Raw genomic sequence first — 263246 nt, forward strand, 5'->3', positions numbered from 1 at the left:
TGAGAGAATATATCACATAAAACTGAGATGCCTCCCCTTCTAGGAAGATACGTGAAGCGTGGACTAGAGTGATCAATTTCTAGAATTATCAAAGGGGTATTAACTAATCCCCATTCCGGTAGCTCCATAGACAACTTATGGAGCAGTGGCACATGTGAAGAGCCGTCTGTTAGCTGATTTCAAAGTAATACAAATGGTCAAGATCAAGAGTTGTAGAGGCCATACTCCTTCCTCCCTCACCCCTCCCTGCTCCACATGACCGATGTAAAGGGCTCAGTACCAAAAGCCAAGCAGAAAAGTGTGGGAGAGGGAGGAGGCATGCATGCTGCAGCTCAGCCCATCTCAACAACATCTCATCTTTAAAAATATTGGCAGTATAATTAGATAAAAGGCTATGCCCATCTGCACATTTCTGGCATATTCACAGATTATGTCAAATACATGTAATAGAAATGCAGGTTCTATCTCTGGGCCCCCTTAATTCTCCAGCCTGGTTGTAGCTGCCAGAGGTGGAGAGCTAAAGTGCTGTCTCCATAACTTCCATAGAGATTAATGTAGGATTAAGTAAATAGAAGTTACATGAACCATGACAAACAGCTGGTTCCAACCAGGACGGAGGGGGAAATTGACACATTTTGGACTATATTAAAGGGGTTGTCCAGGCAGCCTTTATTCTTTTTAATTATGCTCAGAGAAGGGAGGTGTGCAATAAAAAAAAAAACTCCCCTGTTGCCCCTGGAATCACAGAGCTCCAGCATTTCCAGGTTTGTAGGAGTGACATCACAGGCTGCTCAGCTAGTGACCACATAGTGTCCCGCCTCAATCACTGATTGGCTGAGTGGGCCTGTGACATTGTGTCTACAAATCTGACGCGGGAGAAGGCCACGCCTCCTCCCCACCTTGCCGCGCCCCCTGCCCACCCATTAGGTAAGCTGCGATTACGGCTGGTGTATACCAGGGAGAAAGCAAGGATCTACACCTTCTCCGTATCTTGATAAATCTCCTCCTATGTACTGCCTGGACAATCCCTTTAAATCATAACATGCAATTACAATAAATGTTAAAATTTTTTAATTGTTTTAAACTAACCTCTTCCGTATTTGCTTTACAGGCAACATTCAGTTTATTAGCGGTTAAGAACTCACCAAAGATTTCTGTATGGGTGTGTTGTAGTTTGGATCTCCAGGCGTGTACAGAGGGGAAAGCACTTGGTTCACACATATGGGATAGATGACAAAAGGCATCACCTAACCAGTACACCACTGTGTCCTCCACTCCTATAATTTACCTGGTTAGAACTATTATTGTTAATAAGGAAAGCTGGGTAACCTGAGGCTGGCACTGGTTTGGAGGGAATGGCATATGCAGCATGGGTGGAAACTAAAGATGCAAGGAAGGTTCTACTTGAACCTCATACTCATCAGTGGGTAGTGAAGCATAGCCTGAGAATGGTGGGGCATTGACACCCTCTCTAGTGGTCTTCTTTATACTATCATGGTTCATCATATGCAGTTTGACCATATCTGTCCCATCCTTTGTATCATGCTTTGCATCAATTGCAGCAAGTTCTCCTTTGGAAAGATGGTAGATGATTCCGGCTCCAAACGAGTCGCCGACTACATTGATAGAGGTTCTCATACGATCTCTGCAAAGAATAAAGAAGATGGATAGAGATCATGACAGAGAGCATGAAGCATATGGAGGCCCAGTATGTACCTGTTCCAATGTCCAAGCCACCAAGTAGAACTCACATCGATGTATATAATGATATCATCTTCATGAACCTAATGTCCTCTATAAGGTGGTGGGGTACCTGGCACTTTTACACTAATAGCCTATTCTCAAGATAGGGCATCAATGTCTAATTGACAGGGTGCTCATATCTGACAGCTCCACCAATCAGACAATGAAGCCCTATCTCGATGTGGTGGCCGGTAGCCGGCGCCTTGGGGGAGTTTAGGGTCACTTGGCCACTTGTCACAGCAGCCTGGAGTGGTGTTAGACCCACCCCGGGCAGTTGGCAACGAAACAGCAGAGAGAGAGAAGATAGCCCAAGTATACAGTGGTGTGTATGTGCTCAAAGAGTCCAGTGCGTTTGGCAAAAATAAGATACTTTACTGGAGATCAGCTTAGTGCAAACAATACACGTGATGACAGTGCAGTGGATTAGTACAAATCTTTACAGAAGACTTAGATGCTGACAGTTGAGATAGAACCGGTGCTTGTAGTAGTAGGTGGTTTGCGGAAGCGAGAAAGAGGAGAGGAGTTGCCAGAGGGGCCCTGCCCAATGTAGCAAGTGTGCTCTGCCGGAACAGGTGAAGTAATAGAAGAAGTGAAAGAGAATACTCGTACTCACGGATGACTGTTTTAGTCCTTAACCACCTTATGCCCCCCCAGTTGTGGGCTACCCACCCTAGGTGGGTAGTATGAGCCCCAGTCAATGTTATCTGGGCGAAGCAGACTCCCCAGATTACCCAGTTGTCCTGCACTGCGCAGTGGAATATGTAGACGTTCCGTACCTTTGTCCCACTTGGGTCAGTTCCTATAGCTTGGAGGCAACTGCCTTGCACGTTATAGAGAGGTCCCTGGCGTGGGCAAGGTGATCCCTGTTTGGCCTCTCTCTTCTGGTGTAACTTAGCACTGCATAGCTAAGTGGTTGCTTGCTTCAGAAAGGAAGTTTTTTAGTTGCTATCCTGTGTCCCCGACAGGGGACCCGGCCAGAGCCAGGCCCTGGCTTTATTTCAGCAGAGACTCTGCAGTTAGCTTCCTCACACACGGAGAACCAGATCCAGACTCACCACTTCCTCCCACCAAGAACGAACTCCACCTACAGGGGCTATCTAAACCCTCCAATGAGTGGTGGGGCTGTGTGTGTGTGGAGAAAGAGAGACAAGCACCTGTGACTGGACAATACATAACGTGACATACAATACTGTTAACCTTTTTACCTTCAGCTGGCTCTTCACATATACAATATACATAGCAAATACAAGTAGTGACACTTTGTGGGGAAAACACATACATAGTACACCATCTCCAGCTTGTGTGAACCTAAAGGAGTTATTTGCTCAGGTGCCAAAGTACAGCACCCTTTGCTGGGACACCACACTGACAGCTCTGTACATTGCGTGGAGGCCATACAGGGTTACTGCGGCTCAGCTCCTATTGAAGGGAATGGAAGCTGAGCTACAGTAACTTGGTGCACCATGGCACAATGAATGGAGCATGGGGATCTGTAGCTCCATGTTGTATCCCCAAACTGCGGCAGTTTTTTAGGTTTATGCACTTACTTTACATTATACACTACATGCTGATGGCTATACTGTACAGTAACTGAGAATATTACATATTCAGCTGTTTCTCATTGTTTCATCTGTTCTACATGTTATTCAGAATACAAAAATAACTATTTTTGGGGTGTGGAACCAATTATCTGCATATTAGTAATTTCTTATGGGAAAATTTGCTTTGGTTTAAGAGTGGATTTGGATTACAAGCGCGGCCCCGGAACCAATTATACTCGTAATTCAAGGCACCACTGTATTGTGTAATTCATGTTACTGTAGTGACAGGTCAGTGTAAATCTACACTGTGTATATAGCTCTATCACTCTTGCCAGTATTAATAATGAATACTTCATAAAATGATATGTATACAGCACCAACAACATTGCTGAAATTAAAATGGCCCTAACCTAAAAAAAATAATAAAGCAACAAAAAATATAAGAAATCATACAGCCGCAAATGGTTAACTATAGAAAGATAGGCCCAGTTTTTTTTGTTTTTTTTTGGGAGGGGGGGGGGGGTTACTATGGCATTCCCCATATGGTTGATATCTCAATTCTCTGGGTTGTTAGGATCCTGGCACAACCAAATTTACATATATGTTTATGTTTTCCTACTTTTTACTGTCTCCACCAACCCATCTTTTAATTTGCATCAGCCGAGTCAATGACAAGCAATGAATAAAATAAATCCAGGTGTTGTTCCTAATGACTAGGAGGGTGAGGAGAAAGAAAGGAGAGGTATCGCAGGCCTAGGGCACAGACGCTCTAGGCCACGCCTCATTGACTCACCGCATTTGCATCATTCGCATTTGCAACCCTAGGGAGACCAGAAAAACATGGATACAGCCTATGGCTGAAGCAAAACAGATTCCTGCCTTGCAGTGTTAGAGCGAGGTTCTGAGACATGGAGTCTGAGTGTCTGAGACCATAGCACAGAGAAAATCCCTATGGACATTAGTCTTGGTCACTGGTAGGATCTATTACTTGTTACATTGTGATAATGGACTGTAGTAGATTCCACCAACTTTTTACCAACCTTTGTAATATATCTTACAGGAAAAAAATTCCTGATTCTCCACTTATTAGCTCCCACTCTAAACTCATTATCATCCACCAAAGAAAGTATTATATTATATTATATTATATGTAAAGACACTGTTAATTCTTTGTTCCATGACTGTCAATCAGCGCCTCTCTGTAAGCCAAATATTAACCAGGTTCTAGTTTGTGCAACTGAATCAAGTCTACAACACGTTCTTAAAGGGGAAGAATTTCCTTGGGGCCAGGGGTTGCATGTACACCCATCATCTTCCATGGCCATGTAACAGTTAGTGTTGATAATAACATGTAAGGAGAATTTTCTTTAGTCTTATGACCGCATGGGAAAAGTCCATGTGCTCACACGATAACAGTGATGTATTATGGAGCTGGAGCCGCCAGCACAGTAAGGGGAAGAGATTAACAAATAAGGAGGGTCAATGTATTAAGGTTAGCAGGAAATCCATCTTTATTATATACTTCTACCAAGAATCTCTGGTCTCCAGCAAAGTTTTGCTTCCAATAAATCATTACATTGGTAAAGTAAATCCATATGGCGTATACAGTTTGTATTTAGCAAACAGGCAAAAGTATTCAGTAGAAAGTTAAGGGCCCTTAAGGGGGATGGGGTCCAAGATTAGAAATTGCTGCCTTCCTCCAAAGCCCCACTCCTGTACACAGATTGTGTGTAGCACTGCAGCTCAGCCCAATGTACTTCAATGGATTCGAGCTGCAATATAAACCTGTGCATAACCTGTGAACTGGTGTGTCATTGTTCTTGGGTGAAAGCAGCCATGTGTGTGTTTTTTTAATACAGTACCAAGGCTGGGTTCACACACAGTGTATTTCAGGCAGTATTGTGGTCCTCATATTGCAACCAAAACCAGGAGTGGATTGAAACCACAGAAAGGTTCTGTTCACACAATGTTTAAATTGAGTGGATGGCCGCCATTTAATGGCAAATATTTGCTGCTGTATTGAAATGATGGCCGTTATTTACCGTTATATGACGGCCATTCACTCAATTTCAGCATTGTGTGAACGGAGCCTTTCTGTGTTTTCAATCTACTCCTGGTTGAGATTGCAAAATACTGACCAAATACTGACTGAAATATACTGTGTGTGAACCCAGCCTAATTACTAAGTATAATTACTTTAATGAGATTAAAAACCATGAGAGACTTCTTCTCCATTCATGCAACATGATCATCACCCTATTTAACTATGTACTTATTTATTCCAATTTAACTGCGTATTATGTACCTCTGTACTGTATGCATAGAAAAAAAAGCGCTGCGGAATCTGTTTGCGCTATACAAATAAATGTATTATTATTATTATTATTATTATTTAACCCCTTAGTGTCCAGCATATGTTGGGATTGTCTGCCAATAGAATTTTCTACAGTATTTTGCTGGGGCTATGTATTAAAAAAAAGATATACTTACCAACTCTGATCCCTCACAGCCCCCAGTCTGATGTTCACGTTCTTAACTGCTTGATACTGGTTCCTGTTGGAGCATTGTCTTAGAAGGAACTGCATGCTTATCCTATTACTGTCTGGGGAAAGGGGGGGGGGGGGGCGGTGCTGCACAAAAGTCCAGAAGAACCAGGACGTAACAGTAATGAGCAGGGACTAGGAGAGGTTAGACAGGGATCTGTGGGGGATTGGAGTAGGGGAGTAGATATATATTTTTTATGTTGAGCATGGGCTAAAAAATGTCCTGTCCTTAGGCAAACTGTTTAAGAATCAAACAGTTCGTCTTTTTATTGTCACACTCCATGAGCCATACCTTTTTCTCCGTCAATATAGCTATAAGTGGGATTGTTTTTTGTTGTTTTTTGAGGTTTATATAACAGTATAAATACTGTAATGGCAGACCTCTTTTTAAGCACCTCTTATTTGATATAGAGGCACTTGGTGCATATGTAGCACTCAATAGGACTGACCAAAAGTGTAATATTCATTGTTTGCATGCTCTATAAAGTTCCATTTAAAATGTCTAAAAAGGCTTTTACTATAGACAATCAGCTACAGAGTGTATAACAGCGGGCTATAGTATGGATTATATTCACCCATGAAAACCATGTTAGTGAAGAGAGAATTTACTTACAGTAGCCAGTCCACTGCAATAAGCAGACTGATATCCTGAGTTGGTAGTCCTACAGCTGTTAAGATGAGGAGCATGGTGACAAGGCCGGCACTGGGGATGCTAGCTGCCCCCACACTGGCTAAAGTTGCTGTGAGACTAGGAGAAAAAAAGAATATAGAACTCCTGTTAATACATATATAATACATGTTATACCATATATATCAAGATGTATAGGAAAAAGTTACCTGACTGTTGCTATTTGCCCAGCATCCAAAGTCACGCCATTCATCTGAGCTATAAAGATGGCCGCCACTGCTTCATATAGCGCTGTGCCATCCATGTTAATGGTAGCACCAATGGGCAGAACAAACCTTGTTACCCGCTTATCAATCTTCAGGTTCTCTTCCAGGCAACGGAAAGTGACAGGAAGTGTGCCGGCACTAAAACATCAAATACTATATTAAAGAAAGGCATTAAGGAAGCCCCTAGTGCCATCAAAAGCCAATAACCCTTGCTCTTATAATTTTATAGAGTAGCATAGAGCAGAAAACATATAAAATATATGGACATGGTCCACTTTTTGCCTTAATTCTGGAATCCATCTATATAAAGTGGACAGTCAATGAGCTCAATGTACAGTATAGGTGGCAGTAATTTATTAATTGTCAGCTGCAAATCCCCATAGAAAACCTCTCCTGCTCTGGACAGTTCCTTACATGAACAAAGGTGGCAGCAGAGAGCACTGTGTCAGACTGGAAAGAATACGCCACTTCCCATAGGACATACATCTGGTGATAATTACTGGAATACTGAAAAACCTAATAAGCCTCTCAGGCTCCTGGGCCCAGGTGCAACCGCACCTGCCGCACCCCTATAGCCACACCCCTATAGCGACACCCCTATAGCCACACCCCTATAGCCACACCCCTGCACACACTAAAAGAACACACTAGTAAATACTAATAGACTGTGTTATTCTTAACACATTGCCTAAGGGGGAAGTACATAACACAGGGACCCTTGTGCCAAGCACCGGCCCCTCAGAACAGTTCTTTTTTTGTCGGGTTATTACTGTAGATATGAGGGGCTTTATATTCCTGGACTGACAGGACTGACATTTTGGTCCATTATCTTTTATAGATGTCTTCTATTTATTCTGTTACTTACCTGGAGGCTGTCCCCAGAGCAGTGATCCATGCTTGGAATATACCACCATAGAACTTAAATGGGTTTGTTCTGGTAATGGAGAAAAATATGAGTGGTAGGATCATGCCTCCATGGATGACTAGGCCCACAATTACCGTAACCATGTACATTCCAAGCTGCCGAGCCACGGTTTCTAGGTCTTTGATGGCTGCAATTTTCCCACAGATAAGAGATGCAATTCCAAATGGGGAGTACCTACAGAGCACATGAAAATTATTTTTAAGTAAATATTATTAACATTTGAGCATTATGCATGTGACCACTGTAAAAAAAATAAATAAATAATATATATACATATATTAATGTTTGATTTCTATAGTAGTCTTAATGTTTTGCTGTATTCTATTTGTACATATAAGATAGCTATATATATATATATATATATATATATATATATATATATATATATATTTGATAAATTAACATATCTTATCATATAAAGATCTTCTCTATACATGAATGGACAATTAACTGAAAAACACACCTCTTAACTGCTCAATTTGAATAGGCCTGTGTTTGGGAGGGCACCATGGACAACACACAGGGCCTTAAGGGGATACAAAACGCTCCCCCACTCTTAAAGTTCATCGGATAAATGTACTACTTTTGCAAGTTAATTTGTAAATGTTACTTTTTATTCTTCAAATTGTCTATTTTACTATATTCACTCAACTGAAACAAAAATTAAAGGTCAAATTCCACAAATTACTTAACTCTCTTTTCTTGGTTCATACTGTAATTTAGTTACTTAAAAAAACCACATGGAAAGAAATTCAGACAACCACACATATGACTTACCACATAATCATGGTGACCAGCCTCATGATGATCTCGTTGAGTATATTAAAGAAATCAGCCATTAACTTGGCCTGGTCTCCCATCTTCCCCATGGAAATCCCAAATGCTATAAAGAAGCCAATAAGGCCTAAGCAGAAAGGAACAAAATTCAGTGGTCAGTGATAACACAAGCAAAGAATGTTCCCAGTGCATTTTTCGCTTCCGAGCTTGTTCAAAGAGTTTACTTTTTATTCAGCACTGTCATTTTTCAGATTCCACTTTCAATAGATTCAATATAACACATTCAGGTTGAGCAGATTTTTAAAATACTAATACAACTCGGAATACCCCTTAAAGTTACTCTGTACCCATGATCTTTCCCCCCAAACCGCTTGTACCATCAGATAGCTGCTTTTAAACCAAGATCTGTCCTGGTGTCTGTTAGGCAGGTGATGTAGTTATTGTCCTAAAAAAATACTTTTAAACTTGCAGCCCCATGTCAAACTGGTGTGGCCTAGAGTGTCTATGCCCTAGGCTTGCAACGCCTCTCTGTCCCTCCTCTCCACCTTCTTCACCATTAGGAATGCCCCCAGGCAGCATTTATCTTATTCATCACTTGTGTTAACACTGCACAGGTGTCTTAACAATCCAACACATGTGCAGTGTTCACACAGGTGATGAATAGAAAAAATCCTGCCTGGGGACATTCCTAATGGTGAAGAGGGTGGGGAGGAGGGATGGAGGGGCAGTGCAGGCCTAGGGCACAGACACTCTAGGCCACACCAATTTGACACAGGACTGCAAGTGTAAAAGTAGTTTTTTAGGGCAATAACTGCATCACCTGCTGAATGGACCCCAGGACAGATCTTGGATTTAAAGCAGCTATCCGAAGGTACAAGTGGTTTTGGGGGGTCAGATTGTGGGTACAGAGTCTCTATAAGAAGACAAATCTAAAGGATTCCCACAAAACTCTGCATTGCTTTTGACAATTCTTATGAGAATTCTCTAAGTATCCCTAAAATCAAAGTGGTCACATATAATGGGACCCATTGACATCTGGTTTTATCCCACATCTCCACTTTATATCAGACAACCAGCAACATGCAATTCAAACATATATTGCAGCGTAAATTAGTAGTAGAAGACTAGGCTGTTGAGTCAAACAAAAGTAAAGTATTCATGTGGGCAACAGACCGAACATAGTTGGTCTATAAAAGTCAATGGGCCTGGGGCGAGTATGTTACGGTATATGGAATTTTTCCAGTATCTGGATGGATACCAAGAAGATTTCCTCGAAAATGTGACAAGAATGGGGCCTTTATAATGCAGTGAAATGATGTTGTATGTAAAACTGGCTCTTACCAAGAACATTCATCCCCCCTTTAAACTCCAGTTTCTTTTGGGTCACCATTAGAGGCCCAGAGGTTTCAACAACAGAAGAGTTAGCTTGAGATCCATTGACAGATAGTCCAGTAACATTGGGAGGTCTGATTAGATCCAGTGGTGAAGGGGGTGCTGGGACTTTTTTAGAAACTGTCTGTATCTGAAAAACAAACAAAGAAAACCAAACTGTGTTTATATGCAGAATCAAGCAATGTATATATACCATGGAACTGAGAAGAGGTGGGACTATGGGGGGGGGGTGTCTAGTATCCGCCTATCCAAGGGCGGATTAAGGTACCATGGGCCCTGAGCTGTTCAGAAATTGTGGGCCCCCTGATAACCATGCCCCCCTCTAGCCCTGCCCCCACCCCACTAACCATGCCCCAACCAACCCTACCCGCTAAACCAAATAACCTGGATGACAAGGCTATATAACTAGAGATGAGCGAACCGGATTCGGGTTGAGTCCATCTGAACCCGAACGATCGGCATTTCATTAGCGGGGGCTGCTGAACTTGGATAACGCTCTAAGGTTGTCTGGAAAACATGGATACAGCCAATGACTATATCCATGATTTCCACATAGCCTTAGGGCTTTATCCAACTTCAGCAGCCCCCGCTAATCAAATGCCGAAAGTCCGGGTTCGGATGGACTCAAGCATGCTCCAGGTTCACTCATCTCTATATATAACATGTCCTCAGGCTATGTCACCTATAAATGCTGCACAGGGATTTTCTGTGGCCATTACCATATAAATTACCACAGAAAAGCCCCATACAGCTTCTATAGGTGACATCGCCTGAGGACATGGCATATAGATCCCTTTGTTGTGGCTCTGTATATATATATATATATATATACAGTGGTGCCTTGGATTACGAGCATAATCCGTTCTGGGACTGTGCTTGTAATCCAAATCACTCTTAAACCAAAGCTAATTTTCCCATAAGGAATCATTGAAATGCATACAAAAAGTTCCGCACCCCAAAAATAATGATTTTGTATTCTGAATAATATGTAAAACAAACATGTAGAAAGCTGGACGTATCATATTACAAGTTACTGTACAGTATAGCAAGCAGCATGTGGAGTATAATGTATGGTAAGTGCATAAAAAATAAAAAAAACAGCAGCAGTTTGTAGATACAGGATTGAACTGCAGATCCACATAATGCAGTAGCGTAGTAGAGGTCTGTGTGGTCACATGACAGCAATGGAGAAGGGAGGGGGGTTTCTATACAGCAGTGTGAACAGCTGAGTTTAAGTGCAGGCACATTATATCAGCAGTGTGTATAGCTGAGTTTAAGTGCAGGCACATTATAGCAGCAGTGTGCATAGCTGAGTGTGAGTGCAGGCAAATTATAGCAGCAGTGTGTATAGCTGAGTGTGAGTGTAGACAAATTATAGCAGTAGTGTGTATAGCTGAGTGTAAGTGCAGGCACATTATAGCAGCAGAGAGAATGGCTGAATGTGAGTGCAGGCACATTATAGCAGTGTGTATAGCTGAGTGTAAGTGCAGGCACAGTATAGAAGGATTGGAGAGGATGGGAAACACCAGGGCTGACAGACACTGCAGGGAGCATGAAGGAATGAGCAGGGAAGATTTGCATCCCCCCATATAGAATAGCCCCTCTGTGTAGCATCCCCCTATATAGATTAGCCCCTCTGGGTAGCATCCCCTTCATGTAGAACAGCCCCTTCTGTGTAGTATCTACCTATTTAAAGTAAAATAAAAGACAGAACTACAGACAGCAGGAGCAATATAGAGAGGGAGTAGGGAGAAGATTTACAAGAGCCCTATTACGGCACTAAGATCTTCAAGGGCTTCAGGCTGGGCCTAGTATCATTGTGGCCACCAAATCACCGCCTGCATTCAGGATCCATACCCCACCATGGGCATCTACATCATCTGTAAGTACAGTTGTCTCCAGTCTTCTACATCTATGCAAAAATCTCAAGTCTTCCAATACTTATCAGCTGCTGTATGTCCCGCAGGAAGTGGTATATTCTTTTCAGTCTGACAAAGTGATCTCTGCTGCCACCTCTGTCCGAGAAAGGAACTGTACAGAGCAGAGTTTTTTAATGGGGATTTGTCACTGCTCTGGACAGTTTCTGTATCAGACAGAGGTGGCAGCAGAGAGCACTGTGTCAGACTGGAAAGAATACACCACTTCCTGCAGGACATACAGCAGCTGATAAGTACTAGAAAACATTAGATTTTTACATTTACAAATTCATATGACTTTTTGACACAAGTTGATGTGAAAACAATTTTTTTTTCCTCCACAGTACCTCTTGGTCCTTGTACATGGGCCAGTTATAGGGCTAACAAGCAGTCCAGGCTGTTTGCTACATTTGTAACATCCATGTAAAAAATAAAGGTTATGTAATATTACATAAATTGTGGAATCTGTTTACATCCTTTCTTCATATTTAAAGGAAAGTAAGATTTTTAATTTTTGTGCCAATGATTTTTGGCATAATCAGCTGAGAAAATATTCCAAAAATGAATCATCATTATGAGTATAGCAGCGCAGATGTGAGAATGACTCCAAGGTGTTTAGGAATACATCCATATAAGTACAGTATGTCATTGTTTTCACATGATGTTTGCAAAGAAATTAAACAATATAGGTAATCCCCCCCCCCGACACCACCACCAAAATGAGTAATGAAACTCAATGCAGTAACATATGTGACATTAACAATATGCTTATAATAAAATAGACCAGAAATTATAACTTTCCAAATTGCAGGGTTACAGCTGTATTAGGGTATATGCACACGGAGCAGTGACGTAGCTACCATAGAGACAGGGTAGGCTGGTGCTATGGGGCCCATGCAGGAGGGGAGCCCGGAGGAGAAGGTAAGAGTTTGTGTCCTTCTGCTTAACCTCTGCTTATGTACTGCAGTGTGTAAGTGACCCAATGTTTACTTACATGCTACAACACAAAAAAGGGTTAATAAGCAGAAGACAGAGATCTCTGCTTCACTGCTCTGATAACTCCTGGCCTCTGTTCTTCAGTTGCTACAATCAAGTAGGGAAATGTGCAGAGGTCATGGGTTATCAGGGAATATACATACATAGGGGGACATTTATTAAGTCCGACGTTTTTTACTCCGGACTTAAAAATATCTCCGCATCTCCGGCACTACGGAGATTTATGTAGAGGCGTACTGCCTCTACATAAATCCCGTGCGCGTCGGTGCGCATGGCAGAAAGGTGGAGTAGGTTTTCGGCGTATCTTTTGCCAGAGCAAAAGATAAATCGCGCGGACTCCGCGGCCCCCGTCCCGCCCCCTCCACACCCCACCCCGGCGTACCCGGCGGAAAGTGCCGATATGCAAATATTTTATTCGCAAATCGGACATTTGCAAATAAAATAATATGCAAATCGCCACTTTCTGCCGATACGCACCTTAATACATGTCCCCCATAGTGCTTTGTGTTCTGCGCAGGGGAGGGGGGCCCCTTAAAAATTTTTGCTATGGGGCACCGTGAATCCTAGCTACGCCCCTGACACAGAGTAATTCAGTCGGAAAACTCTGTGCGCAATCCACCACTTGTTCCCATGTGCTCCCGCTACCCCCTCTGCTGGCTCCATAGGCTCCATTATATGCTCGGGCGGATTCCGTCGCCTGCCCAAAGAATTGACATGACAACTCTTTGGACAGACAGAGGAATCTGCCAAAGTATATAATGGAGCCTATGGAGCCGTCCGGGAGCGCACCGGGAGCGTGTAGGGACGATCGACCAATTGCGCACAGACTTTTCTGACTGAATTACTCCTTGTGCATATACCCTTACATGGCACAATAGAAAGGGGAAAGTAAGTGCCCACCTGTCAGCTCAGTGCTCACTTCTCCCTCATTCCCCGCTGGTTGCTAAGGCTGCCACACTATAGCCACATATTACTATTGCATACATCATTACTACCACCAATACTACTGTCAAGGTGAGATTTGCTTTTCATCTCCCTTATTCTCAAGTGACTATCCCTGTCCAAATTGAATGAGCTGAGCGCTAGCGACGAGGACATGACACCAGGCAAAAAGACGGTATAACCTCCTCTCTCAGCTTGAGTTAGGAGTGCGCATTCAACGCTTTATTTGGTTTCACATGAAATATATATAAACTTTCATCACAGGCGGGGTTTTAAGTCACAAGACACATACATGTCACACTCTGATTGGCCAGTCCATAAATGGTCATGTTTACCATATATATATTGTTTATATAACAGTCTGGTTCTTGTGTTTGTGTTATGGCTACGATGTAGGTTCATGGTGCTTTCGTCATTGGCGTGCTGCCAGCATTTCTCTCCTTCTTCTAGAATCAGTTACAAGGCTGAAGCCATCTTAAGGATTACAATGTTTTTACCCAAAGTAATAACCCCTTAATGGCGACCTTCACACTACCATTCTGTTACTGAATGAAAACCACTGTACAAAGGCTTATTGTCTCCCCGCACAGCGCCTATGTAGTGGATTCTTCAGACTGTATTAGTAATTACAGTGCAGTTACATCCAGTGACTTACAGTTGATGTTTTCTTTAGTCATTCACTTAGACCAGACCTCCATAAAGACTTATTCCAGCCATGACTTATCTCAGCAGACAAACAACTTAGCCTCCCTTGCTTTTTAAGCATCCTCATCACCTTTTTATTAATAATGACCCAACCTGTAATAATGCCCTACTTTGTGTTCTACTCAGAAACAGTACTTCTGTGGTGTCCTACCACGTGTGTTACTATTGGTTACACCCTTCGTAAAAACAAGCCTGTACTTATTCTGCTTAAGTGGGGATGAAGGTGGTGTTAAAGTTTCACCACTAGATGTCACTGTATTAGATGTATGTACTTAGATGCTGCACGGCTGAAGTATGAAAAGGGTTATTGTTTATTTGTGTGTCACATGGATCTGTGAACCTATGGGAATCTTTTCTTCTTCTCTTCTATCATCTCTCTCCTTACTTCTTCTATTGCACTCTTCACCCACTCACAGCGCACCTTAGATACGCTGAGGAAGGAAGTCAAATGGGTAGTGGAGGTGCATAGCTCTTTTGTGTTGGACATTGAAGAGGAAGGACGCAAGCCAGACATCTCTCTACAGTGGTCCTCTCTGGGCCCTGGCCCTCTGCCAGGTCTACTACTCTCAAGCAAGTCAGTCTTAGTCAGAACCCTACATGGGTAGGTAGGAAGCAAGACAAGACACAGCTAACAGTTTCTACTCAGTAACACTATACATCACTGTGCAGTGTTAAACCCCTTTCAGGAGAGGAAAAGTCAGAGACTACCTCAACCCACGCCGTGGACTAGGAGAGTCACAGAGCAGGACAGTATCCACAAACAGCAGTAAGCTAGGAACTGATCTGAATAGAGCAAAGTTGCTAAGGCCTAGGAACTTTATCTCTCAGTGCGGTTGTCAGCAGGAAATCCTCAGCATTAGGCTAACCCAGAAAACAAGGTCTGGGGCCTTGTGTCACCCCCATAGGATGGGTCACCCGACACTGGTGGGCATTAGGTGTTGTGAAGACCCAAATGTCAATACACAGGCACAAGTGTTTTTCTTCTTCTTCTAAGTATTCCTCTACCTCCTCCTCCAACATCCTGGCAGGGCACAGTACTACTTGAGTTGGGACTCTCACAACATCCTCCACTCTGCCACACTAATTTTTTGTATTTCTCAACGTGCTACACGCGACTGCACTCTCTACTACATTCCTATCAGATATCTGGTTGCTGTATGGTCAAGTATTCTTCTTCAAGTATTATCAAGTGTATTATCAAGTGCTTTCTCAAGAGAAACCTATACTGTAAAAGGAAAGCTGTATAACTTGCTGCACACAAGTACTTCTCAAGTAAAAACAATCTTATTTATGATAAAGAGACTCTGTGATTCTTTGCCCCACACCGACACAGTGTACACTACAGCCATGGGACACTTCCCTTTTCTGTGGGTGGCAGTTCCGACAGTCCAGGAGGGTCATTGCACCACTCCGGCCCACCACGATATAATGCCAAGGCACCCCGTAGCAACCTGGCAGGACACTGTCCACAGGGGAAAAGGGTACAACCAAAATTAAAGCAGGCGTGCCAGCACATGTGTGCCTACCTGGCACTAGGGTCACAACATAACATCTTAAGGCCCGGCTGTATCCCGGCCAACCACCATTGGAGTGGCGTCACACTTCACCACCTGGCAAGTGACCGTTCGATCCTCCGACACAACATCACCGGGGGTTACCACCACACTTCCCTTATTGTGTCCCTCAAAAAATTAATAATGCTCCCTTTGTGCTCCCATAGAGCAATATGGTCCATTGGGCACCTGCACAGTATTTTAGCTCCTTTTGTGCCCGCATACAGTATTATGGCTTTCGTTGTGTCAATAACAATAATATGGCGCCCTTTGTGAACCCATACAGTAATATGGCTCCTTTTTGCCCCCACAGAACAGTTAGCTTCTTTCTATAATAGTTTCCTCTTTATTCACTTAATCTGTCCCTTTTTTGTACTTTCACTCAGCAATTTCCTCCCTTTGTGCAAACACACATTGTTATACACCCCTTTGTGCCGCAACAATAATTAGGCCAGTCTTTGTACCCCCCTGAGTATTATGTCTGCCCCTTTATTCCCCACTTAGTAGTTAGGCCCTATTTGCATTAACAACTTTTCCCATTTCCATGCTGAGCACTAGGTAATTTCCCTGTAGGTTTTGCTCTGTACTGACACTGCATTGTGCTACCTGTGCTAGGTAAGGAAAGTCTTGGCTGTTACAATCATTTATAGGCTGCCGGATTAAAGCAGCCTGTGGCTTAAAAGTTCTCCTGATGGTGCACTGCAGATCTTGTTGAAAGCTATGGCAGATGGGCACAGTTAGAGGACTGTCAAAGGCTTGGGGCCAAACAGACCCTATGGTATTCTTGTGGCCTTTCTCCATCAACACGGCATAACCAAAGGGGGTACTGAGAGTACAGTTGTACCTAAGCCCTGGAGCCTGATTGGGTGCCAGAAGGACTCTGTTCCCTGATTCCCATTTGAGATGGATCTTTGTATAATACCATTATACAAGGGTCTCTTAGGTCTCTTCCTCTCAGCGTCTCAGTATTTCCTCTTTTTTTTTTAATAATTTTTATTTGAAAAATTTATATTGCAAACAAATCGATATTCGTCCTTTCTGTTAGGACAACAATGTCACATATATATACACAAGTCTTATTTCCCCCAATAATTCCAGAACAAATACAGTACCATATCAACAGCTCCCATATCCACCCCTCCACCCCAACCCTGCCCACCCCTTCCAGTCCGGGAGGAGCAGCAGAGAAAAAAAAGGGGGGGGGGGGGGTCTCTTAGGTCTCTTCCTCTCAGTGTCTCAGTATTTGTTCTTGTTTTTAATTCCTTTTGTTGTAGGACAGAGATACACCTCTAGGCATTATTATTATATGCCTGTACCCTCTTGCTAATTGCCTTCTTCCTACCATTAAGATAGCAATGTGCTTTGTCTTAAACAACAAAACTGTCCAAATCATGCCCTATAGGGTGTTGTAATGCAATCTATGCCAACACTGGGTACACGAATATGATAAAAAAGGAGGGAAACAACAAATTCCATTCTTTTATTACAGTAAAAAAAAGCAGTATTTTAGCCAAATATAATCTGACTTAATGTTACCTCCTTGAGAAACATCCACTGTGCCAAGAGGATTATAAGAGGTGCCGCCCCTCACTATAACCTCGCTAATTTTAAATGTCAAAGAAACAGAGAGTAAACAAGAGTACTCCCAGGGCCGGCGTCAGCACCCGGCTAACTAGGGCAGACGCCGGGGCCCACAGCTCCTCTAGGGGCCCACTCCCGTTTGTTACTACATTTTTTTGTTAGTAAAAAAGAAAAAAATGTGTAGTAACAGAGAGGACTGGGCCCCTAGAGGCTGTGACAGTTAGGGGCCCGCCGATACATACTGGGGTCCCCGGGCACCTGTCTTCCTTCACAAATCTTCCCTTCAGCCGAGTAGGAAAGGACCTTTGAGTGTAAAGGACCTGTGATGATGTCACGGGTCATGTGATCAAACACCTGACCTGATAGAGGGTAGCACGGTAGGCTCTGCAAACTAAGTGTCCTGTATGTGCTTGTTTCTAGTTTTGTGTATAGAGGTCCTGCTGTAATATATATCCTGCTGTAATATATATATATATATTACAGCAGGATATATATATATGTTACAGCAGGACCTCTATACACAAAACAACTAGATATCTGTATATATCTATGTATCTATCTATCTCCTGTCTTCTGTCTGTCTCTCTGTCTGTCTTTTTGTCTCTCTGTCTGTCTTTTTGTCTCTCTGTCTCTCTGTCTGTCTCTATCATATGAACATGGTGAGACCTCTAGTTCTCCTATATACAAGTCCTGCAGTGATGTTCAGTGTGTATGTGTATATGTATATATATATATATATATATATATATATATATATATTCACTGTATATCACTGCAGGACCTGTATATAGGAGAACTAGGGGTCTCACCATGTTTATATACACACACACACACAGTGGTGCCTTGGATTAGGAGCATAATTCGTTCTGGGACCGCGCTTGTAATCCAAATCCACTCTTAAACCAAAGCAAATTTTCCCATAAGAAATCATAGAAATGCAGACAATTGGTTCCAAACCCCCCAAATAATGATTTATTATTCTGAATAACATGTAAAACTAATGAAACAAACATTCAGAAACAGCAGAATATGTGATATTATAAGTTACTGTACAGTAATGGAGAGGATGGGAAACACAAGGGCTGACAGAGACTGCAGGGAGCATGAAGGGATGAGCAGGACAGATGTGGGCACAGTATAGCAGCACTCTCTGTCCGGGGAGAGAGGGGTTACAGCTATGGAGAGATTACCCCCACAGTCCTGTCCCCTGATGTAAGCCCAAGCCTGAAGTCGATTTGCTATGATTTGGAAGGTGGGGGAGACTTCCTGCAAATCTTTCCTTGCCTGTCTCTCCCTGATTTGCTCCTCAAAGGGGCCCGCCGAGGCTCTGTCGCCTGAGGGCCCACAAAAAGCTGGAGCCGGCCCTGAGTACTCCACCCATAGCGTTATTTAACTGTAAGCCTAAGCCCATTGCACACATCTGTATGCTTGCTTTTTGCAGCACATCATGAATTTCCACAAGTCCTGATCTGATGAATGTGAGAGATCCATTAACATAATCTGCAATAAGTCTTCTAGGTATAAATGTCCAAGCGTCTGGAGAAGTGCATGGACGTGCGCGAAACAGCTGTCATGCTGCTGCATGGTGCAGCCGTCTTGTAACAAATGTTGTTTTTTTTAAAATGAATGAATAAACTGAATAAAGAATACTTTTTACTGGTGAGTGCCCTTCCTATTTTCTATTTTTGCCGGAGAAGAGGTCTTCAAAGTATAAATTTATCCTTAACCTCTAAGAGAATCTTAAAGGAACAAAACATGGGAAATGTGGAAGTGAGGGGTTTTTCTGTTTGATTGTCCAATATTACACATACTGATCATGTCCCTTTAGAGAGCTTTCCCCATTGCCTGACAACCCTTAACCTCCTCTTTCTTGGTTCAAACCTTGGACCCTGCCTCACAATGCTTAGTCTCACATGTGGCTTCTCTCCTTATAGCCTCCTAAAGGAATCAATACCCTGTCCAACCAAGGACAGCCATAGTGTCTTTCCATAGAAACCCAAGCAGGTGCCATGCCCTCTCGATAAATATGGTACTAGTGTCTCTTGTTGAGTGAGACAGACTTATATGTAGTTCCGACTTGTGTTGCTCTCCCTGGCTCTGGCTTGAGACTTCCTCTTCCTTGCTATAAACTCTGGACCTCTGGACCAGTCTCCTGATCAGCTTTTCACCTTTTCACCTTGCGGCCTCTAAAAGAAACTGATACCCTGTCTCACTGAAGACAACTGCTGTATCCCTCCATAGAAGTGACAACCTGATGACACGTCGCCCTTAGACCCCATTGTTCCTGGTGATACTGCCTTGGGCAGTCTATAGGAGTCCCTGAAACAACCAAGCAGCCTAAATTCACATAGAAGTGAATGGAGAAAGCTCGGCATATGATTGGATGTCCTCTCCACTTATTCTCTAATCAACAGGCAAATGGGATTTGGAGGGACCTCCGATCTGAAGATACTGTAGGTTTGGGTATCTCAGATTAGATGTTTGTGCTCCATTTACTATGTATATAAAACATCCCAATAACACAAAGTGGTAGAATTCGTTTAATCTATGGATTTAATGTACTCCAATGGTTATAGTTAGTCCTAGGTCCTACCTGTTGAAAACATGCTTGAACTAGGTTCTCCGGAAAGAGGTTTCGGATGAGGTCAAGAAAAGCATCAATACTGGACACTTCTTCATTTTTAGTTGTTATGGTGACTTGCTTCTTCAGCTTGGGGTTTCCAGGGTGAATAGATAAAACAAGAATGACTCCAAGTAGAGCTGCAAGGATGGTGGTGGACATATAGTAGACCATTGCACGCGTGCCCATTCTGCCACTGGACTTTGCATCGAGTCCAGCCAAACCTGGAATGTAAAGATAAAAAAAAATTAAATATGGTCAGAAAAAGCACAAGGTGAAATAAGATTTTTTCCAAAATACAAAAAGCCCCATTTTACAAATGTAAGGAACTCATTAACCATTGTCCCCGAAGAAAGTCTTGCCTGTACTCTATAAAGACTCTATCAACATTATGCAGAAGAAAAAACGGATTCCTTCAGCTCATTTAAAATTCATCACTTTATTATGACATTCTGAAAAGTAACTGACGCGTTTCGAGCCAAACTGGCTCTTACTCATGGTATCTGAATCTAGATTAGTGGGAAATAAACATCCATCTTGAAATCACCATTGAGTACTAACAACTCTTATGCTGCGTTTACACGTAACGATTATTGGCCCGATCGTACGATTAGCGATGTCGTATTTACGATTTTTTTTTTATAACGATCAGCGTTTAGACGGTACGATATATCGTACGAAAATTCGCACTGCGATCGTTTTGCGATCGTTTAAGCCTATCTCACACATTAGTTAAATCGGCGAACGACTGTTCACACGGAACGATTTGCGAATTTTTTGCGTACGATGAACGACGATTTGCTGACCTGATGAAAGATCACGATGTACGATTTATCGTGCGTCGTTCGATCGTTCGCTGCGTTTACACGTACGATTATCGTTCCAATTCGACCGCTATCGCGCAAATTCGCACGATAATCGTTACGTGTAAACGCAGCATTAGGGTCCTATTACACTGAGCGATTTTTAATGATTAACGACTAACGATTAATGATCACAAACGAGATTGTTTATCGTTCACCTGAAATCGTTCACCATATTACACAGAACGATAATCGTTAGTTACTATGATCGTTATTGCGATCGTTACTATGATCGTTTATTCCTTTTGATCCCAGAAAAACAATAAACAATTTGCAATTACACTGAACGATTAGTGAAAAAATGCGGAACTTGAGCGAACGAACGTGGAATTACAGCGAACGATTAGCGAACGATTAGCAAACGATTAACAATAATTTTAGGTTCAGATCTAAACCAATGATCAACGACATACGAACGATTTTTCGATCGTTGCCTGCAATCACACAGAACGATTATCGTTTAAATTCGAACGATTTAACAGTTTTTCACACGATAATTGTCCCGTGTAATAGGGCCCTTAGGGGACATCTCTGTAGGAGAAGCATATGGAAGAATGTCATAATAAAGTGACAAATTTTAAATGAGCTGAAAGAATCCGTTTTTTCTTCTGCATGATCACCCCGGTATCCAGGGGCTTTGCCTTCATGCTCAACAAACATTGAACAGAAAACCAATTACACATGAACTGGCGCTGACCATATACCTACGTTGCTATCAACATTAAGCAGCCCATATGGTTTTACAATGAGGAAAACATACCAACATTTTTTAAGGAAGCTTGACAATCTTGAATGCTTTGGCTGCCTAGATTGTATTATATCTTATCAGAAAAAAGTGTCTCTTTCTGCTCTTATCAAACTATTTTCTTTCTCAACCCATCCTGAACTTATGACACAGCAAAGTTCATTCCCTTATCACTACTTCAGTACCAATTATGTTGCTAGGAACATGTTCTGACACATAACGCAGTAGGCTCACCTACTAATCCCTTGGTGCTCAGCATATAATGGAAACAGTTCCATCCAACCAAGTTATATGCAGAGAAAACTTTAATCCATAAAGATATTGAAGGGTATGTAGAGATGAGCGAGAAGTAAAATATTCAAAAGCTCGAAATTCGATTCGAAAAGACCGTGATGCTCGACTATTCAATCGAATATCAAACCCCATTAAAGTCTATGGGAAAAAAATGCTCGTTTCTTGGAAACCTAAATTCGACCACTTGGAGGTCACCAAGTCCATAATGACACCTTTAGAAAACGATGCAAACACCTCTGGAATGCAACTGGGAAATCAGGGAAGCAGTATTACTCTACTATCACAGGCAGCGGTATTAGCCGTCTCCGGCAATAGTACCACTCCCTGTAATAGTTAATATTTAATTAAAACAGCAAATTTTGGTTTTCATTGTGCTATTTTTCGTTCACAATAGCAAAACTGAAACGAAAAAATGCTGTTTCAATTAAATATACTGTAAATAAATAAATTAATAAATATTTTATTTATTTATTTACATTACATTCTTATTAACATTGGAATAGACATTAGATTTGGGGAAGCCATCTGTGTCAGCTACGCTGCAGCACATTAAAGCAGAAAGAACAGTGATTGACAGTTATCTCGGTTCGCTCTTCTATTCTATTCTATTCTAGCTTCGGCACATAGGGAGGCTGCTGGGATTCTTGTAGTACAGTGCTCCATTCAGTGCGGGAGGGGGCATGGTAGCTGAATTTAGGCCCAGGAAAGGCTTAGCTACTTTTACCATGTAATTTCTACATATACTGCTGGCCACTTCATGTAAATACACCTGAGCCGAGTCGTGGTGTCACCTTTTTTTTTAGAGGAATTGAAGCCTGCCTGAACTACTAAGTTGAGATAAATAGCGCTATATGTGCATATCCCATAATTTGTGTACATTAGGAATTTGTCTAAGGGTCCATTTACACAGGAAGATTATCTGAAAGATTCTGTGCCAAAGATTTGAAGCCAAAGCCAGGAACAGACCATAAACACAGATCAGGTCATAAAGGAAAGACTGAGATTTCTCCTCTTTTCAAATCCATTTCTGGCTTTGGCTTCAAATCTTTGGCAGATAATCTGTCAGATAATTTTTCTGTGTAAATGGACCCTTACTTTGCTTATCTAATATATTACAAAATACACTTTGGCTGGAGTTTTCCTTTAAATCAGAGTACCCTGTATTCATATATGTGTTTCTATTCACTGTCTGAAGCATTCACTGTAAGATTTTTATTGCTTAATCACCTCAACCTGTCACATGCCTGAGAGTCTGTTTATCTGGTCACCACCCCTCTGGTCTCACTAATACCTAATGTTTCAATAATGTAAACAAGCGCCAATCTGCTAGATCGGCACTTGTTTATTGAGCCTATTACATGGCTCAATGATCGTTTAGCAAGGGCTGCACTGACATTTTTAATGATGTCCATGCAGCCTTTGTGTTTTGTTTTTTAGGGACACAGTATTTGACAGTATTATATTTAGGGACCCAGTGTGCAGCAGTATTGTTTTCAGAGGCACAGTATTATGGAGCATTGTATTTATGGGCGCTGTGTGTGGCATAATTTTGAGCTAATATAGAAGGTAAGGATCCAACAATTTCTGGGCAGCAGCACTGCATAGCTGAGATTTCATGGCAGTCTGGGCCAAAAAAGAAGAGAGAATAACTGTTTAGAAATCTATGAGTGACTGGAGTGCGTCAATATAAGGCCCCCGTGGAATAGCCTAACTTGTTTGATGTCTTTCTCTGAGCAAAAAGGCTTCCTGCAAGGCCCAAATACATTTTTTATCAGGTTTCCAAAAGCATTCGCTCCAGGCAGATAAAACAAAACGACTCTCCTGTCCCTGCAGCACTGATGAGACTCACTTTGGTAAATTTTCACATTTACTACATCTAGCAGGTGAATGAGAATTTTTTTTCCTGCTTGTCGCTGCCACTAGAGGGAGCTCATAACCCTCATAAATACAATGATCAAAACATCTGTACGCTGGCTTCAGCGTCGCCTGAGGATGCGCTGTTGACCATCATTTGGTGTGTGTGTGTGTATATATATATATATATAGATAGATATATATAGATATAAATTGCATATACTGTATATTGTATATATTGTATTTTGTCTTGCTAAGTTTCTCCTGCTGACTTTATTCAGGGCTGCAGATGGATAAGCTAGTTGTGATTGACATTATTAGCATTATGCTATAATTCTGTTTTGGATTGCTATTTTGGATTCTCTGACCTCTTTCCTGCTCTTTTCTGACCTCCCATTTCTCTGCCAGTTTGGTACTATGTTGTGCTATTTCTATATGACCATCCTTCAGTGTTTGTTTCTATTGTCTCAGCATGCACTTTGTCGTAGTAAAGGACCAACGACCAGTTGTCACCGAACACCTAGGGTCAGATGGGCAGGTAGGTGGGAAAAGATTTAAAGGCCTATCACTAAGGGCCCCTATTACATGCAATGATAATCATATGAATCAGGCCGGTTTGGCAGATTATAGCTCTGTGTAATAGAGACAACAATCAGCTGATGACAACAATCATCGGCTGATGGTATCTTTAGGTCCGAACCTAAAATCATTGTCCGCCGACCACACATTGCTATGTTTAATAGCAATGAGCAGCTGACGGCTATAGATTGAATAAACCGGTATACACTTACCCTCCAATCTCCGGTCATCTCCTGCTGCAGCTTCAGAAGGGTCTGTCTGACCTGACAGGTCGCTCAACCAATCACAGACCATGGCAGTCCCGGCCAGGGAGCACCAGGAGCGTTGAGAGGTAATGTATGCCAGTTTAGGCCAAGGGCTCCATGGACATCGCTAACGATGTTGGTGCAGCCCTTGCTAAATGATCATCAAGCCATGTCCTATCCTCCATGGTCGTCAATGCAGGACATAGACTTTTCTAGAAAACAAATTCTACTTCTATAAATCTCTTACCAGATATCAAGCTGGAGATAATTAGCGGTAAAATTAACATTTTCAACATCCGCATGAGAATATCCCCTGGAAAGGAGATAAGGATGAGAATATTTCCATCTAGAGGAGGAAGTAATCGAAGAAGACAGCCAAAAAGTGAGCCAAAGATCACACCTAAGGATGAAGAGGAGAGACATTGTGCAATTATGGCAACAGGAGAAATTAACAATCCAATAATACTACTAATAATAATGCAATAATAATAATAATAATATTCCCACATCTTGCACCATGGTTGTTGTTTAAAGGGTTTGTAATCAATAAAAGTAATTTCACCATTTAATATGAAGGAAAATGATAAAATATGGTTTGCATTTTTCGTGCTCCAGATATTGGCAAAAACACAATAATGGCCTTCAGAATTAAAGGGATAGTTCAGCAAAAAAAAAAAAAAATCTTTGAAATCAGCTGGTGGCAGAGAGTGCTAGAGATTTGTAATTAAATAATCTCAAGTCTTCTATTATTTATTATCTGCTGTATGTCCTGCAGGAAGTGATGTATTCTGCTACTCTGCTGCCACCTATGTCAGGAACTGCCCAGAGCAGTAGCAAATCCCCACAGAAAACATCTCCTGCTCTCCAGACTGAAAGAATATCACTGCCTGCAGGACATACATCAGCTGATAAGTACTGGAAAACTCGAGATTTTTTGATAAAGGTAAATTACAAATCTCTGGCACCAGTTGATTTGAAAGAAAAGAAAATGCTTGACTACCCCTTTAAAAGAAATTCTAAGAAAATAATTGTATTTGTTATTTGAAATCGAGACAAACACATTAAACAGTGACATGTATTACAGGAGGAAGAGACCTTCGTTTCGACATGTGGACAATGTGTGACCTGGTTATATTAAAACGGAAGTAGTAAGAAGAAGCAAGTGGCGGAAAGAAGGGATTAGACTGGTTTCAATTTGGTTCCTACGAGTGTTTATGTAAGAATGACAATAAGTCACTAATACGTTTCAATGCTATGACTGTCATCATCTCGGTACAAGCCAGAAAGCTCTGAGAGAACATCTGTGCCCTACACAGCCCTAATGCCAGTATAACAGAGGGCACAGAGACAGGCAGAGGTGAACTGAGGAACAGGAAACAGTGCCTGTGTGCTTAGAGGGATATTCCCCTACCTATCCCAAGAATAAAGCATATGGGTTTTTTTTGCACACCATCCATTTTGCTTAGGGATATACAGTGGGGAAAAAAAGTATTTAGTCAGTCACCAATAGTGCAAGTTCTCCCACGTAAAAAGATGAGAGGCGTCTGTAATTTACATCATAGGTAGACCTCAACTGTGAGAGACAAAATGAGAAAACAAATCCCGAAAATCATATTGTCTGATTTTGTAAATTGCAAATTATGATGGAAAATAAGTATTTGGTCACCTACAAACAATCAAGATTTTTGGCTCTCACAGACCTGTAACTTCTTCTTTAAGAGTCTCCTCTTTCCTCCACCTGTTTAAACTTGTTATCAGTATAAAAAAGACACCTGTGCACACCCTCAAACAGTCAGACTCCAAACTCCACTATGGTGAAGACCAAAGAGCTGTCAAAGCTCACCAGAAACAAAATTGTAGCCCTGCACCAGGCTGGGAAGACTGAATCTGCAATAGGCAACCAGCTTGGAGTGAAGAAATCAACTGTGGGAGCAATAATTAGAAAATGGAAGACATACAAGACCACTGATAATCTCCCTCGATCTGGGGCTCCACGCAAAATCTCACCCTGTGGGGTCAAAATGATCACAAGAACGGTGAGCAAAAATCCCAGAACCACGCGGGGGACCTAGTGAATGAACTGCAGAGAGCTGGGACCAATGTAACAAAGCCTTCCATCAGTAACACACTACACCGCCAGGAACTCAGATCCTGCAGTGCCAGACGTGTCCCACTGCTTAAGCCGGTACATGTCCGGGCCCGTCTGAAGTTTTCTAGAGAGCATTTGGATGATCCAGAAGAGTATTGGGAGAATGTCCTATGGTCTGATGAAACCAAAGTGGAACTGTTTGGTAGAAACACAACTTGTCGTGTTTGGAGGAAAAAGAATACTGAGTTGCATCTATCAAACACCATAACTACTGTAAAGCATGGGGGTGGAAACATCATGCTTTGGGGCTGTTTCTCTGCAAAGGGGCCAAGACAACTGATCCGGGTACATGAAAGAATCAATGGGGCCATGTATCATGAGATTTTGAGTGCAAACCTCCTTCCATCAGCAAGGGCATTGAAGATGAAACGTGGCTGGGTCTTTCAACATGACAATGATCCAAAGCACACTGCCAGGGCAACGAAGGAGCGGCTTCGTAAGAAGCATTTCAAGGTCCTGGAGTGGCCTAGCCAGTCTCCAGATCTCAACCCTATAGAAAACCTTTGGAGGAAGTTGAATGTCTGTGTTGCCAAGCGACAGCCCCAAAACATCACTGCTCTAGAGGAGATCTGCATGGAGGAATGGGCCAACATACCAACAACAGTGTGTGCCAACCTTGTGAAAACTTACAGAAAACGTTTGACCTCTGTCATTGCCAACAAAGGATATATAACAGTATTAAAGGATATATAAAAGTATTGAGATGAAATTTTGTTACTGACCAAATACTTATTTTTCACCATAATTTGCAAATAAATTCTAGCAAAATCAGACAATGTGATTTTCTGGATTTGTTTTCTCATTTTGTCTCCCATGGTTGAGGTCTACCTATGGTGTCAATTACAGACGCCTCTCTCATCTTTTTAAGTGGTGGAACTTGCACTGAGTGACTAAATACTTTTTTTCTCCCCACTGTACATGTTAGCAAAATCTTATGAAAACAAACTGTGAAATTAGATGGAGAATGAAGGAATTTGTCATTGCTTTATACAGTACAAGAGTAGAAAAAGATAGTTGTAGCGATGCTTTGAAGAAGTACTTGTAGAGTGAGAAGTTTACTTGTACCCATGTATAGACTGTGTCTGACCACCTACAGTGTCAAGTGAGCCGCCCTAATAGGGTTATACAAGCCCCAGTCATGGTGAAGCTGAGTTCCAGGGGGTGTCCCAGTTAACTGCACTGCAAAATAGGATACATACTGTAGTAGCTTTGTCCTATCCAGGCTAGTTTCTCTTGTTCTCAGGATACTGACCTGCACTTTTTAGACTGCTTCACAGCATGGGTCAGGAGGTTGGTAGACTCTTCTCCCTTTTTTAGTGTTAAGTACTGCATAGTAGATATAGTAGAAATAGTTGTAAAAGAACTAGTTGTCTCTAGTTGCATCTGAACACTTTGGCCTCTTGACTAGACTGGCTCTTGGTCCCAGACAAGGGTCCTGGCATAAGCCAGGCCCTGGCTTGGATACAGCAGGGATGCTTGCTTTGTGTGTATTTCTCCCACGAGAATCTGAATAATACTGAACTAAACTTCCTCCACAATTAACCCCTTAAAGACGGGGCCAATTTTCGTTTTTTGCATTTTCGTTTTTTCCTCCTTGAGTTTAAAAGGCCATAGCACTTGCATTTTTCCACCTAGAAAACCACCTGAGCCCTTATTTTTTGCGTCACTAATTGTACTTTGCAATGACAGGCTGAATTTTTGCAATAAGTACACTGCAAAATCCAGGAAAAAATTCAATCTGTGGTGAAATTGAACAAAAAAACACATTTCTTTTATTTGGGGGGTATTTGTTATTACGCCATTCACCCTGGGGTAAAACTGACTTGTTATGCATGTTCCTCAAGTCATTATGATTATAATGATATATAACATGTATAACTTTTCTTTTATCTGATGGCTTGAAAAAATTTAAACCATTGTTAACAAATATATGTTCCTTAAAATCGCTCCATTCCCAGGCTTATAGCGCTTTTATCCTTTGGTCACTTTGGGATTTTTTTGCGCTTACGCCGTTTACCATGCGAGATCAGGAATGTGATAAAATATTAGTTCGGGCGAATATGCACACGGCGATACCAAACATGTTTATTTATTTATTTATTTTTATTTATAACATGGGGAAAGGGGGGCTTTTTATTAACAACACTTTTTTTTTACACATATACTAGAAGCCCCCCTGGGGGACTTCTAGTATATGCACTCTGATCTCTCATTGATCTATGCTGTACATACTTATACAGCATAGATCGATGAGATCGGCACTTGATTGCTTTCGGCTGCTGCAGCTGAAAACAACCAAGTGCCGAGCCGGGGTCAGCGCCCAGAGGAGCGATCTCCGCCACTAGACACCAGGGAATGGCTGCATACGGAAATCGGATGCAGCTGTCAACTTTGACAGCTGCCTCTGATTACTTAACTAATAGCCGCGGTCCCAGGCTACACGCGGCACCCGGGATCGCGGCGGTTCAGGCGGCCCCGCTCTGAACATTTCTTCCGGACATATGACATACCGGTACGTCATATGTCCATAAGAGGTTAAACAACTTCCTACAGGGGCTATGTAATCTACCCTGTAAGTGGTGGGGATGAGTGTGTGCATAAGAAAGAAGCAAAGAGCACCTCCTATTGGTTACTAAGAGCACATGGTATGCAATAAAACATTAACCCATTAGGGCCTTCAGCTGTGCATACACAGAAATACAAAATACTGACATCTAGTGGCGAAACTGTTAAGTACCCTTCATCACCACTTAAAGGGAACCAATCACCGGAAAAAAAGCATATAGAGCTTTGAAATGTGCTGTTAGAGCACACAGCACACTTGCCACACATTTTTTCATAGCCTCCTTGCCTCCCCCGTGTAAGCCGCAAAGTAACTTTATAAAACTGGCACCCTGTATGCAAATTACCTGAGGTAGTCATCTGGGCGGTGTGCGGCTAGCAGGTAGTCACGGTCCCCTGGGCGTTCTTCCGCTGCAATCACGCCCCTCTGGGCATGATTCAAATGGCAGAGTAGCTGTGGCGTCACTCGGGAGCGCACCGTGCCCGAAGTCGGCACGCTTACGTACTAATGCCGGACGCTGCCGCGCATGCGCAGTGCAGCCGCTTCCATTCCGGCTGGACTCTGCCTGTGCAGAATAGCCTCGAACTCCAGCTCACACTGAGTTCGAGGCTATTCTGCACAGGCGCAGTACAGCCGGAATGGAGGCGGCTGTACTGCGCATGCGTGGCGGTGTCCAGCATCAGAATGTCACAGCTACTTGGCCATTTGAATCACGCCCAGAGGGGTGTGATTACAGCAGAAGAACGCCCAGGGGACCGTGACTACCTGCTAGCCGCACACCGCCCGGATGACTACCTCAGGTAATTAGCATACGGGGCACCAGTTTTATAAAGTTACTTTGCGGCTTACACCGGGAAGGCACGGAGGCTATGAAAACATGTGTGGCAAGTGTGTTGTGAGCTCTAACAGCACATTTCAAAAGCTCTATATGCGTTTTTCCAGTGATTGGTTCCCTTTAACCTGGAGAAAGAAGATTTTATGACAGATGCATAAGAGAAGAGAAAAGAACACCAGTGGTGGAACACCACAGTTAGACTACATAGTATGTTTCCTAGCATAGCATATCTAATGTATTAAAAGGACATGGTGTGGTCAAATTGTATAACGGCAAAGCAAATAACATTGTACTGTATTATACACCTATATATGGTTAAGAAGATTCTAGAAAGGCGCAGGTCCCTGCAAAGCCACCAATGCCCCCTCCTTCTGGGAGGCCTAGAAACGAGGAGTCTAGTCAGTGTGGAGCACATCAGTGGACTATGTAGACATACTAGTGTGTAGAGCATAATGTCCGCATTGGGCCTGGGCTGCATTGGCTTACACCCTAATCGGGAGAGCTAAAACCCAGGATTAACTGGCTATCCACAGGGGTTTCTTAAGGTTGTTACTTAAGTTCTACTTGGTAAAAGAATCAGGTAATTAGCCAGCAAGGATACGCGTGTGCTTATTAGCACCTTGTTGCAATCCAGGACCTGATAGACTTCTGGCAGGGCCTGCTAAACCAAGAGTGGCTAAAGAGGTTACAATCGGTGATTTATACCCTGCAGTTAGTAACTGTAGAAGTACAAGGAATATTCTATTAACAGCCAATCAGTGGCGCAGCTTATACCTTTGTAGAAGATTATCCTGGAGACTGGGACTCTAACTCCTACCTAGTGGCTAAAAAGAGAGAAGTAAAGTTTAGGGCCCCCCTTATTTCATGAGTGACCTCAGGGTGTACCCTATCTATAACCAGGTTTCTCCTTTAATTTTTCTCAGTATCTCTCTGGTCGTCTATTGTATGTTTTCTATGGAGATTTGCTACAGCTCTGGACAGTTCTTGTCATGGACAGAGGTGACAGCAGAGAGAGCTGTGTCTGACTGGAAAGAAACTTCCAGTCAACTTCCCCTTCTTAATCAGCAAGTCAGGTCATCAACGGGAGAACCAGCATGGTACCAAGGATGAGGCAGACGTGGTGCCTCAATCAGGTGGAGGAGCAGGACAAGCGTCTTCAGATTCAGGTCAGACTATTCAGGTTGGCAAATGGTATGAAAGAGGTTGGGTAGGCAAGCAGTCAGGAAGGCTGAGAAACAGGCATGGGTCACTCAGGAACACAAGAAATGAACAATGCTCAGACAAGAAGGAACAGGCTGAGCAGCTTTTAATAGGTGCAGGACAAATAAGATAGGTGAACAAGAATAGAAGGAGACACTGACTGACTTAAATCCAGGAGGACAGAAAAGGAATAGCTGTGGCATCAGGAAGCTCCAAGCAAGTGGGGAGAAATGAGGATGCCAGTAGGCCCCAGGCCACCATGGGCCATGTGGAAAAAGAGGAAGCAGGAATAGATCCAAAGTGGAGAGAGGCAGGATGCCAACTCGCTATCTTAAAGGAGGCGGCATTACCAAGTTGGCAGTAAGGCACAGCACGCTGACCTGGCAGCATAACATTTTGTATGTCAAATGTGCCCTGATCATTTTTACATATGCTACCAGGGGCGGATTAACTTTATCATAGGCCCCGGGCTGTTCACCAAGCCCCAGCCCCCCACCCCACTGTAACAATGGCGGCACTAGCGTGGTGTTCATAGTACGGGATAGATAATATCATGATGCCCTGATCTGTGCAAAATTGCAGCAAAAAAGCAGCGGCAGCTATTATAGTCCACTACTCTATGCAACGGCACTGCAAGAGGGGCCTTTTATTCTGTCCACAACCTGTGGGTTATCAATCATTTTAGATGCTTCTTTCATCATTCTACATTCTACATACTCCTAATTTGTGCAGCTAAATGCTGTAAATTACCTACAATCCCAACTGTTATTAATAGGATCAATTCTAATTGTTGGCATTAATATAAAAAACATTTAAAATTCCCATCTCCCTAAATAAATCTGACCTATTCCACTCCTGATGGGACGCTTGGTTGAGTTGTCGTTTCAACACTCTTCTAATTCATATGTATTTGTAACCCTGTATCTATGGTATATGGTTCCACTTTATAACGTGCTATTAAACTTGGATTTCCTAGCTCATCCTATGATTGATTTTTTAAATCTTTTTATCTTCTACTTCCGTTTATAGTCTTAGTTGCTCGTTTGTTGGTCTATTGAAATATTATCCAAAAGGTTAAAGGGGACCTGTCAGCTGGGATGACGACACCAAGCCTGCCCGACCAACCGGTGGAGCCCCGGATACTTACCCTTTTCTGCAAGTCCCGCACCTGGATCCGTTCCCGGGATGGAGATGTCGCCATCAGAAGCCGTGCATGCGCTCAGCAGAGATGAGTCCGATGCCCATAGAGAATGACTGCTCCGGTCATTCTCTATGGGCATCGGACTCATCTCAGGTAATTAGCATACAGCGCATGCTCACCTTCCGGCGCCGATATCTCCGCCCGGGGACCGGGTCCAGGAGCGGGACTTGCAGGAAAGGGTAAGTATCCGGGGCTCCACCGGGGGGTCGGGCGGGCTCGGTGCCATCCTCCCGGGTGAAAGGTTCCCTTTAAGTAAGTTGAGGTGCTGAGGAAAAAGGGAAGTTTCTTACCTAATATGCTAATAAGTTGTTTTGGTGCACTAGAGGTGGGACTACAGCCCTCAGTGCATCATCCTCCCGTGCCAACCCACCCATTTTATAGGGAAATTGTCACCTAGACAATGCTTCCTAATATATCCTCATCATGTTATAAAGCAGAAAGAACTGATATATATATATATATATATATATATGTATATATATATATATATATATCTTTTTGGGAAAGGATTCACATGCTGATTGAACTCCCTGCTCATGTGACAGGCCCCATAGCAATCGCTATGGCCGCTATGGCAGTAGTTACAACCCTGCTGCTATCGGGACTCGGCTTTATTCACTTCACTAGTACTGTAGTACCAAAAAATAGACCATAGACAATAGTTTCTAGATGTCTTCTATATTAGTAAGAGACTAAAGAATATAAAAATGACCATCTATAAATACACATCCAAACAATACACTTACCAGCTATTGTTAAAATTAAAAGGAGATTCCGTCTCAGCCAACTACAGTGTCTTATCCAACACGTTTTGGGAAATTCTTCCAGACTCATATGATGTCCATCAGATATGGGAACTTCAATGTGATTCGTCATCCTAAGTTAAGAGGCCAATGACAACAGCCAGGGTATAACCTGAAATGAAGAGCGGCCATATTAATTATATTATCCATAACCATTACATTGATGTAAGGCATAATGTGATTACATAACCTGTAGCTTCATATGTGACATATGACTCTAGGTTAATTCCCAAAAGTGCTAATACACAAGTCATCCAACAGAACTTTTATTGTCATCTCCAGAATTGTCAGACTATATGTAATAAGATATGAGTGATGGAGCACATACACCTTCATTAGTACAGTGCATTATACTGTATAACCTGCCTAGTCTAGTTTAGAGTGAGGATGGGTGGCGAGCACCTTACAGGAAAAGAAGACACCGACAGGCGCACAAGCGCAACACTGCAGGTAGCCAGATATAGTTTTTAACAGAACTTTCTTACGCTCACCACATGTGGTTGTGCTTTGAGCAAGTCACCGCCAAAAGCATTGGGGGGGCAACCAATGACCTGTTCCAGGAGTAACAGACACTGATCAGTGGGAACGTATACTACTACACAGTAGATGATGTGAGTTGTAGTATAAGAAGAGAGATTATACAACTAGACAACGTGTTTCGAGGATTAACCTCTTCATCAGGTCCGATGAGCATCTGTTACTCTCGGTACTTAGCATAAGTGGACCTCTATTAGTGCAGCTGTCTCTTATTACTGCCCTTGCATTACGTTGGTGTATTTGGGGTAAAGTTACCACTGCGATGAAAGAACTACACAGCCTGGAGCCTCTAATCTAGGAGACATCAACCTGAGGGATTACAGGAGGAGTAGAGATCCACAGTCACTGAAGACTTTGGTCAGAATAAGAACACCATAGCATAGTGAGGCCTTTCAATGGCTTCAGGCCAGGCCAGACATTCTGTGGCTGTCGCATTATGAGCCGCCCCTCGCAGTAGTGTGCCAAATAAAAAAGTATACATTTGTTTTAATGATTTTATATTACAGACTATTATAACTAAAGCAATATATTAACAAAAAAGCCCCCTGGAATAGCCCTGTAACCCAATATATAAAACAAAGGAAATGCTTTAAAGGAGACACACATATAAGTAAACCATAGATGCTCAGTCTCTGTTTCATAATCCCCAATCCAATTTCATAATCCAATGTAAATGTAGTATCCAACCTGACTACTACACATCATTGGGAAAGGTTAGAAAGTCTGTAGGTCCTGACATGTGCCAATGTTATACTGTTTTACACTTTGCCTTTTAATATTTTGTACATATAATGTGCCGCTGAAAAAGGTGTGCCATCAAGCCTAGGTTGCCAGTCTTACGCATTGATCAGCAAGACAGGAAGAGAAGAAATTAGCCGAGTGCTTCTCCATGCCCACTGTAGTGGCTGGTGGGAATCTAAGCATCCATACCCCAATTATTCAAAACATGTAAAAAGTTTTTTTCAAGGTGCTGTGACACCAGAGTCCCCTAGCAGTGGCTTATATCTCTCTCTATTAAGGAAACATGCTCCTCTTTGTTGATTGTGTGATGCTGTCATACCCATGTCTATTTGGAGCTTGGCGTGTCAGTCGGCTGAAACTGCGGCTGTAGTTGTGTTTTGTATTTGAATTATATGTTTTTGTATTTGTCTGAACACTGTCCTACTCCTTCTGCTATGCTGGTTGAGTCATCTGTTACACCCATCTCTTCCCTGCTGAGCTTCTTCTGGCCACTTCACAGTTAACTTCTGCTTTTCCTAGGTGATTGACATCTTCTTTTTCCTCTCACTCATGTTGGATTCTGGACCTCTGTTAAAATCAAGTTCTGGACCAGACCCCTTACCTCCTTAATATTCTTCCTCAGCCTGTTAATTCTTTGCCAGCTATTAGTCTTTCTTGTGTACTGCTCTCTGTCTGCTATTCCTGGCTTTTCCTGACCTCGGCTCTGTTACCTGACTATTCTCTTGGATGCTGATTTTATACCTTGCTGCCTATTTGGTTTTGACCACGGCCTTTTGACCTTCCCTTGTATGTTAGTTTGTCTTGTTCTTGTTCTGTGTCATCTTCTTATCGCAAGAAGGGACCATTTCTGTGGTTGTCCGCAGTTGCCAAGGACTGTTGAGGCAAGTGGGCAGGGTCAGCTAGTGGAACCAGATTAGAGCTCACTATCTGTGTCCTTCCCCTTCCCTTTTCTCAGGTTGTTCCCTACCTAGGGTTGTGACAGATGCCTACGTTAGATATAGAATGTCCAGCAGTAGCGGATTATAATAGGTCCTTTTCGGGCGGTAGCCCGGGCCCTGATCTCCTGGGGGCCCATGGCCTCCCAAAAATACTTATACTTTCAGTGGTGTACTGCCTCCTGGCTACATTTCTGCCATGATTTGCAAAAAATTGCTGCTTTTTTACCGCAATTTTGCACAAATCAAGGCATCATGATATTATCTATCCCGTACTATGAACATCACGCTTGTGTTGCCATAGTTACAGTGGGCTGGGGGGCCCAGTCTTGGTGAACAGCCCGGGGCCCATGGTAAAGTTAATCCACCCCTGTAAGTTTTAGTAGCATAACCATTACCCTAGAACAGCAGAAATTCATACTGAAGCAGAGAGACATACAGTGTATGTGCTGCTCGGTATGTACAGAAGCAGGGATTGCTGTTTTGATAGGAGCCCCTGCTACTGTACAGATTTAACAAAAGAAAAAAAACATTCCCTTTAATTTACATACAAAATTACATTTTACAAAATGTAAATATTTTTGTAAAATTTATTATGAATTTGGTTTGTTTTAAAACAATATGCTCATCTCTTGTCCACAGTAATCATTTTTACTATGAATGGGTGTCCCAGAACATGGCATAATGTCAAAGAGCAGCTGCAAAAGCCACTATGATTTAGTTTTTTGTTTTCAAATCTGTTTTTTATTAAACTTTTTGACGTAACAAGCATATTACAAACAGGCGCAAACCATTATGATTTTAGAGTGTGGATGGAGAAGTTTTTCACAGGCAGGTAGCTATAGTGGTACATTTAATAGCAGATCTCTCTTGCTATAAAAGACTAGAGGTGAGAGCTAAAAAGCACTCTTAAAAACATGTAGATTTACATGATTTAGTGTCCTATTAGACAGCCCAATCAAAAACTGTTTACTGAGCAATTAAAGGGGGTGACTATTGGGCAGCAAGGGCTGCACATACATCGTTAGTAATGTCCGTACAGCCCTTGCCTTTAGTATAAATAAAGTAATAATTTACCTTACCACATTCCCAGGTGTCCTTGGGCCTTCTCTGGTGTCCTTGGAGGCCTTCCTCGGTGTGTACAGCTCTGCCGTCTTTGCACTGACAGGCTGCCGGCCGCTCAGCCAATCATAGGCCGCGGCCTGTCTCGGCCAGTTATTGGCTGAGCATCTGGTGGCCTGTTTTGGGCAGTGATTGGCTGAGCGGCTGGCAGCCTGTCTTGGCCAGTGATTGAGCGGCCGGTGGTCTGTCAGTGCAGAGAAGGCAGCGCTGCAGACACCGGGGAAGGTGCAAGGACACCTGGGAACATGGTAAGGTGAGTTATTGCTTCATTATTTTATACTACAGTCATCAGCCGTCATAACAAGTACACATATGCATTACAACTCACATTACTTTGGAAGTGCTACCTCCACGGACTATCTCCAGGCCTGGGTCCGGTTTGGTGAAGCGTGCACCCATATCTACATTGCTTATGCTTTGTGCTGCTGTAATAGACATTTTTGTTGCTTTTTTGATTACACGTACACATGTGATGCCCGCCCAATGCCTGATGAGTTTAGGTCAGGACCTACAAAAATGATAAGCTGATGATCGTTTCATTGGCAGATCATTCTCTCTATTACACGGAGAGATAATCGGCTCAACCGTCCTGATTCGGCTGATTATGGCTCTGTGTAATAGGGCCCTTATTCATTACAAGAGCTGCCGGTAGAATAACACACTAATAGAGATGAGCGAACAGAGTTCGGGTTCGAGTCAATCCGAACCTGAACGTTCGGTATTTGATTAGCGGGGGCTGCTGAACTTGGATAAAGCTCTAAGGTTGTCTGGAAAACGTGGATACAGCCAATGACTACATCCATTTTTTCCACATAGCCTTAGGGCTTTATCCAAATTCAGCAGCCACCGCTAATCAAATGCCGAACGATCGGGTTCGGATCGACTCGAGCATGCTCCAGGTTCGCTCATCTCTACACACCAAGGATCATCTTTTACATGTGCAGGAAAGGTCATTTAGATATCAATCTAGGAAAGAGTTCTTTGCAGCCAGCTCACCATAGAAACGACATACATCTAAGCCAAAAATTAACCCCACCCAGATTTCCTAATTTTTGGGCAAAAGCGACGGATTGGCGAGATGTCAACACTACACAATGAAAGGGGCAGGAAACAGTTTGTCTCCATTCGCTGTGTAGTGGTGGCAATGTGTTACTGCAGGTCAAGTATCCAATAAAGGGGTTATCCAGCGCTACAAAAACATGGCCACTTTCCCCATACTGTTGTCTCCAGTTGGGTGGGGTTTTGAATCTCAGTTCCATTGAAGTAAATGGAGCTTAATTGCAAACTGCACCTGAACTGGAGACAACAGTAGGTGGCCATGTTTTTGTAGCGCTGGATAACCCCTTTAAGTGAACATACAGTTACACGTCACAACTAGAGATGATCGAACATCGGGATTTTGCAGGTTCCAGCGAACTCGAACCTTCTCGAACCTGCAGCATTTGATTCCTGATGCCTTCCTGTTCCGTGGGGAAGGAGGAGACAGCCCGGGTATTAGCTAGGCTGTATCCCTTAATTCCAGGTAGTACACGGGCTGTCTCTCCCTTCCCCATGGAACAGGAAGGCATCGGGAATGAAGCGCTGCAGGTTCGAGAAGGTTCGAGTTCACTCGAACCTGCAAAATCCCGATGATCGATCATCTCTAGTCGCCACCACTACACAGTGGATGGAGACAAACTGCTTCTAAACGTAGAAAGCCAAAACACCCTTCAATGGCAGGAAACACTGGCCACTGGAATAATTATTTCCTCATTTGTACTGGGGATTGGGGATGTCCTAGTCAAGATGTGTTGAGTGTTTCACCAAAGATCTTTCAGCAGGTTTCCTATCTTTCTTACTGCTGTGCTGTGGAACACCCCTGACCAGGGTCCAAGGAAGCCTCAGGCTCCGGGGGAACTTATTTGGAAACAATTTAATAAGTTATAACATTTTTATTGGAAGCCTCTGACATATGTCTACACAGCTATGACATCCATTCCGCCTCTTCTTCTCTGGGGTAAATACATCTGTAACGCCTCGTTCTCTCACATCAGACCATAACAACGATTTGGTGGGGAAAAAAAACACTTTCACTTATTTGGCTCATTAGGATTCATTGCATCTGTTCTTGAAACGACGTGTCAAATGTCAGACTGAAGACAGCTGCAGAATTTTCCGTTCTTATGTCAAATTCATCAGAATTTTTATTGCATAAACAAATATCAAATTATAACCACATGAGCAGCCACAAGTGATGGTCCAAAGAGATCAGAATAAATAGAGAAGAGTGTCTCCAGTTTAAGATGCTTTAACCCCTTAACTACACATGGCATACATTTACCTCATAATCTGCAGGGGCTGGGCTCCTGTCACTGTCCAATCGGCACCCCCAAAGTGTGCCATGCAGTCAGCTCTGCGATCTTCTATTAGAGTCTGCCACAGCCAGGCTCTACATGAAGATCGCCGATAAGGCTGGGTTCACACTACGTTTTTGCAATCCATTTTTTTTTTAAACGTATGCATTTGTGTACATCCGTTTTTGTTTTTTTTTCTATTCACTTTTATTATTTAAAAAAAAGAATCCCTAGGAGGACTTAAAAAGTGAAACAAAATGTATAATTTTTTTTTTAAATATGACATAGCCCCTCCCCCATTCAAATTACCCCAATTTAGCATTTTATATACAAAAGATCGAAAAATAAATAAATATATTATATATATCGTAGCGTGCCCAATTGTCAGATCTCTTATGCTTTAAAAACACTATTCCCATACAGTGAATGGCGTAAGGGAAAAGAGGAAAAAAAAGAGTTCAGATTTTTTGTCAAATTATTTATAAGAAAAATAATAATAATAAAAAAAAATATATATATATGGTACTAATAAAAACTAGTGAACAAAACGTCCTAGCTACACAAATATGGTAGGGCCACTTTATTAATACTCAAAAAAAAAAAAAAGGATTTCATTAAAAAAAATATAACCTTAGAGAATCTGTGTAAACCTGCATATGGTTGTGTTCGGACTGACCTATAGAATGATAGTATCATGTCACTTTTACCATATAGTGCATTACATAGACACAGGAACCCCCCAAAAGTTACCATATTGTATTTTTTTTTCCAATTTTACCAATTTATATCTTCATAAATAATATATTTGGGGTTCCATCATACATGTTATGGTAGAATGAAAGACGCCATTACAAAGTACAACTATTCCTGTAACAAACAAGCCATTACATGGCCCTGTAGATAGAAAAATGAAAAGGATAGAGCTCTTAGAAGGGGAAGAGAAAAAAACGAAAGAGCAAAAATAAAAACTGGTGCGGTCCACTGGGTCATTTTTGGGCTTGATCCTCAAAGGGTTAAAGTCTATGGGGGAAAAAATGCTTGTGACTTGGTGACCTCCAAGTCGTCGAATATAGGTCTCCAAGTCCACAAAGACACCTCAGGAAATTATGCATCTGGAAATGCATCTGGGAAAGCAGGGGAAGCATGCCTCGATGCATCTAACACGCCAAAGTCGCAGTATTACGCCACTAACACAGCCTGTCTACAATACACTCCAAACACTCTCAGTATACAGCCCTATACCCTATATATGTTTTATTTTTAGACAAGCTTTCAGGCAACGGGTGTTCCAATGTTTAATGTTACGCACAGAACACAAAACAGTACTACCAATTTTTTTTTTTTTTTTTTTTGCACACTCAGTATACAGCTTTAAGGCTATGTTCACACAACGTATGAGCCAACGGCTGTTGTTTCCATAGACTTCAATAGAAACAATTTAAGACTAAAAACAACAGCCATTATATTATAAAGTAAAATCACGGCTGTTATTATACAGCAAGTAAACATAGCCTAAAGGAGTACTCTGCTCAAAATTAACTTTTATTTAACAAGAAACCTTACCTTTCCACGGTGTCCTCCTATGTCATCTTTGGGTCCTGACTGAGCACTGCCGGATAAGTCTGTCTTGGAAAGTGGAGGTTGGATTGATCAGTTGGGACCCTAAGGCTGCATTTCCATGTTCTGTGTACCTCTCGGAACACGGACGTGGAGTGCTTGTAATGGACTCTCCCCCGGCTGGGAAGCATCTGTAATTAGATGTTGGGAGCGGGGGAACTGTACAGATATGCGCTGCGCTGTAATGAAGCAGCCGCACACCACATATCAGTTCTGTACAGTTCCCCCGCTCCCAGCATCTAATTACAGATGCTGCCCAGGTGGGGGAGAGTCCGTTACAGGCATTCCACACGGAACACGGAACGTGGGAATGCAGCCTAAGATGACATAGGAGGACACCGGAGGGAGTGCGGAAAGGTACGAATAGGCTGTGTCTTGTGTTCTCACCAAGGTCAGCAACATATTAAAAGTCAATTTTAAGCAGAATAAATCTTTAATTCTGGACCTCTGGGCCAAAGGCAATAACCCTTCACATGCTTCCCCTTTTCCATAGGAAATTGCCTTTTGTGCAGCCTTCCAATTTCACATTCTTCTCAATTTACAATAAAGTGACACTAGAGTCCGAGAGGTCATATACTTTAAACCAGTAAAGAAAATGGTCCTTAGCAATGAGAAGAAGGAAGAAAAAAATCCTTTGAGAACAGATTTACTTGCTGCCTCTGTCGAGATCTGTTTTTTTCACACAAGTGGGATGAGGTGTCCACTGCAGTTAGTGTTTTCCAACTAGGTGTCACTTCTGTGTTTGCTTGTAACTTATTTCTATGCACAGTTGAAGCCTTTAAAGGGTTAACTATTGTATGTCACATGTTGTTCTTCACCCATTCACAGGTATAGGTGCTTTCCTTCCTTTCTTCAGTCTATCCTCTCCTTTCTTTCTCTCTACACACACAGCCTACCAATCACAGGCAGGGTTAGACGGACCCCTGTAGTTAGGACTTAGTTCCTGGTGGTTGGAGTTAGTTCAGTTGTAGTCTGGATTCAGTGTGAGAGAGAGAGCACGACAAACAGGTCTCTGCAGGAGCCAAGCCAGGGCTTGGCTTTGGCCAGGTCCTCTGACAGGGACAACTAAGCAAGCAAACCCTCAGTTCTTTCTTATAAGCAACAGAACCACTATGCAGTGCTAGAAATTTACACAGAAATGGAACACCTTGTCCACGCCAGGAACCTCTCTAAAAGTACAGGGCAGTTACCTCAGCAGTTATAGGAACTGACTCCAGTGGAATAAAGGTAAGAAAATCTACGTATTCCACTGCACAGTGCAGGACAACTGGAGAGTCTCAGGAGTCTGCTTAGCCCTGCTAGGTCTGAGGCTCGTATTACCCACCTAGAATGGGTAGCCCGCAACTAGGGGGCAAAAGGCGGTAAAACTAGAAGTCATCCATGAGTATGAGTATGCTCTATATCTATTCTATTCGCCTATATCGTTCCAGGCAGAGTACACTTCTACTTCGGACAAGGCATCTCTGGCAATCCCTCTCCTCTACTCTCTCTACCGCAACCCATTTTCGTCCTCAAAGGACCTTATCTCTACCTCAACTACAAGCAACTAAGTGACTTGCACGATTGTATTTTTCTCTGTATTTCTCTATTACTACCAAAATTAATTTTCTTGTATTGTTCTTCTAGGTAAAATGTTCTGTTTTCCTAAAGCATTGGACTCTGGCCTATTCCTTGTGTACCCACACACACACCTGTACACTTGGGTTACATCCTTAGTGATGTTGGTGAGGCGTCAAACCATCTGTAGTTGGTCTTAGTTGGTTACCATAGACCCACTCAAGTACCACGCCAACGCACCAGCTGAGCTTCGCACCATTCTGAATCTCCAATCAGAGCTCACAGTACTACACTGTGCAAGGACATGCCCCTTTGACAAGAAAAATGTCCTAAGATTAGTTTTAGATTTCTAGAGGAAGCCCCTTGTTATACAGCTGCTATGGTGGAACAAGAAACAAAACAGCCCTCCTCCAGGCTGTGCTGTTCTGCTCTGTGGTGAGTCTGTCTATATAATGGCTGACATATGGGAACATGTGACCATGCCCTGCCCGCTAGTGTCCACCGTAGGCGGACTCAATGGTGGACACTAGGGGGGGGGGGCATGGTCACATGCTGTCTTTAACCCCTATATGACCCTGGATGTACAGTTACGTCCTGGAAGTCTGTCACCAGACGACCCTGGACTTAACTGTATGCCTTGAGTCTCTAGGGAGCTATGAAGAGCGCTCCGGAGCGGAGCGCATTTCATAGCAGGTGGGGGCTGGCTGCAGTGAGAAGCCGTGACCTCACTTTTAATGACAGGCTGCAGCAATCACGATCATTAACCCCTTAAATGCCGCGATCACAGCGTTTAAGTGTAAGTGGCAGGAGCAGCTCAGTGTTATAGGCGCTCTGCTGATTGAGCCTGCCTGTGGCAGACTCAATCAGCAAAGTACCAATTGGACCGCACGGAGGAAGGTAAGAGACCTTCAGCGGTCCGTGAAAGCGATTAGGACCTCTGCAGTCCTGATCGTTTTCACGGACCGCTGAAGGTCTCTTACCTTCCTCCGTACGATCCAATTGGCACTCTGCTGATTGAGTCTGCCAGGCAGGCTCAATCAGCAGAGCGCGTATAACACTAATCAATGCTATGCCTATGGCATAGCAATGATCAGTGTATGCAGTCCAGGGGGACTTAAAATGTGTAAAAAAAAAACTTAAAATGTTTTTAAAAAATACCCCAAAGCCCCTCCCCCAGTAAAGATTAAAATCACCCCTATGCCATTTTATAAATAAAACATCTAAAAATAAATAAACATATTATATACCGTAGCATGCGTAGTTGTCTATTAAAATATAACAATCGTCATCGCGAAAGGTGAACGAAGTAAATGAAAAAAAAAATTTATAAAATGTGATCAAAACGTCTACACAAATATGGTATTAAAAAAAGAAGAGATCATGGTGCAAAAAATGACACCCCATACAGCCGCAGAGGTGAAAATATAAAACCAGTATAAGAGTCACAATAGGGCCTTTTTTAATAATTAATTGCAAAAAAAAACAAAAAAAAAACATTAGAGAATCTGTGTTAACTTACATAAAGTTGTGTTCGGACTGACCTATAGAATGATGGTATCATGCCAATTTTACTGTATAGCAAAGAAAATAGTGAGGGTAAACTGGTGTTAAATAAACCTGTACCTGCGTATCCCAAGGTTGTAGTCCTCGAACACTGGATACTATCCAAAATATAATTTATTCCAGCATACTCGGTACAATTCAGCTCACAGGCTGTTCCCACACCCAAGCGTCCACCTGGTGTCCTGCGGACGTTTCGGAGGACAGGCTCCTCCTTTCTCATGCACAAGGATGTAAGGGGTGGAGGATCTAATATACGTGAGTAATGAGGAGCCTGTCCTCAGGAACTGTCCTCCGAACGTCCGCAGGACACCAGGTGGACGCTGGAATAAATTATATTTTGGATAGTATCCAGAGTTTGTGGCTTCCTTTCATCACGGGTATCCAGCTCAGAAAGAGGACCACAACCTTGGGATACGCAGGTACAGGTGTATTTAACACCAGTTTACCCTCACTATTTTCGTTGTCGTATTGAATTTAAGGGATTGGTGGAGATCCAACAGTGAGTGCATTGCCTGTAGGCGTATAGTGCGATTGACTTTCTTACATGTAAATTTGACTGTATATTGCATTACGTACACAAGTTACCATATTGCATTCTTTTTTCTGATTTCACCAATTTATATTTTCATAAATAATATTTTGGGTTCCATCATACATGTTATGGAAGAATGAAAGACGCCATTACATAGTTCACTTATTCCTGAAAAAAACAAGCCCTTACATGGCCCTTTAGATAGAAAAATTAAAGTCCTAGAGTTCTTAGAAGGGGAGGAGGAAAAAACGAAAACGCAAAAATGAAAATTGGCGCGGTCCACTGGGTCATTTTGGGTTTGTTTCTCAAAGGGTTAAAAGAACCTCCACAGAGTAGCTGAAAGAAGGAACAGGACTCCAGCAAGCATCACATATCCTCATTGTTTAACCAGGCATAGTGCCATGTATTTGGTTGTGGTTGTGCCTTGTACTGCAGCCCAAAGCAGCTTAGTCTTACTCGAGTCACTAATCCCCTTAATGGGGTTATCCAGGCTTACTAAAACATGGCCGTTTTTTTTTTTTCCTTCCAGAAATAGTACCACCCTTATCCCCAATTTGGATATGGTTATGCAGCTTAGTTCCTTTAAAGTGAATGGAGCAGAATTGTAATACCACACACAGCCTGAGGACAGGGGTGGTGCTGTTCTTGCAAGTAGCTGTGCCTTCTTCCTAATCCTGGATAACCCCTTTAATTCAGCGGATCAGTGATAGTGCTGAGAGTGGGAGTCTCACCAGTCAGATATTGATGGCTTATCCTATGGATAGGCCATCACGCAGATAATCCTGGAAAATCCCTTTAAGCTCCATGCCAAAGGGTAGAAAAATAGATATTATTATATTATAATTATAAGTTTGATGCATAGAACTTTTATTTGAAACTCATGCTGACTAAGGCAAAGACATTGAGAGACTGTTTAGTCAGTGACAGTCATGGATTAAAGCAATAACATCTATTATATCATTTTACTACTATCAGACTATTTACTATCCACTTTCGAGCTTAGAATGTTCCCATGACATCTGAACCTTATGGCAGAAAAATACTAATTTTTTTTTCTTTCTTTTGTTCTTCAGTTGTGTGCCGGTACAGTACCCTGCCTATTACGACCTATTTATTTTCGTACTGAGGACGGACAAGTGTTCTACCATTATATATAATGGTGCCATAACAATGCCACCAGTAATGCCCCATAACAAAGCCAATTACAACTAACCATCTGAGCATCCCATAACACTGGAATAAAGAATTTGTGAGTATACTTTGTTTATTTAACCCCTTAATGACTGAGCTAAAAAGTCCGGTATGTCACTTAATGACTGAGGCCCATTTTTCAAAATTGACCTGTCTTACTTTATGTGCTTGTATCTCCGTGATGCTTTAACTTAACCAAGTGATTCTAAGATTGTTTTTTCGTGACACATTGTACTTTAAGCTAGTGGTACATTTTGGTCGACACATTCAGCGTTTTTTGTGAAAAACTTCAAAAATGTTGTAAAAAATTTAAAATATTAGCATTTTAAAATGTTTGAAATTCACTGCTTGTATGAAAAATGGTCATGCCTCATAAATTATTTCATAATTCTCATTGACAATATGTCTACTTTATGTTGGCATCATTTGGTAGGTGCTCTTTTACTTTTAATCATTTTAATCATTAGATGACTTAGAAGTTTAGCAGCAAATTTTTTAATTTTCATGACATTTCCCAAATTAATGTCTTAAAGAGACTAGTTCATTTCCAAAGCAAATTTGAGAGGCCTTTATGTTACAAACCTGCAAAAATGATGCTGTTTTAAAAACTGCACCCCTCAAAGAATTCACAACAGGGTCTATGAATTTTGTTAACCCTTTAATTGGTTCACAGGATTTAAAACAAAGTGAAGGTGAAATTCAAAAAAAATAAACGTTTTTTTTGCAAATTTTCATTTTTAATAAAAAAATTTCTGTAACACAGCAAATATTAACGGAAAAATGTAACAAAATATCTATTACCCCCGAATCAATAGTTTTTAAAAATATTTCATAAGTGGGCCTGGTGTGCTCCTGAGCATGCATACAGGCCACAGAAACAAAGGACCACCCCATGATTTTTGTGGCCTTCTTTTCTATTAAGATGTTTTATAGGCACCGTATTAGGTTTGCAAAGGATTTAAGCTGACAGAACAATACCCCACCCCCATAAGTGACCCCATTTTGAAAACTGAACCCCCTGAAGTAATCATTTACGTCAGCAGTGAGCAGTTTTAACCCTTCCTGTGAGACTGGGATTTATGCAAAGTCAGATAAGAAAATTTAAATTATTATTTTTTTCCACAAATACATTATTTGTGGAACATATTTTTCCCTGATTACTTAAAAAATGAAGGAAAAGCACTCCAACTTTTATCACGCTATTTGTCCCGTATCAGGCGGTATCCCTACTTAGGCCATATCTGGTTGCTTGGTCTCGTGGTAAGACTCAAAAGGAAAAGAGCACCTACTGACTTTCAGCACATCATTTTAGGCTTCATAACCCATTCCATTTTTGTAAATGAAGGAAAAGCACCCCAAATTTTATAACTTTTATGTCTTAACCCTTTGCTGGCTATTAAGTCTGGTTCCCCCCTAGCAGCTCAGCTCTCCCTACAGTTTTGCTGTTGTGTGCTTTGGTTTTTTGACCCCCTTGTTTTCGCTTCCTTACTATCCTTGCCTACCGCCTCACCATTTGCTTTGTGACTTGACTACTCACTGGATCTCGTTTTTTTGGACCTTGCTGACCGCTCATTGTGACCTTGGTCTGTCTGACCTTCCTTTCTAGTTTGTTTGTCTGCATTCTGTATTTACACAACCTAGGTCAGAGACTGTCGCCCAGTTTTCCATTGCCGCCTAGAGCTGACAGTGGAAAGTAGGCAGGGACAGTGGGTGGGGACAACTGCAGATTTCACTGTCTGTGTGTTTTCCCATCCCTTCCCTGGCAGAGTGTTACCACACCAGTTCGTAACAAGTGTATCGGATTCCAGTCATCTTGACCACTATGGGCAGGCAAAGCTTACCTGCTCTTCATCACTGCTGGCAGAAGATGACATTTAAAAAATTCTGCCTCACTGGCACTTTCAGTTTTTTGGTAGAATATAACTCTATTTATTTATTTATCTATCTATCTATTTATTTCTCCTACGCTAACCCTAAAATCTAACCCTAACACCGAAAGACTTTCCCTAATGCTAAACCTAGCTAGCTATTTCTAACTAACTTTCCCCCTAACATTCTACACCTAAGGGTATGTTCACACTAAGCAAATGTAGCAGAATTCCATGACAGAGTCCCGCCTACCTCAGTGTGACACTGTTTTTCTATAGGAAGGCTCATGTGCCCTCATATAGAGAAACAGTGTCACACTGAGGCAATCGGGATTCCGCTACATTGGCTCAGTGTGAACATACCCTAAGGGCATGTTCACACTGAGTAAAACAAGTGGAATTCCGCGGCGGAACCCCACCTGTCTCAGTGTCCCGCAGCCCGTCTATGAGAGAGCGCGCGCTCCCCCGCTGCCGAGGCTCTCCGCTCAAATAAGTGACATGTCACTACTTGAGCGGAGAGCGGCGGCTGCGGAGGAGCGGACGCTCTCCCATTGACACACTAAGGCAGGCATAATTACGCCTATTTTACTCATTGTGAACATACCCTAACAGTAATATACTAGCCTCTAACGTGTGTGTATATAGTTATACTTATTTATTTATTTTTATTTATTATTTTATTTATTTATATTTAGTCACTTATTTATTTATAGTTATTCAATTATTTATTTATGGGGAGAGTGGGAAAAGGGAGTGTGATGTTTGGGGGCACAGTAGTAGGTTTAACTACTACTACTACTACTCACCTACTCTATTGCTGCTCACTATGCATATGCATAGTGAGCGGCCCTGAGCGACCCCCTCCGCCCGCCCCTTCTATCGCTTCTCAGCTGAGATGATAAGAAGCCCAGAAAAGTGCAATGAGCAGCACTTTCCTGGGCTTCTGATCGGCTCAGCTAAGCGGCGATAGAAGGGACGGGCTGGGCTGTCCCGCAACTCACCTGTCCGCCGGCCCCAGCAGCTGATGTCTCCCGGCAGCGCACTCCCGTCATCCTCCGGGCACAGGCAGCGGGGTACAAAGACGCTGCCTGTGTCCTGGATGTGTCATGCAGCCGGACACTTCCGGCACAGGCAGTCTCTCTGTACCCTGCTGCCTGTGCCCGGAGGATGACGGGAGTGGCACGCTGACGGGAGACATCAGCTACTGGGGCCGCCGGACAGGTGAGTAACTGGTTTGTTGTTTTGGGGGGCACTGGCTACTATTGGGGCACTGGCTACTATGGGGGGCACTGGCTACTATGGGGGGCACTGTCTACTATGAGGGCACTGTCTACTATGGGGGCACTGGCTACTATGGGGGGCACTGGCTACTATGGGGGCACTGTCTACTACGGGGGGCACTGGCTACTATGGGGGGGTTGGCTACTATGGGGGGCACTATATGGGGGGAATGGCTACTATGGGGGGCACTATATGGGGGGATTGGCTACTATGGGGGGCACTATATGTGGGCATTGGCTACTATGTGTGGCACTATATGCAAAGATGTGGGGGATTTGATGGCGGCGGCTGGGGGGGGGTCCAATTCGCACCTCTGCCCAGGGGCCCATAATGCTGTTAAGATGGCCCTGCTGAAAGGAGCGAGAAGGCACAAAGCTCCTCACTCCGATCAGTGTGTATGTAGAGATATCTGACCTGCTCCAGCTTATCACACCTGCTTGTCAGTAATTGGTCAGTGACATTACAATGATTGACACTGTCACTGACCAATCACTGTGGGTCTGATGAGCTGCAGCAGCTCAGATATCTCTACATACATGATCGGAGTGAGGAGCTTTGTGCCTTCTCACTCCTGTCAGTGTGTATGTAGAGATACCTTAGCTGCTGCAGCTCATCAGACCCACAGTGATTGGTCAGTGACAGTGTCAATCATTGTAATGTCACTGACAATTCACTGACAGGCAGGTGTGATGATCTGCAGCACCTCTGATTGCAGGAGGGAGAAGTCAGGAAGCAGTCGGCTGCACAGAGAAGTCAGGAAGCTGCCGACTGCAGAGACACAAAGAGGAGGGAGAAGCCGGCGTGGGGGTAGGCTGGAGCATTGATTGCTGTGATTGGTCAGTGACCGATCACAGCAATCACAACCCTGGGACCAGTGATAGCAGGCGGGCTATTAGCGGCAACCATCAGCTGTCTGTAACGCAATGGTTACCACTCGGACCGGGCGCTGTGTTTACCGGGCACTAGATACACACTGGTGACAGCACAGTAATGATCGCTGTCTAAGGCAGCGATCGCAGTGCAGGGACCAATGAATTGGGTCCATGTACTGCTAGCAGTAATGGTCAGCTGTCTTAGACAGCGATTGTTACTGTGCTATCACTTTTAGTTTAACAGCAGTGACAGTTAGAGCATATGACGGGTATAGCCGTCATGATGCAGGAACGTTCACCCTCTCATGACGGCTATACCTGTCATCGGTCATTAAGGGGTTAAAGAGGTTATCCAGCGCTACAAAAACATGGCCACTTTCCTCCTACTGTTGTCTCCAGTTTGGGTGGGGTTTCGAAACTCCATTGAAGTAAATGGAGCTTAATTGCAAACCGCACCTGAACTGGAGACAACAGTAGGGGGAAAAGTGGCCATGTTTTTGTAGCGCTGGATAACCCCTTTAAGCTTTTAGAATGTTGCTATATACTAATACCCTCAAGGGCTTATTGGCTTTAATAGATTTATTACATTTTTAAATGGGTAAGGCTGGGTTCACCAGTTGACCACATTTTTGTGTACATTCTTTAAAAAAAAAAAGGCTGCGCTTCGATTGTTTTTTTTTTTGTTTGTTTTTTAATAATGAAAAAGGATTAAAAAAAATGTAGTGTGGACCCAGCCTAATTGTATGACAATGCAGTGACGTTAGTGAATAGTCCTATACATAATCTCCGATGGTTCAAGTGACTAATTAAAAACCTAGAAAACCACAAATTTTACACACGTAGTTTAACTCTTGTTGCAATCCTGTGTCCAGTAATGCCATTTGGAGCACTGGATTGGAGAAATGGATTGGTACTCTGGGAATGGTAACCCCAGCCCCAGTTTTCCAAATGGCCTTACCTTTTACCAACGTGTTCGATAAAATATAATAAAAAAAATATCCCACCGCCCTACCTCTCATAATCAAATTAAATAATTCCCCATACAAAATGAATCGTTACATAAAAACAAAACAAAAAACACTTAAAAAAAGAAGCAATCAAAAGGTCATATAAAATTAAAAATATTGCTGTTCAATTTTTACCTTATGGTGAAAGGCATAAATTTAATAGGCAGAAAGAAAAGAAAAATCCATTATCCCCCCAAAAAAGTTAATCAAAAAGTTACATGAAACCCAAAATGGCTTCATTAAAAATTGAAACTTTTCCTGCAAATAAACATGCCTGTCAACTAAAAATAAGTTGTGGGCGTAATGTAAATTTTTACAGTTTTATGTTCTCTTCAATGCAGTGAGTTACAGTAAGTACAAATTCAGTGTAAAACTCCTCTTCAAGCAGACATCTGATTCCCTGTTTTACCTCAATTACTTCATAGTGAAGAGGGGGCTGCAAGGACACCCATTCCAACCTTCATGCTCCAGTAGAACCGGGCCTAGGTGCAAGTCTACTAGGAGGCTGCCATTAAACAATAGGCCACATAACACCTCCTTGCCAACAAGCACCATCTTGCAGAGCATTGTCCCATCCACCCATCTTCTAGCACCACTGCTTCTGTAGCAGTCACCTTCGCCATGCTAATAGCTCATAGGACACAACTTACAACCTTAACAGGACACCTGTCTTATTACCAGCTGCGATGGCTGGCATACCATGCCATGTTCTCTGTTATCTTTGTTTGTTACTGATGAAACTAAGTTAATACCTTTGCTCTATTGGTGTACAGTGATGGCTTCGATTAGGGTCATGTCCTTAAATAGCACAAAAACATAGCCAAATTTTCTCAATATTATTCCCTAGTTCAGCTGATTTTCTATGGCTTTAGGAGACACACCTTCGCTCTACCCACCTACCTCACCTGCTAGGCTTTTCATACTCTCAGTGGTTTCATAGCAGTCCCACACCTCAGCCTCCAGGGGGGCCGGCATCACCATTAGCAAAAATATCCCGTATCAGGTACTATCTAGCCAAATTGATCCTGTGGCTAGATATGTGTGTTCCTAAAAACCCCAAGCCTGAAGAACAAGAAAACGGCTGCACATCTCACCCTAACAATGGGGCAGTGTCGTTCGGCGACCACCATCACCACAAAACCTCTTTTTGTGGTTTTGTACTCCACCCAGTAAGACCCAAATGTTACCATTTAGCAGGAGGCGGTCTACATGGTAAGTACGTCCTCTCTCTCCTAGTCTAGGTGGGAGCACATGGAGTGAGCTTTCAGACTTGTTCACATTTGTGTTGGTTGGTGGCCATTGTCTCTGTCTGCTGTGTCTGTGGAGTGGTGCTTTCCTGGCCTGCAACATTAAGGGTTGCTGGACCGCTGGGCTGCCAAGTCCAAAAAGTCCAAAACGACCTGGGAATCAATGACCCTTGGTCATCAAAGGGTTAAAGGGATTTTTCAATAAATTAGCCCTGCACTGACCTCTGTGGGTGTTGTATATTCTACATACACTTCTATTTTTCATTTAGAGCACTATTTAGAGCACTCAGACTTGGTCACATGACCTCTCTGCCTGTGTTTTCTTTACTTCCTGTGATGTCACGTTCCCTTTCTGTTTCCTGTTCCTGCCAGTGAGGGAACAGTTAGTCATCAGGTGGGTGGGGTTATACATCCACGTTTCTTTAGCCCCACCCCTGTAGGAGGAGCTAACATCTGAACCTAGTAAAAACTGCAGCAGTGAGGGCAGCATGACATGGAAGAGACCGATAGCTATGTTGTGGGGGGCACAGAGGTTAGCCATGTAGTGGATGGCACAGAGGTTAGCCATGTTGTGGGGGGCACAGAGGTTAGCCATGTTGTGGGGGGCACAGAGGTTAGCCATGTTGTGGGGGGCACAGAGGTTAGCCATGTTGTGGAGGGCACAGAGGTTAGCCATATTGTGGATGGCACAGAGGTTAGCCATGTTGTGGATGGCACAGAGGTTAGCCATGTTGTGGGGGGCACAGAGGTTAGCCATGTTGTGGGGGGCACAGAGGTTAGCCATTTTGTGGATAGCACAGAGGTTAGCCATATTGTGGATGGCACAGAGGTTAGCCATGTTGTGGATGGCACAGAGGTTAGCCATGTTGTGGGGGGCACAGAGGTTAGCCATGTTGTGGGGGGCACAGAGGTTAGCCATTTTGTGGATAGCACAGAGGTTAGCCATATTGTGGATGGCACAGAGGTTAGCCTCCCTGAGGCTGGGTACACACTGCGTTTTTGCTGTCCGTTTAACAGATGAGTCTTTGATCTTTCATTTTAACATACAGAAAAATGTGGTCAATCACGCTTTTGTGTATGCTAAAAAATATAAAATCATGGATCCGTTTTGATACGGTTTTACATTTTGATACTTTTTTTTTTTTTTACATAAAAAGGATACGTTAAATGGACAGCTAAAACACAGTGTGAACTTAGCCTCAGGGCCTTTCATCCAAAGTAAATAAAAATTTACTCTTATAGACTAGTCCTTTGGTCAGGCTTTTTTTTAACAAAAACCAGGAGTGGGTTGAAAACACAGAAACTGTGCAGATCTTTTAATTATAACCTTGCCCTTTTAGTTCCATTCCTGATTTTGAAATATTCAACAAAAGACTGACGGAAATACTATGTGTGAACATAGCCATACGCTGCTGCGTCTAAATTAAATTAAAACAAATTATATAAAAAATACTTGTAGCTTTTCCTCTCTTAAACTACATAAGATGCTAAGTCTCGTCTTATCGTTCCAATGTGGTGCACTGCACTGACCTTCTCTTTATGAACTGCGTTTTTCTTACATGTGGCTAGTTACCAAATTTGATATTGTTCATTGTTCTTATAATTCCAACTCAGAGAGGCCTGACTACAACCTGACTACTGTTTAAATAGTCTTCTCAATACCATAGCAAACCTTTGTACAGTTAAATATTTGATCTGTAACTTTTGTCTAGTGGGATATGTGCCAGCGTTTCTGTACACTCACAATGTTTGTACCTTCAATACTTCAATAAAAACAGATTTGAAAATAAAATATTAAATAAGGCAAAAACGATATAAATATCACTGTAATCAACCTGACCCACAGAAAACAATTTTTACCATGAAGTGCTCTGTGTAAAAGCAAAATCTCCTCCCCCCTCAAATCACAAAATGTCTTTTTCTTTTCTACTTCACTTTGTATTTAAATGGAAATTATCACTAGAAAATACAATTGGTCCCGCAAAAAAAGCCCTCATGCTTCTGTAGATGGAAAATTAAAATTAAAAGAGTTCTGGATTATAGAGGGGAAAAATAAAATCACAAAAAACTTAAATTGGCTCCATCCTTAAGTAGTTAAAGGGAACCAATCACCCCGAAAATCAATGTAAAGACAAGGATATGTGCTGATAGATCACCCAGCACACTTCCCAAATATGCCCCTGTAACCTCTGTGCCCCCCTCAATGAGACAGTAATCTTACTTTCTTCTTGTCACGCGCTGTATGTAAATTTTTGCTAACTAGTCCGGGTGGGCGTATGTAGTCCTGGTGGGCGTATGTAGTCACGGTCCGTGGGCGTATCTACTCACGGTCCGGGGGCGTATGTAGTCGCGGTCTTCGGCTGTAATCACGCCCAGAGGGGCGTGATTCGGCGGCTTGCGGTCCAGTGACGTCATCCGGCGGCTTGCGTTCCGCGTCGCGGCCGCGCCGACGTGTTCGGGAACCCGCGCATGCGCAGTACGTCAGCGTCGTCTCCCGCCGTACTGCGCATGCGCGGGTTCCCGAACACGTCAGCGCGGCCGCGACGCGGAACGCAAGCCGCCGGATGACGTCACTGGACCGCAAGCCGCCGAATCACGCCCCTCTGGGCGTGATTACAGCCGAAGACCGCGACTACATACGCCCCCGGACCGTGAGTAGATACGCCCACGGACCGTGACTACATACGCCCACCAGGACTACATACGCCCACCCGGACTAGTTAGCAAAAATTTACATACAGCGCGTGACAAGAAGAAAGTAAGATTACTGTCTCATTGAGGGGGGCACAGAGGTTACAGGGGCAAATTTGGGAAGTGTGCTGGGTGATCTATCAGCACATATCCTTGTCTTTACATCGATTTTCGGGGTGATTGGTTCCCTTTAAAGAAGGAGTCTCACAAAACAGAAAAAAGGCAGATAGGCAATGGGTGCGGGAAAATAAACAATGTAATCTCACTCCTCCCTCCTGCCCTGTAGCTCCGCTCCCAGGTCCCATTGACAGCAGCCGATGTCCTGCAGCTCTCCTAGCTGCAACGTCACATACCTGGCTGAGCAATTGCCTGCTCAGCCAATCAGTGACTGGGAGGGGACACCACCCCAATCACTGATTGGCTGAGTGGGTAATTGCTCTGCCTGGCTATGACGTTGCTGCTGGAAGAGCCAGGTACGTGACATACCTGTTTCCAGCAGAAGATGACAGCCATCTGCTTTCAACAGGACCCAGGAGTAGCACAACGGAGACATGATATGCTAGTGCCATGTAAGCAATAGTAAATAGTGGGTCCCCGGGACAATGCAAATAAGCTTTCATTAAAGGTTTTCTAATGTTGCTTAATGCTTTTAATTTATTTAAAGGAAAATGTGTCGTCCCAGTTGCAGGCTGTCAGGACATGCTAGGAGTGATAGTTTTGCATCTTCTGGAGGACACTGTTTTTCCTGGTACTGTCACTTTCCTGATACCATTATAGGGCGGCATGGTGCCCCGATCATGCCGCACCCTCCCTGCCTATAAATCTCCGGTTCCTCTGGTGCTTGTCTGCAGAGCGCACAGGACAGCTGGCATGTAAAGCAGGGCACAGGGAGGATGAAAGTTGCAGATAACCCTGGCACAATGCCAAGAATAATGTATGTAGGGAAATCTCACTGCCGAATCCTCAGGACCAAAGTTCCAGTCTGTCTTTGATTATTTGAGTAAGACTATTCAAGGGATTACAAATAAGCAATAATCTGTCCTTTAAATATCAATTTATGGCCTGAACGCAGCATCTGGCCACAGCTGGATAACATTTAATCCATAAAATAGTCAAGTTTTCAATTTGTTTTAGACATTAAATAATCTTTGCGAGAAAAATTAATCCCTGCTATATCCTCACCGACAGGAAACGCTCGCTGGTAGGGTGGGGTGAACGTATAGTCCCCTGTTCAGGTAAGGGGGCTTCACTTTAACACGTCTGATTTTTGTAATATATTGCTGAGCTGCATGAAAAGAACTGCTATATTGCCATATTGTGACATGCCTATGCACTCTACACAGATCAGTCATAACACTAAAATAACCACAATGTAGCATATATAAGGACATAGCATATAAGAGAATCTAGACATTAAGAGTTAGTGTGCAGTAGCTGCAGAAGAGGATACTTGGTTCGTCTTAAAGGGGTACTCCAGAGAATGTATTTATTTACTTTTTAAATCAACTGCTGTCAGAAAGTTATATAGATTTGTACATTTCTTCTATTTAAAAATCTCAAGTCTTCCAGTAGTTATCAGCTGCTGTATGTCCTACAGGAAGGGGTGTATTCTTTCCAGTCTGACACAGTGCTCTCTGCTGCCACCTCTGTCAGTGACAGGAACTGTACAGATCAGTAGCAAATCCCCATAGAAAAACTCTCCTGCTCTGGACAGTTCCTGACATGGACAAAGGTGGCAGCAGAGAGCACTGTGTCAGACTGGAAAGAATACATCACTTCCTGCAGGACATACAACAGCTGATAAGTACTGGAAGATTTTTTTTTTAAATAGAAGTAATTTACAAATCTTTATGACACCAGTTGATTAAAAAACATAATATATCTTCGGAGTGCCCCTTTAAAAAGGTATACACATGTACAAAACCTATCCACAGGATATGCCATAGGTGTCTCCTGGATGCAAGTCCCACCACTGAGATCCACACCTATCTTTAGATCGAGGGCTCCCTGGCTCCCTCCAACCTGTTTATAGCCATGTGGACGTGCAATAGGTGTCCCAGATGTGTATACCCCTTTAAGAGAAGACAAACTTTATTTATACCAAACAAATGAACGCTTCTTTATATACAATAATGTAATAAAATGATTCTCAATGGTTGAGTCAGCAACTTCCACAAATTATTGTAACAAAACCACAGCAGTCTAATAAAGGCAACCAACCTGTATTTTATTTGAAGCAAATTGCAGGTACGCCAGAAAAGAAGCCTGGGCAATATATGACCAATGTTTTCTTCAATCTCCTGATTTTGTTCTCAGGATTGTTAGGAAGAAAAGGTATCTGAAGGATGAGTGTGTAATGCGTCACATACAGTGGCACAGTCATCTTAATGGTTTCAGCTCTCTTATAAGACACAACAGGTTAAAGGGGTATTCCACTCAAACATAACTTTTCATATGTTGCTGCCCATGGTGAGCCTAACAATTCATTCCATACTTCTTATTATCTATTCAGTCTCCTTCTCCCAGTTCTGAGCTGCTGCTTTCTGCTAAAGACACAAACATCTGTTTGAGCTTTTCTCTCTGTCTCCCCCTCCTCCCCCTTCCCTTCTAAAGTGGCTGATGTAAACTATCTGCAACTTTGTAGCAACCCTCCCAGCATTACAAAGAAGCTACAATGTTGCAGATAAAGCTTGCCAGGGACTTGTTTACAGCAGCCGTCTCTGGAAGAGGAGAGAGAGAGAAGGTCTCACGCACAGTTTTCTGTGTCTTCAGCAGAAAGCAGCAGCTTAGAACTGGGAGAAGGAGACTGAATAAATAATAACAGGGGCTCTTCCAGGACTGTGTTACTTCACACAGGTCCACAGCAGCTTCACACTTCCTGCCATTTACTCTGTGACTGTCCCCCAACACACAGCTCCTCTGAGTTGTCGCCCCAGATGAGAGATATACTAGCTACGCATCTATCTACAATCGAGGTCCCACTTTACTGCCCCTCCTAATTCCTTGGCAAGTTTTCAGGCCACAGGAAACAATGGAAGTCCAACAATTTTGGTGATGAAAACAAAATTTCCACTTAATCATATTCACATTAACAAGCTTTTCAACACTGTGGTTGGATATCCAATGCTTTGCAAAAACTAGTGACAGAGATAGCATTCCAAAGATGTTACTTATCCCTCGCTGTGTAAATACTCATCAGATGATTTTTATTGTTTCTTTAATTAAAGGGAATATATATCGCCTAGATTCCTATCTACTAATTTAAGTCAGATACTGGATCATGTTCTTTTTTATTACCTGTTTCTTTTTTTCTGATTGTTATTTATTTTATTCTATTTTTAGTTAATTTTTTTATTTTTTGGCAGGGGGAGGGGGTTACAGCATTTAGGGACATGCTTTATGGCAAGTATCATGGGAAGTGGACATCTCTAGATCCTATTCTTTTTATGGGACAGCATGTTCTATAAGTGGTCTCTGCACCAATATATTCCTACACGAGAAGAGCGGAACGCTGGAGCATATTCCTTTAAGTATATCTGACCTTTGTATGAGACTTTAATTGACTCCATACACCAAGCAGAAAAAGCACCTGGTCTTAGCACCAGCACTTCTGATATGTCACTATGTTATAAAATGGGAAAGTCCAACAGCAACTAGGTATCATTCAGTATATTCAAGCTACTGATCAGCTTCTCAGATAGCTAACTCTCCCAGGGGCGGATTAACTTTACCATAGGCCCCGGGCTGTTCACCAAGCCTGGGCCCCCCCTACCCACTGTAACTATGGCGGTACTAGCCTGGCGTTCATAGTACAAGAGGATAATGTCATGATGTCCTGATTTGTGCAAAATTGCCATTAAAAAAAACTGTTATTTTTTGCAAATCATGGCGGAAGTGTATCCAGGAGACAGTACACCACTGAAAGTATAAGTCTTTTTGGGTGGTCATGGGTCCCCCAGGAGCTCAGGCCCCGGGCTGCCGCCCGGAACGCCCCTATTATAATCCACTACTGAACTCTCCAGTGTGCACCCACCTCTCTTCTAGCTTGCAATTTGGACTTTGCTCCATGGTGCTGTTGGAACCAGTTACTTATGTTAGGTCACTATGATATGCCAGAAGTTTTTAAAAAATCAAGGTACACTTTAACACTTAAAGGGTACTCTGGTTGGGATTCCTAGCGGCGGTGCATGAAACTGACATGTCAGTTTTCTGCGGGCGCTATTCAGTGAATAGCGGCTGCAGAAAACCTGTCAGTGCACACAATGGAGCGTGCGGCTCCAGCCGCATGCTCCATTGTGTGCAGTGGCGAATTCGGATGCGGGCGTGCACGGATGCGCCCACATCCGTATTCAGCGGCAGTGAAGATCATCTGGCCGAGACTGCAGTCACGGAACAGCTGGTGTTTTACCACATGGGAACATGTCCTAATTCTGCACGCCAGGCAGGAGGAGAACTGTGAACTAGTCATCTGGGTGGTGACTAGTGACGACTCTCTGCCTGTCAGTGCGCTGTGCAGGGATGATTTACAGGCAAAGAGGCAACTTTGCTTGTCGATAACTCCTGCAGAGTGCGCGGACAGGCAGAGAGCCGTGCCTAGTCACCACCCAGATGACTAGTTCACAGCTCTCCTCCTGCCTCGCACGCGGGATTAAACTGGGTTTTACTGGGACATGAAGCTATGGAGCCCGCAACCCCAGACATGATAGGAGACCCATCTGCAAGGTCTGTGCAGTATCTCTGGGAGTATATTCTGTACAAATGTGCTGATTGGAACCTTTTAACTTGCAGTGGTTCATGTGTTCGGGTGTAGAAATTTATTCACCTAATTGTAGTGTCCTGGTATGGTGTGCGCCACTAATGCTGCGTTTACACGAAACGATAATTGGCCCGATCGTACGATTAACGATCAGCGTTTAGACGGTACATTATATCGTACGGAAAATCGTTTTGCGATCGCTTAAGCCTATCTCACACACTGGTTAAATCGGCAAACGACTGTTTACACGGAACGATCTGCGAATTTTTTGCGAACGACGATTTTAGAACATGTTGTAAGATCAAAATGAACGATTTCTCGTCCATCGTTTGATCGTTCGCTGCGTTTACACGTACGATTATCGTTCAAATTCGATCGTTATCGCGCAAATTTGCACGATAATCGTTACGTGTAAACGCACCATAAGTCTTATGCCACCTGTTAAAAAGTAACTCTGTCAGGTGTCATACTCTGGGATGATGGGTGCCTTTCCACACCCTCACCGCTTGGTGTCCCACTCTCCCCTATCTGTCTGCATGCACAGCTGAAGGACGTTAACTACCATTTGTTATGTTTACTGTTTGACCAATCATTGGTGCAGGTGCCTCACACACAACCCCCCAATTAAACTTCTTCCCTCTCTTTTCTTTACCACTTTCCCCACCAATAGGAGGTTAGACCCGGTCACCCATAAAGGTCAGTTAGTTCCTGGTGGGAGGTCTTTTGTCTTTTGTCTAGTGTATGGTGGAGTTGAAGTGATACAGAGACACAACTACAGCCTTTCAGAGCCTTAGGGCCCTAATCCACGGGACGATTATCGTTCGCATAATCATTAACGATAAACGATTTTAAACTACCGCTGTTGCGAACGGCCTGGAATGGAATGATAATCGTTACTTATAATTGTTCTTGCGGTCATCTTGTCGTCGCTATAGCGTTTGTTGCTACTGCGAACGACTAAACAACTTCTTATTCAATGCGAACGATTTGTAAACGAGCAACGATAAAAATAGGTCCAGGTCTTATTAAACGAGCAACAATTTCTCGTTCGTCGTTTAATCGTTAACTGCTATTCAACCGAACGATTATCGTTTAGATCCGAACGATGAAACGATAATTCGATCCGTGTAATAAGGCCCTAAGATAAAAGCAAAGATGCACTGCTAAACCCAGGTAACTGTCAACTGGGTCAACCTTGCCTACGCCTGGGATCCTTTTAAGAAGCCTGGACAGTCCATAAAGTCGGGATTGATCCTCAGGAGGACAAACTGCCTAAGCCGAAGTATCCTACTTGTAACTGCTCAACTTCCTTGGGTAATCTTGAGGAGTTGGCTTCGCCCAGTTGTTCCAGCCTGGGACTCGTGCTACTGAACCTGACAGTCCCTGAGCTGGTTTGGTAAAAGGCTGTCTCCTATCTAGTTCTCTCTTCTAATCGTATGAGGATTCTCCACAGTGACACCAAGTCACACTCTACACTACACTCCCGGCACACTTCTACCTAGGCAATCCCCAAGACAGCCCCTATATCTCTCCAGAGTTAAGTACACTTCTTCTGCCTTCTCTCCGCAAGCCACTACCTCAGCACCACTGTTACCTGTTTCTGCACCTAGCAAACTGTTACCTACCTAAACAGTTGTTTTCTTTGTCTAACTCCTACATCCTATTTGGCTGTGTCTAATGGCCTTATTCCACAGGAGCGATAATCGGCTGAATCGGCCCCATTCGGCCGATTATCGCTCGGTGGAATAGAGAAAACGATCAGCCGATGATCGTGTCATCGGCTGATCATTTATTTAGGGCCAGACCTAAAATCATCGGTCCCCCACCGCGCATCGCTACGGTGGAATAGCGGTGTGTGGCGAGCGACCGAAGATTTGAGAAGCACCATACATTACCTGTCCGGGCTTCTCCTCCGCTTTGTCTTCCTCCCCGGGTCTCGCGCGCTCTAGCTTCAGAATGGCCTGTCAGCTGTCAGAGCGCTCAGCCAATCATAGGCCGGGACCGCCACGGAACTCTTTATAGTCACTCTGTGTTCTGGAACAGAAATCCTGAACACAGAACTAAAGGTATCCACAAAGTTCTTAAAAAATAATTTAAAGAAGTTCTTTTAGATTACCTCTCACCTCTCCTAACATGATTGTTTAAGTAAATACTTGCCAATAAATGGTAACTCTAGACACATTATCATATTTGTATGTGTGGTCTCTGTGCCGTCCCTCTGTTATTCCCCCTATGTAAACATATAAATAAACTGACAATTAGTGAGTGAGAGAGAATATTTCCACCCAGAATCTGTCCAATCAGCACTGAATGCTAAATATCTCTTGTGGTTTAAAAGTTACCAACACACAAAGTTATAACAACAACCCCCAATAACATTCCCTGTGATGCACAGCTATTTGACATGTTCAGTGTGTTGTCCATGGTGCTGAACACAAAGCAACTTTCTGCATTGATAAGTTTTAAACCACAAGAGATATTGCTTATATCAGTAAATTTTTGAGTCTTCTTTGATATACTGCATGACCATGTTCCCTTTGGGGGAAAAAAATTGATCCAGTATTGCAGCTTTTAAGATGGCAGCCATGTTCCAGACATAGCCTAAAAGACGTGTACTTTTCCCTTCCACTTCTGAAATAAATTTGTGTCCTGCGATTTTTTTTTTTGACTCTGTATTTACTAAACCAGTCAGGTCATGAATGGTGATGGAGCTAATCCCAGTTGGCAGGATAATAAAGACATTGGGGCTTTTCGCTGATCAATGACTATAAAGATAATATATGCCAATGTTACACAATCATAGGTTGTATTGCCAGGGAGGCTCACAAGCTGATCTGACAAAAGTGCATAATAAATCCCATAGATAATCAATCTTATAATTAGGAGCGTACAATGCAATAATTACTATATTATAACTTAGTTAAATTCTGATTGAGGCAAATGTGGTTTACAGGGCCTAGATCCAAACTACTTTCTTTTACTAGTTTTTTTTATGTGTTTGCACTGAACAAATCAAGAGCTGAACTGACTGAACACAAGAAGTAAGACGGAATGGAATACACACAACAAGGCAAACACTATATGACATTACCTTGGCTCAATGTTCAGCATCCATGTTTTTATAGTCTTACCCATGAGCATGCCTATACTGTTCCATGTATCTGCTATTGTCTTCCATTGCCCCATAGTGTGTGTGTATATATATATATATATATATATATATATATATATATATATATATATATATATGTATGTATCTTGTTGCATTGACCTTTGAAAAAACACACTGAGCTATACTTTTCAATACAGTTAACACGTGGTAACTACACATATGCCATATGCAGGGCTATATTTACCCCTAGGAACCAGAGGGTCAGGTATATTGAGGCATCACGTCAGTTAAATGAAACAAAAGTGATATCTTGGTCCACACGGTACAGAGAGGTACACAGTGCTCCACACAGTCCTTCCATTAGTGTGATCTTATTGATGGACTACAGAGAACCCGTCCTGCATTATACACAGTCTGTCCTGCACTTCTAGAGATAGAAGAAACAGGAATGTTCCATCAAGTAGATGGCAGAGAACACAAGACAGTGAATGAAATAGATGCAACTGCTGACCAGAATATGTGCAATCCGAGGCACAAGGCTCAGTAAAATACAGAGAATACCTGGCAGGAAGGACTTCAGTGACTGGATCCAGGAATGACACACTGACACTCCTTTCTGGTCTGGCCCCTTCATCAGGTATCTACTGCATACAGTCCTCCCTGCACTACACACAGCCCTCCCTGCTTTACACAGCCCTATTTGCATTACACAGTCCTTCCTGCACTACACACAGCCCTCCCTGCACTACACACAGCCCTCCCTGCTTTACACAGCCCTATTTGCATTACACAGTCCTTCCTGCACTACACACAGCCCTCCCTGCTTTACACAGCCCTATTTGCATTACACAGTCCTTCCTGCACTACACACAGCCCTCCCTGCTTTACACAGCCCTATTTGCATTACACAGTCCTTCCTGCACTACACACAGCCCTCCCTGCACTACACACAGCCCTCCCTGCTTTATACACAGCCCTATTTGCATTACACACAGTCCTCCCTGCACTACACATAGCCCACCCTTCATTACACAGCCCTCACTGCATTACACACAGCCCACCCTACACTACACAGCCCTCCCTGCATTACACAGCCCTTCCTGCACTATACACAGCCCTACCTGCACTACACACAGCCCTCCCTGTACTACATACAGTCCTCCCTGCATTACACACAGCCCTCCCTGCATTACACAGCCCTTCCTGCACTATACACAGCCCTACCTGCACTATACACAGCCCTACCTGCACTATACACAGCCCTTCCTGCACTATACACAGCCCTACCTGCACTATACACAGCCCTACCTGCACTATACACAGCCCTACCTGCACTATACACAGCCCTACCTGCACTATACACAGCCCTTCCTGCACTACACACAGCCCTCCCTGCATTACACAGCCCTTCCTGCACTATACACAGCCCTACCTGCACTACACACAGCCCTCCCTGCACTACACACAGCCCTCCCTGCTTTACACAGCCCTATTTGCATTACACAGTCCTTCCTGCACTACACACAGCCCTCCCTGCACTACACACAGCCCTCCCTGCTTTATACACAGCCCTATTTGCATTACACACAGTCCTCCCTGCACTACACATAGCCCACCCTTCATTACACAGCCCTCACTGCATTACACAGCCCTTCCTGCACTATACACAGCCCTACCTGCACTACACACAGCCTTCCCTGTACTACATACAGTCCTCCCTGCATTACACACAGCCCTCCCTGCATTACACAGTCCTCCCTGCACTACACACAGTCCTTCCTGCACTACACACAGCCCTCCCTGCACTACACACAGCCCTCCCTGCTTTATACACAGCCCTATTTGCATTACACACAGTCCTCCCTGCACTACACATAGCCCACCCTTCATTACACAGCCCTCCCTGCATTACACAGCCCTTCCTGCACTATACACAGCCCTACCTGCACTACACACAGCCCTCCCTGTACTACATACAGTCCTCCCTGCATTACACACAGCCCTCCCTGCATTACACAGTCCTCCCTGCACTACATGTAGCCCACCTTACACTACACACAGCCCTCCCTACACTACGCACAGCCCTCCCTGCACTACACACAGTCCTTCCTGCACTACAAACAGCCCTCCTTGCACTACACATAGCCCGCTCTGTACTACACACAGCCCTCCCTGCACTACTCACAGTCCTCCCTGCACTACACTCAGCCCTCTCTGCATTACACAGCCCTTCCTGCACTACACACAGCCCTCCCTGCATTACAGAGTCCTCTCTGCATTACACACAGCCTTCCCTGCAATACTTACAGCCCTCCCTGCACTACACACCGCCCACCCTGCACTACACACAGTCCTTCCTGCACTACACACATCCTCCCTGCACTACACACAGCCCACCCTGCACTACACACAGTCCTTCCTGCACTACACGCATCCTCCCTGCACTACACACAGTCCTTCCTGCACTACAAACAGCCCTCCTTGCACTACACATAGCCCGCTCTGTACTACTCACAGTCCTCCCTGCACTACACTCAGCCCTCTCTGCATTACACAGCCCTTCCTGCACTACACACAGCCCTCCCTGCATTACAGAGTCCTCTCTGCATTACACACAGCCTTCCCTGCAATACTTACAGCCCTCCCTGCACTACACACCGCCCACCCTGCACTACACACAGTCCTTCCTGCACTACACACATCCTCCCTGCACTACACACAGCCCTCCCTGCATTACACACAGCCCTCCCTGCAGTACACACAGCCCTCCCTGCATTACACAAAGCCCTCCCTGCACTACACACAACCCTCCCTGCATTACACACAGACCTCCCTGCACTACACACAGCCCTCCCTGCATTACACAGTCCTCCCTGCATTACACAGCCCTTCCTGCATTACACAGCCCTTCCTGCACTACACACAGCCCTCCCTGCATTACACAGCCCTTCCTGCACTATACACAGCCCTACCTGCACTACACACAGCCCTCCCTGTACTACACACAGCCCTCCCTGCATTACACAACCCTCCCTGCATTACACACAGACCTCCCTGCACTACACACAGCCCTCCCTGCATTACACAGTCCTCCCTGCATTACACAGCCCTTCCTGCACTACACACAGCCCTCCCTGCATTACACAGCCCTTCCTGCACTATACACAGCCCTACCTGCACTACACACAGCCCTCCCTGTACTACATACAGTCCTCCCTGCACTACACACATTCTCCCTGCACTACAAACAACACTCCCTACACTTCACACAGTCCTCCCTGCAGTACACACATTCTCGGTGCACTACACTCATCCTAACCAGCATTATACACAGCCCTCCCTGCATTACACACAGCCCACCCTTCACTACACACAGTCCTCCCAGCATTACACACAGCCCTCCCAGCATTACACACAGCCCTCCCAGCATTACACACAGTCCTCCCAGCATTACACACAGCCCTCCCTTCACTACACACAGTCCTCCCAGCACTACACACAGTCCTCCCAGCATTACACACAGTCCTCCCAGCATTACAGTCGGTCCACACAAGCGTTTATCTGCCTGCTGGAATCTACTAACCTCTTTCTGTGCCTTGGATTTCCCTTTGTATTTGTGACTTGGTTTGGATGTGCTACTCCTGTTCTTTATGACCTCGGGTTGGTATTGACTTTGTCTGTGTTTTGTGATTTTGTTCTTGACGTATTCTCCTGGTTTGACCTGACTTTATCAGTCTGTCCTTTCTCCTATCCCTCACATTATAATACTAAGGGACAGTCGTCTGTTTGCGGGACACCACTTTGGGGGTCATTAAATAGGCGAGGACAGTTGTAGGGTTTAGTTCCAGGGCTGCACTCACCATTTACCTTTTCTGACATTACAACCTTTATTTTATTTCATTTTATTTTTTTATTTTATTTTTTTGGTGCCCTGAACCTGGAGGCACTGCAACACCAGGTCAATGCCTGGAGAGGACAGAGCAAGCTCTTTTTCCATCTCCCTGTTCTAAAAATCCATTTAATATATGATCCCCAGATAGGGGACGTATCAGATATTAAACTGATAAGAACAGATACTACACTTGATCTTAGACAAAAGGTCGAGAAACGATACAACCTTCATATGTATATTCTCTGTACATATATGTGTATTACCCTATGAATGTGTGCTGCCCCCACATACAGTCTGTGCTGCTCCTACATGCAGGTGTATAATCCTAAACGTGTGTTACTTCTGCACACATGTGTATGACCTTATGCAGTGGTGGATCAAATGTATCTGGCTGTCCACCCAACCTGTGCACAAGCACACTGACACAGGACCCTACAGTGATGAGCTGATGTGCATTCTCTATATAGTAGATGGCGCCCTCTGTACATCACCCATATAGTGGATGGCCCCCTGTGTAGGTTCCCCTTTAGTAGATGGCCCACTGTGTAGTCCTCCTTTAGTAGATGGCCCCCTGTGTAGCCCATAGTCCCCTGTCTAGTTCCCATTTACTAGAGGACCCCTCTGTAGTCCATGGTCCCCTGTTCAGTCTCCCTTTAGCAGATGGCCCCCTGTGTAGTCCCCATTTAGTGGGTGGCCACCTGTGTAGGCCATGGTCCCTTGTGCAGCCCCCCTTTAGTCCATGGTCCCTTGTGCAGCAACCATAAAGTAGATGAATAGAAAATAAATGATAAACATACAGTAGCTACTATACAGGTCATGGACAATAGTCCTAAGTGTAAAATTTTATGTACTATGGGGGAGATTTATCAAACATGGTGTAAAGTAAAACTGGCTCAGTTGCCCCTAGCAACCAATCAGATTCCACCTTTCATTTTCCAAAGAGTCTGTGAGGAATGAAAGGTGGAATCTGATTGGTTGCTAGGGGCAACTGAGCCAGTTTCACTTTACACCATGTTTGATAAATCTCCCCCATATGTGTACAATTCTCAGTGTGCTGCATTCCCATGTATATGTCATGTTTGTCCCACTCAGTGTTCCATGTGGAGACCACAAATATCTAAATTACTACAGGAATCCCCAATTATTCTCTTATTGTTTGTTGACTATTGTCATAGTATTTTTGCATTGTGATATATTTATATAAAGTGACAACTTTAAATTATTTCACTGATTATTTATGACTTTTGGCCTGCACCGACTCGCCCTCGTCCCCTGATATATTTGTATTGTAGGATGGAATTTGCACTTATTAGTCGCACCACAGATAATTATTTGAATGGCATTGCATGGGATCATTTATCTTCTCTGCGAGCGCTGACTAATTACCATAGTGTTCATAAGAGAGTGACTCAAGTCAGCAACTGGTGAAGGGAAATGGGAATTTAATTGGGGAGTTTTCAGGCTTAGTGCCCGGGGCTCTACAAGCTATAAATAGGGCCTGGGCCATATGGTGGCTAAACATAAGCTTTTATGCCATGTGTCCAGCCAATAGAACTGCATATAGTATTTAGGTCGGTTATAGCGGTAGGGGTGAATAGTTGAGTCTTTAGTTCAGCATTATAATTACTGTACTCCACTCACGTCCATGGAAAGAGGAGGAGGAGTTTTCATAACAACCTTTAGAAAAAAGGTTTTGAAGAGGTTTTATTATTTTACGCTACATCACAGTTCAGAAACTTTAAGGTGAATATAAGAGAGTCACTGGAACCCCCCACTGCTCACTGCAGAATTTATTATTTTTAGAGATGAGCAAACCTGGAGCATGCTCGAGTCCATCCGAACCCGAACGTTCGGCATTTGATTAGCGGGGGCTGCTGAACTTGGATAAAGCTCTAAGGTTGTCTGGAAAACATGGATATAGTCATTGGCTGTATCCATGTTTTCCACATAGCCTTAGGGCTTTATCCAAGTTCAGCAGCCCCTGCTAATCAAATGCCGAACGTTTGGGTTCGGATGGATTGAGCATGCTCGAGGTACCCCACTCTAATTATTTTTCCTCACACAGAGGCACATAGGCTTAGATGTTACAGTCAGTTTTATTAGTACAATATGCTTGTTGGTTTCTCTTACACTTGGTGGGGAAATATTCTTGAGTATTGTAAACACCAAGGTATACTTTATATAGATCCCGTGTGCCTGACCTGGGAAATTCATTATAGTAAGCTAGGAATGCTGTATGCATCGCTAGCTTTCCATAATATATTCCCTGCACTGGGCGCACTGTAAATCTCAGAATCTTCCCCCCAACACTACACACCAAGCTGGGGTGCGTGTGGGTTTTTTAATACTTATTTTTGGTGTAAAAGGGGAACTCATTTGACAGACGACATCCATTACTAAGCCGGGGATTAGCATTAGCCTGTAAAATGGCTAGTGCTACCCCCCAACCCGCATACCATTACTACTCCAGTAACTAGGAGTACTGGAAAGAGACAGGTACTGTCAGGCCTGAAACATAAAAAAAATTACGATCCAGGACTGTGTGCTAGCAGGCTGGTATTATTTGGCTAACATAACAATGGCCCAAAAAAATGCACCTTACCACCATGGTAATACCAGGCTGCTACTGCTTGATTGTGCATTTGGCTGTAAAATTGGAGGATCTTACATACTTCAATTTTCAAAAATATGTAATATTAGTTTTAAAAAGCATGAGTTATTCCCTATTTCCCATAGTATGCAGTATGTCCAGTCCGGGGAATCTATTACAAGAAGCTGGGGATAAGTAAAACATCCCCAGCTTACTGTATGTAAGCAGATTTAGCTGAGGTTCATGTTAAGACCAATTCTAATTTTTACAAAAACTTGGGCCAAAATCAAGTTTGACCATTTCAGATGGCACAATACTGATAAGCAATAAAACATACTTCGGGGTGTATGTATGTTTCCCCATTGGCTTTATACAATATCACTTTTTCTCTACCAGACTCACTAAAGTGACAGCACACTAACAAGCATCTGTCACTCTCTTGGCTTTCACACGTTTTCACAATTTTTTGTGGCTAAATGCAACAGGTCACTAGTGGAGTGGGCAGGTGCCCACACTCTGAGGGGCACACAAAACTTTTACAATGTAGCATGGCATCACAGTTACTTTCTTTAAACAGTACCACTGCTGTCCTCAGGTAGTGTGTACAACCAAGCTTTATTCACTTCAATGGGACTAATCTGCAATATCGCACCCAAATTAAGGTGGTGCTGTTTCTGGAAGAAAGTGGCCTTTTTTTCTTAGCCTGGGCATACACATATAACATTTTTTTCCTAAGGCGCAATAGTGGGGTATTTGTGGTTCACCCAGTTCAAGCTGTTTATAATTATGTTGGACCCTTTCTTTAGCAATGATTCGCACAATTAGAGCACCGCTCAGATTCCCATATACACTAACGTATTGCAAAACAGTGCCAGTGCACAGAGGACTTCCTTGTGCCTTGACCACAAAGATATTTCTCATAGATTCCTTCAGAATCTGAGAAACAAAGTTTGATGTATTCCTCCTGTGATATATTGGTTATAGTGGAGATCAGAATGTCCCCAGCGGCACTGTATGGACACAGAGGCCATATGGACCACTTATAAGGCCAGTGCTCACGGCTTTCCTGCATTCAAAATAGTTTATGGATATTGGGTAAGACTGACTGTGACAACACTGACAAACATCTCTCTATACTGTTCCTGTTCCCTATATCTGACATGCAGCCAGAGAGAGGCGATGACCCTGAGGGACCCCTCCACCTATAAAGAACATGTAATTGTGTTGCGGAATCTGTTGGCGCTATACAAATAAATTTATTATTATTATTATTATTATGTAACCTTTGTTGCTATCATTGTACACACATGACATATCATCAATAAACTCTAAGAAGTTATTAATGATTATCCCATTAGAAATAGAACCTAGTAATAAGTATTTGGCTCTTAAAGGGGCACTTCATATTATATAGCTGGGGCTGCACAGAAAATAATAAACTTATATTCCCCTAACATGCCCCTTTTCTGTGACATCTTTGGATCCCCCTCTGAACGCTCTTGCTGCTACTTCCGATATGGATTCATCTCAGCACTGATTGCTCGCTCAGTCAGTTACTGTTGTCTGGCTTCAGTCAGTGACTGTCTGAGTGGGCTGTCAGTGTTGAGATGAGTTTGATTAGTAGCAGCCAGAGTGTTCAGCGGGGGGCCCAAAGGTCGAGGAGCATAGTAGGTGAGTGTGGGCTGTTTGTTATTTTATATGCAGACTCAGCAATATGTATAGAAAAAAAATCTGTGAAACCCTTTCATTCCTCTCTACATGCAGTTTTGGACTGGGGTATCTGGGTCCCACCAGAGGAAATGATCCTGGGTTCCCACCAATGAAGAACCAGAGAAACGACATGTCAGTGTTTGTGCAGGTTCTAAAGTTGTGGGCCCACCGGAGGATTCTCTGGTCCTCTGGTGGGCCAGTCCGACACTGTCCACATGAGATTGTCTTGAGATAGATTGGGACCCACTATTGCATCACTAGAGGATGCCTCGGAACTCTTGGAGATCAGTCCGGTCCAACAGACTCTTTGGGGTAAACTTATTTATTATTTGTTTAATTTGATTTAATTTTTTACTGCTGAGCAGTCTTATTTGTCATTTTTGTGACTTTAGATTTGTGCAAATTAATCACATGACGTGCAACTTTTTGTAACTGATGTACACGCTTATAGACTTCTATAGGTAAGGATGGCTATACATACACCACAATTGATACATTCCCTCAAAAAGTTCATGTCACAGGATTTTCCACTTGGGATGATGTCTTTTTAAGAAAGGTGTAAGCTGTAATTGTTGGAGAACACTGCAGAAAGTGTTCAACTTCCCCTTAGTGTCACCATATTGGATCTGAAGTTCTGTACTGCTCCCATTAAAATCAATGGTGTGCCATATATATTAAATGGATAAACCAGTTCATAGCATAAGATAAAGAATACAGAAACGCTTCACTCTGGTTGATAGATTAGGGGGGTTTAAACCTTAAGGGCCCTATTCCACCGGACGATTATGGTTCAGATTATCGTTAAATCGTTTGAATCTAAACGATAATCGGTTGGTTGAAATGCAGTTGACGATTAACGACCGAACGAGAAATCGTTGATCGCTTTATAAGACCTGGACCTATTTTTATCGTTGCTCGTTCGCAAAACGTTCGCAAATCGTTCGCATTGAATAAGACGTCGGTCGTTCGCAGTAGATACGAACACAATAGCGAAGAAATAGCGAAGAAAAAACGATCGCAAATACGATCATAAGTAATGATTATCGTTCCATGGAAATGAGTGAACGTTTTCAGGTCTTTCGCAATAGCGGTCGTTTGAGATCGTCAATCGTTAAAGATTATGCGAACGATAATCGTCCGGTGGAATGGGGCCCTAAAAGATGCAATTATTGTTTTTATTTAGCCAGACTATCCCTTTAAATGGTTGCTGCCACAGTAAAAAGCCCATTGTACAGTACTTGCCCTATAAATTATAATGAGTTCCAAGAAAAGCAGTAATTCATTCTGGTGGATGTTAGCTGCTTAATCATCCAAACGTAAATTTCCCTTATGGATTAGAGCTAAGGCTAAAGTCACATACGCTATAAAGATGGTAAAACGTGACTCCTGTATATACATTCTGAAGGGCACTGGAATGTGGATTTTATTTATTATGTTTCTTATACTGTAGTTCTCATATAACATATCACTACATGTTTATATTATTATAGTAGCTACAGAACATCATCATAGTGTCCCACATTTGTCAGCAGAGAAATATAGCGGACACTGTCCAGAAAGTCTAGCTTCCTGCACAATACAGCATCTCATTGTGTCTGTTTGTCCTTTAGGGGCATCTATCCGTGTGGTCTTTCTGTTTTTAAGAAGGAACATGACTAGCCGCCTTATGACATCATCAGGAGGCAGGATATTTAGCGATGGGCAAACGGAGGGTACACTTTGTTTTTGCCAAAATCAACATACAGATGCCGGACTAAAACAGTGATTTTGCAAGGATTTCATTATATTTGAATCCCAGCCAAGTCACTGCAGCCTCAGGTTACTCCAGTATTTGCCAGTCACATAGAAAGTCATGATATGTCTGTTGTGAACATGCTTGTTGGTTTCTACATTAGTAAATCTGGGCCAATGAGTGATCCAAGGAACTACTACAAGCATCACATCCAAGTGCAACCCCTATTGTGTCAGCCTAAGGAGTACGGGAGGTCGGGTGGGAAGACCCCAACCACCATGACTACACAGGATGTGACGACTGACAAACTTCATACAACACATATCATTCACATGTATCCCACTGGGAATCCACCCCTGCAAGTTCCCCCTGGGTTGCCCCTAATTTTTTAAAATAAATTAATCAGTAAATTATATTATCCCAAAATGGTGCCGATAACAATGACAACCAGGAAAACTTCTGTGCACTGTCCTGAAGAAGAAGTTTTCAAAATGCGTCGATATTCGTATTGTCTTTCTAACAATAAAATGTGAACCAATAAAAGGGAATGTCTCATGAATTTTATTCTGGTATTAATTAGATGTATATCTGAAAAATAAAAATTGGATGTTTATGCTTTGCTTTTTTTTTTTTTTTTTAAAGTAATTATTTATTGTTTATTCAACATTGCAAATACAGCCTTTCTTACATCATTGTACAGACAGCACAGCATGGTGCGTTTACACAGACAGATTTATTTGACCGATTTTTGAAGCCAACAGGTCAGAACAGGTCATAAAGGAATGACTTAGATTTATCCTCTTCTCAAATCGATTTCTGGCTTTGGCTTCAAAAATTTGTCAGCTAAAGCTCTGTATAAACACACCATAAACCTTATAACAGCTGAAATGAATAGGACTTTTATTTATTTTCAAGGGGTTTTTTTGTGCAATTTTTTTTAAATATAATTTTTACATAATTTTTAAATGTAGCAAGAGCTAAAGCCCCCAAAATGGCTTCTATTTTGTTTGTTTTTAAGACTATGAATGCACATAGCCTTATAGTTTCCAGGAGGAGATGGAGCACAGGCCCCGTCCTAAAGAGCCTGGATCGTGACAAGCGAAATGTACACGGAGTCTTATCCGTGCCTCTAATATATAGTGTTACTATCATATTTTATATAGGCATACAATGATATTTAGATGATGTATTCTAACAACAAGAAATATAGAAATATGACGTTAGTTTTTCAACTTAAAAACTATGGAAAAAATTTTGGAATACAGTGCAGGTGCTGAGGCTGGAGAAAAACGCTTCCATCATGATGGTGTCCATAACTAGTCAAGTAGGGGTTCCTGCTTTCATTTTGACTTGGGGACACCTCTTAGTCTCTCTCTAATTATCGCGGGACCCGTCTTAGTTGGGAAGCGGTGCTTTTTACATTTCAAAGCATAAGGGCCCTATTCCACCGGACGATTATCGTTTGCATAATCGTTAACGATTAACGATCTCAAACGACCGCTATTGCGAAAGACCTGAAAACGTTCACTCATTTCCATGGAACGATAATCGTTACTTATGATCGTAATTGCGATAGTTTTTCTTCGCTGTGTATTCGCTATTGCGTTCGTATCTATTGCAAACGACCGAACGATGTCTTATTCAATGCGAACGATTTGCGAACGTTTTGCGAACGAGCAACGATAAAAATAGGTCCAGGTCTTATAAAGCAATCAACGATTTCTCGTTCGGTCGTTAATCATTAACTACATTTCAACCGAACAATTATCGTTTAGATTCGAACGATTTAACGATAATCTGAACGATAATCGTCCGGTGGAATAGGGCCCTAAGTAGGGCACAACACTGAGCTGGGATCAGGTAGGTCACCTCAGGACTGACACAGTGAGGGATTGGGACAGGTGAGTATAAGGATTTTTACACAACTGGATTTTTAAATTCCAGTTAGTCACCCCCACATACAAAATAGTTACTTGTTCTCACGTATTCTTTACTGAAATTAGACTTGTAGACTTACACACAAATTCCTCTATCTACCATATTAAATTTTTTTTTTTACTTTAAGGAAGTGACTTTGTACAGTAAATATTTGCTTTGTATAAAATATCTTAATTCTTTCCCACAGAACTGTTATTGTGTGATGGATCAAGGCCATTCTAGTTAGGATGTAAAATGTGAAATATTTGCATGTAACGTGCACTTCTATTCTTGCTATATTCTGTGTATAGTAGGATAATCCTAGTGATCGCCTACTTTCCCATTAGTAGCTTAGTAATAACAATTATATCATTAAAAGTATTATTGGTTTATATTATATGGCAGATTAGACATCCCAATCTGTCACATAACAGCACATAATATTAATAGTCAGTAGGGATAACCTATAACTTATTACTGTAGGATATGTTTTTGTTGTTTTTCTGCCGATTGCCCTTGTAGAGATCAAGCTAGTAGGAAGTCTTAGGTGTGATGTTTCCCAGGAAAAAAGACGGAAAATAGTTCTGCCAAAGGAAAAACCTGTCCTTCTATTGCCATCTATAGGTGGTATTCTTCAGGTCAATGTCTAACCTTATAAACAGCTTTGAAGCACAAATAAGCCAAACTATAGACGTCATGTACTGCTGCACACGGGACAAGCCAAAGGACAAAAAGGCAATAAAATTTATTTGTTTATCAGTGATCATATTAGTGACCATAGAGAAAAGTAGGGGTGGATTAAAGGCATACACCGGTGAAAATATTTTTCTTTTAAATTAACTGGTTTCAGAAAGTTATATAGATTTGTAATTTACTTCTATTTAAAAATCTTAAGTGGCCATGTACACCAGTAGGAAGGTAGTTCCCCCAATAATTAGCTATGCCCCTAATTAAAAGGCAGTTCCCCCAAAAAACAAGTATGTTCCCTCCCATCAGGCAGGTAGCGCCCTTGTTAAGCAGGTATGACCTCCAGTAGGGAGGCAATTCCACCAGTATGCAGCTATATCCCCCAGTAGGAGGGTAGTTTTCCATTATGCATGTCCACAAGTTAGTTGTGTAGTTACCCAACTAGGCAGGTATGCCCCCCAGTAGGATGGTAGATGTTCCCTTTAGGCAGTCATGTGTCCCAGTAGGTGGGTAGTTCCCCCATTAGACGTTTCTAGACAGTATTTTGTTAGTTTTACCATTAGGTAGGTACTGTAGTTGGCCCAGTAGGTAGTTTATTCATTACCCAGATATGTCGCCCCCAGTAAGGAGGTGGTTTCCCCAGTATGTTTTACCGCCATAAAGCAGGTATGTCCTCACAAATTATAGGTATGTCTTTAGGTAGGTTGGAGTCCCCCCACAGGGTAGGTATGTTCTTAGATAGGCAGGTCTACCCCATTAGACAGGTAGGTACTACCAGAGGGTTTCCCCTATAGAAAGCAGGTACATCCCCCAACAGTGGTAAAAAAAGAAGACAGCTTATTCTTTATGTCCTATTGAGCAAAGATGTAAATTAAAATTCCTTACTAATAATAATAATAATAATAATTAATAATAATATTTGTAAGTAAATTTCTTTAAGGCTGCTGGACATGGCCATATTACACAAGTGTGTTGTATGGATCCACAATACAGTACCCTGCTATAAGGCACCACCATAGGCACCATAAGCAGTGCAGGGAATACATAGGAACATCATGGGCCACCGTACATGGTCTGTGCTATGTACATTGAATTTTACACTCCCTTCAGCGCATAGAGAAATATAAAATTGGCCATAGACATAAAAAAAAAAACGGGAATAAGTCCTGATAAAGATTACATACATCTGTGTCTTATATCCCATACATTATACCGATACATATAATTATCACATAGACACTATAAACCCTACAACTAATCATTTTTATGCAAACAACATTTGGCATTGCTATTCCCCATATAGTTTGGCAAACCATGAATCATCTATCTGTTCCTACACTCAGGAATGTTTTTATTAATAAAATGATGAACTCAGTCCAAGTATTCTTTATATTTCTTTAAGGGGTTAGCCGGAGCAGGAAAATTTATACCTTGCTGCTGTAAGCCCCTTAAAAAGCTGACAATTGTTTTTAGACTGTTCATAGCATCGTCAATGATCATAGATCATCTATCCAACTAATATTTTTGTATAGTCAGGTGATTATGATAACTGTTCTTTTCATGCTAGATTTGCAAAATTATTGTGACACAATGGATCAGCTGCACATAAAAAAATTTAAATTTTAATTTTTTTCATAGCAATGAATTACTCCAATAGCACAGGCTAAAAAACTTCACATAGGTGGGACATAATAGAAAAACTTCACAGATAGGCATATAATGGGGGGAAAAACACAAAAACTACTTTTAGCATGGGAATTACACTTTTAAAATACAGTAGAACAGGAAAAAACTAGAAAAACAGAGGTTATTATAAAAAAAAAAGTGCAATGTGCAAAAGCAATGAAAACCTTCTCCCATAGTGCCAATTATGGTGCAAGAGTTCACAAGAGATCCAGATCTGATAAGATAAAACATTAGAAAGCTCTAAAAGCCAAATACTCCATTATTTAGGTTAATATGTTGCAGATTATAAGGTGGCAACTGTGTAAAGTTTTCTGCTTTTACTATAGCAGGTGGGTTAAATATCTTTTCTTATGGATGTACTAAGAATAGCAGGACGAATTGTGGTATTAGTCATTGTCCGTCACATATCTAGGGGGTTAAAGTAATGTTCAACATGTATGACTGGTTGTACCGGCTATGGTTATGACTTTAAGGCTATGTGAATTTAAGGCTATGTTCACACTATGTTTCCATCAGTCTTTTTTCAACCAAAACCAGGAGTGGACAGAAACTGGGTAAATCTTTCTATTATAATTTTGCCCTGTCATTTCCGCTCCTGGTTTTGGTTAGAAAAAATACTGACAAAAAGACTGACAGAAATACTATGTGTGAACATAGCCTAATAACAAAACTCACTAAATAACTTGACTTGTACTATATACTTATATGCCACATGTATAGCCCGGAGCTTTGCAAACAGCAGCTTGAGTAATACTGGTTGAGTAATACTGGTTGACCAATTTGTCTATTGAAGATGAAGGATCCAAGGCACCCAAGATCCTTCATCCCCAATTCGGCATTACACAAGACTCTTACGGATGTTAGTGTATAACCAATGTTTCTATCTGTTATTCTGAATCTCATGGTACCGTTATAATTTTAATGACCGGAAGGATTCTGAGCTCAAGATCCTTTGTCCTACAGGTCATCATTACGTAAATGATATGATATTATGGATGCTATGGTCTAACATATGGAAACACCAATCTGTCTTATTTTCCTGCCACCAGTGTGAATTGTCTGATATAAAAAAGAAGAAAATTTTACAGTGTTGTGAGTAACATTATGGATAGTTTATTCTTTATGAAGTTATAGGTGTCTCCCAGTAAATGACAGGTGAGTTATCTTTCATTAACCTCATTCACATAGTATTTTATATATATATATATAGGTATATGTATATGTGTAAAGAATACAAACAATCTATACAGCTGACCATGGGTAGTCTGATTAATAACGTAACGTAAAAAAGTATGTTTATTAAATATAGAGAAACATCCAAGGCTTCATTTATAGCAGTTCAAGTTCTATCAACTCCAAAAGACTAGTCACCACCACGTTTGATATATATATAGGGGGCAAGACTTCAAAACTGGAGGTGATCCAAAGTTGTAATTGTGGAGATTTCTCAATATCATACATACAAAGAACATAAAAAAATTTATAATTTAAGCTTGTTGCAAAATCTCAGGATCACTGGGATTGAGCCGTCGGACCCTCTACAACGGGACGTTTTGCAATCAATTGAAATATCAAACACTCAAAACCATATATTGTACCCACTATTATCATGATGGATACTTAAAAAATAAATAAACAATCAAAAATTTAAATAAAAGTTCAGATTAGACAATAAAACAGATGCACAAATAATAATGGACAACAGATATGAACCTGTAACCTCATCCAGCTAATGAACCTAAAGTGGATTACAATGATATTAACCCTTCAGGATGTGATGTCCCAAACTAAAATAAATAAATAAATAAAATACAACCAATAGTGGAAACAAATGCATAGTCACACGTACTGTACCTTGGGTGGATGGTCCAGTCTTACCAACGATGACTATCGTCAGAAGGGAAATAGAAAACCAAAGCTAAGAATTGTTGAAGCAGATGTAGGATAGAAGCCCGGCCTAAAGAATAATTAAGACACAGAAATACACATCTGGAGGAGAATTAGATGCTCCGACATCTCGGTCTTCAATGGCTTGAAGGGCAGCAGGAGAGGCAGATAACTGGTGGCGAATAAATCTTTCTGAAAGGAATCCCGTTAGAGGATTAAAGTGCTTCAAGTAGTAATACGGGACAATGTTACAGCAAACAATTTACTGACCTCATTATTGCTGCTCCTATAGTGTAATAATTGCATAGTAATATATAGGTGTAAAATAACATCAGTAAAAATGTGTTTTTTTTTTAAGTGTATTACAAATAGAAAAAAAATCTTTAGCATCTACATTTACAAAAAAAACTTGAAAAAACCTTAGCGAGATTTTTTTGCAATTATAGGTGCTCGGATTTTTATATAGAAAATTATAGCAAATTTTAGAAAGTAAAATAAAGCTCACAGAAAAACTGCCGATACCAGTCACATATATAATTATAGTATATGTATGTCGGTGTGCCGGTACGGCCGGTACAATATGCCGTGTGAACATGGCCTCACTGTGTACTACTGTGTTCCTTATAAGTAACTATAAGCGTCCCTAAATCTAACTATAAAGATACTGTTAGCTGTACCGTTGGGCACTGCCATCTTGGTGACATCACAGCATTCCAGCGGTGCGTTCCAGTGCTGAAACGCAGTGATGTCACCAAGATGCAGGCGCCCGACAGTACAACCAGGGAACACAGGATCAGGTAAAGTATTAGATACAGACTGCTAAGGCGGCCTGTATCTTTATAGTTAGTTTTAGGGACACTTATAGTGACATACTAGGGACAGTACATAGGTGATAGGTTCTCTTTAAATTTAGCCCTGCCCCTTGGCTGTGGTTCTGTACCTTCAAGGTCAGTCAATGATTGGCCAGAGATATGGATGACGGAGTGTTGGCCGTGGGAGGTTCAAAGCTTTCATCCAGGATTTAAAGGCCCTATTACACAGACAGATTTATCTGATAGATCATTGAAGCCAAAGTATAGTATAATAAAGGCCTAAAAAACAATTTATTGGGATACACTGATGAGACAGAGATAGAATCATCTTGAATACTCTATTTTTTTTTTGGAGGTTATGCTTTGTACAGATGTCAGCATTGGATACATTCTATACATTCATATAATAATATGCAATTAAAGGCAGGTGTACACACAACAAATTTTGGCAACAAAAATATCCATCACGTATTATAAAGAAAATGTTTAGCTAAAACCCAAAGCATATCCTCCGACTTCTGTGTTAGTTTTGCTGTTTGCTTGCTATGTGTATATCAGCGTGGAATCCGTATGGGAAATACTCTCTGTAAAAATACAGTCTCCTAATAGCTTTGTGAATGTATGTATTAAATAAATAAATAGAAAGTATTTTATCATTTGGGGTGTATGTATCTTATCTATGTAGGTTCTTGTGTATGGTGAGCATACTCACACAATAAAATGCGTGATAAAATTGTGCAAATTCACAAAATGTTACAAAACAAAACTGCTAGTGTAGATAACAAAAAGTTGTAAAGACAACTTGCCAGACATCAGGTTGCAAATTTTTGAGCAAACAAATGACTAGTAGTCATTGACTACCTAAAACCCCAGGACTATATCATTGATTAATTTCCCCTTATAATATTTATTAAAAATATCCTTCCAAATTGTATATCCAGCTCGTATGGAGAATGATTAAACTATGCATTTATGGTGTTTGGGGTGTATTCTGCAACAAAAGTATTTCAGGTCACGGAGTAGTAGATGTTTTTTTATGGGGATTTGTTACAACATTGGACAGTTCCTGTCACAGACAAGAGGTGGCAGCAGAGAGCACTGTGTCAGACTGGGAAAAAAAACACCACTTTTTTTTTTTTAATTATAAGTAGTTTTTAAAGGCGTATGGGAAAATTTTTATCAATAGTTGTACTCAAGCTGGTGTAAAAAAACAAAAACAAAAAAACTCTTTCCTGCTCCCCTTCCATGGAGCCCAGTACAGTTGTTTAGCACTTCCTAGTGTTGATAGCAGCAAAGTAAATTGCCTGCTCTGGATGATGCCTCAGCCAGTGATTGAGCAGGCAATTCCTTGGGCCAACACTGACACCAAAGTGTCGTCTTAGCTTATAAATGCATAAAAAAATATAAAAATAAAAATAAATGGTACACCAACATGGATGCATGTAGAAGTCAAACAGAACATAAAAACCACACAGGGATTGTCTGTAATCCTGAGAGACAGGGGTCTGTAGAGAAGATGTACACAAAAAAAAATGATTTTGTTATTGTTACTGTTTGCATGCTGCTTTTTTTTTATTTTAAATGTATAAGAACAATAAAACAACAGGTAATAAAAGTGCATGTACTCTTAGGCTATGTCCCTGCAATGTCTTTCTTTGGCTTTTGGACGGGTGTACAATTTTGACACCAAATTGTCATAATACGGATGAATTTTGGTGGCAGTGTCCAAAAGGCTGTCCGTAAAATGGCCAAAATAACACATTGTGTGCACATAGCCTTAAAGAAGAAGTCCAGCGGAAATTTTTATTAAAGTATTGTATTGCCCCCCAAAAGTTATACAAATCACCAATATACACTTATTACGAGAAATGCTTACAAAGTGTTTTTTTCCCTGCACTTACTACTGCATCAAGGCTTCACTTCCTGGATAACATGGTGATGTCACTTCCTGGATAACATGGTGATGTCACTTCCTGGATAACATGGTGATGTCACTTCCTGGATAACATGGTGATGTCACTTCCTGGATAACATGGCGATGTCACTTCCTGGATAACATAGTTATGTTACGACCCGACTCCCAGAGCTGTGCGGGCTGTGGCTGCTGGAGAGGATGATGGCAGGGGGACACTGAGGGACACAGGGCACTGACACTGTGCATCCCTCTGCCATCATCCTCTCCAGCAGCCACAGTCCGCAGAGCTCTGGGAGTCGGGTCGTGACATCACCATTTTATCCAGAAAGTGACAACAGCATTTTATCCAGGAAGTGACATCACCATGTTATCCAGGAAGTGAAGCCTTGATGTAGTAGTAAGTGCAGGGAAAAAGCACTTTATAAGCATTTCCCGTAATAAGTGTATTTTGGTGATTTGTATAACTTTTTGGGGCCATACAATACTTTAATAAACATTTTCGCTGGACTTCTCTTTAAAATGGAACTATTTCTTAAAATGTGATTTTATTCAGAAGTTTTTAGCCTTAAGCCCCTAAATGAAAATGGCTCAAACACATGTTAATATTGTCTTCTCTTCTGATATCACTATTGATCACTGGGATCTTTTTTCCTGTACAGAAGAAGAACTTTTGATGCACAAAGCCCATTGGGAAAGCATTTATTCCATGTATAGTCCACTTCCTGCTCATAGAATAGTATAATGTAAGCGTTAGCTGTACGCTGCAGTCCAAGAACATATGGGATGTTAATATTAATAATATTATTACTATTATATGGATTTGACTGGGTAACAGAATATCCATATCCAAATGGAGCCATTCCTTTATCCTTGATGTAGAAGAACTGCAAGAACTTTCGAAAACTGGCCCAATACAGAACACCAGCATAATGTACACGCATGATGGGGCGGGGGAGGTGACAACCAGGCTTCGGCTTTTATGCCATACATGTGGACAGCTCCATTCTTTTATTTACCATTGTGGACAGTTTGGGGTTTGGCACAAACACTCCAATTCCTTTGTCTAAATCACCACAAGCCCAGATCTAGATATGTCTTCATCTTTAACCATTTTAAAGCTTATGTTATTTTCCTTTTTATAGCTTCCCTTTGATTTGCTCGGCTGTGGACAACATTCAGTCTCTGAAGTCCTCGCTTTGTTACCGGATGAATGCATGGTGTGTCGACAGCTTCTAAATCCATGGGTGGACTGGACTGAAGACAACATATATTAAGAGTCCTCTTTGTACAATGCAACAGTTACTGGAGGGATGCATGATGTTTCTACAGCTTCTATATCCATGGTTGGTCGACATATATTGTTAGGTGTCCTCTCGGTCCAATGCAATATCTACCAGATGAATGCATGATTGGAGTCCATAGTTTGCTTCTGCATAGGCAGGGGGCATCCATATAGTCAGTAGATGAATGTTGGTTTGCAATATAACATTGGCCTAAAAAAAAAAAGGGTGCGGCATGCGAATCCATTATGTCCTAGATATGTCCAGCTGTAAGACACAGGTGAGGTTACTATGTTGAAGCTGTTAGAGAATAACCTAAAGATAAGGAAACAGTACCACAGGTTAGGTGCTTAACGCAACTAAATTGTATATCCTATATAATGTTACTAGAGATGAGTCGATCCGAACCCGAACGTTCAGTATTTGATTAGCGAGGGCTGCAGAACTTGGATAAAGCTCTAAGGTTGTCTGGAAAACATGGATACAGCCAAGGACTTATATCCATGATTTCCACATAGCCTTAGGGCTTTATCCAAGTTCAGCAGCCACCGCTAATCAAATGCCGAAAGTTCGGGTTCGGATGGACTCGAGCATCGGGTCCTGGGAGACAGGAGAACCAAGTCTAGTTGGTCTCATCCCTGTTGTTATTAGGTAGTAAGAAGCTATGGAGAACTGCATTATTGGCACAATATTCTTCTAATTGTGTATATGTTAACTATGTATAAACTGTAGAAGTCAGCACTTTCTTCTAGTAAAATCCATATATTGTTAATCCATTAATCCATAAAATAGTAGAAAACGCAAAAATATGCAGGACCAACAGGCTGACGCGTTTCTGCCCTGAACTGGCCCTTACTCATCTATGCCAGAAACGCGTCTGTGGGTCCTGCATATTTTTGTAACTTTGGACGTTTTCTACTATTTTACGGATTAATGGATTTATAATAAATGGATTTTACTCGAAGAAAGTGCTGACTACTACAATTTATACATATCCAAGTCCCTCAGGGTCCTATTCCACGGGCCGAGGAGGGCCCGATCAGCAATGTCCTATTCCACGGCCCGATGATCGTTGATCATACATTACCTGTCGAGGCTTCTTCTCCGCGTTGTCTTCATCCCCGGGTACTGGCGCTCTATCTTCAGAATGGCCACTCAGCTGACCGGCCACACTCAGCCAATCACAGGCCGCGGCGGTCCCGGCCTGTGATTGGCTGGGCGCTCCGTCAGCTGACCGGCCATTCTGAAGATAGAGCGCGCGGGACCCGGGGAGGAGGACAGAGCGGAGCAGAAGACCTGACAGGTAATGTATGCTGCTGCTGCTGCTTGTCAAATCGTCGGTCGCCCGCCGCGCACCGCTATTCAACAGTAGCAATGCGCGGTGGGGGAACGATGATTTTAGGTCTGGACCTAAATGAACGATCAGCCGATGACTCAATCATCGGCTGATCATTCTCTCTATTTCACCGAACGATAATCATCTGAATCGGGCCAAATGGGGCCGATCCGGCCGATTATCGTTACTGTGGAATAGGGCCCTTAGTCGTGCACTAGCCAGGTGAGCTGGCCATACCGATCAGTTCCAATAGATTTTAACTATACTGTATATCATTTAGAGTTTCTTGTATGTTTTTTTTTCTTTAAATATATAAAAACTGATGTTTTTTTACCAGACAGCCACAGATATGGCTCTGCACCTCCTCCAATGCAAGGCTTAACAAAAAAGAATGAGGAGAAATAAGGAGATACTGCGCCTGTCAAGTCTTTATTATCCTAAGACAAAGTTATAGCTGCTTATATATTACAAGTGACAAGAAGGAAAGATTAGGCTACTATAAGTCTTAGTCTTAGAGTGCTAAACTACTGAAAAAGTAAATGTCTGCAGTGAGGGTCGGCCTAAAGTTGGCATGCTGCAGGAGTCTGCGGCAGGTGGATCAGTGCAATGAGGCCTAAGGGACCACCTCCAGTGTGCCAAACTCCTTCATTTACATATTAACAAAAGTTAGTTACTCAATAACACCACTTTACACTGAAATAATATAAGTGTATACAGCCTCCCTGTCCCCTGCCTAACCTACTGATAGATTCCCTTTAATGACATTGCCGGTTTGTTTGGGGTTGTTTTAAGCCAATAAAAAACTTTGAAGCATTATTTAACATTTACCTAAAGCTTTATTTTATTTTTATTTGTTTAATTTCCTATATATATAATATATATATATATATATATATATATATATATATATATATATATATATATATACATTCCCTAGAGTCACAGTGGAAATATAACCTTTTCACAAGAACCCGCATGTCCTGCAGCTGCCCAATACCTGGAGATCACATAATCACCAGTACCGAAGCAGGAAACCTTATGTGCTGTGCTCTGTACATAGCAACCATGGAGCATAAGTAAGCAACAAAACTGTAAAAGCGTACACATTTCCAAACCCATTGGGGGAGATTTATCAAACATGGTGTAAAGTGAAACTGGCCCAGTTGCCCCTAGCAACCAATCAGATTCCACCTTTCATTTTCCAAAGAGTCTGTGAGGAATGTAAAGTGGAATCTGATTGGTTGCTAGGGGCAACTGAGCCAGTTTCAATTCACACCATGTTTGATAAATCTCCCCCATTGTCTTTTGCGCATTGTATGTCTAGTTACTCTGATAGGACTGAGAACCTTATCGCTGGAAGAAAAGTAATTCATCCCAGATTGGGGAAATAAAATCTTTTTATTTTTCACCTTTACTTTTAGCTTTCAAAAGTCACCGCCGTCATGGCAAATAGGACAAAACCAACCCATTAGTGAGATGACTTTCTATAAGTAGGTTTGGTAATCACACCTGAAACAATTTGGTTTTGTCCTTTTTTTTTCTTTTTCTTTTTTTTTTTTGAGTGTTTTTTTGTGACCTCTGAATGCTTGAAATAAACATGAATCTTGTTCTTCCCTAAACTGGAGTCAATTACCTTTCTTCATTGGATTATTGCCACCAAGTCAGAATCTAGGCTCCATGCTGGTGTGGAGTTTTCTTTGGCAGGAAGCCGGATTGAGGTTTCCTGGCATACTGGTTAATCCAATCTCTGGCAACCGTATGAATAAACATCATAAGGAGATGATGATTTTACAATGAGCAGAGAAGTCCAGCAAAATTTTTTATTAAAGTATTGTAATGCCCCCACAAAAGTTATACAAATCACCAATATACACTTATTACGGGAAATGCTTATAAAGTGTTTTTTTCCCTGCACTTACTACTGCATCAAGGCTTCACTTCCTGGATAACATGGTGATGTCACTTCCTGGATAACATGGTGATGTCACTTCCTGGATAACATGGCGATGTAATTTCCTTGATAACATGGTGATGTCACTTCCTGGATAACATGGTGATGTCACTTCCTGGATAACATGGTGATGTAATTTCCTTGATAACATGGTGATGTCACTTCCTGGATAACATGGTGGTGTTACTTCCTGGATAACATGGTGATGTCACTTCCTGGATAACATGGTGATGTCACGACCCGGTGATGTCACGACCCGACTCCCAGAGCTGTGCGGGCTGTGGCTGCTGGAGAGGATGCACTAAGGAACACGGGGCACTGGAGGGACACTGAGCATCCCCCTGCCATCATCCTCTCCAGCAGCCACAGCCCGTACAGCTCTGGGAGTCGGGTCGTGACATCACCATGTTATCCAGGAAGTGACATCACCATATTATCCAGGAAGTGACATCACCATGTTATCCAGGAAGTGAAGCCTTGATGCAGTAGTAAGTGCAGGGAAAAAAACACTTTATAAGCATTTCCCGTAATAAGTGTATACTGGTGATTTGTATAACTTTTGGAGGGAAATACAATATTTTGATAAAAACAATTTTGCCCGAATTCTCCTTTTTATTTTTAAGCACTAAAGGGTTAAAGAGTTTGTGTCACCTGACTATAGCTCTTTATTCTAGGATACCTGCAGTATATGTTGTCTTATAGCAGGGTCTACATTAATCCATGAGTATCCATATAATGCACCGAGCCAAAACAATATCGGGAGCTCCTGACTTTTACACCAGTAGACTTGTGCCCACAGATGTATTATTAGTAAGATGTGCCGTTTCCCACTCTATGGGGTGCCACTGGTTTTCATTATATTGCATCTATTGAGGCGTTAAACTTTCAGTGGAAGGCAACATGTACTGAAATGGTTCCCCATATTACACAGAACGATAGTCGTTAGTTACGATTGTTTACTCCATCTTATTCCAGCAAAAGAAAGAACGATGTGCAATTACACTGAACAATTAGTGAAACAAAAGCGGAATTACAGCCAATGCTTAGAGAGCGATTAACAATGATTTTAGGGTCAAATATAAATGAACAATTGACACACAAGCGATATTTTGATCGTTGTCTGCAATTACACCGAACAATTATCGTTTATATTCGCACAATATAACAATTTTTCACACGATTATCGTCCTGTGTAATAGGGCTCTATGGCTGAACTGTTTAAACTGGCAAGTCTAAGGGTACTATTACACAGGCCGACTATGGCCCAATCATTTTAGTAAATGAGCGCCGTTCTGCAGAGATTGGCACTTGTTTACTGGACTTTTTACCCGGCGCCATAATTGGGCAGTAAAGGCTGCATGGACATCGTTAGCGATGTCCATGCAGCCCTTGACCAAAAACCTGATATATTACTTCTCCCCGATCGATGGCTGACGATTGCCAAAACACCTAATACCTTACCTTTTCCCGTTGTTCTCTTCTGTGCTCTGCAGCTGCCCGATCCCAGTGGCAGCAGCGTCTGAGCGTCCTGCCAGCTGATAGGCTGCTCAGCCACAGGGCAGGAACGCCGAGGCCTGTGATTGGCTGAGTGGCCTGTCAGCTGACAGGCCGCTCAGACGCTGCAGCCGAGGGCATCAGGAAGCTGCAGAGCACAGAAGAGAAGTACAGGAAAAGGTAAGGTATGAGGTGTTTTGGCAATAGATCGGCGCCCGGCGATTTTAGGTCAAAACCATAGTCGATAATCACTTTGTCTAATAGGGGCTTAAAGGGGTTATCCAGCACTACAAAAACATGGCCACTTTTCCCCCCTCTCTTGTCTCCAGTTCAGGTGTGGATTGCAATTAGGCTCCATTTACTTCAATGAAACTGAGTTTGAAAGCTCACCCAATCTGGAGACAAGAGAGGGGAAAAGTGGCCATGTTTTTGTAGCTCTGGATAACCCCTTTAAGGCTGAACTGTTTATACTGGCAAGTCCAACTCTTGCCTGCAATTCATAGCTGCATGTACTAGCCATGGCCGCTATTGCTAAATGCAAGAGATCTCTGAAAGAAAAGAAAAAAAAACAACAAAGAACAAAGTGGAATACTCCAATCTTTTTAAATTAACAAATGACATAAATTATCACTTACATGTGTGGATGATCATGAATAGGGCTACATTATGAGTTCAGTCTGTGCTGTGCAACCGAATCTAGATGGGAGTCTATTGTGCAAGTGTAATTGCGTAATGATTTCCTGCTTCAGTAAAATGAAAAAAACCTGACGGCATTATTCTGACCCCAATAATGGGCACTGCCCTGTTTGCAGAAAAAGATAAGCCATCGCTTCAAAACACGAAGATGAAGCGGGCAGTGCTCCATTTAAGTGAATTGGGTCTTGCTGTAGTTCCCTGCACGGTCAGAAGCTTGGAGAAGGGGAAAACTTTAAAGGGGTAGTTCACAAAAAAAAAAGATTCTTTCAAATCAACTGGTGCCAGAAAATGCCAGAGATTTGTAATTTACTTCTATTAAAAAAAAATACTTATCAGCTGCTGTATGTCCTGCAGGAAGTGCTGTATTATTTCCAGTCTGACACCTCTGCTGCCACATCTGTCCGTGTCAGGAACTGTCCAGGGCAGCAGCAAATCCCCATAGAAAACCTCTCCTGCTCTCCAGACTGGAAAGAATACAAGTTCCTGCAGGACATACAGCAGTTGATAAGTACTAGAAGACTTGACATTTTTTAATAGAAGTAATTTACAAATCTGACTGCTCTCTGCTGCCACTTCTGTCCCTAACAGGAACTCTCCAGAGTAGGAGAGGTTTTCTATGGTGATTTGCTGCTGTTCTGGACAGTTCCTGACATGGACAGAGGTGGCAGCAGAGAGCACTGTGTCAGACTGGAAAGAATACACTACTTCCTGCAGGACATACACCATTCTAAAACCAATTGACTTTAAAACTATTTTTTCCCCTTCAAGTACCCTTTTATAAAGGTGTACTGCAGACCATCCAAATCATCTGTTGCCAGAAAAGTATATAGATGTAAATTAGTTTTATTTAAGATCTCAAATCTTCCAGTACTCATCAGTGGCTGTATGTCCTGTAGGAAGTGGTGTATTTTTTCTAATCTGATGCAATGCTCTTTGCTGCCACCGCTGTCTGCAACAGGAACTGTCCAGAGCAGCAGCAAATCCCCATAGAAAACCTCTCCTGCTCTAGACAGTTCCTGTCATAGACAGAGGTGGCAGCAGAGAGCACTGTGTCAGACTGGAAAGAATACACCACTTCCTGCAGGACATACAGCAGCTGATAAGTACTGGAAGACTTGAGATTTTTAAATAGAATTAAACTTTCTAGCAGCAGTTGATGTGGGGGGGGAGAAAAATCTGTATTAGTAAAAATGAGTATCCCTCTAAGACTAATGCTCCAGGGTAACAAAAAGCTACAATTTCAATATTGCTCCTATGAAAAAAATTGTGAACTTTATATGAAACTCAACTATGATGATTGCCAGGCAGCTTGCAACCTTTCTGCCCATAAAGAATCATTGATATTGCAGAGCACATTTGCCAAATCTACAATAGTATAGGTAAATATGGGATCTCTGTGTCACTAAAGCCCTAGACTGCATATAGAGTGTAACTCCGCTGCACAATCCCATGATCACTCAACTCAAGTCACAATGTAGCCCCAGGGTAGTCTGATTTGTAGCTAATATTGTGAGATAGGTTGGAGGGAATTTACCTTGTACTTCATGTTCTGCGTATTATTCTCCCAATTATCAATACCTGTCAAAATCAGAGGACCTGCGTCAGTATTAATCTTCTATAGGTGATCAATATCCAGATGTATGATGAGTGATCAGTACTACTGCAAGGGCTCTATTAGGGGTATCTAGGTACTGTACTGAGACAATGGTGGGCATCTGGCTGGGCAGGGGACACAGTTGATAAAACTCCTTACGAATAGGGGTCACATGCCCTACATGGGGTATTGAATGCAATATATAGCTCTTACTTTATCAACGGCTTCTACATTATGTGAAAAGTTAAAGGAAAAGTCTGGGGAAAGCAATTTGTGCTGGGAAGAGGGAGAATAAAGGTAATAACATGCTCTTACCTCCCCCGCTTCAGCGCTGGTGGCTGCATACCAGGAAGCGTCCGGGGACCCAGGTTATTACGTGTGCACTCTGCTCCGCCATAGGGGGCCACCAGCGCTGGTGTGGGGGAGGTAAGAGCATGTTATTTCTTTTATGCTCTCCCGCACTTGTTTTGCTCTGTATTAGTTTTTTGTCATTTTGCCCCAACTATGGTGCTGGTGTGGAAGAGCTGTTAACATAAACTAATAGGGGCCCATGCCACCCGGACTTAAAGGGGTACTCCGGAGGAGATTTTTAAAAAAAAAAAATTAGCTGGTTCAGGTTATACAAGTTTGTAAATTAATTATATTTAGAAAACTCTGTACTTATCATCTGCTATATGTTCTGTAGGAAGTGGGGTATTCTTTCCAGTCTGACACAATGCTCACTGCTGCCACCTCTGTCCATGAAAACCTGTCCAGTTCCTGTCCACTGCTCCTTTTAAATTAGTCGACATGTAGCTATGCAGCTGTGCAACTTAAAAGGAAAGCCTTCCTCATTGCTGCTAGCCGCCTGCTTAGCCCAGGATATCTGGGCAGTGGTTGGCAAAGCACACTGTATCCTCCATTGGACACAGATACAGTTATGTAGAATGGCAGAGCGGGTGCTTTTAGAAGTCTTGCAGCCTATAAGATGCAGGAATGAGATCCCTCAGTATTGGGGTGCAATGATATGACGTCATCGTGTCTGCCTGGGGATCCAGTCCCTGCAGCAAGAGAAGAGAGCACCAGAGAAGGGACTATACTATAGGAGGAGGGGCTGCACAGAGAGCGCCTATATTATAGGAGGGAGGAGGCTGCAGAGAGGGGGCCTATGCTATATAAGGGGGGAGGCTGCACAGAGGAGACCTATACTATATGGTAAGCTGCACAGAGGAGACTTATAATACAGAGGGGTGGCTACACAGAGGAGACCTGTACTACTATACCATGGGGGAGAAGCTGCACATAGGATACCAATACTATATAGTGGGCTCCACAGAGAGGTCTATACTATATAGGTCTGCACAGAGAGGGGTCTTATACTACAGTATATAGGGGCTGCACAGAGGGGCCTCATACTATATGGGCACTGCACAGAGGACCTAATAATAAATAGGGATGGCATAGAGTTTATACAATATGGATTTTGCAAAGTGGGGACTGGACAAAAGGGCCTATACTATATGGGGACCTTACAACTATATAAGGGCTCAGAACATATTTATTATGTGAAGGTACAAGTGGGCCTTAAAACTATAAAGAGACACAGAAAGGCTTAACTACTAGATGTGCTGGAACAAGGAACCTAAAATCTAAAAGCTGGGAGAAGTCTTCAAGACGACCCAATCTGGTTGGAAAGGAAAAGTGAACGATTCTCATGAGAGAAGACGTCCCGTGTCAGTCACTGAATGTAACTGCACTATAATCAATTAAAGATGCTGATCTAAAGCTGTGTAAACTAATATACCAACATTTCTAAATATTGTTTCAAATCTTCAACAGATATACATGTTAATGTACGGTAAACTAACTGTGCCACTATATTTAATTTGTTAAGCTACATCAGCTTTTAGACTAAGGTACCAACGTTTCTGTGTTTGGTTCGCCTAACTTTGCTTGAACATTGCCAGCTCTATTGCCATTCTGCTCAGCAATGGCTGAAGCTTAGAGGGAATATTGTTCCTGTCATAGACAAAGGTAGAAGCAGAGTGTGAGACTGAAAAGAATACTTCCTGCAGGACATACAACATCTGATAAGTACTGAAAGAAATGAGATTTTTAAATAGAAGGCATTTACTAATCTGTATGACTTTTTGACACCAGTTTATTTGAAAACTAGTTTTTTTCCTGCAGAGTGCCCCTTTAACTGACCCATCCAAGAGTTAATAGGAGATATGTACGATATACTATACTGACAAATAAAGATCCATTAATCTACTTGTCATTCTTTCCCCATTCATAACTGACAGCTTCATTCTACATTCCCTTCCTATGCTTTACCCTAGCCCTGCAGGGAAGTGTCTAATACACAAAGTATTGCATTGTATTACATGTTTTATACCCATATGAATTACAGTACTGTGCAAAAGTCAGAGACCATCTTTTCATTAATTTAAAGGGGTTATCCAGTGCTACAAAAACATGGCCACTTTCCCCCTACTGTTGTCTCCAGTTTGGGTGGAGTTTTGAAACTCAGTTCCATTGAAGTAAATGGAGCTTAATTGCAAACCGCACCTGAACTGGAGACAATAGTAGGGGGAAAAGTGGCCATGTTTTTGTAGCGCTGGATAACCCCTTTAATTCTCTGTGTAAGTGTCCATTAAAGGGGTATTCCAGAGAAAAAAATCTTTTCAAATTTATGTTTTACAGATGTGTAAATTATTTTATTATCTTAAGACTATCTTAAGACTATCTTAAGTACTTATGGGCTGCTGTATGTCCTGCAGGAAGTGTTGCATCCTTTCCAGTCTCACACAGTGCTCTCTGCTGCCACCTCCGTCTGTGTCAGGAACTGTCCAGTGCTAGAGTGGTTTTCTCTAGGGATTTGCGACTGCTCTAGACAGTTTCTGTCAGACAGAGGTGGCAGCACAGAGCACTGTGTCAGACTGGAAAGAATACACCGCTTCCTGCAGGACATACAACAGCTGATAAGTACTGGAAGACTTAAAGTGTCACTATGACTACACAAAACTTTTGACATGTCATAGAGACATGTCAAAAGTTTTGATTGTTCGGATTGTACCGATCTGGAGATAGAGGGATATGCATAGAGTATCCTTTATTATAACCTGCATATATTTTCTGAGCTTCTCTGAACTGTATCTGAACTTGCATCTTCTACTGTAATGAAGAGTTAAAGAAGAGTTGTGGCTCAGCGTTTGTGCCACTTTCTAGCACACCTCAACACTGCTTTCTCCTCCCTTTTCTTCATGAATAATCAATGCTGCCCGACCTCCTGCTTTGTCAGTTTGTGTTTCTGATTGGAGATTAATCTCTGTAGGCAAGTTGTGTCCGAAAAAAACACTTAGATATAGTTGAATCACTTAGCCCAAATGTAGTGGAGCTGTGGTCTAGCCATAAAACATCTGTGTAGAGACCTACAACAGTTTGTTTTCCCTTGGTTCGATTTATCTGATGGCAATTAAATATAGCAAATAATTTTTTCTTTTTTTCTCATTTTTGTATGATTTGTAAAAGTGCAAAGAATTCTTAGTCAGGTACAAATTAGGTTTAATTTTTTTTATACAGTAAGAAGAAAAAATAAATAGCTATATTTCATTTTCATTAGGGAAATCAAAGCAAGGAAAATGAGACTGTTGTTGGTCTCCACAAAGGCGATTCAACCCTAGACCACAGCTTTAACACATTTGGGCTCAGAGATTAAACTATATATCTATGTGTTTCTTTCAGACATATCCTGCCTACAGAAGACTGATCTGCAATCAGACACACTGGTTGACAGCAGGAGGCCGGGCAGCATTGATTATTTATAAAGAAGAGGAAGGAGTGGTGAGCCACAACTCCTCTTTGACCTGAGATTGTACATAATTCCCTCCACGGACAAATTACCAAAACGCACCATGCTGATTAGGGGACTGCCAACTATAGCACACTGTCAGCACATTAGATAGGGCCCGGGTGTTGACAAATTCCCTTTAAGTCAGAATTTCAGGGTTTATGGTTGCTTTTTTTTCTTTTCTATAAATTCATTGTTATTACTATGCCACCCTTTTCTCAGTTCCACTCCCAGGTTAATTAATAAATCCCAGTTATCGATATATACTATCTTGCCCTCTACATGTGTATTTGCCCTCTTCCCAATCCCTCTTCCAAGCAGAACCCTCCCCATTCAGGCGATACCCACCCCCTTACTGAAGAGCCTATAACCAAAACAAAAATTAGCCCAGTTGTCCAAGAACCTAAAATTCCCCCTTGATATACCAGTTCTTGGGCCACTTTCTTAACTCCCTAATCTCCCACTGTCTTTCTAGTGTACCAGTTGAAGTCCATTCCCTAAGCTTATGAGTAACCTCTCTTCAGTAAAAGTGCCAATACACTTTATAGTAAAGTTGGGTTTGGTCGACAGTATAAGGTGTAATGGGGGCCTCCTGATGATGGCGTCTGGTGTGTTGGATTTGTACTTCCCGACCCTCTGTTCTCAGAGAGATAAGCCAAGAGATTAGTTTCCAGCAGAGAGCAGAGAACAAAGTATTACACAGTGGGACCTGTGTCAAAGCCGGTATTCAGAGGTCAGAGAGGTCAGCGCTAACTTCAGAGGAGATAGCCTGCTGATGTAGCTGTAAATTAACTCTTTGTTGTCCTGTTTTGGTGCCTCATCTCCCTCAACCCCTCCCCTCACCATAAGAGAATCATGAAGATGGGGGGGGGGGGAGAGCTTCAAACTGCTTTTTCATGATAAAAAATGCATTTTTCGGCTAATAAACCCAATTACAAAGTTTTTTTTTAATTCGCCTGTACTATTGATTTTTGCAAAAAAATAAATGTAAACAACAGTGACACTTTAAACTGAACCCAGCCCCCTATCCCTGTCTACTTGTCTACTGCCCTAAGTGACAGCCCCCAACTGCGTGATGGTTCCTACTCTCATTAGAAAAAGTCAGGAGAGCGAAGACAGAGACAAAATAAAAAAACAACATAATACCAGTGATAAACCAGGGTCAACACTAGTGATAAGCAAATATGTTCGTAAATGTTTGTATGTTCGTACGCACATGACGCTAATTGTTTGTGTTCGCGGATCACGACCAATTTGTCTGATGATCGGAATAGTTATAACAATCATTTTCGAACATGAAAACATTTATTTCGCAATGTACGCAACTGCAAAAGTTTCCTCCCACCAACTTGAAAGTGCCAGGAAGGAAGGGCACATCAGGTAATGTAGAAACCATGTTCACTACTGGCATTACTGAGATTGCCTGTACTATTAGCATCATTACGTACGTTAGTTGCTATAAAAACGCGATGATGAGCCGAATTTTCTCACAGTCTTTCCCGATTCTTGTGCCGTTCAGTAGGGAGAGTGACACGAGCAGGGACAGCAACTGAATTTAGTTTGGAAGCAATATTCACAGTGGTAGTTAGTCAGTGTAGGGAGGGAGAGATGACCAAGTAGGGATTAGAACGTTGTGAAATTGTCAGAGTCGCACCTCAAACTTCTGATGCAGGTCGTGAATAATTTTAACCATTTTTTTTTTTCACAGGTCCATGATGCAGATCATAGTCTATCCTGTTCATTACCTTTACAATATATTTGAGTTCGCCGAGGCCAAAAGGGGAGGCTCGCTGGGACATCGTGTCTTGCTAAGATGACTACTATACGCTGCGGCCTAGCATTCCCTGCGCATATTACGTGATACATGTAAGAAGTCAGAATGAAGAAGCCAGGAGTTACCAGAAGATCAGCAAATTCGTTTCATGCCGCGGTAATGATTTGATTGTGATATATAAACTGGCAGAATCCCAGGTTTCTACCCGCAGTCCTGCTAGTTAGTGTGAGAGCCTGACTTTCATAATGATAGGCGCCTCTCGCAATCCTGGCATGGAAGCCCCATAGCCTCATTGTGAACGGCGTAAAGATATGGGTGGTCACTAAAGGGTTAATAGGGTTAACATACATTGCTTAAAACAAAGTAATTTATACAGGTGAAGGCAGAGACACAGTAAACAAGTACAAGTCAACCACTCCCGACTATAAAGTCACTTGGTCTCTGACTTTTGTAAAGTATTGCATATACAGTAAGTAGATAAGATATTGTAGGTACTTACTGCAATCAAACATACAGGCACTAAGAGTATTATAATCCCCAGATGCTTATTTTGCTCTCCATGTGACCGCTGTGTATTGTCACCAGATCTATGATCTGAGAAACTATCTGAAATAAAGAATAAAAGACATAGTTGAAGTATAGCAGTATTCCTGAAAGTAATGTGTTATACATGAAAGCCTGTGTGTCCGAGTCAGCAGTGGCAGATTAAATGTACCCTGGGCCCCGGGCTGTCCACCCAACCTGCCCCCCCCACCGGTCAATCCGCCCAAACCGCTCACATTATAATCTGCTACTGCCCTCCCCCCCCACACGCTGTCCCCAATAAACACTGCCTGCCTCCCCTCCCTGCTGGCCCCAATCAACATAAAGTTTGGTCCCTCGCTGCTACCCCCAGTAAGCATTGTCCACCCCACCTCCACTGCCCCCAATAAACATATTGCCACTTGTTTACCCGCTGTTGCCCCCAATAAGCATATTGCCACCTGCTTTCCTGCTGTTGCCCCCCCCCCCCCCCAAGGTAACAGCTGCACAGAGGTTGTCAGGAGAGGAGGGGGCTGATCTTATAGGAGAGGTCACAGCAGCCAGAGGATGTCAAGAGAGGAGGGGGCTAATCCTATAGGAGAGGTCCCAGCAGCACAGAGGATGTCAGGAGATGAGGGTGCTAATCCTATAGGAGAGGTCCCAGCAGCACAGAGGATGTCAAGAGAGGAGGGTGCTAATCCTATAGGAGAGGTCCCAGCAGCACAGAGGATGTCAAGAGAGGAGGGTGCTGATCTTATAGGAGAGGTCACAGCAGCACAGAGGATGTCAGGAGAGGAGGGGGCTGATCTTATAGGAGAGCTCACAGCAGCACAGAGGATCTCAGGAGAGGAGGGTGCTGATCTTATAGGGGAGGTCGCAGGGTCCCAGCAGCACAGAGGATGTCAGGAAAGGAGGGTGCTGATCTATAGGGGAGGTCACAGCAGCACAGAGGATGTCAGCTGGCCCCCTCTTTCCCCCTTATAGATGGTCCCCCTCTTCCCCCGCCCCCCTTATAGATGGCCCCTCTTATAGATGGTCCCCCTCTTCTCTCTCACTTGTGACCGCAAGCAAAACAATGCAGAGTGCAGTGGCGGATTATAATGTGGGCGGCGTGGCATGGGCCCCCCCGGAGCCTCGGGCCCCGGGCGGCCGCCCAAACCGCCCACATTATAATCCGCCACTGCGAGTCAGTACTGTATAGTGTTATATACAGTAAAACATAAGAAATGAAATTCAGGGTAAATATATCTTTGTGGGCATTGTATATAAAAGATACAGTTGTGCAGTTGTACAGAATTTTTGCTTTCTTTTTTCAAACAAAATGAATGATAACACGAAAAAAAAAAAAAAAAATTCCACTCATGGTTAGTGATGGGGTAAAGCCATTTATTGTCAAACTACTGTGTTGTTTCTTTTTAAATCACAATGACAACCAAAAACATCCAAATGACCCTGATCAAAATGGATGAGGCTCTTTATTTTATCAGATGGTAAACCTGCCTATTCTTCTAGGCAAAAAGCCTCAAGGTCCTGTAAATTCCTCAATGATATTGAGGTCAAGAGACTGAGATGGCCACTCCAGAACCTTCACTTTGTTCTGCTATAGCCAATGACAGGTCGACTTAGCCTAGTGTTTTGGATCATTGTTATGTTGGCACATACAGGTACGTCCCATGTGCAGCTTCCGGGCTGATGAGTGCTGATAATGTGCTGCAGTCATCTTTCCTTCAACTTTAACCAAGTTTCCTGTGCCTTTGTAGCTGACACATCCAAAAACATTAGCAATCCACCCCCATGCTTTACAGTAGGAATGGTGTTCTTGTCATCATAGTCCTTGTTGACACCTGTCCAAATGTAATGTTTATGACTGTGGCCAAAAAGTTCGATTTTGGTCTTATCACTCCAAATGACCTTGTTCCAGACGTTGAGGCTTGTCTCTGTACTGTTTGGTGTATTATAGGTGAGATACTTTGTGGCATTTGCGCAGTATTGGTTTTCTTTTGGTGGCTTGACCATGCAATCCATTTTTCTTCAAGTGCCTCCTTATTGTGCATCTTGAAACAGCCACACCGCTAGTTTTCAGAGAATCCTGTATTTCAGCTGATGTTATTTGTAGGTTTTTCTTTGCATCCTGGACAATTTTCCAAGCAGTTGTGGCCGAAATTTTGTTCAATTTGTGTCAACTACTGTGCATGTTATGAGGCCAAAAATACCGGGGTATGTGAACTTTTAAACCAGGGTGATTTGTATGCCAGTCTCCTGACCTCAGTATCATTGAGCCACTCTGGGGAGATCTAAGTTCATGCAAGACAGCCCAGGAATTTACGGGAAGTGGAGGCTTTTTGGCAAGAAGAATGGGCAGCTTCACCATCTGAGAAAATAAGGAGCCTCATCCACAACTACCACAAAAGACTTCCTGGTGGGGGGTGGAGGGGGGAAAAGACAGGGAAGGGAGGCAGATAGGTGATTGAAGTATATTACACAGTTATATAACTTTGTAATGTGCTTCAATTACTGGGGAAAAGTTTTTCATGGCACTTGTCCTTTAAATAAGCCAAAAAATTTTTCCGCCGGAGTTGTCCTTTAAAGTAAAGTGATGATTAGTACAGAATGCTCTATTGCCAGCAATATGAATTAACGGCTTATGGAGCTTCCTGTACTAATTAATATTTAATTAATAAAACACATTTTCGTTGAAATAAAATCAGTTTCGTTGTTCAATAATTTAATTTAAACGAATCCATCATTGTGCAATTAAATATACTGTCAAAAAATAAATATATATATATAAATATACATTTATTTATATATCTATTTATTTTAACAGTATATTTAATTGCAAAATGATGGATTCGTTTAAATTTAATAATTGAACAATGAAAGGGACTTTATTACAACGAAAATGTGTTTTATTAATTTAATAGATTAACCATGAGAGACATCGGCATTAGTGCAGAGGATCGCAAACCCCGGTAATAGCAATTCATGTAAACTGTTTCCCTGCTTTCCCAGATGCATCCAGAGGTGTTTGCATCACTTTCTTAAGATTTTATTTGTTATTTTTAGTTGAACCAGATTTCCAAGTAAATGACCGTATGTTTTCAGCCGCATGTCTATTTTTTCCCACGGCCGGAGTTTCAGCCGCACATTTCCAGCCGCATAAAAAATACAGCCGCACAGATACATAGTGTGAACATAGCCTTAAAGTGATTTTCCTCCTAAACCTTGGTTGCTTAGGTAATGACGAGGGTGTCTTCGAATTCTTTAACCCAGAGCTATTTATGATTGGTAATTATTAACTATGTGCTTTTAATTGCTTTCTATATGTATTGCTTTATAACAATGTGGTACATACCATGATGCTTTACGGGGGGCGTTGTGTGTTCTTTTGAACGATGCTGACACTTGTCATGACTTGTTGTTGGAGCAGGGCTCTTTAATTCATTGGTATTTTCATCTGCTGGGAAAAATCATGTACTTTACCAGGGTAGGATAACAAACTGGTGTCTGTGTCAACCCTATTCCAGCTTCTCAATATCCAGTAAGTGTTATAAATAGATTGCAACATGAACATTACACAGGGGAACCTAACTAGACTATATAAGAGGGGAGAGGACCAAATGTAAATGACACAGATAAGTTGCCTGCACCTGCTATGATTGCTATGATACCTCTTAACCAGTGGTACATTCGGCAGACTTCAGCATAAAGTGTATGGGGCTCTCCTAATTCTGCATTTACACGAAACGATAATCGGCCGATTTTTTTTTCATAACGTTCAGCATTTAGACGGTACATTATGACGTACGGAAAATCGTTTTGCGATCGCTTAAGCCTATCTCACACTTTGGTTAAATCGGCGAACGACTGTTCACACGGAACGATTTTTTGCGAACGACGAACGGCGATTTGAGAACATGTTGTAAGATCAAAATGAATGATTTCTCGTTCGTCGTTTGATCTTTCGCTGCGTTTACACGTACGATTATCGTTCAAATTCGCACAATAATCGTTACGTGTAAACGCACCATTAGACCCGGCAGTCAGTGGAGATAGGTATCAGGTGGCATTGATTTCTACTGCCTGACCCTTTGTTCTCAAACACATAAGCCAGCACTAGTGTGATCTGGCTGTGACTTACTTCACCCTCTACTCATACAGAACACAAGAATGTTGGTCGTGTCAAAGGTTCATGTGTATGGGGAAGATAGGAGAGGTAGGCCAAGATAGGCCTTACTATAAGAGGTACTCCTGGTTTAGTATCAGACTGCTATGGTGCATGTAGTAAGCATATTACATTTAGCTATCCGTGTTAGGCGTGTTTCATACAGATATAACATGACTGAATTTCTGAGTATATTACATTTGTGGAAAACTGGCATTAAGTGTCCCCGGCATTTTTCAAAAAAGGTATTTGACACGTCACAGCCATGTAGGCTCCTTGGAGCTAGGGCTTGGCATATGGCGGGGAAGACATACTGAATGGGACTGGGCTTGACTCAGTTGTAGTCCATATTGGAGCTAATGACATACTAAGTGGTAGCCGGAAGATCTTTTAAGTGTCGCTTTGGGGAACTGGGTCTGAAATGGGATAGAACCCCTTCAAAGTTTGTGCTCTCTGAAATACTGTGAGACAAAGGCTAAGCGAAAAAAAAGCTTAGGGAGCATAAACCATGGCTGCAGTGGTGAAATGAAGTGGAAAATGGTAAGCTAACCGTATTTTCCAGCCTAAAAGATGACTGGGCGTAAAAGACGACCCCGGACTTTTAAGAAGATTTTTAGGGGTTCTTCTTATATGCCGGAAAATGTTAACCCCTGCCTGACCACAGCAGGGTTTACTAGCTGGAGCCTTGCTGCAGTCAGCCAGGGGTTAACTGAATTAAAAAAAAACAACAACAACAATCAACTCACCTGTCATCCGTTCCCGGCAGCCACGCATCTCCCGTCATTTTTAATGGTGCAGGCAGGGTGATGCAGAGACACTGCCTGCGCCAGAGGTTCCCGAAGCTCTCTTGGCAGCCGAGCATCTTATCTGAGAAGCTTGGAGACGCTTGGCTGCTGGGAGAGCTTCGGTAGAATTTCATGGGCTTCGGGGACTTCATCTCCGAGCTTCTCCAATGAGATGCTCAGCTGCCAGGAGAGCTTCTGGGACCTCCGGCACAGGCAGTGTCTCTGCATCACACTGCCTGCACCAGGAACATGACAGGAGACACGTGGCTGCTGGGAATGGGTCACAGGTCAGTTGAATTGTTTGAATTTTCATAGCGGTCGCCACATACGATGGGGTTTACACCATATACTGATGACCGAACCTGCTGCAAGTGTAAAAAGCAAAAGAAAGAGCAATATGTAGTACAAAAATGAAAATGGAAGAGGTCTGGCTAGTAGAATGGGGGCACTAGAGTAGAGGGTATATGGGAAACAACATACTGTAATATCACATGATGTTTGGTTAAAACATGGCTTAATCAAACAAATGGCTGGACAGTTAAAGGCGTTTTCCTGGACCTTTTTTTTCCCATTGATGACCTGAAAAGTCATTAAGATCTAATGGGTTCATTCTACACTTACATCGTAAAAAAAGCAAAAGCTACAGCAAAAAAAGATCACAAGTACAGGTTTTGGTTAAAAAACTGCAATAGTAGTTTTCCAAAAAAAATGTGTAAAACCAGCTGTAAGGAAGCACTGCTGGTAATTTTGGCCCACTTACATAACCCTGCGCACAGTGATGACCCATATATACCAGTAATGGCTGGTACAGGTGTGGTGGTCACTTACTTGTTTCACACTTTAAATGTAGGCAATGAGTAAAATTCCTTAGAATATTTGTTTCCAGGGCTTTGAGAGAATCATATAAATTTTTAAGAATAATAGAAGAGTTAACTCTTTCATCAGGACATGGTGATGGAATCTGGAAAAAAAAAATCACAAAAACAATCTCAATAAAAGGTAAAACGAAAAACAATCTGACCGCAAAAATAGCAGCAACATTACAGTCAACTACTACTTCCTAATGAAATGGATAATTCAGGTAATATATTTGCTAACCATCTGCTAAGTGCTTCACGGATAACCCCTTTGGGCCATGTTCACACACGGTCAAAATGACAGCTATTTTTACATTGTATAACAAGAGGCATTGTTACAAAATAATGGCCGTTATTTGTCAGTTTTTCTAGAACAGGCACAACAGGTCAGCATTTCTTTTTCTCTGCGGATAACCTGCCAGCTTTACTGTACAGATAGAGACAGAACACACATAGTCATCTCACTGTCATTAGAGAGTAAGAGAGATGATGACAGTTCTGTTGTACTGCTGGAGGCCTGAATAAGGCAGAATAGCAATGCTACACAGCGCACACACTGGGCACATTCCCACCACATATACATTTGTACCTTAAATGTACACTCCTTTACAAAGCCAATTTCAGTTTGTAATTTCTTGATCATATTAACCAATTTAGGTGCAGGAGGTATTTTCCCCAGCGAGTAATTGCTTAAAAACAGGGTCAATAAATGGATGCAGTTTTGGTCCTGAAAAAAAGAAGGGAAACATTAAAAGGAGCTTTATCGCAAAGATCAGTAAGTCTAAACTGACGTGTTATGTCAAATTAAACATGATTTTGATTAGAACCATCTTGTGGCATCTACGGAGACAGTCAGGCATGCTCAGATCATCTGCAGAATGTCCATTAGTCTCCACTGTCTAAGCAAGCAAGGGGGATTGTGGGAAATTGTTTGCCCTGCTGCATGGCAACAGCAGGGTCACAGTTCAGAGAGGAAACCAGGAAGTGATCAGATCCATGGAGGAGAAGAACAGTACAGTGATGTAGGTCAATTAGTGGAAAAAATAAATCCAGCACATTTGTACGGCTTTATAAGTCAGCCATTGGCCCCACATCTCTTAGATATGTGTGATAGAAGGTGAATTATCTTTTGACGTTTAAAATCAGTGATCAGCTGATGAGTGATCTCTTTTACGATGCAAAAAAAAACAAAAACATATATTTTTTAAAGCGAATGTAGTTTTGCACGTGAATAGAATGGTGCCGGTGTGGGAAAGCCGGTCCTTTTTCTAAACCGCGTCCCTGATCCTGCACACGGCACTAGTCTATTACCGAGCATTGGCCCGGGCTGAAGTACTGAAGGTACTTCAGCCCACTGGGGACAGGCCGGCCCCCCTCCAGTGATTCAGCCCCGACCGATGCTTGATAATAGACTAGCGCTGTGCGCAGGAACCAGGCCACTGTTCAGGACTGCAGCAACAGCTTCCCCACGCTGGCGCCGTTCTATTCATGTGCAAAACTTAAAGCGAATGTACCTGGTGGTACATTCCCTTTAATAAAATTGACGTAAAAATGTTATTGCAGGTCCACTGGAGACTGAAAATGGATTCTCCCGATATACATCAATGGGGAAGTTAAAGGGGTACTGCAGCGAAATTTTTTTCCTTTCAAATCAACTGATATTAGAAAGTTATATAGATTTGTAATTTACGTCTTCCCATACTGATTAGCTACTGTATGTCATGCAGGAAATGTTGTTTTATTTTCAGTCTGACAGTGCTCTCTGCTGTCATCTCTGGCCGAGACAGGAACTCTGTCTCAGTTTTCTATGAATCCCCATAGAAAACCTCTCCTGCTCTGGGCAGTTCCTGTCTTGGCCAGAGGTGGCAGCAGAGAGCACTGTGTCAGACTGAAAAGAAAACAACATTTACTGCTTGACATATAAGAGCTAATAAGTATGTGAAAGCTTGAGATTTTTTAATAGAAGTAAATTACAAATCTGTATAACTTTCTGACACCAGTTGATTTAAAAGAAAAAGATTTTCGCTGGACAACCCCCTTTAAAATCTGCAAAGCAAATGTGGAAGTTTTTTCTTTTTATTTACATATCGGCACCTATAGCATTTCTTGAAAGTTTGTGAAACCTTTAGAAACCTCCATTTTTTCTGTCAGAAGTAAAAAATTGTCGTATTCCAAAGATAGGCCTGATCTAGCTGCTGGTAAGAACTTTCTAGAGGCATTAACTCTACCTTCTCTTGATACCCCTTCTCTTGATTCTCTCAACGCCCCAGTCACATTGGAGGAAATTACTGCCACTATCTCTACACTTAAAAATAACAAAGCTCCAGGCCCTGATGGCTATAGTGCGGAATTTTATAAATCTATGTCTTCTGTCATCTCCCCCACCCTTCTTTCTACTTTCCAAACTATTCTGACTGACCATCACATGCTCCCCTCGGGAGATACTGCATATATCAAAATACTACATAAACAGGGGAAGGATCCGAAATCTCCTAATTCGTACAGGCCAATCTCTTTAATAAATTTAGACCTAAAATTGTTGGCAAAGATTATGACCAATAGATTGGCAGACATCCTACCATCACTAATAGGCAGCCATCAAGTTGGCTTTATAAAAGGACGTTCTGGTGTCACTAATATAAGAACGGTACTAGCTGCCCAGTCTGGTGTCCAATCTGGGGGTCGTTCCAGCCACTCTCCAGGTCTGTTGGCAATTGACGCCGCAAAGGCTTTTGATAATATCAGCTGGGAGTGGCTGGACATGACCTTAACACAATTTGGTATCACAGGTCAATTCAAAGATTTTATTTCCACAATATACACATCTCCGAAAGCTAGAATTCATACCCCGGGTTTCCTTTCAGATAGCTTTCCCTTACAAAAAGGTACCAGACAGGGTTGCCCCCTATCCCCTCTATTGTTCAATTTGGTGATGGAGCCTCTTGCTAGATATCTTATTTCTTCTGACTTTTTCTCAGGCATACGGGTTGGTTCCCAAGTCATCAAAGTTACATGCTTTGCTGATGATACTTTAATATATTTAGATAACCCAGATCTACATGTTCCGGCAATATTAGATGCCTTAAAATTTTTTGGTTCCTTCTCTGGGTATAGAATCAATATACATAAAAGTCAACTTCTTTACCTAACTCCACATAAGAGGTCTACTTTGGGTCTTGCGGGGGTCTCCATCGCTAAATCCTATATTACTTATCTTGGAATCCAGATTGGCAGAACTCCCTCCTCACTATATTCCCTGAACTATCGCCCTATAATTAAGAGAATAAAACAAGATCTCCAGAGATGGGAATCTCTACCATTGTCAATTCTAGGACGTACCCACTTAATCAAAATGATGTGTTTTGGAAAACTGTTATATCCAATGCAAATAATAGCCCTTTTACTCAAACATTCTGACGTTTCCCTACTCCAATCATATTTCACTAAATTTATTTGGCAATCAAAGAGACCTCGTATTGCCTACTCCACTCTCTGTCTCCCTACTTCTAAAGGTGGCGCTCAATGCCCAGATATTAGATTATATAATTTAGCCGCTCTCTTTTGCCATGCTAAAGATTGGATTATGGACACGTCATATTTCTCCAATATTTTAATTGAGAAAGCTTTAGCAGCACCTTGGCCTTTACCCACCCTGCTACATGCTAAATTACCAGAACTCCCCCCAGAAATTAAGAGAAGTGTTATCTTTAAAGACACCATTGCCACATGGAAGGCGATACGAAAATTATATGGTTTACCCTTTTGCCTATCGAAAAGATTTCCTCTGCGGCATTCACCACTTTACCCACCTGACTCAGACAAATTAGATTACTCAGAGTGGCAGAGTGCACATGTTTCTTCTGTTGGGGATCTGCTGGATACTAATTCCAACACTTTTTTATCATGGGATATCGTCAGAACACGATTTAAATTGTCTTCATTTCATTTACCTCAATATGATTCTATAATTGAATTTCTTACTTCCAGAGTGCGGGACATAGCAGAAGCAGAAAGTGATATAGAATTTGATAATCTATTCCCAACACCACCGGTACATAATTCTTTATCACATACATATGGAGAACTTAGATCACGCTCTCAAAAGAATTTATCTAGACAAATTTTTTTTTAAAAAATGGTCCTCCGTAATTTTTTCAGAGGATCTGACCCAACAAATATTGAAAGGGTCTCAACTAGTGCATTCTGCCACTCCCAATGTGGTTCTACGTGAAATACATCTCCGCTTTATACACAAGGCTATATATGCCTTTAATATTCCTTTTTCCAACTCCCACACTTCTCACATAAACAGTTGCCCGAAATGTTCACTTCCTAAAGCAGACTTGTTTCATTGTGCCTGGGCCTGCACGCGAGTGCAGGAATTTTGGGACTCTGTGCGGCTCTATCTTTTGTCCACTTGGGGCCATGCCATACCACTTCTCCCTCTTAGTTATCTTTTTCATTTTATTGATATAGACTCTACTACTCCCTCTCCTAAATTACTTACTTCTAAAGGAATTCATTTAACTCTATTAGTTTCCCTGAAATGTTTATTAAGACACTGGATACTGGATACTCTACCAGACATTTCTGAGGTAATCTCCGCTCTGAAGGAGATCTTTCATTGGGAACTTTTGGATGTATTGCGCACCAAAGAAAAATCAACAAAAACATTTATGTCCAAATGGACACAATTTCTAATTCATGATTTTACTATAGAAGAGAGAGACTCTGTCATTAATCAATTTAAGGACACTGATTGGTATTGCATGGCCGCCTAAAAGGGAACTCTGGGAGCACTCCAAATATCTTAAGCTTTTCCCTTTCTCTGTTAAAGACAATTCTCTCCATTCTATTGGTAGCATATTTGAATATCTGACATCTATACCATGTTTTACGGTGATATTATAGGTTACTGTTTTTCTACCTATGTTTTTGGTAAGACTATGTTGTATTGTATATGATAATATATCTTTTAAGGTTATTACAAAGGCTCATTGTATCTGTATGATATTGTAGACATACAATCCTTTGTTGCCTGTGAGCGACTTTCTTTTTGAATATGTAATGAATTTTCAATATGTATGTTCAAATATTACATAAGCCACTAATAAAATATCGTTTAAAAAAAAAAAAAAAAATAGTCGACTTATTCATTTATTTATTAAGGAAAATGATGCAATACACATATATCTGTAAGTGGCAAAAGTATGAGAGATCAACCTTAAAGTGACACTGTCAGCCCCTTTGTGCATTCTGACATCTCTACACAGGTGTAAAGGGTAAATTTAGCGCTTTTCATACCTTATTTCATATCATACGTCACGGTGCTTGTTCAAGTAAAAAGTCATCTTTTATCAACTGCAGAATTGTGTTAAGTGGGCGCCCAAAATGCCACAGTTGGCCCCGCCCCCTCGCCGGCCATTGGAACAGGCTGGCCGACGATGGGGCCAACGATGCAGTTGTGGGCGGGGCTAAGTGGCGCTGATGCAGTGAGGCCACGCCCACTTAACACAATCTGCAGTTGATAAAAGGACACTTTTTACTTGAACAAACACCATGACGTATGATATGAAATAAGGTATAAAAAATGCTAAATTTACCCTTTACACCTGTGTAGGGATGTCAGAATGCACAAAGGGGGTGACAGTGTCACTTTAAGATCAACAGGTAATTTGAAGGTAAAAGTAGAGTCAGGTGTTGTAAATCATCGGAATGACAATCAGGCGTTTTCTTGCCACTTAAAAAAAATAGTTTTACACTAGTGTCACACAGACATGTAAAAAATTTTGATTGGTTGGGGTCTGGGTGTTCAGACCCATCCCAATCGCTAGACAGAACCGGAAAGAGGCAGCTGCTCCACTGGCCATGAGAACCAAAGTTTATTTTACAGTTATTAAGGGTTAGGAAACATTACAGTATATGGCCCTTCTCCGACCCAGAATGGAATGCTGCTCAGTGAGCCGCATTGCTGGAGGATAGACGTATAGCCAGACAAGGCTTTCCCAGTGTTGAGAAGCCACATTGGTCCAACAACCATCAGGCTTATTCCTATGTAAATAGAGGCTGACTTTGTCAGACATCACACAGCTCAGAATAACCTTTTAGTTTCTATGCCCAAAATACTTGGCATGATATAATAATCAAACAATATCCATATATCTTAGGCTATGTTCACACAACGTATTTTCTGAATTAACCACAGCCATGCAATTTTCAACAACGGCCGTGATTAATTCAAAAAATACTTTCAATTGAAAATAAATGGGATTCCGGCCAGAGTGTATACACGTGGGGGGATTTATGAAGACAGGCGTACAAGTATGCTGGTCTTATATTAGGCCTCGCCCCCTTTCCCCCGGCAGGATTCACTAAGAGGCACACACCTCTTAGTGAATTTACTAAATCTACTACGCATCCTACCCGCCTTGTCACGCCCCCCCCTCCCCCAGCCTGCACATCGGGCGAGCGGGGCGTACGGCAGGCGTACACCAGGGAGAAGGGGCGAATCTGCTCCTTCTCCTTGGCGTACGCCTTGGGCGGACATTTCATACATGTCCCCCAGAGTATACTCTCCGGCTGGGATCCCTAGCGACCGCAGTAAAAACTGACATGTCAGTTTTGTGCCGCGGCTATTCACTGAACTGACAGTTTACATAATGGAAAGTGCGGCTCCAGTCGCACTCTCCATTGTGTGCAATGATAAATCGGAATGCGGGCGCACTCTCCATTGTGTGCAATAGTGTGCACTGGTGAATTAGGATGCTGGCACATCCCAATTCCCCAGAAAAGAAATTTATTCAGCCATTTTTTGACACCACCAGGTCACAGAATCGTGAAACTTAAGTCTGTATAAAAGAACAAAGGAAATAAAGGTGAAACATATAGTAACCATACCTTTTTCCCTTCAGAAATTAATCTTGGCCAATACAGTTGATAGTCGGGTGGTAGGTAACCTTCCTGGAGAAAGAAAATAGTCACAGCATAGTCCGATACTTTATTAGGATTCTGCTGGGCAATAACAATAGCCTATTCTTCAGACTACACTTGTGATAGTAATTCTTTAGGATGTGGGATCTGGGTCTTCATCCTGGTCTACAACCTAGTTTTCTTACAATTGGAAACACATTGTACAGCAGCAACACATTACAGATCCATCACTTTGTCAAGCTATGATGTAGATTTATTGGATTAATTTCACTGTCTCTACACATAATGCTGGTATGCCCTGCCAAAGAGCTCGCGTCTTCTTTCATCTGACCACACAACGTTTTCCCAGAAGAATTGCGGTTTGTCTATGTAACTTTTGGCAGAGTTCAGTCACTCTTTCTTATGCCTTTGTCCATAGAGCCCTATTTTGTTGGCTACTCTGCTGCCTGGGTGAAAAGCTGAACTGAACCCTCCCCCCCTCAAAAAAAAAATCTTAAGCATATAACAGTACCAGCAAAGCTGACCATATACCTCTTTATAGTAGTCAAACAAGTAATGGATCCCTTGGACCTAAAGTTACTAAATGATACCACTATACAAGAAATAAATAATATCTCCATGTTACCACCATACTGTTACTGAACAAAGCCCACTGCACTGAAACCAATATTATAAAAATCTCAAATAATACCCCCATATTGCCACCCATAGTGACTAAATATTATCACCCATATTAATACTACATAATTAGTGTAGCGTGCCCTACAATACGTGAACAGGAGCAGAGACTTGTCTATGGCTGGACCCCCTGGCCCACTACGCAGCCTGTGCCACCTCATCAGGAGCTGTGTAATCTGATGCCTGAGGTGAGATGCTCATCATGCCTCATGGCAGATACAGCCCTCAGTGTATGGTAAGAGTTGAAACCATCATTCTACATGTCTCCATCCTGAAACTCCTTGTTATAGATAACTTCACTGCCGCATTCTGAACCATCTTTTGTAGGGTTCTCTAATCCAACTATCTTTTTCCACAACTCTTTTTGTGTCTTGCGCTTTTCTGTACCAGATGAAAAGATGACTTTCACCATATTATTTCAAGAAGTATTTTTCATGATGTCCTTAATAGTCATGTAGTGGTCTATATGTCCGTCTAAGGGCCCTATTCCACCGGACGATTATCGTTCAGATTATCGTTAAATCGTTCGAATCTAAACGATAATCGTTCGGTTGAAATGCAGTTAACGATTAACGACCGAACGAGAAATCGTTGATCGCTTTATAAGACCTGGACCTATTTTTATCGTTGCTCGTTCGCAAATCGTTCGCATTGAATAAGACATCGTTCGGTCGGTCGCAATAGATACGAACGCAATAGCGAAGAAATACGGAAGAAGAAACGATCGCAATTACGATCATAAGTAACGATTATCGTTCCATGGAAATGAGTGAACGTTTTCAGGTCTTTCGCAATAGCGGTCATTTGAGATCGTTAATCGTTAACGATTATGCTAACGATAATCGTCCGGTGGAATAGGGCCCTAACTGAGGCCACAACCTAGCCCTGCTTAGTTAAAAAATATGCAACCGCACAAAATACCAGAAGACTAATAATCACGATAAGTACAAATCCCACAGACACTCACCAGTTCCTTAATTTTCTTGCTATAGTCAGATGTTATAGGGTTGTTGCTAAAGTTACAGCTGGTGCTGAGTGCCAAGTAAATCATCAAGAGAAACACAGTACCCTAAATCAAAAAGGAGAAAGAAATGTAACAAAAAATTATACAAAAAGAGTCCACAAAAACATTAAATGGTTCATCTATACAAATAGTTACAGGCATTTCTCTGTTTTAGCAAACTTACATACTACTAGGTCAGCTTGGGACCATAATTGGTTCATAGTCAAAAATTTATAATCTATTTTGGCACGAAAAACCACTTGTTATTTAAATCCGTATGAATTACAGATGTTTCTGATTCCACTGATTTTCACTCTCTTTGCTTTGCTTTTTGGCCATAGACATCGAGGAAGACATTTATCAAGAAATAATAAAGCCCAGAACCCATTTTCATGCCTGGAATTACTAGTATAGCTGGCCAGCCCTTTGCCTGGTGCAACAAACCTACACCAGCTCAGGAAGTTTGTATCATGATTGACACCTGCAAGTGGCCATAAATCACGTTGTGTGGGAGGAGGCCACACCTTCTCCCCGCCTTTCCGCGCCCCTTCCCACCCATCAGGTCAGCAGGCATACAGCTGTCGAATGTCAGGGAGAAGGCAAGAATCTGCACCTTCTCCCAGGCGTACGACAGGGGTGCAAGTTTAATGAATCTCTCCTCAAATTGTTTAAGATCCTAAAGGAAGATTTTGTATTTTGAAGTTCCATTGCTGTCAGGGGCAGGTCTCATACTAAAGTCAATAAAAACCTGGCATGCATTATTTTGGCTTTTAAAACCATGGACACCAGAAAGGATGACCAGAAGATCCTACTGTAAGCCAGTTGGGTTCATTGGCCATAAGTGGTAGCCAATGAAGCTAGTCATGATGGAAATGATGTTTGGGGCCTTACATACTATTCCCATTTGGTGCTTTATTCTGAAAAATTCTTTACTCCTTGAAATTGAGATTTATATACTCTTCTAACTCGGATTATCTAATAATTTGACCCCAGGTCACATTCACGCCAGATGGAATAAACTGTACATTTACCTTTCCCCTTGAATCATGACAATTAATCATCTCCTCATAGCTGAATTTAGGAGCTGGGGGTGAAAAAGGTGGCAGTGATTTCCTGGAAGAGAAGAGACAAATAATTAGTTAATAGCTATATAAAAATTGTCTTCAATAAAGATGACCTAAACCACATTTACTGACAAAGTATATATATGGAGTGTGGGGGAGAGAAGCACAATGCAGCACTCTTCACCCAGTTACAACTAACGATTGGAGGTGCTTTCAGCAGTGATCTTAAAGGGGTTATCGGAAGAGCAGAAAAAGTCCTACCTCTTCTATTTTCCAGCAATCCACTTCCTCCCTCTGACCATCTATGCTGATAACTTTCGGGAGCATGTTGCATTGCGGGCATTGGATTCGCCCGCACTCAGTGTTCAATAGCTGGCCACAACATGATCCTGCCCCTTCTCCTCTGTAGAAGTTATCAGCAGAGACGGTCAGAGGGAGGAAGTGGTGCACCGGACAGCAGAAGAGGTAGGACCTTTTCTCTCTGCTCTCTGGATAACCCCTTTGTGTCTGTGTGACTTGCCAAAAATATAACAGGATCCAACAGCACCATGGAACTACCCAAATGAGAGCAAGCAGAGTTAGTTGGTGAGCCCACAATCCCGGTAAAGGCGATGTAACATAGAAATTTAAGGAGATCTAACAGCATCCAATAAAGTGCAAAGAATCTTCAAAGTTTATTGCATATCCAAGTATAGAAAAGCAACATTTCGACCCAAAGGGTCTTAATAAAGCTCTTATTTAGGGGAATCCTAAAAGCCTTTAATTGCCATCTTCTCTTTGATTTTATATTATTGCAATCAATTAAAAAATATCTAGTAATTCCCATTCCCATTCCCAGAGCAAGGTCACTTAAGAAACTGTTGGACAACACTTTTTTTTTTGACTGTTTTCATGCCAAAAAGCAGCTGGTTTACAAAGAGGATTTGTTGTCACAGTAAAAACAGATGAAGAGCGTCAAAATGATATTGGGGGCGGGGGCATTTAAACTGACCAAATGGCAGGAAAAAATGAAAAAAAGCTGCATTTTTTTTTTACTTTGTTTTAGTTTAAGTAAATTAAATAGAGATGAGCGAACCGGGTTTGGCTTCGAGTCGATCCGAACCCGTACGTTCGGTATTTTATTAGCTAGGGCTGCTGAACTTGGACTATATCCATGTTTTCCACATAGCCTTAGGGCTTTATCCAACTTCAGCAGCCACCGCTAATCAAATGCCGAGAGTTCGGGTTCGGATCGACTTGAGCATGCTCCAGGTTCGCTCATCTCTAGAATTAAATTGATTGTCGGGCCTTTGCTGTGTGCTCAGAATTACCAGGATTCATCAGATCTCTTATGACGAGAAAAACACATGCGATTAAGCCTGGTAACACTGATCACATGGCAAAGCCCAGGCAGTCAATTTAGACAAAATAGCAGAAACCAAATAATCCATTAGGTTCTAATCAATAACTTTTAGGTCTGAGGACTCCAGTTTAATACCGAAAACCATGCATAACATTTTATGTGCATAACATGCTACAGAGTACACCGGGTTTGTTTATAGCGATGGGAGGCATATGTCTGCATAGGAGCTGAATAGCTGAGTATACAACATAGAAGTATATTATTCAGCAAAGCCTTTAATACAATTCCTCTTAAAGAAGTTAGTGAAAATTATACTTAAAAGGGTTATCCAGAGTTAGAAAAACATGGCAATGTGAGCGCCCGACGGCCTGTCACTGCTACGACCGAAGCAGAGGAAGAGCTGCACACAGTGTAGAAGGCCTCCAAGGATGCCCAGGAAAGCAGTAACGTAAGTTAATATTTATTATTTTTACACTAAATGCAAGGGCTGCACGGACATCACTAAGGATGTCTGTGCAGCCCTTGCTGCCTGATAATCGGCCTGTGTAATAGCTCCGGAAACTACCTCCGATCTAGCAGTTTACTGTGTATTATCTGGCTGTGTAATAGGACCCTAGAAGGGGTTGTCCAGGACAATAAACTAGCACTGTATTGACTTTTGTGGATGTTGTTTGTTCTGGCCTTACTTCTATACTCTAGTGTCAGGATTCTGGACAACTTGTGGCTTACTACCAAAAACAGGAATCCCCCTTAATAAAATGTAACCTTTAATATATACTTATTATAATATAATTCTTGTATGATATGTAAAGCATGGGTAGGGACCACCGGATAAAATGCAAATATTCACTATTTAATGATATATTTTACAGCACGGTTATGTCAGACTCATCATGATGTATTTACTGTGTGACATGAATGTAGTAACTGCCCCATCCAATAAGCACATGACATGAATGGATTTACTACTTACACCACTGACAGACACATACAGACACATAGTGTAATGGATTAACACACTCAACCCACCAATGATAGATGTATGGAAGACAAACATATATTCCAATCATAGAGGGTAGACAAACATTTCCACTTGAAAGGCTATCTCATGCATACACAGTATACTGTTTGCCTAGCAATGAAAGGATCAATGCCCTGATAAGTGTGCTCCCACCTGCAGAAAACAAAAGAATGATGAAGCACTGACATCCTTACCCTAGCGTGCACACGTGTCACTGCTTTATCAATATTTTGTTTTTGGAGGTGGGAGAACCCTCATCAGGGCACTGATAGGGTCGACAGTGTGTTAACCCATTTGTAATAGTACACTGACTGTATATAGTATGTGTATCTGTCAGTGGTGTAAAGGCAGCATTACACAAAGCGATTATCAGCTGTATTTGGCTGACATCAACCATTATGGCCGATAATCGCTTTGTGTAATAGAAAAAAACGACCAGCCGACATGCATGATGTCGGCTGATCGTTTTCTTTTAACATGTTGAAGCATCAACGATCACTATAGCAGCCATATGCCACTATCTTCTAATCTTCTATGGACTGCCTGAATGATCTAGCGATCACCTGGGCAGCCCCCCCCCTCCCGCGCAGCTTCCCGCAGCCCCCTCCCCCCACACACACACTTACCCGCTCGCTGTCAGTGCATGTAATAGCGCGGACAGCGAGCAGAGAACGAGGAGTAAGCGAGCGCTGGCCTGAGAGGTAGGGGCACACTTGCTCCTTCTAATCGCCTTGTGTAATAGGAGATTTAGAGCTCTATTACACAGATTGTCTACCATATCAGGCCGAAGCGAGCCGATATCGCTGCGTGTAATAAAGACAACAATCAGCCAAAGAACGAGCAATTATTTGCTTATTGGCTGATAGTTGTCTTTCAACAAGTTTGAAAACTATTGCATACCGACCATGTGATTGCGGATGCGCAGCTGACTGCTGATGAAGGGTACATATAAAATAATAAAGATGTAGTTATACTTACCTCTCCACCCTCCTGCTGTGTCCTCTTGCCATTTCCCCACATTCCCTGCATCTTTATTATTTTGTATATAAAGCAACAGCTGCACAGACATCGCTAATGATGTGTGCAGCGCCGCAATAGTAATACAGTAATATAGTAATACTGCATAGATCCATGAGATTCAGCTGCTGCAGCCGAAATCAATAGAATGCCGAGCTGGGATCAGCGCCATTACGGCACAGACCCTGTCTGGGACCAGATGCGGGGTTCGCTCCTCCGCGACCACGTCACCGGGGGGGGGCATCCTCCCCACTAGACAACAGGGATGCTGCAAAGGAGCATTTTAAATGCAGCTGTCAGCTTTGACAGCTGCATTTAAAAGGCTAATTAGCAGGCACGGCAATCGGACTGTGCCGGCTAATTGCCACGGTCCCGGGCTGCAGACAACTCCTCCACCCGCATGAGGACGCACAGTTACGCCCTCATGTGAGAAGGGGTTAAACTACTGTATTTCAGTCAAGATTTGAACCAAGAACACTGCAATACAAAGGAACAGTACTGATCAGTGAGCCACCATGCTGGCCAACAGACATTTGTAGTAAGACAAGCACATCACGTGTAGAGAACATGCAGAGAGGAGGGTGTGCAGCAGGAGGCATGCAAAGCAGACTGTGACCCAATGACCTGGATGTGATGTCATCAGGAAGTTCTCAATGTAAATATACAAACACAAATCCAAAAAGCAGCAACAGAGGATGCCCAGGAGCACAGAGGAAAGAAAACTTGGAGGAAACAACTAAAGGCCCTATTACTAGAGATGAGCGAACCGGCCGAGGTTCAGGTTCGTTTGACTCTTGGCTACTGATTCCCGCTGTCTGCCCACTCCGTGGACAGGGTGGATACAGCCGGAGGACCGCCTGGAAAACTGGGATACAGCCTATGGCCTATCCCAGTTTTCCAGGCGGTCCTCAGGCTCTATCCACCCTCTCCACGGAGCGGGCAGACAGCGGGAATCAGAAGCCGAGTGTTCAGGTTCATACGAAACCCGAACCTCGGCCGGTTCGCTCATCTCTACCTAATACACAAAGCAATTATCGCCCATATTCAGCTGGCATCGGCTGTTACGGACGATAATCGTCTCGTGTAATAGATCAGCTGACATGCACAATGTAGATAGCAGCGATATGCTACCGTCGCTACCTTCTATGGGCCCGGACAATATAGCGATCACCCAGGCAACCCCCCCTGCAGCTCCCTGCGGACCCCCGACTCTTACCTGCTCACTGTCGGCGCATGTAATAGCAATCGAGCACTGACCTGACAGATTGGCGCTCGCTTGCTCCTCTGAATCATCAATTACAATTCATGTCCTATTTTGATCAGAAATATTGGTTTGACAACTCCCTATAAGTATCCTTTACATTTGGCTGCAATATTTAGTGTTTTCCGCCTGAATCTGAACGCTGCTGTTTTGCATCCTACTCTCTGACACGGCTATACAGGAATTATTACACATCTGTGCGGGGAAATCTAGAAGCCCTGACAGCTCTTAAGCTCTTAACTTTGGTCAATTAGAATCGCTATCACTATTATGGAATCCGTGTGAAGGTGGCGAAGAGTAGGAACGTAATTAAATATGGGCCATTACCGGAAATCACTCCTAAAAGCAAATGCACTTTGTTGTATTATAATAGCCATCGTCCATTTTAAAGTTGTATGATTGAGAATGGTTTTCTGAAACTGCCTCTGGTGGAAAAAAGTTTTATTTGTTTTATTTTATTTGCATTATCTGACACAGTGCTCTCTGCTGCCACCTGTGTCCATGTCAGGAACAGTCCAGGAGAGGTTCTCTATGGGGATTTCCTACTTCCCTGGACAGTTCCTGATATGGGCAGAGGTGGCAGCAGAGAGCACTGTGTCAGACTGCAAATAATACACCACTTCCTGCAGGACATATAGCAGCTGATAAGTACTGGAAGACTTGAGATTTTTTTAACCCCTTAAGGACCGGGCCTGAAATGGCCTTAAGGACCGGAGTAAATTTTATGAATATGACCAGTGTCACTTTATTCATTAATAACTTCGGGATGCTTTTACCTATCCGGCTGATTCTGAGATTGTTTTCTCGTGACATATTGTACTTCCCATTTCTAGTAAATTGGAGTCGATACTTATAACAAATCTTTATGAAAAAAAACAAAATAGCGTGAAAAATTGTGAAAAAATGCATTTTTCCAACTTTAAAACTTTTCTGCTTATACAGAAAATGGTTATATCACATAAATTATATATTAAATAGCATTAGCAACATGTCTATTTTATGTTGGCGGCATTTATTAAACTATCTTTCATTTTTTTTAAACAATAGAAAGCGTAAAACATTAGCAGCAAATTTCCAAATTTTCGGTAAAATTTCAAAATCAGATATTTTTAGGGACCTATTCAGGTTTAAAGTGTATTTGAGGGGACTGTGTGTTAGAAAGCCCCACGAAGCACCCCATTTCAGAAACTGCACCCCCCCAAACTCTGCAAAAGCACATCCAGAAAGTTTTTTAACCCTTTAGGGGAGTCACAGAAATAAAAGCTAAGTGTGTAAGAAATTTGAAAATTTTTATTTTCTGTGCAGAGATTTTATTGTAATCCAATATTTTTCATAATTATGACCCTATTACCAGAGAAATGCACCCCAATAATTATTGCCCCGTTTCTGCAGTTCATAGAAATACCCCATAAGTGGCCCTATTGCGCTATTTGACGCAACCACAAGCCTCAGATACAAAGGAGCGCCTAGTAAATTTCAATGGCTCCATTATATTTGGTCATTTCTGACTGTACCACTTCAGGTTGGCAGAGGCTCTGGGGTGCCAAAACCTAAAAAACACCCCTAAAGGGACACCATTTAGAAAACTACACCACTCAAGGAATGTAACAAGGGGTGCGGTGAGCATATGGACCCCACAGGTGCTTCACAGATTTTCCCAACAATGTGGCGTGAAAAAAGACAAAAGTATTTTTTACACTAAAACGTTGTTCTAGCCTTCAATTTTTCATTTTCACAAAGGGATAAAAGGAAAAAAAAGACACAAAAATGTGTAGCGCAGTTTCTCCCGAGTACGGAAATACCCCACATGTGGACATAAAGTGCCAAGCGGGCGCAGGACGAGCCTCCAAAGGGAAGGAGCGTTTGGAAGCTGGATTTCACTGGAATGGATTTCAATGGCCACATCACATTTACAGAGCCCTCGTGCTGCCAAAACACTGGAAACCCCCCACAAGTGACCCCATTCTGGAAACTACACCCCTCAAGGAATCTAACAAGGGGTGCAGTGAGCATATGGACCCCACTGGTGACGGGCACAAATGTGGAACAATGTGACGTGAAAGTGAAAAATTTCATTTTTTCACTTTCATGGCACAAATGTGCCTGTCATCAAGGGGTCCATTTGCTCACTACACCCCTTGTTAGATTCCTTGAGGGGTGTAGTTTCCGGAATGGGGTCACTTGTGGGGGGTTTCCACTGTCTTGGCAGCACAAGGGCTCTGTAAATGCGACATGGCGTTCATAATCCATTCTAGCCAAATCCAACCTCCAAAATCCAAACGGCGCTTCTTCCCTTCGGATGCTTGCCCTGCACCCACATGGCGCTTTATGTCCACATGTGGGGTATTTACGGACTCGGGGGAAATTGCTCTACACATTTTGTGTTTTTTTTTCTCTTTTAACCCCTTGTGAAAATGATAAATTCAAGGCTAGACCAACATTATAGTGTAAAAAATGTAATATTTCATTTTCACGCCACATTGTTCCACATTTGTGCCCATCACCAGTGGGGTCCATATGCTCACTACACCCCTTGTTACATTCCTTGAGGGGTGTAGTTTCCATAATGGGGTCACTTGTGGGGGGTTTCAACTGTCTTGGCAACACAATGGCCTTTTAAATGCAACATGGCCCCTCGAAATCCAATCCAGCCAAATCCAGCCTCAAAAAACCAAATGGCGCTCCTTCCCTTTGGAGGCTTGCCCTGCACCCGCATGGCGCTTTATGTCCACATGTGGGGTATTTCCGTACTCAGGAGAAATTGCGCTACACATTTAGTGTTTTTTTTACCTTTTAGCCCCTTGTGAAAATGAAAAAATCATGACAAGATTAATGATTTAGAGTAAAAATTTTAAAAAAATTACACTAAATGTTGGTCTAGCCTTGATTTTTTTCCATTTACACAAGGGGTTAAAAAAGAAAATGAACACAAAACGTGTAGGGTAATTTCCCCTGAGTACGAAAATACCCCACATGTGGACATAATGTGCCATATGGGCACAGGGCACGCCACCAAAGAGACAGAGCGCCATTTAGAGGCTTGAATGGAGGATGGAGGCCATGTCGCAATTACAAAGCTCCTGTGCTGCCAGGACAGTAGAAACCCCCGACAAGTGACCCCATTCTGGAAATTACACCCCATAAGGAATCTAACAAGGGGTGCAGTGAGCATATGGACCCCACTGGTGACGGGAACATGTGTAGAACATGTGCCGTGAAAATAAAAAATACAATTTTTTTCATTTTCACGTCCCAAATGTGGCCGTCACCAGGGGGCCATATACCCGCTGCCCCCCTCGTTAGATTCGTTATGGGGTGTAGTTTCCAGAATGGGGTCACTTGTGGGGGGTTTCTACTGTCCTGGCCGCACAGAGGCTTTGTAATTGCATCATGGCATCCTCTAATGGGAATGGCAGCCATACCTACTTAGCTGGGGAAAAGGGACAATTCAAATTTATTTGGGGGTATTAGGTCAATTATTAGTTTATAAGGTTGGAAATGACAGGTGTCCATCAAATTCAACCTGTGTTGATCTAGAGAAAGACAAAAAACCCTCGTGAGGCAGACGACAGTAGCCTCATCACAGGGAAAAATTCCTTCCCGACTCCATAATGGCGATCAGAATAATCCCTGGATCAACGTGACCCCTGAAATAGGAATAAGGGACAGAATTTAGATAATGTAGAACCCCAATGACGTGTGGTGTGCCTTGAAGCGATCCAGTATGCAGAGGCCGGGGGGATCAGGACAGGTGTCACACTGGAAAATGGTGTCCTTCCTGATCCCCCTGTTACGCCACACTCTGCACTTCTTCTGGGGTCTCCCTTTCTCCAGTGTGGGGGACGTCACCTGGAGAATGTTGTCCTGGTGCGATAGGGGGTCCTTCATATCCAAAAGCACTGGGTCCGCTATATGGCTACTAATTATTAGGGCTTTATTACGGCTTCTGATATTTTCGGATTGTGCCGCAAGCTACAGTAGCTCGGGCAGCGAGGGAGCGGAAGAGGGGGTGCTGGTATAAAAGTTATCCCCGTACAGGTGGTAACCTTTATCCAGCAGTGGGAAGATCAGTTCCCGGACAATCTTCCCACTTGTTCCGAGGATGGGGGGGGGCGGGGGCATCTGGGGGCTGGATTCAGGTGTCCCTTCCTTCATACACTCTAAGGGTACGTGCACACTGCGGAATGGCGAAGGATAACCCTTCGTGTATTCCGCAGTTGGCACCCACCGGCGGACTGATGCGGGCGCGCGTCTCCATCCGTGTCATAGACTCCATTCTATGCACGGGCGGATTCCGCTCTCTGTCCAACGTATTCATTCTTTGGACGGACGATGGAATCCGCCCGTGCATAGAATGGAGTCTATGACACGGGTGGAGACGCGCGCCTGCATCAGTCCGCCGGTGGGTGCCAGCTGCGGAATGCACAAAGGTTTATCTTCGCCATTGCGCAGTGTGCACCTACCCTAAATCTGTAAGAGTACCCTGAGGTACGCTCACAGAGTTTGGAGAATTTTACGCCATACCGTCATCTCTTATTGGGACGGTACTGGCGGAAAAGACGTGTCTGGGAGGCAGCATACGCTACGCTACCCCCCAGACACGTCACTGGATGATGAGGATGAATGGAGGAACGAAGGATCCCCCCCATTTATCCTCACTGGCTGTTTCGCTGTCGGAGGCAATAACGTATCCCTCTGACGCCGAAAACACCCTGGGGGTCATCTTTATATGGGGACTAGTATATGGGGTATGTAGTGGTGTAGTGTCAAACTTTATTCCATGTAGTGTGGTGTAATGTAGTGTTTTTTACGTGTTTTTTTACAGTAAGTATAAAAAAAAAACTACGCCAAAAATGGTGTTGCTGAAAAAATGCCGCACTTATGTGCGGCACTTATAAGCAGACCGTGGCAGTAGGATAGAGAAAAAAAACACCCTACACCAAAAAGGAGGAGTTGCTGATTAGCAGCGCACTTTCGTGCGATGCTGATCAACACTCAGCGGCGATAGGGTGCGGAAAATAGAAAAAAAAATTGAAAAAAAAAAATAATAATTTATTACATACTGAACATCCCTGTAGCTGCTGATAAGTGTATTACACATATCAGCTGCTAGAGGGCAGCAGAGCGGAAAATCACGAAAACCCGACGCTGGAGCCGAAAATAGCCGAACGTGACGTCACGGAAGAAGCCGAAGACCCGAACGAGACCACGAGGACGGCGCGAACCCGGAAGACGCCGATCAGGACCCCGGGAAAGGTGAGTAATGTACGAATACCTGCTCTGGACCCCTCAGCTACCTAGCTGAGGGGTCCGGAGCAGGTATTTATAACTTTTGGGGACTTTGATCGCCGTGAACGGCCGGCCGGTAGCGGCCGGCCGTTCACGGCGATCGGGCCGGTGGCACCTGGCCACCATTACTTTTTACAGTAATGGCGGTCGGTGCCGTCCTCGGACAGCACCGACCGCCATTTTTTTCCGGGTCATCGGGTCACCGATGACCCGGAAAGGTTCCGATCGCCGCTATTGGCTGATCTGAACTGATAAGCCAATAGCGGCGATCGTCGGCATGGGGGTGGTTAACAACCCCCCTTGCCGACAGGGAGAGATGGCCTGCAGTGTATTTCTGCAGGCCATCTCTCCCGATCGCATGCGGCCGGTCCGCGGCGCCCTCTTAAAGGACCCGCGTACCGGTACGTCATGGGTCCTTAAGTGACAGTGATCCATGACGTACCGGTACGACATGGGTCCTTAAGAGGTTAAATAGAATTAATTCACAAATCTATATAACTTTCTGACACTAGTTAATTTGTAAAGGAAAAAAAAAATTTAGCCGGAGTACCCTTTTAACCCCTAGACAATCTAGGGCGTACCTGTATGCCCGGGGTGCCTGTTCCCAGACAACCCTAGGCGTACAGGTACGTCCTGTGTTATGAAGCGCGCTTCATAGCAGGTGGGGGCCGGCTGCAATCAGTAAATGGGCCCTCACAGTTAATGGCAGGCTGCAGCAATAGCGGCGTTTAAGTGTAAAAGACAAGGCCAGCCCCCTGTCACTTACCGATCGGGACCCCCGCAGTGTGACTGCAGGGGGGTCCGATCGCTGTGTCGGACCGCCAGAGGTCTCTTACCTTCCGCCATGTGGTCCGATCGGCGATCTGCTCAGAGACAGGCTCAATGAGCAGAGCGCCTATAACACTGATCAATGCTATGCCTATGTCATAGCAGTGATCAGTGTATGCAATACAATGGACTTAAAATGTGTAAAAAAAAAAAATGATTTTTACAATACCCTAATATCCTCCCCCAATAAAAGTTAAAATCACCCCCTTTTGCCATTTTATAAATAAAACATATAAAAAGAAATAAATAAACAAGTGCCAGGATTACCTATTTTTTGTTACATCATATATATAAAGAAAAAAATAATAAAAAGTGAGCAAAACGTCCGAGCTACACAAATATGTTATTAATAAAAACTAGAGATTATAGCGCAAAAAATGACACCCCATCCAGCCCCATAGGTGAAAAACTAAAACTGTTATAAGAGTCACAATAGACCCGCTTTATTAATAATTGCACAAAAGGATTTCATATAAAAAAAAAACTAAAACATTAGAAAATATGTGTAATATACCTGCATGTGGTTGTGTTCAGACTGACCTATAGAATAATGGTATCATGTCGCTTTTACCATATAGTGCATTACGTAGACACAGGAACCCCCCAAACGTTACCATATTGCATTCTATTTTCCAATTTCACCAATTTATATCTTCATAAATAATATATTTGGAATTCCATCATACATGTTATGGTAAAATGAAAGACGCCATTACACAGTACAACTATTCCTGTAACAAATAAGCCCTTACATGGCCTGTAGATAGTAAACTGAAAGTGCTGGAGCTCTTAGAAGGGGAGGAGGGAAAAAGCGAAAGCGCAAAAATGAAAATTGTTGCGATCCACTGGGTCATTTTGGGCCTGGTCCTCAAAGGGTTAATAATTCTTTTAAACAGCTTCTAAAGCACTTTGGTCTGTTGCACTGACTGTTAATGTATTAAAAACCACAGGAATGCAACTAAGGTTGGTCACCTGAAATTGCTGGCAAAGTAAATGCACCTTGGTTTATTATATTGGCTACTATTATGTTTGAAGCTGCATAGTTGTGACTAGGGGTCAGTGAACTTATGGGTAAGTTCACATTCGCACAAGCCCGAACGCTTGCTATGTGAATCCTGACGGCTGGAGAAGATGGATGCAGCCCTAGTGGTGTAGAGTTTTTGAAGAAGAAGGGAACATCACACTGGGTCCCTGTATAAGTAAATATAAGGTAAATGACGACTGTTATTCCCGGTGTGTGAACATAGCCTAAATGAGAGTGAACACCAGGATAATAATGGACCATCTGCAGAACAGAAGTCGGTTATAAAGAGTAGCCATGCTTGATTATATAACAATGAAATATCCTGCTATTTTTTGTGTTCTAGACACTCACCTATCACAGGACGCTACAATCAGATTGAAGAGCAAAACTTGGGAAGTATTCATCTCACTCATCGCTCACTGATATATCCCGAGGGGTTAGTGTATTGGTTCACAAGAAGATAGATTTACAGTTCTTGGTAAAGGGATAAACAAGAGGGAAGATACCTCTTTCTCCATTGTAAAATTCTACAAATAGTTTGAATTCCAGCATTTGTATATGTTCCTTCACCATATTCCTCTAGGATCCTTAAAGGGGTTATTCAGCGAAAATCTTTTTCTTTCAAATGAACTGGTTTCAGAAAGTTATATAGATTTGTAATTTTTAAATACTTCTATTTAAAAATCTCAAGTTTTCCCATACTTATCAGCTGCTGTATGTCCTGCGGGAAAGGTTGTTTTCTGTCTGACACAGTGCTCTCTGCTGCCACCTCTGTCCGTGACAGGAACTGTCCAGAGCAGGAGAGGTTTTCTATAGGGGATTTGCTACTGATCTGGACAGTTTCTGGCACGGACAGAGGTGGCAGCAGAAAGCACTGTGTGAGACTCTGAGACTGAAAAGAAAACGACATGTCCTGCAGGACTTACAGCAGCTGATAAGTATGGGAAGACTTGAGATTTTTAAATAGAAGAACTACAAATCTATATAACTTTTTGATACCAGTTGATTTGAAAGAAATAAAAAACCCCTTTAATGGTGCGTTCACACCTACAGGATCTGCAGCTGATTTTCTGCAGCAGATCTGCAGCAGATTTCATTTAAATAACTGAACACAGCATCAAATCTGCACCATGAAATCTGCTGCAGATCTGCTGCAGATCCTGTAGGTGTGAACGCACCCTTATGGTGCTAGAACTGCATTTTTCGAGCTTTTTAAAAATAGAACAGGTTTGGGTACAAAAATGGTAGACGTCTTAGGGTCCTATAACACGAAGCGTTTTTTAACGATTAACAACTAACGATTGCAAAAGAGATTGTTTGTTAACCTGAAATCGTTTCCCATACTACACAGAACGATAGCCATTAGTTACAATTGTTACTACAATTTTTGAGGGTCCATTAAGGCTGGGTTCACACTGCGTTTTTGCAATCCGTTTTTTTCATCCATTTTTTGCAAAAAAACGGATGAAAAAAACGGATGCATTTGTGTGCATCCGTTTTGATCCGTTTTTCCATCGACTTCCATTGTAAAAAAAAAAACGGATCAAAACGGATCCGATTTTTTTTACGGACACAAAAACGTAGCTGACACTACTTTTGTGTCCGTTAAAAAAAAACGGATCCGTTTTGATCCGTTTTTTTTACAATGGAAGTCAATGGAAAAACAGATCAAAACGGATGCACACAAATTCATCAATTTTTTGCAAAAAATGGATAAAAAAAACGGATTGCAAAACCGCAGTGTGAACCCAGCCTAAGGGTCCATTTACACAGAAAGATTATCTGACAGATTATCTGACAAAGATTTATAGTTTGTTTCTGGCTTTGGCTTTAAATCTTTGGCAGATAATGTTTCTGTGTAAATGGACCCTAAAGGCCAGTTCACACTGAATAAACACGGCGTAATCCCACCGCGTAATCTCCTTTTCTCCCTGCCTCCCCCCTTCCTTCAGAGATGGCTGATGTAAAAAAGTTCCTATCTGCAACTTTGTAATGCCGAGAGGGTTAATTGTAATGAATTCATCTGCAACTTGAGCTCAGATTAGTAGTGATGAGCGAGTACTAAAATGCTCGGGTGCTCGTTACTCGAGACAAATATTTCCCAATACTCGAGTGCTCGTTTCAAGTAACAAACCCTATTGAAGTCAATGGGAAACTTGAGCATTTTTTCAGGAGAACCCAAGTTGGCATAGGGAAGGTCGTGTAAAAACCTGTCAACCTCAGAAAATGATGGAAACACCACAGAAATGGACAGGAAAACAGCAGGGGCAGCATGTATGGATGCCTTTGAGGCTGCCTAATCGCACCATTACGCCAAATTCTGGGCAACAGCCTGGCAGTGATCACACAGTGAACCATTAAAACAGAGGTAGCTTATGAACCACTCCAAAATTTCGCCTGACACAGCATGGCAGTGAGAACACAGGAAACCATTACAACAAAGGTAGCATATGAACCACCCCAAAATTTAGCCTGACACAGCACAGAACACCACGGAAATGGACAGGAAACAGCTGGGGCACCATGCATGGATGCCTCTGAGGCTGCCTAATCACACCATTACGCCAAATTCAGGGCAACAGCCTGGTGGTCAACCTCAAGACAATAGTGCTGACCCAGACCAAGTTGGGCAAGGCACATGCGACCCCGGTCAAAGGCCTGAAGGTCACTTTGAAGGTTAAATGCCTTGAAGAGTGGTCCCCTGCCAGTGCCTGACAAGCTGACTGCTCCCCTCCTCCCCCCCTTAATAACTTGTCTTTTCTAAATTACTAGACTGACCAGGGCTGGGGCATGACACCCCCTGACTACTTTAGCAGTTGGGGTAATTTTCCCAGTATCATGTCACTCACCACTTCTCCCCACCGTTCCTGTTCTGGCGACCGAATTAAAAATAAATTTTTTTATTTTATTTTTTTTTTTATTTGAATTGCTGTCTGTTCCTTTAACCCCTTAAGGACCGGGCCTGAAATGGCCTTAAGGACCGGAGCAAATTTTATGAATATGACCAGTGTCACTTTATTCATTAATAACTTCGGGATGCTTTTACCTATCTGGCTGATTCTGAGATTGTTTTCTCGTGACATATTGTACTTCACATTTCTTGTACATTGAAGTCGATACTTTTAACGAATCTTTATGAAAAAAAACAAAATAACGTGAAAAATTTTGAAAAAATGCTTTTTTCCAACTTTAAAACTTTTCTGCTTATACAGAAAATGGTTATACCACATAAATTATATATTAAATAGCATAAGCAACATGTCTACTTTATGTTGGCGGCATTTATTAAACTATATTTCTTTTTTTTTAGACAATAGAAAGCGTAAAACATAAGCAGCAAATTTCCAAATTTTCAGTAAAATTTCAAAATCAGATATTTTTAGGGACCTGTTCAGGTTTAAAGTGTATTTGAGGGGCCTGTATGTTAGAAAGCCCCACAAAGCACCCCATTTCAGAAACTGCACCCCCCAAACTCTGCAAAAGCACATCCAGAAAGTTTTTTAACCCTTTAGGGGAGTCACAGAAATAAAAGCTAAGTGTGTAAGAAATTTGAAAATTTTAATTTTCTGTGCAGAGATTTTCTTGTGATCCAATATCTTTCATAATTGTAAACCTATTACCAGAGAAATGCACCCCAATATTGATTGCCCCGTTTCTGCAGTTTATAGAAATACCCCATATGTGGCCCTATTGCGCTATTTGACGCAACCACAAGCCTCAGATATAAGGGAGCGCCTAGTGAATTTGAACACCTCAGTTATATTTGGTCATTTATGACCGTACCACTTCAGGTTGGCAGAGGCTCTGGGGTGCCAAAACCTAAAAAACACCCCTAAAGGGACACCATTTAGAAAACTACACCCCTCAAGGAATGTAACAAGGGGTGCGGTGAGCATCTGGACCCCACAGGTGCTTCACAGATTTTCTGAACAATATGGCGTAAAAAAATAAAAATTATTTCTTTATACTGAAATGTTGTTCTAGCCTTCAATTTTTCATTTCCACAAAGGGATAAAAGGGAAAAAAAAGCATAAAACATGTAGCGCAGTTTCTCCCGAGTACGGAAATACCCCACATGTGGACATAAAGTGCCAAGCGGGCGCAGGACGAGCCTCCCAAGGGAAGGAGCGCCATTTGGCCTTTGGAAGCTGAATTTCACTGGAATGGATTTCAAGGGTCATGTCGCATTTACAGAGCCCTCGTGCTGCCAAAACACTGGAAACCCCCCACAAGTGACCCCATTCTGGAAACTACACCCCTCAAGGAATCTAATAAGGGGTGCAGTGAGCATATGGACCCCACTGGTGATGGGCACAAATGTGGAATAATGTGACGTGAAAGTGAAAAATTTCATTTTTTCACTTTCAAGGCACAAATGTGGCCGTCATAAAGGGGTCCATATCCTCACTGCACCCCTTGTTAGATTCCTTGAGGGGTGTAGTTTCCAGAATGGGGTCACTTGTGGGGGGTTTCCACTGTTTTGGCAGCACGAGGGCTCTGTAAATGCAACATGGTGTTCATCATCCATTCTGGCCAAATCCAACCTCCAAAATCCAAATGGCGCTCCTTCCCTTCGGAGGCTTGCCCTGCGCCCACATGGCGCTTTATGTCCACATGTGGGGTATTTACGGACTCGGGGGAAATTGCTCTACACATTTTGTGTGTTTTTTTCTCTTTTAACCCCTTGTAAAAATGAAAAATTCAAGGCTAGATCAACATTATAGTGTAAAAAAAAGTAATATTTCATTTTCACGCCACATTGTTCCACATTTGTGCCCGTCACCAGTGGGGTCCATATGCTCACTACACCCCTTGTTACATTCCTTGAGGGGTGTAGTTTCCAGAATGGGGTCACTTGTGGGGGGTTTTACTGCCTTGGCAGCACAGGGAGTTTTTAAATGCAACATGGCCCTCGAAATTCATTCTACCCAAATCCAGCCCCAAAAAGCTAAATGGCGCTCCTTCCCTTCGGAGGCTCGTCTTGCGGCTACATAGCGCCTTAAGTCCACATGTGGGCTATTTCCATACTCGGGGGAAATTTCTCTACGTGTTTTGTTTTGTTTCTTCTCTTTTAACCCCTTGTGCAAATGAGAAACCTGAAAACTAGATCAATGATGTTGTGTAAAAATTTTATTTTTTACACTTAAACATTGGCCTAGCCGTGAATTTTTCATTTTCACAAGGGTTTAAAAGAGAAAAAAACACAAAACGTGTAGAGCAGTTTGTCCCGAGTACGGAAATACCCCACATGTGCACATAAAGCGCGATGCGGCCGCAAGACGGGCCTCCGAAGGGAAGGAACGCTATTTTGATTTTGGAGGCTGGATTTGGCTGGAATAGATTTCAAGGGCAATGTCGCATTTACAAAGACCCTATGCTGCCAAGACAGTGGTAAACCCCCACAAGTGACCCCATTCTTGAAACTACACCCCTCAAGGAATATAATAAGGGGTGCAAAGAGCATATGGACCCCACTGGTGACGGGCACAAATGTGGAACAATGTGACGTGAAAGTGAAAAATTTCGTTTTTTCATTTTCACAGCACAAATGTGCCAGTCATTGAGGGGTCCATATTCTCACTGCACCCCTTATTAGATTCCTTGAGGGGTGTAGTTTCCATAATGGGGTCACTTCTGGGGGGTTTTCAATGTCTTGGCAACACAGGGCCTTTGTAAATGCGACATGGCATTCACCATCCATTCTAGCCAAATGGCGCTCCTTTCCTTCGGAGGCTTACCCTACACCCACATGGCGCTTTATGTCCACATGTGGGATATTTCCGTACTCAGGGAAAATTGTTCTACACATTTCATGTTTTTTTATCTTTTATCCCCTTGTGAAAATGAAAAAATAAAGACTAGATCAATGATTTAGTGTAAAAATTAAAATTTTTTTTACACTAAATGTTGGTCTAGCCTTGATTTTTTCATTTCCACAAGGGGTTAAAAGAGAAAATTAACACAAAACGTGTAGGGTAATTTCCCCTGAGTACGAAAATACCCCACATGTGGATATAATGTGCCATGTGGGCACAGGGCAAACCACCAAAGGGACAGAGCGGCATTTAGAGGCTGGAATGGAGGACGAAGGCCATGTCGGGTTCGCAGAGTGCCCGTGCTGCCAAAACATTGGAAACCCCCCACAAGTGACCCCATTATGGAAACTACACCCCTCAAGGAATGTAACAAGGGGTGTAGTGAGCATATGGACCCCACTGGTGACAGGCACAAATGTGGAACAATGTGCTGTTAAAATGAAAAATTAAATTTTTTACACTAAAACGTTGGTGTAACTTTGAATTTTTCATGTTCACAAGGGGTTAAAAGAAAAAAATAAACGCCTAATCACATAGCGCAATTTCCCCTGATTACAAGAGTACCCCACATGGGGACACAAAGTGCAAAGTAACCGCACGGAAAGCCTCCAAAGGGAAGGAGCGCAATTTGGATTTTGGAAGCTGGATTTGGCCAGAATGGAGGACGAAGGGCTCTCAGAGCCCCCGTGCTGCCAAAACAGAGGAAACCCCCCACAAGTGACCCCAACGAACTCAGGAATCTGTGGTTCGTACGGGGTAGGGTCACTTGGGGGGGCTTGTGGGGCTTCCTGGGGCAGCGCCTTGGGGGCTTGTCATCACTAAATGGTGATGACGATGAGGAAGAAGAGGAAGGAAGAGGGAACGAGGGATCTTCCTCTTCTCCCTCACTGGTTGTCTCAGTATCGGAGGCAATCCAGGCAAATGCCTCCTCTGCCGAGAACAACCTGTGGCCATTTTGTTTTTTTTCTTTAGGATGCCTTCACACACACCGGATACGCACACTGCAGATCCAGCGTCAGTGCATCCCTATGATTGACATCCCTCTGCCTATATGTAAGTTAACGCCCGCTGGCCGGAGCATACTTTGCCTCCTCCCCGCTCCGGCTTGCTTCGGGGCTCCCGGCGTCTGCTCATCCCGCGCAGCCAATCAGTGAGCTCCGCCGCAGCCACTGATTGGCTGAGCGGGATGTCCTGCTGAGAACCCCCGAAGCAAACCAGAGCGGGGAGGAGGTGCTGTATGCTCCGGCCATCGGGGGGGTTAACTTACATACACGCAGCGGGATGTCATTCCTGCTGCGTGTATGTATTCTCAGTGATGCACTGGCGCTGGATCCGCAGCGGATTTTGCTGCGAATCTGCAGCGTGAAATCCCCTGCGGATCCAGTGTGTGTGAAGGCATCCTTAGAGGGGTGTGTAAGTGTTATGCTTTTACACGTGTAAGTGTTAGTGTTTTATGTACTGTTTTTACATTTTATTCATGTGATTTTTAAGAGGGGAGGGTGGCAGCGAAAAGGGTAAGAGGAGAGGGTGGCAGGGGAGGGGAGAGGGGCGGCAGGACGGAGGGGAAAGCAGAGAGGGTAGGAGGAGAGGGTGGCAGGGGAGAGAGGGTAAGAGGGGAGGGTGGCAGCGGAGAGGGTAAGAGGAGAGAGTGGCAGGGGAGGGGAGAGGGTAGGAGGAGAGGGTGGCAGGGGAGGGGCGGCAGGACAGAGGGGAGAGGGTAAGAGTAGAGGTGCGGCAGGACAGAGGGGAGAGGGTAAGAGTAGAGGGGCGGCAGGACAGAGGGGAGAGGGTAAGAGGAGAGGGGCAGCAGGGGAGAGAGGGTAAGAGGGGAGGGTGGCAGCAGAGAGGGTAAGAGGACAGGGTGGCAGGGGAGGGGAGAGCAGAGAGGGTAGGAGGAGAGGGTGGCAGGGGAGAGAGGATAAGACAGGAGGGTGGCAGCGGAGAGGGTAAAAGGGGCAGCAGGACGGAGGAGAGAGGGTAAGAGGAAAGGGTGGCAGGGGAGAGAGGGTAAGAGGGGAGGGTGGCAGGACGGAGGGGAGAGGGTAAGAGGAGAGGGTGGGAGGAGAGTGGGGGTGGCAGAACGGAGGGGGGGTGGGCTGGCAGGACAGAGGGGGGGCTGGCAGGACGGAGGGGGGTGGCAGGACGGAAGGGGGGCTAACAGTACGGATGGGGCTGGCAGGACTGAGGGGGGCTGGCAGGACTGAGGGGGGCTGGCAGGATGGAGGGGGGGCTGGCAGGATGGAGGGGGGGCTGGAAGGATGGAGGGGGGTGGCAGGATGGAGGGGGGGCTGACAGTATGGAAGGGGGTGGCAGGACTGAGGGGGGCTGGAAGGATGGAGGGGGCTGGAAGGATGGAGGGGGCTGGCAGGACTGAGGGTGGTGTCAGGACGGAGGGGGGTGTCAGGACGGAGGGGGGGCTGGCAGTACGGCGGGGGTGGCAGGACTAAGGGGGGCTGGCAGGACAGAGGAGGGGGTGCTGGCAGGACAGGGGGGGCTTGCAGGACAGGGGGGGCTTGCAAGACAGGGGGGTGCTGGCAGGACAGGGGGGGCTTGCAGGACAGGGGGGTGCTGGCAGGACAGGGGGGGCTTGCAGGACAGGGGGGGTGCTGGCAGGACAGGGGGGGTGCTGGCAGGACAGGGGGGGCTGGCAGGACAGGGGGGGCTGGCAGGACAGGGGGGCTGGCAGGACAGGGGGGGCTGGCTGGACAGGGGGGGGCTGGCTGGACAGGGGGGGGGCTGGCTGGACAGGGGGGGGGCTGGCAGGACAGGGGTGGGCTGGCAGGACAGGGGAGGGGGGGGCAGGATAGGGGGGGGCTGGCAGGACAGGGGAGGGGGGGGCAGGATAGGGGGGGGCTGGCTGGACAGGGGAGGGGGGGCTGGCAGGAGAGGGGGGGGGCTGGCTGGACAGGGGGGGGGGCTGGCTGGACAGGGGGGGAGGGAGTCTGGAGCTGGACAGGGGGGGGGGGAGTCTGGAGCTGGACAGGGGGAGGGGGGGAGTCTGGAGCTGGACAGGGGGAGGGGGGGGAGTCTTGAGCTGGACAGGGGGGAGCTGGCAGAGGACACCGGAGGAGGAGGTATCCGGGGGGGGGGGGTTACGGAGGGGGATTGGGGGAGGCATGCAGCACAGGGGAAGGAGGAAGCACCCGATGCGGTCCTGGAGTGTGCCGGGTGCCTCCTCCCCCCAAGCTGCTTCCTCCTCCGGTAACAGGGAGATAGATGATCATCTCCCTGTTACCGGAGGAGGAGGCAGCACGGGGGGAGGAGGCGCCCGGCACACTCCAGGACCGCATCGGGCGCCGTGCACAGGACTCACCACCCCCATCATCACCTTCTCTGCTGCACATTCTTAGCAAGCAGAGAAGGTGATGATGGGGGTAGTAGTGTGGATCGCCCGGAAATGGCCGGCGGGCGGCAGCCGGCCAATCACGGGCGATCGGGGGGCCGGATCTAAGGGCAGGTGGTGCCCAGGCACTGCTGTGGTTGGTGCTGTCTCGGACAGCACCAATCACAGCTCTGTGCCGGGGTCCGGTCCCGGAAATACAGCAAATCGCTGTGATTGGCAGATGACAAGTCATCTGCCAATCACAGCGATCGTCGTCACGGGGGGCAGGGAAATTGCCCCCTATGTGTCACATGAAGATGGCTGCTGATAGAATCAGCAGCCATCTTTACCGGAGCGCCGCGCGATTTCGCGCGGCGCCCGTTTAAAGGGCTGACGTACCGGTACGTCATGGGTCCTTAAGTGACAGTGATCCATGACGTGCCGGTACGTCATGGGTCCTTAAGAGGTTAAACTGTGGCATGTATCTTGGAGATACATATGCAGTGTCCCAGAACAGCCCTTCTTATGCTCACACTTTTATTACAACCAGTTCTGTTCTGGAAAGCTATGGTCCACTGCAAACTGCGTGTATTGTGTTACCCTTCTCAGTATTCAGGTCTGCTATTTCATTCATTTATTGCATGTATATTCAGGTATCAGTGTCTAATGGTATTATGTCGCCCCCTAGTGTTCAAGTATGGTACTTCTCATGTATATTTCTCTGTATATGCCTAATGGTGTGATGATGCAATGGCTGGATGTCACGTGACTGTGCCCTGCTTCCATGGTAACTCCAATGGTCATTGAGCTTTTGGCTGGGGTTACCATGTGACTTCCTGTTCTACCTCAGTCTATCTCCTGCCCCAAAGGGGATAGGTTGTGTGTTTGTCCTCTCTCCCTGCTAAGAGAGAGGCCTGCGTGTGCTCTGCTGCTCCAGTCCACTGGCTGTGTTCCTGTCTTAAGTCTCAAGATTCTCATCTGGGTGTCGATTCTTCAGTCATTCTTCAGTTCCTCTCATCATCATCTTCTCAAATCATCAACAGCAATTATTTCATTCAAGTCTCATTCCACCCAGCATCTCAGCTTCAGTTTCACTACTACTCCCATCATTCAGCACGCTACTCTCACAGCCTATTGCAGCATCACCCATTACTCTGCTTTATTCAAGATTGCCTTATTCCCGGTTGCATCCGGAGAGACTGTTGCTACTAGTTTCCACCGTTACAATAAATATACAACTACCGTTGTTTCTGAACCTTGGCATTGGTGTGATAATTGGTGCCCTGACTAAGGACAACAAAGAATCCCATGCCCAGTATTCCCGCATGGTCAGGAGCCCGGTTTCCAGCTGTATCACCCTCGTGCCTACACCGTGACCACATTATCCTACAGCTGCCCCGATTCCTGCCTGTTAGCACCATCTATACTGCGGAGTGGCCCCTAGGGGCCAGGGCATAGCACACACAATAGATGACCTGACAGCCCTGCAAAATAGCACTTGAATTGAAGTCGATTTGATTTGAAAATTGAATTTTAAGATAAAAAAACAAGACCATAAAGTGGCTTTTACCAGCCTTTAGATGAGGCAGGCGTGGAACCTCCCAAAAATTAGGGCTGATACAGCATGGCGGTGAGAACTCAGTGAACAAGGTAGATAAGGCAGGCGTTCAACCTCCCAAAAATTAGGCCTGACACAGCAGAGTACCGAGGGACAGCCACCGCCATGAGGTTCCTAAAAGCATCTCTCTCTACCAGTCAATAGGGCAGCATCTCCAGGCTCAGCAGTTTCCCTATGTGCACATTTAGGGCTTGTGCATGTGGGTGAGTGGCAGTGTATTTGCACTTCCGTTCAAAGGTCTGTTGTAGGGACAGTTGAACGCTGCGCTTGGACACCTTGCTGGAGGGTGTGGAACATAGTGGAGGTGAAGGGGTGCGTGTAGGGCGGGAGGTGCTCGTGCCTGGGGCCTGGGCAGGGGGGACTGACAGAGCCGGCACGTGACACAGGGGAAGGAGCAGGGGTGCGACTTGCAGTAACTGAACGGCCTTGGTTCCACTGAGTGGGGTGTTAAGCACTCATATGCCTGTGCATACTAGTAGTGGTTAGGCTGGCAGTGGTGACTCCCTTGCTGATCCTGGCGTGGCACAGGTTGCACACCACAGTCCGTCGGTCATCCGCAGTTTCTTTAAAGAACCTCGAGACTTGCGAACATTTAGGCCAGGCCACGTGAGTTTGACTCCGTGAAACAGTTGCTGACCTACTTGCCCTGGCCCTGCTTCTCCCTCTGCCCACCCCTCTTCCTCTTCCAACCGGTCCTGCGGGTGAACTTGCCTCCCCCTCAGAAGCACGGTCTTCACTAGGCTTATCCACCCAGCTCGGGTCAGTCACCTCGTTCTCATCCACCAGCTCTTCCTCCAATTCCTCACTCTGCTCCCCACTTTGAGTTACATCCATGACAACAACGTCCCTTTCAGAAAACCGGCTCTCATCGTCAGGCCCGCTTCTGCCATGAGGCGGAATGAGCCTTCCGCCTCAGGCGGCAGATTTTGCGGTCTGGCAGGTGGGCGGCATTATGTCCCCCCTGCTGTCATTTTTGTTAAGTATCACTTAACAAAAATGACAGCGGCCGCTCACCTGTCCCGTCGCCCGCGCTCTCCACATCCCGTCAGATCCCGCGATGTCACCCTGCAGCTGTCACGGACCTCCAGGCTGTGGTGAGTGCCCGGGGTCGGTGGGGGACGCGCTGGGGTGATCGGGTCGCGCGAGACCCGATCACCCCACTCACTCACCACAGCATGGAGGTCCGTGACAGCTGCAGGGTGACGTCATGGGACCTGACGGGATGTGGAGACAGCGGAGAGCGCGGGCCGGCTGCGGCGTGGGACAGGTAAGCGGCTGGCTGCGGGGCGGGGGAGATGCCGGCCATCATTCGGGGCGGCCGCCTGAGGTTTGCCTCAGGCGGCAGAAACCCCAGAATCGGCCCTGCTCATCGTCATCATCAGACACCTCTTCAAACCCCACTTGCAAGTCCCCACTCTCATCACCCACTGACTGCGTGAGCTGCATAGTTTGGGCATCATGACAGATCAACTGCTCCGGTTGCTCAGACTCAGGGAAGGGTCCAGAAAAGAGTTCCTGGTGGTGGTGGTGGTGGTGGATCTGTATCCCTTCTTTCCCTGGAGGGGCCAGGTTGTGGGAAAGGAGGCTGGGCTGCTGGAGCAAGGGTTCCACTCCCTTGGCTAGCGTGGGTGGACTGCGTGGAAGATGGGGTGGTGGATAAGTTACTGGACACATTATCCGCTATCCACATGATCACCTGTTCACACTGCTGCTGTTTCAATAGCGGTCTACCATAAGACCCTGTAAGTTGCGAGAAGAAGCTAGGGAGTGAATGTCCGCGATGTGCCACTGCTCCCTCTTCAATGGGTGCTATGTCACCCTGCCCAGAACCATGGCCTCTGCCCACTGCATCGCTTGGAACCCCACGCACTCGTCCTTGACCCTTACCCCTAGGGTTCACCATTTTATGGACACTGCACAGTCAAGACTAAGATAGCTGCACTACAGATCACAGCAAGCCAAGAAAATATATTAATCAGACTACTTTTGGAGGTAGTCGTATAGAGTCTGTGTGTAAGTGCTGCTATATGGTGTATGCCACCCTCTTACACAGGACAATGAACAGTAAGCTTGGATATGGCTGCACTAAAAAATAAAGTAACCCTGTAGACAGGCTGCAGATGACAAAAGATACTGGTCACACTAGTTTTTGGAGGTTGTCGTATAGTCTGTGGGTAAGTGGTGGTATACGGCGTGTGCCACCTGATACACAGGACAATGAGCAGTGAGGTTCTATGCAGCTGTGCTACAAATCACAGCAATACAATGTACAACAGCAGCAGCACCAGCCACAAAAAATATAATAGTACTGAGGACTTCTTTGGGGTCTGTATGCACCACCTTTCTGCCAGCAGTCGATCACCACAGTGTGCAGCTAAAAGCTGCACTGCAAGTCCCAGCCAGCAGTCTGGAGTAATCAAAAAAAAAAATAAAGATTTTAAGCCCTTACAAGGGCTGATGGGTTCTTTCTCTAGTATCCCTGCCTACAGTAATGCTAATTCCCTCCCTAACACTCTCCCTGACAGACAGCAGCTCTCTCCCTAATATCTTCCAGCCAGCGTCTGACGCGAGCACCGCCGGCCCAGATACTTATATGCCAGAGTCTTCTGATCTGGCCAGCCAATCGCTGCTATCAACATGTAGGGTTCCCTTAAATTGTAAAGTGGAGGAAAAGATAAATCCATTTCCTGGCTAAGAAACATAAGGGTAGATTTTCCCCAATTTATTAGTAGACCAGAATAGCCCCCCAGCTCTTGAACCAAAGACATAACACGTGGGATCCCCTTTATAGGGTCACATAAAAAAAAGGAGGTCATCTGCGTCCCCACTGCCCCTCGCCCCAAAGCCCTCTATCTTATCATCAGTTCTCACCTTAATTGCCAGGGGCTCAATCCCGAGGGCGAAGAGCAACGGGGAGAGAGGACACCCCTGCCGAGTACCCCTACCCAGCGAAAACAACTCAGAGAAGACATCACCAGTTCGTACTGCAGCTTTCGGATTCTGATATAACAATTGGACCATCCCCAAAAAACCCTCCCCTATCCCAAAGTGTCTCATTACCGCCCATAAATACTCCCACTCCATCCTGTCAAACGCCTTAGTTGCGTCCAGCGACAAGATGGAGTGGGACCCCCCCCCCTCCCCCTATCTGCATATTTACAAACAAACGTCTGATGTTGTGCCTGGGCATACGGCCCGGTATAAACCCACATTGGTCCCCATGTACTATAGTGCCTATTATTTTTCCCAGTCTCATTGCGAGAACTTTGGCGAAAATCTTAGCGTCGCTGTTGATAAGTGATATAGGGCGAAAGGACTCTATGTTTAGGTGATCTTTCCCTGGTTTCGGAATTAAAATTATGGAGGCATCCCTCATAGATGCTGGTAGTTCCCCAGCCTCCATCGCCTCTGAAAGAGTTTGATGAAGGCATGGTAACAAAACCTCTCTATGTTTTCTATACACCTCATAAGGGATGCCATCCTTACCTGGGGCTGAATTCCCCACTATTGCATCCAGGGCCTCATTAAGTTCCATTAGGGAGATAGGGGCATCTAGTTCCTCCCTCTGCATTTGACTTATCTGGGGGAAGTCAATTTTCCTCAAATATTCCTCCATATCTTCTTTTTTATAGTTAGATTCCTTCGTATACAGACTCTCATAGTATATTCTGAACTCCCTATTTATCTCTTTCGGATCATTTACTATATCCCCGGACTTACTCCTTATTGCCCTTATGCTTTTTCTATCCTCCTGATTTTTCACCAGAGCCATTAGTCCCTTGTTTGGTCTACCTGATCCTAGGAAAGTCCTTAACCCCCTAAATGCCGCTATATTCCTTGCTTTATCTTCTAAGTACTTATCTAACTCTTCCTGTTTATTTTTTAATTCACTTTCTAGTGCTAGTGACTGTGACTTTTTAAACTCTTCTTCTAATTTTTTAACCCCTTTAATTAACCTCTCTTCCTTTTCCCTAAAACCCTTTTTAATTTTACATATTATACCGTGATATTTTCCTCTAATTATAGCCTTCAGTGTGTCCCATACTATCCCCTTCCTTGCAGAATTACAGTTAATTTCCCATAACTCTTTTAGTTCTACACCAATTTCTACAGTGATAAATTGAAACCAATGCGGGTTTATACAAATACTCCTAAAGTCTTTTAGTGCACTACTCTGAATTTCAACAATTAATGGTGCATGATCGGAAACACAACGATGTAAATACTCTATTTTAGTGATTTTCTGTGCCATTAACTCGTTCCCAAATCCCAAATCTATTCTAGACATAGTATGCGAGGATTTATTTCAGCAAGAGAACACTTTAGATTCGGGGTTCCTCTCCCTCCATAAATCCTTTAACCCCATCTCAGCAATAATATCTGGCAAAGGGGAGTTTCTAATCTGTACCTTGGGGTTTATCATTCTTAATCTATCTTTCTGTTCATTCATAACTGCGTTAAGATCCCCCAACATTAAAACAGGACATTCATCTCTATTTTTAATAAAATTAAACAGCTGCTCCAAAACTTGTAACTTAAAAGGAGGGGGGATGTATATGAAGGCGAGAACACAAACCATATTATCTAATCTACAATGAAAAAATATGTATCTCCCTTCCCTATCCTTTTTACATTCAAACAGCTGCCACTCTATACTCCTGTGGATAAGAACTGATACTCCTCTGGCGTAGTTGGAGTAAACAGAATGGTACTGACATGACCACCATCCCTTCAGAAGTACCTTTGTGGTGTACTCCACTAGGTGAGTTTCCAGTAGACCAACCACACATGGGAGCTGACATTTCAGAAAGTTCATTACTGCCAATCTCTTCAGTCTGTCAGCTAGACCCCTTATATTCCATACCATTATCTTAACCATTCCTACAAGGGTTTAGATGAAAACCATAAATATAAATCCATCTGCAAATCTCTGAAAGCAATAAAAAAAAAAAACGGTTTGACCCCCTTGGCATGAGGTCCCTCCTCACCTCCCCCCCCCCCGGATAGTTTAGCTGTTGTTAATTAGGCTCCAGTTAATCTCAAAATCGAGTTAGCAGGTAGATAAATGAGTTAGTGTCCTGATCCCCATTCATATCTTCTGAACTGTACAGGGGGAGAGTCAGACATCCACCAAATTATTTAGCTCCAAAAGGCCGCTGTTCAACAAGAACAAAAATCCCCAATACCCCAGAGAAACAGTTCAGGAATAAAAATGCCTTTATCCCCCTCGCTGATAATGAATTTAAAGCAAAGATCAGTCTGCAGGTCACTTAGGTAAGATCATCCTTGATCCAGCACAGTCCCAAGCTACAATTTTACCTGGGTTTTTAACCCTCAGATCTGGTAATGAAGGCAACAGAGAGAAAAAGAAAACGGCATATATACAATAGCAGAATGTCTGTGGCAATGCCACTCTCACCACAAACCGCCTCCACAGTTTTTCATAGCGGAGATCCCACTTAGATCTTCTCCAGATTGTGGCTGTGGCTCTCTACTCTGCCGCCGTGCAATAAGAGGCAGTGCCGGGAAAGTACACACTCAGTCTCCAGCCGCTCTCACCGGCTTGCCTGGACTGACCGAACGCTATACCAGGACTCTTTGCTGGAAGGTAGAGGAGTACTTTGATGCCGCTCTCACCGGCTCTGTATTCGCCTGGGTCAAAAGTTTATTTCCTCCACGCGATGCCGCTTCCCCGAGGCGGGAGGGCTGCTCTCACCAGTTACCTCCTTTCCTCTTTACTGAATCCCGTCTAGGATCCTCTCTGCTGTCACAAGCTGTGCTGTCACAAGCCGCTCCACGGGACTACAGTCCTAAGCTCATGCCGACCACAAGATACTCTCACCGCCAGGACCTTCTCGAATGTCTGCTCTGCCTCATTCTTTCATGGAGGTCGGGACCACATGGATTCAAGGATTCAAGGACGCCGGACCCGCGGCGGAAGAGGCGTACCTCAGCACCGCCTCATGCTCCTCCTCCCCAGTTTTCCGTATTTGGGGATTCAGATATCCCGTGATATACAGCGGTTTGATGATTTGAATACCAAAGATGTAAGGAACCACATAGAAAGGAAGGTTTCTACCTGGTGCAGACTGAGAATCTCCAGGATAGACAGAATTACATTAATAAAGACAATACTTTTGCCCAAACTCCTTTACCTATTCAGCGCTACACCAGTGGGGGTGGGGAAAAAGTATCTCAAAAGAATTAAAGTGGCACGGAACGCACTGATTTGGGGAAGAAAAAGGGTGCCGATGAAATTAGAGGATTTATGTGTGCCGGTTGCAAAGGGAGGATTGGGAGTTCCCAATGTAGATAAATATTTGTTAGCTTCGGAATGTTTTTGGCTGGCAAGATGGAAACAAGATAATTTGTGTAGATATTTGTGCGAAAGGGTGGGGGAGGGGGATGTTTTTCAGATTTTGGAGAGCGGTCACTTAGAGGGGGGAGAATGGAGTAGAGTGGTAATGGTAAAGTCCTTAATGAGCATTTGGAAAAAACTTAAGATAGAATTAAAAAGAAATGGATTATTGGAGTTTGCTCCTTTGTGGCTGTATGAGGGGTTTAGTGGGAGAGGTGGCTCAGGAGCAGTGAAAGGAAGCAGGAATAAAAACAGTTAAGGATGTAATGTTGTGAAAAGATATTAAAAGCTGGGCCACTCTGAGAAGGGATTATAAGAGAAACACTGGTATGATTATGTGAGGTACACTGCGGTAATACGAGGAAACTTAAAAAGGAACCAGGGTAATAAATGCGAACCGGGCCCAATAAGAAAACTTAGAAATGGGACAATATATAAAAATGAGGTTAAAACCCTATACTCGCATTTTATGTCGGATTATGAAATAGGTGAGAAAGGGAGAATAAAATGGGGAATGGAGTTAGGAGAATTGGGAGACGATCAATGGGCGAGGATACTTAAAGGTATTAAGGAAGTTTCCAGGGCAGGCTCCAATAGAGTTATACAATTTAATATTGTCCATCAGCTTTATTACACCCCACTTTTTCTATGTAAGATCAAAAAGTGGAAGAAGGATAAATGCCCAAGGTGTGGTGTAAGCCGGGCCGGTTTTGGACATATGTTGTGGTCATGTGGGGCCCTAGGCTCCTTTTGGGAACTGGTACACAGAAAAATTATGGATACGTTAAAGATTAAGTTTGAATTAAGCCCAGTAATGGCTGTTCTGGGGGATTCTTCGTCTGTACCATGTAAGAGGAATAGTAGGAGGAAAATTCAGAGAATGTTATTTTATGCAAGACTGGTGGTTGTGAGGAAATGGCTAGCACCGGAAACTCCTAGCATAAAAAACTGGGAAAACTGTATAGAGAAATTTGAAAGATGTCAATAAGTCTTGTTCTTTGCTACTTACCTTGGCGGGGGTGGGGGGGATGAGGGAGGTTGAGAGGGAAGGGAAGGGGGGTACGAGGTGTTTGATTTTGTACATTAAAGAGGATTTAAAATCAAATGCCTTGTTGGGGAGGGGGAAAAATAATTTGTCGAGATAATGTAAAGGTTTTATATATATTTTTGTGAATGTGTAAAACATATGCTTTTGTACCCTTTATGTGATGGAAAATAAAAATCTTAAAATTAAAAAAAAGAGGTGTGAATAAAGTTAAAGGGGTTGTCCGGCGAAAAAAAATTATTCACAGAATAACACACATTACAAAGTTATACAACTTTGTAATGTATGTTATGTCTGTGAATGGCCCCCTTCCCCGTGTCCCACCACCCCCACCCGTGTACCCGGAAGTGTGGTGCGCTATACATTACCTGTCGCGTGCCGACCACGGTCTCCGATCGTCAGCAGTGACGTCTTCTTCGGGAGCTTGGCGGATCTTCCCGAGTGCCGGCCGCCCTCTGCAGCGTCATCCGAAGCTCAGCCGCGATTGGCTGAGCATAACTGTGCTCAGCCAATCGCGGCTGAGCAGCTGATGACGTGGCCGCATCATCAGCCGCTCAGCCGCGATTGGCTGAGCACAGTTATGCTCAGCCAATCGCGGCTGAGCTTCGGATGACGCTGCAGAGGGCGGCCGGCACTCGGGAAGATCCGCCAAGCTCCCGAAGAAGACGTCACTGCTGACGATCGGAGACCGTGGACGACACGACATGCGGTGAGTATAATGCACCACACTTCCGGGTCTAGCGTGGGTGGGGGGAAACACGGGGAAGGGAGCCATTCACAGACATAACATACATTACAAAGTTGTATAACTTTGTAATGTGTGTTATTCTGTGAATAATTTTTTTTCGCCGGACAACCCCTTTAAGGGGCTGGCGACCCCTGCAAAAAAAAACATATAGGGTTCCCACATGATGCTATGAGCTCCCAAAGACTCTCCTGCATGATGATTGGCTGAGAAAAAGCCGCCAAACATGCAGGAAGAGGAAGATGCCATTGTCTCGAGTATCGCGAGATGCTCGTCGAGTAACAGGTACCCTAATACTCGAACGAGTACCAAGCTCGGACGAGCATGCTCACTCATCACTAGAGATTACCCCTCCCAGCATTACAAAGAAGCTGTTTACATCAGCCGTCTCAGAAGGGAGAGAGGGGGGGGGGGGGGGGAGAAAAGCTCACACACAGGTTTTTTGTCTTTAGCAGAAAGCAGCAGCTGAGAACTGGGGGAAGGAGACTGAATAGATAATAACAAGTATGGAAGGAATAGTTAGTCTCACCATGGGCAACAACATATGGAAAATAATTGTTGAGTAGAATACCCCATTAAAATTTAACGATCTCAATCTGAAACTTTTTGCAGGTCTGCCATGTGGCTTAGTTGCTCTTATTCCTCAATATTACCGCTTACAGTCGGTTGTGCAAGATCTAGGAGGGAAGAAATTTCATGAACTGACTTTCTGCAATGGTGGCTTCCTATTATAGCACCACTATGGAACTTAGCAAGACCCATTCTTTCACAAATGTTTGTAACGGCAGACTGCATTGAGAAGTGCTGGGTTTTATACATGAGTGACAATGAAGCACCTGAACTGAGCGATCGTGAAGTGGTGTCCAATACTGGTTCCCCATATTAAGAAATACCTAAACTACAGCTCATTTGCTTGCATCTAACTATAGAACTGTCAAAATCTGCTCGAAAATTATATAAATAAATATTTTTTTTTTTTTTTTAAAAGATACCTGAAACAGCCAAAAAAAAAAATCTGCTCACATATCACATATCACATATCATAAAAAAAGTCTGACCATGTACTGTGGCCCAAATAGTCACTACTTTCTTAGTATGCATCTACTGTATTGTAGTCTAATGTAGATAATATATTACAAATCTCCATTAAGTAAATCAACAACACAACTGACACTGACACCACAAGGGTAAACAGAACATATACAGAGCCATATTTACCGCCGAGCACTCCGGGTCCTGTCTAGGCCTCTCCTTACACACAGGCAGGGCAAGCCACAGAGATAAGGAAAATGAAAGCCCTGCCTCACCCACCCTCCCCGAATAGACCTGCAGAGTTAAAGGGACACTACCATTAAATATATATTTCTATATATTCTTAACCCTTTCACGACCTGAGATCATTGATGTCTCAATGCCCAGGTCGTGATGTTACATCAGCTTATGGGATCATAAAGATCCCATAAGCTGATGTCCCCTAGCTCTGTCGCCTCTCCGATGTCCCCTGCCATTGTTACAATCTTGTATCAGCGGCAGAGGAGAGAGGGGAGGCGGCAGAGCTGACAGGCGCGAGTCCGGTGCGCGTTCTGCCCTTCCTCCCTCCCCCTGCCGGCCTCCGTAGAAAGAAGAGGCTTCCGGTTTCTATGACTACCATCGGGACTCTGCGATCAGTTTGCAGAGCCCCGATGGACACCAGAGAGACAGTTCTCCCTCAGTACTGCAGTATCTATAGGGTTAACTCTCAGCACCGCAGTGTGGCTCCGGTGCTGAGAGTTGCGGCGGGTCCCCGGCTATCACTGATAGCCGGGACCCGCTGCGGATGACACAGACGTAGCTCCTACGCCTGTGTCATCCTCTGCAGTAAATTCACGTCGCTGCAGCACCAGGCATAGGCTGCAGCGACGTGAATTTACTGTGCAGCGGCAAGAGGGGGTTAAACAAACTGTATGAGCGGGGCGGATTAACTTTACCATAGGCCCCGGGCTGTTCACCAAGTCTGGGCCCCCCAACCCTACTGTAACTATGGCAACATTAGCGTGGTGTTCATTCTACAGGATAGATAATGTCAAGATGCCCTGATTTGGGCAAAAGTGCTGTAAAAAAGCAGTGATTTTTTTTGGAAATTATGGCAGAATTGTAGCCAGGAAACAATACACCACTGAAAGTCTTTTTGGATGGCCATGGGCCCCCCAGGAGCTCAGGGTCCCGGGCTACTGCCCGAAACTGACTTATTATAATCCGCTACTTTGTATGAGACAACAATATTTAAAGCAAACGTACCATCAGGTACATCGCTTTAAGTTTTTTACATGAATAGATTGGCGCCAGTGCGGGGATGCCGGTGGTGCTGCCCTTTTTTTCAACCGCTGTGTTGTCCAGGCCCACCGACCCAGAGTGTGACGAAACCCCCTCCCCTCTGTGACACGGCTCCATTGATTCTATGGGTGCCTTCACACCTACTGGATCCACAGCGGATCTCACTTCTGCGGATTCGAAGCGAGAACCGCTGCGGATCCGGTACCATTCACCCCTATGATAGCACATATTCGCAGCGGGATTAACATCCCGCTGTGAATATGTGCTTTAACCCCTCGCTGTCCGCAGCCCCGCCGCCGCATTAGCCCATCCTCGGCCGCATCCCCCATCTCCGGCCGCATCCCCCCATCCCCCGCCGCATCCTGCAGCCCGCCACCGAAAGCATAAAGTACCTGCTCGGCGGCCCGGCTGCAGTGAGGCTCCCGCCTCTGGTCCCGCTCATTAGCTCATAAGCGGGACCGTAGCCGGGAGCCTCACTGCAGCCGGGCCGCCGAGCAGGTACTTTATGCTTTCGGTGGCGGGCTGCAGGATGCGGCTGGGGATGCGGGCGGATGGATGGATGCGGCGGGGGGATGGGGGGATGCGGCCGGAGATGGGGGATGCGGCCAAGGATGGGCTAATGCGGCGGCTGGGCTGCGGACAGCGAAGGGTTAAAGCACATATTCACAGCGGGATGTTAATCCCACTGCGAATATGTGCTATCATAGGGGTGCCTTCACACCTACCAGATCCACATCGGATCTCACTTCTGCGGATTCAAAGCGAGAACCGCTGCAGATCCGGTACCATTCATTCCTATGATAGCACATACTCGCAGCGGGATTGACATCCCGCTGTGAATATGTGCTTTAACCCCTACTGTCCGCAGCCCCGCCGCACGCATCCCCCCATCCCTGGCCGCATCCCCGGCCGCATCCTGCAGCCCGCCGCCGAGAGCATACAGTACCTGCTCGGCGGCGCGACTGCAGTTAGGCTCCCAGCTCTGGTCCCGCTCAGCTGATCTGAGTGGGACCGGAGCCGGCAGCCTCCCTGCAGCCGCGCCGCCGAGCAGGTACAGTATGCTCTCACCGGCGGGCTGCAGGATGCAGCCGGGGATGGGAGGATGGGGGGGATGCGGCCGGGGATGGGGGGATGCAGGCGGGGATGGGAGGATGGGGGGGTGCGACCGGGGATGGGGGGATGCAGCTGGGGATGGGGGATGCGGCCGGGATGGGCTGATGCGGCTGGGGATGGGGGATGCGGCGGGGCTGCGGACAGCAGGGGGTTAAAGCACATATTCACAGCGGGATGTCAATCCCGCTGCAAGTATGTGCTATCATAGGGGTGAATTGATACTGGATCCGCAGCTGATCTCGCTGCGAATCCGTAGAAGTGAGATCTGCTGCGGATCCGGTAGGTGTGAAGGCACCCTAAAGGAGCTTTGTCACACAGAGGGGAGGGATTATTGTTACACTGGGAGCCGACAGGCCCACCTCCAGTGCTTCATGCCAGGCCTTTGCCCAGGAACAGACCGGTGCAGTGCGCGGGAACCAGGCGGAAGTTCTTACATGGAGACCACTTCTGTGAGCTGTGTTCAGCACAGCAGAGAGATTTGCTTTACAGCCATTTTGTCTGGCCATGCCAGACCATAGAGATAACGGTTAGGAGAGCACCAATGATAGCAGGAATTGTACTAAGATTTTCATGGAGAAAGCGCCCAACTTTCCCAAGCGCCTAATTTACACACACCACGTTACCTGTATAAAGATAACCTATCCACACACCCAATCAATCACACTCCAACCTCTCCACCATAACCAAGACAAAAGAGCTGTCTGAGGACACCAGGGATGAAATTGTAGACTTGCACTAGGCTGGGAAGGGCTACAGGACAATAACCAAGAAGCGTGATGAGAGGCTGTTGGCGCAATTATTAGAAAATGGAGGAAACACAAGATCACTATGTTTTGGAATTAACAACAAAATTCCTAGTTAGAACTTTATTACTCTTTCAATATAATAATATATAAAACTTGAATTCATTTAGGCTCAGACTTCACTAATAATCAATATTGTAGATCAGACTAGTTCCAACATACTTAAATAATAATACTTTTTTTTTATGATTCATTAGAATGTCAACAGACAAAGGTTCCAGCATCATAAATGCATATTGGGCATTTATCCCTGAATATCACTAAGTCTTCCTTAGTCTCTCTCCATGAGTTATACTTAATAAAATAAAAAGGGGTAAAAAACGGACATAACAATGTAACTACTATGGAGATGTAATAATACCGTGGACATATGGAACAAAATGCATGTGGGCCTGAAAGAGTTACAAGCACAAACTATCATCTTCTATGGACATTAATGATTTCCAGAAACTGTGTTCTTCACCTAGTAGGCACACTTGTGATATAGCGGGGTGGGGAGAGGATGGGTTGAAGTAATCTTTTCGCTGCAATGTAAATTCCATTAGAATGTTAAGATACTATTAGGTACAGAACAACAGCAGCCCTTCACAATATGTTGTTGAAGTCACTGCCGGATATAACACTTATGAAGGATATGACTACTGAGGCACTTAGGGTAAATACTAGGAAACACGGGAACAATGGATTATGTATAACCCCCTGCCTAGCCCATTAGTTAACATAAGGCAGTTGGGAAGGAGTTAAACATAATCCATACAGCTGGCCTCTGCTGCAAATGTCTAGGGAGCAATGTTCCTAAATTCACTGACATCGAGAAACACGTGATTGTGTCTCCACAGTGGTTTGGTGGATCTCCCTGAGGTCAACCATCATTCCTTTACTGCTAATGACTGACATCAGCACATCCCACAGAGGTCAGTCATTCAAAGGGAATCCGTCACCATGAAAATTATACCTAAGCTATCGGCGTCATGCTACAGAGCAGAAGGAGCTGAGCAGATTGATATATAACTTTATGAGAAAAGATTCAGTATAACTTGTAATTTATTGATAGAAATTTCTGATGTTTCCATGCTTAAGAGTCCAGTCCACTGAGTGACACCGCCCACTGGACTCCTTAACACAGAAGGGGCAGGGATTTTAATTGACAAGTTACAAGTTATATTGAATCTTTTCCCACAAAGATATATATATAAGTCTGCCCAGTTCTTTCTGCTCTATAACAAGATATCTATACATTTGATAGCATTTTCTTGTTGACTGGTTCCCTTTAACCACTTAATTGCTATTGGTCACAGTATTTAAACGTCCAAATGACAGGTGCAGAACTTGTTACGTTTTCAAACCTTACCCCTCAAGGTAACTGTGGGGTGCTATAACTATAAGTTATCATTTCTGCACAGACAGGCCGCCGGCCGCTCAGCCAGTCACAAACTATATCAGGCCACTGGCCGCTGAGCTGATCACTGGCCGAGACAGGCTGCAGCCTGTGATTGGCTGAGAGGCCGGCAGCTGGTCAGTGTAGAGAAGGCAGAACTGCAGATTCGGCGGATTATCGCACCCTGTAATAGGGCCCTTAATCTCTGTAGCTGCTGGAGTGTCTCTGCTAATAAAGTCTGGTTCAGCCAGACTTTGCTAGCAGAGCACCAACATGATCCAAACTGTTATAGCAACCTAATTTCCCTATGAAAAAATGCATAAAAAAGTTTGTTTTTTTAATATAAAAAGTTCTCCCATGATAAATGTTCAAATCACTCTCTTTTCACATTTTCAATATATAAAAGATGTAAATATTAAAAAATAAAATAAACATATTTGGTTTTGTTTCATGCAGAATTGTCTGATCTAATAACATATATCAGTTTATTGATCCCAGACAGTGAATGCCGTAAACAAATACTAAACATTAACAAAAAATTTATAATTTTTTTTGTTCCCATCAACTCTTTACAAATCTGTAGACATAAAAATAAAAAAAAGTTACAGGGGTCTGAATATGGCAATTTAAAGCAATTTTTGGGGACTTTTTGGATGGCCAGCATTTGAGGCCAAAAGTCGTCTTTTGATTATCTCGGTTACAAAGAATAAATAACATATACATAACTATATAAAGACAGTCGTCCAAAAAAATGATAGACGATTGCTGTTGTGTGAACATAGCCTAGAATATAATAAAATCTGTCATTGTAATTGTTCTAACCTGAGGAACAGTGATAACATGTCAGTTTTACTGCACGGTAAGCGGCATAAAAACAACACACACACACAAACAACTACTTTTTTTTATTCAATTTAACATATATATATATATATATATATATATATATATATATATATACTGTATATATATATATATATATATGTTATTATTTTTTTTTTTTTATCATAGGGTGTCACTGGTACCACAAAAAAACTAATATGACTCTGTAGGTGGAAAAATGAATGAGGCTCTTAGAATGTGTGGAGGGGGGGGGGGGCCGAATATGCAAAAATGGAAATGGATCTGGCCCTGAAAGGGTTAAAGAATCAGACTAATTTGTAGACTTTTATTTTTAACTTATTGACCCATATATAGTGACATATAGTGATCTATAGGACCATGTGCACACAACTATTTTCAACTGACATTATTTGATATTCAAAATAACGGTCGTTATTTTGAGTACCAAATAACAGCCGTTGTTTACCACACTTTTGACAGCCGTAACAAGATTATTTAAGTTTAGGTTGAACGATGGCCGCTTTCAACACCCTTTTGGGTGTGGCTGTTATTAAAGGTCCATTGAATTTTGCTATAAGGACAATCAAAAAAATGACAGCCGTTGTTCGCTAAATAATGGCCGCCAATAAATGTCCTGAACATTATTTTAAAACGGCCTCTACAAACAACGACCATTGTTGTATGCATTGTGTGGACTAACGGCCGTTGTTTTCATAGACTTCAATGGAAATCAGTATTTGAGGATCACATATTTATTTTACTAAAGAAGACAGTGTGTGAACATGGCCTAATACACTTGAGTGCATGAATAACAGAGCCAAACAGTATCAAAACAATAACACTATGCAAAGGCTGAAAAATGCCAATACACATTGACTTGATACTAAGAAGTAACAAAAAACTAACAAAACAGTCCAAGCTGCTCTTTACAACCTTTCTTATTATTTAAGAAAATAGTTAAAACGAAATCGACAATGGCAAATAGGTGCAATACCTACAGTGGCAGCTATAAAATAATAAGCGCAGGTAAAAGCAAAACATACATCTTTGAATAATAATGACTAATCAAATAGTCAGTAAATAATACCACTATATAGAGAGAATGGTATCACCATACAACTACTTAAAGGAGAAGTCCGGTGATTTCTAAGGCTCAGACCTACAGACCTGCTATAGACCTAATCTCAGAGTATGAAAGCTGTATCCAATATATGTATCTGACACACTGAATTATTACACTGTTAGGCCATGTTCACATGGCGTATAACACCGGCCGTTCTGTGACCCGGCTGGATCAGAAAACGGCCGGGGTTACTGAAGATCATCCCAGCCAGTACTGTAGTACCTGCCGGATGATTTTCATTTCTGCTGAATTCGGATGCGGGCGCACTTGTGTGGGCTATCAGAATTCACTGCTGTGCACAATGGAGCGTGCAGCCAGAGCACTCACTCTATTGTGTGAACTGACATGTCTTGTGCGGCTGCTATTCAGTGAATAGCGGCCGCAGAAAACTGACATGTCAGTTTTTCTTGCGGACGGATGGAATACCGGACGGAGCATATACTATGGGGGACATTTATTAAGTCCGGCGTTTTTTTACATGTGAAAGGTGGAGTAGGTTTTCAGCGTATCTTTGCGCTGAAAAAAAGATAAATCGCGCGGACTCTGAGTCCGCGCCCCCCGTACCGCCCCCTCCACACCCCCTCCCCACCCCCCTGGCGTACTCGGCGTGAAGTGCCAATATGCAAATATTTTATTCGCAAATCGTCCATTTGCGAAAAAAATCATTCGCATATCGGCACTTTACGCCGAAAATCATCAGTACGCCGGATGATGCATGTCCCCCTATGTGTATGCGCTCCAGCTGGGATTTCATTCATTACAATAGAACGTGTGTTTTGTATAAATCCCGGCCGTTGCTGCAATTTACAACAACGGCCGTGATTTATACAAAACATACATTGTGTGAACATGGCCTTACACTTAATAAAAAGTATAAATAAAGCATAAACTAATATTAAAGTTACCTAATGCTTTTAACACCACAACACTTTTATCTTATGGTGCTTTTAGACGGAACGATTATCGTTCGAATTTGTGCGATAACGATCGGATTCAAACGATAATCGAACGATCAAGCGACGAGCGAGAAATTGTTCATTTTGATCTTTCAACATGTTCTTAAATTGTCGTTCGTCGTTCGCAAAAAATTTGCAGATCGTTCCATCTAAACAGTCGTTCACCGATTTAACCTATGTGTGAGATAGGCTTAAGCGATCGCAAAACGATTTTTCCATACAATGTATCGTTCCGCCTAAACGCTGATCGTTATAAGAAAAACACATTGTTCATTCAAAATCGTTACTCGTGCGATCGTGCGAATTATCGCTCCGTCTAAAAGCACCATTAGTCATGACCCTTAGCAGCTGTGACTAAGCTCCTATTACTAAGGATTTTATACTCATGGATGTCATCTGAATAAAAAGATCTCTATTTGCTACAACTGTTATGGTGTGTTTTAAAAGACAGATTATCTGACAGATTTGTGAAGCCAAAGCCAGGAACAGACTCTAAACAGGGAACAGGTCATAAAGGAAAGACTGAGATTTCTCCTCTCCTCAAATCCTTCCTGGCTTTAGCTTAAAAATCTGTCAGTAAATCTCTCAGTGTAAACACACCATAAGATACATCATAATGTGACCAAATACTGTCAGATTAGGCTGGGTTCACATTGCGATTTTGCAGTCCTTGTAAGTAGTTACTGTTAATGTATGCAATTAATCCCTAAAATATATGTACCCCAGTTGATAACAGGAGAAGCCTCTTTGTCTAATAAGATATATTATAAAGTTTCTTATATTTGATTGTACTATTGATCTAAGCAAAGCCTGCTGAAATGATAGTGCCTATTAAAAGTTTGGGATGGAGCTGCTCCTACTATGGCAGACTCAGTATGACTATGTATACATGGTCATCAGTTTTTAGGTATAAGTGGACAGTCACTGATTTGCATGATCACAATAAACACAATTATGGCTGTATCTCTAAACTGATCATTTCGGCCTACTCACTGTGACTCCTCCTTGTAACACCTAATAGTAAGTGAAAACACTGGATCTAACAAACATTTCCTGAATAGTGCGAGTTAAACTCCATCTGGCACTTCTTCAAGGCCTAAGGAAAAAACCTGCAACTGAACATGTTTACCAAGCCACGCCGACTAAGAGTCACGGCACACATGTTAATCTATGGGGTCACATGACATATCATGTGTCTGTGATCGCAACACTGTTAACTATGATTACAAGCTATGTGATTACCCTCCTCATAGGGTTCTATTGAAAATCCACATAATCCAGGTTTTATGCATTGTTTTTTTGCTGTTGTTTTTTTTTTAAACTAAAAATTACACACAAAAACATATATAAAAACCCAAAAAACATACTAAGATTCAACTGCCCTGGAGCAGCTGTGCATATCAATCTAAAGACTTGCTGGTTATGATGTTACCGTTCGGTAGACACAGTCCCGATAATCAGCGGTTCCTGGCAGCAGAATATGTTGTGGAAATAACAAGTCAGTCCTCCATGAGGCCAATAAAGTAATGGGGTTTATTATATGGGAGTAGAGCTAGACTTAAAGTCAGGGGTGTAATCTATTATTTATGCAAGGCTTGAATACGCTTTGGCCACTCCCCACTGATGCACTTCTTTAATCTCTTAAAGGGGTTTTCCAATAAAAATATATTGATGGTGTATCCTCACGACCGGCCATTGTTTATTAGATACGCAGCACCCGAAATACACAGTGAGTTGAACAAGAAGCAAACAGGTCCATACAATACCTAGCGGCCATGATGGGTCACTGCAGTTCAGCTCCTATTCACTTCAACGGAATCTAAGATGTAGTAACCCAACTTGGCTGCTAAACAATGTACAGATCCAGACAGGGGGGCGTGGTCTAACCAGCGATGTGAGCGGCCGCACGTTCTGGGTCTCCAGCCGCTGAATCCGCCAATTATCCTCCCCACAGTGCCCCTCCGGTGTTTCCCGAGGCCCCTGTGACTGACCTGTGCTCCCTGTACATCTTGCCGCCCGAGATGCGTGGAGGCACAACGACGCGGTCAGCGGCCGTGAAGGAGTCCGGGACCAAGACGCCTATGAAACAAAATGGCGCCGCCGCGGGGGACCGCATGAAGGAGGTAGCCGCCCGGCTGGAAAAGTATGTCCACGGCCCTGATGCCCCCCCTGGCGAGTGTGTGGAGGATGAGAGGGCTGGGGGAGAAGCTACCTTTCAGAGCAGCCAGAGCACACAGCCTGACACCACACCTGCATCCCTGTCTGCCTCAGGCACAGAGACTCAGTTTATTGAGCATGCAGCTGCTGGGCCGGCTGACGCAGCACCTAAATCTGACCCCACCATAAAGGACATGTATGCAGCTGTCCTCTCCCTGAGTAACAACATGGGGACTATAAGGGAGGAAATCTCTTTCCTCAGACAGGACTTGTGCAAAACTAATGAGCGCATAGTGGAAACTGAAAACAGAGTAGGGGAGCTGGAGGATCAGGTCACCCCTATGGCCAGAGACCTAAAGCGTGTAATCCATAATGTCTCCTTGCTTATATCCAAATCAGACGATCTGGAGAACCGTATGCGCAGGAGCAACGTCCGGTTGGTAGGGGTGCCAGAAAAAGCAGAGGGCAGAAATGCTGGAGAGTTCTTTGAAAAATGGCTAATGGATAAGTTTGGTGATCGGGTGCTGTCTTCATTATTTGCTATTGAAAGGGCACACAGGGTGCCATTCCGTGAACCACAACCGGGGGCCCCTCCAAGACCACTGCTGCTCAAAATCCTGCATTATAAGGACAGAGACTCTATCCTCCATGCTGCCAGGGATCACAATGATTTGTCCATAAATGGCAACCGAGTGTCTATTTTCCCAGATTTCTCCATTGAGGTTCAGAGGCGGCGTGCTCAGTTTATGGATGTGAAGAAAAGACTGAGGGCTCTGAACATTGTATATTCTATGCTGTATCCAGCCAAATTGAGGGTAATCGCCCTCGGAGGTACCCATTTCTTTGAGACTCCGAAACAAGCTATGGAGTGGCTGGATGGTAACGAACGCCAACTTCGCAACAACAGACGCTGATGCTATTAATATGTCTGCTATTGACCTGTAGATTTACCAGTTGCCTTATAGAAGCAGAAGATGTGACAGTCATTTTCACATGTTTCCCTGTTACAAGTATCTGAACCGTTATTCACTGTGGGGGAGAATAAAGTTTAATTGCAATATGGCAGGAACTAGAATATGTTCTCATTTTGATTGAGTATTTTTCCTTTTATCTTTCTATTTTTGGAGGGACTCCTCTGCACTGAGTGCCACCTCACTCAAGCTGGGTTTTTGGGTGCCCCGCAGCCTCTAGATCGAGAGGCAATGTCTATCTTGTTTCTTTGTTCTGTTATGTACATGTCCCAAATCTTGTGTAATGCCTTCTTTATGAGTGACCCACGAGTTCAGGCCCATATGCTGTTACAGGCGGATCAGCCGCATCCCACTATGCTCTGGTGTACCTGCCAGACAGTTTCTTACTCCATACTTTCCTCATGGCTGCTAGTACACATATAGACGCATTGAACGTTCGGGGAATGGGGGACCCCAATAAGCGCTGTGCTGTTTTTAATGCTGTAAAAGATTATCAACCAGGTATCATATGTCTCTTAGAGACGCACCTAGACAAAGACTCCACTGCTAATATACAGCGAAAGTGGGCATCGCACGTATACCACTCCACTTACTCCACTTATGCCAGGGGGGTCTCCATTTTGATTCACAAGAATCTCCCATTTGAGTGCCACTCCACATTTGTGGACCCAGAGGGGAGATACATAGGTTTGCATTGCACAATTAAGAGGGAGTCCTTTATTATTGTAGCTCTGTATATCCCTCCCCCATACAATAATACTGTTATTAAGAAAATACTGACCATACTTTCCTCACTGCCGGAATTGCCCACACTTCTAATCGGGGAATTGCTTAGTGCCTGATATAGACAGACACTCCAGAGCCTCCGACTCGGGTGCTACGACCCAAACTGCCTTGGCAGAGATAGTGGTGGAGGTGGGCTTTTGCGACCTGTGGAGAATTAGGAATCCTGATGTACGCCAATTTTCATGTTACTCGAGTTCGCACAGGTCTCTTTCGCGCATTGACTTGGCCATAGGTTCGATGAATATGCTATCGTATGTCCACACTATAGAGTATTTACCTCGTAGTATATCAGATCATTCGCCTATTCACATGCATTTGCAGTGGGGTGGGCCTGTATCTAGAGGGGGGTCGTTATGGCGCCTTAACCCATTCTGGTTGAATCTGGTGGATGTGGGAGGTGATGTGGATAGGGATATCAGAGAATTCTTCCATACCAATCAGGGCACTGCCTCTAAGGTCATAGTGTGGGAAACCATGAAAGCCTATGTTAGGGGTATCTACATTCAAAAAATCAGTAAATATAAAACGCAGTCTAGGGAACTTACGGTGGCCTATAGTAAAAGAGTCATAGACACTGAGATAGCATATATTAAAGATCCCAGTCCGGAGAATTTGGCGCATTGGGAGGAGGCTCAGACTTTGCTCCGTGATCATCTACTACATATAGCAGAGGATGAGCGGTTCTTTACGAAGCAGAAGTTCTTTCAAGAGGGCGAGAGTGCGGGGCATTTATTGTCTATGATAGCTAAGGCGCAATCTGGGGCGTCACACATAGCAAGCCTGACTGACCCTAATAATCAGCAATGTACATCAGATTCAGATATTTTAAATTGCTTGTGCCAATATTATACTGATCTCTATACTTCCAGATTGGGGTCCATATCCACTCAAGATATTAGTGAATATGTCTCGCACATCCCTCTGCAATCCCTGTCATCAGCACAGAGTACTCTGCTAGATGATCCCCTAACCTTAGAAGAATTGGAGACTGCACTTCGCTCTCTCCCTAATGATAAAGCCCCAGGTAGTGATGGCCTTCCTGGTGAACTTTATAAACGCCACAGTGAATTTCTCCTCCCGTATATGCTAGATATGTATAATGAGGCCCTGCAGACTGGATTAATGCCCCCTTCCATGCGCGAGGCCATAGTAGTTGTTATCCCAAAACCTGGCAAGGACCCCACACACCCAGACTCATATAGGCCCATATCTCTATTAACAGTAGACGCTAAGCTACTAGCGAAAGTCTTAGCTAACAGATTGACTTCGATAATTTCCCAACTGATACATGAGGACCAGGCGGGCTTCATGCCTAATAGGTCGACCTCTATAAACTTGAGGAGACTGTATCTCAATTTGCAGGCTCATGAGCAGAGACACACGCGGCAGTTCTCTCACTCGACGCTGCCAAAGCTTTTGACAGCGTTGAGTGGGAATATTTGTGGACTGTGATGAAGCACATGGGGTTTGGGGAGGGTTTCCTACAATGGGTTCAACTGCTATACAAGAGCCCTAGTGCGAGGATAAGGGCAAATGGGGGTCTCTCCCAGAGTTTTCAGTTATATAGGGGAACTAGACAGGGGTGTCCCATGTCGCCCCTGTTGTTTGCTATTGCTATCGAGCCACTAGCTTCCATGATCCGCTCCTCTCAGAATATAATAGGCTTTCCTTGGCGGGATGGGGAAGAGCGAATATCATTATATGCAGACGATATGCTGCTTTACACTAATGACATTGCGAAGTCGCTCACCCCAATTATGTCCATAATCACTGGATTTAGTAGTAAGTCAGGTCTTACCATTAACTGGACCAAGTCGGTGATGATGCCCTTGTCCCCCCCGTTGCCAATCGGCTTGATGACTGATATACCGTTACAAGTAGTCATTGTTACACTTTGTGTGGATACTTTGTGGAAGCCTATGGCTGGTAGGGGTGTACACAGCAGATAACAGTCACAGTAAGTATATGCAGACTCACGTTTTGTTGCAGCAGCGCTGGATGATGTCCGGCAGGTGAGCAGAGTGTGGTTCAGCAGAGCTGGAGTTGGTAAGCGGCTGTTCCACTAACAGGTCTGTAGGAAGATAGCACACAGCAGGAGCGGGTCCTGGGTAGGTGAGCGGCAGCGCCGCTGACAGACAGCAGGCAGGATGTGTAGCACTAGGTAAACCTTGCTGAGGAGTTTAAACAGCAGAGTGATCCCATGTGCAGCAGTAGTAATAATCAGGAGGTCTAGTAGCAGGACTCTGGAATAAGAGGACCGCAGCAATATACAAACAGGAGAGTCTGTAAGCTAGAGGCAGACAGAAGCTAAGTTCTAACTGATACTCAGGCAGGGAGGGGCACAGGTGCACACATTATTATAGCCTCAGAGAGCAGGTAAGATGGCCACTGAAGCTGCGGTGGCCATCTTGCAAAGAGGCAGACATGCCCAAAATCACAGCAAAACATAAAACCAGGACTGGATCCTAACACTACCCCCACCTCAGGAGCGGCCTCCGGACGCCCTCTGGCCAGGCTTTCCGGGCTGTCTTCGGTGGAACTCTGACACCAAACGGGGAGCATTAATATTGTTCACAGGTTCCCAAGAATTTTCTTCGGTTGGATACCCTTCCCACTTGACTAAATATTGTAGCCGGTTCCTATGGATCCTAGAGTCGAGAATTTCTTCCACCACAAATTGTTCCTCACCATCAATCAAAACCGGATCGGGTGGTTGGGCAGAGCGACCCGGGAACGGATTAGGGACAGCAGCCTTCAGTAGAGAGACATGGAATACTGGATGGACCTTCATGGTCTTGGGGAGCTTTAGCCGAACAGCCACTGCATTTATAATGGCACTTATTTTGAATGGACCCACAAACTTCTGTCCGAGCTTTGGAGAGGGTACTCTCAGTTTTAAATTTTTAGTGGAGAGCCAGACAGAATCTCCTACTTTGAACCTGGGTGCTGGTCTACGATACTGATCAGCTGATCTTTTATATCTCTCCTGGGCTGAGGTCAAAGTTTCCTTCAGCACATCCAAGTTTCGCTGAAGAGTTGCCACACGTTCTGCAACTGCTGGCATGGCGACATCAACTGGGAGTCTCGGCAGAATCTTGGGATGGAACCCCAGATTGGCATAGAAGGGTGACATCTTTGTGGAGGCACTCTGGGAGTTGTTGTAAGAGAACTCCGCCAGAGGGAGAAGATCCAGCCAATCATCCTGCAAATGACTGATGAAACAACGCAGGTACTGTTCTAAGGTTTGATTAGTCCGTTCAGTCTGGCCATTTGACTGTGGATGATAAGCAGATGACAAGCAGACCTTGATGTCCAATGCCGAGCAAAATCCTTGCCAGAATCTTGCCATAAATTGGGCTCCTCGGTCTGAAATGACCTCATCGGGGACCCCGTGTAGCCGAAAGACATTTTGAATAATTAACTCCACGGTGTCCTTCGCAGATGGTAGTCCAGAACAGGGTATGAAATGAGCAGCCTTGGTTAATCGGTCAACCACTACTAGAATGGTGTTCATTCCTTTAGAGGTGGGCAATTCGACAATGAAGTCCATAGAGATGGAGCCCCACGGACGAGAAGGCACCGGCAATGGTTGTAGTAGTCCAGTCGGAGCAGACCTGGGTGTCTTACACCTGGCACAGACATCACAGGAGCGGACATAACTCTTAACATCCCCCTGATAGCCAGGCCACCAGAAGAATCGCGAAACAAACTCCTGAGTCTTCTGTACCCCTTTATGACCTGCCACCTTTGAGTCATGCATCAGTTTCAGCACTCTTAATCTAGCAGTCTTAGGCACGTAAAGGCATTGGCCATAGAACCACACTCCATTTTTGAAAGTTAAGTGCACGTCATCAGCTGGCCGTGACAAAAGAGGGTCATTGGCATAGGCTTCCTTAAAGATATTGATTAGGTCTTGATTCTGTATCACTCCTACCACATTAGCATCTGGTATTATGGTCTTAGATGATGGTGTAGAATCTAATTCAGTAGAGAACATCCGGGAAAGAGCATCAGCTTTGCTGTTACGCGAACCTGGTCGGTAGGAGATGATGAAATTGAATTGGTTTAGGAATAGGCTCCAGCGAACTTGTCGGGGAGAAAGACATCTTGCCGATCGAACAAATTCTAAATTACGGTGATCAGTGAGTACAACAATTTGCTGAGAAGCTCCCTGCAAGTGATGCCTCCATTCCTTGAACGCAGAGATGATCGCCAATAGTTCCTTGTTTCCAACATCATAGTTCCTCTCAGCAGATGATAACTTTCGGGAGAAGAATGCGCAGGGGTGCAACAGACCTTTTTCTCCTGTTCTCTGGGATAAGACAGCCCCCACGGCACAATCTGAGGCGTCCACCTCAATTATGAATGCCAACTCTGGATCAGGATGTATTAATACTGGGGCAGTTGTGAATTTTGATTTAAGACGAGTGAAAGCCTCCTGGGCCTGAGGTGTCCAATGAAATACTGTCCCCTTCTTGGTAAGTTGGGTGATAGGACTGACGATCTCTGAAAAGTGCTTGATGAAGCGCCGGTAAAAGTTGGCAAAGCCTATAAAACGTTGTACCTCCCGGATGTTTTTTGGGACTGGCCAATCAATAATTGCTTGGATCTTGCTTGTATCCATATGCAACCCTTGTGGCGAGATGACATAGCCCAGAAACTGGATCTCAGTCTGGTGGAACTCACATTTTTCGAGTTTGATGTAAAGATGGTTTACTCGAAGACGGTCCAGAACAGTTCTCACATGTTCCTGATGCTCTTGCAGGGAATTGGAGAAGATAAGTATATCATCTAGGTAGACCACCATGAACTGATCCAAGAGATCCCGGAAGATGTCATTAGCCAGGTGCTGGAAAGTAGCTGGGGCATTGCAAAGCCCAAATGGCATCACGAGGTACTCAAAATGTCCATAGCGACACCGAAAGGCAGTCTTCCACTCGTCTCCAGGTCTAATCCGCACCAAATTGTAAGCTCCACGGAGATCTAATTTGGAGAAAATTTTGGCATGGCGAACTCTTTCCAGAAGTTCAGGAATCAGAGGAAGCGGATAGCGATTTCGGACTGTAACTTTATTCAGCTCCCGATAATCAATGCAGGGTCTAAGAGACCCATCTTTCTTTTTTACAAAGAAAATCGGAGCGCCCGCAGGGGATGAAGAAGGACGGATAAATCCCTTCGCCAGGTTCTCCTCAATGTACTCCTTGAGGGCCTTTAACTCTGGTCCGGCTAGGGGATAGATGTGACCAAAGGGTATCGCTGCACCGGGCAAAAGCTCAATCGGACAGTCATATGGCCGGTGTGGAGGAAGCTTATCCGCATTTTTCTTGTCGCATACATCCAAGAAGTCATGATAGACTGATGGAAAATTGTTAGAGATACTTTCAGGACCGGATTTGGCTAGGCAAATGGCTGAGGTTTTACTTGCTGGGAAGCGTATCTCCCTAGTTTCCCAATTGATAACTGGGTTCTGCTTCCTCAACCATGGGAGGCCTAAGATGATTGGAAAATGAGGAGAGGAGATGAGCATGAAAGAGAGTGTCTCTTGATGGTCGGGTGGCATGGAGACCCTCACGGGTTTAGTTTCCCGATCTATCGGCCCCGAGGTCAGGGGGGAACCATCCACGGTCTCCATAAGCACAGGTGAAGCTTTTAGTTGTGTAGCGATACCATGTTCTTTAGCAAAGGCAAGATCCATGAAGTTGCCACTGGCTCCGGAATCCACCATAGCTGAGGTGGGGACCCAGCAAGTGCTGGTCCAAATCTGAATAGGCAGGAAGCAGTGGGTCTCTTTCTTCTTCTTTTCAAGGTGTGGGGCCACAGAAGACAGGGTCTGAATTACTGCATTCAACTGCTGTGATGCTTCTGAGAGCTCTGATTCAGAGTCAGACAGGTCACCTTCGGCCACGGCTGCAGCTGTTCTGCGAGGCCGATTAGGGCAATTTATAAGAAAGTGGCCAGACTCTCCACAATAAAGACATAAACCTTCCCGCAGCCTGCGCTCTCTGCGAGCATTACTCTCTGATCTCTGTACTGCATCTAATTGCATCGGCTCGATCTCCTGTGGGGATCTATTGGAAGGTTCCCTGGGATATGCAGATGGGGAAGCTGATGGACTGTCCCTTCGATTCAGTGCTGCCCACTTCTCTTGTCTTCGTTCAGATAAGCGGATATCTATCCGAATGCAATGATGCACAAAATCTCCAAATTCTGAGGGAGCCTCACTGCGGGCCAGCTCATCCTTGATGGCGCTAGATAATCCCTTTCTAAACAGAGGGAGTTGTGCCTCAGAATTCCAAGCTGTATCAATGGCCCATCTCTTAAATTCCATGGCGTATTCCGTGACGGAACGTCGGCCCTGTCGGAGTGCCAATAAGTTGGTCTCTGCGGTGATGCGACGATTTGGATCATCAAACATTAGTCTCATGCCAGCAAGGAACTGAGTCAGACTGTTCAAACAGGGATCACCGGTCTCAATTAGCGGATTCGCCCATGCTAGCGCCTTGTGTGTCAAAAGCATGATGATACAGAGTACTTTGGCGCGATCATTCGGAAATTGGCTGGCGTGTGCATCAAAGTATAGCTGACACTGATTTACAAAGCCACGGAACTTGTCACGATCTCCACCAAACCTGAACGGTGGCAATTTCGGAGGACCCAGTACTGCAGCAGGGTGAGCTGGCATCTGCGCCTCAACAGAGGTGGTCCGAGCGCGCAAATCCTGGATTGCTATGTTAAGTTCATGCGCATTTTCATTTGCTTGTGTCTCCAGAGCAATTATTTTAGTCTTTAGCGACTGCACTTCAGTATGTATAGAAGATGTGATTTGATGAAGTCTCTTAATACGTGCTTCCAAATCCCCAGACCCAGCGGCCTCCATCTTGTAGGCCTGAGTATCCTGTTACACTTTGTGTGGATACTTTGTGGAAGCCTATGGCTGGTAGGGGTGTACACAGCAGATAACAGTCACAGTAAGTATATGCAGACTCACGTTTTGTTGCAGCAGCGCTGGATGATGTCCGGCAGGTGAGCAGAGTGTGGTTCAGCAGAGCTGGAGTTGGTAAGCGGCTGTTCCACTAACAGGTCTGTAGGAAGATAGCACACAGCAGGAGCGGGTCCTGGGTAGGTGAGCGGCAGCGCCGCTGACAGACAGCAGGCAGGATGTGTAGCACTAGGTAAACCTTGCTGAGGAGTTTAAACAGCAGAGTGATCCCATGTGCAGCAGTAGTAATAATCAGGAGGTCTAGTAGCAGGACTCTGGAATAAGAGGACCGCAGCAATATACAAACAGGAGAGTCTGTAAGCTAGAGGCAGACAGAAGCTAAGTTCTAACTGATACTCAGGCAGGGAGGGGCACAGGTGCACACATTATTATAGCCTCAGAGAGCAGGTAAGATGGCCACTGAAGCTGCGGTGGCCATCTTGCAAAGAGGCAGACATGCCCAAAATCACAGCAAAACATAAAACCAGGACTGGATCCTAACAGTCATTCGGTTTAAGTATCTGGGTATCGTTGTTTCTGCGCAGACCAAGGACTTTATTCCTGACAATCTACTGCCCCTGATAGCTAGATTAGTAGCTAAGGTTGATGCTTGGTGTCGCCTCCCACTGTCTGTAGTGGGCAGGAGTAACCTAATTAAAAATGATACTTATGCCCCAAATACTGTATATAATTCATAATTCCCCGGTCTGGATTCCCGCTAAATATTTTAAAAGAATAAATACTATTTTTAGGAGCCTGATATGGAAAAAGGCCTCAGCTAGGATCAGATTGGAGACACTCCAACGGGCCAAAACTAATGGGGGGCTAGTGGTCCCTGATCCGTACCTGTATTTTCTGTCGACACAGCTACTGCTTATGAAAGGGTGGGGTGAGACGAGTGACCTGGGAATATTGGGTAGGCTGGTTTCTTGGATTACGGGACACTCTCCCCCTCTGGCGGCGGTGGAGGCTAGATGTATGGGCAATAAGTCTAAATCACTTCCCACGCTAGTTTTGATAGTCAGAGTATGGGACAAAGTAAAAGCCCTGTTGGGATTGGATGGGTTCACTGTGTACACCCCGCTATGGAAGAACCCAAAGCTCCCAGAGGTGTTTCAGCTGGAGGGTTTTTCCCCATGGTCTAAATTGGGGATACATTATGTCAGTCAGGTATGGAAAGATGGCCGTATAGTAGAGTTTGAAAAACTAAAGGATGACTATATAATCCCGAATAGGGTGTTCTACCAATACCTGCAAATTAGACATGCCCTCCAGACCCAACACTCCAAAACACCACTGAATCTGGGATCGCGCTCTCTGCTGTAAGAGGTGGGTGGTAGGGGAAGGTTTCGAGGTACCATCACAGCAGCTTATACTGAACTGCTCAGTGCGAGGATTAGTCGTCAGCCACGACAGGTGCGGGCTAAATGGAATGCTGATGTGGGGGAAGTGGACGATGCACAGTGGGACGAATTCCTTTCTCTGACTCCGACCCTTTCTTTGGGTGAGGCCCAGCGGATGCCCCAATTGTTCCTACTCCACAGGGTATATAAAACACCTTATATGCTCCATAAAATAGGATATAGACCAAGCTCTGATTGTCCCAGGTGTGGAGAACTTGATGCACACATATTGCATATGTTTTGGAGCTGTAGGGAGTTGAAGGGATATTGGAAGGGTATACTTGACCTAATAAAAGATGTTTTGGGCATTTCGCTGGGCTGCACGCCTAATCACTGTATAATGGGTCTTCTCAATGAACTGCAGCTAGAGGATTGCACTGCTCTAGGTATTCAGCGTGTCTTATTCCAAGCCAGGAAAACTATAGCCTCCAAGTGGACCCACTCAGACTCTCCTACCTTAGAGGAATTTAAAAACAGAATGAATGCAGTGATAAGATTGGAGCGAGGGGTATACATTAAGAGGAAATGCATGCGCAAATTTGAGGCAATATGGGGGAGATGGATTGACACACCAGGGCTGCCCTCGCAACTCTTGCTGCGGATCTGTAGGAACCCACTTCAGTTGTTTTTTTACGCTCTGTAAAAATGTGATATTGAGATCGCCTATGAGGGTATATTTAGATATGTGTAGTGGGACGCCCTATTTTTCTAGCCTGACAATATAGGACATGGGCTGCTCATGTGTGCTATTCTTGTGCGCGGAACTGTGGGCATGTACAAGTTGTTTTAATTGATGTTTGATTTAGTTTGTGTAAAAGTGTTTTGATGTTACTTACTTGAACAACTACAATGTTAACCGGGAGACAATGGGGGAGATTTATCATGGTGTAAAATTTAGACTGGTGCAAACTGCCCACAGCAACCAATCACAGCTCAGCTTTCCTTTCAGCACTGCCTAAAGCTGAGCTGGGATTGGTTGCTGTGGGCAGTTTGCACCAGTCTAAATTTTACACCCTTTGATAAATCTCAATGTGTGCAAATATGAAAGCTGAATCGCCAATCATTACCGATATGTACGGTTCTTACAGACTCCCTGCTCTTATTGTACTTTCGCTTTGTTATTTTTGTGTCCTGTTTGATTGTATTTTCAAAAAAGAAAAAGCAAAGTTTTTTGTGACTTTAATAAAAAAAAAAAAAAAAAAAACAGGGTAATCAAGATGAATATTTATAAAGTAACGGCAGTGACAGCAGGGGGCGCTTCCAGTGCACCGAGCAAGCTAATCTGCCCATACAGACAGGTTAATATTGGATATGTTACTGGCTAAAGCCAAAATTACCGGTTTACTGGAAACAAAATTGTATGAGCCATTTGCTCTCAACCTTTTGCTGTTCTCACTTAGGAAGTGATCTCTGTAGCTGTTTGTATTACAGCTCCATACAACCTGACAGGTGTCAGTAAAAAGACTAAGGGCCCTATTCCACAGGACAATTATCGTTCAGATTATCGTTAAATCGTTTGAATCTAAACGATAATCGTTCGTTTGAATAGCAGTTAACGATTAACGACTGAACGAGAAATCGTTGATCGCTTTATAAGACCTGGACCTATTTTTATCGTTGCTCGTTCGCAAAATGTTCACAAATCATTCGCATTGAATAAGACATCATTCAATCTTTCGCAGTAAATACGAACGCAATAGCGAAGAAATGGCAAAGAAAAAACAATCGCAAGTAACGATTATCGTTCCATGGAAATGAGTGAACATTTTCAGGTATTTTACAATAGCGGTCGTTTGAGATCCTTAATCATTAACAATAATGCGAACGATAATCGTCCAGTGGAATAGGGCCCTAAGTGCATTTAGCCTTAAGGCCCTATTACACAGATTGATAATATGCCGAATCCAACAATCAGCCAAAGAAACAATCAAAGTCTTTCAACATGCTGAAAAATCCAATGACACTGTAAGGCTAGGTTCACACTGCGTTTTCAGCATCCGTTTAACGGATCAGTTTTTTGAAAAAAACTGATTGCAAAAAACGGATGCATTTGTGTGCATCCGATTTTGATCAGTTTTTCCATTGACTTCCATTATAAAAAAAACGGATCAAAACAGATGCGTTTTGTTTGACGCACAATAAAGTACTGTTGACACTACTTTTTTGACCGTTAAAAAAAACGGATCCGTTAAACGGATGCTGAAAACGCAGTGTGAACCCAGCCTAAGAAAAATAATAAAGATTATACTTACCCAGGCTCCCTGGTATCCTGCAGCCTTTACCCTCTGTTTCCTGCTCCCCGCAGCTGCCTCTAAAACTTCTGGCCCCATATCTGTACTGACAGGCCGTACAGCCAATGACTGGAAGCGGGGCTGTCTCGTCTTGGCCAGTGATTGGCTGAGCAGCCTGTCACTGAAGAGACAGGGACAGAAGTATCAGGGATGGCTGCAGGGAGCAGGAAACACGGGGTAAAGGTTGCAGGATACCAGGGGACCATGGGTAAGTATAAACGTTATTAATTTTTTGTCAGGAATCTGCAGTAGCCTGGTCTGAACTGGGCCTGGTGTTTTGCTTTGGTGTGCCACACCCGATTGCTTCTCAGCTTCCGGACATACAGGAGTTAAGCTGAGAAGCTTCTGGGCTTGATTTTACACCTGTCTGGTCTCTGTGATTGACTGGTTTCTCTGCCTGTCTGCAGCCTGGAGAATCAGAGCGCCGGTCCAATGAGGATCCGGACCGGGCTCTTGCTCAGTATAAAGCAAAGTTAAGGCAGAGTTCCAGTGCTGGTTAATTAGGTTCACTCCTGGTCCCAGCTCCCCTCGTCCTACTCCTGCGAACCCCGTCCTATTCCTTTTCTGCCTGATGTACCCGTGTTCTGAACTCCGCCTGACTTTTGACTATCCCGTTGTATTGCTGATTTTGTACTTCGTTGCCCGTGTGGTTTGACCTGGCTTGTTCCATTACTCTTTATTGTGTTCGTCTGTCTGTACTGTTCAGTGTGTTCACTTACGTAGCGTAGAGAACGTCTTCTTGGTTGTCCGCGACCGCCTAGGGTCGACTGAGGCAAGTAGGCAGGTGACAGTGGGTGGGTTCAGATCTAGGGCCCACTGTCTCTTGTCTTGTCTACACCTGCCAGTCCTGACATTTTTTATGTGAAAGCAAGGGCTGCCCCTTGTTACACGATCAATGAGCTGTGTAATAGGCTTAGTAAATGAGTGTACATTAAATGTTGGGTGTGTAATATGGCCCTTAGAAGACCTTAGTAGCTAAAGTTAAAAAAAAAAAACCTCTAAAGATAAATTACTGCAATGTTTTAAATGTGATGTACAATCAATGGGGGAGATTTATCAAACATGGTGTAAAGTAAAAAAAAAACTGGCCCAGTTGCCCCTAGCAACCAATCAGATTCCACATTTCATTTTCCAAAGAGTCTGTGAGGAATGAAAGGTGGAATCTGATTGGTTGCTAGGGGCAACTGAGCCAGGTTTACTTTACACCATGTTTGATAAATTCCCCCCAATATATATAGTTTACTGGAAAAGGAAACAGTTACCATATTAAAAACTAGAACACTGCCCCTGCTTCAGATTTGAGACATCACATAGACTGGGTTTAATTTTTACCCCATTTTTTTATCACCTATTTTTTGGAATTTTAGATGCTGCGTTAAAAATCTATATAATAGTTATTTCTACCTATATGTGTATGTCTTTTAAGTGTTTATTGCCTTTGTGTTCCTTTGTATTTGTATTAAGTTTTTCTTTTCGCACTTTTATACTGTTGTATTTAGCATTGTTTTAAGCCAATTAAAGGGGGTGCAGCGTGGTTACGTAAGTGGGTTTGGGGAGGGGGATGTAGATAGGTAATTCCCGATAGTAGTTAGTCTTCCTCATTAGATAGTTGAACAATGTACCCCCCTGTAACGCCCGGAGTAGTGGATCCACTGGACCGGCACCAGCGATGGCACAAACCTCACCAGGGAGCGGAGTCTAAGGGGCCGCTGGTTTTCACCAGAGCCCGCCGCAAGGCGGGATGGACTTGCTGCGGCAGGCGACCCCCAGGTCGCTACCCCTGGCTTGGTTGCTGGTGTCGGCAGGCGAGGCGTGGCAGGAGATGGCACAGGCAATAGTCTGCAGATGAGAGAGCACGTGACAGGCTGGACACGGGAACAGGTGGAGTGACAGGGGAACAGGAACCAGGAACGGGGACTTGGGACCAGGTAACGGACAGGACTCAGGAACAGGGACTTGGGACCAGGTAACGGACAGGACACAGGAACAACAGGGAGCTGGGCCAAACGCTATGGGAAGCATGTAGAGGCTCCAACACAGGGGACAGGGCATGCTGGGATTTATAGGGGAGTGATTGGGTGCAACTACCAATTAGGAGCGCACTGCCCCTTTAAATCTGAGACAGCCGGCGCGCGCGCGCCCTAGGAGGCGGGGACGCGCGCGCCGGCCGGCACAGCGAGAGACAGGCGCGTGGAGAGGTGAGGCGCCCCCCGGGGCCGAACGTGTAGCAGCGCCGGGTCCCTGCACAGGGACCCCGGCAGCTGCATGAGATGGAGGGAGGTCGTGGCGGCGGCCCGGAGCACGGGACGCCGCCGCGGCCGTGACAGTACCCCCCCCCCTTTGGCCTCCCCCTCTTTCTAACCTGCAGGAACCTCTTGATGAGATCTTGGTCCAGGATGTTAGCCTCGGGTTCCCAGGACCTCTCCTCAGGACCAAATCCTTTCCAATCCACCAGGAAGAACCTTCTCCCTCTGACAGTCTTCATGGCCAGAATGTCTTTAACAGCGTAGACGTCGTCAGAGACGGCTTGAGGAGCAGAGAACGAAGACTTATCTGAGAACCGGTTCAGAACCACTGGTTTTAAGAGGGAAACATGGAAGGAGTTCGGAATCCGCATAGTGGGGGGTAGGCGGAGCTTGTAGGTGACAGGGTTGATGCGTCTTAGCACCGAGAAAGGACCGAGGAATCGAGGACCCAACTTGTAGCTGGGAATCTTGAGTCGGACATATTTGGCCGAGAGCCAGACTTTGTCACCTGGGAGAAAATTTGTGGCAGGTCTCCTCCTCTTATCAGCCTGATCCTTCATGCGTTTAGAGGCTTTGAGTAATGACTGTCGAGTTTGTTCCCAGATCGATTGCAGGTCAGATAACAACTCCTCCACGGCTGGGACCTCGGAGGATGGAGAGAGAGGCAGAGGAGGACGAGGATGATGCCCGTAGACCACATAGAAAGGAGACTTGCCTGTGGAAGTCGAGTCCAGATGGTTATATGAGAATTCTGCCCATGGGAGTAGATCGGCCCAGTTGTCTTGGCGGCTGGAAACAAAATGGCGTAGGTAGTTACCCAGAATCTGATTGACTCTCTCCACTTGCCCGTTAGTCTGAGGATGATAGGCCGAAGAGAAGTCCAGCTTCACTTGGAGTTGCGAGCAGAGGGCACGCCAAAACTTAGAGACAAATTGAGAGCCTCGGTCGGACACAATGTGAAGAGGAAGTCCATGCAGGCGGAAGATGTGTCGGAAGAACAACTGAGCCAGACGAGGAGCAGAGGGCAGACCAGGAAGGGCCACGAAGTGAGCCATTTTGGAGAAGCGGTCCGTCACTACCCAAATGACTGTATTGCCCGCAGATGGAGGTAGGTCTGTGATAAAATCCATCCCAATGTGGTGCCAGGGATGGTCCGGGACTGGCAAGGGCAAAAGTAGGCCGGCAGGTCTTTGACGGGGAGACTTATTCCTGGCACAAACTGCACAGGAAGCCACAAAATCCTTGACATCCTGGAGGAGATTGGGCCACCAGTAGTGACGGGAGATCAATTGCCCGGTCTTTTGGGTTCCTGGATGCCCGGCTACCAAGGAGGAATGCCCCCACCTCAAGATGCGTTTACGGAGTGCGGGGCGCACATAAGTCTTCCCGGGAGGCAGTCTCTGCAGAGCAGAAGTGGCAACTGGTACTAGGCGGTCGGGAGGTATTATGTGACGAGGAGATTCCTCTTGCCCCATGACATCGGATGCTCGGGATAATGCATCGGCCTTTAGGTTCTTCTCGGCTGGACGGAAGTGGATGGTATAGTTGAACCGAGAAAAGAAGAGGGACCACCGAGCCTGCCTGGGATTGAGGCGTTGAGCCGATTGGAGGTAGAGGAGGTTCTTGTGGTCCGTGTAAATGTTAACAGGGTGTTTAGCCCCCTCTAGTAGATGACGCCACTCCTCCAGTGCCAACTTAATGGCCAGGAGTTCGCGGTCCCCAATGGTATAGTTCCTCTCGGCAGGGGAGAAAGTCTTGGAAAAGAACCCGCAGGTTCTGGTCTTGCCTGATGTGTCCCTTTGCGAGAGAATGGCTCCTGCGCCCACAGAAGAAGCATCGACCTCGAGAGAAAACGGCCTGGAGACATCCGGGCGGACTAGAGCAGGAGCAGAGGCAAAGGCAGACTTGAGGCTATTGAAGGCTTGTTCGGCCTCTGGAGGCCAACGTCTGGGGTCCGCCTTCTTTTAGTGAGAGCCACAATGGGTGCGACCAGGGTAGAGAAGTGAGGGATGAATTGCCGGTAATAGTTGGCGAAGCCCAGGAAACGTTGGATAGCTCTAAGTCCCACAGGGCGTGGCCATTGAAGGACAGCTGCGAGCTTGGCTGGATCCATTTGTAGGCCCTGATCGGAGACGATATAGCCAAGAAATGGAAGACTGCGCTGATGGAAAACACACTTCTCAAGCTTGGCGTATAGATGATTGGCCCGTAGTCTTCGTAGAACCTGACGCACTTGTGCCACATGAGTCTGCTGGTCCGGGGAGAAGACCAAAATGTCATCCAAATAGACAATGACGCAGACATAGAGGAGGTCTCGGAAGATATCGTTCACGAATTCCTGGAAGACCGCTGGGGCATTGCATAGGCCGAATGGCATGACCAGATATTCGTAGTGCCCATCCCTGGTGTTGAAAGCGGTCTTCCATTCGTCTCCTTTACGAATTCGGACCAAGTTATACGCTCCCCTGAGATCCAGCTTGGAGAAGATCTTAGCTCCACGAAGACGGTCGAATAGTTCCGGAATAAGCGGAAGAGGATAGCGGTTCTTAACAGTCACCTTATTTAAGCCCTGATAGTCTATGCATGGGCGGAGGGAACCGTCCTTCTTCTGAACAAAGAAAAATCCGGCGCCAGCTGGAGACGTGGATTTACGGATGAAGCCCTTTTGTAAGTTCTCCTGGATGTAGGAGGACATGGCTTCAGTCTCGGGCACAGAGAGAGGGTATACTCGACCACGTGGAGGAGAAGCCCCTGGAAGGAGGTCTATAGGGCAATCATAGGCCCGATGGGGTGGTAGTGAGTCCGCCTCCTTGGCCGAGAAAACATCGACAAAGTCTTGGTAGTCCTCCGGTAGCCCGGATAGAGGCTTGACATAAGCAGGTGACCTTGTAGAGCACTTGGGTTGAGGAGATCTCAGACACCGGTTATGACAGTCCTGACCCCAGCTGAGAACCTCCCCAGTTCTCCAGTCCAGCTTAGGGGTATGGAATTGCAGCCAAGGAAGACCCAGCAGGAGGTTGGAAGAGGAATGGCGCAAGACATAGAAGGAGATCTTCTCCTGATGTAAGGCGCCCACCTGGAGGACTAGGGGTGCCGTCTGGCTGTACACAGCTTCGGAAAGAATCTCCCCCGTAACCGAAGAGATAGACCGGGGTTGAGCAAGCTGGATAACGGGTAGCCGCCATCTTTGGACCAACGAAGCAGAGATGAAACTGCCAGCAGAGCCAGAGTCGATGAGGGCAGTAGACTGAAAAACTTGCCCTGAGGGTGTCTGGATGGAGACGGGCATAGTCAACCTTGGAGAGGTGGCATTCACACCTAGGGAGGCCTCTCCCACCGGACCTAGGTGCGAGCGTTTCCCGGACGCTGAGGGCGTTGGGGACATCTCTGCCGATAGTGATCCGCGCCACCGCAATAGAGGCAGAGATTTTGGGCCAGTCGACGGTTCCTCTCATCAGTCGTCAGGCGAGCACGTTCCACCTGCATAGGAACCTCTGGAGGCGACTGAGACATGGGAGCCACGGGATTCTGGAACACCGGTGCCAGCCGGGGATGGCGACGGGGCAGACTCAGACGCCGTCCTTGCCGGACCTCCTCCTCTCTCTCGGCGAACCTGGTGTAGACTCTGGTAGCCAGTAGGATAAGTTCGTTCAGGGAGGTAGGCAGGTCCCGGGCAGCGAGCACATCCTTCACTTGACTGGACAGGCCCTTTTTAAAGGTGGCAATCAGAGCGGCCTCATTCCAGTCTAGCTCCGCAGCCAGGGTGCGGAACTGGATGGCGTAGTCACCAACGGAGGAAGTACCTTGGGATAGATTGAGAAGAGCAGTCTCAGCTGAAGACGCACGGGCAGGTTCCTCAAAGACAGAGCGGAACTCGTCCAAGAAGATTCGGAAATTGGCAGCAACCGGATCATTACGGTCCCATAGTGGTGTGGCCCAGGCCAGAGCTCGACCTTCCAATAGGCTGATAATGAAAGCCACTTTAGAGCGCTCGGTGGCAAACTGACTGCTTAAAAGTTCGATATACATAGTGCACTGGGTCAGGAATCCTCTGCACAACTTGGGGTCACCTCCATATTTACTTGGGAGAGCCAGTCGTAGTTTTGAAGAGGTTGCCGGGGGTGATGACTGCTGAGCTGTGGTATGCTGCTGTACGGCTGCAGTCAGTTGTTGGATCAGCTGTGACTGTTGCTGGATCTGTTGAGCCTGTAGGGCGACCACTCGGGCTACCTCACGGATATCAGGCACCTCGCCGGGATCCATGGTTGGAGCCTACTGTAACGCCCGGAGTAGTGGATCCACTGGACCGGCACCAGCGATGGCACAAACCTCACCAGGGAGCGGAGTCTAAGGGGCCGCTGGTTTTCACCAGAGCCCGCCGCAAGGCGGGATGGACTTGCTGCGGCAGGCGACCCCCAGGTCGCTACCCCTGGCTTGGTTGCTGGTGTCGGCAGGCGAGGCGTGGCAGGAGATGGCACAGGCAATAGTCTGCAGATGAGAGAGCACGTGACAGGCTGGACACGGGAACAGGTGGAGTGACAGGGGAACAGGAACCAGGAACGGGGACTTGGGACCAGGTAACGGACAGGACTCAGGAACAGGGACTTGGGACCAGGTAACGGACAGGACACAGGAACAACAGGGAGCTGGGCCAAACGCTATGGGAAGCATGTAGAGGCTCCAACACAGGGGACAGGGCATGCTGGGATTTATAGGGGAGTGATTGGGTGCAACTACCAATTAGGAGCGCACTGCCCCTTTAAATCTGAGACAGCCGGCGCGCGCGCGCCCTAGGAGGCGGGGACGCGCGCGCCGGCCGGCACAGCGAGAGACAGGAGCGTGGAGAGGTGAGGCGCCCCCCGGGGCCGAACGTGTAGCAGCGCCGGGTCCCTGCACAGGGACCCCGGCAGCTGCATGAGATGGAGGGAGGTCGTGGCGGCGGCCCGGAGCACGGGACGCCGCCGCGGCCGTGACACCCCCATATATAATTTCTCCCAGTAGCCAGGCATTTTCCCGTAGGTAACTTCCTCCATTAGCCAGGTATCACCTATAGTCTCCCCGTTAGAAAGGTTCCTCCTGTAGATAATTTCCCCCATGTTCCCCCCCATCCTATTAGGTGGTATCACCAGAAGCCAGATGCTCCCTATAGGTAGTAGCACCAGTAGCCAGATGCCCATTGCTCACTACTGACACCGCTCAGACTCTGACAGTCTCCCTGATCCACTACCGCCTTGACTACTGTAACTCCCTACTAATCAGTCTTCCTTTCTCTAAGCTCTCCCCTCTCCAGTCTATCCTGTACGCAGCAGCAAGACTCATCTTCCTCTCCAGCCGTTATACTGATGTCTCTCCCCTGTGCCAGTCACTGCACTGGTTACCTATTACATACAGAATACAGTTCAAACTCCACAGTAAAGCTCTCCACAACTCTGCCCCTCCATACATCTCCTCCCTCATCTCCACAACTCTGCCCCTCCATACATCTCCTCCCTCATCTCCACAACTCTGCCCCTCCATACATCTCCTCCCTCATCTCCACAACTCTGCCCCTCCATACATCTCCTCCCTCATCTCCACAACTCTGCCCCTCCATACATCTCCTCCCTCATCTCCACAACTCTGCCCCTCCATACATCTCCTCCCTCATCTCCACAACTCTGCCCCTCCATACATCTCCTCCCTCATCTCCACAACTCTGCCCCTCCATACATCTCCTCCCTCATCTCCACAACTCTGCCCCTCCATACATCTCCTCCCTCATCTCCACAACTCTGCCCCTCCATACATCTCCTCCCTCATCTCCACAACTCTGCCCCTCCATACATCTCCTCCCTCATCTCCACAACTTTGCCCCTCCATACACTTCCACCTACCATCCTTCTCGTGCTCTGCGTTCCGCTAATGACCTTACACTAACCTCTACTATAATCAGAACCTCTCATTCCCACCTCCAAGACTTCTCTTGTGCTGCACAAGTTCTCTGGAACTCCCTACCCAAAGACCTCAGACTAATTTCCAACACCCCCAGTTTCAAGCGCCCCCCTCAAGACTCATGTCTTCAGGTGTGCTTATAACATTTCCTAATCTCATTTCCCTCTGCTATCCCTTCTGCATCCTCTCTATAACCACTTTGGTGCCATCTACTTTGTACTTGCTACCTGAGCTCAGAAAATGGCATGTGACTGGCTCGCCCAATCACCTATAGGCACTTTGAGATTCTATGTACAATGACTGAAACATTGACAAATAAAGCCCTTGTTGCCTCTCGTGTCACCACCAGTCATCCTAGTCTGTACGCTCTCCAAAGAAGATTTCTAATTCTGTATTTTTAATTTTATTTTAATTTATTCATTGTATAATTTAATATAAATATAACCTGTATTGTATTTATATATTTAAATAAGCGCTGCAGAATCTGATGGCGCTATACAAATAAATATTATTATTATTATTATTATTATTACTCACTATAGGTAGTATTACCAGTAGCCAGTTCCTCCCTATAGGTAGTATCACCAGTAGCCAATTCACTCCAGTAGGTAATATCCCTAGTAGCCAGGTCCATTCTGCTATTCTTGCATGTCCAATTGGAATAGGCAAATACAGTACAGGAGCAACGACTGGAGAATCTGAGAGCTGCAGCACTGGGGAAGAAGGGGAGGGAGGCATACAGGTGTGGTGGTGGTACGTGCACGTGGTAGCTGCAATATGGGACCATACTCTAAATCTATGTCAACAGTTGTACAATTCCACAAAATTTCCATGTAAACCAGAGGTGGAAGTACCTCTTTAAATTCTAATTATATGCGTATATATGGGTGTGTGTGTGTGTGTGTGTATATATATACTGTATATATACACACACATTCCCGCCTGCCCTCATTTGCTTCAGGTTGTGAGGATCATTGATCAGGGATTCAGTAATTATCAGTTACAAGTTCCAACATCTCTGAAGTCAGGCACAGTCAATTACAAAGGCCGTCACTCTAACATAGGAAAGTTCGGGGAATTCCGTCTCAGTATCTTCAGTAAGTCACATGTTTGCATCCAAACAATGGAATAAAATGTATTATATTAAATGTACTGGAGCAGACAGCACAGGCATTAATGTGTAACCAAAGGTCATAGTAAGGGGACTATGTGGATGTTGGTATACTCCGGAAAAGCACTAGTTTTCCTTGGAGAAATCCATTGGTGTAGGTAGTAAGTAGAGCTGTGTTTTCACATCAAGCTGCCCTAGCACTAACCAGCAATACACTCCTGTTAAAGAGGATGTACCACCAGGTATATCCTCTTTAATCTGAACCGTCGGATCGAATGGCACCGTCACGGGGAAGCCGATGCCGAGGTCCATTTTTCGGACCGCGGCCTGGTTCCTGTGCACAGCGCCTTTCTATGCACCGGAACCGGCCGGTGGTCAAGCACTGGAGGTAGGCCAGCCCGCCCCCAGTGGGAGGGAATTCTATGCGGCTCCATCATATGATGCGGCTCCATTAGAATGAATGGAGACGCGTCATAGAGGGGAGGGAATTCCCTCCCACTGGGGGCGGCTCAGCCTACCTCCAGTGCTTGAGCACCGGCCGGTTCCGGTGCATAGAACGGCGCCGTGCAAGGGAACTGGGCCACGGTCTGAAAAACAGACCGCGACACCGGCTTCCCCGTAACGGCACCATTCGATCCGTCGGTTCAGATTAAAGAGGATGTATCCGGTGGTACATCCTCTTTAAGGGTCTATTTAGATTAAAGGGGTTAACCAGCGCTACAAAAACAGGGCCACTTCTCCTCCTACTGTTGTCTCCAGTTCAGGTGCGGTATGCAATTAAGCTCCATTTACTTCAACAGAACTGAGTTTCAAAACCCCACCCAAGCTGGAGACAACAGTAGGGAGAAAGTGGCCATGTTTTTGTAGCACTGCATAACCCCTTTAACCCATTAGGCTGGGTTTATATGGCGGTTTTTTTCATGTTTTATTGTTCACAAACTCTAGTAAAGATAACCTATCATAGGTCTATTACTCTGTAGTTACATAGGTTGAAAATAAAATAAGGAGCCTATGAAGTTCAACCTATAACCCTACTGTGTTGTTCTTCCTCTATAAGGCAGATACCAATTGCCCCATCACAGGTAGAAAACTCCTACCCCACTCCGATATGGTATGCAGAGTAATCACTGGATCAATGTTCTATAACATCCAATCTACTGCCCGTAATATTATATTTATCGAGAAAAGCATATCCAGGCCTCTCTTTATTTTACAAAAAAAAAGTAAGCATATTAGGTCTTGCTGTGTGTGTAATTGTCTGATTTTGTTATTTATCCAGTACAGTCGTGTAAGCAAAAATCTTTTTTTTTTTTTTAACCAAATTGCAAATTTTCTTGTCACATCATATATTAGAAAAGAATTCATAAAAATTATCAAAAAGTCACATCCACACCAAAGAGATACCATTCAAAACAACAGGTCATGGTGCAAAATAGCCTCAAACAAGCCCATTGACAAAAAAGGAAAAAAGCTATGGGGGAGATTTATCAAACTGGTGTAAAGTGAAACTGGCTCAGTTGCCCCTGACAACCAATCAGATTCCACCTTTCATTCCTCACAGACTCTTTAGAAAATAAAAAGGTGGAATCTGATTGGTTGTCAGGGGCAACTAAGCCAGTTTCACTTTACACCATGTTCGATAAATCTCCCCCATAGTCTTTCTGTGTTTTCAATTCACTCCTGGTTTTGGTTGAAAAATACTGAGCAAAAATTACAGTCATTACAATGCATAATTGATCCCGGAAAAAAATAAGCCCTCATACAGCTCTGTACATGGAAAATTAAAAACAGCTAAGACTCTTAGAGGGCAAGGAGGAAGATACGAAAACGCAATTTTTGCCCTCAAGGCAAAAATTGGCTGTGTCATGAAGGGGTTATGTTAAAAAATGGACCCAATACTGTACTGAGCCCTGCCGTACCCCACTTGTAACCATGACCCAATCAGAGTATATTCCATCAATAATCTCCCTGTTTTTATATATTTTCCCCTATTCCCAGCATCCTCATTTTATGGGCCAACCTTTCATGCGGCACAGTATCAAATGAAGTCCAGATACACAACGTCCACAGTCTATAATTGACCTCCTCTTATGCTGGGTTTACACGGAACGATTATCGGGCGAATTTTCGCGATAACGATCGAATTCGAACGATAATCGTACGTGTAAACGCGTCGTTCGTAAAAAATTCGCCGATCGTTCCGTGCAAACAGTCGTTCACTGATTTTACCTATGTGTGAGATAGGCTTAAGCGATCACAAAACGATCGCAAAACGAATTTTCTGTACGATATATCGTACCGTCTAAACGCTGATCGTTATTAAAAAAAATCGTTACTTCGAAATCGTTAATCGTACGATCGGGCGAATTATCGCTCCGTGTAAACCCAGCATTAGGGTGCGTTTACAGAAAGATTTATCTGACAGATTTTGGAAGCCAAAGCCAGGAATGGATTTAAAATAGGATAGATCCCAGTCTTTCCTTTATGACCTGTTCCCTGTTTATAGTCTGCTCCTGGTTTTGGCTTCAAAGATCTGTCAGATAAATCTGTCTGTGTAAACGCACCATTAGAAGCTGATCAGATTAGTCTGAGCCCATGCTGGTGCAATGCTGTGGCAATCCTTCTTTCTGTTGAATTTTTGCTTCTTTTATTTATTTGTTTTTTACACCATTTATTCTTCGGCCTATAATTATTCCATGCATGTGTCGTTCACCTAGGATGCTTCTAAAAATGTTGCCATTTCTCTTTTACTTTTATTTCGGGGGGGACCGTTCCCGATGTATATCGCTAAGGCCCTCTTATTTTGTTAAAATTGGTCTTTCTGAAGTTTAATGTCTTTGTAGCTTTCCTACTAAGAGTTTTATTAAAGCATAAATAAAAAAAAATTATTGGGGATATTATTAAGGACCAATGTACTCGTACCCCCAAGTACCCACAATTTTTTACGCTTTCCATAAATTTCACCTGCAAATATCCCTAACTTTTATTAGTAGTGTGTGTGTAATCAGCATATGTAACCCCAAGGGTAGCCTCGTGTGAATCTGCTTCTTCCTCAGATTTCTACCATAAGACATTATAAGAGGATTGTTGTGGGTATACAGTATATTGTATGGTAATAGTTCACTCTTGCTCTATCTGTGTGACCTCTATTCATGTGAAGAGTCTCAACGCAGGACTGGCCCTCTGGGAAGGACCCAGCCAGGGGGTGGCCTTAAAGGACAGGATTCCTGTAAAGTAAATGTACCATAAGGTACATTGCATTAATATTTTTACATCAATAGACTGGCGCCAATGTGAGGATGCCGATACTGCAGTCCTTTATTTGAACCGCAGTCCGATTACCACGCACAGCAGCGTTCTATTCCCGGCACTGGCCTTGCCTGAATAACCGGAGGAGGGCCCGCCCACCCTCAATTTGACGCTCTGCCCTCCCCTCTATGACGCAGTTCTATTCTCCACAGCATAGGGGAAAAAAAGGAGATCGCATGTGGTTCGACTCCTGACACACACACCCCCACAAGCGCACCAATTATCGTATTGGACGATGCCAACTCTGTTATGAATAGAACCTTGTCTCAATTCATTCTCTTTTTGTCACTCCATAAGAATGAATAGCATGCCGACCTCTGGCTCTATTTATTACAGAGCCCACGGGGTCGGATATGGAGATCGCCGGGGGGGGGGGGGGGGGGGGAGTTCAGGGATCGGATAGGGAAAAATTAAATTTTTCTGGGGAATGTACCATCAGGTACATCTCTTTAGGATTTTTACATCTATAGACCAGTCTATTCCCCAGAAACGGCCCGGCCTCTATCTATATCTCAAACAAATTGCAGCACTCGGCTTGGAGCAGGTGGGTGCCAGCAAAAAGTATCAGGATCCTCTGATGCTTGGATAAATATACGACAAAGAGTAGCAGCACTCCGGTTTCTTTAGTGAAAGGAAAAGGTGATTTATTTAATCCATGAACAGAAGCAAAACAACAGCGACGTTTCAGTCCTTTCAATGAGGACTTTTTTCAAGCTAGTGAGCACACTCCCCTCGTGGGGTTATATATCACACAATTTCACTCAGGTGCCTTCCATTAATCACATCACATGATCAAGTTTCTCAAAAACATTATATCAGTGCAAGTACAAATAAAGTGAATAAAAAATAAACATATATATTTTTTGTGAAGATTAGTGTCCATATGGGGACTATTATATATCCCAAATTCGTGCCAAAGTCCTTGTTGTGCCAACAACATTCTTTTGTGCAAAAGTGTCTTAAAATGTCTCAACAGAGTATCATACATAAAGAGATGGGCAACAGTGTCCATTCCTATGCGCATTTTCTCTGCCTGAATCCTGATGTTCTACCACTCATAAAAATGCAACCTTGTGTGTGTCCATCTGAATGGTGCTTGAGATTTCACGGTGAATAGGGCGATGGGAAGGGGTATGAGATCTCCACAGTGGTCACACTTCATTTTTTACTTAGAATCTCCCGATACTTGGGTCAAAGCCTGAATTCATCAGTGGGCGGTTACCGTGAAATCTCAAGCACCATTCAGACGGACACGCACAAGGTTGCATTTTTATGAGTGGTAGAACATCAGGATTGAGGCAGAGAAAATGCGCATAGGAATAGACACTGTTGCCCATCTCTTTATGTATGATACTCTGTTGAGACATTTTAAGACACTTTTGCACAAAAGAATGTTGTTGGCACAACAAGGACTTTGGCACGAATTTGGGATATATAATAGTCCCCATATGGACACTAATCTTCACAAAAAATATATATGTTTATTTTTTTATTCACTTTATTTGTACTTGCACTGATATAATGTTTTTGAGAAACTTGATCATGTGATGTGATTAATGGAAGGCACCTGAGTGAAATTGTGTGATATATAACCCTAGTGTGCTCACTAGCTTGAAAAAAAGTCCTCATTGAAAGGACTGAAACGTCGCTGTTGTTTTGCTTCTGTTCATGGATTAAATAAATCACCTTTTCCTTTCACTAAAGAAACCAAAATGCCGCTACTCTTTGTTATATATATATATATATATATACTGTATATTTATTTATTTTTATTTTTTTCCCTGTTTACATAGCTTTATACATAGCTATATATGACGAGCTATAGTCCTGTGATTAGTTAGTTCCCTATAAAGGAGTCGGAGGAGCCTTGCACATTTTTTCCTCAGTCTCTTTTTTTCCCTTTCTGTCAGCTGATGCCACCTTCTACAATTAGCCTAGTGGTATATATAGCCCTTAATATACCTAGTGGAGAAGCAATGTCTGTGGTTAGAGGCAAGATGAGAAATTGGATAATCGCACCATAGGTTTCCTGATGACGTTACTGGATCTGGTACTGTCTAGAAATTATTTTAGGTTTGAGGACGTGCTGTACTTGCAGCTGCAGGGGGTCTCGATGGGATCCCCTGTAGCTCCAAGTATAGCTAATGTCTTTATGGCGGCTTTTGAAACCCGTTGGCTAGGAGGTCATGAGTTCAGTCCCCTGGTACATACGTGGCTGAGATTTGTCGATGATGTGCTCCTCCTATGGAGGGGCACGGAGGCACAGCTCAGCCAGTATGTTGCCTATCTGAACCAAGTGCATGAACTAATTGAATTCACCGCAGAGGCGAATAAGGAGACAATACAGTACCTGGATGTAGAGCTCACACTTAGTGATGGACAGATAGACACCAAACTATATACTAAACAAAGTGATCACAATAATTTGCTGCTGCGATCTTCACATCATGCGCCGTCTACATTTAAAGGCATCCCTAAAGGCCAGTTCATGCGGGCCCGACCGATATGCAAGAAAGAAGAGACCTATGAAAAACAGAGTAAGATCATGATAGAAAGACAGGAGGTAGAGAAAGCAGCAGATGAAGTGAAGAAAATCCCCAGACAAGAATTACTGAAACAAAAAGTGATAGATGAGAAAGATAATAGAATCAGGTTTATATCTAAATATGAGAAACACTCTAACATGATCAAAAGGTGTATACTTAAATACTGGCCAATGTTAACACATGACACTAAGTATGGAAATGTATTCAAAGAAAGACCTATGTTTGCATATAAAAAGGTAAGACCATTGGCAATGAAGTTGTAAGATCTGACATGGGGACAAATAGACCCAAACAAATGAAACTTATGCTGCGTTTACACGGAACGATAATCGCTTCGTGCAGCGAACGATCAAACGACGAACAAGAAATCGTTCATTTTGATCTTACAACATGTTCTAAAATCGTTGCTCGCAAAAAATTTCCAGATCGTTCCGTGTAAACACTCGTCACGAAAGTCGCCCGCAGCCCGGCCCTCTGCTCATCCGCAACCCGGCCCCCCGCTCATCCGCAGCCCCCTGCGCCGGCTTGATCGCCACCCCCGCCGCTAGCATACCTTACCAGCTCAGCGTAGCGGGTGTTCGAAATTCCCGGCTCCCCTCTTCAATGCATTGATTGGCTGAAGAGGTGAGCCGGGAATTTCAAACGGCTCCTATTCAGCCAATCAGTGCTCCTCTTCAGCACTGATTGGCTGAAGAGGAGCTGTTTGAAATTCCCGGCTCCCTTCTTCAGCCAATCAATGCACTGAAGAGGGGAGCCGGGAATTTCGAACACCAGCTACGCCGAGCAGGTAAGGTATACTCGCGGCGGGGGCAATCAGAGCGGCGGCAGGGGTGGCGATTGGAGCGGCAGGGGTGGCGATCGGAGCGGAGGTGGGGGTGACGATCGGGGTGGCGATCGGGGCGGTGCAGGGGGCTGCGGATGACCGTGGGGCCAGGCTGCGGATGAGCGGGGGGCCAGGCTGCGGGCGGGCGATCTTAAAACCATCGCAAAACGATTTTTCCATACGATATATCGTACCGTCTAAACACTGATCGTTATGAAAAAAAAATCGTTACTCCGACATCGTTATTCGTACGATCGGGCCAATTATCGTTTCGTGTAAACGCAGCATTAGATCATGCCGCATAGGCACGTTTCCATGTCTCTCATGTCAGAACTGCAGCAGCATTATCAAGGGAGACGTAGTGACACATCCCCAAAGTGGGAAGAGAATACCGGCTAAGGGTATGTACACATGCAGGAGTACTAATGTTGTGTATATGCTAAAATGTCCGTGTGGGCTCGTATATGTGGGTCAGACGACTAGAGAGGTCAGAGTGAGACTAAACGAGCATCGCTCCGCAATATGGTTATATGCCCAAAAAATAGCAAAAGAGAGAGAGGAAGAAAGAGTCAAAAGCGAAGCATCTGTAGCCAGGCACTTTAAAGAAAAGGGATACAAAGTGTATGATCTGAGATGGGTAGTGCCGGAACAGGTATTTGCTAATAGCGCAAGTGAGACAAAACGCAGACTACTCCAGAAGGAAACGTACTGGATTCATTGTTTAGAATCCTTAACTCCAAAAGGACTAAACCAAGTGTGTAACTTTTTGGTATTCCTGTAAATGTGGAGAATATGTTTAACATCGCATACAGGAGTGATTTTGTAACCTATATACTATTTTTAAATTAATATAATTATGAGAGTAAGATTATGCAGTATATATGGTTATTAAGAAAGACTTCTTGTACCTAACTATATGTTTATGTTTTTGTAGTGAGATGTTACTATGACTACCGTGTAGTATATAATGGTGGAGGGTGCACAGTCCTGTATACGCTTCAGAAAGGGTTAATCCCGAAACGTTGTGTGTTTCATCACTTCTGAGCCGTGGCGTGAAGACCGGCCTCGTGTCTACAACACTGTTGTGATTTGTTATAATTTCAAGATTTACTGCATTGTACTATGAACTTTTGAACAAGAGATTATTTGCAAAGTATCCTATGTCTGTCCTGCTTTATCTGGGACAGTGTTCACACAGTGTTGGGTATGGCACAGAGCTGCTTTAAGTAAAGTCTGTAAAGGCCATATTACTAGGCCCGATCACTAATATAAGCGAGCAGAAAGACAAATATATCAAGCACATGAGAGGAAAGACAAATATATCAAACACATGGGTCCTGGCTAGCCCCAGCCGCTCCATGCAGTCTCCTAGGTTTGCTGTCTGTCTCCTTCCCAGCACAATGTGCTTGGACAGGCTAGGCTGCTGCCTGGGACTTGTTCCCCTGATGAGGCCCTGACCTCCTGTGCTATAGGCACGAAGGTCCTGACACATCACAATGTTCTTTAGAGTGTAGAGCACAGAGATGGGGTCTCCCTTACTCACCAGAAAGTTGCCATCCTGCTCTTCCTCAGGGCTGGTGCTCGCTTCTGATACCACAGCCAGGTAATAAAACAGAAACAGAAACAACAAACTCCAACCTCTGCTGCTCTAGATGCAGTATACAGTACAGCCTGACAGCTCCTATAAGCCCATAATTTATTGTATTTTAACCCTCTTTAGACTGTGTCATTATTACTAGGAAACTGCACCACTCTATAGTATCAGAACAATTACCCAGCAGCCCCTGGTCACACAGTGATATAGAAGGTCACTGTTGGAGCACGCAATAGCATGCACACACACACACACACACAGCCTGCTGCAGCCTTAGCACACACACAGCTTGCTGCAGCCATACCGCACACCACACACACACACACTCGGCTTCCTGCGGCCATAGCACACATACACACAGCCTGCTGAAGCCATAGTGTGCACACACACACACACACAGCCTGCTGCACCTATAGCATACACAAACAGCCTGCTACAGTCATAGCACACACACAGCCTACTGCAGCCATAGCGCACACACACACACACACACACACACACACAGCCTGCTGCAGCCATAGCGCACACACACAGCTGCAGCCATAGAACACTGAAGAAAAACACACAATCTTCTCTCAGAGAGAAAACACCACACTGAGGACAGAGGTTACTGCTACACTACTTATGTCTTCTCCTCCTCTATATTACACAGGATATCTTCATATTACACTGCTACTCATATACAGTCATCCAGCATCCAGGAAGAGAACAGCACAGAACTCCCCCCACACAATGGACTCTTCCAGCTCAGAAACAAACTGCCAAATAGTGACCGACCACTTTTCCATGACCCCCCTAATGTAATAGTGCCAGTGTCTTATTAGAATGTTGCTCATAATATATATTCAAGAGCAAAACTTGTAAAATTCATATCAAATTCAATTCTACATTTTTTTAAGATTTTTTAAAGCTGGAGTCATAGAAACATAGAAACATAGAAGATTGTCGGCAGAAAAAGACCACTGGGTCCATCTAGTCTGCCCTTTTAGTACTTTCTTTCTTATTATCTTAGAATAGATATATGTCTATCCCAGGCGTGTATAAATTCTGTTATTGTAGATTTACCAACCACCTCTGCTGGAAGTTTGTTCAGGTATCTACTACTCTTTCAGTAAAATAATATTTTCTCACATTGCTTCTGATCTTTCCCCCAACTAACCGCTCACTGTGTCCTCTTGTTCTTGAGCTCAGTTTTTTACTAAAAACACTTCCCTCCTGAACCTTATTTAGTCCTTTAACATACTTAAAGGTTTCAATCATGTCCCCCCTTTCCCTTCTTTCCTCCAGACTATACAGATTCAAATCTTTAAGTCTTTCCTGATATGATTTATGCCTCACACCCTCCACCATTTTTGTAGCCCGTCTTTGGACCCGTTCTATTTTATCAATGTCCTTTTTTCGATGAGGTCTCCAGAACTGGACACAGTATTCCAGATGTGGCCTCACCAGAGCTCTATACAGCGGGATCACAATCTCCCGCTTCCTACTGGTTATACCTCTAGCTATACACCCCAGCATACGATTTGCTTTCCCCACCACCTGGTTGCACTGGTGACTCATTTTAAGGCTGTCTGATATCACTACCCCTAAATCCTTCTCTTCTGAAGTCTTTTCCAACACAGTACTGCCGATGTGATACTCGGATAGAGGATTCCTCCTCCCCAAGTGCATTATTTTACATTTGGAAACGTTGAACTTCAATTTCCACTGTTTGGACCACTTATCTAGCAAAGCTAAATCGTTTTCCATATTACTGACACCTCTAGGAATATCAACCCTGTTTCACACTTTTGTGTCGTCAGCAAACAGACAAACTTTACCTACCAACCCTTCTCCTATGTCACTTACAAACATATTAAAAAGAATAGGACCCAGAACAGACCCTTGTGGCCACCACTTGTAACCAGTCTCTACTCGGAATATACACCATTAACAACAACCCTCTGATATCTATCCTTCAGCCAACCACAAATCCACTGAACTATCCAGGGATTAAGTCCAATTTTCTCCAACTTCTCTATCAGCTCTTTATGGGGAACTGTATCAAAAGCTTTGCTGAAGTCCAGATAGGCGATATCCACAGCACCACCTTCATCCAGCACTTTTGTGGCATAATCAAAGAAATCAATGAGATTAGTCTGACATGATCGGCCCTCAGTAAAGCCATGCTGGTTTGGATCCATCAAATTGTTGATTCTTAGGTGATCCATTATCTTCTTTTTTAGAAGAGTTTCCATCATTTTCACTACTACAGATGTCAGGCTCACTGGCCTGTAGTTACTGGGCTCTCCTCTATTCCCCTTCTTGTGGATTGGTATAACATTGGCCGTTCTCCAATCATCCGGGACATCTCCTGTTAGCAGGGATTGGTTATACAGATCTGTCAGGGGGGCAGCAATTACAGATCTGAGTTCTTTAAGAACCCTGGGATGGATCCCATCTGGACCCATCGCCTTATTCAGCTTTAAACAGGCAAGTTCCTCTGCAACTTCAGCCTCTGAAAATACTGGAGCTGAACCCATATAGCTGGAGGCAATGCTGTGTCCAACCATCCTGTGATTGTGAAGGCCCCCTTCTGAAAACACTGAGCAGAAGTAACTATTCAAATAGTCAGCGACCGCCTTATCTCCATCAATAAACATATTCTCCCCATTACTTATTTTAGTAACGCTGCAGCCATTCTTCTTCTTCTGCCTGTCACTTATATATCTGAAGAAGGTTTTATTCCCTGCAGTAACAGATTTTGCCATTTCTTCTTCTTTTAAGGCTTTATCAGCATTTATAATCTGCTTTGCCTCCTTCTGTATAATTTTATACGTCTCTCTGTCAGCTTCATTCCCAGTCTCCTTATAAGTCCTATACGCTGCCGGAGTCAGTACATTTTTTTCCGACTCCGACTCCAGCCAAAACTATCTCCAACTCCGACTCCACAGCCCTGATTACTGCTGGAGATCTGGGGTACACTGACGAGAGCTGATCCTGTATTACTGATCCCCCTCAGCCTCCTATAGACAAATTAGCTCCATGTATGTGTCCTGATATAGCAGAGCTGCAGTGCTGATCATGGGGGACATCACAGCCTCTTCTATTCTGTAGGGGCTATAATGGGGCTGAGCTGCAGTGTAAATCATAGAAAGGGACAGAGCAGCAGAGTGAGCCTTAGAGCATCGCTCCTGTATCCTGATACATTATTACAGATGATGCACACAGTGGTGATGGGGGGGGATGTTGATTACTTCCTACCGATAGAGGTGGCGGTGTGCACACAGTGATGATGATGATGATGGGAGGATTAATTCCTACAGATATTAGTGGCGGTGTGCACACAGTGGTGGTGATGATGATGATGGGAGGATTAATTCCTTCAGATATCAGTGGCAGTGTGCACACAGTGATGATGGGAGGATTGCACACTGATGGGTGGGGTGCACACTGATGATGATGGGGGATGAAACAGGTAGTAGTATGATAATTCAGAGGCAGGAGGATAAAGGGGGTAGTAGTATGATGATGGAGGGGCAGGAGAATGAAGGGGGTAGTAGTTTCATGATCGAGAGGCAAGAGGATGAAGGGGGTAGTAGTATGATGATCGAGGGGCAGGAGGATGAAGGGGGTAGTAGTTTGATGATGGATGGGCAAGAGAATGAAGGAGGTAGTAATATGATGATGGAGGGGCAGAAGGATAAAGGAGGTAGTAGTATGATGGAGGAGCAAAGGGTTGATGGGGGAAGGCAGCTGCATCATATGGGCACAAACTACCAGTATATACAGTCAGTCAGTAGAGTGCTATCTTTGGGCCACAACCAGTATGCTGCTCTGAGGTGGGTCTGTAATATACTGGGGACCTGATACTGGGGTATGTAATATACTGGAAACCTGATACTGGGGTGTGTAATATACTTAGGGCCTGATACTGGGTTGTGTAATAAACTGTGAACATGATACTGGGGTTTGTAATATACTGGAAACCTGATACTGGGGTGTTTAATATACTGGGGACCTGATATTGGTGTGTGTAATGTACTGGGGACCTGATACTATGGTGTGTAATATACTGGGGACCTGACACTGGGGTGTGTAATATACTGGGGACCTGACACTGGGATGTGTAATATACTGGGGACCTGACACCGGGGTGTGTAATATACTAGGGACCTGACACCGGGGTGTGTAATATACTAGTGACCTGACACCAGGGTGTGTAATATACTGGGGACCTGACACTGGGGTGTGTAATATACTAGGGACGTGACACAGGGGTGTGTAATATACTGGGGACCTTACACTGGGGTGTGTAATATACTGGGGACCTGACACTGAAGTGTGTATTATACTGGGGACCCGACAGTGGAATGTGTAATATAATGGGGACCTGACACTGGGGTGTGTAATATACTGGGGACCTGACACTGGGGTGTGTAATATACTGAGGACCTGACACTGGGGTGTGTAATATACTGGGCACCTGACACCGGGGTGTGTAATATACTGGGTACCTGACACTGGGGTGTGTAATATACTGGGGACCTGATACTGGGGTGTGTAATATACTGGGGACCTGATACTGGGGTGTGTAATGCTCCTTTTGTGTTGTTCTGACTGTAAAATTGTAACTGGAAAAGTCTGAAAAAAAAACCACTGGTGACAAGCCACACCCGCAAACCACACCCACGATAGGCCACACCCCACCAAGACAACACCCACAATAAGCCACACCCTTGCTGCAAACGCTTAAGTGTGCAGAGTGACTTAAAAATGACTGGCAGAGTATAGAGCCAATAGCTGCTTGCTCTGTGAGTCCACTGTACTTAACTATAGGGGGGGCCTATAGGAGCCCTTATGGTAAATACATAGGTACAGGAGCAGACTACCTTCTGCTTAACCCCTTATGTACTGCAGTGTGTAAGTGTGTGACACAAACCTCACTTACATGCTGCAACACAAAAAAGGGTTAATAAGCAGAAGACAAGTAGCTCTCTGCCTCACTGCTCTGATAACCCCTGACCTCTGCAGGAGCTCTGGAAAACAGAGGTCAGGGGTTATCAGAGCAGTGATGCAGAGATCTCATCTTCTGCTTTATTGCGTTGCAGCATGTAAGCGAACACTGGGTCACTTACACACTGCAGTACATAAGGGGTTAAGCAGAAGGACACAAGATGGTTTTAATCTTCCCTGTGCATCCTCCGGCCTTTCTCCAGCACAGGCCCCACAGCAGCTGCCTGGCCTGCCTCTATGGTAGCTACTAGAGATGAGCGAATAGTGAAATATTCGATAATTCGAAATTCGATTTGAATAGCTCCCGATATTCATATAGTTGAACTAATATCAAATCCCATTATAATCTATGGGAGAAAAATACTTGGGACCTGGAAATCAATATTCGACCACAAGGAGGTCACCAAGTGCACAATGAAACCTCAGGAAATGATGCCAACACCTCTGGAATGCATATGGGACAGCAGGGGAAGCATGCCTGGCTGCATCTAACACTAGTGATAAGCAAACATCCCAATTTTCGGTTCGGATCCCGAACACAAACAACAACAAAAAAATGATCATAATTGGTTCTGGTTCACCGAACATTCACAAACAAATTACAAATGTAAAGTAGAAGCGTACGTTTCAGTCTAGCAGTACGCACTTCTGTACGTATCAGGTGCAGTATAAAAAACGTAATAACGAAAATTAACGATAACTACAAATCTGTAGTAGCAAGATAACAGGTATTATCCCGCACTCACAGTATACAGCCGTATACCAGATATATAATTGTTTTATACAATAATAAAATGAAAGAGCCATTTAACGCCTTTACAGGATGCAGACTGCGCAAATCAGTAGTAGCAAGATAACAGGTATTATCCCGCAATCACAGTATACAGCCGTATACACTATCAGTAGATGTCTGAACACACTGCCTGTCTCACAACAGCTTCTAAATATATGGTTTTTATACTTTTAGCCCTAACAAGGGCTTTTGGGGGTCCCTTCCTACCTAACTTAACCTAAAAGCTCTCTCTCCCTGGTATACAGTCTGTCCCTCTCTAGCTTCAACCAGCAACTGACATGAATCTGAAATCCCCTGAATAGCATAGTATTCGAACGAATACTATTCGCTTATCACTAGTAGTTACGCCTCTGTGTGGAAGTATTATAATCAGGGGGCATGGTAGCCTAGGCATAATACATATATGTATATATATATGCTGGTTTGTATTTCCTGAAAAAAGCTGAACTTTTGCACCAGGGTCTGTGGTCCCTTTCTTAGGCCTCTGCTTCAGGATGAGCATGTAGCGTCTATAAAGAAATCGTCACTGCATTTAGGGACTGTCACTTCTGATGTACTGTACATTACCTGAACGGAAGAGAAGTCTCACTATAAATACTTGGGCCGTGACAGATAATAGTAAATCACTGCACATACCGGGGGACTGACAGACCGAAGAGAATTCAATTTTCCCGGAGCCATGATAGAGATAGGTATCAGTGTATAGTGTGATTACTATCATCTGTCAGTGCTCCTCGTGTCTATATTTATGGTCAGGCTACTCCACTCTGCTATATTACAGCAAAAGAAGTGGGAATATATGTCTATATATCTGTGAGTGTGTATATATATATATATATATATATATATATATACATATATATATAGCGGTGCTTTGGATTACGAGCATAATTCATTCTGGGTCTATGTTTGTAATATCCAAATCCGCTTTTTAATCAAAGGAAATTTGTTCCAATTGGTTCCACACCCCAATGAATAACAAGTAAAACAAATGAAAGAAATATTTAGAAAGCTGGATATGTCATATTATAAGTTACTGTACAGTATAGCAATCAGCAGGTGGAGTATAATGTATAGTAACTGCATATACCTGAAAAACAGCAGCAGTTTATAGATACAGAATGGAGCTGCAGATTCCCAAAATGCAGTAGCGTAGTACAACAGGCTAGAACGGAAAAAGCAGGGCTGCTGTCAGACTCACATGACAGCAGTGGCGAAGGGTGTGTGTGTGTGTTCAGCATGGACCAATCAGGAAGTGAGAATCACAGAGCTGTGCAGGAGGACAGTGACAGAAACTTTTCTATAGTGTGAATGGCTGAGTGTAAGTGCAGGCACAGTATAGCAGCAGTGTGTATAGCTGAGTGTGAGTGCAGGCACATTACAGCAGAAATGGAGAGGATGGGAAACACAAGGGCTGACAGAGGCTGCAGGGAGCATGAAGGAATGAGCAGGACATGTGGGCACATACATGCAGCACTCTCTGTCCGTGGAGAGAGGGGTTACAGCTATGGAGAGATTACCTCCACAGTCCTGTCCCCTGATGTAAGCCCCAGCCTGAAGTGGATCTGCTATGATTTGGAAGGTGAGGGGGACTTCCTGGGTCAGAGTAAAGAATGAAAGGTGGAATCTGATTGGTTGCTAGGGGTGACTGAGCCAGTTTCACTTTACACCATGTTTGATAAATCTCCCCTTTTGTGTCCATATTGTTGTTTTAGACAGCACACTATGTAGCACTGTATTATGAGGACACTGCACGTGGCACTGATTTTGGGGAGACTTATAGGTGGCTCCTATTAACAAGGGCACCATGTGTGGGACTTTTTTAGGGGGGGGACGAATTATGACAGCAATGCATCAATGGCTTATGAGTGCACAATTTTTTGAGACCATTATGTGTGGATCTAAGTAATAAGGGAAACTGTGTGTGACTTATTTTGGGGGGAACTTATATATATATATATATATATATATATATATATATAGTTCTACCACTGTATTAGTGTTATCAGCCTAATTCTGGTGCCATTTATATGGTTAGGGTGTGTTCACACCTACAGGATCTGCAGCAGATCTGCAGCAGATTTGATGCTGTGTTCAGTTATTTAAATGAAATCTGCTGCAGAAAATCAGCTGCAGATCCTGTAGGTTTGAACGCACCATTAATGAGCTTAGGTCTGGTACTGTATTTAGGTAATATGTCTAATCTTGGTACTTGTGTTACTGTACTAAGCTAGCTCTGATACTGTATGCATACAGTGTGTGTGTGTGTGTGTGTGTGTTTGTGTGTGTGTTTTATAAGCCTATTTTAGGCACTGTATTTATGAACTCTACTTGGTTCTGATTCTGTATGTATGTACTATGCTTAGTTCTGGTACTGTATGTATATTAGAACATATTAGGACACATCCGCAGACGAATCTAACCTGTTTATATGTTCATAATTGGGCGGTTTGGATCACTGGGGGCAGGACTACCACCCCTAGAGCACCAATCCGAGCCCACCTCTCCTAATGCATATCGATGGAGTGGGCCAGACCAGTACTCTAGGGCCGTAGTCCCGCCCCCCAGTGCTCCAAACTGCCCAATCAGCCTGTGGATATAACTACTGAATACACAGAAATGGTGCAGAGGATGAAGATAAGAAACTTACCTTCCTCCTCATCACCCTGTGCACAAAAGGGACCTATCAGCAGGTTAGATTTGTCTAACCTGCTGATAGTTTCCCATTATTTTGTATTCGGTACTGTATTTACATACTATGCTAGTTTTGCCATTGTATTTATGTAGCGCTCTTAGTTCTGGTAATCTTGGTGTTGGCATTGTATCTATGTGTTAATCCTGATCTAATAGGTTTGAAAAGCTGGGAGATTTAATGTGGTGTGTTGGGCACAGAAAACTGAGCTGCTCCTGCCCATGGATTGTACCTGGCATGTCTTTCTAATCCTGGAAAACCCCTATGCTGTGTTAGTTGGTATCTCCCTTTTTTGTACACATGATATGATTTATAATAATAGCTGCTTATAATAGGTGCTTATCCTGGGGCTGGGGCCACTTTACTCTGGACTAGCACTAAAGCCAAAAACTTTACATTGTTCACTGACTCCTATCATGGTGCCCCCTTGGCTTTCAGGCACACATGGTGCTCCCTGGCTGAGGGAAGTAGATTAAGTTCAGAATATTCATAAGCTATTTGATCAGCATTTTGGCACGAGTAACCATATTAATAAAGCCTTTGCCCTATCTGACATTTATTATCATGGCAGCTAAATATTTAGAGCCAGTGATACAAGTATTGCAAAATCCCCTTCCAGCTAGTTATACTCCACAGTCTACCTAATAGGTCAACTACAGCATTGAAGGAGCACCCTGCAGAAATAAAAAAAAATAGTGCTAGGAACTGCCCATTGCAGCTGCAAATCCTCATAGAAAACCTCTCCTGCTCTGAACAGTTCCTGACATGGACAGAGGTGGCAGCAGAGAGCACTGTGTCAGACTGAAAAGAATATACCACTTCCTGCAGGACATACAGCAGCTGATAAGTACTGGAAGACTGGAGATTCGGGTTCGGGTCATTTATAATTGGCTACATGGCAATCAAAACTGGAGCGTAGGGATGGTCCGAACCGAGTTCGGACGGGGTTCGTACGAACCCAAACCATCTGCAATGATTCCCGCTGTCTGCCCGCTCCGTGCAGCGGGCGGATCCAGCGGGAGAAACGCTTGGAAAACTGGGAAGCCATAGCCATAGACTGTATCCCAGCTTTCCAGGCGGTCCTCCCGCTGGATACGCCCGCTGCACGGAGCGGGTAGACAGCGGGAATCCGATGCCGAGCGTTCGGGTTCAGCCGAACCCGAACCTCGGTGGGTTCGGACCATCCCTACTGGAGCATATAGCTTGTAAAATGAATGGGGTTTTCCACCCCAAATTGACTGTGGATCCTGTGGTTAACTCATCAGTCACTGATTGGTGAGGTGCTGGCACCCGTACCTATCAAAGGCTATAGAGAGTGCAAAATTTGCGGTGAGCACGTTGCAATCCACAAAAACATCCTCAAAACCATCAGTATTACGGATCCGTTTTTTATTACATCACCAAGCTCCTCCTGCCAGAAATATCCTGCCTGATAGAAATGACTGTAAAATGGCCCCTAGATGATCATGTGACCTTTTTCACCCATTCACTCACAGGACACGGAATCCACCGTTTTTGCTCAGTGTGAATGGTACCTTAAGTCGCCTGTGGCTAACGGTACAGAATATCGAAGTGGATTTTGCAGCGTGAAATTCTCTGCAATACGGTACGTGTGAAAAACAAAAAAAGCCAAAAAAGCCTCTTTCTGTACACAAAAATCTGTTTCCCAGCCTTCCCCCTTCACTTATTATTTGTGCATTATCAGGCAAAGCTGTGTTCATTGCAGAGGAGCAAAGTGAAGACGGGTATGCTGAGTCCATGGAAATCTATAGAGGGAGATGGGCCGAGAGGGATAAGTGAGCAGGAAGAGGAGACAAACAGCCCTGCAGTTTGGAGACTGTCTGGGCACATAAATCCTGGACTCACAGGTCAGATAGGTCACTGTTTATAGAAACTTGATGAGAGAAGATTGCAGAAGGATGTGCTGTGCAGGGCTGCCTTTTCTCCTCTCCATGCTCACTCCCCCCCCTCAGCTCCTCCCCCTCCATACAGCATAATGGACACAAAAAATCCTGCTTCTTCTGAAGTGAGGGGGGAGGTAGGAGTACAACTTTTTGAGTACAGAAGGAAACTCTTTTGCTTAATAAAACCTATTACAGAGTTTCTTAAAATCGCTTGTTCTATTAATACTATTTCTGAAAATTGACATTTAAATGATAGTTACACTTTAAGCCTCTAGCTGTGTACATCAAATTTTGTATATTTACTTATTTATCCGCAGCCAGTCCTGCTGCGGATAAATCGACGCCCTCTGCACACTTGGTATGCAAATCACTGCTCCACTGGCAAAAATTGTTTACCTATTTATTTTTGTTTTCACGCTGTCATTTTGGGGAGTTACTTCAGGGTTAATATGTAATTTTTATTAATATTCTTAAGGTTAGTTTTGAGCTGGAGGGTAAGGGGTTATTTAGTACTTTTTTTATTCATTCAAACCTCTTAAAGCGACTCTGTACCCACAACCTGACCCCCCCAAAACCACTTGTACCTCCAGATAGCTGCTTTTAATCCAAGATCAGTCCTGGGGTCCGTTTGGCAGGTGATGCAGTTATTGTCCAAAAAAACTACTTTTAAACTTGCAGCCTGTCCCTCCTCATTAGGAATGCTCCAGGCAGGTTGTCTCCTATTCATCTCCTGTGTCAGTACGGCACATGGGCTGGATCGTTAAGGCACCTGTGCAGTGTTCACTGCAGAGGAATAGGAAAAATAGTGCCAGTGGCATTCCTAATGATGAGGAGGGTGGGGAGGAGGGACGGAGGGGCGGTGCAAAGTTAGGGTACAGACACTCTAAGCCATGGCCGTTTGGTTGTTTTTAGGACAATAACTGCATCACCTGCCAAACGGACCCCAGGACAGATCTTGGATTAAAAGCAGCTATCCGAAGGTACAAGTGGTTTAGGGGGGGCAGATTGTGGGTACAGAGTCGCTTTAAGAAATACCTATTTTATACATCTACAGTAATTCTAGCAAGGTGTCTAGGATTTTAAACACAGAACGATTATCGTCCGTATTCGCCTACTCCCGGCTGGCTCACATGTTCACTGACAGTGGTTGTCTTTTGCACTCCTGTTCTCTCTGCTGCCAGCACGGCTCATGAGAATGGCTGCATTCACTTGAACGGTTCCTAAAATTGTCTGTGGTCGCAGATCCGCGACCACGGACAATTTTACGGGACGTGTGAATGCAGCCTTTCTTTGCTACTTTAAAGAGATAAAAATCTGCCTGGTCCTGATCTTGTCGGCTCCATTACTGACTTGCTAATTGTTTGTTATCTTGGGTACAGTTTGTCACTGTGAGATACAGGCGGAGATAAATATTATCACTGGTATTGTTTCAGTTCGGCTAGTTACACCTGGCAGGCTTCACAGAAACTCCACCACTTTTTGTGCAGACAGATTTTAAAGGGGATTTCCCCTCATAGAAAGCTATCCCCACCCGCTTGATGATTGTGGGAGGTCTGTCTGCTGGAGCCCCCTGTGATCTTAAGAACTGACACCCCAGAAGCTTCTGTTAGAATGGAGCGACGTCACAGTTTCATTGATTCTCTATAGGAGTTACAGAGACAGCAGGGCAGCTGCATCTCCCACTGAGTATAAATGAAGCATCAGCAAACATGGGCCGCCTGCAGCTCCGAAGACTCAGGGCCCTCTTTTCATGACTGTGTAGGAGATCAAGTCTGTAGCCTGTAAACAGAGGGGAACTTTCCAAAATAGGAAAAATCCTTTAAGGCTATGTTCCCACTAGGTAAAAATGACGACCATTTTTCTTGGACGGCCTTTATTTAATGGCAAATAATGGATTGATTTTATAACTACAGCCATTATTTACTGTTAAAGGGGTTATTCAGCGAAAATCTTTTTCTTTCAAATAAACTGATCTCAGAAGGTTATATAGATTTGTAATATACTTCTATTAAAAAACCTCAAGTCTTCCCATACTTAATAGCTGCTGTATGTCATGCAGAAAATGTTTTATTTTCAGTCTGACACAGTGCTCTCTGCTGACATCTCTGGCCGAGACAGGAACTCTGTCTCAGTTTTCTATAAATCCCCATAGAAAACCTCTCCTGCTCTGGACAGTTAAGAAGTTAAGAAGAGAGCACTGTGTCAGACGAAAATAAAAAAACATCTTCTGCATGACATACAGCAGCTGATAAGTATGGAAAGACTTGAGATTTTTTAATAGAAGTAAATTACAAATCTATATAACTTTCTGATATCAGTGGATTTGAAAGAAAAAGATTTTCGCTGGACAACCCCTTAACCCCTTAACAACCGCGGGCGTATATTTACGTCCTGCGGTAGGTAAGGGAGTTCAGAGCGGGGCCGTGCGGCGACCCTGCTCTGAACCGCCGCGGTCACAGGTACCGCATGTAGCCCGATACCGCGGCTGATCGCCATGCAGCTGTCAAAGATTACCTTCAGGAGCCTTTCCCTGATGTCTAGTGGGGTGGATCGCTCCTCCGGGACAGCGATCCGTACATCCTTTGCCGTCGGTCTGCGCCGTAATGGCGCTGATCCCTGCTCTGCATTCGGTTGCTTCCGGCGGCAGCAGCCGGAAGCAATCGAGTGCCTATCTCATTGATCTATGCTGTATATCTATACAGCATAGATCGTAATGAGAGATCAGTGCACTTATACCAGAAGTCCCCCAGGGGGAATAACCCTAATCCCAGGGGGAATAACCCTAACCCCAGGGGGGCTTCTAGCATAAGTGTAAAAAAGTGTTGTTATTAATAAAAAGCCCCCTCCCCTAATAAAAGTTTGAATCACCCCCCTTTCCCTTATGTTATAAATAAAAATAAATAAACATGTTTGGTATCGCCGCGTGCGTAATCGCCCAAACTATTAACTAATCACATTCCTGATTTTGCACGGTAAACGGCGTAAGCGCAAAAAAAAACAAAGTGGAAAATTGCGCATTTTCGGTTGCATCAAATCCAGAAAGATTGTAATAAAAAGAGATCAAAAAGTAACATATGCACAATCAAGTTAACCATAGAAAGAACACATCATGGTGCAAAAAATGACACCTCACACAGCCCCATAGACCAAAGGATAAAAGCGCTATAAGCCTGGGAATGGAGCGATTTTAAGGAACATATATTTGTTAACAATGGTTTGAATTTTTTACAAGCCATCAGATACAATAAAAGTTATACATGTTATATATCATTGTAATTGTAACGACTTGACGGACATATATAACAAGTCAGTTTTACCCCATTGAAGAAAAAAAAAAAAGCATTTTGTTTATTTGGGGGGGTATTTGTTTTTACGCCATTTGACCAAATGGCGTAAAAACAAATACCCCCCAAATAAACAAAATGCTTTTTTTTTTTTTTCAATTTCAACACACATTTATTTTTTTCCTCCTTTTGCAGTGTACTTTATGAAAAAATTCAGCCTGTCACTGCAAAGTACAATTAGTGGCGCAAAAAATAAGGGCTCATGTGGGTTTCTAGGTGAAAAATTGCAAGTGCTATGGCCTTTTAAGCACAAGGAGGAAAAAACAGAAACGCAAAAAATGAAATTGGCCCGGTGCTTAAGGGGTTAAAGGAGATGCCCAGAGCCTAAAATTTTCTTTTAAAAGACCCGGGGAGGAGGAGACTGCACCCAACTACATGCACCCACCTCCCTAGCATCAGCTTTGGGGTCTGCTGTCAACCCCTCCGGTTCCCTCTTCCAAGCGGTCTTATGCATAATACTGGTCTGTTTGTCAGAAAAAGTGTTTATGTGTATTCTCTCTTGTATAAAACCTTGACGAACAAGGAGAAGATCCATCTTTATATAGGTGACTAACATGACTATATTTTCTGTCTCTTATCGGTTCTCTTGAATCTGTGCCACCTGGACATTTCTGGAGGTTGGATGCTGTACTAGCACTTGGAGGATGGGTTCACCCGTGGGTTTTTTTTTTTACAAACACCTGACAAATAATGTTTGAGTATGTGAGGTCTTACAAGTGAAGGGAGCGGTGCCAATAATAATCCCATTTATATAGGGCAGGGTGGAGCTTGTCAGAGATTCTCGGGAAGCAAGAAAACGATGTTACATAAGAGCTGGGGGGGGGGGGTTACAGCGACAGCTAAATCGTGTTTTCCTTGGGAAATAAAAAGTTAGTAGTTTATTATATAGGAAGGTTTAGTATGGTCAAGCGTACCAGTATTCTCTATGGGGAAGGGGAAGCCGCAGCCAGAGTGCTCTGGCTATGTCTTCACTCTCCGAGGACAAAGGGGTCTGGCGCTGATTTTCCATCACATCTGACCACTGTCTCCACAGTCATCATCTGCCGGCAGTTGGTCAGAATATGCCTTATACCAACGGCTGAACCTGCTGTGAGCATCGGCTACAGCCAACAAAAATATAAGGTGACAGGGTCTGGGCCCCCAGCAATTGTTAGATAGGAAAAACACTTGGCTCCACGTGCCTCCTTCCTTCTCTCACTGCAGGAGACAGTCTCCATTGTAATTCTATGTGCTTAGTGTGACGTCTGCCTTAAAGGGGGAATTTGTTTGTTTTTGAATTTTATTATTTGCTTCTACTTCCAAACACAGATAAAACAGCCTAACAACATACTGCCAAGTATATACCGAAAGAGAAGTCATAAAGTGAAAGGAAAGGGGGGGGGGGTCATCTCTATGGGGGGGATTTATCAAACATGATGTAGTGAAAGTGAAACTGTCTCAGTTGCCCCTAGCAACCAATCAGATTCCACCTTTCATTCCTCACCGACTTTTTAGAAAATGAAAGGTGGAATCTGATTGGTTGCTAGGGGCAACTGAGCCAGTTTCACTTTACACCATGCTTGATAAATCTCCTCCTATGTTAACGAAAATATTGTTTCACGCTTTACTCCTTTTATAAATATGTAATCAGTAACAAAGGCTGCGTACACAATGCATTGCTGACTGCTGTATGAGGTATATGTGTACAGTGTATACACCGCGTGCAGTACTGCAATACAGTGGCATCCATCACCCTAAGGTACCATTCAGAGAAGACATATAGCACTCACATTAGGTTGTGATTGCCTTCTGCTTAGTCCATATGCAAACACTTTGACAGGTGAATGAGGGCACGTGGACTGCCTGAGTGGGTATTTGCTGTGTGTGTGTCAACAACAAATACCAAGAAAATCAACGACTAGTTAGGTGAGTATTTTTTTTTATTATTATTTTATTTTAACCGAGTCTGCCTCTTTGTAGAAAAGACCTGTCTCAATTGACAAACCCTTTAAGTATACGCTATTAACCTTTCCCAGGAAATACAGTAAACATAGTGCACAAACTGCTCAAATAGTAGTGCCACTCACCGATCAAAAGAGCGATCTTATCTTTATTGGTGCAACACAAGTGCAGAGAATACACAGGAAGGAAGACGCACACAGGCAAGTCACTGGCTACAGGGGTTTCGGAACAAAAAGACCATTGTAAGTAAATACAATTACTAACTATAAGGCTGCAATCAGACGTTCCGTGTTCTGCATGGAACACGGACGTGCAATGCCTGTAACGGACTCTCCCCCGCCCGGTCAGAATCTGTGATAAGATGCTGGGAGCAGGGGGAACAGATATGCGCTGTAATGACAGAGCCGTGTACCTGATTCATTACAGCGCGGCGCACATCTGTACAGTCCAGGGAAGCCACACATTTCTCTTTTTAGTAATACTTATGTACAGAATGTAATTTCATGTTAAAATTGTAGCAATTTAAAAAAAAGTCCATTTGTTTAAAAAAAAGATACAAGACTGAGGAGCTTATGTCTTCCGTAGTACTGTATTTGTATGTGAAGCCCTGGTGGCTCAGGATGCTTGGTGTGGTAGTAGTATTTGTATGTGAAGCCCTGGTGGCTCAGGATGCTTGGTGTGGTAGTAGTATTTGTATGTGAAGCCCTGGTGGCTCAGGATGCTTGGGGTAGTAGTATAGTAGCTTATCCTTACTGGCTTCTCCTTCTTCTCCTGCAGACAGACCTAGTGAAACTTCCCCAAAAAAAGTAGGAAGGTTCTTAGATCTTTTCTCTCTAGTATCAGAGAGACTTCCTCTCCAACACTGCAGTGGAGGTGCTGGCAGCGAGCAGTCACCCAGGGCGTGCGGACTAGATGTGGGTGACAAACCGAGAAATCTACGAGACTGAGGAAATCCAATGGTGTCATCCCAGCTCCATTGACTGGGTTACTAAGTAACAGCCCAAACATATTCAGCTCCAGTGAAGGTTTACAGGAATAGTGACAATGTGGCATTGTATGGCACAGGGCTAAAGCTGGCACAAGCTAACCCATAGCTAACACTGGTACAGACCTGACACTACCACAGGGCAAAGTACATAGAAGGACTGGCACACATAGGGCAAACACAGGCTCTGGGCCAAGGCTCAGGTCTAAAGACATCCAAACAACTCTTAGCATTTTTTCACTGAAAAACATTATAACTGGTGATAAAAAAGGACTTGGCCCCATGTCTCATTGCCAGGGGCATCTGTTCTATCAATATCACATAACAACCGCTCTATCAAATGACTGGCTACTGCTTCAGCATTCTTGTGTCCTATAAGGAGAGATGTCTCACCTCGGCCAAACATCTAATATTACAGTAAGTAAACCGACCACAATTTACCAACAGGCACTCACCTCCTGCACCCATTACAATTCATGGACGGTTCTTTACCAGACTGGTGCAACAGGTTAGAGAATCAGAACAGGTCTTCCAGAAGCGAGGAAGATGGATGACAGCGGAGGGGGGAAGATAAGGCCCAAAAGGAGAAGATCAGAAAGGAAAGTACAAGGGCAAAGAAGGTCATCAGCCCCATGGGCTCCGCAGAATGTATCTAACTTGTAAGAGATTCCAGAGTGGCCATATTACTAGCACGGCAGCTGTAAGAACTACAAACATTCTACTATCTATCTATCTATATTTCTATCTATCTATCTATCTATCTATCTATCTATCTATCTATCTATCTCCTATCTATCTCCTATCTATCTATCTCCTATCTATCTATCTATCTATCTATCTAGCTATTATCTATCTATCTATATTTCTATCTATCTATCTATCTATATATTATCTATCTATCTATCTATCTATCTATCTATCTATATTTCTATCTATCTATCTATCTATCTATATTTCTATCCATCTATCTCCTATCTATCTATCTATCTATCTATCTATCTATCTATCTATCTCCTATCTATCTATCTATATATTATCTATCTAGCTATCTAGCTATCTAGCTATTATCTATCTATCTATCTATCTATCTCCTATCTATCTATCTATCTATCTATCTATCTATCTAGCTATTATCTATCTATCTATCTATCTATATTTCTATCTATCTATCTATCTCCTATCTATCTATCTATCTATCTATATTTCTATCTATCTATCTATCTATCTTTCTATCTATCTATCTCCTATCTATCTATCTATCTATCTATCTCCTATCTATCTATCTATCTATCTATCTCCTATCTATCTATCTAGCTATTATCTATCTATCTATCTCCTATCTATCTATCTATCTATCTATCTATAATCTATCTATCTAGCTATTATCTATCTATCTATCTATCTATCTCCTATCTATCTATCTAGCTATTATCTATCTATCTATATTTCTATCTATCTATCTATCTATCTATCTATCTATCTATCTCCTATCTATCTCCTATCTATCTATCTATCTATCTATCTATCTATCTCCTATCTATCTATCTATCTATCTCCTATCTCTCTCTCTCTCTCTCTCTCTCTCTCTCTCTCTCTCTCTCTCAGTGAGGTAATAGTAATACCCTATACCCTCCGCACATATTACATGTCAGTATCAGTATATCTCGGTATCTCCCCCTCCTGCCGCACTTACCCCTATAATACCGTGTCTGCGCTCTGATCACTGGTCACACGCTGCGGTCCTTGCTGCTGTACATCGCTCACGGCCGCCCCGGGTAGCTGTCAGCGTCGCGTTAATATCCCCAGTGTTATCTGAATGAATACACCCACGAGCCCATTGATCCTGTGGAAATCCCCTTTGCGTCTTTTTCCAGGTGTACTTGCGCTCCGCAGTCCTGCACTGATTTCCTTCTCTGCGCTTATTAGAAATGGCGAGAATGAAAGTGAAAGAAGAGTGTGAGCTCTTCCCCCAGCTGTCACTGACTGACAATACGGCTGTTCTCTCCCCAGGCACTCACATACATGTCAGGCTGTACAGCTGTATATTCCCATGGGAGAATCCTTAGCCTGGAAACCCCCAGCTATAGAGGGAATCCCCCCAATAAGGAGACTACCATAGTGATAGGGTTAATGAGTAGTGGATTGTCTACTGAGGGAATGCTCAGGATCTGCAGGGTTGTACCTGATTGAGAACTATCTGACTACTGTTACCCCCAGGAATCATGAGGATGGGGGTCCGATGTCTCTTCCCGCCCTATGGCGCACGGCGCTGTACTTAGCTATGATCCCCAGTGTACAGAATACCATGACCCGCAGGGGACAAGGGACCCCTGATCTCATGGCTGGTGGGTCCTGGCAGTGTCCTGTTACCTGTGTCCCAGCTGCTGGGCTGTAAAGGTGTTATGTGGCTGAGGATTCTCCGTGTAGGTGTTGGAGCCTTTCTGAAGGCCCTATTACACAAAACGATCATCGGCAATACTGTCCGTTCCGGCCGATAATCGTTTGGTGTAATAGCTCGTGCTGAAATACAACGCACAATGTCCGCTGATTGTTGTCTTTCAGCATGTTGAATTAAAATGATAATGATAGTAATGGTCTCCTGGTGGTCCCCCTCTCTATCCGCAGACCATGGCTATTTTCTATGGGCCACCGGGATGATCTAAAGATCATTTCGGCGGCCCCTCTCGCAGCTCCCCGCGGCAGAGGAGAATGAGTAACAAGCAATTGCTGGCTTAAAGGGGTACTCCGGGCAAAATGTATTTTTAAATATGTTATTACATAAAGTTATACAAATATCTAATATACACTTATTATGGGAAATGCACATATAGTGCCATTTCCCTCAATTCAGGAGATCAGGCAGGCTTTACTTCCTCAAAAAAAATGTGACGTCACGTCTCAAGTGTAGTGTAGAAGTATTGAAGGGAAGAGACGTCTATCCTCCCTCCCTGAGCTGGTCCCTCCTCCCTGTGTCCCACCCCCTGCCCAATCCGATTACACTTGCTGAAGTGGGGTGAGCGCTCCTTATCTGACACTCACCCCAACCAGCCACCTGTCTCCCCCCTACCCGGTCCCATGCAGGAGCACCCGGCGGGGTGAGTGCTTCTGCACCGCCCCTCCCAACTTGCTGCCCCTGATCTAAGCCTGCTGACCGGCTGCCTGGTCCTGTGCACCCGCCCTCCCATGAGCGCTCGTGCACCTCCTCCGCTGCCCGTCGACCAGCACCATGCAGAGCTTGTCCACGGGCAGCCGGCTTACATCAGGGGCGGCATTCATGAGCGCTCACCCGCCGGGACGGGGCGCGGGTGAGTGCTCTGCCGTCCGGTCCCGGCGGGGGGAGCGCTCATTGACCTTCTAACTTGCTGCTCTAAGCCAGCCACCCCATCCCCAGCGTCCAGTCATTTGCTAGATGTTGAGGTGTGACGCCAGATCTATGGTGGTTGGCCAAAATACAGCCTGGCCCAGTGATGTTATGTTGTGACGCCAGTGCCGGTTGGGCACACAGGTATGGTGGCACACCTGCTTTTATTTTAAAGGGCCGGTTGTACCTTGTTCCCCTGTGGACAGTGTCCTGCCGGGCTGCTATGGGGTCCCTTGGGATGTGATCACGATGGGCCGGAGTGGTGCAGTGACCCTCCTGGACTATCGGAACTGCCACCCACAGAAAGGGGAAATGTCCCAAGGATGTGGTGTACACTGTGTTGGTGTGAGGCAAAGAATCACAGAGTCTGTTTATCATAAATAATCTAATTCTTACTTGGAAAGTACTTGTGTGCGGCAAGTTATACAGCTTTCCCTTGACAGGGTATGATACACTTGATAGTTCCCTTGATAAAGCACTTGATAAGACACTTGATAGCACAGTAACCAGATCTGTGATAGGAATACAGCGAGGAGTACAGTCGTACTGACTGAGTAGAGTGTTGAGAGATACAAAGAATCAGAGTAGCAGAGAGGAGGATGTCGTGAGAGTCCCAAACCAATTAGTACTGTGCTCTGCCGGGATGTTGGAGGATGAGGTAGAAGAATGCTTAGAAGAAGAACAGAATACTTGTGCCCGTGTATTGACCTTTGGGTCTTCACACCACCTAATACCCACCAGTGTTGGGGGACCCGTCCTATGAGGGTGACACAAAACCCCAGACCTTGTTAACTGGGATGAGCGGAATGCTGAGGATTTCCTGCTGTCAACCGCACTGTAAAATAGAGTTCCAAGACTCTTAGCAACTTTGCTCTATCCGGATCAGTTCCTAGCTTACTGCTGTCTGTGGATACTGTCCTGCTCTGTGACTCTCCTAGTCCACGTCGTGGGTTGTGGTTGTTTCTGACTTGTTCTCTCCTGTAAGGGCTTAACACTGCATAGTGTTGTGTAGAGTAAGCTGAGGAGAAACTGTGAGCGGTGTCTTGGTTGCTTCCTACCCATACAGGGACCTGACTCAGGGTCCTATTACACTGAGCGATTTTTAACGATAGATCGCAAACGAGATTGTTTATGGTTAACCTGAAATCGTTCACCATATTACACAGAACGATAATCATTAGTTACGATCGTTACTGCGATCGTTTCTATGATTGTTTATTCCTTCTGATCCCAGAAAAACAATGAACAATGTGCAATTACACTGAACGCTTAGTGAACAAATGCAGAACTTGAGCGAACGAATGTGGAATTACAGCGAACGATTAGCGAACGATTAACGATAATTTTAGGTTCAGATCTATATCAACGATCAACAACATACAAACGATTTTTCGATCGTTGCCTGCAATTACACAGAACGATTATCGTTTAAATTCGAACGATTTAACGATTTTTCGCACAATAATCGTCCCGTGTAATAGGGCCCTAAGGCTGAACTACTCTTCCTGTCTCCCACGTGACTGCCTTCCTCAGCGTATCTAAGATGCGCTGTGAGTGGGTGAAGAGTGCAGTAGAAGAAGTAAAGAGAGCGATGATAGGATAGAAGATAAGATTCCCACAGGTTCACAGATCCATGTGACACACAAATAAACAATAACCCTTTACATACTTCAGCCGTGCAGCATCTGTGTAAATACATCTACACAGACATCTAGTGGCGAAACTTTATCACTACTTATCACCACTTGTGTACAATAAGTACAGGATTTTACAAAAGGGTATAACTAATAGCAACACCTGTGGTGGGACACCGCATATTTATACACTTTTCTGTCAGTATTACTGCTCTTAAAGGGATGATAAAGGAACTGTCACTAAATTCCGAGCATTCATACAAATAACTGTATCTCTGCGACCTGAGTGTCCTCTGAGGTCCAGGACATACTACAACTGAGCAGACTGCCATTAACCAAATTTGTACATATCTACTGGGGGATATCAGGGGGAGCCCGGCACAAAGCCCTCCGTGACCCCGACCCTCAGCTGTGCTACACTAATCCACTCATTCTCCTTGTGGGCACTACACCAGCTGATTAATATTCTTTTCTAAAAGGGATATATAGCTTAGATGAGCTATCCCGACAATCAGCTGTTTGGCGCTGCACTAAACAATGATCGGCGTTTGTCCTTGTCCATGTATAACTGCAGCTCAGGACCCTCTCTAGTGAATAGAAGCTGAGCTCCAGTTGCACATCGCCAGCGATACATAATGGATGGAGACAAACTCCATTCACTGTGTAGTGCTGCACTGATCAGTTCCTGATGAGCGACAGATTCACTTTAAAACCCCTTTAAATAGAGACATGTTGTAAATTTTGATCTTTTGGGGTCGATCAACCGATCAATACAATGAGCCAGGAGAAGCATTCTCTGCTAGCTATGTGCCATGTGACCAAGACAGCCTTCCGGTGTAAGTCTATGGGACTGTCTCAGTCACATGCAGAGAGCAAGAAGAGAAGCTCTCAGCCGATCGCTTCTCTCCCTGCACTTTCTAGATCCAATCAATCAACTATAACCTACTGCTTTGATTTGATCTTGGTTTGCATACTGTTGGTTTTCATAGACTGTAGTTGCACTAACATAGTATATTTGTTATACAGCATAGGATTTTGTTTATTATTTTTACTTGTGTTTTTAATGTCAAAACCACTTATCATAGTGGTCGGTAGATTAGTGCTAGAATGATCCTAGGAAAGCAATCTATAATTAAAAAAATTGACCTTCTTGATATTCACCATAAGGCCCTGTTCACATCTGTGCTAGTAATGCCGGTTGCTCTGCTTAATGATTCAATCAGAATTTTTTTTTTCCCATCTGATTTAGTAATAGATATCCATTTTTATAATTTGAATGGAAATCCCCTTTAATATCTTGATTGAAAGCTTGGATAATAAGATGACTTTTAAGTAGGGTCATTCACTTATAATGCATAGTGACTCACTCAGTAGTCGTTGCCCTGCAGCTTTACAGTCCAAGGCTTTAACTTCAAGAAGAAAATATCTTAGGAGTTTAGACATTCTTCACGTGCCTGTGTAAGCATGCACTTATCTAACAAGAAAGCCCACCTCATTATAGCACCATATTTACATAACAAAAGAGTCAATGGAGTAGGACCCCAATAGAGATCACCATGCTCGAGTCAGATTGCTCGGCATTTGAATACCCTACCATAGGGAGTCTGGGAAAACATGGAAAATATGGATACAGCCATAAGCACTCATCTCTAGATGCCAATCCTAGTACAGTGATGTACCACTCTCATTGCTATACATAATCTAACTATAATATAATCTATCTATCTATCTATAGATTAACGTGGTGGGGTGGTTTACACTGTTTGCAAATGGTAACCAAGAGCCTCATTATTTTTGTGGAATTTTTTTTTTTTTTAGCATTTTTATGTCTGTTCTGGGTCTGTATGTTGCACCTAGGAGAGCTGCAAATCACTGGCAGCTGGGAACAGGACCCCAGACGGGTAAGTTAATATCATTTAATATTTTCCTCCACTCCCCTGCCTGTGTGTATGTTGTCCCTTGTGTGGCACTTCTCCTTTAAATAATACACAACTGGGATCTACCATTCTCCAAAATGCAAAGGGGTCCTCAGCAATAAGACCCCATCAAAACCTTTGAAATGTCAGTGTGATATACCTAAAGTTTATTTACGTGATATAAACTTCTGTCTAAAGAAATGCATTGTTGTTTCATGGGTTTAGTTCAGTGAAAAAAATAGTATGGTTCCGTGATAGCCAGAAAAACCCATATGGTGGTTTATACTCTTGATCAAAGTATTTTAGGGAGTAATACCTTTATTGGTCAACAAAATTTTTATAATAATTGGGAGTTTTCAGGATTCAAAATGCCCAGTTGTTATGTTATTTTTCCTTTATGTACCACTCCTTCCTCCGCATAATCAACAGCTTCTGTTCACACTTCCTAGTCTACACCAACCAGTGGTTTAGAGCTTGCCCTGTATTGTTGGTGGCTTTCAGAATTGCTCAAAGCACCTAATATTGGATAGCATGACTAGTGTGTGTAACCACCGCAGGATGTAGTCCAACGCAAAAGATGTATGCATAATTTCCTGTCCTCCTACATGTGGTTAAAGGAGTACTCTGGAGGAAGAAATAATTTTTTTTTTTTAAACTCAAGCCTTCCAGTATTTGTCAGCTGCAGGAAGTGGTGTATTCTTTCCAATCCGACACAGTGCTCTTTGCTGCCACCTCTGTGGAATGACAAAAACCAGAGCAGTAGCAAATCCCCATAGAAAACCTCTCCTGCTCTGGACAGTTCCCAACATGGACAGAGGTGGCAGCAAAAACACTGTGTCAGACTGGAAAGAATATACCACTTCCTGCAGGACATACAGCAGTTGATAAGTACTGGAATACATATGCTTTATAAATAGAGGCAATTTACAAATCTGCATAACTTTCTGACATTAATTGATCTCCGGAGATTCCCTTTTAAATGGCACAAAGTAAAATGTATGCACTATAACAGAGTAAAATATGGTGTCACCTCTCTGGCCTATTATATAGTGGCCAGAGGCAGATCTCTGGACTGCAGTACTCTTTGTATATCTATCATGGTTTATCTGCTAACATTACATATATCAAAGGTTGAATGCACGGGGGATGTGGTATTGGACAATACAACTTTTATGGCAACTAGAAGTAAGAGCGGGGGGGTGATCGGTGAAGGAGTGTGGGTAGATGGCTTGCAGGTATTGAATTACTGTGAGGACAATTGGAATAGAGTCAATATAGGCCTATATGGCAGAAAAACTTAATTTTATCGGTCTGTGAGGTTATGAGTACAGGATCCCTACTGATGAAACCTCCGATATTTGGGTGTCCAGGCATGATGGGAATTGTAGTTTACAGGTTCCCCACCCTTGGTTTAAGGCAATATCACAACAAATAATTACCTCACAGATTACTGGCCATTCCGGCCAATAATCACTCGGTGTAATAGCCCATGTTAAAAGACCACGATCAGCCGACATGCACAATGATCTTCCAACGTATTGAAAAATTACAATCACGATAGTGACGGTCTGATCACCCCATGTAATAGGAGCTAAGGCAGCAGACTGCGGCTGACCACAACGGGCCACCCGGACGGATCACTCAGGCAGCTCCCCGCGGCCCCCCACTCGTCTGTGCGTGTAATAGCGCAGTTAGCATGTGGGGAACGCTTATCGTGCCATGTAATACGGCCTTTAGCTACATGTCTGACAGTATAGTAATCTCAAGTGATCTCAACAGCAAAGTGTGTTTGTATTCTCGGTACAGTTACTTGACAGTGCTTGTCTCTCCTAAGAGGGTATAGTCAAGAAATATTGGAGTTGATAAGATAAAAACAAAAACATAAAGGAGACAGACTCCATAGATCCTGATGAGCAGTGGGAGGGGGAGAAGAGCGGGGAGTCTGCTGCAAGCAATACAAGAAGTAGGCAACACCTATATAGTACATTATACAGAGTACATGGTCCGATCGCGGATGTCCGTGCTTGCTCCAATGAGTAAATGATTGCAGTATATAAGACAGCCATATTTGCACTTAGCTCAGAAGTAAAGTGAACTTTTATTTCTGTATGTGTTTCAGATATCCAATGTATGTCAAGGGCAATAAGACAAAATATAACCCCATAATAATAGAACAGTAGAGGAGTAAGCCGCTGCCAGACACCTCTCTGCAAGAACAAAGAGCTTGGTCACTTAGAATTCAACATTCCCCATAGCCATTAGACAGTTGACTGCTATCGATCTATCTATCTATCTGACTGCCGGCCAGGGAGGCATGTAGTGGATGATGGTTATGGCAGCATGTTGTAGATGCGTCATTGATAACTAAAGAAAGTTAAAGAAAAAATTCAGAAGAGAATTCAAAGCAGGAGTGGAATGTGAATTGGCCTGACTGGCTTAGCGGGTTCCACCTAATGACTGTGTCAGGGGTCTGGGATGGTTGGCTGTCAGGCATCCTGCTCATGTAACACAGATGATTGTTACAGATTATACACATTATCTTTACAATGATGAACAATTCACTTTTACTGAGTGTGACACAGGCGGTTTGTGTGATGGATTGTTATTGAGGAAACACTGGACTTTCACTAGGAGATTCAATGACATACAATCACTGTGCGAGGACTTCTGTGTACGTATCCAGGGGACAAGGAGCTGTGTATTAGGACATTTAGATCTCTCTCTGCTCTATATATGCTACATGTTAGAATGATGAATTTTATACATACACTTACTTGGTCTATAATAAAGAGTTAGACACAATGACCTGGGCACCAACATGCTTTCATAGTCAATACTATTGACTACCAATTGACTGATTCAGGTAGCAGATCTTGGGTTACATTGCCACATATATAGGGTTGCCATAGCGTGGACCCGCAGCTATGGACAGCACTACAGACGTGTATCCTTAGCTGTACACAATAGATGGACACATTCATAGCTGTATGGTGATGCGTGCCGCAAACATGGTCCGTACTGGGACTTGTCAGTATTTTTCCAGCAATGATGACGGCCCTGTAACCCCCTTTAAAACATGTGAACTGGGTCATTGACACTGGCCCTTAGTTTGTCCACACTTAGGACATGTCCTTTAATTGTCTGGAATTAAGGCACAGAGGCCCCATGGAACCTTGTGGGATCTTCCAGAATTTTGGACAACTCCCCAGATGCTCAGAATTCTCAAAGTGCCATCAGGTGCTAAGCATGGCCCTTTATTTGTATGCACTTCTAGGCTAATCAGGAAGACATACAGTAAATTGTGCAGTGTTTGACAGGGCTTGGAACCATTTGCTCCTGGCCCTGTCAATCACTCTTCTGGCTGCCTAGAAGCCACAAGAGGCTGCCCCTCAACCAGACACCTCTTACTGAATCCGCTGGACCCTGCGCCTGGTGTACCAAATCTACACCTGCATCCAGAAGATGTAGATTTGAACTATTATTTACTCCAGTGAGCAGGTGTAAACTATGATAAATGAGGCGTGGGAGGAGGCTACGCCTCCTCCCAGCCTTGCCACCCCCCCATGCCGCCCCCCCCCCCGCCCGCCCCTTGGGCAAACGGGTCATATGAAGGCGCACGCCTTCTCCTTGGCGTACTCCATAGCCACAGCAATAATAAATCCCCTCCATAGATTTATAAACTATAAGACACTCACCAATACAATCTCCTATTATGACTATACACTAAAAATGGAAAATCCCTGTAATCACAATAATTATTTTCACTTTTGTTTTCAAACATTCCATTGATAAGATTTTTCTGCCATGTTTAGGCTACATAACTTCTGTAACTCCCCTTAACATCTGTGAGAGTTCTGGGAACTGCTACCACAGCCATGGCCACCTCTTACTGAGGCAGGTGCTGTAGATATTTCACAAATGAAATGGAATACCCCTTTAAGAAACAACCAAAACATTTAGATACTAAAAGTCCATTAAGATAAGAGGTGTAAAAACAACGTCCTTTGTGTATACTCATTATATGCAATCGAATGCCCCTATTCCACTGGTCGTCAGAGGAGCAAACGAGCGCTCTCAGCGCTTGTTTGCTCCTCGTTCCCCGCTCGCTGCCGCCGCTATTCAGCGCGGCTGCAGCGAGCGGGTGAGTGCGGGAGGGGCGGCGGGAGCTGCGGGGGGGCTGCCCGGGGGATCGCTAGATCGTCCGGTCAGCCCATAGGATATAGCAGCATCTGCTGCCGACGCTCCTATTCAATGGAGCGACGGCAGCAGATCGCTGCTATATCAGTCGCTTGTTTTTCAACATGTTGAAAAACAAGCGACTGCAACGATCAGCCGACATGAACGATGTCGGCTGATCGTTGCACTCTATTCCACTGGACGATTATCGTCCGTAGCGGCCGATATCGGCCGAATACGAACGATAATCGTTCCGTGGAATAGGGCCTGAACACAACTGTTCCAGTTTTATATTGCTTTAGGGTGCTCATACACAGTGCAGTACTGCAAAACACATGAAGTATATAATTACAGCAGCCGTAACAGATACAGTATATAATAAAGACTTTGATATAAAAACGACATGCTTTTTTATGCAGTACTACGCTGTGTAAGAGTACCCTTAACTAGAACATAGATGGGTTGTCTGGGAAAATAGTCTGGGTCGCTCACCTGGGGATGCACTATGGGAAGAAGGCACATCAGGGTTATGCTTGGCCAATGCTCTGCTGGGAAACCTTGGGTCCTGGCATCATGTTGGTGTTCCATTGCTACGTACCTTCTACCTACCATTGTACAGCCCCCCCCCCCCCCCCCCCCCATCCCATTTTCCTCTATTGGAAAACATGTAAAAATCAAGATGACTGACTTTTCCCATATACAAGGGTCCTATAAGTGGTGTGATCTGCACCCAGCCTGGGGGATGACGTCAGCCTGGAGGAGCCCGGATCATGATGTGACCTTTCATCTTGATAGATAGGCAGCTATGTTGTATGGTTAGTGGCCGAATGCACAAACATTTTCTTTGCTTTGTTCATAGGAAATTGTTTTGTGTGAGAAGAAACATAAAGCTGGTTGAGACCAGTTGGAACAAGACTCCTCTGCCGTGATGAGAAGATTTGCATCTGTCTAAGCCCGTGTAACCCAAGAGATGGCATACCATGATTGATAATATATATATATATATATATATATATATATATATATATACACACACATAGATATAGATAGATAGAGATAGAGATAGAGATAGAGAGATAGATAGAAATCTCAATAAGTATATGATATATATATCATATACTTAGCAGTACTTTCTTCCAATCTTATGGCCTCTGTAGATGCTTAATAGTATTAACTGAAAAAAAAATTAAAAGAATAAAAATTAAAAAAATTTAAATAAATATATATATACTATATATATATATATATATATATATATATATATATATATATATATACATACATATACAGTGGTGCCTTGGATTACGAGCATAATGTGTTCCAGGACCGTGCTTGTGATCCAAATCCACTCTTACACCAAAGCAAATTTTCCCATAAGAAATCATAGAAATGCAGACAATTGGTTCCACACCCCAAAAATAATGATTTATTATTCTGAATAACATGTAAAACAAATGGAACAAACATTCAGAAACAGCAGAATATGTGATATTATAAGTTACTGTACAGTAATGGAGAGGATGGAAAACACAAGGGCTGACAGAGACTGCAGGGAGCAGGAAGGAATGATCAGGGCAGATGTGGGCACATACATGCAGCACTCTCTGTCCGGGGAGAGAGGGGTTACAGCTATGGAGAGATTACCTCCACAGTCCTGTCCCCTGATGTAAGCCCCAGCCTGACGTGGATCTGCTGTGATTTGGAAGGTGAGGGAGACTTCCTAGGTCAGAGAACAGGGCTGTAGACCCCGCTATGCAGACCATGCCCCTCCTCCACTCGCGCTCCCACCCAGTACAGGGAGCTCTTAAACCAAAGCAATGCTCTTAAACCAAGTCACAATTTTGAAAAACTGTGAGCTCTTAAACCAAAACGCTCTAAACCAAGTTACTCTTAAACCAAGGTACCACTGTATATACATTTATACACCCTAAACGTCTGATCTTATTCGATCCTATTTAAAGACACTATGAGGAAGACTTACGAACAATGTTAGGCCTGATTCAAACAACCGTAGCTGTGGACCTGCAGCTATGGACAGGATTACTGAGTGTAATCCAGTAGGTGCTTTGTGACGCAATTACAGGCCGCACAATGGGTTGACCGTATTCTTTGCAGAACAGATCACGGCTCCATCACAGGTCTGTAACAGGGGCCTTATATAGATTTTCTTAGTTGCCCATAGCAACCAATCACAGCTCAGCTTTCATTTTACCAGAACAATGTGAGAAAAGTAAAGCTGAGCTGTGATTGGTTGTTGTCGGCAACAATGAGAATCTTGCTGTAGGGATGCATTTGTGTGCATCCGTTTTCATTCGCTTTTCTATTGACGGTCAGCGGACACTGATTTTTAAACGCGTTGAAAGACAATGTTCAGCCGATGATATTTGGCTGATTGTTGTCTTTATTACATGGAGCTATAATAAACCCGATTGGGCAGATTATCTCTCCACGTAATAGGGCCATCAATCAGATCTGTATGAGAACGTGGTAAGAATGAAGCTACTCCTCAGTGAAAGGCACATGACAAACTGCTTGGAGTTTGCCAATGGGCATGTAAGAGACTCCAAGCCCACGAGAAACAAGATCTTTTAGTTTGATGTAACCCAAGAATGGCCTGAAGCATTATGTCTAGAAGAAAGCAGGCCATGCTCATTACTTGGCCAATACCTTCTCTATGGTGAAGCATGGAAATGGCAGCACTGTGATAAGGGACATTTTTTAGGTGCAGGAAAAGGTAAAGTAGGTAGAATTGGGGTAAGGCTAGGTTCACACTGCGTTTTCAGCATCCGTTTAACGGATCCGTTTTTTTAACGTCCAGAAAAATAGGGTCAGCAACGTTTTTTGGTCCGTTTTGGTCCGCCCAAAAAAACGGATCCGTTTTTTTTTATAATGGAAGTCAATGGAAAAACGGATGCACACAAATGAATCCGTTTTTTGCAATCCGTTTTTCATGCGTTTTTTGCAAAAAACGGATGCGTTAAACGGATGCTGAAAACACAGTGTGAACCTAGCCTTATGAACAAATAAGAAATTGATCCTAGAAAGCTGCTCCAAAGCACATTGGGCATAAACTGGTATTGACCTTCTAACAGGACAGGAACCATAAACACATAGCAGACAATGCAGGATTGACTTTCAGTTACGTCTTTTTGATATGCTGGAAGCAGATCACTGATCTCAGGGAGACCAGTCAAAGTTAAGACTGTCAGCTGCCGGCTACAGCACTCAATGCAGTAAAATCCTAGGTGCATTACTCCCTGTGATACATAAATATGCAACAAATAACCTGTGGAGCCTCATTTAACCCCTTAACCACACAGGGTGTATATTTACGTCCTGCAGTCGCCTCGGGGAGTTCAGAGCGGGGCCGCGCGGTGACCCCGCTCTGAACCGCCGCAGTCCTAGGTGCTTCATGCAGCCCAGGGCCGCGGCTATGGTCCCATCGCCGTGCCCGCTAATCAGCATTTTAAATACAGCTGTCAAAGTTGACAGCTGCATTTAAAATGCTTGCTGTCCCACTCCATGGTGTCTAGTGGGGGGATCTCCCCCCGCGACGTGGATGCGATCCCCGCATCTGATCTGGGCCAGGGTCTGCGCCGTAATGGCGCTGATTCCGACTTGGCACTCGATTGCTTTCGCCTAAAGCAATCCAGTGCCTATCTCATTGATCTATGCAGTATAACTATACTGCATAGATCTCAATGAGAGATCAGTGTAGTTATACTAGAAGTCCCCCAGGTGTTATTATTAATAAAAAGCCCCCTCCCCTAATAAAAGTCAGAATCACCCCCCTTCCCCCATGTTATAAATACAAATAAATAAACATGTTTGGTATCGTCTGAACTATTACGTTATTACATTCCCGATCTTGCACTGTAAACGGAGTAAGCGCAAAAAAATTCCAAAGTGCAAAATTGCTCATATTTGGTCGCATCAAATCCATAAAAATTGTAATAAAAAGCGTTTGCTGAAACAGCTCATGTCATTGTTTATCGAAGGAAATTTTTGAAGGGAAGTTTAAAGGAAAACTAACCCTTAGCGACCCATGACGTATCTGATACGTCATGGTGCCGCGGGGGGTGTTCAGAGCGGGGTCCCGCCGGGACCCCGCTCTGAACGGCGCTGATCCCGGCTGACACGTGCAGCCGGGCAGTGCCTCTGTTAGCCGGCGCGGGTCCCGTTGCCGCGCCGGCTAATTAAGCACTTCAATGCAGCTGTCAAACCTGACAGCTGCATTGAAGTGCTTTATGCACACTATCCCTGGTGTCTAGTGGGTCGGATCTCCCACCCGCGATGCGATCGCGGGGGGGAGATCCATTCTTCTGCCCGTGCCGGGCCTCAGCGTCGGAATGACGCTGATCCCGGCTCGGCAATAGATTGCTATGGCCTGCAGCAGACCATAGTAATCTATGACCGATCTAATCGATCTTTGCTGTGTATATACACAGCATTGATCTCTATGAGAGATCAGTGCTGTCTATATACAAGTCCCCCAGGGGGGCTTCTAGTCCATGTAAAAAAAAAAGTAAAAAAGTGTTTTTATTAATAAAAAATCCCCTCCCCTAATAAAAGTCCAAATCACCCCCCTTTTCCCATTTTATAAATATAAATTAATAAATAAACAAATAAATAAACATATTTAGTATCGCCGCGCGCGTAATCGCCCCCGAACTATTAATTAATCACATTCCTGATCTCGCACGGTAAACGGCGTCAGCGCAAAAAAGTGCAAAATTGCGCATTTTTGGTCGCATCAAAACCAGAAAAAATGTAATAAAAAGTGATCAAAAAGTCATATATGCGCAATCAAGGTACCGATAGAAAGATCACATCATGGCGCAAAAACTGACACCTCACACAGCCCCATAGACCAAAGGATAAAAGCGCTATAAGCCTGGGAATGGAGCGATTTTAAGGAACGTGTATTTGTTAACAATGGTTTGATTTTTTTAAAAGCCATCAGATACAATAAAAGTTATACATGTTATATATCGTTGTAATCGTAACGACTTGAGGAACATGCATAACAAGTCAGTTTTACCATAGGGCGAACGGCGTAAATGCAAAACTCCCCGAAATCAAAACAAATTCGTTTTTGTTTTCAATTTGACAGCGCAAATGATTTTTTTCCGGTTTCGCAGCATATTTTATGGAAAAATAATGCCTGTCATTGCAAAGTACAATTGGTTTTGCAAAAAATAAGCGCTCATATAAGTCTCTCGGTGAAAAAATGCAAGCGCTATGGACTTTTAAACATAAAATGGAAAAAGCAAAAGCGCAAAAATGAAAATTGGCTTTGACCTTAAGGGGTTAAGGAGCAGACTTGTCACTTCTGATACAGGATTTACTTCTGACACCGTGTAAGAATGTAGAGAAAAGTAACTGCATGCGTAACAGAGGTCAAACCCGCACAAAAAAAGGAAGGAATCCCAACACTTACAGGATGTCACTATACTTTGTAACACAAATCATGGATATGGCACTAAACAATGTATGTTTAACCCCATAAGGCAGGGTGTGGTACCTTTTTTCCTACTAATGGACACTTGAATATTAACAACATCATCATTTACGGACCATACAAACTGAACAACTAAAAAATGAGCCTACTATATTAGGTCAAACTTTTATTTAAAGGGGTTGTCCAGCGGAAAACTTTTCCTTTCAAATCAACTGGTATCAAAAAGAAATATAGCAGCATTCAGGGGGATAAGAACTTTCCTGGGATCAGGCAGGCCAAATAAGAAGTTAATGGCTCTGGTCAAAAACCAAGAAGATAGGAAGAGTATAAGGGCAATTAGGAATAGGTCCGGGGACATAGTAAATAACCCTACGGAGATTAATAAGGAGTTTAAACTATATTATGAGAGTCTTTATAAGAAGGAAACTAATTAAAAAAGGAGGACATGGAGGAGTATTTGGGTAAAATTGAATTTCCCCAGATAAGCCCTCTGCAGAGGGAAGAACTAGATGCTCCCATCACTCTAGCCGAACTGAATGGTGCATTAGATGCAATATTGGGAAACTCAGCCCCGGGTAGGGATGGTATCCCCTATGAGATATACAGAAAGCACAGAGAGGTTCTGTTACCATGCCTTCACCAAACTCTATTGGATGCGGTGGAAGCACGGTTATTACCGGTATCTATGAGGGAGGCCACCATAATTCTAATTCCGAAATCAGGCTAAGACCACTTAAATATAGAATCATATCGCCCTATTTCGCTCATTAATTAGATATTTGCTAAGGTCCTCGCTTTGAGACTAGGAAGGATAATAGGGGATATAGTTCATGAGGACCAATGCCGATATATTCCCGGTCGTATGCCGAGGCATAATATCAGACGCCTTTTTGTAAATATGCAAATAGCAGGAGCGGGGGGCTCCCACTCCATCCTGTCATTGGATGCGACCAAGGCGTTCGACAGGATGGAGTGGGAGCATCTATGGGGGGTATTGAGACGGTTTGGAGTGGGGGAGGCTTTTCTGGGGATGATCCAGTTATTATATCAAAAACCCAAAGCTGTGGTTCGAACTGGTGATGAAGTCTCTGATATGTTCTTTTTAAGCAGGGGTACTTGGCAGGGATGCCCTCTCTCCCCTCTGCTCTTCGCCCTTGGAATTGAGCCCTTGGCAATTAAGATCAGATCTGATGATAAGGTAAAGGGGTTCGGGGCGAGGGGCGGAGGGGATAGGATATCCCTGTACGCAGATTACCTCCTTTTTTTTTTGAGTGATCCACTAATTGGAGTTCCACGCATTATGAACTTAGTTCACGAGTTGGGTAGCTACTCTGGCCCATTAATAAATTGGGAGAAATCCACCCTGATGTCCCTTAATCAGGACGTAGATCTTTCCTTTCCCTCACTGCGTAATTTGGAGAAGGGGAAAAGTTTCGCCTACTTGGGGATACAGGTATCAAGAAATTTACGACAGTTCGATGAACTAATTACCAAAAATGTAGTGAACCATTTAGAGAAGAAAGTATCCACTTGGTGTAAATTAAGGTTCTCCAAGATAGATAGAATTACACTAATAAAAACTATTCTTCTACCTAAACTCCTTTATTTATTTAGTGCCACTCCAGTTGGGGTGGGGGAAAAGTACCTATAAAGAATAAAAGTGGCATGGAATGCATTGATTTGGGGAAGGAAGAGGGTACGGATGAAATTGGAGGATTTATGTGTGCCACTTGTAGGGTACAAACACACACAGCAGATACGCAGCAGATTTGATACTGTGTTCAGTCAGTTAGATCTACTCTGCTGCGTATTGCAGCAGTAAATACGCAGCGTATAAGCCGTGTGTGTTTGTACCCATAAGAGGAGGGTTGGGAGTTTCCAATGTAGAAAAATATCTGTTAGCATCTAAATGATTTTGGTTGGCCAGATGGAAACAAGACTATTTGTGTAATTACCTGAGTGAGAAGTTGGGGGAAGGGGAGTGGGATGTTTTTCAGATTCTGGAGAGTGGCCTACTGGAAGGGAAAGAATGGAAAAAGATGGTAATGATAAGATCTTTAAGCGGGACTTGGAGAAGACTTAAGAAAGAACTTAAGAGAAATGGATTGTTGGAGTTTGCTTCTTTGTGGTTGAATGAAGGGTTTAGTGAAACAGGTAGATCAGGAGCAGTAAAAGCCTTTTTGGAAGCAGGAATAAAAAAAGTGAAGGATGTAATGCACGGAGGAGATATTAAAAGCTGGGCCACACTGAGAGAGGAATATAACTTAGATGAGAAATGGTGGTTCGAATACACGAGGTATAAAGCTGTTATTCGAGAGAACCTAAAAAGCAACCAGGGTAATATCTGTGAGCCGGGCCCTGTAATAGGGAAACTTAGGAAGGGCAATATGCAAAAAGGAGATTAAACTGTTATATTCTTATCTTGTGTTGGACCATGAGGTGGGTGAGAAGGGGAGGATGAGATGGGAGAATTAGAAGACGATCAATGGGGAAGAGTACTTAAAGGTATTAAGGAGATCTCTTGTGCGGGCTTCCATAGAGTCATCAAATGTATCATCGTCCATCAGCTTTATTACACACCACTATTTTTATGTAAGATCAAAAAGTGGAAGGAGGGTAAATGTCCAAGTTGTGGAGCAAGTCGTGCCGGTTTTGAACACATGATGTGGTCATGTCGGGCTCTAAGCACATTCTGGGACTCGGTTCATAAGAAAATTATGGATAAGGTAGAGATAAAATTCTAATTAGTTCCAGCATTGGCCATTCTGGGAGATCCCTCATCTATACCATGTAGGAAAAGTAGCAGAAGAATAATTCAGAGAATGTTATTCTATGCTAGACTGGTGATGGTGAGAAAATGGTTGGCAACTGAGATTCCAAATAAAAAAAATTGAGAGAATTGTGTAGAGAAATTTGAAAAATGTCAGAAAAGTTTTTTTTTTTTTTTTTAGGTTGGGAATGGAGGGTTAGGGTGTGTGTGTGGGGGGGTTTGGGTAGGGGGGTTAGGGTTTTTTTTGTTCTTTTTTTCTCTTTTGTACACTAAATATGTTTGTATTAAAGCCTTGTGTGGGCTAAATCTTTTTATGACACTGTAAAGTCTTTATATCCTTATGTGGAATTGTAATCTCCTTTCTTGTTTCTAATTTTGTGAAAGAAAGTAAAGCTTAAAAAAAAGTTATATAGATTTGTAATTTACTTCTATTAAAAAATCTCAAGTCTTCCCATACTTATTAGCTGCTGTATGTCCTGCAGGAAATGTTGTTTTATTTTTAGTCTGACACAGTGCTCTCTGCTGACATCTCCGGCCGAGACAGGAACTCTGTCTCGGTTTTCTATGAATCCCCATAGAAAACCTCTCATGCTCTGGACAGTTCCTGTCTCGGCCAGAGATGTCAGCAGAGAGCATTGTGTCAGGCTGAAAATAAAACATTTCCTGCATGACATACAGCAGATAATAAGTATGGGAAGACTTGAAATTTTTTAATAGAAGTAAATTACAAATCTATATAACTTTCTGCCACCAGTTGATTTGAAAGAAAAAGATTTTCGCTGGACAACCTCTTTAACTCACCCCTACTTGTAATACATCATTGTGGAGGTTGTAATCTATGTGAGGCTGTCCGAAAGCTATTTACAATGCCAATGAATGGACAGGGTGAGTCACAAGTCTTAGGATGCCTTTTTTTGTCAAAAACAAAAGGCAAAATTATACAGTATATCTGAATACCCCAGCAAGTAATGGGTGATGAGGCCCATATGTTATGACCTCTTTATTATCATCTTGAGAGCAACCAAACTGGATCAAGGGTATGTTTTTTTCTATTGGAAGATGGTTATGTAGCATAGCATAGAAGACTAATTGTCTCAGAAATCAACTGCCGCAATCAAACTTGCAAGATCGCTTGTGGTTCAACATAGAATGTTGCAACAACAACCAGGTTGTGATGTGTAGTTACTTAATGTGTTGCCTATGGTGCTGAACACAGAGCCACTTTCTGTATTGATAACTTTGGACCCCCAAGAGATATTGCCAATTCTTCCATTTGTTAATCTTTTTATCATTGAACCTATATGCTTTAAATGTTGTATATCACACGTGGAGATACCAAATGTGTTTTATATTTTTTATTGGAATTTAGAATTAGAATTCTTATTATGGGGAGATATTAAAAAAAATGTAAAGCCTTTTTTTAAAACATTTTTTTATTCCCCCTAGGGGACGATTCGATTGCTTATACAATCAATCTATTGCATTGCGCTGAACTGATTTTTTGGCATTTCGGTTGTATTATGGCAGGCTGTAAGGGCAGATTGCAGATGGCAGCCATGGAGGCCCAGTAAAAGCCTTAAGCTGCCATAGCAATGGATTGGCTAGCCACTATATAAACAGATATATAAACATGGCTCTAGTATATGGCTCTGCAATTAGGTTTCTTTGCCAAAGGAAATCGTCACCATGATTGTCACAATATTGTTTAAAGGGGTTTGGCCACTATAGACACTTATCTCTTTTCCACAGGGAAGATTGTGTTGATCAATATAGGCAGGGCCGGACTTACAAACTACCCCGCCAGCCCACATAACAACATTAGAATGTAGACATTAGACTGATTATACTCCAAAGTCCCCAGTTTCTGCTCATGGTTCCCACTCTCTCATATAGACTACTTTCTGAGGCCCTCTTTTTTATACCCCTACTCAGCATCCCTAACTTGTCTCTGTGACCCTCTATCCCTTTAGTAAAGTTCCATTACAGACTCTAGTACTCAAGAACTTTTAATGACACCATCACAGCTTCTAGCTGCTTATAAGTCTGTGTAGTTTTCGCCATGATTTGTGCAAAATAGAAAGATAAAACTTGATTCACTGGTTGGGGGTGGGCCACAGAGGGCACAGGACAATCTGGCATTTGCCAGAACTGCCAGATGGTCAGTCCAGCCCTGAATATAGGTGTGACAACCAACAAGTAAACATTCAAAATCTGTTAAAAAGGGACCAGGTTGTCTTACCCATGTAGTGCAGCCTACAGGAACAACAGACCCTATACATCCCACAGTGTGATAGATAGGTGATGACACATGTACACACTGGATTATAGAGCTCCACTTCTGAATCATTCCTTCGGATTATGGAGGGAAAAGTGAACAATTACTGCATAGTACCTTTCAGAAATCTGTATCTATCCACCATCTTGTAACGGAGAGTAAATGGTCCGTAAGTTTCTTGAAGTCAGGAGTGGATCTGAATCCAGCATATACCATCTACTACAAACACCCTGTTTAACGTTATCAGACCGTGATAACATGAGACCTTTGATCTCTGGAATTTCCAGCAGTATAGTTTAGACTTTGGACACAGTAAATAAAAAGGAAATAAAAAGGACTATTGCTGCGTTTACACGGAGCGATAATTCGCCCAATCGTATGATTACCGTTTTTTTTTTAATAATGATCAGCGTTTAAACGGAATGATATATCGTATGGAAAAATCGTTTTGCGAGCGTTTTTCGATCGCTTAAGCCTATCTTGCACATAGGTTAAATCGGTGAACGACTGTTTACACGGAACGATCTGCAAATTTTTTGCGAACGACGATTTAAGAACATGTTGTATGATCAAAATGAACTATTTCTCGCTCGTCGTTTGATCGTTCGCTGCGTTTACACGTACGGTTATCGTTCGAAATCGATCGTTATCGTGCAAATTCGAACGATAATCGGTCCGTGTAAACACAGCATATGTCAATGTAATTCAATGTAATATTATCCTCTAATATTGATTGAGAGGAAGGCAATACACCCAATGAGGTAGATAGAGGTCAATAGCCTTCATCTTGAGGAACAAAATCTCTAAATCCAGCAATCAGAATAATTATATAATATTATATTATTACATTACACCAATGCACCCAGACCCAGACTGAACTGTTATAGTGAGTCTACAATCACCACATCCACTGGTAGAGAGGTTCAGGAAACTTTCTTCGCTCTAGACATAGTGGGGGTCCTTTACAGATATAGGGGGACATTTCTATAGGGTCTACACTCCTGCACCTCACCTGTCACCACAAGCTAGCCAAACCAGGGGTAGCAACCTGGGGGTGGTCTACTGCAGAAAACCAAAACTGCCTTGTGGCAGGCTCTGAGGAAGACCAGTGACCTCTTAGACTTTGCTCAATGGTGCGGCTTGCCATGGTCCAGTGGATGCACGCCTTTAACCGGTACAATTGTATAGGTCATAATGATCATCATTTTCATATGTAGGTTAAAACACCGCTATTAGTTAAAACAGAAACAGTTGTTTAGGAGGCCCCATAACTGGGGAGGAACAGCCAAACTCTGCAACAAAGGTGAGGTTGTGGAAGACAGTTTTGGCGAAGGTCATATACCATGTCAAGACTGATCCCAGAAACAAGGGACAAGATAGTTATGCTGTGTCAGCAAGGTCTCCGCCAAGCAAAGATTTTAAGATGTTCTGTTCAAGCTCTTTTGAATAGTCATAAATATATGGGCAATGTTGAGGACTGTGGTTGGCCAAGGAAACTTAGTGCGGCAGATGAAAGATACATCAGTGATAAGCAATGCCATAAGTTCAAAACATGTAGGAACTAGTAGGAACATTCATCTAATAAATGGACAAGTCTGATCAGAAGTAGTCTTCTTGCATAAAAATGTAGAGGCTAGGTGCCGGAAAAAAATGGCAGCAGAAAGGGGCTTTAACAGAAGGCGGTTTGTTCGCTAAAGGACTGGAGAGTGAAACAATATAGTGTCTGTAGGCTCCCATAAAGAAAGGGGGAGGCTCCTTGCAGGTCAAGGCTGTATTTCAGAATATTGAGTTGGGGTTTTGGTAAAGACAGAGATATACAGGCAGATACATTTTAATTAGGCTGGGTTCACACTATGTATATTTGAGGCTGTATTTGGTCCTCATGTCAGGTCCTCATAGCAACCAAAACCAGGAGTGGATTGAAAACACAGAAAGGCTCTGTTCACATAATGCTGAAATTGAGTGGATGGCCGCCATATAACGGTAAATAACTTCCATTATTTCAATACAACAACCATTGTTTTAAAATAACAGCAAATATTTGCCATTAAATGACGGACATCCACTTAATTACAACATTATGTGAACAGATCCTTTCTGTGTTTTCAATCCACTCCTTGTTTTGGTTGCTATACAGCCTCAAACATACAGCCTCAAATATACGTAGTGTGAACATAGCCTCAAATATTATCAAGGAGACACTTTATTGGCTTGTATTCAGCAACAGGGCAATAACCCCCAAATATAGTCAGTATGATCAATTGATATAGAAGAACAAGGAATCCTGGAAGTGATTATGTGGCCCTGATAGAGTTCTGATCTCAACTCTGTCTCTGATTACATAAGGACTTACTATTCTATGTAAGCAAGCATAGATCTGCTACTAAGCCTATTACACAACTTTATAATCGTGGCTGTATATACAGTATATACACTACCGTTCAAAAGTTTGGGGTCACCCAAACAATTTTGTGCTTTCCATGAAAAGTCACACTTATTCACCGCCATACGTTGTGAAATGAATAGAAAATAGAGTCAAGACATTGACAAGGTTAGAAATAATGATTTGTATGTGAAATAACATTGTTCTTACATCACACTTTGCTTTCAACAAAGAATCCTCCTTTTGCAGCAATTCCAGCATTGTACACCTTTGGCATTCTAGCTATTAATCTGTTGATGTAAGCTGGAGAAATTGCCCCCCACGCTTCTAGAAGCAGCTCCCACAAGTTGGATTGGTTGGATGGGCACTTCTGGCGTACCATACGGTCAAGCTGCTCCCACAACAACTCAATGGGGTTCAGATCTGGTGACTGCGCTGACCACTCCATTACCTATGATAGAATACCAGCTGCTGCTTCTGCTGTAAATAGTTCTTGCACAATTTGGAGGTGTGTTTAGGGTCATTGTCCTGTTGTAGGATGAAATTGGCTCCAATCAAGCGCTGTCCACTGGGTATGGCATGGCGTTGCAAAATTGAGTGATAGCCTTAGGGCCCTATTCCACAGTAACGATAATCGCCCGGATCGGCCCCAGCTGACCTGTCAGCTGACAGGCATTCTGAAGATAGAGCGCGCGGGACCCGGGGATGAAGACAGGAGAAGAAGCCTGGACAGGTAATGTATGATGCTGCAAGGGCTGCAAGGACATCGGTAACGATGTCCCTCCAGCCCTCGCTCAACGATCATCGGGCCATGGAATAGGCCCAGTAAACGAGCGGCGATCTAGCAGATCGCTGCTCGTTTACATCGTTGATCGGGCCCTCCTCGGCCCGTAGAATAGGGCCCTTATTCAGAATCCCTTATACCCTGTACAATCTCCTTCCACGTAAGACGCTACTACCTGGCCTCCTATCCGTCATAGAGGTCTCTGCCATCCAAGCCGACATGAGGACTTTATCAGCAACCTAAGAAGGACGCCAAGCCGAGGTCCCATGAGAGCGCGATTCACACGGGTGATATATACTGAATTTGTAATGAATTATTTTTGCAAAGAAGAATATATAAGAGTTTAAGCAAAGAATTGCGGTGTCAGTATCTTTATTGTGTATGATCAAATCTCCCACCTTACCAGCACCGAAGCAACCCCAGACCATCACATTACCTCCACCATGCTTAACAGATGGCGTCAGGCATTCTTCCAGCATCTTTTCATTTGTTCTGCGTCTCACAAACGTTCTTCTTTGTGATCCAAACACCTCAAACTTGGATTTATCCGTCCACAACACTTTTTTCCAGTCTTCCTCTGTCCAATGTCTGTGTTCTTTTGCCCATCTTAATCTTTTTCTTTTATTGGCCAGTCTCAGATATGGCTTTTTCTTTGCCACTCTGCCCTGAAGCGCAAAATCCCGCAGCCGCCTCTTCACTGTAGATGTTGACACTGGTGTTTTGCGGGTACTATTTAATGAAGATGCCAGTTGGGGACCTGTGAGGCGTCTGTTTCTCAAACTAGAGACTCTAATGTGCTTATCTTCTTGCTTAAGTTGTGCAACGTGGCCTCCCACTTCTTTTTCTACTCTGGTTAGAGCCTGTTTGTGCTGTCCTCTGAAGGGAGTAGTACACACCATTGTAGGAAATCTTAAATTTCTTAGCAATTTCTCGCATGGGATAGCCTTCATTTCTAAGAACAAGAATAGACTGTCGAGTTTCAGATGAAAGTTCTCTTTTTCTGGCCATTTTGAACGTTTAATTGACCCCACAAATGTGATGCTCCAGAAACACAATCTGCTCAAAGGAAGGTCAGTTTTGTAGCTTCTGTAACGAACTAGACTGTTTTCAGATGTGTGAACATGATTGCACAAGGGTTTTCTAATCATCAATTAGCCTTCTGAGCCAATGAGCAAACACATTGTACCATTAGAACACTAGAGTGATAGTTGCTGGAAATGGGCCTCTATACATCTATTGCACCAAAAACCAGACATTTGCAGCTAGAATAGTCATTTACCACATTAGCAATGTATAGAGTGTATTTGTTTAAAGTTAGGACTAGTTTAAAGTAATCTTCATTGAAAAGTACAGTGCTTTTCCTTCAAAAATAAGGACATTTCAATGTGACCCCAAACTTTTAAACGGTAGTGTGTGTATATATATATATATATATATATATATATATATATATGGGATGAACTTAACATCGGAGACGCTAATACTCCCCTTGAGCATGTCAACGGTGTCCGTAAATGTAAATGGTGCCAAACGTCATTCTCAGGCCTTCAGTAAACATTCCCTGGATTTCGGCAAGGCCAGTTTAATCCAACACTGCATCAATACTGGTGACCGTCCTCCCATCAAAGAAAAACATCGGCCAATCCCTCCTGCCAACTACCAACAGGTGAAAAAGTTAATCAAGGAGATGGAAGACACCCATGTAATTCAAGAGAGTCAGAGTCCTTGGGCCGCACCTATTGTTCTGGTAGAGAAGAAGAAGACGCATGGACACACTGACTTGGAAGCCAGGAAGATGTAGACGGTGAATGGGAGACCCTCAAACATCTCACCAATCCGACAGCAGGCACTAATAAATACAGAGGATGTCCTGCTGAGACTTAGAAAACACGTATTAGTCCTTATGGCTGACTGGAAACAGGTTAGGGGGTTGAAGATGTAGTCTGACAGGATTACTGAGGTGATGCAGGGAGGTTAGATGTGACTCTGGCAATGCCAGACTACCAACTGTCACTGACAAGACCGCACAGCCCTGCTGGGTAGAAGGTGGGCGGTGCTAACTTTCCCCTGCCCAATCACTAGAGTCTGATAGGTTGCAGGGCAGGAGCACTGATCAAACTCAACATCTGTTTCATTAGGGATTAATACATAACAACATATTAAATAAATATATGACAGAAAACAATATCACTACAAGAGAGCTAGAAAAGAGCAGCAAATACATAGGCCCCAATACAGACTGTCTAAGGTTGCCAATAGCAACAATATATCTCCAGACGCCTGACAATAAATACCTTTCTGGGCCATTACATAGGCACTTCCTATTACATGGAGCGATGCACGGTCAGTGGCCAATGATGTTTAATCTTGCTGAAAGGCAAAGATCAGCTAATGATCGGGTTCTTGGCTGATTTTGTCATTGTTGCACAGGACGATATTTGCCCGAAATGGTTCTGTGTAAGGCTTCGTTCCTACTGAGCAAAACTAGCGGAATTCCGCGGTGGACAATGAATGAACATGTTCATTCTTCAGCGCGGACAGAGCAGGAGCGCGTGCCTCCCATAGATTCCCATTATGAGAGGGAGGCTAACGGCATTCCGCGGCGGACTATTCCGCTAGTTTTGCTCAGTGGGAACAAAGCCCAATAAAGCCCTAACAGAAGAGCCACGACATCCATTTCTCTGGGCTTAGGGTCCAATCTAATTAAAGTAATTTTTAACGATTAACGATAAATGATTGCAGATGAAAGCTGCCTGAAATCATTCACCATATTACACAGAGCGATAGTCGTTAGTTACAATCGTTTACTAGGTCTGATCTCTTGGAAATAAACAAATGATGTGGAGATATACTGAATGATTAGTGAATGAATGTGGAATTACAGCGAACAATTAACGCTGATTTTAGGTTCATCCTAAAAGATGCGATCAACAACACATATACGATTTTTTGATTGTTGCCTGCATTCACACGAAAAGATTATTGTATAGGGTAGCTTCACACGTGCTGGATCTGCAGCGAGTGTGCAGCGAAATCCACTGCGAATCCTGGTAGTGCTGCGAGTATGTTACCTGGCCCCTTTAACCCCCCGCCACCCGCAGCCCGCAGCATACATTACTCACTGTCATGCATTGATAGGCTGAGCGGGAGCAACGAGAGATGGGAGCCTAACTTGCAGCCGTGGCACCAAGCAGGTATTGTATGCTGCGGGCTGCGGGGGGTTAAAGGGGCCAGGTAACATACTTGCAGCAGAATACAAATTGGGATATGTAACCTTATTTAACTTCATACTACCAGGATTCGCTGTGGAATTTGCTGCACAGTTGCAGCATAAAATCCGCTGTGAATCTGGTACATGTGAAGCTACCCTTAAAGTGAATGCACCATCAGGTATATCGCTTTGGCTTTTTTACATTAAGGCTATGTTCACACTTCGTAAAAGTACGGCCGTTGTTGCCGTCGGCAACAATGGCCGTACTTTATGCGGCGTGGAACAATGCCTTATTTACAATGGGATCACGGCCGGAGCGTATACACATCGTACACTCTCCGGCCGGGATCCCATGGGGGGCTGCAAATAACTGACATGTCAGTTTTCTGCGGACGAAATTCAATGAATTGCAGCCGTAGGAAACCCTTTCAGTTCACACAGTGAAGCGAGCGGCTCCGGCTGCTATGGGAAGCTCTGATGCAGGCGCTTGCTGAGACCGGCGGTTCCGTGACCCGGACGGTCTCTATAAGTTGTGTGAACATAGCCTAAAAGACCGGTGCCGGGGCAGGGATGCTTTGGAGTGGTCCTTTGTTTTTGAACTGCCGCCCCTGTTCCCGCACATGATGCCGGCCTATTACCGAGCATTGGCCCAGAACACTGGGGGCCCCGAAACTCTGATACGGCTTCATTACGGGGCCTACCCCCAATGCATGGGGGCAAGCTAATGCTTGGAATTAGACCAGCGATGTGCACGGGAACCGGGTGACGGTTCGAAAAAAGAAACACAACGGCGCAGGTCTGTTAATGTAAAATAAAAAACAGTGATTTACCTGGTGGCACATTCGCTTGAAATTTGAACAATATAACGATTTTTCACATGATAATCATCCCGTGTAATGTTTTTCTCCGAGAAGAGGAAACAGCCTTCCCTGCCGAGCTTCCTCATACACTGTGTACAGGATACCTGATGCTGAAGGAAAAGGGCAGCCACACTAAATATAGATGTCATATCCATTTCTCTTCTCTTCTTTCACTTTTCATTTTGTCAATTGATAAAAATAAACTTTTATCAAAACCTACTGTATATGAAAGCTACCCATGCCCTGTGTCTTTCTTTTTGGTGACAAAACTCTACACAATAACCTTCCATGTATTGTCATTACCGCTCTGAAAGGTGCGAGCACTATTTGTTCATTTTATGTGCATCTACAGTATCTCACAATGTCAGTCCACCCCTCGCATATTTGTAAATATCTGGTTATATCTATTCATGGGACAACACTGAAGATATGATACAGTAATATAATGTAAAGCAGTGCAGTCAGTGTACAGCTTGTATAACAGTGTAAATTTGGAGTCACCTCAAAATACAAAGCTATTAATGTGTCAGCAAAACCCCTAAGTCGAAATGGCCAATTTGTACCCAATTTTACCTCCCCAATGTCATGTGACTTGTTAATGTTACAAGGTCTCAGGTGTGAATGGGGAGCAGGTATGTTAGATTTGGTGTTATTGCATTCACATTCTCTCATACTGGTCTGCATACAGTGGTTTAGCAAGGCAGGTGCCACTTAGAACAGTTCTCGCCCTGGTCGACCATGGATGCTAAGTGCTGAGCGTCATATCCAGATATTGTATAAATGCTGCCACCATTGCTGCCAAGGTTAAAGGGGTGGGGGGCCAGGCTCTCAGTGCTCAGAATGACCTACAGTCAGGCTTTGTGATGAGAGTGCCATGGTTTTGGGGATGCATGAAAGCTGCCGGCTGTGGGGAACTACAGTCTATTAAGTGTATGGATGATAATACGTACTGTCACATACCGAAGCAGAGCATGATCCCTTCCCTTCGAAGACTGGGTTGCAGGGCAGTATTGCAACATAACTACCCCAAACTACCCCTAAACCCTAGTAAGTATCTGAGGCAGAGCCGGACTGCCCATCTGGCAAATCGGGCAAATGCCATATAGACCAGTGTGCTTTTTCCCAGCACAGAACTCTCCCTGCAATTCACAACATAGTAAGTCAGTGGTTATAGAAAGTGTATAGTTCAGACAGCACTGTTCAGCAGAGTAGCCAGCCAATGAGATTGGAGTCCTGTATCCAGCCAGCCCCATATCCTTCAAGTACTGGTTGCTGCAGGTCCGCCCTTGGAGGAAAAGGAGACTGCTTATCAGTACTGGTCCGGGCAGGGGTGACAATCAGAGGAGCAATTTAGTTCAAAACTCAAGGGCTTAATGGTTAATGCAAAGGGTCACATTGCTGGACCCATTTCCTACCCTCCCGGGGCCATTTTAATCATAGTTCATTAACTCATATCACCATGCTGGACCCATTTTCTACCCTAGTAACCCCCTAAGAACCACCTGATCGTGGTCGCAGAGACACCCCTTATGGCTCCTCGCTGAAAGGCCCCTTCACCCCAACTCGTCGCTCTTTTGATGCAGGAGACCTGCCATCTCCTGTTTGCCTATTACAAGGTTTATCAGTCAACAACAACAAAATCAGATGAGAATAGCAATGTGTGTGATGTGTCCTGCTGGTTGATATGTGTAGTGAGAGTGATAGATGTATTGTCGATAGAATATATCCGTTGTATTTTACATTTTAAAAAATTCCCTTTCTTCCGGGTGCCTTGCTTAGTCTGGCCTCTCCCCATTGACCTGTCTGGCACGGGTGACCCCACCAGGAGTATTACTCCAGCCAGCTTAGCTCATTGGATCACCAAGGCACGCAAGCTCCCTCACCACGTCAAGGTGAAGGCACCATGAGGGAGCCCCTCCTCCCTAACCCGATTACCCATCCCAACCCTTAATTTACCTGTCCTTTGCTATAATGTGAACCCCCATGGCCCCCTTTCAAGCCCTAATGCAGACCCTCCCAGAGCCCTTCCCAGCCCAGGCCAACCCCAGCCCCCTAACGCAGACTCTCCTGGTGCACTTCCCAGCCCAGGCCCGCCCCAGCCTTCTAATGCAGACCCTCCTGGCGCACTTCCCAGCCCAGGCCCGCCCCAGCCCCTTAATGCAGACCCTCCCGGCACCCTTTCCAGCTCCGATCCTCCCCAGCACCCTAATGCAGACCCTCCTGGCGCCCTTCCTAACCCAGGCCCGCCCCATCCCCCTAACACGGACCCTCCTTGCGCTTTTCCCAGCCCAGCCCCGCCCTAAGCCCCTAATATAGACCCTCCCGGTGCCCTTCCCAGCCCAGGCACGCCCCAGCCCCCTAATGCCGACCCTCCCGGCGCCGTTTGCAGCCCAGGCTTGCCCCAGCCCCCTAACGCGGGCCCTCTCTGCACCCTTCCCAGCCCAGGCCCGACTAAACTCTTAATACGGACCCTCCTGGAACCCTTCCCAGCCTAGGCCGCCCCAGCTCCCTAACACAGACCCTCCCGTGTCCTTCCCAGCCCGGGCCCGCCACAGCCCCCTAACGTGGACCCTTCTAAGCCCAGGCCCACACCAGCCCCCTAATGTGGACCGTCCCAGCGCCCTTCCCAGCCCAGTCTTGGCCCAGCTCCCTATCTAGTCTGTATAGAGCAGCACAATTTATCATTGAGAAGGCTGCAGACACCCCCATGGGCCAGGTTATAGAGCTATGTATGATGTGAATGGCGACCATATAACTCTACAAGTTACTACTGGCTGCTGTTTCTTGGAGATGAAATTTTTTTTCTTACAAAATGTCCATGGCCGTCATCACTAATGTCACCTGAGTCCTGTACAGATAAGTCTGATAAATGTCAGCTAGTTACATGGCCGCCTAACATGACCAGTCTCCCCCCATGATCAGTGTCCCCTCCGCTGTCCTGTGTGCGATGTGTACCAGTAATACTTACCAGTAGATGTTCTGGGATGACGTACCGGGGAGCTGTGCCGTCCATCAGTCTTCTCTTTAAAAGAAAAAAATGGGCAGAAAATTTCCCCTCAGCAACTACAAGCCGCCACAAGACTACAAGGTTACAGCTCCAGTGATGGTGGCAGTTGGTCGCCAGCCTCACCAGCCACATCATAACTTTCTGTGATTGGACAATGACTTTTTTTTTTTTTTTTAACTGATGTAGTTTTATTAACAACCACTAGTTTTTAACACAGATACAATGTACTGTGCAGCAGCTCTGGCTAAGAAGCCGCACACAATAAATTATTTTACATTTCATACACAACACTATAACACAGGGATCTCTACACTATACATCATACCGCATGTTATATAGTAACCAAGAGCTTAATTTTTTTTTCCAGGGACACTTCGGCTTTGACAATGAGGGGTGTGATTTATTGTGAGTGAGAGAGCTGTCACCGTGAGGGGTCCCCCCTCTTTTCCATAACCAGCCAGGTAAAAAACCTGCAGCAGCCTAGTAACATCAGGGTAAGAAGGTCCCTGTATCTTGGCCCTGTGTATAGGCTTATATATTACCCAGTGATATGCTATCACATTGTGTAATAGATTTGCTGGGTCCGTGGTGTTTTCTCACAATGCAGCATGGTGTAGTTATATGGTATATTGTGGGTATTTATTTACTATTTTTAAGCCTATGGACTGATGAGCCGTCCACAGTATAGTCCCATCAGTCTCTGATCGGTGGGGTAGGCCATAGGCTGTATTCATGTTTTCCAGCACTCCCTAGGGCTGCATTCAACTCTATCAGCCTCTCACATTCAAATGCCGAGTGATCGCACTCGAGCTGCTCCAGTCACACTCATAGTCACAGCCGCTACACAGAGACAAACTGCTTCCGGCCCCATTTACTGTGTAGTCTGGACGGGCTGCACAGCTGACGTGTGAGCACCCTACAGATCATAGACAGATGAAGTATCCTGTGGACAGCTCATCAGTCTTTTTTTGCCAGGAAAACTTCTTCTGCGTTCACACATACAGGATCTGCAGCAGATCTGATGTTGTGTTCAGTTATTTAGATCAAATCTTCTGCGAATCCTGTACATGTGAGCCCACCCTTAAAGCGCAACTATAATATATTTTGACCATTCAGTATTAGTTAGCTTAGGTCATGATAAGACTTTTTGCAATATACATTAATAACCTAAAATGAACAGTTTTTTTTTAAATACATAAGGCTGATTAAGCCCTTACAGCTCTCTCTGGCTCTGAGTTATTTCTGCATTCCTGCTGGACACGCCCCCTCCCTGGAGATCTGTCCTGAGTGTACGTACTCTGACAGGAGGATCAGATAACAGCCCTGACACAGAGAGAAACAGAAACAAAACCTCCTCCCCCCTCCTAGCAGCACATTCTCCCCCCTCCCCTCATAGAGGTGACTAAGCAGAGCTGAGGGTGTTGTGTGTGAGGAGCAGCGCAGGGGAGGAGATGGATGGAGGGGCAAGTACTCAATGCTTCAACAAGGAGGGACATCCCAGCCATGACCCAGCCAATGTACTGCATGAGGGAGAGTGGGTGAGTCACTGAGGGGAGGACTACAAGTCCCAGCACAACACAGCTGTAGTCCTTCCATAGTACATATAACACTCACTATCAGATGTCTGCAGCAGGTGCCCCCACCTCCATGGCTGACATTACCCTACAGTGTAATGAGAGCAGATGACTGCATCTAATCCCACTGTGTGTGATACCATCTGCTGGGGCTCTGTATCTAATCTTACATTGTGATACTGTATGCTGGGGCTCTATCTGATCCTGCTATGTGTGATACATCTGCTAAGGTGCTGCTCAGTGTATGGAGGGACCAGCCAGGGCGATTAGGGAGAGGCCACGCCCACTTTGTCTCAGCCAGGAGAAAAATTCATTTATTCCTCTGAGCCAAACAACTGGGGATATTTAAGCGAGCGTACACACTATCAACGCAGTTTAGGGCTCTTTTTAAAAAGTAACACAAGGGCTTTTTATTTGAGGAATTTAATTTTTTGGCTACTGAAATTATAGTTGCGCTTTAAGGCTGGGTTCACACACAGTATATTTCAGGCAGTATTTGGTCCTCATGTCAGGTCTTCATAGCAACCAAAACCAGGAGTGGAATAAAAGGATCTGTTCACATTATGTTGTAATTGAGTGGATGGCCGTCATTTAATGGCAAATATTTGCTGTTATTTTAAAACAATGGCTGTTGTATCTAAATAATGTCCGTTATTTACCGTTATATGGCGGCCATCCACTCAATTTCACCATTGTGTGAACAGAGCCTTTCTGTGTTTTTAATCCACTCCTGGTTTTGGTTGCTATGAGGACCTGACATGAGGACCAAATACTGCCTGAAATATACTGTGTGTGAACCCAGCATAAGGCTGCGTTCACACTACGTATATTTCAGTCAGTATATGTATATTTCAGTCAGTATATTTCAGTCAGTATTGCAACCAAAACCAGGAGTGGATTAAAAACACAGAAAGGATCTGTTCACACAAAGTTGAAATTGAGTGGATGGCCGCCATTTAATGGCAAATATTTGCTGTTATTTTAGAACGATGGCTGTTATATTGAAATAATGGCAGTTATTTACTGTTATATGGCGGCCATCCACTCAATTTCAACATTGTGTGAACAGATCCTTTCTGTGTTTTTAATCCACTCCTGGTTTTGTTGCAATACTGACTGAAATATACGTAGTGTGAACGCAGCCTTAAGGGGTACTCCAGTGCTGATAAAAAAAAATCAATCATAGTTTTTACATTTACCATCCCTCCGGCGTCTGTTTCCATTTGAGTTTCCCACTGATTGAAGGTCCCTGAAGCTCCAGTTAGTGCCTTAATTTTTTCTTCACTTCCTGGTTTGGGCTTTCCAATGATGCACTTTGTCTCCTGTGATGTCAAACTGACTCTGTAAAACTGTTAGATGGCTTACAGCTTGTTCAGCCAATCAGAGCTGAGCAACCTGAGTCATCTGACAAAGGGAGGCTGGAATAACAGGGCTTAGACCCGCCTCCCTCTTGATGATGTGATTGGCTGCATTTTGAAAAAACACCATGGAGCCAACAAATCTACAAAATTACACAATGTGATTTTTTTTTTTTTAACTTAAATTGGCAGCGCCTCTATGCCTATGTTCACACTGTAGGTTGCAAGCTGCATGTGGCTAAAGTACCGACAAAAAAAACAAGAAGTGCAACAGCAACCTACAGGTGCAAGTGCTTATCAAACATACTCCTCCCAGCGCAAACACAATAAAAACCTGCTCTGTAGATATTAAAAAATGAGGATCTTAGCAAACTATTTGCTCAGAGTGTACCATGTCACCACGTTAAGGTGTCCTCAGAGACATGGTCCCTACTCTAGCATTCTCACACTAGCAATGGCCTCTCCTGGGCTAACAATAAGCCTACAACTGGGCAGATAGGAGCCAAATAATCTCTATTTATAGCACCCACAGGACATGAGTGGAGTGCAAGCCAAGAGGAGGCAACCACACCCCCACATACAACACAAAAAAACAAAAACTACAAAATGTGATATCATGCATCCATAAGCTGTGTCCATGTTTTCCAGGACTCCCTAGAGCTGCATCTACCGGTATTCGAATGGCAAACAATCGCTTTCGAGCATGCTTGAGTGTCACTCATCTCTAGTAGCAACCTGTAACCTCAGCTCAGCTCCCATTTAGGTGAACAGGAGCTGATCTGTGATTGATGACCTATACTGTGGATAGCTTATCAGTCTATTTTGATAGACATACCTCATTAAAAATTGTGTAAAAACACCAAAAAAAAATCTTGTAAAAAATTATCAAGAAGGCGTTTACATGTAGTGAGTTTGCAGTGAAATCTGCTGCAATACTCAGTTCCATTATAGTCTATGGCTCTCCATTCTCACTGTGGATTTTCATTCTGCTACGAGAATGTAGTAACAGCCATGGTTAACTATTTAGCTGCCATGCCTGTAACAATAATAAACAGTTAATGCTTACCCACCTGCTTTACCCTGGCGCACTCCTGCTCGAGGCTCAGCCAATCAGTGCCCTGCCCCGTCGCAGCCAGTGATTGGCTGAGCAGCCTGTCAGTGAGCAGGGACCCAGAGACTTGAGCAGGAGTGCACACAGGTAAGCATTGTCTGTTTATTATTTGTACCGGCACAGCAGCTATAAAGTTAAACATGGCTGTTACTTCATTCTCGCAGCAGAATGAAAATCCGCTGCGAAAATGGAGAGCCATAGACTATAGTGGTACTGGCAAAACTCGCAGTTTGAAATCCGCTGCAAACTCGCTAAGTATGTACACAACCTAAAGGGGTTTTACAATTTAAACTTTAACCACAAAATAGGGGACAAATATAAGACTGTGAGGGGTCTGACCTCCGTGGCCTCCAAATCTATAGATCAATGCCCGACTTCTTTGTTATGATTGGAGCTGTGGATCGGCTCGTGACTCACAGCTCCATTCATTCTCCTGGGGATAGGGGACAAGTAAGTAACAACATAACCATTACCATAAACCAGGCAGCAAGTGGGCCTCTATGCTCTCCAATACCAGTCTGATCTGAGGGGCATCCTCAAACAGAAGGTGGAGGAGCGTAAAGGTCTATAACATGATGACTCTGTGATGTCATCATGGAGGAGTGGAGGAGGATTCTAGTTGCAGCCTATAGACTAGCTCTAGACTAGAGAGTGATGGTGGCCACACAAAATATTTACATTTTGGACACAATTTGTACATTATTACTTAGGGGTGTACTCATCTTTATTCCAAACCTCTTTTGATGCATTCCATGAAGTCATTTGCCTTAGCAGCAGCTGCCTGACACTTGATCCTATAGTTAGGTTTACTATTAACTAAAATTCCTAAGTAATTTTCCTTGTCCGTTTGACCTAGTGTTTTTCCGTTTAGTAAATTATTTTAGGAAGAACATGAGAAGGAAACTAAAGTTTTGGCTGTCCAGGCATGATGGGAATTGTAGTTTTGCAACAGCTGGAGAGCCTGAGTTTGACATTGCTTATAGAACCTATAATGAGATTACAAAAATGCAGAGTGACAACACCACACGGGCCCTACATTTCCAACATAGCCATTGATTGCAAAAGAGGGGCCGTGTCACCACTTACTGTTGCTCCGTAATGTAAAAAATTTATATATATATATATATATATATATATATATATATATATATATATATACCAAAACGATATCTTGGAGCAGCACAACTGAAGTCGCTGAGTTGGGTGCCAGCAGGTATAGTCTTGACAAGACTTGCTTGATAGATATAGAAATCGCCCACAGCACACCGGTCGTATCAAAGAAAAGTGAATTTATTTCATTGTGAAACAGCACAGCAAACAGTTACATAGCGACGTTTCGACGACCTCCGTCGTCTTTTTCAAGCATAATAACATAGTGAATATCAGACCTTCTTATACAGGTGAATTAATTAGTGTGAATCCATGATTGGTGTAGAAAGTGCACGTGATTAAGGTTTGTCTAGCAAACATCATTTCATTTACATATTATAAAAACAGTTATATCAGTGTTTATACATGTGTATAAAAAAGTGAATAGAAATAGAAAAAGCTCGAGCCAGACGGCGAGTACATAGTAAGTCCATAGGTGAATATAAATAGTTAAATTCAGTTGAAGCAGGCTTCATCTCACCACCCATAGAGTCAGAGATCGAACCAGGGCAGCTGTCAGCTGGATCATGTTGATGTTCAAACAACAAGACACCCATCAGAGTCAGGTGTAGGAGGAGCATGATAGGAGTAGTAGTGCTGGTGTTGCTCAGTCAGTTCAGTGATAGATCGCATCACCCCAGCGGTAAAAAACACGCCAGTACCGCAATCTGTAAACACCGGTCTAACTTACCAGCCAACACGCATATCATGATTATATACACAGTTATACGCATTAGGCATTTCGTAATAAACATAGGCAATATTCGGTACTTGGGACGAATTCTTAGGGAAGTGCAACACCCCAGATCATGCATTGTGTTCCGGTACCGCATCCTCCCGTCGTCCTGTGGCCACTCCAAGCCCCTTTCCCAGAAATCACTCTATGTTGCCCAACATGCTAAAATCGCTGTGTGTGAATAGTGGCAAGCAACTCTCAACTTGATAATTTCAAATGCTGCCTCAAGTCCTCTTTAAGAGGGAATAAATGCTACCTCGGTACTTATTAAAGATGGAATTCATGCTGCCTCGGTTCCTCTTTACATCAGTAGGTGGTGAGTGAGTCCGCTTCATAACTTCATACATTATCTAAAAAAGAAAATATAAATATTAGTAAGATACAATAAATTATATAGAAGATCCAATATGTATAAATTTTTACCCTGGATTAGTTAGTCAAGGCTACAGGAGAGACCCAGTACGTACACATCTCATCTAGTTGTGTGTTTAGATGTTTTGTATTCCACATTGAGTCCGTCCGGACCCAATGCGTCAGTCTTGAATATCCACTGCAGTTCTCTTTTATGTAGTGCAAGTTGTCGATCGCCCCCTCGTGCAGGCATATCAATTCTGTCCACTATCATACATTTAAGATCGTTCTCATTATGTTTGGCCTCAGTAAAATGTTTGGAGACCATAACTGTGTATATAATCATGATATGCGTGTTGGCTGGTAAGTTAGACCGGTGTTTACAGATTGCGGTACTGGCGTGTTTTTTACCGCTGGGGTGATGCGATCTATCACTGAACTGACTGAGCAACACCAGCACTACTACTCCTATCATGCTCCTCCTACACCTGACTCTGATGGGTGTCTTGTTGTTTGAACATCAACATGATCCAGCTGACAGCTGCCCTGGTTCGATCTCTGACTCTATGGGTGGTGAGATGAAGCCTGCTTCAACTGAATTTAACTATTTATATTCACCTATGGACTTACTATGTACTCGCCGTCTGGCTCGAGCTTTTTCTATTTCTATTTTTATTCACTTTTTTATACACATGTATAAACACTGATATAACTGTTTTTATAATATGTAAATGAAATGATGTTTGCTAGACAAACCTTAATCACGTGCACTTTCTACACCAATCATGGATTCACACTAATTAATTCACCTGTATAAGAAGGTCTGATATTCACTATGTTATTATGCTTGAAAAAGACGACGGAGGTCGTCGAAACGTCGCTATGTAACTGTTTGCTGTGCTGTTTCACAATGAAATAAATTCACTTTTCTTTGATACGACCGGTGTGCTGTGGGCGATTTCTATATATATATATATATATATATATATATATATATATATACACGTTTTATTTAATAAAGTTATATATTATGCCTTCCCGATGAAGCGGTGATCGCGAAACGTATGTCGAGTGTGGTGTTGAGCGTATTATGTGTTCCTATATGTGAATAGTCTTATCCACGTGGAGATAACTACACTGATAGGTATCTAGGAGCACATGTGATTAAGAGAGAGAGTGATAACCCCACCTTTCCCTATGTGCAATATGCCTTATTGATATGATTTGTTTATAATGCTGCCAATGTGTTCACTGGGTCAGGTTTCTGTCTTTGGTGTTTAATTTTATTCTTTTAATCAATAAAATATGTTGTTATTATGGTAACTAGTCTCTATTGTTTTTGGTATAAAACACAAATTTTATCAAAGGAATGAAAAAAAAAAAAAAATCCTATACGATGTTGTAAGTGCCCGGAAGAAGTATTGTGCATTGTGCAAAGTATAGAAAATCCAATGGCAAGATGTACTGTACATAAAATATCCCTAACTCTGTGAGTATTGAATGGAATACCAATATAGAAAATGCTAGATGGCACAAGTCCCATAATACCATAAAGTGCAAGTGCAAAAGTAAAAACAATTTTGTTTACTTTTGCACTTGCACTTTATGGTATTATGGGACTTGTTGTGCCATCTAGCATTTTCTATATTTGTATTCCATCCAATACTCATGGAGCTAGGCCATGTTCACAAAACATAAGTAAAGTATTAATCACGGCCGTTGTTGGGGGTTCCAGCGCGTCCATTCAATACTCATGGAGCTAGGCTATGACGTAGGACGCACAGGCTCCGACTCTGCTCTCCTCCCTCTCCCTCCTTCCCGAGCTAGCCGTCCTGGACTCGGACTGTTTCCCCCCCGGATGACCCGTTTACCTCCCGGAGAGGGTCGGGTCCTGAAAGGAGGTCCCGGAGGGGACTATGCATCATGCCTGTGGACGCTGCGCCCCTCGCGGGGTCGGAGTCGGAGACAACCGGCATCGGCGCCTTGACACCCCCCGTCCTCTGAAGAGGAGGAGGAAGCCGCACCTTGAAGGATTAAGTCTGGCTCAGGTGGACGTGCATCAGGCACTCTGCAGCCGGCTCTCTCTCAATCACGTGATCCGGGGACCCAATAAAAGTAATACCGCGGCCTTGGTATGCAGAACGCCGTTGTCTTCTGTGGACGGGAGGATGTCGGTTGTGCAGCGGCTGGTGGAGCAGTGATTAACTCTGGAACTCAATCTGGAGCAGTATGTAATGCTGGAAAATAACGTCCTTGATCTTATCGGGATCATGAATTAGTACCCCATTCTTGTCATAAAGTGCAGTTATACATCTCTTGGGGTTTTGATTCCTAACTATTGGAGAGGCTGAGATGAATTTTGATGCTGCACTTCTCCTCTGGTTGCTGGGCGGCCGGGGGGGTCGGGCCGGGTGACCAGGGGGCGCTGGGGACGGCGTGGGGGGTGGCGGGCCCTCGCCTGTCCTTCCTAGGGGGGACTGGCGGGGTGTGCTTTCCACCTGTGCTGTTCTCACGGCCGCCCGGGCCCCTCGTCCGGCATCTTTGGGTCAATTCTGGGTGAATTCTGTTAGATATGAGCCTAGATCTCTCTCTGATCACTCCCCTTTGTTTTTGGGTATTAAAATACCGGGTTCTTGCTTGGGTTTGAGGAGGGAGTTTCGCTTTAACCCTCATTGGTTAACGGTTTTACCCAACTGTAAGCAAATGATTAGAGAGGAGATTAACGAGTTCTGGACCCAAAATAAAGGCTCTACCCAATTACATTTTCTATGGGATGCCCTTAAGGCGTACTTGAGGGATATCCTCTTTAGAGAAGTGAAGAGGAAAAAGCAAGAGTTCTCAGTCGAGGAGGAGGGGATTAAAAGTGAGTTGAGTAAGGCAGGGGGCATCTTTGCCTCTGATTCGTCTGAGGTTAATGGGAAAAATCTTAAAGAGCTTCAGGATAGGGCTGGGTTCACACACAGTATATTTCAGGCAGTATTTGATCCTCATAGCAACCAAAACCAGGAGTGGATTAAAAACACAGAAATGCTCTGTTCACACAATGTTGAAATTGAGTGGATGGCCGCCATATAACAGTAAATAACGGCCATTATTTCAATATAACAGCCGTTGTTTTAAAATAACTGCAAATATTTGCCATTAAATGACGGCCATCCACTCAATTACAACATTATGTGAACAGAGCCTTCCTGTGCTTTCAATCCACTCCTGGTTTTGGTTGCTATGAGGACCTGACATGAGGACCAAATACTGCTTGAAATATACTGTGTGTGAACCCAGCCTAAATATGCACAATTTTTGCTCAATAAAGCTCAGCAGAAGTCCTTTTTTCTCTGACAGACCTGCTTCCTTGAAGGCGGTAAGCCTGGGAAATATTAAGCTAATATAGTTAGTAGAGATGAGCGAACCTCGAGCATGCTGGAGTCCATCCGAACCCGAACTTTCGGCATTTGATTAGCGGTGGCTGCTGAAGTTTGATAAAGTGCTAAGGCTATGTGGAAAACATGGATATAGTCATTGGCTGTATCCATGTTTTCAGTTCAGCAGCCACCACTAATCAAATACCGAACATTCCAGTTCAGATGGACTCGAACCTGAACCCGGTTCGCTCATCTCTAATAGTTAGGAATCAAAACCCCAAGAGATGTATAACTGCACTTTATGACAAGAATGGGGTACTAATGCATGATCCCGATAAGATCAAGGACGTTATTTTCCAGCATTTTCAAGAGGTATACAAATCCTCCAATAAAAACATTGAGGGGGGACTTAATGCACTGTTAGATGGCCTAGATTTGCCTTTTATGAATCCTGATCAAAAATTCATTCTAAATAGGCCGATAACGGTGGAAGACCTCGCTCGCTCCCTCAATAGCTTCGTGGGCATTCTACGCCTGGCACAGATGGCTTGCCATTTGAAATCTATAAAGAATTCCAGGACATACTCCTCCCTAAGCTATTGGCGGTTTTTAATGAGTGAGGTAAGGTGGGCTCTCTCCCTCAGTATATGCGGGAGGCTTTCATAGTCCTTATAGGAAAGAAAAACAAAGATATGACTAAGGTAGACTCACGTCACCCCATCTCTTTGTTGAATTCAGATTGCAAAATTTTGGCAAAAGTTCTGGCGCAGAGACTGGCGGAGGTGGCGCCTGGGGTAATAGGAGAGAAGCAGTCGGCTTTGTCCCGGGAAGATCCATCCAGGATAACATCTCCAGGGTTTTTGCCAATTTGCAGTTGGAATCTGGTGTCCCCTGCTCCATCCTGTTACTCGAGGCTACCAAAGCGTTTGACAGGGTGGAGTGGGGATTTCTCTGTAGAGTATTGGATATAATGGGCTGGGATATAACCCAACTATTTTATTAGTTGGGTTAGATTGCTGTATTCTCTCCCTATGGTTAAAGTGTTAATTAATAACAAAACCACTGGCTGGTTCTCTCCGACTAGGGGCGTGAGGCAGGGCTGCCTCCTTTCCCCCCTTTTTTTGTTCTTTATTTAGAACCTCTTGCTTGTCTTAAATCTTTGTCCTATATACATGGCTTTGGGCTCGGAGGGCAAGAAGAAAAAATACTATTATATGCCGATGACATTTTATTGTTTGTTAGGGGGGGGGGTGAGGAGGCAATCCAGAATGTTATGGCACTAGTGGATAGATTTGGGGCCCAATCGGGGTTGGAGGTGAACTGGAGTAAGTCGGCACTGGTCCCTCTCGAACCTGATATTCCATTAGGAGGGTTAAAAATTTCGGTTGTCCAACCAGGCGGGGCACTTGAATATCTGGGTGTGCAGATTTCACGTAAGGTAGACGACTATTAGTGATGAGTAAATACTATTCCATTGAATAGATATTCGATCGAATAGTAAGGTATTCGATCTATCGAATATTATCGAATAGTTCGCCGAATATTCAAAAAATATTTGATAAGTGTTCAAATCCCCCACCTTCCATTTTTTACCTCCAAGTGGTCGAATAGATGTTTTCAATAATTGAATACTTGTTCCAATAGACTTTAATGGGATCGAATATTCGGGAGATATTCGTACGAATATCAAATATTAGAATATTTCACTATTCGCTCATCACTAACGACTATATAGAACTAAATCTCTCTCCCTTGCGGAAGAAGCTCCAGGGCAAGATCAATTTTTGGTCCCAGTTGACCATCTCGATGGCCGATAGGATAGCCCTTGTAAAAATGGTCCTATTACCTCAGATACTTTATTATTTGTATGCAGCTCCCATATGGATTCCCAAATCATGGTTTGATAAATTGACTGCAATATTAAATTCATTTATATGGGGGGGTCGAAAACCTAGGTTGAAGTACAAAAACTGGACATCATCTTTAGAAGATGGCGGTTGTAGATTGCCAGATTTTTTTATTTATTATTTAGCGATAGGAGCAGAAGATTTGCACAAGGGTAAGAATTTTCCTGTTTTGAAGTATATAATAGAGCACACTCATTGGAGATATGAAGATGCAATGGTGGGGGCAGATGCAGAATTTGGTGGTTGTAAAATTATAGCACAGGTTAATAAATATAGTAAAATTTTATGGCATCTAAAAAAGATTTGTAATTGTAAAGGAAGTTTGGAAATTTCGTCACTGTGGGGTAATGTAGTATTTAAAAAGTTTTTGAAAATGTCAGAATCTCAGTTCTGGATAAATTGTGGGCTGAAGCGTGTTAGTCAATTGTTAAAAGATGGGAGTATTATTAGTTTTGAGGATTGTAAGGAACGATATAATGTGGTGGATTCACAGTTTTTTTGGTATATTCAATTAATAGATGCCTTCAAATGTTCAGGGGAAGGTAGTAAATGGCACGTTGAGTCACATCTATTTTTTATTTACCTTAGGAATCTCCCTCAGGGGAAAAAGATTTTGTCTGACATCTTTAGATATCTGGTTCGGGAGAGGAGCAACCCCTACCTTTTAAAAAAGAAAGAAAAATGGGCCCTTAGGATAGGGAATATTAGTGATTTACAATGGGAAACAATGAAGAGTAATCTTAAAGGGGTTATCCAGCCTGGGGGCACTTTTTTGAGGAGGTGGCTGAAATAAAAGACGTCCACTCACCTCCCCGGTTCCAGCGGCCGGTCACTCATCGCATCGCTCCGGTCCCCGATTCCCGGCCGCTTCCGGGTGTCTGATGCCGCCCGAGACGCTACGTCTCAGGGACGCTCAGCCACTCAATGAAGGAGGTGGGATCCGAGCGGACTTCGCACGGATCCCGCCTCCTTCACTGAGTGGCCTAGCGGCCCTGAGACGTAGAGTCTCGGGCGGCGTCAGACACCCGGAAGTGGCCGGGAACCGGGCACCGGAGCGCCGTGATGCGGGACCCGCCGCTGGAACCGGGGAGGTAAGTGGACTTCTTTTATTTCAGCCACCTCCTCCCCGGTCCCCCCCAAAAAGTGCCCCCAGGCTGGATAACCCCTTTAAATCTAGCTCTCTGAGTGCTTCTCATCAGCTGATTCTCTTAAAGTTTTTGTATAGAACGTATTTGTCCCCTCAGAGGCTTGCTCAGACACAGCTTAGGAAGGATGCTAGTTGTCCTAAATGTCAGCAGGACCAGGCTGATTTCTTCCATCTGGCATGGGACTGTCTATTTGTCAATGCCTTTTGGAGGAAAATAATAGATTATATGGTGATCACTCTTTGCTTGAGAGTGGATGAAGAGATATTTCCTATACTGATGGGGGCGCACCCAAATGATCAAGTAGATGGTAGGTTAATAAATAAACTTACGGTGCTGGCAAAGGTACTTATTTCTCGTTACTGGATGGGGGTATCGCCTCCCTCCTTCCAGGAGTGGAAAGGATTGGCGGAAAGAGTATATAAATATGAAAGGGCCATGGCCAAAAGACAATCCAGCAGAGCACTACTACGATTTTGCAGGACCTGGTCTAAGTGGGAGAACGGGAGGGCGATGTGAGGGCGAAAGGGAGCCGGTAGTATCCAGTATTTTTTTTAATTGGTAATTCGCCATATAGCTATATTGGGTATTCGATCTTCTTTCCTAGTGTACTCTTTGTTTTGTTCTCTTTTTTTTTTTTTCTTGTCCTCCTCCTCCTCTGGGGGTGGGGTGGGAGGGTGGTGGGTATGGGAGTTGGTGTTATAACTATCCTTGGCCAAGGGGGAGGCGGACGGAGCTGAAGTCCGGCTCCATCTGTTTCGCCCCCTCGGCAATAAATCTAGATCAATGCACTATGTGTTAGGATTTAATTCCGTTTTTTATTCATTATGTGTATCATGTTGTTTGATATTTTATCTGAATTGTGTTGATTGTAAATAAAAGACTTTAAAAATTAAAAAAAAATTCACAACCATTGTTGCCAATTTGCAACACGGCCATATTTAATTCTTCACTTACATTGTGCTGCAGTTAGAGGGAATCCCATCCGGAGTGTATACACATAGGGGGACATTTATAAATAGAAAAAAGTTGTATTTTTTGGCGTAAAATGGCCAGATGCGAATAAATTTATTCGAAAATTGCCGTTTTGCGGATAAATATTCACATCTGACCATTTTACACGCTCTGAGCTGGCGTAGGTTTCCTCTGCGCACACACTGGTGCTCACAGGATTTATGTAGAGGCAGTCCGCCGCTACATAAATCTCCATACTGTCGGCGCTAAGGGGACATTTTTAAGCCTGGCGCAGAAAATGGCGGACTTAATAAATGTCCCCCATAGTAAACACTCTGGGCGGGATCGCTAGCGGGCCCGCAAAAAACTGATACGTGAGTTTTCTGAGGCCGCTCTTCATTGAATAGCGGCCGCAGAGAACATGTCAGTTCACACAATGGGGCAGTTGCGAGCTTCATTGTGTATAGCGGGGAATTCGGATGCACATCTGTCCGGTACTGCAGTATCGGCAGTTCTGTGACCCGGCCCGGTCACAGAACGGCCGGTGTCTTACGCCATGTGAACATGGCCTTAGGAATATTTTATGTACATGCATCTTGCCATTGAATTTTCTATACTTTGCACAATTCACATTGCACTTTGCTATATATGATGCTTTCATAGGCTAACATGTATGTGCTTTATTCTACTGTGCAATCTCCCCCGCTGGCATACATGGCTTAACCCCTTCATGACCAGGCATATTTTGGGCTATTGTGCCAAGATGCAGTCCCTAATATGCTGTGTGGTCTCCCCAACATATCCGAGACCGCATTTTATGACGTAAATAGCATATGTGCTGTCGCACGGGTAGAAGCCTTTAATTTGATGGGAGTGGAAGCATGAAAATGGAGCCCTTCTCTGGATGTGAAGGAAAGTTTGTTGTGGTTGTTTAGAAAAAGAACCAATGTCGGCCCTGATGAGTCAGTCTCATAAGTTCTGTAGTCTCTTACAACACATTAATGACGTCTGATATTATGCTGGATTAATGGGGAAAAGGTTTAGACGTTCTGTCAGTGGGTAAAGAGTTGGAATCAGATGACTATGTTAGTAGGGTGTACAACGGGTAGCCTCTAGCTTTGAATCTAGCCGCCATCTCTTGTAGATTGTTTGGTGGCAGTGTCGGAGTCTATTCTTTCTACTCTACAAAACTGTGGTTTAGGGAGAGATTCTTTCATTTTCTTGGGATGGCCGCTGGTGTATTGTATAAGCTGTTTCTGTCTGTTGGCTTAAATGAGAAGTCTGGAGATTTTTCTATTTATTTCAAAATCCTTTGGGGGTAAATAAAAAGAAACAACTGCTTACCACTCTCCGTGCCTGCAAATTGCCATGCCAGAAGGTCCGGGACCCCAGCCAGAAGTAATTTTCCACTGAGTTGTGATGACATCACGACTCGGGAAAACATGCCTGACCTGGCTTATGGACAGCCCGCTTAGCCAATGTTACGGCCGCGGCGGCGTCCCGTGTTCCGGGCCACCGCCGCGACCTCCTCCTGCCCCATGCAGCCGCCGGCGTCCTTGTGCAGGGACCCGGCGCTGCTGCTGGTTCGGCCCCTGGGGGCGCCTCACCTCTCCTCCGCTCCTGTCTCCGTCTGTGTCGGCCGGCGCGCGCGTCCCCGCCTCCTAGGGCGCGCGCGCGCCGGCTGTCTCAGATTTAAAGGGCCAGTCCGCCCTTAATTGGTTAATTGCATCTATCACTCCCTATAAATCCCAGCATGCCCTGTTCCTTGTGTTGGAGCCTCTACATGCTTCCCATAGCGTTTGGCCCAGCCCCCTGTTGTTCCTGATTCCTATCCGCTACCTGGTCCCAAGTCCTTGTTCCTGATACCTATCCGCTACCTGGTCCCTAGTCCTTGTTCCTGGTTCCTGCTCCCCTGTCATACCATTGCTCCTGTGTTCAGCCTGTCACCTGCGGTTACGCCTACAGACCTCTGCCAGCACCATCTCCTGCCTACTGCTCCTGCCACGCCTCGCCTGCTGTCACTAGCAACCAAGCCAGGGGTAGCGACCTGGGGGTCGCCTGCCGCAGCAAGTCCATCCCGCCTTGCGGCGGGCTCTGGTGAAAACCAGCGGCCCCTTAGACTCCGCTCCCTGGTGAGGTCAGTGCCATCGCTGGTGACGGTCCAGTGGATCCACTACTCCAGGCATTACAGCCAATCAGTGACTGGAGCGCTATCTCGCCCGTGTTCTCTCAGTGGTCCCTGTTCAGATGCAAAATATGTAATCTATAATACGTTTCCTAATAAGGATATTAGTGAAAAGGGGATGTGGGTATACTGGTACAGCTTCGAAATGTGCCATGTATGCATTAGCATATGGAGGTGCTATGTGTGACCCCATAGCGGTCCCCACTATCTTTGTATATAATTGGTCACCAAATAAAAAGTAGTTTTTGTAAGTATATTAGTGAATAGTTTGGGGTAAAATTCTTTTTGCCATGTGGATAATGTAGTGGAGCTATTGAGGAGTATGTTAACTGTTTCTATGCTGTCCCTATGCTGGATAGAAGTGTAAAGACTAGTCACATCCAAAGTGACAAATATACTGTCTGGAGGTATTGGGGTAATGTTGCTCAGGCAATTAAAGCAAATGCACAAGCAGTACATTCGCTTTAAGATTTTTACATGGATAGAACGGTGCGGGCAAGCTGGTACCTCTCTCCTACAGCTACCTACTGCTCCCCATCATTCTATACACACTGCATGTATTCCATATGCTTCATTGATATTGTAACACACGTATCTATACTGACAACTCTTCCCCCTTCTCCCTGTTTTAGCCTGTACAATGACATACATACATGTCATATTGCTCTTAATGCATCATTCTTCTGTTTTAGCACCTACTACTAACAGATACTAATCTACCTGCCTGAGTTTCTGCCAGAACATGACACCTAGATGACTTCATATCTCCAGGATGTCATTTGGATATGTTTATACTGTACTCTGCATTATTGTTCTACATGCAAGCCTTTATATTACCTGAGGCTCGCAGTTACTAACCTGTTAGATTGCCAGCATAGACTCTGAAATTCATATTATGGACTATTTGTGTATATATGGTTCTTCTATGTTCCATATGTATGTATCACATGTATTCACACAGGACCGGGCTTCGGGTAGATGGCGGCCTGTGCGCCCCCCCACTATCACTACAGACCCTTTAAGAGAATGCATTTACATCCAGTGACTCACAGGGGGCGTCTTCTCTGATCAGAGTCGTTCACTTTTTCTTTTTGTCTCCATTCTGCCTGGGCCATCTTGCAGTCCTCTCCTGGCCATGAATCCTCTCTCCAGAATCTGCCAGAGAAACATTTTAGGCTCCTTGCTCCAGCACATATAATAGTTAGATCCCCTGTGCCCGTATATAGTAGTCTGACCCCTCTGTGAAGCCCTTATATAGTAGGTGGCCCTCTCTGTGCAGTTTGTATATAGTAGGTGCCCTCCCTTCTGTGCCATCCCCATAGTAATCCCCCCTGTTCTCCCCATAGTAATTCCCCCCTGTGCTCCCCATAGTAATCCCCCCTGTGCTCCCCCATAGTAATCTCCCCTGTGCTCTCCTCATAGTAATGCCCCCTCCCTATAGTAATCCCCCCTGTGCTCCCCGTAGTAATGTCCCCTCCCCATAGTAATCCCCACTGTGCTCCCCACAGTAACCCCCCCTGTGCTCCCCACAGTAATCCTCCTGTGCTTCCATAGTAATCCCCCCACAGAACATCAGAAACAAAAACAAACAAATAAACTCACCTAGCGCAAGCTCTACCGCAGCAGCGCGTCTCCCGGCAGCTGGCGCTCCTCTCCTCTCTTCTTCTCTCCTCCGGTACAGACATAGCGTCAGAGACGCTGCCTGTACCAGTAGTTCCGGATGCTGCTGCTGCTGCTTCCGCCGCACGCACACCCAGTGACGCCCCCTTTGATTAATGGGGTGATGCGCCCTGTGCAGTTGCACAGGTTGCACACCCCTAAGGCCGGCCCTGTATTGAAACAGCTTTATATGTTTTTGTTCAAAGACGCCTAGAAAAAGGTTGATTATCGATACATTGGATTGATTAGTCTGTGATTTCATTTTTGTCTACAAAATAAACATGCACATGAGCACTTGCAGTTAAAAAGAGTTTCAGAATTTTCCTTGGAGCTGCATCACTCACCAGTTGCACTAACCACCCGATTTGTGCAAAATTCAGAGCGTGATTTTTTTTAACAGTCCATGTTGACAAGCATATTAGCAGGTAAGATGCCAGCAATTCCTCATGATAAAAAGGTGACAGCTGTTTCGCGCTACACGGCACTTCTCCAGACTCCATAGGACTGGAGAAGCAATGTGTAGCGCGAAACAGCAGTCACCTTATTACCATCAAGAATGGTAATAAGGTGAATCAAGCACTGAATTTTGCACAAATATGGTGGTGAGTGCCGCTTTCTTTCTACTATGTGAGGAGACTTGTAACTACAGCTCAGCTCCTGATCAAGTGAACCTGGCCCTCTCCGACCTGCTTATGGCCACTGGGGGTGGTCAGAAAACTGAGAAAAGCACTGAAATTACACCATTTATGTAACTCTCATTAATTTTAAAGAGGACCTGTCACCCCCCCATGCCGGGGTGACAGGCTCCCGACCCCCCGCTAGAGCCCCCTATACTTACCTGATCGTGACGGGTCCCGCTCCTTGATCCGGTCCGGTGAAGGAGACTTCAGCATCCGGCGGACGCGCTCCTGAGATGAGTCCGATGCCCATAGAGAATGAATGGTGAGTCCAACGCTCCATTCATTCTCTATGAGCGTCGGACTCATCTCAGGAGCGCGCGCGCCGGGCTTTGGGTGCTGAAATCTCCGTCACCGGACCGGATCAAGAAGCGGGACCCGACGCGATCAGGTAAGTATAGGGGGCACTAGCGGGGGGTCGGGAGCCTGTCACCCCACCACGGGGGGTTACAGGATCCCTTTAAACAAGGTCAGACTCCAGGGGTCTGAAAAAGCACCATGTAGTACAAAACAGCTGTCACCTAATTACCATCATGAATCGCTGGTGTCTTATGCTTATGCTTGTCGACATGGACGGTTGAAATAAATCAAGCACTAAATTTTGCACGAATCTGGTGGTGAGTACCGTTTTCTTTCTACTATTTGAGGAGACTTGTAACCAGGGCTGTGGAGTCGGTAAGCCGCAGCTCCGATTCCAACTCCGGCTCCTGAATTTTATGAGGACCGACTCTGACTCCCGACTCTGACTCCTGCTCCTTCATAAATGGCCGGTCATATACCAGGGAAGTTATTTATCATTCTGGCTCAGCAGCTTCTCCCTAATGTCCTACATGATCCTGGGGCGACTTCTGAGTGAATAAGGAAAGATATAAAGCTGCTTCTCCTGTGTGTGCAGTGGATGCAGCCAGTCTCCAGCCTCCATGTCCTGAACTACTCACAACTAGACAAGATGGAGCAGGTGGTCTTCTCTGCTGACAGTCTTCTATGTTTCTAACTAAATATTCACCATACACACAGAAACACTGCTAACAATGCCAGATACCTGTAATATTTCAACTAATTGCCCGAAGGCTAAACACCTTAACTTGCCCCAAGGGTAAAATATAACTTTTATTTAACCCTTTAAGGACGTGGCCCATTTTCGTTTTTACGTTTTCGGTTTTTCCTCCTTGTGTTTAAAAGGTCATAGCACTTGCATTTTTCCACCTAGAAACCCACATGACCATTTATTTTTTGCGTCACTAATTGTACTTTGCAATTACAGGCTGAATTTTTGCATAAAGTACACTGCGAAACCAGAAAAAAATTCAAAGTGTGGTGAAATTGAAAAAAAAAACGCATTTCTTTTATTTGGGGGAAATGTGTTTTTACGCCATTCGCCCTGGGGTAAAACTGACTTGTTATGCATGTTCCTCAAGTTGTTACGATTAAAACGATATATAACATGTATAACTTATATTGTATCTGATGGCCTGTAAAAAATTCAAACCGTTGTTAACCAATATACGTTCCTTAAAATCGCTCCATTCCCAGGCTTATAGCGCTTTTATCCTTTGGTCTATGGGGCTGTGCGAGGTGTCATTTTTTGCGCCATGATGTGATCTTTCTATCGGTACCTTGATTGCCCATATACGTCTTTTTGATCGCTTTTTATTACATTTTTTCTGGATTTGATGCGACCAAAAATGCGCAATTTTGCACTTTGGGATTTTTTTGCGCTGACGCCGTTTACCGTACGAGATCAGGAATGTGATTAATTAATAGTTCGGGCGATTACGCACGCGGCGATACCAAACATGTTTATTTATTTATTTATTTGTTTACTTTTATTTAAAACCTGGGAAAAGGGGGGTGATTCAGACTTTTATTAGGGGAGGGGGCACTCGTTTGCTTTCGGCTGCTGCAGCCGAAAACGAACGAGTGCCGAGCCGAGGACGGCGCCATCTTGGACGCGTCCCCGGCCGGCATCAGTAACGGAGATCGCTCCTCCGGGACAAGGTCCCGGAGGAGCGATCTCCCCCACTAGACCCCAGGGAAACGTTGCCTCCGGTAATCGGAGGCAGCTGTCAACTTTGACAGCTGCCTCCGATTAGCTAATTAGCGGGCATGGCGATCAGACCGTGCCCGCTAATAGCAGCGGTCCCGGGCTACTCGCGGCACCCGGGATCGCGGCACTTCAAAGCGGGGCCGCCGCGCGGCCCCGCTTTGAAGTGCAAGTGCGGACATATGACGTACCGCTACGTCATATGTCCTTAAGAGGTTAATTGCATATAAAAATACCCCGTGTAAAGTGTATATACAGTGTTAATTAAAAGTAGTAGTGCTAGGAGTAGTTTGTAGAATGATCGCGTTATTGATCCTTGGTGGTGTACTTAACATTTAATATTCTTCTAGAGGTGCGTTACGCACCTCTAGAAGAATACACACACACACACACACAAAGTCTGCTGAAGCCACAGCACACACATAGCCTGCTGCAGCTATAGCATACACACACACAGCCTGCTGCAGCCATAGCATACACACACACAAGCTGCTGCAGCCGTAGCATACACACACTACCTGCTGCAGCCATAGCAAACACTCACAGCTTGCTGTAGACATAGCTTACACACACAGCATGCTGCAGCCATAGCATACACACACACACACACACACACACAAAGCCTGTTGCAGCCACAGCACACACATAGCCTGCTGCAGCCATAGCATACACCCACACAACCTGCTGTAGCCATAGCAAACACTCACAGCCTGCTACAAACATAGCTTACACACACAGCATGCTGCAGCCATAGCATACACACACATACTGCCTGCTGTAGCCATAGCACACACACACATACTGCCTCCTGCAGTCATAGCACGCACACACACACATACACACACACAGCCTGCTGCAGCCATAGCACATACACAGACACACAGCCTGCTGCAGCTACACACACTCACTGCCTGCTGCAAACAAAGCTTACACACACAGCATGCTGCAGCCATAGCATACACACACATACTGCCTGCTGTAGCCATAGCACAAACACACACATACTGCCTCCTGTAGTCATAGCACACGCACACACACACAGCCTGCTGCAGCCATAGCACATACACACACAGCCTGCTGCAGCTACACACACTCACAGCCTGCTGCAAACATAGCTTACACACACAGCATGCTGCAGCCATAGCATACACACACATACTGCCTACTGTAGCCATAGTACACACACACACTCATACACAAAGCTTGCTGCAGCCATAGCGCACGCAGACACACACACACACACAGCCTGCTGCAGCCATAGCACACACACACACACACAGCCTGCTGCAGCCATATAGCAGACACACTCATACACACAGCCTGTTGCAGCCATAGCACACACACAGCCTGCTGAACCCATATAGCACACACTCATACACACAGCCTGCTGCAGCCATAGCATACACACACACACAGCCTGCTGAAGTCATAGCACACATACACACTCATACACAAAGCTTTCTGCAGCCATAGCGCGCGCGTGCGCACACACACACACACACACACACACACACACACACACAGCCTGCTGTAGCCATAGCGCACACACACATACAGCTGCAGCCATAGAACACTAAAGAAAAAACACAATCTTTTCCCAGAGAGAAAACACCACACTGAGGACTGAGGTTACTGCTACACTACTTATGTCTTCTCCTCCTCCTCTATATTACACAGGATATCTTCATATTACACTGCTGCTCATATACAGTCATCCAGCATCCAGGAAGAAAACAGAACAGATCTCCCCCCACACAATGGACTCTTCCAGCACAGAAACAAGCTGCCAAATAGTGACCAACAACTGTTCCATGACCCATCTTATGTAATAGGGCCAGTGTCCTATTAGAATGTTGCTAAAAAAAAATATTGACAAGCAAAACTTATAAAATCCATATCAAAACTCAATTCTAAATTTTTAAAGATTTTTTTAAAGCTGGAGTTGGTACATTTTTTCCAACTCCAGCCATAACTAGTTCCGCCTCCACAGCCCTGCTTGTAACTACAGCTCAGCTCCTGTTCAAGTGAACCTTGCCCTCTCTGACCTGCTTATAGCCACTGCCAACTAATATATATATATATATATATATATATATATATATATACATATACACACACACACAGTGTAACCTTGGTTTGAGTAACTTGGTTTAAGAGCATTTTGGTTTAAGAGCATCCAGTTTTGGGTTGGGGCGTGAGTGGAGGAGGGACATGGTCTACATAGCGGGGTCTACAGCACTGTACTCTGACCCAGGAAGTCTACTTCACCTTTTTAAAATCATAGCAGATCCACTTCAGGCTGGGGCTTACATGAGGGGACAGGACTGTGGAGGTAATCTCTCCATAGCTGTAACCCCTCTCTCCCCAGACAGAGAGTGCTGCATGTATGTGCCCCAGGGCCGTTTCTAGGTAATTTTGACTACAGGGCGAATCCTGCTAAAAGCGACCCCCCCCCCCCCCCCCAAAAAAAAAAAAAAAGTTCAGTGACTCACAGGCGATGTCTTCTTTGATCTGAGGCATCACTTTCCCTTTTCCTCTCCATCTGGCCCAGTCCACCATGATGATTTCTTGCAGCAACAATTCATCTCTTGTGAACCTGCCAGACAAACATCTTAGGTTCCGCACTTTTACAACTTCCACTTCTTTTGTGTCTTGTGCAGTAAAGTCAGTAGGTATGTGAGTTGCCCCCTGTTTGTTGGATCACCTGCTGTGCCTCCATATAGTAATAATCCCTCTTTGCCCCCCCCCCCATAGTATTAATCCTCCCTGTGCTCCCCCCATAGTAATAATCCCCCATGGTTTGTTCACATATAGTAATAAACCCACCTGTGCAGTCCCCATAGTAATACCCCCCGTGCCCTTCCCCCATAGTAATAATCCCCCCTGTGCCCTTCCCCCATAGTAATAATCCCCCCTGTGCTCTTCCCCCATAGTAATAAGCCCCCCGTGCTCCCCCACCCATAGTAATAAGCCCCCCTGTGCTCCCCACCCATAGTAATAAGCCCCCCTGTGCTCCCCCACCCATAGTAGTAAGCCCCCCTGTGCTCCCCACCCATAGTAATAAGCCCCCCTGTGCTCCCCCACCCATAGTAGTAAGCCCCCCTGTGCTCCCCCACCCATAGTAATAAGCCCCCGTTCTCCCCCACCCATAGTAATAAGCCCCCCGTGCTCCCCCACCCATAGTAATAAGCCCCCCTATGCTCCCCCACCCATAGTAATAAGCCCCCTGTGCTCCCCCACCCATAGTAATAAGCCCCCCTGTGCTCCCCCACCCATAGTAATAAGCCCCCCTGTGCTCCCCCACCCATAGTAATAAGCCCCCCTGTGCTCCCCCACCCATAGTAGTAACCCCCCCATGCTTTGTCCACACAAAAAAAACAAACCATTATACTCACCTTGTTCCAGCATACAGCAGGTCCCTCTCTCCTCTTCTCCAGCCTGCGAGGAGCAGGCCGCCGTAACCCCCACACACATCTTCTCTCTTCAGCAGGCGCAGTGATATGACGTCATTGCGCCTGCTCAGGGAGAAGATGTCTGCAGCGGCCTGCAGAGTGCTCGGCAGGGTCCGGCCGGTCCATGGGGGCGGAGCTACGTTCGGGCGGCGGGGCGGAGCTACGTTCGGGCAGCGGGGCGGAACAACGTTCGGGCACCAGTCTTGCCCTGTGATGGGGCACAGGGGCAGGGGGTCACAGAGCTAGGTGATGGGGTGAGCGGGCGGGCGGCCGGAGGTGCGCGCAGCTCAGTGGAGCCACCAGCGCCCCTTAGCTGTCGGCGCCCCGTGCGGTCGCCCGGCCCGCCCGCCTCTAGAAACGGCCCTGATGTGCCCACATCTGTCCTGCTCATTCCTTCCTGCTCCCTGCAGTCTCTGTCAGTCCTTATTGGTCTCAGCTGGACACACACCCCTTCCCCATTATTGTCATGTGACCACAGAGACCTCTGACAGCAGAGGCTATTGTAGCCTGTTGTACTACACTACTGTATTATGCGGATCTGCATCTCCATCTTGTATCTACAAACTACTGCTGTATTATCAGGCTTATGCAGTTACTATACATTATACTCCATATGCTGTTTGTTATACTGTACAGTAACTTATAATAACCAAAAAAGAAAACAAATGCTGATTTTTCGTAGCAAACAACTTATGTATCTTTATTGAATATACATTAAAACCATTGCCATAAAAAGAGAGACAGACCAAACATTAAAAAGAAGAACAGTGGCTATCCTGGAGGTGTTTCTAAAGTAACCAGATCACATATGCTGGGATCTCTGACCAACAACAAATGTCACAGAGCAGTCTTATTTTCTATAATTGAATTACAATTGTGATATAATTGTATTACAGTTATAATACTGTTTATATGTCTAATGAGGGGTTATCCAACATCCTGCTCGCACATTTACTCCACTAGATGATCCGTGGTAGTGCGCATGCCCGAATGACTTCTCTGTATGCGGTGCGCGGCGGCCCATGTGACAGGCGGCGATGTCATGTTACCTAATGATCATGTGACCGGCAATGCCGGCTCACGTGATCGGGGCCGTGACGCTGCTTCCGGTTGGGCCGCGGCGCACTCGTAGTGATGAGATGGAGGACGGAACATGCGCCGAATTAGCCACAGGTGTTGAGTAAGTAACAACGGAGAGTGATTGGTGGGATGATACTTCTTATACCCTTATCGGATGGGACGTCATTACCCCCGGACGAAGGCAACGAAACGCGCGTCGGGGTGGTGGCGTCCTGGAGGATACACATTGTATATTACCGCAAAAGGTATCTAACTGTCTCGATCTCTAGATTTGATGGGGAAATAACACTAGATGAAGGGTGGATCAGAGATTTATCAATTATCTGTAGGTTGAGTCTATGAATTGAATGCACTTGCACTTTATTATTTATTATATTTATTATAGTGTCCTATTATGTGATTCTTGAGAATACATCCCCCTGCTCTGTGACATTTGTTGTTGGTCAGAGATCCCAGCATATGTGATCTGGTTACTTTAGAAACACCTCCAGGATAGCCACTGTTCTTCTTTTTAATGTTTGGTCTGTCTCTCTTTTTATGGCAATGGTTTTAATGTATATTCAATAAAGATACATAAGTTGTTTGCTACGAAAAATCAGCATTTGTTTTCTTTTTTGGTTATGATTAGTGTTAGCTGTAGTGGCAGTGTAACGGCCGTTTGCAATGGACCTAGAATGACCAGCATGAGCATTTTATAGGAACACAGGCATTGCATGTAGACAAAACCGTGAACTGAAAGTAACTTATAATATCACAGATTCAGCTGTTTCTGAATGTTTCTGAACCATTTGTCTGCATTTCAATAATTTCATATGGGAAAATTTGCTTTGGTTTAAGAGTGGATTTGGATTACAAGCACGGTCCCAGAACAAATTATGCTCCAAATCCAAGGCACCACTGTGTGTGTGTGTGTGTGTGTGTGTGTGTATATATATATATATATATATATATATATATATATATATATAATATATATATATATATATATATATAATATATATATATATTATATATATATATATATATATAATATATATATATATATATATATATATATATATATAGAGATAGATAGTTACTGAAGTTACATAAACAGCATAGCTTGCAGGGCCACACCATTTGTGGTCTCCTATTAGGGTCAACCGGACAGAAAGACATCTTTTCAGGATGCAAATACCCCGAGTTATGATAATTTGAAAGAAGTGAACATTTTGGGGACAGATGTTCATCTTGTAATGCCCCTATTAAGTGGTTAAAGGAAATAAAATAAAATGTGGCGAAAACACAAGGAAAATCCCACAAGACAATAACCATTAGTACATCTATTGTTCCCTGTAGCCAGACGTATTTAGCTGAGGAGAGCCTGGCTGTAGTGTTCTTTGCTTGGAAGAAGTTCAGAAATAAAATCCCACATTTATCTGAAACATTTCTAGCTCTGAAAACAATATTTAAAAAAAAAAAAAAAGTATACAATGCGGTTAGCAGTTATTTTTATGAGCTGCACTTACAGGATTTGTTCCATTAACAATACTTATAATCTAATTATGGCAGAGGTAATTACTGTATTCAGGGCTGTATCTGCCATTAGGCACTCATGGTCGTGAGACTAGGGCAGCAGTGTTGAGGAGGGGGGCAAAAGTTTGGTGTTAAAAGTAAATAAAAAATACTCCGCTGCTGCCGCCATGCTGTGACCTGGAGAAAAATAAAATGGGGGGGGGGGGGGGAGGGATTTGATTTTCCTACTTTGGTTGAATCCATATGGGTCAGAACTGATGTGAAATTTCCCCACAGATTTGCAGCCACTTATAGTGTTGTAGATCTGTGATTTCACTACTTTCTGTGTATAGGGGGTGAGATCCACAGTAAATCTGAAATAAAATTCATAACTCATGTGGTTTTAATTGCATATTTGTGACATCTGCTCAAAATAATTCTGACGTTTGTGGAATTGTCCTAATGGGGTTTATTTAGCGGGACAGAACAAGCCGTAGATACGGCCCTGAATTTATGATCACAAATGTTCTCTACTGCTTTATTCAATGTCGATGGGTCCCACAGGGATAGCTGAGTTCTGTTTTCAGCTAACTCCATCAATCCCTAATGTAAATATTTTAACGCCATCAGGTAATATTGATCACTTGCAGCATGGTCCTGGTCTTATCTGCTCTGCTGATGTAGCTCATCGCTTTAGGTCTGGTCCTGTCGGATTCTCCACTGTACTCCCCATTTGTTCCAGCAGCAGGTATCCACCAGCATCCAGGACCGGGCTCTATGCTTCTGGCTCCACTGCTCCACCTCTAGGATGCATGTAAGCTTACCATAGGTTTAAAGGGCTACTTGTGCCAGTACTTCTGCACCAGTTTAAAGCTGGTCCAGATGTTCCTCTTTGCCTGAGCATTGTTGGTTTCTTGTGTTCCTTCATCTGCTATTTTGCGTATCCTGACCTGTGGCTATTTCTCAGATTACACTTGCTTACCTGGTCCCTTCTGTACCATTTGCTGACCCAGACTGTCTGACCCATTTCTACAGCTTTCTCCCCTGATCCTCTTTGATGCTGCCTCATCCCTGGTACCATTCACACTGGCACTGCCTTGTTCTTGTGACCAGCCACTACCCATACAGGACCATACTTATGGAATGACCTAGTGTCCTCTAGAAGTCCAGCTTCCATATCCTGGAGCTGGGTAAAGGGTAAAGACCTAGAGGGCACTTGGACCCCCGCTCCCTGGCATGGACCAAAGTAAAAGTGGTTAGATAACACAGTGGGTCCACATCCACTTCCCCTCACATATATGCACTAAAATTCTGGTGCAACTTATGCCAAAAGTTGTCTAACATGATTTGCATCACATTTATTATGAGTTTTAGACACTTTCTCGTTCTAGACACTTTTCCGCCGGGCGAGTATGACATTGGTAAAAGTGACCATGGCCTAAAAATTTTACTAAACAATTACAGTTTGACGTAAGCCAACTATTGGCTGGTCTAAACTTAGACTCAACATTTTACAACGTTATTCACGAGGCGGCCCCTTTAAGCTGCAGTATTTAGGTTTCAATGCACATTGAAATGGAACATCTCGGAATTGCCAGTACGGAAGGAAAACACTGACCCTATAGCTCCTACCACAAACATTAGCTGAATATCTGTGTGGGTCCTGTGCTCTTTGATTCAGACCACAATCAGCTCATAATTGAACTATATATAACTTGCAGCAGACAAGGCTCTTAATTCTTAGTAAAATCACCCACACAGGAAGTGTCATATAACCCTACATACTTATGAAAAAGCAAAAGTGAGCCTATGTGCAAGAAGAACGCAGGGCGGGTGCTTAAGTGCTATACTGAAGCAAATGTCATTTTCCATACTTTTAGTAGACTGGGGTTTTCTTAAAATCTAAAAACAAAAAAAAAATGTGTAGAATAAATTTGTAATGTATCTTATCGGGGTGTAAAGCTCCATTCCCTTGTTCCCTTTACATACAGTGGAGAAAATAAGTAGTTTATTGTAGGTCCCCTTTAACTGTGAGCGACAGATCTATATAAAAAAAAAAATCACAAAAATCCCATTGTATAATTGTTAAATAATTTATTTGCATTTGATTGCATGAAATAAGTATTTCATCACCTACCAACCAGCGAGAATTTTGGCTCTCACAGACCTTACGAAGCTCCTCCTACTTTGAACTCATTAACTGTTTTAATTTCACCTGTTTGAACTCGTTACCTGTATAAAAAACACCTGTCCACACACAATAAATCACACTACAACCTCTCCACAATGGCCTAGATGCCAGGAACACCAGGGCCAAATTTGTACACCTGCACAAGGCTGGGATGAGCTACAGGACAATAGGCAAGCAGCTTGGTGAGAAGGCAACAACTGATAGCACAATTTTCAGTAAATGGAAGAAACACAAGATGATTGTCTATCATTCTCAAGATATTGCCTCGGTGAGTAAGGATGATTCTGAAAGAGGTCAAGAATCAGCCCAGAACTACATGGGAGGACCTGGTGAATGACCTAAAGAAAGGTGGGAGCACAGCCTCAAATATTACTGTTAGTAACACACTACCCCGTTATGGATTCAAATCCTCCAAGGACACTTCCAGGCCAATTTTAAGTTCACAAATGATCATTTGGATGATCCAGAAGAGGCATGAGAGAAGGTTATGTGGTCAGAAGAGACCAAAATAGAACTTTTTGGAATAAACTTCAATCACCCAACACAGTCCCAACACCTTTTCAGCATAGGGGATAGGATGACTGCACTGTATTGAAGGAAGGATAAATGGGGCCATGTATCATGAGATTTTGGCCAACAACCTCCTCCCCCCGAGGAAGTTCCCAGTGAGGAACGGAACGCGTGGGGAGCAGTGGACCCCGACATGGACCTTCTGACAATTTATTGATATTTTGATTATTCCTGCCCTTGCTTGTTTTGCACATCTTTTGGTAGTTTTTCTACCTCATCATCATTACAATAGTGGGGCATAGTTATCACATCAGATTTATTGGTTAGATATGGTCCTTGGGTGTCCTGGGGGCTTTCCCCTATATGCAGTGGGGCCCCCTTGATGTATTTTGTGTTTTTTAGATGTTTGTAACTGTTTATGTCCCAGTGTGATGTTTGTTATTTTGATTTATGTGAAATAAAGAAAATAAAGACACATTTTCTTCTTTGTTTGGTGTGCCAGTGAGTATATATGACAGGCCTTCCAATTTCATTTTGTTGGTACTATTTATATATTTATATTTCTGTCATCTTCTGAGCTCCCTGTAATTTTGGCGGTGCATAGTCCACATATTTTTGTCATAATGAAAATGTTATATGCCATTTATATAATAAAAGTGGGAATGGGAGATGTTTCCAAATGTCGGGTATATGTTTGGACTAGGGATGGTCTGAAACTGCCGAGGTTCGGGTTCGTATGAACCCGAACGCTTGGCATCAGATCAGGGCCGGCCTTAGGGTAGATGGCGCCCTGTGCGAAGCTTTCTTTTGCCCCCCCCCCCCGCCACTGTTGATACCACCTAATAGTTAGATAATAGAAAGGAGATAGAAAGATAGATAGATAGATAGATAGATAGATAGATAGATAGATAGATAGATAGATAATAGATAGATAGATAGATAGGAGATAGATAGATAATAGATAGATAGATAGATAGATAGATAGATAGATAGATAGATAGATAGATAGGAGATAGATAGATTGCAAATAGTGTACACGGCACTCAGAGAAGAAAGTCGGGTGGCGGCAAGCATGCTGGGGGTCCACCAGGCAATGGTAAATATATCCTTCAAAAAGGCTGCAGCACTCCGGAGGTAGTGAAAAAATGGTGCAAAAATTTATTCACATCCCAAATCAATACAATGAAAGCTTTCATTGTATTGATTTGGGATGTGAATAAATTTTTGAGGAGATAGATAGATAGAGAGAGAGAGAGAGAGAGAGATAAGATAGATAGATAGATAGACAGACAGACAGACAGATAGATAGGAGATAGATAGATAATAGATAGATAGATAGATAGATAGATAGATAGATAGATAGATAGATAGGGGAGAGATAGATAAAAGAGATAGAGAGAGGTAGATGAGAGGGAGGATAAAGAGCTAGACAGAGGAGAGAAGCATCAGGCTTACAGCAGAGAGAGAGAGAGATAGATAAGATAGATAGATAGATAGATAGATAGATAGATAGATAGATAGATAGATAGGAGATAGATAGATAGGAGATAGATAGATAGATAGATAGATAGGAGATAGATAGATAGATAGATAGATAGATAGATAGATAGATAGATAAGATAGATACATGGATAGATAGGAGATAGATAGATAGATAGATAGATAGATAGATAGATAGATAGATAGATAGGAGATAGATAGATAGATAGATAGCAGATAGATAGATAGGAGATAGATAGATGATAGATAGATAGATAGATAGATAGATAGATAATAGATAGATAGGGGAGAGATAGATAAAAGAGATAGAGAGAGGTAGATGAGAGGGAGGATAAAGAGCTAGACAGAGGAGAGAGAAGCATCAGGCTTACAGCAGGGGCACAGCATGCTGGACACTGCAGGAATTGCTGGAGGGAGGAGGCACACGGGTGGGCAGAGGTGACAGGTCACCACACTGATGCTACTGTGCCACAGAGAACAGCTGACACACACAGCTGATGACACTCCAGTTCAGCATGCTGCATTGTGGCAAAGTATCCCACCCGTGGTGGGTGCCGGGGGCGGGGCTTATCGACGGGGGCGGAGCTTACCGGGATGTACCCGGAACCTTAATTTGCCAGGTCCCCAGTCCGTCTGGCTTTAGGAGCGCCTGAACCAACCCCTATGCAAAGAGGGCAGGCGGCCAGCTAGGGGGGGCGCTCTGGCAGACAGACAGTCTGTCTGCCAGACCAGTTATGTGTGCAGCTGTCTGCAGAGCGCCCCCCCAGCTGGCCAGGAGTGATGCGCCCTGTGCAAAGGCACAGGTCGCACACCCCAAAGGCCAGCCCTGCATCAGATTCCCGCTGTCTGCCCGCTCCGTGCAGCGGGTGGATACAGCGGGAGGACCACCTGGAAAACTGGGATACAGCCTATGGCTATGGCTGTATCCCAGTTTTCCAGGCGGTCCTCCCGCTGTATCCACCCTCTCCACGGAGCGGGCAGACATCTCATTTTACAATATACTTTTTGTTTTTTAATTTAAAGCTATACAACATTCAGCCGCAGTACCACTTATTATGACACATATAAATCTGTTAGAATTCTTTTTCACTTTTGTATTTACAAATAGCAGAGAACAGGTCCAAAAGTTTGGAACAGGCAATGCGGTGAAGGTGTCCATCAGTCATGGGGGTAGCAGTAAGTAAAAACCAGATAGGTTTTGGGCTTTTTTTTTTTTTTTTTTTTTAGGAGCAACTCATCAAAATACCCCTTTAAGGTGATAAAGGGAAGGTATGAAAAAAAACACAACTGGCAATAAAACTTTGAAATGTGTCATTTTATTGTAAATCTGAGATTTTAGTCAACAGTCCCCATGAAAGGACCAATAAACCCTCTTAAAGGAGAAGTCCGGCAAAAACTTTTATAAAAGTATTGTATTGCCCCCCAAAAGTTATACAAATCCCCAATATACATTTAATACAGGAAATGCTTATAAAGTGCTTTTCTCCCTGCATTTACTACTGCATCAAGGCTTCACTTCCTGGATAAAATGGTGATGTCACGACCCGACTCCCAGAGCTGTGCGGGCTGTGGATGCTGGAGAGAATGATGGCAGGGAGACACTGAGGGACACAGGGCACTGGAGGGACACTGAGCATCCCTCAGCCATCATCCTCTCCATCAGCCACAGCCTGCACAGCTCTGGGAGTCGGGTCTTGACATCACCATGTTATCCAGGAAGTGACATCACCATTTTATCCAGGA

The 263246-nt window shown here is 43.9% G+C and overlaps 2 protein-coding genes and 1 non-coding gene across 11 annotated transcripts; all 3 read right to left on the reverse strand.

Moving 5' to 3' along the window:
- Nucleotides 1-1054: 1054 nt before the first annotated feature.
- Nucleotides 1055-66104, reverse strand: LOC138770121 (excitatory amino acid transporter 2-like). Of its 2 annotated transcripts, XM_069949061.1 has the most exons (11): nt 66005-66104; nt 56774-56891; nt 33403-33571; nt 24956-25108; nt 20102-20352; nt 9765-9945; nt 8424-8550; nt 7587-7820; nt 6665-6859; nt 6441-6575; nt 1055-1645 (listed from the first exon to the last, which is right to left on the reverse strand). In XM_069949061.1, exons 3-11 carry the CDS (start codon nt 33530-33532, stop codon nt 1381-1383), a joined length of 1671 nt encoding a protein of 556 aa, XP_069805162.1. In that variant the 5' UTR covers nt 33533-33571; nt 56774-56891; nt 66005-66104; the 3' UTR covers nt 1055-1380. The 2 variants fall into 2 exon arrangements, with proteins under 2 accessions (XP_069805162.1, XP_069805163.1); XM_069949062.1 differs by lacking the exon at nt 56774-56891.
- Nucleotides 66105-66342: 238 nt separating this feature from the next.
- On the reverse strand, nt 66343-66533 carry LOC138770199 (U2 spliceosomal RNA). Its single transcript, XR_011359436.1, has one exon. It is a non-coding gene; the product is annotated as a U2 spliceosomal RNA (small nuclear RNA).
- A 15190-nt stretch (nt 66534-81723) lies between these two features.
- Nucleotides 81724-231169, reverse strand: FLT3LG (fms related receptor tyrosine kinase 3 ligand). Of its 8 annotated transcripts, none has more exons than XM_069948822.1 (10): nt 231026-231169; nt 111178-111259; nt 110111-110212; nt 108433-108495; nt 102125-102262; nt 101507-101639; nt 99084-99188; nt 95706-95812; nt 89541-89584; nt 81724-82844 (listed from the first exon to the last, which is right to left on the reverse strand). In XM_069948822.1, exons 2-9 carry the CDS (start codon nt 111205-111207, stop codon nt 89549-89551), a joined length of 714 nt encoding a protein of 237 aa, XP_069804923.1. In that variant the 5' UTR covers nt 111208-111259; nt 231026-231169; the 3' UTR covers nt 81724-82844; nt 89541-89548. The 8 variants fall into 8 exon arrangements, with proteins under 8 accessions (XP_069804923.1, XP_069804917.1, XP_069804916.1 ...); XM_069948816.1 differs by lacking the exon at nt 231026-231169 and adding an exon at nt 228028-228151 and having other exon boundaries at nt 99084-99185; XM_069948815.1 differs by lacking the exon at nt 231026-231169 and adding an exon at nt 228028-228151.
- Between the last annotated feature and the right edge of the window lie 32077 nt (nt 231170-263246).

The sequence above is a fragment of the Dendropsophus ebraccatus genome, chromosome 12, assembly GCF_027789765.1.
Source record: "Dendropsophus ebraccatus isolate aDenEbr1 chromosome 12, aDenEbr1.pat, whole genome shotgun sequence".
NCBI classification, from domain to species: domain Eukaryota; kingdom Metazoa; phylum Chordata; class Amphibia; order Anura; family Hylidae; genus Dendropsophus; species Dendropsophus ebraccatus.

Coding starts and splice junctions, on each gene's coding strand:
- LOC138770121 (XM_069949062.1), bottom strand. CDS start 33,532: ATGACGAATCACATTGAAGTTCCCATATCTGATGGACATCATATGAGT. Junction 20,353..24,955: donor TATCTCCAGCTTGATATCTG/GTAAGAGATTTA, acceptor TTTACATTCCAG/GTTTGGCTGGACTCGATGCA. Junction 6,576..6,664: donor GGGCAAATAGCAACAGTCAG/GTAACTTTTTCC, acceptor TTTTTCTCCTAG/TCTCACAGCAACTTTAGCCA.
- FLT3LG (XM_069948815.1), bottom strand. CDS start 228,143: ATGAGGAAGCTCGGCAGGGAAGGCTGTTTCCTCTTCTCGGAGAAAAAC. Junction 102,263..108,432: donor TAATTTCTGAAGGGAAAAAG/GTATGGTTACTA, acceptor TCTTTTTTTCAG/GACCAAAACTGCATCCATTT. Junction 99,189..101,506: donor ACATTTAAAGTGTGAAACAA/GTAAGTGACCAC, acceptor GATTTTTCCCAG/CAGATGAAAATACCAATGAA.